Source organism: Phyllostomus discolor, chromosome 13, assembly GCF_004126475.2.
Source record: "Phyllostomus discolor isolate MPI-MPIP mPhyDis1 chromosome 13, mPhyDis1.pri.v3, whole genome shotgun sequence".
NCBI lineage: Eukaryota > Metazoa > Chordata > Mammalia > Chiroptera > Phyllostomidae > Phyllostomus > Phyllostomus discolor.
Genome location: NC_040915.2, coordinates 40,135,978 through 40,406,869, shown reverse-complemented (window position 1 = coordinate 40,406,869; position 270,892 = coordinate 40,135,978). Strand labels below are relative to the sequence as shown.

The following is a 270,892-nucleotide window of genomic DNA, read 5'->3' as shown; positions in this document are numbered from 1 at the left end:
GGGCTCCGCCTCTGGGGCCCGAGGACCCTCCCCGAGTGGGGTCTCCAGCCCAGGTCGCCTCGTCTGTGGTCAGGGGTGTCGGCTGGGCCCCGGGCTGTGCGCCGGTGACCCCGCCAGCCGTCAGCCTGCTGTGCGTGTCCTCTGACCCCGGGCAGAGGGGGCACGGGGGCTCGGTGACTGTCCCACAACCTGTGAAGTCTGCCCCATTGGCCCAAAGCCATTGTTGCTGTGGGCTTCTCTGTTTCCATGACGACCATCGGAGGTTGGCTACCTCCCAAGGTCTCCATGGCAACTATCAGAGGGGAATCGTGCTTGGGATGCTTGGCTGGCTTTTTCGTGAATGATCAGAATGTGTGACACAATGCAGACGCGCACACGGGGAGGGCGGGCAGGCGGGCAGGCGGGCGGGCGGCGGGGACGGCTCCGCCAGACGAGCAGTGAGCTCTTCAGGTGGCGGCCGCCCCTCCCGCGGGCTCCCAGGCCACTGGTGGGGGCCGCCCAGGTGGGGCCGTGATGTCACCGCGGCAGCGGGGCCCTTGGCAGAGGTGGGCCAGAGGGGCGGGGCTGGGCCGGGGGCTCTCGGGGGGTCTCGGGGCTCTACCCAAGGCAGGTGCTGCCCGGGGCCGGTGGCTCCTCCAGCGCCAGGGGCGGCCGACCCCGGAGAGCCCCTGCTCCGTGCATCCCTCCGGGGGGGCAGCAGGGAGCCCGTGTCCGGGGCCTGGCGTCCCCCTGGGGCTGGCGCTCTTGACTGGGGAGGGCAGGGGAGGGGGCACTCCGATGGGTGGGCCTGGCTGCTCTGCGGGCAGTTGCTGGGGTGGCGGGGCGAGGCTGGCCGTGCTCCTGGCATGGCCCCAGGCCCGGCCAGGATGCCCGCCCCGAGGGAGCCCCTCAGGGAGGGCAGGGGCCCCCCCGGGACCCTCAGGTGCTGCGACGGCACAAGAGGGTGAGCCGCGCCTGCCGGGAGCCTCGGCGGGGCAGCATGGCCGCCCGGTCGCAGCCCGGCTGACCCCGCTCGCCCGTGCGCTCTTCCAGCTACGACTTCTGAGCGGCTCCGTCCTGGTGACCGTGCCCGGGTTATGACGACGAATCCCAAACCGAACAAGGCATTCAAGGTGAGCGGGGCGGGAGGGGGTGGACCGGGTCCCGTCCCCCCTCCCCGGGCCACCCTCCGAGTGGGAGGAAGGCAGCCTGGTCACCCGCAGGAGGGTGGGGGCCGTGGGCTGGAGGGAGTGTCGCTGGGAGAGGTGGGGACAGAGACAGGGGCCCCGAGCCCGGGAAGGTGGCTTCTGGGTGGAGGGTGGTGGGCAGGCCCCTCGTCCGGGTGCGGGCAGGCAGCTGGGCCCTCGGCCTGGGTCCACGGTCCCTCTCCGCTGCTGAGGCTGGCTGTGCCCTGGGCCGTGGTCTGACGCGTGGCCCCGGCCGTGGCCCGGGGCCCGGTGCTGACGCGGCGCCCCGGCCGGCCCGCAGGTCAAGAAGGAGGCGGGCGAGAACGCCCCGGTGCTCAGCGACGATGAGCTGGTGTCCATGTCGGTGCGGGAGCTGAACCAGCACCTGCGGGGCCTGTCCAAGGAGGAGGTGGTGCGGCTCAAGCAGCGGCGCCGCACGCTCAAGAACCGGGGCTACGCCGCCAGCTGCCGCATCAAGCGGGTGACGCAGAAGGAGGAGCTGGAGCGGCAGCGGGTGGAGCTGCAGCGGGAGGTGGAGAAGCTGGCGGCGGAGAACGCCAGCATGCGGCTGGAGCTGGACGCCCTGCGCGCCAAGTATGAGGCCCTGCAGACCTTCGCGCGGACCGTGGCCCGCGGGCCCGTGGCGCCCTCCAAGGTGGCCACCACCAGCGTCATCACCATCGTCAAGTCCCCCTCCGTGCCCTTCTCGGCCGCCTCCTAGTGCCGGGGGCGGGCGCCCGGGGGCGGGGGCGGGCGCTGGGCACGTCCCTGGGCTCGTCAGAGGGTCCGTGGGGACAGGCCCCCCAGCCTCCGAGGGTCCACGTGCAGACTGCGGGGGGGAGCTCCCACGGGGCGGCTGTGGGTGCCGGGCGAAGAGCAGGGTCCCGTGAAGCTGTGCGCCACACGCCTCCCCACACGCACCCACGCACACACGCACGCAAACCGGTCCTCCTCGGGGCTCGCCCGCCCCCCCCCCCCCGGCTCTGCTCTCAGGGGCCTCCGTCCCCCGGGAGTCGGGATGTGTGGGGGGAAGGCCCCCAGGAGGCCGCCGGCCGTGTGGTCCTGTGTCTTCCATCCCTCGAGCATCTGTCCGCCTGCCCGTGGCCCGACTGAGCCCTGGGGCCCCAGGAGCAGCCGTCTGTCCCCGGTGTCCACACACGCCGCCACTCTGCTTCAGCCTTAGCCAGAGCCCTGTGCCAGTGCGGGGGCGGGGGGCGGTGGTGCCCACCGAACACTGGCCGCGCCGGGGCCTTGGAGGAGCGGCTCGTCCCAGGCCGTCCCTGGGGGGGGGGGCCCGTGGAGCCCATGTGGGGAGCTGCCTGCATGTCGCGAATTGTCAGCGTGTGTCGGGGTGAGGAGGGGGGTCCCTGGCTCCCAGCGGTCTGGCCTTGCCGCCCCTGCAGAGCCCTGGAGAGTGGAGCCAAAGGGCCAGGGTGGGAGCCCTGGGGTTGGAGGGGAAGGGGGCCGTTCCGGTCCCGAGTGGGCCCGGGGTGGCTCTGACAGTGGGGCTGGGCTGCACCTGGCTCCTGCCGCCAGGGGAGGGGAGGCTGGGTGGCAGGTGGATGTGGTGGGTGAGTGTGAGGTGGGTGCAGCTCGGGGGGTGGCGGGCACTGGGCCGAGGGTGCGGTGCAGACCCACCTCCTGGGGCCCCTGCTGGCCCGTTCCCGAGAGAGGACAGGGCCTCCGCGACCTTGGTGCTCGGTCGTGGCCTGCAGCCTTCACCCGCGCTCTCCGCCCCAGAGCCTCGGCGGCCTTGGTGACCTCCGCTGGGGTGACCTCCCCGGAAGGTGCTTGGGGAGCTGGGAGCCCGGGCCCCCCTCCCCCGCCCCCTCCCAGCACGACCCTGCAAAGTGCGAGGGCCCCGCCCCGGGCAGGGTGCCAGCCACGCCGTCGCATTGCAGATGGGCAGCAAGTAGCTGGCCGGCTGGCCTGTGGCGGTGCCCTGTCCTGGGGGCCGCCGCGTCCTCAGAGCAGAGGCCGGTGCGGGCGAAGCCGCCGGCACCATGGCTGTGGCAGGTAATCCACATTGGATATCAGTAAGGACCATGGGGCGTATTTAAGAGAGAGAAGTATATATAAATAAAGTTATACACAGTTTATCGTACAGATTTTTGTACCTTTTCCTGTTTGATACTGTAAACCCCCGGCCCCCCCCGGAACCTGTCTGTCTCCCTGCCTGCCCTCTGCTGGGTCTGCCAGGCTGGGCCCTGGGCCTGGGGGTCTGGCCAGCGTCCCACCCAGGGGCTGCCCCCGGTTCCCAGAGCGCCAGACCCCGGGGGATGCAGGGGGTCACAGAAGGAAGACTGGTGACGTGCCCCCCGTGTTTCCTGGCGCATCACCGAGGTCTCACCGTCAGTCTAACACGTGGGTTTTATTGAGGAAAAGGTGGGGACCTCTGTCCTGTGTCCTGCCTCCATCCACGCTTCGGGTCAGGGGGTCCCTCCCAGGGGACCGCCCCCCCCCCCGCCACTCAGCAGTCTCATTTCAATATTTATTTTTGTGCTGCTTCTACCCCGACATAAGTTATTGAGAGACCCCGAGCCGTGGCCCTCGTGCTCGAGGCCCGTGCCCGCCCGCCCGCCCGCCCCCGCGGCCACCGCCTAATTTATTGCCGTGCGTCTCCGCTTTTGTAATAAAGAGTTCTCTGCAGTAAAGCGTTTCCTGGTTTCCGGTGCGTCCGCCGAGGAGTCAGTGCCCTGGCTGCCGCCTGCTGCCCGTCGGTGGGCCCTCGCCGGGAGAGTGGGGCCCGAGGGGGGTGCCACTGGGTGTGGGTCTCCGGGCTGCAAGGCCCCCCAGGCGGCAGGGGCAGCTGGGCTCACTCCAGGCTCACGGGGTCCCCTCCCCTTGCAAGGGTGTGTGGGGCGGCCCCCTCGCTCACGGCCAGCGTCTCGCCTCTGTCCTGTGTCCCCCAGTAGCCCCCTGCTTGGGCAGCGCACCTCTGGGGGCGCCCGTCCGTCCACCTGTACACCACTGGCGGAACTGTGGGTGGCCGGCCGGCCAGCCGTGGGAATGGGCAGGGCCTGAGGGGCTTCCCGGGTAGAGAGGGCATGGTGCAGCAGGCGGGGGGGGGCCTTCCCCTGGGGGTGGGCCCTGGGGGAGGCTGCTGGCCATGAGCATCCTGTGCTCAGGCCTGGGGAGTGACCTGTTCATTGTGGACCCCTCGGGCCAGGCCCCGCCCAGCTCTCTGAGACTCCTGGCACCTCTGCCTCTCTCCCTGGTGATGCAGGAGTGGGCAGCTGGGGGACCGGGAAAGGGGGCAGGCGGTGGCCCCTGGGCCTCCCTGTCTACAGGCTCTTGGGCACCACGCCACTGTCCGGCCCCTTGCACCTTCCCCCGGCTCCCACCCCACCCTGCTGGACGCCTGGACACAGAACGGACCAAGACCCACAGCCGCTGTTGCCCTCGCCCCTGTGATAACCCTGACCCCCAGGCCCAGCCACAGTGCTCCAGGAGGCGCCTCCTCCCTGAAGGGCCCCCTCTGCTCCCCCTCTTGGCTTCGGAGGTCAGGCCCTCGTCCATCCAGCTCTGCTCCCCCGACTGACAGAGGGAGAGCCCGGGGGGCAGGCTCCAGGCCCCTCTGCACCCTTGGGTGGCACAGGGCGGGCCACTGCATCTGCCCTGCACGGAGCAGGACACTCCCCCAGCACCCTGACCCCAACCTGCTCCAGTATGTGGGTCCAGGTGCCGGCCCCGAGGGACGGAGGCGCAGGAATCGCTAGAAACCCGGGCTTCTGCGTAAGCAGCAGCCCCGCCTGCCCCTCTGGTGGCCCTGCACCCCCAGCCCACACGGGGTGCATCTCCCTGGGGTGGGGGGGCCACGATGGCATGCTGCCCACGGTGGCCACCTGGATGACGGCCAACTGCACCCGCAGGTCCCTGGACCCTCAGACAAGCTCACTCACCCTCCCACCGGCCTGGCAGGAGGGCTCTGGGGAAGACCTTGACCTTTGGCGAGAGGGTGGGCGGGCGGGGGCCCCGGTCCTTCCCCAGGGGCCAGACTGCCCAGCCGCTAGAGCTCCTCCCCGGGGATCAGCGTCCTCTTCTCCACGTCGCGGCCCTTCCGGCCGCCGCCAGCGCCCCCGGGCAGGGGGCCGGGCCGCGGGCCCTCCTGCGTGGCCTGCTGCGTGTAGTGCTGGTAGGCGGGCGAGAAGTTGTGCACAGCGTCCTGCACGATGTCCCGCGGGCTCACGGTCTCCCTGAGGCCGCTGGAGATGCTCTGCATGGCCGCTGCGGGGGCTGCGGGCGGCAGGTGCGCGGTCGGGGCCAGGGCCTCCCTGGGCCCGGCCCAGACCCCCGGCCCCCAGCCCCCGGCCCCAGCCCCAGGATGTGGCCTGCTCCCGCCCACCTTGGGCTCGGCCCGGCTGGCAGGGACCCCTAGATGCTGGTCCAGGTCCTCCATGGGGCTGTCCCGGCCAGACCCCCAACAGGGGGGCCAGCAACAACTGACCCTGTCCCCCACCCAGTTGGTGTCTGGTCCAGACCGTCTGCCCCCCACCCCGGGGCCCTGGTGCAGCCTGTCCCGGGCCTGGCCCCACCTGCCCACTGAGTAAACCCTGCCCGGGCCCAGGCAGGACAGGATGCAGATGTGAGCAGGGAACTGGGGAGGGCGGTGGCCACCCCACGCCAGGCCCAGGGGTGCCCTTCCAGGCACTGCAGCCCCCGCCCCCGCTGGCCGCAGGGCCGCACACCTGGCGAGCTGCCCTTCTCCGAGTACACCTGGCAGGGGAAGGCGCAGCGCAGGGCAATGGCGGCGAAGAGCATCTCGACGCAGATGATGAAGTTCTGGTAGCCAGCGGCCAGCGTGCCGGCCCCCACCCTGCTCCCGTCCACTGCCTGGACCTCAGGGATGGCCCCGCACCTCTCCAGGATGGCCAGCAGCACCCCTGGGGGAGGTGACAGCCACTCAGGCGGCCCCTGAGCAGGAGGCTGGGCTGGAGAGGGCCCCAGCCCGGGACCCCACTGCTGCCCACCTCGGGGGCTTGGCCGGGTCTGCAGGGGAGGTGGGGGACAAGGGCCAGTCCCCCAAGTCCCATGGCCCAGCCCCGGGAAGCCCTGCCCACCCGCGTGGTCCCAGCCTGTGCAGGGGGCGACCCAAGTTCAGGGCAGCTCCAAAGCGGAGTCTCGGCTCAGTGGGTGTCCGAGAATCCCCCACAAGCCCAGACCCGGGCCCCCTCACATCCCTCGCCCCAGTGCGGGAAGGCCCAGGCCCGGGACAGGCCCCTGCAGGGCCCACACCGGCCAGCCCTGCACGGGGCCTTGCGGCCTCCCGCCCAGGGGGCTGGCCCTCCCCCAGCCTCGTGTGTGTGGGGGGGGACACCGAGGCTGGGCCCGGAGGGCGGGGGGTAGAGCCGGGGCTGGAGCCAGGCTCCCTGGGCTGGGCGGCCCCACCCACCCTGCCAGAAGGAGAGGAAGACCACGGCCTTGACGGTGAGGAACTTGAGGACAGGCTCGAAGGGCCGCAGGAGCTCCCGAGTGGCCAAGTAGAAGAGGGTCAGGGCGTAGAGGGCCAGGCTGACGGAGGCGTTGTCCAGGAGGGTCACGTAGAGGTAGCCGCTGCGGATGCTGGGCCAGGGCAGGGGGCGGGGTCAGGCCGGCCCGCGCCCCGCGCCCTCCCACCCACGCCCACCCGCCTGCCAGCACCGGCCCAGGCCCGCCCCTCCCTTCAGGGGGCAGGTGGCACCGGAGCAGAGGGGCTGGGGGCACCGGCTGGGGGGCCTTGCAGGGAGCCCCCCACACAGCAGGCAGGCTGTGGCCCTGCCCCTGCCCCTCTGCCGCCGGCCCGGGTGCAGCCTGAAGGATGGGCCCTCCGTGTTGTGGACACGGGCAGGCGTACGTGTGCTGGAGTGTGAGCACGTGTGTGTGCGTGCTCCTCGGCCTGCGAGCCCTGGAGTCCGGTCCTTGTGCTCCCTCGGGTGGGCCCGGCCAAGGCTCACCCGCGACCTGACCTGCTCTGCCGCCGGCCCCAGGGGAGGAGAGGCCGGTCCTCCGGCGCTGAGCCCCCTCCAAGCTCCGCCCACCCCCCCGCCCCGCGCGCACCTCCCGGCCGGTACCCCTCCCCGCCAGCCTCACTTGAAGTCCCCATCGTGGTATTTGCCGACCGCCTGCAGGACGATGGTGACCAAGGCCATGCCCGGCTTCACGACGCAGAACTGCAGCGTGGCCTGGGAGTGGGGGCGGGATCGAGGGCGCGAGTGTGGCGGCCGCGCGCTGGGCGCTGGAGGGGGGCGGGGCGGGCGGGGGCGGGGCCACCCGCTCACCTGCTTGCAGAAGCGCAGGAACCCGATGGAGTAGGCCACGCCCCGCAGGCAGCAGGTGCCGTAGAGGCAGCTGGACCTGGGGGTGCGAGTGTCTGAGGCCCGGCCCTGGGGGACGGGGCCCAGCCGCCCGCTGCCCGGGGCGCGGAGGGGCCGGCGGGCCCCGCGGGGGGCGCTTACCGGACGGGCTTCCCCCGAATCTCAGCCATGATGGCGCTCTCGCCGCCCAGGTACTGGAAACAGAGGCTCAGGAAGCTGTAAATGACGAAGGCTGCGGGGGCCCGGCGGGCGGGGCGGGCGCCGTGAGCCTGGGCTGCCCCGGCTGCAGGAAGTCTCCCCGACACCCACCTAGGACCCGCTTCTCCGGGGACGGGCCGAGGCTGATGCCCACCGCGAGCCCCGCCCCCGCGGGGTGCGCAGCCCAGCTCTGGGACGCACTCCGCCCGGAGCGCCACAGCGCTCACTGGGACTCCGCCGCCGCTGCCTCCTCACCCGCCCTGCGTCCATTCCGAACCCCTGCAGGCCTGGCTGCAGCACCCCACCCCCACCCCCACACCGGTCCCAGCTGTCAGGCAGCCCGCACCCTGGGGCCCCACGGAGCCGGACTCCGGCCCGAGGGCGGCCGCCCCTCCCTGGGCCCGCACGGGCCACGCCGGGCCCTCACCTTCGTAGCAGTCCCGCACAGAGTCCAGGTAGATGTAGTGCTGGCGGGCCCCCAGGAGGAGGAGGCTGAGCCAGGAGTTGAGGGCGTAGACTGGCACCATGAAGAGCAGGCGGATGATGTACCTCTGCTCGTTGGGGACGGTGTAGGAGCGCAGGTGCAGGTAGATCTGGGCGAGGGTGGGGGGTGGCGTGGTGTCAGGGCCACAGCTCCCCCTGTGGGCAGGGGGAGACACTCACTCATGCTGGCTCATGGGCTCACTCACTCACTCATCCGGGGAAGATCTCCCTCGGGACAGTCATGGTCCCGGGGGGCACAGACATTCCGGGGGACACTCTGGCATCTCAACAGGGTGTGAGAGGCCGGTGCCCTTTGACCTGTGTGCAGAAGGGTGTCTGTCGTGGCCACGCACAGCAAGGCCCACACAGTGGCGGCCGGCTCATCACACTGTGGTGCAGCCACACGCAAGGGTGGACCACAGCCAGGAAAATGGGGGTGCGCCCTGAGAGAATGCACGTGGACGTGTGGGGACAGCAGGCCAGGCGGCCCCCCAACTGTGTGGGCCATGCAGAGGCAGAGTGGAGAGGTCAGCGCTGCCTTGCCCCGGGGCGAGGGGAGACACAGGCGATGACAGCTCATCTGTAAACTTTTCTAGGTTTTCTACAAGGAGGTAAAGAAGTGATTGGGTCTTTCAGAGGCAGAGGCACCGGGAAGCCAGGTGCAAAGGTGGCTGGCCACGTGGTCTCAGAGCACCCCTGGAAGGCTTCCTGGAGGAGGAGCTGTGAGCACAGAGGGAGAGAGGGTGGGAAGGGCGGGCCGAGCAGAGGCCGGTGTGCCCTGCTTCCTGGGGTGCAGCTCGGGCACAGGCAGGGGCGGGTCAGCACAGGAAGTGCCTCCTTATCAGCCGCTCGCCCCCTCGCTGACGCAGTGGGCAGGGCACAGCGAGACCAGCCACTGGGGGACCCGGACTCTGCTCCCGGTGCCGGCCCCACCTCACTGGACGGCCTGGGCACGCTGCCGTCCTCTCCAGCCTCAGCCGCCCATCTTTAAAGCAAGGGCTCCTGTCCCTGTCTGTCCTGCCAGGTTCTGGATGGGCCAAGGGCCTGGCAGCGGGGGCAGGCGGGGGTGGAGCGGGAGGGTGGGCCCGAGGGCTGCAGCCGTGGGGTCTGTCAGCTCTGTCTCAGCAGTGAGTGCTCAGGAAGTACACACACACGCACACACACACACACACACGCACACACACGCGGCTGGTCCCTGAATGACAAAAGGTCTGGGCTGGAGAGAGGGGGAATCCAAGGCCCAGACTCTGGCTGGGACTGAGACAGCCCGACTCTGGGTGCTGGACCACCCTCCTTGCTGCCCTTTGTCCTACAAGTTGCAGCCTGCGCCAGACCCAAAGCCATGCCGCCGCCACGCAGCAAGGGGTGGCTTCATGCAAATACAGATGAGCCTTCCACCTGTCCAGTCCCCCTGTCCAGAAGCAGCTGGGTAAGGCTCTGCGAATACTGCCTCCTCCAGGCAGTCCTCGATGGCCCCACGAGAAGGGACCCCCACCCCCTCCTGCCCCTCTCAGCTGCACCCGTGTCCACCTGGCCCACGCTGACACACTTGTCGTGTCTACTTTGTATCTGTTTATTGGAGGCCACAGAGCAGATGAGGTGACTTTCACTCAGAGGGCCACCGTGTCCCTGCTTGCCAGCCTCCCAACTGCCCCTGCCCCGGGACACGTGCCCATCCATTTCCTACACCGGTGCCAGCGGACCCATCCTGAAGGGCAGCCTTCAACCCCAGCACCCCCGTGCTGAAGGCCACCCCCCCACCCTGATGCCCAAGCCCCCACCACCCCAGCCCAGGCGGCCCTCTGCCCAACCTGCCACAAGCGCCTGCCTCTCAGGGGCTGCCGCGTCCTCCCTGTGCCCTTCCTTGCGGCTGAGGACTGGCGCTACCTCGCACCCCTGTGCTCAGCAGGCTCGCCCTGTGGCCGCCCCCAGACTCGCCCCGGCCGCTGGGCCCGGTGCCCTCCACTGGGGCTGTCCTGTGTCCCAGCTGTGACCGCTCTGGGCTGGCACGTCGCTTCCTTCCTGGGGGGTCTGAGTGGGAGCGCAGCACCCCCACCCCCTCCCCCACCGTGTACTGTCCTCTCCCTCAAGCCCCGACCAGGCTGCTGGCCGGGCCTCTTGAGGAAGAAGGGGCTCCCCCTGCGGGCTCTGGGAGCCCGAGAGAGACCCCTGACCCCTCTTCCCGTCTGTGAAATGGGACAGCAGTGCTGAGCCCGGGAGCAGGTGAGGGCGGACAAAGTGCTCCCGCGAAGGGGGCCCTCTGTCCTCTGCCCCAGGGCCTCGTCCTGAAGCCCAGCACCCCCCCCCCCCCCACTACACACATCCTGGACGGGCCTCCCCCCACACCCCGGGCACTGCTCCTCTGTCCAGCCGGGCCCCGGGCCCTGCCACCCCAGCAGGGCCCATCAGGGCCAGGCCAACGGTGGCCTTGTCTCACAGGGCTCGCAGGAGGTGCGGCAGCAGGGCTTACCTGGTGGCAGGTGAGCGCCAGGGCGGTCCACACAAAGATGCCCGAGATGCCGCGGGCCAGCGGGGTGGTGAGGAAGAGCTGGGAGGCGGCCTGGGAGCTGTTCCCCACATGGTCCCCCGGCAGCAGCCCCGCGGGCTCCGTGGGCATGGCCGCCGGGGGGGTGGGCTGCGGCCCAGTCGCTGGCGCCGGGGGGGGCTCCACCAGCTGCCGGGAGCTCCGGAGCATGAGTCATCCACAGAGGCTGGGAGGACTGGGTGCCTCCGCGAGGGAGAGAGCAAAGGTGTCCAGAGCCTGGACGCAGCCCGGGGCTAGGAGGAGAGGGAGGCAGCGGGGAGGGGCGGCTCCTCCCCGAGGTGCTGCCGGTGGAGCAGGTGTTGGTCGCTGGCCGTCCCAGGGCGGTGGTGGGGGCCTCGTCTGACCAACCTGCCTACTTTTCCTGGCACCCTCAGTCCTGGGCGCCCTCTGAGCCTGGGGACCCAGCTCCGAGACCCAAGCCTAGGGCGCCTCCTTCCCTGGGGCTCAGCTACCAGGTGCAGGTGTCAGCCGCCTGACGGTGGCCTGGGGCGGTCCCCACATCCGGTGCCCAGGCCTGTGGGGAGCCCACTTTCTAGGGGCCACAGACATCTGGGAAAGTAGGGGACCCCGTTGCCAGGCAGGAATTCTGGGAGCAGGTGGTTTGGGGAGGTGCCGCCCAGCTGCCCCTGGCTTCCTGGGACCGTCCAGGTGTCCCTCTTTGCCACTCGGTGGCCCCACAGGCCCGCTCCCAGCCGCGTGCCAGTGCGCTGGGGCGCCAGGCACCTCCCTCCTCCCACAATCGCCCGAGGCTCTGTCCGGCCTCACCCTGTCTTCCTGCCCTAGTCACGGCCCGGCACCTACCTCTTAGGCAGGACGCTCTGGCCCAGCCCTGGGAGGCCCGGCCGGTCATCCGTGTGGCCACGTGGCCCCCACGGATGGCCGTCCACGGGGGGTGGGTCAAGCCCGTTGTCTGGGGGCCCTGGGAGCCCCGGGGAGGGGCAGCGGCGGCTTCATTGTGGGGTGGCCCCCGGAGCTCCACCTGAGCTCCCGGCTGCGGGGAGGGCTGAGGAGGCAAGGGGAGGAGCCGTGGACACTCTATCCCTCCTGGCTGTTGCTCGGCGGCAGCTGGCTCGCTGGAACCTGCTGGCCGCCAGGTGCCCTCACCTGCCTGCGCCACCTGGCCAGGCAGCCGCCTTCCGAAGACAGGTGGGAGGGTCTGCAGCGGGGCAAGGTGGGCGGAGCTGGGCCAGAGGTTTCACAGGGCGGGCCCCAAACGGGGGTGGGGGTGTGCGTGTCAGGGGTGCGGGAGACACCATTTCCATCGGGGGATGACAGAGTGGTGGTCACACTGTGCCGTGGGTGTACTGAGTGCCTTAAAAATGCATACAATCTTTCATGAGAAGTACACCTCAATTTAAAAGTTCCCAAGAGGTGCATTGGAAACATTTCTGGTTTGGGGCGGGGCCCTGCTTGGGAGCCAAAGGGGCTTGTGTTCCATGGGGGTCGGGGAGAGGAGTCTGCTCAGTGCCGCTCTGGGACCCCAGGGCTGGTCCTTTGTTGTGCCACGGACCCTCCTCGTGACCTGGGCACCAAGGTCAGGGCCTGCTTTGCAGGGATTGCCCCGTGCTCTTTCAGAGGTGGGGCTGAGGAGCCCGGAGAGGCTCGTCCGCATCTCCAGGGCCCCCCGAGGGCAAGGGAAACTCTAGGAGGAGGCCACCAACCCCTGGGGTACACCCCCACTCCCTCAAGCACACTGCCCCCACCCCCCGAAGGGGCCCAGCCCAGGACAGGCCCTGCCACTCAGTTCCGGCCCCAAGGCCCCGCCCAGCCTGCATCTCCCACCCCCAGCGGCCCACAGGGGCCTCCCCGGAGGACTTTTATCCCGGCTGACTCCTGCCCTGCTGTCCCAGGTGACACCACCTCTGCCCCGTTGCTGCTGCATCGTGTGGGCTGCCTCCCTGCCCCCTCGGGAGCTTCTGGACCCCCGTGCTGCCGCCCTGGCCAAACCCAGGGTGTGGGGAGCCAGGGCCCTGGTTGTGGTGTGGTCCACCCTCTCCTGGCAAAGCGAGTCCTCCCTGCACACTAACGGTGCTTGCCCCGAGTGCCAGTTGCCCACACGCCAGTGCGCAGCTGGCGAGGGCGTTGGCACAGTGCTGGCTTGGTGTGCGCTGACCCGCGCTCACTGCCCATCGGCAGGATGGCTCAGGGGCCGGGGAAGCGGAGGCCTCGGCCCTCCCCAGAGGGATGCCGGGGACGGTGAGCACACAGTGGGAGGCCCTGCGGTGAGCTGCCCCGCGGAAGTCCCCAGGGCTGCCTGCGGGAGGGCTCTGAGGGTGCGGGCTCCAGGCAGGAACTTCCGGAGCTCCGTGCTCTTTCAACGGCAGATAGCACTGCGCGGAGAGCCAGGCCGGAGGCCTGGTGGTCTTCCCGTCCCGTAGTTCTGCCTGCAGCAAGCAGGGGCAAGGGGATTTTGACATCAGACTGAGCTGATGTACGGCCAGGGAGGGTCCCTGATCCCTGGGAAGCCCCTCTGCTCCAGGCCACCCCTGCTCTGACCGTGGGGCCAGCCCAGCGTCATTCGGGGCTGCTCCCACAGCTGTCCTCCCCTGGCATACTCCTGTTCAGCCACTGCCTCCAGGAAGGCCTCCAGAGAGCCCAGCTCTGAGGCTTTCCCACCCCAGAGCCGCCCGCACACTTGGGCGATGCCTTCGCCTCATGGAGCGGCTTTGGCTCCGGCCGGGCCCCTCCTGCCGGCACGTACCTCACGTGTAGTCTGTAAGCCTGAGGCCCCGCCTGGCGGCCTGGGCAGGTCCCCTGCTGCTGTGCTTTCTCATCTGCAGGGGAGTTCGAGGCCCTGCCCAGGGTACAGCATGCAGGCCTCTGCCGTGTCTGGGGACCCAGGACAACCTTCCTTGTGTGCCCCGAGCTCACGTGAAGGCGGCCATGTGACCCTCCCAGTGTCCGGCCACCGCCAGGTCAAGGCCAGTGAGCAAGCAGGACACAGTGGACAGGTGAGGTGACCCCCCTCCAGGGAGCGGGGGCCCAGCTGTGCCGAGGCCCCAGCAGTGAACGGAGGGAATGGAAGTCGAAGGCCCAGTCCCTGTGTGCAGGAGGCTGGCGCTTCTGCCAGCCCAGGGAGCTCTGGCCACAAGGCCTGGTCCCGGGCGGCCAGGGTCATGGCCCATACACACTCAGGAGAGGTGGCTGGGCCAGCTGGGCCTGACTTTCCTGCCTGGGGCTGGACGCCGACCAAACCTGTCACAGGACAGACCTACTGGCCCAGATCTGGGCAGCCAGACCTCTGACCAAGTGACTGGGCTTCTTGTCAGCTCTCAGCCGGGCCGTGGGGCAGTGGAGAGGCTGCCGGCTGCCCGAGACCTCCGTGCCCACCTGCACCCCAGTGACCTAACGCCTGTGCCTTGGCCTCGATGCTGGCACCGAACCTCCCTCCAGGCTGGCCTGCCACCTGGGGACACCGCTCTGACGGCAGGCGGCCCCTCTCCCATGAGACGCGCTCCCTCCCTCCTTCCCCACCCTCAGCTGAGAGCCGTGCCCTCTGGGCCAGCAGAGACGAGGTGAGGGGCCCAGTGATGGTGGCTGACCTGATACTCTGCCTGCCCAGGCCCTCCCCTCTGAGGTCCAGGGGGTGGCAGGACTTGTCACTGAGCATCTGTTCTGGCACACACATGGCCCCCAGCAGTGCCCTGCAAGACAGGGGCAGACTGGGTGGCAGTCCCAGTCTGGGGACCCCAAGCCACTTTTCCCCACCCCTGGGCCTGAGGGGGCAGGGGAACATCACTCAGGTGGTGGCTCAGGCAGGGAAGCATCGCTTCTTGGTGGCTGACTTCTGCTCGCCTGGGCCTGGGCCCTGCCTCCAGAGCTGGGGGCAAACATGTGGGCTGGCACCCCAACCCACCACCCACTGTGTCTGTGACCTTGGGCCTTTGTCAACCTCACTTTCCACAGGTGATTGGAGCCCTCATGAGCAGCAGGCCAGCCCCGTCAGGGCAGGGGCTCAGTGGGCACCCCACCCCCGGCTCCTCTTACAGCAACCACAGGATGGGAACGGGGGCCTGCTGGCTCTCTGGCCCCTCGTCCTGCCAGCCGGGAATGGCCTGGGTGGGCTTCTCTTGGTTTCTACGCTGAGGGGCTGGCCAGCCCAGCCGCCCTGTCAGCCCAGGGAGACCCACGCTGGGGATTCTGGGGCGTCCCTCCATCCTCCTGGATCGCCCTCCCCAGGTAGAACGTGTGTGTGCCCAGGGCCCGTCTGTACCTGCTGGTCGCCCCAGAGCGAGCTGCCGCCAGCCCTGGGTGTGTGCCCGGGGGAGCCAGCGCACCGACCTGGGCCTGGCCTGACCAGGCGGACCTTAGGCCCTTTGGGTGCCGAGGACATCCCTGGTCTGTTGGGGGCATGAACTCGGTGTGGGGGACAGAGGGGCTGTGGCTCTCAGAGTTTCACGGTGTGGGTGTTTCTCTCCAGGAGCCCACCACCCCGCTGGGGTGCTTGGGGCCGCAGCCTGGATACCACCCCCTCTGGTGTGTGCACACACGGGGCCTTGCATTGGCCCACGAGGTTTCCTTCCACCTGAGGTACACGAACTTGAACGTAGGCCGTGGGACCGAAAGCTCTCAGTGCTGTGAAGGGTGGTGGAGTGGCCTGGGTTGCACACTCATCTTTAATACAAAACCAGTTTCCTTCAGTGGCTCAGACCACACACGGAGGGCTCAGCCTCTCACTTCCCCATATAACCGGACCCCGGTGAGAACCGTCCAAGGCTCTCCCAACACGCCCTCCACGGACGGTGCTGGAGGCCGACCCAGGTCTGTCGGGGACGCGCACAGCTCCTCTGGCTTCCGGGGCTGTGGCCGGGGCAGCCGCTCCTTCCGGCTGCCGCAGACGCGTCTTCGAGTGGAGAGCGTGTCTGCGTCTCCGCCGGGCTCCGCCCCGCCGCAGCGTCACCACACCTGGCACGTCTGGATCACCTCCCGCACGGCCGCCAGCCCCTCCAGGCTCCGGTCCTTCAGGGCCACAGCGAGGAGGACCGCTTTGTTCCCTGCTTCCCGGGACACGGATGTCCCCAGGTGCTTTGCCAAGACGTGGATGAGCGGCTGGGGAGGGAAGGGGAGAATGTCAATTTACATCTGTCCCCCGGCCCCCGGCCCCCGCCCCGCATGCCTTCACTCAGTGCCCCCAGGGAACCCAGGCTGGCCTCCCACCCCACCTCCGAATCACCGCTGGGTTCGAGGTGAGCCTTGTTGGAGGCACACCGCCAAAGAGGTGTCATTCAGTTTATCTGCTTAAGGTTCCCTGATTCCCGCCCTCCCAGCTCTGTCTGATCTGGGAGGGCTCCGGAAAGACAAGTCTGCGGACAGGAACTCTGTCAAGTCCCACCGCAGATCTTTCCAGAACAAACTCCCATAGCCACTCATTACCTCCATGTATCACAATACGGTCCAACTGCCCAGAGGCTCTCAGTGCATAATCAACACCTCTGCTCCTCCGCTGGATCAAGGGCTGACCCACGGGGAAGAGCAGCCACCGCAGGCAGGCCCTGGACCGTGCCACCGCCTGGGGGCTGCCTACCGGACACCCCACATGCGCATGGACCAGTGACAGCCACAGAAGCGGCTTTTCCTCCCCCACGGAGACTCCTACGGACCACATTACCTCGTCCTGCCCGAGAAGGACTTTTGTCGTGAGCACGGGCTTGCTGACGTCACTGGCCACGTTGCTGGGCTCCAGGGAGACCAGGGTGCCCATCTTCCCGAACTGGGTCACCACCACCAGGATGTGGCTGCTGAAGGCCGTGCAGACCACCTGGGTGGGGACCCCACGCACCACTTCCGTCCTCTGTTTCGAGGTCACCAAGGGTTTGCCTTCCATGGCTGGGGCTCTCCGGTGGCACCTTTAGTGCATATAGCACAGGAAGGAGCGGAGGAAGGCAGGAAGGGAAGAGGAGCGAGTCAGCCGACGTCAGAGGCGCCTTGGCGCTCCAAAACGAGCATCACTCGGCCTTAAAACAGAAACAGATGCGGCCCATTCACAGCAAGCGTCTCTGCCCACGCGGGCTTCCCCTGGGACTTTCCGGAGCCGCGGGCAGGACGCGCGCGGGCGCGAAAGGGCGACGCCGACTGCGCCTCGGGGTCCCGAGGCGGGGCGGCCTCCTTCCCGGCCGCCCCCGCCCCAGGGCACGCCCCGCGGGCTTGGCAGCCGGCGCCAGAGCCGGGGCGCAGCCCCGCCGGCCTGCCCCCCAGAGCTTTGCTTTCTGCGTTTGCGGGAAGGACCGCCAGGCCGGGCGGAGACCCCGGAGGCGCAGGGCAGCGGACTTCCCACTACCCTCCCGCCTTCATCCCGCGCACGCTCACCTCGCTCCAGGCGCCCGGAAGTGACGCACACGGGCGGCGTGGACCCGCCCCCGCGCGGCGCGGCCCCACCGGAAGTGCAGGCCCCGGGCTTCCGCTGCCCCCGTCGGGCCTTCCGCCCTGCGAGTGGCTGCGTGCCTGCTCCCCGGGAGGGTCGGCGGGGCGCCGGTGTACGCGGCGCCTGCCGGTTGTTTGGAGAAAGGGCTGCAGCCCCGGCCGCGGCGCCGGCACCAGGCCCTGCGCGCGGGGCGCCCCCGCTTCTCTGGTCCGACCCCGGAGGAGTCCGGCCGCGGCCTTGGGTTCCGGGGTGTCAGGGGAAGACCACGAGGGAACGCCCGAGCCTGCGCAGGCTTGTCCCCAGTGTGCACTTTAGCCCGGCCGACGGCTGGCCGGGGCCGCGGTCTCAGACGCTCCGGGAGGGCAGTTCGCATCGCCTGCTAGGCGTTTAGGACTCAGGAGGGGACCTGAGGAGGGTTCCGTGGAGGTGGGGACGCAAGGCGAGCATCGCATGCCGGGAGAGTTGAGAGTGCGTGCTGCTGTTTCGAGCGTGCGTTCCCCTCGGCGCCCGAGAACGGAGGACAGGGCTGCAAACCTAAGGCAGCCCTAGGCCTTTACTAGAGTCCTAGGTCTGGGCGGACTGCCCACCGGGACCTGCCCAGCTGGGAATTCACGGTCAGCCGCCCTGGGCACTCCTTTTTCGTGCACGAGGGTTGTTCCCCAAGGCGCCCCGATACAGCCCTGGGCTCAATTCCAAGCACAGCCCGGGCCAGTGGGTCTTACAGCCCAGGAGCAGGTGGGGTCAGTGGGTTGGACATTACTGAGAGAAAACATGGGGTAAGGGAGCATTCTGGCCAAACCAGCCTAGCGGGATTCTTGCTGATGGCAGGCGCAGGGCATCCGGCCGCCCAGGGGTTGGTGGTCAGATGCGGAGGAAGGAGGGTTCTCGCTGAAGCTGGGAAACGCGGAAACAGCACAGAAGTCCAAAAGCGGGGCCCCCTGGAACTCCAGTCAGGGGCTCCTGCTTGGAGCGAGGTGTAGCAGAGGGCCTTGGCCGGGGCCCTTTGCCCCTGCGCCAGTGCTGGGTCTGTGCCCTCCTCCCTTCCCGTGCACATCTGGGGACCCTTTCACACCCGAGGCAGTAAGAGCTAATATGTATTTGGCGCCTAGTGTGTGCCTGGCATTGTTGTAATCTTAACAAGTCCTCGAAGTAGAAACATTTTAGGAGACAGGATGCTCAGGTTCCAAGAACTTGCCCAAGGTCACTTTTTAAAAAGATTTTAATTCATTTTTAGAGAGAGGGGAAGGCAGGGAGAAAGAGAGGGAGAGGAACATCAATGTGTGGTTGCCTCTCCTGCACCCCCAACCAGGGACCTGGCCTGCAACCCAGGCATGTGTCCTGACTGGGAATCGAACCAGCGACCTTTCGGTTCACAGGCTGGTGCTCAATCTCCTGAGCCACACCAGCCAGGGCATGTTGGTTCTAAATTTAAACACATGTCCGCCTGTACACACAACCCAACACAACTTGCCAGTGTGGTGCCTTGCCACGTGAGACCTTCGGGAGTTCGGTACTTAGACCCATCTGTTCCGAGTTCTCTCTGCAGAGGCAAATAGACACGAGGAATCTGGTGCCCCCGCACCAGCTCTGAAGTAGCCGGTCACTGTCACAAAGCAGGTGTTGGAGAACAAAGTGGACGATGTTTTGGTTGCACCGTTAAGCAAACACGTGCTTGTCATGTGGCTGTTTTGGTCTAGTTCTGTTACAGAACAGACCAGGGGTGGGGGTGAACGATATATTATTATGGAACAGACCCACCCTTGTGCTCTGGGGGTCCCCCACCCCGTACGACCTTCGCCTTGCCTGCCGCTGCCAGGGAAGGGGGTCTGTCAATGCCAGAGATGGGTGAAAAGGAAAGGGATTATTTATTTAAAGTTATACAAACTCAAGAGTAATGACAATGTCTTTATTGAGACCCCAAAGTCTTTTAGAACACCCACAAACACACGGTCCTTCCTTCTCCCTCTGCCCAGTCCAGGGTAACGCATCTCAGAAAAAGAAATAGAAGTCCGTGGTCCCAAAAAGACTCCGCGTGGCTGCCGCGTCTGGGTTTAAATCCTCGAGACAGTCTTCCTCTGCCTCACCATTTCCGACTCCTCCCACAATTGGCCACACCTGCTGGCATTCCTGTATCTTTCCAGCTTTACTGGGCCGCCATAGTAAGTCCGGGCAGGTGTGGCCCTGTGGCCTGGAGCCAATCATCTCTGAGTTCTCACACAGGTGCTGTAACCAGGAGCAGTTGCCTTGCAGTCACCTCATGGGTGGAAGTCACTCCCATCTCCCTGGGTCAAAGCATGGACACAGCTGTTTAACATCTCCATGAAACCAGTTTAAAGTTAGATGTGTTAGGTAACTGTTCTAGGAGTTATCTGCAAAGCTGTTGCTATTCAAAACAGCTCTCAATGGCCCTGCTCCATGCGCCCCTTCCCCCAGCTCAGGCTTGTGGGGGTGAAGACATCGTGTGTGTGTGTGTTTCCTGGACACCGAATTCTGGACCTCATTACAAATCCCTATTTGCCCCCCCCACTTGGCTGCATCCTGTTACAGTTCAGGGGTGTCAAACTCATTTTCACCGGGGGCCACATCAGCCTCGCAGCTGCCTTCAAAGGGCTGGATGTAATTGTAGGACTGATAAATGTAACTACTTAACTAGGGGCAAGGAGCTCAGTGCTGCCACCGGGCAGAAACAAGGTGCTGGGTTGGATACAACAAGGTGGAGGGCCGGACTCGGCCTGTGGGCCTGGTGTTTGCACTTGTGGCCTGGATCCTCGATGAAGGCTGACTGTGAGGGAGGCGGGAGGCGGGAAGCTCGTCCCTGGCTGAGTGGGGGCCCCCGAGTGGTGTGTGGGCGGAGCGTGCGCACCTGGGGGAGGGCAAGCCGCTCAGCACCTGCTGCTGGCTGGTCCCCGGGCAAGGCTGTCACCAGACTGGACGGAGAGATCCCTGAAGTGAATTCACTTAAAGTGGGAACCAAATCCTCATAGTGTTATCGGTGCAGCAAGAGAATTGGAGAATTTATCTTGAACAAAATGTTTAAGTTTTCGGTTGAGGAATTTTAGGTTGCGAGTGCAACTATAGGCCAATCTGGCACGGAACAGGGTGAGTTCAGTGTCGTTTGGGCAGGGCCACAGCTTCCCCAACAAACCAGGTGGCGGCTCACACACCCCCTCACACCGCGTGGGGTGTCCCGGCCGCGCTGTGAGGAGCATCGGTCTGCTGGGGCGTCCTGCCCGCCGGCCGGCTCCCGACCCCCTGGCAGACACTCGGGTCACTTCGTGTCGAAGGGCCGTCCCGTCCAGCATCGCCAGGCCCTCCCACACCGGCCAGTGGCCTGAGGCTCTGTCGGAACGTCCCGCAGTGTGACAGCTATGGGTTTCCCGGATCGCGTGCCTTCCATAGGGCTGACCCCTTGACCTTGCAGGCAATTGGCCCTGGACTCCACAGCTTGGCAGGCCCTCCAGGCCTCATGGCCAGGTGTGCACTCTCGAGGTTCTGGGGCTGCACCAGGGGGCCGTCCAGGGGGACCCCGTGGAACAACGGTCCGCTGGTCAGCGCAACTCCGTCCTGACGGTGTCTGTGGTCCCGCGTAGCGCCCTGACAGAGGAGGCCGGGTAAGGGAACCTGGACAGCGAGGGCCCGGGAGGACGGACTTCGAAGGAGTCAGGCTCCCAGCTCCAGAGCCAACCTGTCTGGCCAAGACTCTGTGCTTGTGGCCAGCTCGCCCGTAGGCCTCCGTGGGGCCCGCCTGGCAGGACCGGGCGGGAGGGCACCGGGACCTGAGCGACGCAGCCTGAGGTTCAGGACCGACCCCCCCACCTCCCTGGCCCTTCAGTAAGTGGGACCTGGGTGCCCCGTGTCCCCCCGGCCCTGCAGGGGGCTCTCTCCGGGGTCTGCCCGCGCCACCGTCACTCGGACACAACACCCCCGTCGTTTCCGTGAGACGTGGACGTGGGTGCAGCCGCTGGGTCACGTGAACGACGGTCCCACGAGGGCTCCTGGCTGCCTGGAGGAGCAGCCGGCACCCCAGACACAGGCCCTCCGGGTGCTGGTGCGGTGTCGCGGTCCCGGGCAGCAGGGCGAGGGAGGGAGGGTGCGCCCGCTGGAGTTGTTTCGAGTGTGGGTGGCAGACGCCCCCGTGAAGCTGTAGGCGGGAAGAAGGACAGACGGGCTCCCGAGGCAAGGAGGAGGGGCAGGCACACAACCGACCCCGGCCGTCTCTGCCGGGGTCACCCCAGCGCCACCCTCCGACGGGCTGCCCCGGTCCGAGCCGCTGCCCCTTGGTTCCTTCCTTTGCCAGTTTTCCCAGCAGAAAAAGTCCCTGGACGGAGTCTCCACAGTCCAGCCTGGGTCCACTCCTGTCCTTGAACCAGTGACTGTGGCCAGGGGACGGGCACGTGCCCAGCCCCAAACAGCCTGTGTCTGAGAAAACACAGGTGTGTGCAGAAGCGACTTCCCGTGCGCTGGGGAGCGGAAGGCACTTCCAGGTGACAGTGTTGAGGAGGCCGTCATCCGGGGAGACCCCGGGACGTTAGGACTCGCCTGTGCCCACCACGCCTGCCTGGGGACCGCACTGCCCCGCTGCCCGGGGGTGCTGTCTGCCCGCGCCGGGCCGTTCCCGCGTGCGGCCTCCGTGCCGGGCACACAGCCCCCCACCACCTGGGGAGAGAGCGGCCCTGACGAGGTGTCCCAGGAGTCCGTGGGGAGGGTGGGGCGGCGTGGGGCTCTAGGTTTGATGTTTCAGGTTTTGTGCTGTCTGTTATGGGTAGCATCCTTTCTCTTTATGGCCAGAAAGAAAGAAAAGGGGGAGAGAAAGAAACGCGGGGCCTTGTAGGCAGGGACTCTCGCCCCGTGGAGACGCACCCACAGCCCCCAGGGAGACCCAGGCGGGGATCGGTCCCGGGGAGGGCTGCTTAAGAAGCTACAAGGGCCCCTTCCCCGGGGGAGACCTGGGCCAGAGCGCCTGGGTTACCAGCAACCGCCTCTAGGGGGCGGCAGAGGCCACAGCATGCTCTGGAAGGGTGGCTCAGGGGCCGGGATGAGCTCCTCCGGGAGCGCGCCGGGAGGAGGAATCAAGGTGTCAGACCCCGCTGGGGAAGCGGGCTCCTGCGTCCCTCAGACCCTTCCCACCTCGTCCCTGTCCCCTCCGGCGTCTTCCCGGGGGCCAGCAGCCAGCCCTTCCTCGCCCTGTCTCCCTGTTACCTGGACGCCTTTCTCCCTCATCTAAACAAGTCACCTCGTGGCAGAGCTCGGTCCTGCGCAGGTGTGACACCTGCGATTTAAGTCACCGACACCCGCTGAGCCCGTCCCGAAGGCCAGACCCCGTGCCCGGGGAGCAGGAGGGGGCAGGCCAGCCGCACACTGTGGGCGGGCCGGCTGGCGCGCTGGGGCGGTGGGACCGAGAAACGCCGGCTGCCCTGGACCGAGGCGGAGCGGGCGTGTGCTGCCCGCTGGGTCCCCACGGGCGGTATCGCTGGGCCTCGGAGACTCTGGGGACGAGACCCGGTGCCCAGGGGCCCACCTCACGGTGCGTGGCTCTGCACACTCCTGAGGATAACGCGCCCTCCCGGGTTCTCTGCAGGGGAGGGCGCCGGGTGTCCTGGCAATGTCCCCACCGCTCCTTGCCTGGATGTAGCCCCAAGTGTCGCTCAGACCCGACGTGGGGCAGGGACCCAGCCTCGCCCAGGGCTGGGCCTGGAGGGGCTTGGAGGGCCCTGGCGTTTTCTGAAGAAACAGCAGACGCTTGGACAGGCCTTTTTTTTTAAATTTACTTTTTAAAAGATTTTATTTACTTATTTTTAGAGAGGGAAGGGAGGGAGAGAGAGAGAGAGAAACATCAATGTGTGGTTGCTGGGGGCCGTGGCCTGCAACCCAGGCATGTGCCCTGACTGGGAATCGAACCTGTGACGCTTTGGTTTTGCAGCCCGCACTCAGTCCATTGAGCCACACCAGCCGGGGCCTTTTTATTTTACTTTTTTTAACTTAAAAACTTGAGGCATGATTTACATGCAATAAAATGCACGTGGTGTGCAATTCTGTGAGTTTTAAAAAAAATTTATGTATTGATTTTAGAGAGAGGGAGGGAGAGAGAGGGAGAGGTCGGTGTGCTGTTCCGCTCAGCCACATTCCCACTGGTTGGTTCCTGTCTGTGTTCTGACTGGGGATCGAACCCCCAGCCAGAACAACGCTCCAGCCCACAGAGCTGCAGGCCAGGGCAGGCCAGAGAGTTCAGACAGAGGCGTGTGGTCACATAACCACGGATGCACCCAGGTGCAGAGCAGAGCGACCACCGCGCCCCCCAATCTTCTCTTGTCACCGCTGAAGTCAGCCCTTCCCCACCCTGCCCTGGTTGGCCCTGATCTGTTCTCGCCCCACAGTTGTACCGTTTCCGGAGTGTCATCCGAATGGAACCCCACCATCTGTCCCACACGGGCTCCCGAGGAGGGGGAGCTGTGCACACGCGTTCATGTGTGTGCCCACGTGTGTGAATGTGTACATGTGTGTGCTTGCACGGGAATGTGTGCTGTGTGCACACCGGCAGGTAGCGGGCAGCCCAGGGGTCTGGGGCTCCCGCTGCCCTCCAGCGCCCGCCCCGCCCCTGCACCGGCGGCTCCCTGCAGCCCCGCCTCCTCGCCCCGGAGCCCCGCCCACAGCCGCCAGGCCCTCCCAGGGGCCCCGCCCGACGCTGCCTCAGTTCTTCCTGGCGTGTCTTTGGTTTTCTGTGGGCCACAGTATTTTTCAAAACCTTTTAATTGTGATAAAATAAATATAAAATGTGCCATTCTAACTGCTTCTGAGTGTCCAGTGCAGGGACGTCCAGCGCGTTCACACTGTTGGTGCCTGTCACCACTGTCCATCTCCAGGACTCTCCGCATTCCCCGTGGGCCTCTGTCCCCAGGAGACACTTGTTCCCGTCCCCGCCCCCCCCCCCCAGGCCCCGGCCCCGCCCTCTACCTCTCCCCGACCGTGACCCCGCTACAAGAGGGGTCATGAAGGCTGTGTCCTACTGTGTCTGGCTTATGTCCCTCAGCCCGCCCACGTCACAGCAGGTGGCAGTGTTTCCTTCCTTTTCAAGGCTGAGTGACCGTGCGCTGTCCGGACGGACCTGGATACGTCTCCGTCCACCCGTAGGCGGACCCCAGGGCAGCTTCCACCGCTTGGCTGCTGCGAGCGGTGCTGCTGTGGACCTGGGTGTGCGGGTGTCTGTCGGCGACCCCGCTCCTAGTTCTCTGGGGCACACCCGGGCAGCCGATCTCCGAGAGCGACCCCTGGTGGTTGCGGCCGCTGGCTCCGGTGGACTGAGCCCTCGGCTGTCCCCTGCCTGCAGGGCCACCAGGACCCCTGCAGCCCCCTGTCAGCGGCGGGTGCAGAGGCCACAGTTCACTCCCTTAAGGGCAGCCCCTGGGGCTTGATATTCCAAGGGCAGCGGAGGTGCAGCGGCAGCTGGGGGCAGGCGGGCCTGTCCCCCAGGGCACCGGCGGGCATGGTGGGGAGGCTCTAGGAGGCCGGCAGGCCTGGCTCTGTCTCCTCCTGCGCCGCAGGAGTGCTTGGCTGGTGCCCTGTGGTGCCCACCGAGGGGCCTCCCCGTGCCTGAGGTCCAGGGCGCTCCGGCTCCTGCTCCGGCAGGACGGACCAGCAGGCCATGCAGGACAGGCCCCTCACGGTCAGCTGGCTCTCCGTGCAGCGGGCTGTGAGGCGAGGCCTCGGGCGCAGGGTCACTCAGAGGGCACAGCCCCTGCCCCCCGGCATCTGCCTGGAAATCTGGCCTGGCTCTGGCACCGTCCCCGAGCGTCTGGTGCAGGCCGCCTGCGTCTCCTCTCCTGCATGCAAACGGCTGTCTCCCTGCCCCCCGCCCTGAAGCCTGTGCCCGGGGGCCAGAGTGGCCGAAGGCGCGGGCACGGACTCGGGCGTTTGTTCTGCCGAAGCTCGTCACACCCGAAGAGCCTCTGCCACGGGCCGCGTCTGCGCCGGGCCTTGTAACCTCGTTGGGCTGCGGGGTAATCTGCTCAGCTGCGCAGCACAGCTCAAGGTTAACTCAATTGGACTCGGGTTGCGCATCTGTGCCCGGGTTTGCCAAGTGTCCTTGGCGGTGCACGAGGTCTTCATTAGGGCGGCGAGATGGCTTCATTACGGTGACGGCCACTCCTGCTGGACCCTCCCCTTCTGTCCTCCTCCCAGCGCCGGGCCCTCCTGGCCCAGAGGGACGGCGGCCCGAAGTCCAGGCCCGGAACTGAGCTGCCCAGACGATCGCGAGGCTGGCCGAGTGGTGCCCCCCCCCCCCCCCCCGGGTAACCTGGGCCCGTCTGCTGAGCGGCTGCATTCCACTGGCCTGCCACCTGGGGTCCGCCCCCTCCGGGCCGCTGCTGGGGCTGACGGCTCCGCTCCAGACAGGGGCACGCTTCCCTGGAGGGACGTCCCGGGGCTGCCTGCCAGGGGCGGGGCAGAGCCTCAGAGCTTCTTGAGGTGGAACTTGCGGAGGTCACTCCCGTCTGGGGCCGGCCTCGGCCTCGGCCTCAGGGTGGGAAGTGGACCCCGCCTCGCCATGGGGAGGAGCCCCTGTGGCCGTCCGGGGAGGCAATTTGCCACCAGGGTCCCAGTCACCCGGCAGGCAGGCTCACCACTCACCGGGCAGGAGGCCCCACAGGCTGGGGACGCAGGAGGGTGGGCCTGAGACAACAGGCTCAGAGGGTGGAGCAACGTAGACTTGGGGGACCCACGGGGGTGCTAGGAGCCCTCGGCAGGGATCGGAGCACAGATTGCACGAGGGGCAAGGCGGGGACAGACGGCAGGCAGGCCCCAGCAGCGCCCACTGCCGGCTCCATGCTTTCCAGCCTCCACACAGCAGCCTCCTGTGCGACGCCACGACCTCCTGTGTGATGCCACGACCTGCTGGCACGTGGCTCACCGTCCTCCCGAGGGGACCCCTGCTGAACCGCCGCCCTGCCCGGCCGCCTCTTCCTCTGGGCATCGGCCAAACCCGGTCCCCCCAGGGCACAGGTGGCAAACAGGAGGCCCGAGGGTGGAATCCGGCCCTCCACCTCGCTGAGCTCTCCTTAACTGTGAAGGAGCAGTGACATTCTCAGTCCTAAAGTTACACACGCACTTTGAAGGCGCCCGTGAGGCTGGGGTGGCCCCGGGGAAAATGAGTTGGACGCCCCCACCCTCAGGCCTCCTCCCTCTCACCCCCCTCACCTCCTCGTTTGCAGGCCAAGTGGCTCCCGGTGCTCTCAGGCACCCTCTCGTTTTCTGGAGACGTGCCGAGCCTCTCAACCACCCTGGCCTCTCTGCCTCCTTATTTCTGGAGGGGGCCGCCTGAGGGGACATGTGTCCGAGTTGGGGGGGTCCTGGTTCCCCGCGGGGCCTGCAGGAGTGTCGCCCAGAAAGGGGACTCGGCTGTGTTCTCGGCTGGAAGGAAGGCAGAGCCGCCGCCTGTCCCTGTGCTCCCCTGTCCCTGCGTTCTGGGGACGGGGACGAGAGACCAGGCAGACTCCGTGTCTCCTCCGGGAGGGAGAGGGCCCCCCGCACGTGTGGCTCCTTCCTGCGGCCACAGGGGCTGCCCGCTGCCTGTGGTCTCTGTGCGCCCCCCCCGCTCCCCCCGGGGTGGCTTCCCGGGGAAGGGCCTGGGAAGAGCCGCGCAGCCTGCTCTGGAAACACGCCCGTTTGAAATGTCACTCGCTGACCTCGAGGGGCAGAGCCGCCCGGCTCCCACTGTTTTCCGGGGCAGGAGGCCTGGGTGCCCTGGCTGCTGACCTTGGATGAGGCCTCCCTGCAGCCTTCCTCACTGACCACTCAGCCCGCAGGACGTCCACCCTTGGACCCCGCGGTCCCCAACTCCCAGCGGAGCCACCGCCCTCGGCTCCGGTGTGGACGCGGCCTCCGCTGAAAGGCTGACCTGACAGTGAGGCGTCTCCAGCCCCGTCACGTCCTCGGGCTGTTCCCGTGGGACCCTCCGGGTCAGAAGCACAGCTTTGGAAAGCAGGGTGGCTGGGCCCTGGGCGCACCTCAGGGTGCCGGGCACCTCCTGGCTGGGGGCCGGGCACACAGGGCAAGCAAACTCTGCATGTGTGCGCTGGGTGTGCAAGTGTGTCTGCACGGGTGTGTGCAGGGTGTGTGTGGAATGTGCGTGACCCCCAAAACCTGAGGGTCAAAGCCGCCCACCCCCGTGTTCCCAGGCCCAGGACCGGGCCCACTGAGCAATAAACCCAGGTCGGCCGGGAGACACGAGCTGCCCCTCGGGGTTCGGGCCAATGAGAAACTGCTGCTCAGAGACGGGAGCGACTCGGCCCAGGCTGCTCCACCTCTGGGGGCCGCGCCCGGGTTCAGCGCCCGGCCTTCCTCGCCCCAGGCCCCAGACGAGTACGTCACCGTGGCTCCGGTTCCCAGCTCCCCAAACAGCCTTTGCAAAGGTCTGCTTTCTGACAACGGCCTTTCCAGCGTCCGTCCAGAGCCTCCTGTCCGGGCCGCTGCCCCCTCCCCCAGCTCACCCTCACATTCCCGCAAACACGCCCACAGGAGCCGTGGGTCACGTCAGTGTGGCGGTGCCGTCCCCAGAGCCCTCTCTGGGGGTCTGAATCAGCACGGCCCACCCTGGTCTCGCTCGGAGACCCTCTGCCGTGGACTCCCGCCCACCGGGAGTGCATGCCGGGCTCACCACCGCCCCAGACGCTGGCCCAGCCCGGGGGGGGGGGGGGGGGGCGTTCCCGGCCCAGCAGCCCCACGCCTGCACTCCGTGACTCAGGCTCAGTCACCAGGGGTTTTCCAACCTGGTGCAAGCAGGTCAGGGGTCCATAAATGTCCTTCTGAGGATGCCATGTGCCGGGCCCCGTGGCTTCTGTGGAAATACCCTGTGTTGTGGGTGTTTGGTCAGGGGCCCAGCACCGAGTGCCCGCCGGGCCTGGAGGCCAGGGCAGTGCTGGTCTCTGACTCTCAGGTTTGGAGACCACACGTGATGGTGATGATGGTGGTGATGGTGATGGTGGTGATGGTGATGATGGTGATGGTGGTGATGGTGGTGATGGTGATGATGGTGATGGTGGTGATGGTGGTGATGGTGATGATGGCGATGGGGGTGGGGGGATGGGGATGGGGTGGTGGTCAGGGCACAGAGAGGGAGTGTCCCACTGGGTCAGCTCAGTGGATGGAGCCCACGGCAAGGGGCCAACTGGGGACAGCCAGGGTCTGCGGGAGGAGCAGTCTCTCAACCCCTTTGGGCCCCGTGTGGCACCTTAGGGGCCAGGCCCGAGGTGGCCCGAGTCTCGCTGGGGGTGTGGGTCCCTAGAACTCAGAGGGACAAGGTGCAGCAAAGGGCAGTTCTGGTCCTGGGGATGGGGAAGGGCCTGGGTGGGGGAGGGGAGGAGCCAGGCACCTCGTCCCCTTCTTGGCTCGGGTCTAAGGGGCTCTAGCAGCACCCATCAGATGTGGGGACACAGGGGAGTGTGGAGGGGCAGGGCCTGGTCCTGGGCATCATGGGAGACTGAGGCCCAAGTCCCTGCCCCTCCCAGCACGGCACAGGGCAAAGGTGGCAGGTAGGGCCCCGCTGTCCGTACCCTGTGTGGGCGCTCTGTGCACTCAGAAGCCCCTGGAGCCCCACCGAGAGGACACCATCCCCGGGAGGCTGGCCAGCCGGCAGCCGTGCTCCCAGGGACGAGGGGAGGCCACAGCCAGGGAGGACGCTGTGACCCGGACAATGACCTTGAGAGAGGACAGTGTGGAGCCACCCTGGTGCGCGTGGCAGCTGGACACCGGCCCTCCCCCGGCGCCCCGTGGTTCCCGATACGCCTGTGAGTTTGGCAAGTGTTGCCCGGCTCCCAATTTGTGGGGGAAGCGACCTTTCGCATCTCAGATCAGGTGGAGTTAATTTGCACTCCAGGTTCAAGAGAGCTCCTGAGGAGGCACGAGTGTGACTTCTTGGCAGCCGGCGCTGCAGGACGTGACAGGCCAGAGGGGAGGAGGAGCCGGGACCCACGTTAAAGGGGCAGAAGCGCACGCTCTCTGCCCAGAGCCCCCGGCAGCGGCTGGCAGCGGGGAAGAGCCCGAGGGGGCTGGGAGCCCAGCTGCTCACCGTCCCTGGCCCACCGCCGTCCTGTGCCTGTTCGAATGCCACCAACGACAGGGGGCTCGCCCCCCGAGGAGCAGCCGAGTCCCGTGCTGGCCAGGTTTGGCTGTGAGAAGGCCTCGCTGTGCGAGGGCGAATCTGCTTTTGCTGAGCCTGCCCGGCCCTCTGGAGACACCCAAGCGCACGCCCTCCTGCTCCTCACGCCAGCCCTTAACCACGTGTCCTCACTCGGGGGTCCAGGTCCTGCCGTCCTGTCCCTGGGGGTGTCGCAGTTCGCCAGGGTCCCTGAGTGAGGGATTAGACGCAAAGTTCCCTTTTCCAACTGACCGGCCAAGCTTCCTTCGCCCTCCTACCTCTGGACACCCCAGCTCTAGCAGGACAGGGCGTGTCCACAGCGCCCCCTGCTGCCTGCCGCCTGTGCCAGTCCCGTGCCCCAGCGCTGGGGTCCTGGTGGGAGAGGCTGCCCCCAGGAGGGGTGAGCCCGGCCAGGCGAGGGGTTGGCTATGTTGGGGCTGTTGGTTCTAGGAGGAGCCCGCCGGCCCACGGTGGCCTACCTGTGGGGCTGGCCCTGGGGCCCCGCCCCATGCCCACCCTGGGCCCCTCACAGCCCGACCCCTGGGCTCCAGGGCAAACTCGTCCCCTTTCCACTCCAGACTCAGAGGCCGGACAGCGTCTGTCACGGGCTGAAAGCGGCCCCTGAGAACCCCAGCCCCCGGGGCCTCGGGTGGGACGAAACGTGGAGACGGCATTAGCACAGAGCTGGCTACGTCCATGTGAGGCTGTGGGCATGGTCCCTGCCACCCCACTGGGGCCAGGGCGAGGGGACAATTACACGGAGACACACACGGGGACGGCCAGGCGAGAAGAGGGCTGTCTACCCGTCCAGGACGGAGGTCTCGGGAGACACCGGCCCCGCCCACACCTGGGCCTTCTGGCCTCCGGAGCTGAGGGGCGGGAGCTGTCTGCTGGTGCAGCCTGCCGGCTGTGGCATTTGCTGTTGTCCCCAAGCTGACGGACGGAGCATCTGTTTGTGGAGGTGATCACAAAGGCCTGTCCAGGCTAGAGGGAAGGTTCTGGAAGAGTGGAATCCAGGTGAGGGAGGGGTGGGAGCTGGGAGCTGGGAGCTGGGCAGCGGATGTGAGCGGACAGACACGCCTGGACACGGGCGGGGGGAGGGGGCGTGAGGTCCAGGTGGGGGCTGGGAGCCCACTGTGGAGCCTTCACGACCTTGACTGAGGGCAGGGCGCCTGTTTTGCACCCGGGGGGGGGGGGGCAGAGGCGGGATTCTGAGCCTGCTGAGGGCGGAGCCTGTGGCCTGGGGGCCAAGAGTGCTGCTGCCCCTCCGGGACGGCCCCCAAGAGACAGGAAGCCGCTGCCTTTCCACTCTGCCCTCTCCCACCAGCGCTCCGACCCCCAAACCTTTCTAGCTGCCCCCCCAAATTACCACCTCCGGACTCGTGCTGTTCTGGGCAGAGGCCCCGAGTCTGTGCGTTTTATCTCTCCGGTGACTTGTCCAGCAGGTTAGGAAGCCGTCTCCGACGGCGGCCGCAGATGGCCTTTCTGGGCAGTGTCTCGAGGGAAGGTGACTCGGAGGCGAAGACGGCCACTCTTGAGTGGGTCTCCCAGAGCGGGTCTGAGGCTCGTGGGGGCTGCCATGGCTCCTCCGGGTCCCCAGCAGGCACCCTTCCCCCACCTGGCAGGGGTCTTGGGCCCCAGCCCGAGTCCGAGCTCCAGCCACTGCCTGCACGGCGACCAGGGAGACTTGGCTTCTCCGTGCCCAGGCCCGTCTGCAGAGCGTGGGTGAGCGTGTTAGTTATTCCCCGTGAAATATTTTACAAAGTGCTTGCCACACGCAAAATGCTCAATAAATGTTGGAGATTAAAGAGGCGTAGACTCCTTTTAAGCCCTCGGAGGCCTGCCTCCCAGGAGGAGCCCTGGGGGCCTGCGCAGGCCGGGCCTCCCCAACCTGCACAGGACTGGCTGCTGGCCTCCAGCCCGGCTCCCCGCGGCCCCGCAGGGCTGGTCCCGGCGCCTCCGGGGCTGCCTGCGGGACGCGCTTCTCCCCCGGAGGACCGGCGGGCAGGTCCACGGGCGAACATTTGCAGGTACCATTAAGCTGACAGAGTGGCTGATAATTCAGATGATATTAAAACTCCCCGACTTTGTCTGAGTAAATTAGAAAAACAAAATGAGATTTATCAAGGGTAAAGCCGGAGCACGCGAAAGGGAGAGACGCGGGGAGAGAAGGAGGCAGCGCGGCGGAGCGGGGTGGGGGAAGCAGCGGGCCCTGACGCGGCCGCCTGCAGGGGCGCCCAGGGAGGGGCTCAGGGCACCGGCTTCCGCAGGGTCCCGGCCGGGCTCTGCGGGCAGGAGGCACGACGCGCTTGGCCCCCCCAGAGGTGGCGGCGGTGCCCCCGGGCTGGGGCCCCAGACGCCCAGCAGCAAGTCCGCCCAGCGGTCCCCCCAGCGCGTGCCCGGCAGCTCCCTCACGTGCATCAAGCGCCTACTGCGCGCACCGGGCTGCCGCGCTCACAGCACGGAGCGCGCTTCTGCACACTGGGTGCCTCCGCCGCGTGACCCCAGTGAGTGCGGCCGCGAGTCTGCGGCTCAGGGGTGGGCGGGCCTGGGCGAGGGGCTGGAGCACAGCAATTCTGTCCTGTTCTGCGTGAGACGACCGTGGGGCTCCGAGCGGGCAGGCGCCAGACGCCGGGCGGTGCGGGGGAGACAGGTCCCTGGGGTCCGAGTGGCCGAGGCCGGCCAGCCAAGCAAACCCTGGTGACGTGGCGGGCAGAGACTCCGCGGCCCCCGAGGGTGTGGCCAGAGCCTGGGACAGACGGAGCGGTGGCTGTGGTGGAGGGGAGTGGGGCGGTGGGGGGGTCCACATCCGCTGGGGCCCGGCTCTGGGGGGCACGCACCGCGCAGGCGCGGCTGGAGGAGCCGTAATGACGCCCCGTGGCGCTGGCCCGTGCCTTCTGCTGCGCCACCGCCGTGCAGATTAGAGCCCAGCCTGCCTGCCGTCAGTCCCCGGTCGGCGGGCGTCCAATTAGGGCGCCTCAGACCCACGGGAGCGGCTCTGCGGAGTGTCCGCACCGGAGAGGCTGGGCTGGGGCGGTCGCCCCAGGGTGGTTGGTCACCAGCTGGAGGGGCTTTGCCAGGGGAGGGGGCGGTGGGCCTGGACCCCTGGCCCAGCCAGCCGTGCCAGGGCCCCATTCCGGAAGGGTCAGTCTCTGCACCAGTGTCCTTTCTCCTGGGGGCACGGCCAGTCTGGCCCGAGGTCGGCCAGGGACAGTTCCGACTGTCCCATCTCCCTCGGAGCGGGCCCTAGGGTCCCCCGGCCACCTCTGCATTTGAGTGGGAGACACAGAGGCCCCTGAAGGCTGAGGGAGGGTCCGGAGCTGGACCTCATCCGGACCCTGAAGCCAATTAGCCGTCACAGGCCACGGAACCCTGGTGAGCAAGAGGGCACCGCCTCCCGCCACCACCGAGCCGGGACCCCCGGTGGGCAGGCCAGGGGGGCACAGAGCGCAGACAGCCGGGGTGGCCTGGCATGCGATCATCAGTGGGGATTGGGGTGAGGGGGGACTGCTGTCCCCCAAGGCTGCTGAGCCCCTGGGTGTGAGGTGTCTCCCCCCGACGCCAGGGGCTTGGACGGGGCCTGGGGGTGGGGGGGCGGGGCCACCGACTCACCGCCTTCCCCTGGAGGTCCCGAACGGTGGCCCGGATGTGGGCAGTGCTGGAAAAGCACAGTATTTTTTTAAAAAATTAAAATCAGCTGCCAAGATTCAAGACGCAGAGATTTTACATGAAAATCTCCTTTCTAGCTTTTTCAGGAAGCAGAGGCAGCCGGGCCGGGGACTCCGGGGCCCTGCTCAGGCTCAGTGGACCAGACCGCGGCCCCAGCTCTGGGGGAGTGGAAGCCCCGCCCCCGCCGCACACACAGAGTCCGGCCCCTTCTCCCCGCCCCCGCGGGGTCCTCTGAGGCCCCAGACTGCGCCCCAGGGCGTCAGCGCCTCCCACCCTCCCCACTGGCCACAGCCCCGTGGGGTCGTCTTCTCTCCTTTTGGTCCCTGGAGCTGCTGGGTGTGAGGCGCTGTCACCGCGGTGACTCACAGTGCCGGGCCTCGCTCGTGTCGCTGTGGCCAGCGGTGGGTCCCCTCCGCAGGAGCGAGTGCCTGCTCAGGTCCTTGACTCATTCAGAGAGTGGGTGTTTGGTGTTCGGCTCCTGCCTGGTCCGAGACCCCCAGGGCACCAGGCTCTGCGGCGCTCTCCCCCGTTCTGCGGCGCCTCTTCGCTTTCTGGGTGTGTCCTCCCACAGAAGAACAGCTTTCGAGTTTGACCAAGTTCAATGTATCCACTTTCTCCTTTGTCGCTGCGGTTTGATGTCGTGTCGGAGAAACCAGGGCTGAATCCAACGTGGTGAAGATTAGCCTCTGCTTTCCTCCGAGCTTTATAGTTCTAGCTGTTACTTTTAGGGTTTTCATTTACCTTGGGTTGATTTTGTGCACATGGCATGAGGCGGGGGTCCGGCTTCAGGCTTCCGCACGTGCTCGTCCAGCCGTCCCGGCCCCGTGGATGGAGAGGCTGCTCACCCCCGCTGAGTGGCCCTGGTCTGTGGAGGACACAGGGTGGCTTTTCCTGTCTCTGTCCCGTGAGAACTGTCCGCTGACCCCTGCAGCCAGGGTCCCCCGGGAGGGGCGGGGCGGGGCGGGGGTCTCAAGAAGCTGCACACTCACCTTAGCCCAGGGCGGGCCGGAGGCACCGGAGCCCGACACCCCGAGCCTCCCAGCCGACATCTCCCCAGACCTGGAGGCTGGCTCTGCCCGGCAGTCAGAGACGCGCCCGCACCTCCCCGCTCACCGGTGTCCGCCAAGGGCGGCCTGCGGTGGGCGTCTGGGCTCTGGCCGGGCCCTGTGCAGTGTCCTGCAGGGCGGGGCTCCCGTCCCGGGGGTGGGGGGTGGCTTCCAAGGTGGAGGGACGGCGGCAGGGTGTGGGGGGTGGAGCCCTCTGCCCCCTTCTCCGCCAGCTCTACCCCCTGCCCTCCGGGCCTGCCCTGCTGTCCCTCCCCTGCAGCCCCGGGCCCGGCTGTGACTCCGCACTGCGTGGCGTTAGTAATGGAGGTTTTCATCTTTTCCGAGTTTCTCCTGGTTCTGGCCTCCGACGCGTGGGTGGGGGGGAAGCAGATACCCCTGATGACACTGGAGTCCACCGGCTGCCTGGGAGAATGTTTAAGGTCTCGCTGCGGGGGAAACAGCCCCCGGGGCGGACAGGTTTCCTTTACGAGGGCAAGGCTTCTGGGAGGAGGGGTGTTGGAGCGAGAACGTGGCCTTGGTGGGCGGGGGCCAGAGAAGGGGGGATCCGTGGGAGGGCCTCGCTCCCAGAGGGGCCAGTCACTGGACTGGGGGCGCCGAGACCGGGTGGCCGCCCCCAGCCTGGCCCCTGCCCCGGCGACGCCGCCTGGAGGCGGGGGATGGGAACAGGTAGGTGGGGGATGGGGGCCCTCAGTGTGGAGACCCGTGCTCTCCCTCCCTCGGGGTGGGGGGGGCACGTCCCCAGGGGCGGCTCCTGCAAAGAACTTTCTCATTATTGCTACTATTGTTTTCAGACCACAAAGCCCACGGCTGGTGTGGTGGCCGGCTCCTGCTGCGTGACAAGTCCCCCCAATTCAGCGGACAAGATGCGGGCCCTGTGCAGGACGGCAGCCCCCTCCCCGGGGTAGCGGCGCGTCCTTGGGCGCGGCTGCGGCTCCCGGCTGCGGGGTAGGTGCTCAGGAAAGAAAGGCAGCCACCCGGATTTCCACGTGTGCCGTGTACGTGCACAGACGTGTCACCGGAGGAGGCGTGGCAGGTAAGCAAAGGTGCTCAGTGTCACCCGTCCCTGGGAAGATTCCGGTGAAGACCACCCAGCGGCACCACCTCCACCCACCCCCTGGGGAGGGTGGCTAACGAACGTGAAGATGGACCGCAGCGATGCTGACCAGGACGCCCAGCTGCTGGGTGTCCTGCACTGACACTGACCGCCACCGGCGTGGGCAGGGGTGCGGCCCCGCGCGGAGAGGTCGGCAGGCTGGCAGAGTGGAGCACACCCCTGCTGTAAGAGCCCGCCCGAGGCTCAGGCGGCCCCCAGCTCCTCGCCCGCACCGCCGCCCCCGCCCCTGGCCCGGGGTCTGGGAAGGGCAGAGCGTGTCCCAGCCTGGGCCCGAGGCCACAGCAGGGTCTCCGTGACTGTCCGGGGTGCTCAGGGGCCAAGGTGGGGGGTGGGTCTGCAGGTGGCTGTATGCTGTGGAGGGGCTGGGAGTGGCTCCCGGTCCTGGGCGCCTGGGCAGAGCAGGGGGGGGCGGGATCTGAGAGCGGCCAAGAGCCGGAGAGAGTGGGGGTGGGCAGGCCCTGCAGCAGCGACCTGGGCTCAGCACCGCCCCCCGCCCCTCCTCTGCCCGCCTTTCCTTCCCTGCAAAGAGGGGACCCCACCAACTCAGCTGGGGGGGGGGGGAGACCACAACCCCCACGGGCGAGCCCAAAGCAGTACCGGGGGTGGGGACCCCAGGCCTTCCCCAGGGCCCCCCCCCCACCCCCCCGAGCCCCCGCCACCGTGTCAGGCCGCTCAGTCCTGCCAGAGCCTGAAAGCTAATAGTCCAGGCCCGGCGATTAACTAGATTCACGAAGTTGATGAAGAAAATCAGGATATAAATAAATATTCCTGGAGATATTCCACCCCCTGCAGGCATGAACTTTGAATAATTGGAGAGAATTATGCTGAGGACTAATCACAACTTTTTTTTTCCCCTTTTGCTAATTACCTCTGGGTTCCATCAGTGTCAGAGCCTAATCAACTCCAGACGTCTTAATCGGCCCTCGGGAAACGCGAGGGACGGTGCCTCCGCGTCCTGTGTGGAGGGCAGGGGGCGGGGGGCGGGGGGCGGGGGCGGGGTGGGGCGGGCGTCCTGGGTCCCCAACCGCCCGGGGCCGGGCGGCGGGGAAGGCAGGAGGGGCTGCTGCTGGGGGCTGCGGCCGCCCCTGATCCCGATGAACAAGGCCCTTCCCGGGCCGGGCCCACCGGCCGGCCTCCGGCCTCTCCAGCCTCCTGGCCTGGCCTCCCCTTCACCTGGTCCCGTGGACACTCCAGGGGGCTGAGTCCCCGAGGCAGGTCGGGGGCCTTGGTGGGGCCTGAGGGCAGTTCCTGAGTTCTGGGTCCCAGTTGGGGTTCTTGGGATCTCGTGGGTGGAGGGGTGGGGGGTGGGGGTGGGGGTGGGGGGGTTTGTTCCCCTCCTGAAAGCTTCCTGTGGAGGAACACAGCTCAGGGGTCCTCCGGCTCCCTCACCAAACCCCTGCCCCCAGGGACACACCGGGCGGCCATGTGACCTCGGGCCGGGCCTCTGGCTCTCTGGCCGGTTGCCCTCCTCTCCTCCAGCGTGGGTTCCAGGCCCAGGGCCTTCCTGGCGCAGATGCTGCAAGTCAGCTGGGCAGCCGCCTCCGGCCAGGACACCGGCCGCGCCAGCTCCCGGGCACCACCCGAGAGTCCTCACCACCCTCGCCGGAACAGCCGTCACGCTCCGTGATGGATGGTCGGTGCCAGGCGTGCTGTTTGCTGTTTTGGTTGCAGAAAATGCTTCTCTCCTCGGGGCAGCAACACCCCTGCACCCCCACCCCCCCGCCCCCCGTGCCGTGGACCCAGGCTTCCTCGGGCTAGTTTCACGATTTCCGTTACCCATGCCCGCCCCCCTCCCGTCTCCTCTCTTCCCCCTTCGAGCGTTTTGGGCTCTTTCTGGGCTTGACAGGAGCACACATTTTCCAGGTGATATTTTCTAATAAAAACCATCATTTATGATCATTTGCTTCCTCACTCACTGTCAGCCTCTGCATCTGACTTCTCGTCACCGGGGTTCCTGCCCGATTCTTGCCCGCAGGGACTGTGGCCTGTGTGCGTGCCGGGCGCCCCTGCCCTCAGCCCCTCCGTTCCCCACCTCCGGCCCCTTGCGGGCCGGGCTCTGCCACCCTCTGCCGCCCTCCCCTCTCCGGACCTGCTCTGTTTATCCCTGCTGGCGAGGAGGGGCCGCCAGCCCCGGCCTCACACAGGGACCGAGCGAGCGCCCCCAGGGGTCAGGGCCGTCCGCAGATGCTTCTGGCACCAGGGGCCTGTCTCACCTGCCCATGGCACCCAGTCCGACCCAAGCCACCGCCTCCCAGCAACACGCTTCCTCTCCGAGACGCCTGTCTCCCGTCTTTAAACTTGGGTCATTCATTCATGCACTCATTTATTCACTCAACAAACACGGATGGAGGGCCCGCTTGGCTGGGAACTGCTGCACCCGTGTCCTGAGGCAGGCACCACCTCCCTGTCACCTCCCAGCATGTCAGAGCTCCCACCCACCGCACTCAGTAGAATGCAGCCCTGAGCGGCCCCAGGATTTTGCTGTGTGACCTTGGGCAAGTTACTCACCCTCTCTGAGCCTTCCTAGTTTATCTTCTCTGGGCTCCCTGCACCCGAGGCCGGGCCTCATCACTTCCCCATCAGCCCCCAGGGACCCCGTTTGCAGCAGCTGCCGCCTGCCCCCGGCTCCTCTGCGGCTGTTCGCCAGGTCCCAGGTGAGTCCGGGCCAGGTGAAGCCCTGAGCAGCCTCGAGGCCCAGCACCCCAGGATGCACTTCCCCTGCCTGCCATGCCCGGGCAGCCCAGCCAGCCCCGGCAGGGAGAGGCCGCAGGGCCCCCTCCCCTGGCTGGGTGCTCTCTGGCCACCTCTTCCGGGCAGGTTTTAGAGGGGGGACCCTGCTGGCTGGGCTCCAAAGCCAGAGGCACCATCATCCCAGGTTCTGGCCCGAGGCTGGCGGAGGAGCCCAGCTTCTCCCGCATCAGTGCTAGGGGAGGGTCTATGAATATTCATACGTCTCATGAATATTCACGAGTGAGCCTGAGCCTCCTCTCCACCCCCTTGCCCTTGGGCGCCCCCAGAGCCCTCTTCTCCATCGACCCTGACCTGCAGGCGGCTGTACCTCCATCTGCAGGGACCACTGGCTGCCCCCAGGGGTCCCCTGGTCCAGGGAAGCCCTCACCTGGGTGGGGATGACCCCGGGCCTGGGCCTCAGCTCCCATCTCGACTCTGAACCCACAATGGGGGCCTCAGTTGCCCTTCCACCCCCCGAGGGCTCCTTTGTGCTGGGGACAACGCTGGAGGCTTGGGTTCCCCGAGGCTGTGCCGGGCCAGCAGTCGGGTGACCTGGGGCGGTCACCAGATGGGCCCGGGGTCCAGTGTCCCTGCTGCCTCGGCCAGGGAACGCTCAGCTGGCTGTACCCTGGTCAGAGATGGTGGGTGGGGGGAGGGGCGGGGGCTGCAGGCACAACAGAGGGGGCAGAGGGGCTGGGAGACCCTGGGCCCGCGGGGTCGGAGCGAGTGGGGCTTTCACTGTCTGGGGTCCACCTGCGGGGAGGAGCCCAGCCGCAGGGCTCGCGCTGCCCGACCTTGGACAAGCCCTCGGCTCTGGGCCTCGGTGCCCTCTTCTGTGCGGGCCCTCCCCAGGTGTGCCCCAGGCCCAGTCGCCCTCGCCCTGCGTGGGACAGCCCTGCTCCGAGGCCGTGTGGCCTTCGTCCAGAGGGGACGCAGCCTGGGGAGCCGTGACGCTGCCGCAGAGGCCGGCGCCGCGAGGCTCCGGAGGCCAGGCCCTGCTTGTCCCTGGTGCCCTGCCCAGGCCTGCGAACTGCCAAGAGCCGGCCGCCTGCTGGCTCCAGACCGCTGCGGGCTGCTCCGCTCCCCCGCGCCTCTGCGCACGCGGAGCCCCGGCCACCCCGCACCCCCCGGGGCTTACCCGGCCCACCCCTTCCTGGGTGCCCAGCCCCGTCACCTGCGGAGGGACCCTCCTCGGGGGCTCAGGGTGGCCCGTGGCCTGCTGTCCAGTGGAGCGCCCACTTCCTGCCAGGGGCTTTGCCTGGTGCTCGGGCTCCAGGAAGCCCCGGTGGGAGACCCCGTCCTTGCTCGGGAGTGGAGTGGATCGGAGACCCCTGGTCCCGGAGCCTTGAGCAGGCACGCTGGCGCCGTCCCGAGCCCTGCCCCACCCTCACCGTGGCGTGTGCCCAAGGTCACGCAGGGAACCAGTGGAGACGGCCCGCCTCACCACCGGGTCTGCGCGTCGGGCCCCTTCCCGGTGGGGGCCCACAGGTGCCGCTGGCCCTGGGGGTCGAGCTGTGGCTGAGCCCCGCCCTCTCCATGTGGTCGGCCCGCCTGTGTTCGACCCCGTCTTCCCAGGGGGCCCCGCAGCCGCCGCCAACATCTGTGGGGACACGGCCGAGGAATGCCTAATGAGGGCTCCGATGGCCCCTCGGCGGCGCGGCGGGACAGATGGGCCATCATGGCCCGTCCTCATTAATTACCGGCTCCCAGGCCCCGGCTCGTCAGATGTTTGGGGAGGAAGAACCGGCCCTTGTTGAGCCCAACGTGCGTTCCCCGCCCCCCCCACACCCGGCTCCCTGTGAAGCCACAGCCGTTCCTGGATCCGTGGGGTCCCGGGGGCGCCAGCCAGGCGAGGAGAAGCCAGCGTGCAGCTGCCACCTGCTGAGGCGCCCGGGAGAGGCTCTCGTGCAGGATGGTCAGAAAGGGCCCCTCGTGCCGGCTCTCCACACGAGCGCCGGCAGGGAGGCGCCGGGACCCAGCCGGGGGCTGAGGCCACCTGGGAGCCCACCCTGGACCCTCTGTTCCCAGGCACGGCCCGCCTCTGGGAGTGAGTGAGTGCTCCCCGCCCCCACACTCAGGCCCTTGCCCAGGGAAGGCCCTGGGGCCCAGAGAAGTCGTCACAAGCCTGTGGCCGGGATGTGTCTGCCCCAGGCACAGCACTGCTGATCACGCGGGGGCTCCCTCAGGCTTTGGGGCCCCACAGTCCCGAGCCCAGCCCCGCCTCCGACGTGCCAGGACGCCAGACGCATCCCTTCCTGTCCCTGGGCCTCTCGTCCCTGTCCGCAAAGTAGGGGTGCAGCGGCACCTCCCCGTCCGCGCCTGGGTGGTGATGTGCGCCAAGTCCCCTGCTGCCTGTGGCCTCAGCGAGGGGTGACTGTGTCCTGCCAGACCCCCAGAAAGAAGGGATAGGAGGTGCATCGGGGAATGGGGCCCCTGGGTCAGACAGGTCCTGGGCGGGCACTGGCCCAGGAATCCGGGGAACGGGGAGCTGAGGGCCAAGGTCGGGCTGCGTGGCCCCCAGAGCTGGTCTCCCTCAGCCAGGACCCCGAGGTCCTTTCCATCGGGGCTCAGGACCAGGTGGGGGGCTCCCTGTCAGGGGCCTTTCCCTGCCCCCGGGCAGGCGCGGTCTGGGAGCAGCTGATGCAGAAGCAGAAGCTGGGACAGTCCCGCTGGCGTGGGCGCTGCGTGGGGTGGGGGCGGCAGCATGGAAACGTGGGCATTCAGCACACGAGTGAGTGAGGGCGGGGGTGGGTTTCGACCCCCGTGGCACGGAAGAGTTCACTCAGGTCGAGTGCTTACACACAGTGAGGACTGCGCGCAGTGGGGTTGTGGGGGCGGCCAGGTGAGTTGCAGTGGCTCAGCAGGGCTGTGGGCCCAGCGGGGTTCGCACTGGGTTCAAGAGCACGGGGCCGGAGGAAGCGGTCTTGGAAAAGGAGAATGAACTTATGTGTGCGAACTGTGGACATGAACTAAAGGGGGGGAATGTGGGCGGGAGGGGTGTGCAGGGCAAAGGGGAGTGAAGGGGGGAAATGGGACAACTGTAATCAAATATATTTAAAAAAATAAAGAGGCATTACCCACTAAATTAAAAGAAAAGCGGAACCAAGTCAGAGGACCCGCATGTCGGCCGTTGGAACGTCCACAGCGTCCAGACACAGGCCCTGGTGGGAGGAGACGTGTCTGTCCACGGGGTGGACCTCGGGGCGGAAGCACACTCTTACCTGTCCCGTCGCTGCGTTTCCGACGAGGAGCCAGACCATTCCACAGGGAAGGAACAGTCTCTTCAGCCAACAGAGCTGAGACCACCAGACGTCCCCACACAGTGGACTGAAGCCGGGGCCCTGCCTTACACCACACGCAGAATGAACTCCACGCCCTGGCTGGCGTGGCTCCGTGGATTGAGCGCCGGCTGTGAACCTGAGGGTTGCAGGTTCGATTCCCAGTCAGGGAATCCCTGGGTTGCAGGCCAGGTCCCCAGTGGGGGATGCATGAGAGGCAACCACACACTGATGTTTCCCTCCCTCTCTTTCTCCCTCCCTCCCCCTCTCTAAAAATAAACACATAACACCTTTAAAAGGAATGCACCCCATGGATCAAAAACTACTAGAGCCACAGCTGTAAAACCGGGAGGAAACCCGGAAGCAAGTCCCCCTCAGGCGGGGCTTCTCAGCTGGGGTCCCCCCAAAGTGCCCGCGACAGAAGGAAGAACCGGACTTCATCGCGACAGAGACTCGTGCGCCCTGAACGGTTCCAGCGAGAACGTGGAAAAGCAGCCCACAGGCAGGGAGAACACACGTGCAAATTACGTGTGTAACTAGGGGCTTGCGTCTGGGCGGCACGGAGAACTCGTACCTCGGCAATAAGACGATAAATAGCCCGATTTAAAAATGGGCAAAGGGCCTGAATAGACGCTTCCCGTGGGAGACGTGCAAATGGGCGGGACACTCGTGGATGGAAGGGTTCCTCCCTCGGGGACATGCAGATGACGCCACGGGAAGACAGGCCTTCCCCCCACGGGGCAGGCTGTCGCCCACGGGTGGGATGGTGACCCGTGTGGCGAGGAGGCGGAGGGACTCCCAGACGCTGGGGGCGGGAGGGCCAAAGCCACACCCCCCTGGGCACCCAGTTCGGTGGTTCTTCAAACTGTTCATGGCAGAGTGAGCACACGACCCACAGACGTGCACTCACCCCTCCCAACGACATGAAAACACAGGTTTGTGCCAAGACTCGTCCGTGAGTGCTCGTGGCGGCTGGTTCACAACATCCCCAAGTAGCCTGAAGGCGCGCGGGCTGGCGCGTGGGCGGGAAACTGGGCCCCGCCCCTGCGGCGGCGATCGCCGGGGCATAAACGCCAGGGATGTGCGGACAGCACGGACGCATCTCCAAACACGCGCTCAGGGGAGGAAGCCCGTGGAAAAGACGGCAGGTGCGCTGTGGACACGCGGGTGAGCGCGCTCTGTGGAGACAGGAAGAGGCTGCCTACGGCTGCATGCGTGGTGGGGGTGCGGTGCGGAGTGACGGCTAATGGGGAGGGGGTTTCCTTCTGGGGTGAAAAACGATGTAAGATGAGATTGTGGAGGTGATGGTGTTACAGAACAGGCCCAAGGGGGCATATGATATACTACTACCAAAAAGACCCCCTTTTTCTCCGGTGGTTCCCCACCCCCGTATGAGGTCCGCTTTGCCCACTGCCAGAGGAAAGACGTCTCTCAGTGCCAGAGATTGGTGGGAAGGAGAATAATTATTTATTTGAAAGTTATACAGACTTGGAGTAATGACGTAATGTCTTCGTTAAAATACTAGGGCCCTTCAGAACACCCACAGACGCACACAGTCCTTCCTTCCCCCCTCTGCCCAGTCCAGGGCGCCGTATCTCAGGAAAAGAAGCAGAAGTCCGTGACTCCGGCTCCCAGCACCATCAGCTGTATCGTCACCACAATCTCCAGCTAATCCAAAGCCATGTGGCACCTTCTCATGGCCCGCCAGCAAGAGCCCTTGCACCCCTTTTCTTCCAGGCAAAGTCTCTCCTGCTGCCTAAACCTCGTGGCAAAAGGGAGCACCCCAAGCCGTGTGATTCTCCCCTCGCCGGCTGCCACGTCTGGGTTTAAGTCCCCGCGCCAGTCTTCCTCTGCAGCCCCATCTCCGACTCCTCCCACAATCAGTAACACCTGCCCGCATTCCTGTACTCTTCCAGCTTTCCTGGGCCGCCATAGTAAGTCCAGGCAGGTGTGGCCCCATGGCAAGGAGCCGATCATCTCCAAGCTCTCACACAGGTACTGTAACCAGGGGGAGCTGCCCCCCAGTTACACCCTGGGTGGAAGTCACTCCCATCCCCCTGGCTCAGAGCATGGCCACAGCCGTTTCACATGTCCATGAGACCAGTTAAAGGTTACGGGTGTGTTAAATGACCGTTCCAGAGGTTAGCTGCAAGGCTGCTGCTGTGCAAAACAGCTCCCAATGGCCCTGCCCCACGCGTCCCTTCCCCCAGCTGAGACTGGTGGGGGCGAGGACACCTTGAGTTCTGGACCCCGTTACAAATCCCTACTTGGGGCCCCCCTCTTGGCTGCACCCTGCTACAATTCTGTGAATGTGCTGAAACCCATCGAATTGTACGCCGTTAATGGGTGGATTGTGAGGCGTTTGTTACACTGTAAGAAAGCTGTTTAAAAAGCAGCCCTGGGGTCTCCTCCCCACCTGCCCTCAGGGGTCTCCTCTGTGGAGTCTCGGGGACCCGTGGAGTTCAGTCCTGTCCCCTGTGAGCGCAGCGGGGAGGACCAGATGAGATGGCAGATGGGAAGCAATTTTTCATTTGAGTTTTGTGTCTTGTCTTCAAGTCTACTGCACAAGGACAGGCCTGCCTGTCCTGCGGAGGTCACACGACAGACGTGGGTGCATGCGGGTGCACTTCTGGGGGGAAGGAGACATCCACTGTCCCCGCCGGGGCGGTGGCCACACGGGCACGTGCCCCCAAACTCACGGAGCTGTGCCCGCAACAGTGAATGCCCCTGTTTGCCAGGCAACGACACATTTACAAACACTTCAGAGGAAGTCCCCCCTCCCCTTTCTGGGGTCCTGCCCCTCCCATTTCTGAGGGGAGGCACCGCGTCCCCAGCTCCGCCTACAGGCGCACCCTGGCGGGGGAAATCCTGCGTCGCGCTCTTTTGCGCACCGCGTAAGGGAACGTGCTACACACATCGTCCCGCGGATGAAGATTCTCAGAGACCAGCTCAAACCAGCCCCCGCTCACACGCCTGCTCGCGTTCGGGTCTGGACGTGCGCAATGCGGCCAGGCGTCCACCAGCGGCGGGCACCAGGGTGTTGCGGCCGCTGTTGTTACCAAGAGTGCTTCAGCCAGCGAGCATGTGCGCGGCGACCCCGTTCCCACGTGGGCGCAGTGTCTGCAGGGCAGATTCCTGGAAGTCAGCACTGGGCCAAGGGACACGTGTGCTTGGAATGAGAACACCGTCTTCGCGCTTCCGGGAGCAGCTGCCTCCCAGCCCCCCTGCAGCTGGCAGCGCGACCCGGTCTGTGCCCATCTGACAGTTTTATTTTTATTTTTCCCATCAGATAGCTTAAATGTGCACTTTTCCACTTGCCCAAGTGTCCTTTTACACGCCTTTCTCCATTCATTACCTCTGCCCATGTGTTTTTCTTCTTGGGTATGTGTCCTATTGATTTGCAAATACTGTTTATATATGGGGGCTCTTTGCTCGGGGTGGAAGTTGGATGTATTGTTTCTTTCCAACTTGTGTTTTCACCTGTGGCCCTCCGCACTTTCCAGCACAGGTGAGTGGCAGACCTCGCTGGGTCACTTACTCCCACGCAGGCCACCCCTAGAGCAGAGGGGGCCGGCTGCAGAGTGCAGGAACCCTGGAGTCCCCATTGATTCGGAAAGCATGCTGGTTGCCTCTCTGACGGGTCAGGTGGCACTGAGGCCGGTCTGCCGGGCTGCTCAGAGGAACGCACGGCCCCAGCATGTTGAGCATTTGGCTAGGGACTCTGAGGGTGCCCAGGGGCGTGGGCCCACTGGGGAAGGTGGTGGTCCCACGGCCCCAGGCCTCAAGGACCCTCACTGCCCTCCCTCGCCCCTCCCAGAGGGCCTTGGGCGGGTCCTGAGGTGGGGGTTGCCAGCCCAGCTCCTGTGCAGCTGGAGGCCTGGTCTCTTGGGAAGCGGGAGACACTGCTCACACTCACTTCTGGGGGTTGCAAGGGCGGACGGACGGACGGACGGGCTGACTGACCCCCGCAGCAAGCACAGGCTGGGCTGGGAGGTGAATAGGGCAGTTCCGTGGGGGAGGTGGGGAGGGTACTGTGGGTTAGGTGTGGACTGGGGTGTACCGATCCGGGGCATATGGGGCAGGATGCCAGGGCAGCTGGCTGTACCAGCCACAGGAAACGGCTGCTCAGCGGCCTGGGTGACTGCGGCTGCCCAGGAGGCAGCTCTGGGCCACTGGCCCAGGCGACAGAGACCCCGGGCCAGCCCCCGCCCCCCTACCCCGTCTCCTGCGCAGGGACTGAAGGACAGGACAGCCCGCAGGCAGTGCTCCGTCCTTCGCTGTCGTCCTCCTGTCCGAGGGTCCCGGAAAGATGGCGGTATCTCCTGTGCACCCTCCACCCGCTTTGGGGCCTTCGCTGTCTCACGGGCGCACGGGGTCGTGTCCTGAGCGCGGGGGTAGTTTGTGGGCTGTGGAGAGGCCGCTGGACCGGACTGAACTGCAGCCCTGCGCGCTGCCCTCGCCCGGGACAGCCTTTGGCCCCACTGACCCCAGCCCCACGCACCACTGTCCCAGGGCTCCCCCCACCGCCAGCACCCAGGGTACCCTCCACCCGCCAGCGGCCCCTCCCCTGTGCCGCGCGGCGGGCCCGCAGCCTCTGCCCTGTGGGAGGAGACGGCGGGGTCCGGACTCGGCGCAAGGGGCGTGTCCCAAGGGTCCCGCGCGGCTCCCGCTGGGGTCCCGGCCCGCAGCTCCGAACCCCGCGGCTCCGGAGGCAGAGCGCAGGCTGTGCCGGGCGGGGGCGCTCTTGAGCCTGGTTTGAAATTTTCGCCCGACGCGTCCGCCGCAGGCTGGGCAGGGCCGGGGTCCAGAGCGACACCCCCGGCCCGGCGCGTGGCCGCTCCGCGCGGGCCGCAGGCCGGAAGCGGACTGCTGATTTCGAACCTAGTTTAGAGGTCGATGGAGCAATATCGGACGCTCAGGGGTTCAGGAGGCGAATGAAGGGGAACGGGGGGCGGTGGGAGGGAAATCCGCTGAACCGAACCTCCCGGGAGTCGGAGGGAGCCTGGGCGACCGCAGCCCCTCCCCTCCTCCAGCCCAGCGCCGGGCGGGCATTGGGAGGGCAGCGCGAGGGCAAGTCCCCGCAGCCCGACCACCCTCTCGCCCGCACCCCCGCGTGCGCGCGCCCCCGCGGGCTGGGGATTTGCACTCTCGGACGCGCGCGCTCACACAGGGTCCGGCTTGGGGTCAAGTTTCACGCGATTCCCAGGCCTGTGTGTACACGGCGGGGTCCACGGGGCGCGTGCACGCGCTCCCCCAGGCGCCCGCCTCCCGTCGCCACCACGGGTCCAGACTCCCAGACCTTCGGGGGTTTCTGCTCCCGGTGGTGGCTGGGCCGGGGGCAGGGGGCGCTCGAGGCCGCCTCTGGGCTCCTCACGCCGCCACCACCGCGCTCCAACTTCCCTTCCCGGGTCACCCCTGCGGGCCCCCCCGCCCCACCCGGGTCCACCGACGTGCGGGAGCGACACGGCCGCCCGCTCCTCCGGCCGCCCCCGCCCCTCCTCCACCCGCCCTGCTGCGCTTCTCCACGGCATCTTCCAGCGCGCTCAGGAGAATGTGCTACAACCTCGGCGCTGCCGCCGCCGCGCTCGCGCTCGAGCCGGAGCCGGAGCCGCCCGGCCCCTCGGCGCCGCCGCCCCGCCTGCCCGGTCGGCCCCGGGCTCGGAGCGCGCGGTCCCCGCCGCCGCCCCGCGCTCGCCCCGCGCTTGACGCAGTGAGCGCTGCAGACGGGCTCCCGCCGCTCCGCTCCGGCCCCGGCGCAGGCCGAGCCCAGCCCGGCGGGCTCCGGGAGGGGCGGGCAGGGCGCGAGGGGGAGGAGATCTGTCTGGAGCCCGCGAGCCCGGAGGAGGAAGAGGAGGAGGAAGGAGGGGAAGCCGCGGCGCTCTGGGGTCCTGAGCACGCACGCTTCGCCCGCCGCGGCCGTGCCTCCAGCCCGGGGCCCGCACCTCGGCCCAGGTAGGAAGGGGGTTCAGGGGGAGGGTCTGAGCGGGCGGGGGTCTCTGGTGCCGCAGCAGCGCAGCCAGCCTGTCCCCGCCCAGGGAGGAGGCGGGGAGGGATGCTTCCTCTCGGGCAGCCGCGGGGGCGGGCGCGGGTACCCCGCGGTTCTCGGAGCCCGGCCGCCCCAGCCCCCGCGCCCTTCCCCGAGCGGCAGCGCCGGGGCCGCGTCTCTGCTGCCCGTGGGGCTTTGTCTGCGGCTCGTGGGGTCCGCGACCCGGACTCCGCCCCTACCCCCGGGTTCCCAGGCCGGTGCCCCCGAAGTTAGCGGTCGCTGAGCCCCAGCCGGACAAACTTCCCTCCCCTGCGCCGCGGCTCACAGGGCGGGGACTCCTCGCCCCTCGGGCTTGGAGGCGCCGCGGGGACCCCGAAACTTTCCTGAGCGCAGAGAGAGCGAAAGGCGGGCTGGGCAGGGGGCGGGGGCGCACGGTGGGCGTCGCGGCGCCCCACGCAGGTCCGGAAGCCCTCCGTCTGGACCCTGTCTCGTAGTTGAGAGCCCGCAAGGAGTGGACCGTGGGGACCCGGCCTTCGCACCTCGCGCGTGGAGGGGGCCGAGTGCCTCCCGGCGCCGCCGGACTCCTCGGAGGGGTGGTGACAGGACACCCCGGGCCCAGTCCGGTCTCTCGGCCGCCGCGGAGCTCGCGGGGTCGACCCGCTCTCGGGAATCAACGGGCACCCGCGACCCGAGCCTCAGCCGGGCAGGAAGCCCTGCCGCCGGGCTGGGCTGCAGGCTGGGGTGCGACCCCCGGCCGCGAGCTGGCTCCTCCCCTGCCACCAAGGTCCCCACCCTGCCGCCCTTCCCTCCATGCCCCCTGCCCTCCTCCCGCCGCCTCCTCTCCAGTCTCAGGGTGTCGCCCCCCCCCCAACTTTTTCCCTTCTCGAACTACGTGGTGTGGCCTGTGGTCGCCCATCAGTCGGGCGCTGGGCCGGGCCGGGTCGGCAAGCATCCCGCACCGTCCTGGCGAGCCCTCCCTCAGGACGGGGCGGGGTCCCTGGGGCCCCTCGGCGCGGCTGCTCTCCTCCCCCTCCAACGCACCACCCTCCTCCGTCACCACCTCTTCTGGGCAGCGGGGGGCAGTGGGGTGCTGCCGGGGCAGCCTGGCGGTGTGGAGAGCAGAGGGGACCTGTGAAGCTCCTCCGAGGGTTTGGGGTGTAGCCTCGCTGCACAGCTGGGAGCAGGTAACGTCCTGCTGGCTCCCCTTCCAGCGTCGCCTTCCTGCACCCCGAAGCCCCGGGGGAGGGGGGTGGCTTCCTCCTGCACCCCACCCCAAACTTGAGTGGACTGGAGGAGTGGGGGCAGTGGGGGTTGTGGGGGACTTGTTCCCTCTTCCGGTCTGCTGAGCCCAGTGCCAAGCAGTGTGGGGCCTGGATCCCTGACTGGCACCCGGGACCCCTCTGTGGGCTCTGGGACCCCGGTGAGCCCCGCTGCAGCCGCACAGCCTCTGCGAGGGAGGTGAGGGCTCTGCCCGTCCTCTCCCCAGCCAGCGCTGGGTCTGGGGGGCGGCAGCCCCCCCCCCCGTTGAAGCACAGTGTGGGGTCCCCGACAGATGTCCTCACCGCTGGCGAAGCCCATGTCTCCGTGACAGGATCAATGACATGCACACAGGCCGCCAGTGTGTGCGGCCCCGGGGGAGGGGTGACCCAGCTGAGACTGGGGGGCAGGTCCAAGCCGGAGAGTGGGGCAGTGCCGAGGACCCCGTGGCCAGCCCTGCTCCGGCCAGTCCCTCGTGCCCCTCACCGTGAGCTGGCTCCCTGGGCCCTGAGTATGGGCACCTCCACCGCCCTTCCATTTGACCTCTGAGCTGCTCCGAAGACCCTTGACCTTGACCGCCCACAGACCCGTGAGGCAAGTGCTGGTCAAGGGCCTGGGGCCATCGTGTCCGTGCAGGCAGGGGCTGGGCACCTGTGCCTGGGGTGTCACGGAAGGTCATGATGTGACTCAGGGCAGGCACCTCACACTGCCCCCAAGGCTCTGGGACGCCCGTCCGGCACCCGGCCGGCACTTCCCGAGCCAGAGTGCTCGGCTAGTGGGTCTGGGGAGCCTCGGGCAGGGCAGCAGGGGTCAGGGCACCTCTGGCCAGTTTGCCGGGGGAAGGCTGCTGCGGCCCACGTTCCCTTCTGTGTGCCCACTGCACAGGGCCGGCGGGGCCAGGGGCTGGGCGGCCGCTGGTGGGACCTCTGGAGAGTGAGAGCAGGGGCCCGGTGGTGCGGGGAGGGCTAGCTTCTCTCCAGTGGGCGCTGCAGCTGTGGGGTGGGGCGGGGGGTGTGTTTCGGCCACAGGGAGGAGAGCTCGGTCCTCACCGGCTCCGTCCCCTGCGCCCAGGCCTGGTGTTTCTGAGGCTCGCAGTGCGGGTCTGGTGACAGATGAGGGCCTGCCCTTGGCCTGCACCTGCTGGGCCAGGGTCAGGGGAGGGGGCGGTGCCAGGAGATTCCCAACAGCCAACCGCCTGTCTCCCTGCGCCTCCCCCTGCCCTGGACTGCCGGTGCGCGTCCCCAGAACCTGCGAGCAACCCCGGGGCACACAGGCTTCCGTCCCAGCCCGGCCTGCCCCCCCGCCCCCCCCATGGCTCTGCACCGCCCTCAGAGAAGTCCCACCTGGCAGGCAGGGGCGCCGCTCGGGGCCCACTCCCCCTGCCTGGCCAACCCTCCGCGCCCAGCCCCTGTAGGGCCGCTCGGGCTGTGGCGGCTCATTCACAGCCTTCTTCGTCCCCCCACACTATAGGGTTTATCTTGATTTGCTGCCTTTGAATTGAGTCAACTCTTTTGTATGCTCGGTGAATTGCCCAGCTGCTGGCGGGAGCGGAGAGCGTGCCGGGGGTACTGAGGCCGGGAACCAGAGGCGGGCGGGGGACAGGAAGCGGGGAGGGGCGCGCGCGCCGCGGGGACCGAGCCGCCCACCCCCCGGGGCTGCCGAGGGCTCTGCCGGGGCGAGGAGTCCGGACGGGGGGACGCTCCGTCCCGGGGTGGGGGCTGCCCTTCGCGCGAGCCGCGGGGCCTCGCTGGGCTCAGTGTACTCGCCAGCGACGAGCAGAAGGGGTTCCTGCAGACGCGGGTTTCGAGGGTCAAACTAAGCGGGTGGAGTGGGGGAGAGCCCCCCAGAGGCCTCGCAGAGGTTGGGGCGAGTGAGGGAAGGCAGGGGGCCAGGGTTGGGGGGCGCCCGGCCCTGCCGGTGCCCCGCCCTAGGCGGCCCCTGCCCCTCGGTCCCCGCCTTCTCGCACGTGGGCCGGGCCGACCGGACCGAGAACCACTTGGCTTTGCTTTCTGTGAGGGGGTCGCGGGTGGTGGCTCAGCCAGGCCACAGCTGTTGCGCGATCCCCCACCCGGAGCACCGCCCCCGCCGCGCCCCTGCGGGGAGGGTGGGAGGGCAGGGTGGGACGGCGAGGAAATCTCCCAGCCCTGCCCCCTGCGCTCCAGAGCCGCGGAGGGAGGGAGCGCGGCGGCGAGGAGGCCCGGCGTGCGGAGGGGGCTCGGCAGGGAGGGGACGAAGGGGAGGGCGAGCCTCGGAGCCGGACTCGAGCAGGAGGAGCGAGGGGGAGGGAGCGGAGCGCGGAGGGAGGGCGCGCGAGAACTGGGCCCCCCCTGCCCGCGAGGCGAGGGGCGGGGCCGCGCGCGGATCGATGGGCGAAGCTGGGGAGGAATTTCAATCCCCGGAGCGAAGTTAGAGCTTGAAGGACGGCGGCGGCGGCGGGCGCAGCACCAGGACGGCGGCGGCGGTCAGGTAAGCGTGGAGCCCGCGGCGCCGGAGTCCAGAGCCAGCAGGGCCGGGACGCCGGACTCCTGCCACTCGCGGGCCGGCGCGGCCGACCCCCACCTCGCGCCCCCGTTCTCTCCCTGCGTCCCCGGCCCTGGTGCGCCCCGGGCCCCGCGCGCCCTCCCAGCGCAGCGGGCAAAGTTGCAGGAACTTGGAGACGTGGAGCGGGCGCTCGGTTCAGCCCGGCAGAACCGGGGTCTCGGTCGGGGTCCCGGGACCTCCCCAGTCGCTGATGCACCGCGCACTGCCGCGCTCTCGCCGGGACCTGCTTCTTCCTTCGCCCCCACCCCCGCCGTCCGCACCCGGCCCGCCGCCCCAGAACTGCTGCTCCCTGCGCTGCACCCCCACGGCCCCTGCCCTTCTTCGCCGTGGTCCCTGACCCGCGCCCGTGCCCGCGTCACCACCCTGACTGACGGCCCCCCCCCGACCCCCCCAGTGTTGCTGCGCCGCCTCACCCGGCACCGGGGACGGCCCAGCCACATGCGGGGGAGGGGCTGCGTGCCGCGGCGGGGAGGTCAGACCCCTGGCGTGGGAGGGGCCTTTGCTCCACCCCTCACCCGCCTGGGACCCGAGTCGGCCTCTTTCCTTGGGGTCTGGGCGGCGGAGGCTCCTCGCCCCCACCCGCCTGGAAAGACGGGGGTCTCTCCCCCCGGGAAAAGTCGCAGGTCACCTGCTCGCTGCTTAGGGTGGGGTCCCTGCAGGTGTCCCCTTCCACGCAGACCCACAGCCTGGTCAGAGTCACTCTGACAGGGTCAGTGTGTGACCTTGGGGCAGGTGGCCGGCCGGAGCCTCAGCCTCTGCATCTGAGAAGTGGGGGCAGCAGGGCACCTCGTGCCCTGTGGGAGGGGCTCCCGGGGAAGGCTCGCGCTCAGAGGGCCCCGGCACCCTCTCAGGCAGGTGTGGGGGCTCCAGCCTGGTTTCCCACCGCAGCACAGCCTCGGGGGTGCACGCGCAGGGCCTAAGACCCCAGAGGCCCCGGGGACGGGCTCCTTTGAAGGGTGTGGGGCTAGGGGAGCGGGAAGGGCAGGAGCCCCAGCCTCTGCCCAGCCCCGGCGCCCGGGGCTCAGAAGCCACAGACACTCTCCTCACTCCGGCCAGCAGGCCCCCAGCCTCTCTGCCCCCAGCCCTGGTGACTCTCACCCGACAGCGACAGCGGAGCAGCGTGGGGGACAGACGCACCACCCCATTGCAGGCGCACCCCACTTCATGAGAAGAGGAGACACCCCTGAGACAGGGGGACGAACTCCAGGCCCCCCCACCCCCCGCACACAGGGGGTGCCCCCTGCACTCCAGGGGTAGAGAGTGGAGCCCAGTTGGGCTCCCTGCACTTGGGTCCTCATTTCTGTGGGCAGGACCCCTGGGTCGGAGAGGTCAGGAGCCCTCAGCTGGACCCTGTGCAGCCCCGGCCTGCAGGGGGACCCCTGCCTTTGTGCTGCTCACGGTGATACCCCAGCTGACCCACCGACTGTGGGCGGGCAGCCCTGACTCCGGGAGAGGCCGGCACAGGCACCGCCCCCCAGCCCCCTCCCGGTGGCCCTGGAGGGCAGGAGGCCCGCAGCGGCATGCTGGGGGCAGACCTGGGGAGGAGGGAGGCCGGGGCCCCTTGCCCTGTGCTCCCTCGGGGCTCCCTCTGGAAAGCCCAGCCGTTCTTCCCAGCGCTTCGGGCAGCAGGGGCCCCGGCTCACTGCCCACGACCCAGAGAGACAGGCGGCCGGCCAGGTGCTGAGGGCCACGGCCGGGGCCCCAAGACCCTCCTGGGCTCCTGGAGGTTTGTTGTTTGGCCCCTAAGTGCGTCCTGTCGGTGCCACCGGCTCCAGGGGAGAGAGGCTCTCGGGGCCACCTACGGCCGGGACTGGGGTCAATGGGGCGAAGAGAGGGGGCGTCTGCCTCGGCCCCATGTCTGAGCGTGGCTGGCACACGCACACACATGCACACACACACACACACGTGCACATGTCAGCTCTTCACGTCAGCGGGCTTCTCGGTGGTCAGGAGCCCGCCGTCCTCGGACCGCTGGCTCAGAGCCCCCGCTGCCCCTCAGGGGGACCCCGAGTTCCAGAAGGTGCTGGAGCCGCGGGAGGGGTCTGTGAGCAGAGGTGGGGGACCGGGCTCGTGTGTCTCGGCCGGAACAAGCAGGCAGACATGGGGGGGTGGGCAGTGCATGTTGGGGGGGCACAGGAGGGAAACGCCAGTGAGTGACGGGCAGGAGGTGCATCCCCGGCACGAGGATGGGGCCCAGGTGGTTTCTGGGTGTGGACCTGGAGCGGTGGTGGCACCGCCGTGGGCGTGTTGGGTGCATTTGTCACCCCACTTCTCCCCCCCCCCCCCCCCGCGCCCCCCCCCCCCGCCTTTTTCCCTTCCTGTTTCGTGCGGATTCCGATTTCTTCTTCCAGCGGAAGCTCGGGTGCTCGCTGGCCTCCTTTGGGTCTGTACTGCGGTGGGGACGGGAGCCCCGATGGGGAGGGGACTTGGGTGCCACCCCTCCCTGCACCCACTGTACAGAGGAGGAGACGGGTGGGCAGCCTGTGGTCCGAGGCTGAGCCCCATGGGGGCACGAGCACCATGGCGGAGCCTCAGCTGCTGGGGTCTCCTGCTCCTTGTCACCCACCCCCCACACACCTCATGCCAGAGGGCGGCCCTGGGGGTGAGCCAGGAGTGGGGGGGCTGCCGTGGACACAGCTCCTGTCTTTGGGCCCGCCTGCCTGTCACCTGCTTGCCCACTGAGGGCTGGCTCGGCCCAGCGCTCTGGGGAGGGGAGGGGGGAAGGGGTGGAGAGGCCGCTCTGCTCTGGGACTCACAGACACACACACACACACACACACACACACACACAGTGGCCACGGGGTCAGGGACAGAGACCTCTGCCCCCTGGAGTTGGAGAGGTCCTGCCTGGCTCACCCAGCACACATGCCGAGGGCCTGCCGTTCGCTCGGCGGGAGCCTGGGGGCTGGACCGTGACGAGGCGGTGGAGCTGTGTGCAGGGAGCAGACGGGTCATGGACGCTGCAAACTGGAGACGAGTGCACACCCCGGCCCCACGGAGGCCCCGGCCCCAGGGAGGCCCCTGCCCCACCGAGGCGCTCAGGGCAGACAGGGCGCGGCCCCCCAGGGCCCTGTGGCTTCTGGCCTGGCTCCCTCCCTCGGCAGCTCCAGCTGGACGCCCCCAGCCACCAGACGGGGCCCCTCTTCTGTCAGCCTCAGCACCCCCAAGCAAGGCTGGTCACAGGGAGACGCCCGGCTGGACACCCGTGGGGTGAAGAGGGTGGGGGGCAGTTTGGAGGGCTGTTCAGCCGCCCCTCGGGGCAGTGGAAACCAGTGCATTTCCTTACGAGATGCCCCGAGCCAACCCCTCCTTGAATCACATGGGGAAACTGAGGCCCGGCCGGCAGCGGAGCCTGCAGGGTGCCGCCATTCAGGCCGGCTCCCACACGGTCCCCAGCCGTCCCTTCCCAGCCCTGGAGAGAGCAGAGGGGCTCCCCGGTGCCCCCACCCAACGGAAGGGCTGCAGAGGCCCTGCCCACAGCTCTCTGGAGGGGGTCGGGGGGCCACAGTGCTCCCAGAGCCCACGCTGTCCGCCCCCTGTAGCCCCCTGAAGCCCAGCCAGTGGCCACTTCCCTGGAAGGACGAGGGGACCGTGGCCGTTGGGAAGCCCCGGGCACCGCCCAGCCGCCGGCTTCTCTGGGCTGCGAGCAGAGGCCGGGTCTGCCCCCGCGCCCGAGGAGGAGAGCCTGCCCCCCCACCCCGGGAAGCCCACGGGGCTGTCCCCCGGGCGGGGCCCCGGGGGGTGACTGACAGCGGCACCCCCGTGTTTGCCGACAGATCCCCGGGTTGTTTCCGGCAGATCAGACTCGGCCCCTGAGTCATCCGCTGCCGGTGACAGGCACCGGCGCGGGCGGCCCTGCACGCGGCGCGGGGCCCGGCGTGTCTGCACGGGGGACTCTCCAGGCCCCTGCGCACGCAGTAGGTGGTGCCATGTCCCTCCGGGGCCAGCACCCGTCTCCGAGGCGTGGACACCCCGCTCCCCCACCCATCACCCACCTTCCCCAAGGACCGGGACCCTCAGCATGTGCTTCCTGCCCTGCCCTGGGGCCTTGGCCACCCCCACGGGGGGGTCTCCCCTGGGGGTCTCTGATAGCCCGACAGAAGCTTCTGGAAGGGCCCAGCTACGGGGCCCCTCCCCTCACAGCCTGGCCCCCCTTCGCCAGGGAAGGCGGCCGGTGGTGAGGCTGCAGAGTTGAGGCGAGTTCCGATGCCCCCAGGGTCCCCAGGGCTCCTGCTTTTGCCCCAGGGGTCCCTCGGCCCCGGCCTCTTCGGTGGCCCCGGCGTGGCCCTGTGCCCCTCTGCGCCGGGCTGTGCAGAGGGGCAGGGAAGAGGGTGCTGGGGAAGCAGCAGACACCAAGGCCCTGTGGCAGCAGCCAGCCTGGCCTGTTGGAGGAGCGGCCGGGCCAGTGTGGCGGCCAGTGGGGGCAGGAGGTTGGCGGGGGCAGGAGGTCGGCGGGGGCAGGAGGTCGGCGGGGGCAGGAGGTCGGCGGGGGCAGGGGGTCGGCGGGCCCGGGTGTGAGGCTGCCCGGCGTGGAGAGGGCTGCACGTGTGTTGTCTGTCCTGTGGGGCGAGGCTGGAGCCCCGCTGTCCGAGCTCCCCGTGCCGGCCGGGGCTGAGGGGCTTTCGGGGCACCAGTGGGCACGAGCCGGCGCCGAGGGGAGGTGGGGAGCCGGGGCTGGGCCGAGGACGCTGCGGCGGGGAGAGAGGCAGAGGAGCCTGCCACGTCTGTGTTGACACTGCTGGGAGTGTGTGCGGCGCTCCCGGAGAGAAACACGGTCCGTGAAGCGAAACCCCTTTCCCATCTCGGTCCGTCACGGAGCGAGGGGCATGCGTGTGTGTGGAGGGCGGGGTTGTCGGGGGGATGCACTCTCCCCTGACAGCCAGGAACACTTCCACGGTGTCTTTCTGGTGGAGATGAACCCCCCCAACAAACGGGACCGGTGCGAGCCACGGTGGGTTGGGCACCAGCCTCCGGGGTGCCCGAGGGGTGGGGGGACGCCCGTGCTGAGCGGTGAGTCCCGCTGCTCAGACTGTAATCGGTGCGTGAGCACGGGCTGCCGCAGACACATGTGTGCATGTGTGGCACACCCGTGTGCGTGTGCACGCCCTCCTGGCACGCTGCCCCTGGGGCCCGGACAGCTGGCCACGGGTGCGGGTCCCACAGGTTCCTCTGCCCTGCGAGGGGCGCCCCAACATGAGACCTCTCGGCTCCCAGCAAAGCGGACCTGTCGCTGGCTGTCTCCCCTCCCGCACCCTCGGCGGCACGGACCCGGCTACAAGAGGGAGGGCGCGGGTGGAGGAGCCCCAGGGGCTCCTGGGGTCCCGCCCGCAGGGCCAGGGCCGTGGGCCGCGCAGCGGCCGGGAAGGAGGCGGGCGGGCGGGCCCCAGGCCTCTGAGACGTTGCTTTCTGACAGGCGTCGGGCTTATTTTCGTCTCCTCGTCACGGTGTCCCTGCAGAGCAAGAACATGCCAGATCTGAAGGACGAGATCCACCGGAGACGGCTGTTTAGAAAAACAGCTCACCAGAAGCCCCGAGTTGCCACCTGGCCCTCCGCGCGCACGCCAGGGCTGAGACGGGCCCCGTCCCAGACTCGAGCACCCCCCCGCCAGGACACACAGGCACCCCCCCCAGGACACACAGGGCAGCCTCTGGTGTGCACACGTGTGCCGCACACACCACAGGGCCCCACTCTCATCTTTCAGGTGCACCGCACACATGGCACTCGCTTGGGCACACCTGTGCGCAGCGGCACCAGGTGACAGGCCCCCTGCACCCCCCAACCCCCTAGTGCATCTCCCCACGTGGCCTGTGCCCCAGTGAGCCCACAGGCCCAGGTGCAGCCCCAGGCACGCTGACCTGACACTGTTTCTTTCTGGCAGGCTGGGGAGCAGGGCTCCTGGGGGCTTTCGTGCAGGCGGGACACCCCTCCCAGAGCCCCACCCCCCGGCCCTTCTGGCGGGCAGGCTGTGTGTGTGGGGGGGGTCCTAGGGAAGGGGGGGCAGGGGGACAGGGCAGCCCGTCAGGGGAGGAGGGGGATCTGCCCCCTCTCCTGCCCCACCTGCCACCCCCGGCCTCCTAGGGCCTCCTGGGACCCAGAGCCTCAGAGCACGCGTGTCCGATTGGGGAAGCAGGTGTGGGCGTGTTGCCCATTTCGCAGCCCGGAAAACGAGGGTCCTGTGAAGCTGTGTGGCTGGCAGGCCCGAGGGAACCGCTGGGGTGGGAGGGGCCCCTGTTTGCTGCGGACGCGGGGCGTCCAGGCTGCAAAGGCGCGGGGGGTGCTGTGACCCCTGGGATGTGGGCTGCAGGCTGCCCTGATCGCCCCCCAATGCCCCACACTACTCAGGTGCTTCCTCGGGCAGAGACGAGGGGTCTGCAGCCCCTTGGTCTGCCGGCCACTTTGTGGGGGCCCAGGCAGGCAGGGGCTACCAGCTGGGCGCCTCCAGGAGTCTGGGGTTTGGCCCTGGGGGTGGGCTTGTGACTGGGAAGCAGCCCCCGCAGTGGGAACAGGAGGCTGGGGGCGTTGGCCTGGAGACCAAGTGCGCGCTCGGGGCACGCTGGCCCTCCTGCGGCTTCTTTCCCAGCACTGTGCAGGGGTGTCACACACTGTGACATCATACGTGTGTGCACCATGCAAGTGCATTTACGCACTGACGTCATGCGTGTGCATGCCCAGAGCGAGGTACTATTCCGCGGTTTTTCCACATTTCTGGGTTTGTGCAGCCGTGGCTACAAACCCAGGGGGTTCCCTTGCTCCGGCCCCTCCCGGGCGGCCAGCCCTCACCCCCGCACAGGCCCCAACGGGCGCTCTGTCCAGAGGCGCGCGCGCGGCTCAGGTCTCCCGGGTCACGCTGCGCCAGGTCTTCCCCATCTGGCTTCTTCCACCTGGCGCACTTTGGAGGCGCATCCACCTTGTGCCGTGCGCCTCCCGCACGTGGATTGTGAGTGCGGCACGGCGCCCGCTTCCCCCCGTATCCGGTTTTATCCGCCCGAGGACCAGTGGCGGCGCATGGTTTCCGGGCTGTGGTGCTGGCGCGTTGCTGTGAGCGCCGTGTGCCCGGCCTGGTGGGGGCTGCGTCTTCCTCTCCCCACGCCCAGGCCTTGGAGGGTGGTCAGTTGTCGTTTAAATGTTAACTGCGGCCCAGGACTCCGGAGTGGCCGCACCGGTTCCCCCGCCCACAGCCGCGCAGGCGGTGCCAGTCCCTCCGCGTCGTGCCCGCTGGGCGGCGCCGTTTGTTTTAGGAAGCCACGTGGGCGCGCACCGTGGGCTCTCCCGGGGCTTTAATGAGCATTTTTCTGCCGACCAGCGAAGTTGAACGTTTCTTTCACGTGTTCCTCTGGGTTTCATATTTCTTCTTTGATCAAATGTCTATTTGAATCCTTTGCCCATTTGAATGGTTTAAAAAATCTTATTACTGAGTTTTAATCGTATTCAAAATTATTGAGAATCCTTTGCATATTCTGGACCCAAGGCTTTGGTCGGAAATATGATTGGCAGCTGTCTCGTCCCAGCGGGTGGCTCGTCTTTCGTGTTTGCGAAGGTGTTTCCGGAGCGCTGGAGTTCCTGTTTATAGTCAAGTCCAGTGTCCAGCCGTGTTTCTGGTGTGAGAAGTCTTTGCCTCATCCAAGGTGATGGGGATGTTCCTTGGTGTTGTCACGCAGGATTTTTACCGTGTTAGCTTGCATTGAGGTCTGTCCATTGTAAAGATTTTATGTGTGTATTCTTTTTTTTTAGCAGTTTTTTTAAAAGATTTTATTTATTTATTTTTAGGGAGAGAAGGGAGGGAGATAGAGAGAGAGAGAAACATCAATGTGCAATTGCTGGGGGTTATGGCCTGCAACCCAGGCATGTACCCTGGCTGGGAATCGAACCTGCGACACTTTGGTTTGCAGCCCGTGCTCAATCCACTGAGCTACGCCAGCCAGGGCCAAGATTTTATGCGTTTATTCTTAGACAGAGGAGCGGGAGGGGAGAAAGAGAGGGAGAGAAACACCAATGTGTGGTTGCCTCTTGCGCGCCCCCTGCTGGGGACCTGGCCCGGAAGCCAGGCATGTGCCCTGACTGGCAATCGAACCTGTGACCCTTTGGTCCACAGGCAGACCGTCGCTCAATCCCCTGAGCCACACCGGCCAGGGCTGCTGTCCATTTTAAGCAAACATGCGTGTGGCTCCATGTGCTGTGACCTAATGGCCCCAGCACCGTGCTTTGGAGAGACCCCCTGTTCCACATGAAGCTTTCTCGGGAGTCTCGGGAGAACAAACGTGGAGGGCTTGCTCCGGCTGGGCTCTGCTGCTCGGATGCCCGTGCCTGTGCTCGGGCCGACGCCGTGCCGCCTCGAACACGGCGGCTGGTGGCGGGTTTTCGGCGTCTCCCGTGGGAGGCCTCCAGGCCTATTTTTTCTTCTTGAATGGTTCTGCCTATTCGCAACCCTTCACCTTCCCACGGGGACTTTAGGGTCAAGTTTGCCAGTTTCCAAAGTAAGAATTATCTTACTCATTAAGTTTTTAACTACAGTTCACGCCCTATGTTGTACCAGGCCCAGGCGCATAGCACAGTGGATGGGCGTTCACGTGATTCGTGGAGGGACCCCTCCATGGGTCCAGGGCCCCCCCACACACACAGTCATCGCAGCGGCACTGACTCTGCGCCCCCAGACCTGCCGCTGCGGCCAGTGGGGCAGCGCTTCCTGCACAGGCCCCTCGGGACCTCACGGCCTCCCGCCCACGAACAGGGGACGTCTCTCCGTGTACTTGGGTCTCTCTCTCTCTCTGTGGCGACATTTTCGTGTTTTGGGTGTGCAGGCCTTGCTAAGTAACTGTCTTTGGTGGATTTATTCTAAGGATTTTTGAAGCTACTGTGGATGGAATTACTTTTTGCGTCCTATTCTGAGATTGTTGCTGGCACACCAGAATGGAATTGGGTTTTGTGTCTTGGCCTTTGACCCCCCTGACCTCGCTGAGTTGGGTGACCAGTGCGTCCGGGAGGCTCCCGTGGACGCCTGGCGCCCTCTCCGCACAGGGTCGCCTGGTTGGCACACGGGAGCTGCACATGGCCCTTGTCAAACGGGACGACTTTTACTGTTATCGTTCCTCGTGGCACTGGCTGGAGCCTCCGGAGGTGCCAGTGCCGAGGGCGGAGGAGCCCTGCTCTGGTCCCCCACGGCTGTGTCTGATCCTGGCTGCAGCTTTCCTACGGAAGCCACGGGAGGGTCTCTGTCGGGGTGACAAGCCGCCCGAGCTGCCGGTTTGCTGCCCCCGCCTCCTCCCCGTGGGTGGGTCTGCAGCGGGGGAGGGGGCGGCTTTGCCTTCCTGCCAGACCTCCTTGCGTCTCCTCTCTGCACGGCCCGGCGAGTTCTGGGGCCCTCTCCGCTCTCCCCCTGTGCGCACCTGCTCCCCGTCCGCCGGGCGAAGGCGGGGAGCCTGTCAGGCGCCCTGGCGACCGCCACACTCCCTCTCTCTGTCACGTTTCCAGCCGGTCCACAGGGGTCACAGCCCCTGCCAGGACCGCAGCCTCAGGCTGGCGGGGCTGCCGGCTTTCCCCATTCACCTGCCGGCCGCGGCCGCTGCTGCTGAGCGCGGGTCTTGTGCCTTCTGCTCTGAGTCACGGCAGCCTCTGGCCGCGGGCTTGCGTGTCTGAGGCTGCCCGGCCCCGCAGGGCAGCGCAGCAGCTGGGGGGGGGGGGGGGGGGGGCACTGGGAGCGGCTCCAGCCAGAGCACCACAGAGTCCCCTTTCTCCTCAAAGGTCAGAGGCTCTTCCCTAGCGGAGGCCTCGGTCCGTTCCTAGGGTGTCGAGATGGTTATTTTGGATCCTCTCGGGGAGCTCAGAGTTGCTTGGGAGAGAGGGCTCGGTGGCCTTCTCACGCCAGGCTGCCAGAAGCCCCCGCCCGTGGTTCTATCTTCTAAAAACAAAACTTTAAAGCACTTCACGTAGGCAGCTCTGTGAATTATCACAGAGTGAGGTTCCTGGAAGAACCACCTACGTCAAGAAATAAAACGTTCCTCGCCTCTCAGAAGCCCCTCAGGCCCCCTTCCCGTCCTGCCCCTCCGGTTTTCCCCCGGGATGCTTCAGAGATTCCCTTTTCCTGTTTCTCTCGGCTGCCAGGGTGGAGCCTCGCGGCCGGTTCTCCTGGGGCCGGCTGCTGCTCGCGTCCGTGGGGGCCCTGAGTGCCGGCGGCGCAGGTGCAGTCTAGGCTGAACGCCCCGCAGTAACCCCTTTGTCTCCCCCACCGCGGGCGGGCCCCGCGCCGTCTCCGGTCTCGGCCGTCGGGGGTCGGACTGCCGTGCTGTCCCTGTGCTGGTCCCCGGGGCAGGGCGAGGGCCCGGGTTCCTGCTGCGAGGTCTGTCTCTGCCTCCCGCCTCCGCAGGGGCTCTTGACCTGTCTCAGCGCTTCCGCTCTCGGACACGTGGGCTGGCCCCTCCCCTCTGACGCGCGACCCCTCCCTCTCCCTCCCTCGGCTCGTAATCAGTTCAGTCTGCGTCCTCCGCGTTGTCCTGGGTTTCGTTTGCTTCTCGGTAAATCTTTTCTTGCCTCCAGTTCTCGACGACGTCTTCCGTGCCACCTTCTCGAAGCTTTCTGGTCGCACCGTCGGCACTTAGACTTTCCCTGCGCCTGGAACTCACTTTCCTCCCGTGTGAGGTAGGGTCGAGGGTCAGTTCTTCACATCTATGCATAAGTCCAGTTGATCTGACACCTTGTATTAAAAACACCACTCTCAGCCCTCCTGGCGGGTGTGGCTCAGTGGACTGAGCACCGGCCTGGAAACCAAAGGGTCACTGGTTCGATTCCCAGTCCGGGCACGTGCCTGGGTTTCCCACCAGGCCCCCAGCAGGGGGCGCAGGAGAGGCAACTGCACATTGATGTTTCTCTCCCTCTCTTTCTCCTTCCCTTCCCCTCTCTCTAATAATAAATAAAATCTTTTAAAAAATTACCCCAGCGCCACCTCTGGCCCCGGAAACCCCAGATTGGCTCCCCATCCCCGCAGCCGGTGACAGAGTGGCTGCTCCGGCAGCTGCTCCGGTGCCTGGCGCCCTGAGAGGGGCACGGGGCGGGGCTTGAGGACCCGGCCCTCGGCCCGCCCCGCGCTGGCACTGCGCATGCTCTATAGAGTCTCTGTGTCCGTACACGGGCGCGCAGGGGGAAGGGTGGCGGGTGCACGCACGGGTGGACGGACGGAAGTGGCTGGAAGTCGGCCGGTGAGCGATGATGATGGACAAACGGGGGATGGATGGAAACGCCTACAGAGATCGGAAGAGAGGAAGCCGGTTTCGACGGGGCCTCGGAAGAAATGGGAGCGTGGAGAACCCCAGTTCGAGTGACCGGTGTCCTCCAGTGGCAGAGGGACGCGAGGGCCCGGCGCAGCGGCGTGTCCCAGCTCCCCGAGCCAGGCCGCAGCCAGACTGAGGGGCCCCGGGCCTGCCCGAGCCCGGACTCAGGTCTCCTTCCCCCTGCAGCGCGGAGGGGCGGCGTCCAAACCAGATGGGGTCACGCCCCTCGGCGGCACCCAGGCGGCCAGTTCCACGAGGCTGGTGGCCGGCTCAGCGGGTCCGGAGGCTGGGGTCGGGGGTCTCCACCCGCAGCCGCCAGGAGCCGCTCTGTAGCCTGGGGCCGGCCACCTGCTCCCAGCAGCAAGCACGTGTTGAGCGCCAGCTGTATGCCCGTTGCCTGTGCTAGACCCTGAGGACCCGAGTCGGGTAAGACCCCCTGGCTTCTCACGTTGGGGGTGCACAGCCCCTTCCCCGGCTTTGCCTCTGGAAAGGGGGGTCAGGGTCGGCACGCGTGAGGCTGAGAGCCCTGGCCTGCTCCCGCGGCGCAGGCCTCACCCGCGGCTCTGCGTCCAGCCTGGCCGCGGCGGTAGGTGTTCCGTGCGGGCGACGTGAAAACCCGTGCGGACCCGGGCCTCCCCGAGCGGCTGCCTCGGCCCCGCCCCCAGGATGTTACCCGGCTGCGTGGAAGGCTGGGCCAGGGAGCCTGGGAAATGTTTAACTTTGAAAAATGGACCTTCACAGCTCATTAGGCCTCGGCGGCGTGGCCTGGCGCCTCGGGCGGCGGCGGGGACGAGGGGGCGGCGACCGCAGGAAACAGCTGAGGCACTTAAAGGCCGATTCCGCATTCCTGACCAGCGCCGTCTGCTGCGGGGCCCGCGGCCCGCCCGGGCTGCGCACGGGCTCTTGGTGGTGCTGGCGCCGCGGGCTGCTGTGGCCCCCCCACGGCACGCGGCAGCCTTCCCCCGCCGAGCCCGCCTGGTGCCGGCCACCCCCAGGCTCCGTGTCTTGGACAAGCCACTCGTGACTCGGGACCTCGGTCTCTCCCCAGCACTGTGACGCCTGTGCACAGCAGGAGGCGGGGGAGCCCTTTTGTGGGGGGCAAGCGAGGGGCACTCTCCCTTGAGCTTGCAAGAGCCTTTCTCGTGGGGCAGAGGGGCTGCCAGCACCCAGCTCCTGCAAACCCCAGGGCTGGCCACTGGGGCCCGGAAGGCTCTGTCCTGACTGCTGGCCAGGCCTGGGCCCTAGAGGATCCAAGTAGCACCATCAGTGGCTGTGGGGACCGCTGAGGCCCCTCCCTCTGGCCTCGTGTCCACTCACTGTCCGCTCTGGGGGAACCCTGTGGAGTTCGGGAGGCGAGGACAGGGGCGTGGGGCTGGAGCTGGGCGGGGAGGAGGGAGCGGCAGGGTGAGTGTCGGAGCAGAGCCAGGGAAGAGGCAGCCAAGAAAAATGAGAGCTAATCAGCGGAGGCGGCCATAATGCTGTAAACGTGGAAAATTCATGACATTAGCTTCTCCTCGCCGTCTGTGTGAGAGGCCCGCAGCAGACCCACGGGGCCGGGGACCTGCACACTGGGGCGCGGCTGCCTGCGCCGGGGGAGGGTGGAGGGGCCGGCTCCGCGGGCAAGGGCGTTTCTGGGGTCCTTGAGGCCCTCCTGGTGCCCCCGGCCCACCTCCCACCAGTTCCAGGACTTTCCAGGGGCTCAGTGAGTGGGCAAGTTGCCGCCTTTCTCTGAGCCTGCCTGTCCTTTAATTGGAAATCGCCGACGGCTCCCCAGGTTCTTTCCTCGAGGACTGTGGATCCCGTCGGAGGAGAGGGGAGAGGCGGCACCCGGGTCCTCCCTGCCCGCACGCGCCACGGGGACGGTGTCGGCCTGGGTGAGGGAGGCCCGGCTGGCGTGTGGGCACACGGCCTGCCTGGGGGGTCGGCCGCCGCGTGTGGACACGGGTGCCGGGCGCGGGAGCTGCCACACACCTGCGTGTAGACCCTGTGCGGACACCGAGGCGCTGCCCGTGGTCTTGTGCGAACACAGGTGTGCCAGCGCTTGGCCGCCGGCTCGTCGCCATGGCAACCCCGAGGGCAGAGCAGGTGTCTGGGAGCCTGAGAGGGGCTGACAGGTGGGTCCCACGTGACGGGCTCCCCGGAGGCGGCCGGGGCAGCGCGAGTGTGAGCGTCCTTCCTCTCCGCAAGCCCCTGTGAGCGGGAGGGACGCCCCCGGGGGCTGCGACTCATGCTGGGTAAGCAGTGAGCCCCCCACCGACCCCGCACGCCCGGACACTTGTCAGGAGAGGCCGTGGCCGCCACCCGTCTTTCTAGGAAGGGAAACTGAGGCTGGAGGCTGCAGCTGTGGTCCCCCAGCACCTGCCAGCCCTGGGCAGACGCAGGCCCTGCCCACCTCCTTCTCCATCTAAGGGGGGGATGGGCCGCGCGGCCCCAGCTCCCAGACGAGGGTGCCCTTGCCTCAGTCCTGCTCTGCCTCTCTGGGGGGTGGTGCCCCTGCCCCCCGTCGTCTGATCCTCCCAGACCTTCGCTGGGAGACCCGGCGGGCCCTGCCAGCTCCTTCCCTCTGCGAGCCCGCCCGCCCTGTGAAGTCATTGCTCAGCTGGCAGGGTTCCCATGGCAACCGGGCGCCCTCACAAAGGGCCCCGGGAGGCTGGCGGGAGGTGGGCGAGGCTCCTCAGTCGCCCACAGGCAGGGACTGGACGCTGCGCGGAGACAGGAAGCCACCTCCAGGGAGGCGGCCCCGGGCACCTGGACACCCGCCCGCCCAGTGCGGGGCCTCGCAGGAGGAGGGCATGATGAGACACAAGGCTGGGACCCGGAGACGCTGCTGGTGGGCCGGCCTGGCTGCTGGGCCACACGCCTCGCCCAGCGCCCACCTGGGCCTCACGAGACCACCGGGCAGCCGCCCCTGGGTCCCGTGGAAACTAGTCTAAGAAAGATCCATTCCGGGACAAAGCCCGCCCTTTCTGTCACAGGGAGGAGGGGACTCTGGGGGACCCTTGTCTCCCTGACCCAAGTCGCCTGCCCCGCCCACCCCTGTGCGGCAGCGCCAGCCTGGGGCTCCCCCCCACCCCCCCCGAGAGCACCGGGTCCCCTGGATCACAAAGCACCCCTTAGCATGGCGCTTCCCGTGGCCCGGCCCTAGAATGCATGTTCAGCACGGACACAGGGTCTCCTTTGCAGTTTCCGACACGGGGGGGGGTGGGGGGGGGTGTGTCCCCACCGCAGAGAGCCAGGAACGGGCGAGGGCAGTGAGGGGCCGGGACGGCGCCGCCGCACCCCGGGGAGTTTGGTCTTGACTGGCCTCCCCTCCTGCTGAGGAGGGGTTCCCAAAGGATGCTCACGACACGTGGAGATGGAGCCCACAGGGGAGCCCCCGGTCCCGAGGGGCCACCGTCTCTCCTGGGGACGCCGCCAGTTCCACCGCAGCCTCACCTGCACTGGGTGTTCGGTATCTCTGGGGTTTCTGTTTTGCCTGTTTTCAGGTCAGGGTCTGTCCGACGAGCCCGGATGGCGTCTCACCGTGATCTTTATGTTTGTGTCGCCCCCACGACGCCAGAGGCTGCGCGTGCCCCGCGGGTGCCTCGGCAGCCCGCCCTTGTCGCCCCCCCCAGCCGGTCCTCGCGCCCGCCTGTGTCCGCGTCGCCGGTGGGTCCCCGATCGGCCGAACGAGCTCTTTCCCTGCGGAGGGTCATCGCCGCCCCCGCTTCTCCGTCACGGCCGCCCCCGTGGGTCGCACCTCTTCCCACTGGGGTTGTCCTCTCGGCCCCTTTTCCCTGTTTTCACGCGGCCTCACCCGCCTCGGGGTCCCTGTGCCGCCTCGTCCTCTGCAGCCGGAAACCCTGCCCCCCTCCAGAGGACGGACAGGTGTCGGGTTCTGTTCTCGCCCAGCTCTTCGTGCACGGCTCGGTGTCCCAGAGGTGACGGTAGACTGGGTCTGGAGTCCGGGGCGGGGGGGGGGGGGGGGGGGCTGCGGGGTGTGAGGCGAGGAGTTCGCTGCTGCTCCGTTCACCGGGGGAAGGGGTCTCAGGCAGGGCCCCCCCCCCCCCCGGTTCAGGCCCAGGGGGACAAGATCAGAGGGTAGGGGAGGGCCCTGCGGCAGCCGGCGCCGGGCTGTGGTTGCCATCAGGACGGCGCAGTCAGGGCACCTGCCGCCCTTACATCGAAGACGAGAGCTGTTAGCCCAGCCTCGCCACGTCCTGGTGGTCTTGGCGCCTCTTCACGTGTCTGGGCCTCAGCGTCCTCATCTGTGAAATGGGCTGCTCATGACGCTCGTCCCAAGTGCTGTCACAGGGGTCTGTGCCTTTGGGCGCCCGTCCCGCAGACAGCAAGGGGTCCGGTGGGCTCAGCGCAGACCGTGGCTCCTCCGTGACCTTGGGCAAGGGACACCCCTTCCCCCTTCTCGGAGCCTCCATTTCTCCACCTGGGACGGGGGGGGGGTTAATACCACTCCTGCCCCCTCGTGGGGCTGCGAGGAGCTATCCATGGAGTTCGGGGAGTCCCCGACCACGGCACCTCGAGGTGGTGGCCCTGCTGCTGTGGCCTTTGTTCAGGAGCAGAGCCACAGGGCCACCGGCCACCTCCCGGGGGGCGGGGCGTTCCTGGTGGCTGTGACAGGGAGGGAGTGGGGGGCAGGGCAGGGACAGGAGGGTCGGGAGAGCGATGGGGTGGGGAGGCGGGGGCCCCACAGAGGCAGCCTGGACGGTCCCTCCAGGGGCCTCAGGCAGGACTGCAGATGATGAGGAGGGGCCCCCGTGGGCAGCTCCGGGGGGGCAGTCTTCCTGCCCCCTGGCCGGTGTGGGGGTCCTGAGGCAGCCGCATGGGGGGGAGGGGGGAGGAGGGACAGAGCCTGGAGGAGAAGGGGCATGGCCTGAGGGAGGGTGGCGGCAGCCCCCCCTCACACTTCGCAGGCCCAGGTGTGGGTGTGGGTGTGGGCGGGGCCCTCCCGGCCGGGCTGGGTGGGGCGGGCGGGCTGCTGGGAGTCGGGGCAGCTGTGGATGCAGGGCTGCTGGCGTCAGCAGGAGCGGCTCCCCCCACCCTGGGAAACAATCATCCACAAAATATGCAAATGGCATAATTACTGTTATTTGTTTTGCGGATACGAGTGTTTGAAATGCAAATGTCAAGTTGGGGAGCTCTCCTTTTCCACCCCTGTTCGCACCAGGACTGTCCTGGAAGGCGGGGAGGGAGGATGGGGGGTGCCCCTCCCTCCTGTGCATCCCCCCTCCTGTGCCTGCACCCCTGGGCACCAGGGGAGCCGGTCTGGCCTTTGCTGCCCACAGCTGCCTCCTGAGCCGGGAGCACCCCGTGTGGTGGGGGCCGGTGGGGGGCACACAGGGCCTGCAAAGGGGCCCCTCAACCTGTTCCACTTGCCCTGCGTCTGGCCCCTCGAGGCCTCAGTTTACCCATCTGTGTCGTGGGATTCTCATGCCTCTTGAGCCTGGCTGGTGCCCTGACCATTCTCCCGAGGGGCCCGGGCCCCAGTCCCTGCCCGTGGAATCCTGCACAGGTGTGGCTCCACCTGTAGAAGGGAGGCTGAGAGTCCCTGCCAAGTGTTTAGGGATGCAGGCAAATCCCCACGCATCACTGTGTGCGCCCGTTGGGGGGGGGGGCACACCATCTCTGAGCCCTCCCGTCCGAGTGGTCCCTGAGGTTTCCAGGGCTCCCAAGCCTGTGGTGTGGGCTGGCCTGGGCTGTGCCTCAGTCAGAGGTGGCCACTGTCAGTGCCTTCTGATGGGGAATCCGAGGCGCGGAGGTCCAGGGCTTGTCAGGGCCGCCCGGTGGGCAGTGATCGGGTGGCAGCTCTGCCCGGTGCCTGGCCCCGCCCCTCCCCCAGGGCGGGGCTCGTGGGTGCCAGGTCACCAGCTCCCTTGGACTCCTGCCGGAGCACAGCCCCCAGGCCCTGCCGTCCATCCCTCCCATGCTGCCTGGAGCCAGCGGCCCCCACCAGGGCGGTGCCTGCATGGGCTCTGGGTTGGGCTGGCTGGGGACAGACGGGGGCTGGGCGCAGGGCTGGCCTGGGCCCGCAGTCCCCTTGGGCTTGGACCACACAGGTCCTGCGTCCCAGGCGAGGTTGACGGGAGTGATGAGCTGGGGCAGGTGTCCAGCCCACGGCGGGGGGGGGGGGGGGGGGGGGAGGACACAGCCTCCACTGGCCACCCCGACGGACCACAGAGCCCCCCACCCATGGGGTGGCCTGGCCTCTGATCCCACACGTGGAGGGCCCTGGGGCTCCCCCCTTCGTTCTGCCTTTGGGAGCAGTCCCAGAGCAGCTGGGTTGTCAGGGTGACGGGCCCAGGAGAGGGGCGCGGCTGCGGCTGGGCAGCGTCGCAGGCCCAGTGGTGGGAGGGGACATGGACCTGGCCCCAGGGCCGAGGTCTCAGCCTGGAAGTCGCGGCCGGGTCCCCAGAGCTTCCGAGCACCCCACATCCTTTCCATTTTTATTCCGTCGTTACCTTTTCCAAGGCAGGTTCGGCCTCATTTGCATATTCAAATACAGACCATTATTATTTCAATTAGCTGTTAAGTAATTAGCTCTAATTGATGAGCATTCCCCCCACTTCCCCATATTTTTTGGTTATTTACATCCGCTTCTAACCAGCAATTTTAGGTAATTACACGCCACTCACTCATCTATTTGCACACACACACACACACACACACACTCACACTTCCTGACAAGACAGGTTCCTTCTTGCCTCTGCGTTCCCACTCCCAGCGGGGCCCGGGGGCGGTTCTGTGGGGGACGAGGGGGTGCAGGCAGACGCGGCAGGATGCTCGGCTCCTGCCCGGCCCCCCCTGAGGGTCGCCGCTGCCTTCCAGCCGCTCAAGGTGACCCGGAGCCCCCTCAAACCTCGCCCCCAGAATCCCCCGTGTCCTAAAGATACCGCCGCCGCCGCCTGCGGGCGCCCGGTCCCCTCCCCGCCCCCGCCTGGCGGTGCCGCCGTGCGACGGTGAGTTACGTGCCTCCAGTCACGCTCACAGACATCCCGGCGCCAGCTGTGTCCCAGCACGCTCCCCACCGCATCCCGGCGCTGTGCCCTGGGAGAGAGCGCCCCCCTCAGCCTCAGTTTCCCTGCCTGCGAAGTGAGGGTTGGGTGGCTGAAAATTGGCAGTGCAATTGGGTGGCGCACGAGAAGTCCTCAGTGTGGACGTGACACCCGGCCTCGGGGCGTGCGCACAGGAGGGAGGGGCAGTGGCACTTCCCAGGGTGGGGGGTGTCCCTGTCGTGGCTCCCTTCGGAGTCGGCAGCCGGCCAGGGCGGGGCTGGGAGGCACCCTGGGGTGGAGGAGGTGCCCAGTCCGGGAGGGGGCCACTCTGGCAGGCTGGCCCAGGGTCCTGGCCTCAGCTGTTTCGTCCGCCTCTGTCTCAGGGGACGTGGGCGCACGGTGCCTCCCGGGTTCCCGCTGACCTGCAGGCCCTGCGCCAGCCCCGGGCCCTGCGCCAGCCTCGGGCCACAGCCCTCCGCCCCCTCCGCACCTCCTCGTGTGTGGGCAGGTGCCAGCATCTCCGTCTGGCTCGTCGAGGTCTAACTGCCACGTGGTCAGTGCCCACCGGCCCGCAGCCCCCAGCTCAGGCCGGCGGGACCTTCCAGAAGCGGAGGTGGCTGCAGGGGGCCCCGCCCGTCCCTTCTCACTCCCTCCACCCTGTCCCCCTGCAGCGGACCCGCCTGGTGTGCCCCGCGCCGCGTCTGGACCCACGCTCCTCCTCGGTGTCCGGACGCGGGAGGATGCCTGTGAGCCCCGAGGGGAGGACGCCACTAGCCCCTCCCGCTCAGACACACCGGGCCGTCGGCGGGCCCTGACCCAAAGGTAAGGGGCCGTCTTGCTCCTCGGGCTCTCGGCAAGGGGGGCGGGTGCGCGGGGGTCCCGGGACAGGCCTCCAGGGCGTGGGGTCGGACCCGGACGTCCTGCAGAACAGACGCCCGTGGGGGCCGGCCGCCCGTCCGCCGGAGAGAACCGGTGAGGGGCGGCGGGCCGCCGCAGGACCTCACGAGCGGGGCTGGGGGCTGTCCGGTCCCCCCTGGTGAGTGGGGGTGCTGTGTGCGTCACCAGAGGGCCCGCCCCCACCGCCTGGTGGGACCGAGTCGGGCTGTGGGCCCGAGCGGGGAGCCACCGCGCGGACCACAGGGCACCCGTAGGTGTCGACCCCGTCACGCATCAGAGGGGGCGGTGCGTGGGAGGGGCCGTCTGGGACGCTGCGCGAACGCCGCAGCGAGTGGGCGGGGCCGAGGCCGCCGTCGCCGCGGCGCGCCAGGGACTCGGCTGTGCTGGGTCTGCTGCAGCCTCGGCTCCAGCTGGAGGGTGGCCGCTCTGGCTATTTCCTGTGGACACGTTCAGGTCACAGCCACGCCCCCTGCGCCACCTGTCCCCGGGTGGCTCTGGGATGCAGGCTCGGCTCGGGCGGGTGCGTTTTCCAGCCGCTTCTGTGTGTGATAGAGCTGGGTTGCAACGCCTCAGTCGACCAGCAGGAGGCGCTGCTGGTGAGTGACTCGGTGCACTGAAGGGCGTGGCCTTCAGGATTGGGGTGTCTGCGGTAGACTGCCTGCCTGCTGGGCCACCGGGGCGTTCCGGCAGGGAGTTAGGGCCGCAGGCTGGTGCGCTCGGCCGGAGGGAGCAGGACAGGCAGGCGAGCAGGCCTCTGGGACAGCCCTGCGCTTTCCCGCTCTGGGTGCTGGCCCACAACACCCTCCGTCTCCCGAGCCCCCTGGTTTTCGGGGAGACCCCGATGAGGGACGCACCCCACTCTGCTGGGCCGTCACTGACCCCCTCTGACCCCCTGCTTTCTGTGTGCGGGATGGAGACGACCTCTCCTGGAAGGTGGGGTGGTGGATTTCCTGGCATACAGTAGGTGCTCACTAAACGGTGGCAGGTGTGCCCCCCCCACCCCCGCACCCCCAGCAGGACCTGGGTGCCCGGCAGACCCCTGCCCTGGCTCGTCACGTCAGAGACATGCCAGCCCTTTCCTCCCTCCCCGAGGTTCAGCCCTGCTGGTCCTCGTGAATTCAGGCTCGCCTGTCCGTGTGGGGAGCCCCTCAGCCCCCCTGCATAACCCAGCTCTCACACCCCAGGGCGGTGTGTCTGCCTGCCCCCCCCCCCCCTCATCCCAGGCTCCATGCGCCGCCCTGCCAGCGCCCTGAGCCCGGGGCGGGGAGGCAGGGACAGACCTGAATGGATGCTTGCGGGCTGAATGGAGGCTTCTCAGCCCAGCCTACCTGGGAAGGCAGGTGGCAGAACAGATGGCCGCGGCTCCCGCGGGTCGGGCGGAGGCGTGCGCGCCACACCGGGTCCGCTTCCGAACCGGGGGCTCGGCGCGTGACTCCAGGATCCCTTCCAGACGGAGCATGTGTCTCGGGGAGCTGAACTTTCTGGGTTCTCCTCCTGCCTCCCTCCGCTCCGTTTCCTGGTCCCCGGCCCTCACCCCTACAAGCGGCTTTTACGGAAGCGATGGCTAGGAGTCCAGAGGGACCGCCTCCGTGTCCTGCTGACCCCGGAGACCTGCGGGACACGGCCCGGCCCAGGGCCAGCACTGTGTTCAGCACCGTGGACAGAGCCACTGCATGTGCGGGCCAGGAGGCCCGCGGAAGCTGTTGGGGGGAGGACTGGGGTGCTCTGGGCGCTGGTGGAGCCCTCTCTCCTCCTCTCATCCTCTGAGCAGGGGCGGGGCCTCCGCCAGCACAGCTGGTGGGACATACTGGTGACTGGCCCAAGGCCCACCGGCTCAACCCCCCTACTGCTGCTCCCCCAGCCGGCCAGCGTGCCCGGCCCCCTCCCCCACCCCTCCAGGGAGCACAGTTGCCTCTCGGCCTGACGGTGACAGGCAGCGGTGGCTGGAGTCAGAGCTGCTGTCCAGAGACCCGCTGGCGGCGACGGAGCAAACAGCCCGAGCTAATTAGGAAAAGGTCAGCCCGGCTCCGGAGGCCGGTGTTTGAAGCTGGCCGCGCTCGCTGGAGGCTGGAGGGAGCCTGGGGCTTTGAGTTAGTGGCTCGGTTACCAGGACGGCTTCCAGCTCCCGCCCACAGCTCATGCCTGGCCGCTCGGCCCACGACTCCCTCCGAGTCCCCGGCTTCATCTTCTGGAGGTCCCAGTGCCAGGGGCCCAGCCACCTCCCCCCCCCCACCCCCCTGCCCCCTCCCGGCAGGGCAGAGGGAGGCTCAGCCCTGGGCTTCCGGGGAGGGGGAGAGGGCAGAGGGAGGAGGCTCAGCCCCCAGCAGAGGGCAGAGGGCCGCTGAAGCCAGGGGCTGGGCAGCAGCCGCCCACGCGCCCCCCGCATTCCCTCTGCGTCCTTTCTGTTTTTTTCAGAGTCAATTCACTTCTTAAAAACTTAAATACATTTACTTAAAAGGGAAGTTTTATAGCACGCTGCAAATGGAAAACAAGCCTGCTCTGCCATAAATAGCATTCATAATCGTAAAAATGAATTCGGTAGAGACAAAACCATGTTATTAAATTCCAGTTGGAGGCTGCGGCCCGGGGGAGGCCAGGGCCCAGGGCCTGCCGTTGGGAGCTCGGAGACACGGAGCGGCGTGTGGCCAGGGCATCCGGGGCCTCCCGGCCGACGGACGGCCATCGCCGCGCTGTGAGCAGCAGCACTGAACAGGACGGAACTCGGAGTCACTTTCTAATAAAATTAGCCGGCACTGCTCTGTGCTGTGTCGGCCAGGGGCGGCCTGCGGCTGCACGGCAGGGGCCTGAGCTTCCGCGCCCCGGCCTCAGTGTGCCTGTCTGTGCAGGGGGCGCCTCGCCTCTCCTGGTCTACGGTCCTCGGCCCGTGGCCCCCAGGGTCACGTGCTGGTCTGTTCCAGCCTTTCCTCAGCGGCTGTGGGACCTCAGCCTTTTGTCCCCAGCCCTGGGGTCCCGGAGCTGGGGCTGGACCTCGGGGCCTGAGAAAACCCAGCAGAGAGACCAGAGGGGGTGGGCCCTGTGGACGGCCACTGGCCCCCACCCCACCCCTGCCTGGTCGGGGAATCCGGCCGGGGCTCGGGGCTCAGCGGTCTGCTTCTAGACAAGTGATTTGGAGGGTTTCCTGGTCCAAGACCCAGCGCTTTGGTCCACCCGCCACCAGTGCCAGGGCCCTCTCTGACATCTTGCCATTCCTTGCATGCCTCTGGCAACGGGGAACTCAGCCTCACACAGCTGCCCATTCCTTTTCAAAACATTAAAAAATTTATTATAGAATATTTAAGGTGTCTCAAATATTTAAGAAAGCCCTAATAAATATTTCACTGATGATAAAATATTAAGTGCAGCCAAAAGTGTGAAGAATGCCACTGTGAACACCTGGAAGCCGTCCCTTCCTGTGAAAACTGCACGCCCCCCCCACCATGACTGGCAGGCCCTGGACAGGACGGAAGGCCCTGCCCCCCGATGGCCTGCCCCCCAAGTCCCTGCAGCGGTGAAACTCCTGTGACAGGCACAGACCGCCTTCCCTGCACGAGCGCGTGGCTCAGCGTCGGTTGGTGCGTGCACACTGGGCATCCACACCTGCCCGTCTCCGGAAGTTCTCCATCTTGCCCTCCCCCTGCCCCACGAGCCGTTTGCTGGACTTTGCAACGATGGCTCTCGGGCCACCGCCCTTTGACTCTGTCTCTGGGACCCGTGGGTGGGGCCGGCTTTGTGGTGGCAGGCGGGGTGATGTCCGGGGTGGGCCGGTGAGCGGGTGCTGCTCAGGGTGCCCCGTGTGGTGCCCGCCCCGTGGCCTCCCCTCCGTGGACCTCACGGCCCAGCCGTGCCCGCCCTGGGACGCCCCTCCCGGGCCCTCCAGCGAGGCTGGGCTGGGGACCCTGGCTGCAGCCGGCGGGAGGGCCCTCCGGGTGGGGGGGACGTGACGAGGACACACGCAGTGCCCGCCCACGGGGCTCCTCAGGTGCTGGGCCCCCCAGGCCCTTTCCCTCACCAGACACCCCCGTTCCCTCCGCCTCTCCTGGGACAACCTGGTCTCGAGACTCAGTCACCCCAGGCGTGAGCCAGGGGCTGTCGGTGGTTCTCGTCGGGAGTCATGTGGCTGGTCCCCCGGGGTCGTTCTGAGGACAGGAGGCAAGAACACAGAGCGGGCGGGCCACCTGCCGGGGGTGCAGGGTGCAAGGCTGGGTTCGGGCCGTGCAGCCCCAGGGGACCGTGCCCCTGCCCCGAGGTCGTGGGGCCGGCTGAACGAAGGGGTGGCTCTGGGCACAAGGCTGCGGCCACAGGTTCCGGGGCCGAGGGGAGGGTGTGGATCCCAGGGCCGCCGGCCAGGCTTCCGTCTCCTGAGTGCTCGGAGCTTGCAGCTGGGTCTTCCCCTGGGGAAGTGCTGGGGGCTGGGTGCTTGCAGACGAGGCCTTTTATTCTGGCGGGGGCATCTCCTTCAGCTCAGACTTTCCAGACGTTCTGAGGCACGAGCTGGATCCTCCGTGGGCCCTTTCCTGGGCAGAGGGCCGGGGGTGGGGCTGGGGGAGGTCCTGGCTGCGGCCCCAGGCCGGCTGCCGGCCGCTGCCGGGGCTCCTGGTCACGTCCTCACTCTGCTCCCGGCTGCAGTCCCTTCCCGAGCCCAGCTGGCCGGAGGCTCCGCCCCGTGCACCCGGGGCTGAGGGCACGCAGGGTCCTCTGCTCTGACCACCCTTGTGCGGGGCCTGGGGCCTGGCTGAGTCCCCTGTCACCACCCCCTGCCCATTGGCAGGATGACCCTCCACCCCTTCGCTCCTTTTGGGGCCACGGGGGCCAGGCTGGACTCAGATCCCAGGGGCCCCCACTTCCTGCCACCCCGAGCCCACTCTGGGGGACAGGCTCACCCTGGAGCACCGAGCGGGCAGGGCAGGGGAGAGCGGGGCGGGGAGGGGGGCCGCGCGGCCACCACCCGGCGCCCCATTTCCTCTCTCAGCGTCTTGGTGAGTAACAGGCGGGCAGCCTCTCCCAGATCAATCCCGTTCTGGCCTTTCAGCTGTAATTAATGTCGGCTGTGTTATTGGATTGATTTTTTATGGGCTCCGAGGAGGATTCACCGAGCTGGCCCGGGCGCGCAGACAGGCGGCTGCGGGAGGCACCGGTGCTCCCCCGCCGGGGTCCGGCCCACGCGGCCAGGAAGGACGTCAGCCGGCTCCCGGGCTCCCCGGGCCGGTCACCCCCCCTGGACTGTGCTCCGACCCATCCTTCTGCCCCCAAACCCTTCCGACAGCCAGAGCCCACCGCTGCTGCCACCGAGCCCAGGCCCCGTGTGGGGCCTCGGGGAGCTCACAGGGAGGGCCGCTCCTCCATTCCCCGGGAGGGGGCCACACAGGCCAGGGGGGGCGGGGTCCCCGCTGGAAGCTGAGACCCCCGTGGCTCCAGCGGGCGGGGCACAGCCTCCTGCAGCCGCCGTGCACGCTCAGACACCACCCCGCGCGCCCCACGGTGCCCGGGGGGGGGTGCCCAGGGGAGGCAAACGCAGCCTCAGAAGTGGCCAAAGCGCCACAGAGACGCCACCGGGGAGCAGCGGTCCCGAGCCACACGTAGCCCAGAGCCGGGCTCCCGTGCCCACTGGCCTCCCCAGAGCCCGGCCTCCCTGCCCACAGCACACACACAGCTGCCCGGGAGGCTGCCGGCCAGGGGGGCAGCCGGCCTCCAGTGTGGGGGTGCCGGGCTCAGCAGCGGGGCCCTGCCCTGCTCTCACGCGCCCCTCAGCAGCGGGCGGCTCTGGGGCGGGTCACGAGCCGCCCCAAACCTCCGGCACTTCCGTGCTGTGCAGCTCACGGCTTCGCAGGGTGGGGGTGTCGGGCCAGCGGGCAGTGGGGCCAGCGGGGCTCAGCTGGGTGGCCCACCTCCGCTCCCCGCACCCTCCTGTCCCCCACGGGCCGGGGCTTCCCGGCAGGGGCGGCAGGGCTGCTTTGGTCAGGAGGTGGACGGCGAGACCGGCCGGGGCTGTGCTAGGACGTGCACGTGGGCTCCCCGGGGCCGCCCGGGGCCACGGGTGCGGAGGCAGCGCACGTCTCGGGGTGGGGGTTGCAGCCCCGTCGCAGACGTGCAGGAGGGGAGGCCGGGGCATCTCCGGGGCGGCACGCCCGTGCAGCGCTGCTGGGGTCTCTCGCTGCCCCGTGGTTGTGGTTGTCTCGGTGAGGGGCGGCACCGGAGCGGCTGTCCCTCCACTCGCCCCGCCTCCCCTGGGCCCCTAACGGGATGTCCGTCTGTCCGCACGGGGGTGGCGTGGAGCAGAGGTCAGAGGCCCCACGATAGTGGTCCTCAGGGGTGGTCTTATCCCTGAGGTCCTGCAACCCCCCCTGCCGGTCTTCCCACTGCCCTGCCCCTCCCGGAGGCCGGAGTTTGCCGAGTGAGGTGCCCCCACCCCCCAGCTGCTGAGGGGCCTGGTCGCGTGCGGTGCAGGTGACCGCCGCTCACGCACAAGGGGGCACGGCCCCGCCGAGCACAGTGCCCCAGGGCAGGTGAGAGCACCGGACCCCCAGCTGCAGAGCCGGCCCCACCCCCCACGACGGGCCGGGAATTCGGGGTCCAGGATGGTGAACGGGGCGAAGGCAGTCCAGTTCCACGGCGATCAGAGAGGGGATCTGGCACGACCCTGCAGGATCGGTGGAAAGAAAACTCTGTTACAGCCTGACACGCAGTGTCGGCGGGTCGGCCGTGAGGCCCGGTAATGAGTGACGACGTCCCGGCCGGCCCGGACTTGAGAGTGAGCGCTGAAAGCAGACCTGGGGGGCTTCCCGCCGAGATGGAGGCGCAGGGAGACACACTGTGCCTCCTCATATGGCCAAGAGAAGGACAACAACAAATTTTTTTTTAAGATTATTTATTTTTAGAGAGGGAAGGGAGGGAGAAAGAGAGAGAGAAACATCAATGTGCGGTTGCTGGGGGTCATGGCCTACAACCCAGGCATGTGCCCTGACTGGGGATTGAACCTGCGACACTTTGGTTCGCAGCCTGAGCTCAATCCACTGAGCTATGCCAGCCAGGGCAGGACAACAACAAATTTAAAGACAAAAAACAATGGGAACTGACAGAAAATCGAACTGTATGGAAGTCCAACAGAAGAAACATCCATCCAGACAGTAGGAGGGTGGAGATGGGCAACCGGGCAGAGAGGACTCGCGGTGAGGTGGCAGCTGTTGGACCGGGGGGGTCCCACATTTGCGTGTGGATAAACCGGGAGGAGCACCTGGGGAGCGAGACAGACCCATAACCCAGGGCTCCAGCTGGGGGAAATAAAGCCTCAGACCTCTGACTGAAAACACCTGTGGGGGTTGAGATGGTGGCCAGAGAAAAACTCTCAGCCTCAAAGGAGAGTTTGTTGCAGAGACCCACAGGGTCCTAGAATGTACACAGACCCACCCACCCGGGAACCAGCACCAGGAGGGCCCATTTGCTTGTGAGAAGTGGGGGAGGTGGCTGCAATCCGGCAGAGAGCGGAGCAAGCACTATTACTCCCTCTGGGACCCCTCCCCCACAAACAACATTACAACACAGTGGCGGGGGTTGCCTGCCCTGGTGAACATCTCAGACTCCACCCCTTACTATGTAACAGGCATGCAGAGACAACAAAGAATGGCCCAAATGAAAGAACAGATCAAAGCTCCAGAAAAATACAGCTAAGTGATGAAGAGATAGCCAACCTATCAGATGCAGAGTTCAAAACACTGGTAATCAGGATGCTCACAGAATTGGTTGAATATTGCTGCAAAATAGAGGAAAAAGTGAAAGCTATGAAATGTGAAATAAAAGAAAATGCACAGGGAACCAGCAGTGAAGGGAAGGAAACCAGGTCTCAAACCAATGGTTTGGAACAGAAGGAAGAAAGAAACATCCAACCAGAACAGAATGAAGAAACGAGAATTCAAGAAAATGAGGAGAAGCTTAGGAACCTCTGGGACAACTTGAAACGTTCTAATATCTGAATCACAGGGGTGCCAGAAGGAGAGGAAGAGCAAGAAATTGAAAACTTCCTTGAAAAAATAATGAACTTCCCCAATCTGGCAAAGGAAATAGACTTCCAGGAAGTCCAGGAAGCTCAGAGAGTCCCAAAGAAGTTGGACCCAAGGAAGCACACACCAAGGCACATTGTAATTATGTTAGCCATGATTAAAGATGAGAGAATCTTAAAAGCAGCAAGAGAAAAGGAAAGAGTTACCTGCAAAGGCATGCCCATAAGACTCTCAGATGATTTCTCAAAAGAAACCTTGCAGGCAAGAAGGGGCTGGAAGGAAGTATTCCAAGTCATGAAAGGCAAGGACCTACATCCAAGATTGCTCTATCCAGCAGAGCTTTCATTGAGAATGGAAGGGCAGGTAAAGTGCTTCCCAGATAAGGTCAAGTTCAAGGAGTTCACCATCGCCAAGCCCTTATTATATGAAATGTTAAAGGGACTTATCTAAGAAAAAGAAGATAAAAGCTATGAACAGTAAAATGACAACAAACTCACAACTATTAACAACCAAACCCCCTAAAAAACAAAAATGTACTAAGCAAACAACTAGAACAGGAGCAGAACCACAGAAACGGAGATCACGTGGAGGGTTATGCACAGGGGAGGGGGAGGGGGAGAGAGGGGGGAAAGGTACAGGGAATAAGAAGCACAGATGGTAGGCAGAAAACAGACGGGGCGGGGGGAGGTTAGGATGGTATGGGGAATGGAGAAGCCAAAGAACTCCTATGTATGACCCATGGACATGAACTGAAGGGGGGAATGTGGGTGGGAGGGGGTGTGCAGGGCGGAGGGGAGTGAAGGGGAGGAAACGGGACAACTGTAATAGCACAATCAATAAAATACATGCTTTTAAAAATTAAAACAGTGGACCTGGGAAGGGACTGTGATCGCAGAAGAGGCTGTCTGAATTTGATCGCCAGTGCCATTTGAAATGATGGGGTTTTAGTGACTCCTATTTAGAAACTTTTATATAAAAACCCCCAGCGGTGCCCTTTGTCAGCGGGCGGGAGCTGCGGACGCAGCCGTGAGACACGAAACGGAATTGAACGGCAGGTTTACAGAGGAGAATCGTAATTATCTGCCGCGACGCGAGGCCTCGGAGACCCGGGAGGACCCGCGGAGGAGGCAGTTGAACCCGAGGCTGGGAAGCCGCTGGGCCGCATCTCGGACGCGCACGCAGGTCAGCGGTCTTCCTCTGCACCGGCCGAGCGCCGCCGGGAACCTCGTGGAGTAAACGCGCCCCGCGCACAGCCGGAGCGCGGAAACCCCCGCGGGAGCGCGGAAACCCCCGCGGGAGCGCCAGGGCTGAGTCTACCAGAAAACGCGGGACCCGGGGAGGACGCGCCGAAGTCTGGATGAGAGCGCGCGGCCGCGTGGGAACCGCAGGCACCGGGAGGCCCTTCCGAGGCCAGCGTGGGGGTGGACCCGGTCCGTGGGAGGCGCCCAAGGAGGGGCCTGCAGGGGCGGAGAGGATGGCGGTGGGTGTGATAATCCCCGGGAGCGGGGAGAGGGTCGGCGCACAGCCCCCTGGGGGCGCGTGCACCAGGAGGCTGCGCGTGAAAGGTGTCCGCTGACCAGGAGCCGGGAGGCCAGCGTGGAGACCGCCGGGGAACCACGACCCACGGCGCCGCCGCCTCAGGGGTGTGCGGGGGCGTTTTCCGGTCCGGCCACGCTTCCGCCGTGGGCGTGTGCTTCCGGCGCAGACTCAGATGGGAAGGGGCCGGGGAATGGGGTTCCCACCTCCATGTCAGGGTCACGGTGGGGCAGTGTCGCCGCTTTTGGACTCAAGAGGGGAGCCCCGGCCCCGGTCTGGACAGAGGACACCGGGAAAGGGGGCGGGGCGGCTCGCCTCCAGGTGGGAGTAAGGGCTCTGGAGAAGGTGCAGGCCACGTGGGTCGGTCGGCGCCGGGGCCAGCGGAGGGGCCGCCCGGACCGTCGTCCGGGCCTGGTGGGCCGTCTGGGGACGTGGACGCTCGCGTGGGCCCCGGGGAGCCCGGCGGGGCTGCGGCGGGAGGAGGGGACAGGCTCGGGCTGGAGCGTCACAACTCCGCGGAAGGGTCGAGGTCGTTCGCTGTTCGCGCTCGGGGTCAGAAATCAGTTTGGATCCTGGTTCACACCTGGAAATACTTTACCGGCGGACCGAGCGTTAGGTGCGGGAAACCAAACCCTGCAGTGGGTGGAGGTGGGTGCGGTCTGGGGTCTCGGTGGAGGCCGTGGGGGACGCCTTGATTGGACGGCACGGGTTGACCAGCGTCGGTGGCCTGGGCCAGGCCGGCGGGACGCCACAGTGGGACCGGCGCTGCCTGGGCTGCAGCGGTGGGTGTGCGAGGCCGGCAGGGCAGACCCGGGGGTGGGGGGGCCCTATGCCTCTGCGGTACCCGTGCCCAGGGCTGGGGCCTCCTGAGGGGGTCCCGGGGTCTGTGGTGCGGCCAGCTGCGGCGTCACCAGCCACGGTGCTGGGATCTTCGACGCCCCCCTCGTCTGCGGGCCAGGAGAGCCCGGGGCAGCTGGAGGGGCCACCTGCCAGCGTCCGCCACGATCGCGGGGGCTGTGATGGAACTTTCCGGAGTGCGCAGGGGAGAGCCCCGTGTCTGGCCGGATGTGTGGACAGAGTGGCTCAGGGGACCATGGTGGGCTGTGCTCCGCCGGGTCTCAGGGCCCCCGTGGCCGAAGTGGCCTCGTTCCCCCACCGTGGGGCGGGCAGGGCGCAGTGTGTCGGAACTCCGCCTGGAGTTTTGCTTCCCCCCTCAACGTGGCGTTGGGAGAGCGGACGGCTACGACCTCGGCCCACAGCCTCGCCTACGACGAACCGCGGCCAGGAAACGCGCTGTCACTCAGGTACCGCGACCTCGGGGACGGGGGGCGGGGCCTGCGGTGCAGAGGCCTGGCGGCGGCGGCCACTGCGTCCGTGTGCGCGGTAAGGGCGCCGCATCCCGGGGCCCCCACAGGGGGTTCCCGCATCTGGGGACAGAGGACTCCCTGGAGCAGGGGCACCTGGAGGTCGGGGTTCTGCCGGGACCTGCCGAGCACGCGGGTCCCTGCCGGGAGCCTCCAACTGGCCATCCCTGAGGACGCGTGGAGAGATTCAGGTCAGACTAAAGGTAGAACTTCCCGCTGCCCGGTGTGAGGGTTCGCTGGGCAGCGGTGCCCGCGGTCCCAGGGCCGCCGAGACCCTGCCTGGCTTCGCTGGCGCGCGTCCCGACGGCAGGGACGCACCAATGTTCCTGGGGCGGGGGAGGGGGAGACGGGGGCGCCTGCCCTCGTCCCTGGAGGCCGGCCCGCCGCCTGTCTGCTGCGCGGCAGTGCTGCGCGAGAGCGGGAGACCGTTGCCTCGCGGTTTCTCCCTCTGATGCTGCCAAGCATCATGTTTTTTAATTTAAGAAGATGCCCAGCGGAAGGCTAACAGACCGTTAAGTGTTTGGGCTCCTAATTAACTCTGCAGCCTGGAGCTGCTGGCGGGCGGGGGGTGTGGGTGTCCTCTGGGGCAGGTTGGGGGCGGAGGGGGGCAGCGTGAGGCGCCGGCTCCAGGCCCCGCCGCAGCCCCAGGGACACCTGTGCTCTCAGCGGGCTGCGAGGGGGATGGCGGCGCCGTGCTCGTGGCCTCAGCTGGGCAGAGTCCAGCCCCTGCCCAGGGGCAGCCCCCTCCCCCCCAGGCCCCTGTCTGATGGGGTCGCCCTGATGCCCGAGTCCCCGGAAGTGGGGACAGGGCTTGGTGGACCCTGTAGGGCCAGAGTGGTCACCCCCGTCTGCTCATCACAGCCTCTGGGTGGCGGGGGAGGCCACCTGCGGTCACTGCCAGGGCCAGTCACTCAGTGCCCTTCCAGGGCTCGGTGCTTCGCCCTCTCACACCCCCGGCACCCTTGGGGGGGGGGGGCATGTGGTGCTGGCGATGGCTCCCCCCTCCCCAGGGAGGACAAGGCCAGGTGCCAGGAGCCCGCCCAGCCAGGCCGGCTGCCCCGGGGCCCGTGCCAGCCTGCTGGGTGGACAGGGAGCCTGGGAGGGGGCAGGCAGGTGGGGGTGAGAGTGGGGCCACCCTCACTGGCCCCCAGGCTTGCTGAAGTGAAAGCCACCAGGGGAGTCCCACCGGCCTGCTCGGCCACCTACACTGCCCTGAACTGTGCGTCCCCTGCCCTGTCCGCTGGAGGACAGGCGTGCCTGGGCTGGGCCGCATGTCGGAGCCTCCGATACTGGGGTCCCTGGGAGGGAGCTCCCACAGGGTCTGCGCTTGCTCTGCAGGGCTGCGGGGGGGGGGGGGGGGCGGGGGGGTCACACAGCTGGGGGTGGAGCCAGAGCAGGTCCTGGCCTGGGCGTCTGGGCCCGAGGCAGCTCCGGTGGGCGGCTCTCCCGGCCCGGGTCTGCGTCCTGTGCGCAGGGGTGCTGTGCAGAGCCAGGCGGGTGTGAGGGGGTCAACATGACCTGACAGTGAAGTGTGGCAACACTGAAAAGGCATCGCTCTAGAACTTTCTGCCCGCTCCCGCCCCCCTGGCCAGAGGCGCCCTCTGCAGGTGGAGGCGCCCCACCCCGCCGGGCCTCCCCCGTGTCTGGGCTGGTGATGGAGGCGGCGCACGGTGCCGTCAGACAGATGTGCTCCTGTCTCAGCACGCAGCGATGATTATGCAGATCTGGCCGTGAGCAGCTGAAGAGCCCGGAGCCACCGTATTTCTTTCTTCCATTAGCGGTGACACAGGTCCCGTGTCAAGGCTGTTTCCCGGGGCCTTGCCTGCCTCAGGCCCCAGGGGCTCCCGTTCCAACCCCTCACCAGCAGCTGGAGGGCCCCCCGGACGACCCGCTGTGTGCCCCTGGGCAAGGCCGTCTCCTGTCTGGGCCTCAGTTTCCCCTCTGTTGAGGGGGGGGTGTGATGACAGAGCTGGGGTCCCCCCCAGGCGGAGGTGGTGGGGGCTGGAGAAGGGGCACAGGCGACTCTTCCCCGGGGGGGCGGACTGCTTGGCCACACTGGCGGGGGGGGGGGCAGCCCCCAGGGTCATGTCCACACCCACCTGAGGACAGGGGGCGGGGTGAGGACACCCGGTCCGTCCGGCAGGCCACCTGGCTCCCTCCGGGCCCAGGCTCTGGGGCGGGTGCTGGGCACCAGGGTGAGAGCAAACCGCGGGGGCCCAGAGGGAGGGGATGCCCCAGTTCCAGGGCCCGGGCCACACCCCTGCCCCACCACCTCCATCACCGGAGCCGGCCAGTGGTGTGGGGGCCTGGCTGGGGGCAGGGGGCGGTGCAGAGAGAGGAGGAACTGTCCCCAGAACCACTTGCCCCTCCCAAGGCTTGGCAGCAGAGCACAGACTCCCAGACTGCCACACGGGGGTGGGACTGTGGTGGCGACAGGGGCCTGGCCGGACCTCGGGGGTGCTGCCCGCCCGCCCGCCCACCCACAGGAGCCCCGAGGGGCTCGTGTCCACCCTGGCCCACATGGGCTCGCTCGGGCGCCAGCGTCTGTGTGCAGACTGCAAGCCCCGGGGGACACGGACCTGCGTGTGCACGTGTGTGGCAGCCCGTGTGTGGGCGCAGCCCTGCCCAGCAGCGGCTCTGCGGCCGCCTTGGTGCCCAGGGCCCGGGAGTGGCGGTGGGGGGGACGGGGGAGCCCTCACAGCCACTGCTGCCTGCGATGAGGGCTCTTGGGCCCTGTAATCCTCCTTAGCCTGACTTTGGGTTATTTTGAGCGAGAGATTAGAGGTGATTATGATCGGTGTCGCTGAGGCGCCACACTTCCTGGGCGGCGGGGCCTCTCCCGCACCCCACCCGAGGCCGGGGCGGGAGTCCGCCTCCAATCCACCGCCTGCCCACGCCCACCGGCTCTGCCCTCCGCGCCCGGGGATAGGAATCCCAGGTTGCCAGGGGGCTGGGCAGTTGCCAGCTGGGGAGGGAGGAGGGCACCGTCGGCTCCACAGAGCGCCCACCTGAGGGATCCCTCCCTCGTCTTTAAATCAGAGCCTGGCTCTCCCCGGGGGGCCAGATCACACCGTTCCCCCTGAAGTTTCCAGGGGGGAAATCCATGTCACATCAGACTCTGCTCCTGACGCCCCCGCCTCCCGCAGACCGGCAGCGGGAGGCGGCATCAGTGAAACGCACTCCCGGGCCGCCGGCCAGCCCGCGGAAGGCCACGCGGCCGCTGTAAATCCCCAGATTAACGAGCTGCGTGCACACCCTGGTCTGCCCGACCCACGGGAGGAGCACGCAGTGGGCCCGGGTGAGTCCCACAGCTGGGGTCCCCGCAGGCTCAGACGCCGCGTCTCCCTGATGATCACCCCGGCTGCTGCCTGGGGACCGGAGCCGCACAGTGGGGCCGCACTGCAGGAGGTCTCGTGCAGGGCCTCGCCGTCCCTGGCCTGACCTGTTTCCCCCCGGAGGGGAGTCTGGGGCTCGGAGGGTCTCTGGCAGCTCCGAGTGGGCACCCCACCGCAGGCAGAGCCGGGAGAGCCCCGGCCACGCCCCCAGAGGACAGAGACCTCTGTCTTCAGGGCGCAGCCTGTCACTCCTCAGCTGTGCAACTTCAGGGTTTACCAGGTGCAGCCGAGCTGGGTGCAGGGCCACAGGTGACCCCTGGGCCTGGGGACGCCAGCCGCCTCCTGACTGGCCCTCTCCTCTGTCTCCCCGCAGGGCCGACGGAGCTGGAGGCGCGGGGTGCGGCTGTCCAGGCACCCGGGCGGATGGAGACGGAGGCCGTGGTGGCGCAGGCGCACAGTGGCCGGACGACGACGAGCGGCGGCCGGCCGTGACTGGGGCGCTCGCTCCCAGCCCTGGCGGTGCAACCATGCGGCCTGGGACAGGACGCCGCTGAGACTGCGGGCCCCCTCCCTGCCTTCCCCCCGGGGGCTGCCGCCCAGCCCCCCACCCGGTCCCCCTGGGCAGACGCAGCGGGGTCTCCCGCCAGGGCGGTCCCCATGGCCCCCTGCCGCTGGAGCGCGCTGTGGCTGTGCGTGGCGGCGGCCACCCTGCTGCACGCGGGCGGCCTGGCCCGCGGCGACTGCTGGCTGATCGAGGGCGACAAGGGCTTCGTCTGGCTGGCCATCTGCAGCCAGAACCAGCCGCCGTACGAGGCCATCCCCCAGCACATCAACAGCACCATCGTGGACCTGCGGCTGAACGAGAACCGCATCCACAGCGTGCAGTACGCCGCGCTCAGCCGCTTCGGCAACCTGACGTACCTCAACCTCACCAAGAACGAGATCGCTTACATCGAGGACGGCGCCTTCGCGGGCCAGTTCAACCTGCAGGTGCTGCAGCTGGGCTACAACCGGCTGCGCAACCTCACGGAGGGCGCGCTGCGCGGGCTGGGCAAGCTGGAGTACCTGTACCTGCAGGCCAACCTCATCGAGGTGGTCACGCCCGGCGCCTTCTGGGAGTGCCCCAACATCGTCAACATCGACCTGTCCATGAACCGCATCCAGCGCCTGCACAGCGCCACCTTCGCCGGCCTGGCGCGGCTGTCCGCCTGCGAGCTCTACAGCAACCCCTTCTACTGCTCCTGCGAGCTGCTGGGCTTCCTGCGCTGGCTCGCCGCGTTCACCAACGCCACGCAGGCCTACGACCGCATGCAGTGCGAGGCGCCGCCGCCCTACGCCGGCTACTTCCTGCTGGGCCGCGGCCGGCACGGCCAGCGCAGCATCCTGGGCACGCTGCAGGCCGTGTGCACGCACGGCGACTACGTGGCCGAGCCCCGCCCCCCGCCCGAGCGCCCGCCCTCCCTGCCGCCGCCCGAGCCCAGCGAGGCGCCCTGCGCGGATGAAGACTGTTTCTCCGGCGACGGCACCACCCCGCTGGCAGCCCTGCCCACGCAGGCCACGCAGGCCGAGGTGCGCCCCCTCCTCAAGGTCAAGCAGCTGACGCAGAACGCGGCCACCCTCACGGTCCGGCTGCCCAGCCCGTTCACCCGCATGTACACGCTGGAGCGCTTCGACGCCGGCCGGCCGGCCACCGTCTCGCGGCTGACCAAGCCGCAGGAGGACATCCGCCTGACCGGCCTGCACGCGCTCACCAACTACACCTACTGCGTGGTGTCCGCCAGCTCGGGGCTGCTGCACAACCACACCTGCCTCACGCTCTGCCTGCCCAAGCCGCCCAGCCCGCCGGGGCCCGCGCCCAGCCCCTCCACCGCCACCCACTACATCATGACCGTGCTGGGCTGCCTCTTCGGCATGGTGCTGGTGCTGGGCGCCGTCTACTACTGCCTGCGCAAGCGGCGGCGCCAGCAGGAGAAGCACAAGACGGCGGCGGCCGCGGCGGCCGGCAGCCTGAAGAAGACCATCATCGAGCTCAAGTACGGGCCGGAGATGGAGGCGCCCGGCCTGGCCCCGCTGCCCCAGGGCCCGCTGCTGGGCCCCGAGGCCGTGACCCGCCTCCCGTTCCTGCCGGCGGCCGGCGGCGAGGCGCCGCCGTACAAGCTAGCGGAGAGCGAGACGCCCAAGGGCGGCAAGGGCGCCTACCTGGAGGTGCGCACCGGGGAGCCGGCCGAGCGCCCGGGCCCCGACAGCCAGAGCTCCGTGGCCGAGATCTCCACCATCGCCAAGGAGGTGGACAAAGTGAACCAGATCATCAACAACTGCATCGACGCCCTCAAGGCCGAGGCCGCCTCCTTCCCGGGCGGTAAGCCCGGGGCCGCGGCCGCCGCCGAGCCCCCGCTGGTGCTGCTGTCCGAGCCGCCGGCCGGCAAGCAGGGCTTCCTGGCGCCCGTGTACAAGGACGCCTTCGCCCGCGGCCTGCAGCGCCACCACAGCGCGGAGGCGGCCCCCGGGCCCCCGCGTCCCAGCACCTCGTCCAGCAGCTCCTCCCGCAGCCCCAGGGCCTTCTGCGCGGAGGCCCCCGGCGCACACAAGGCCGCCGCGGCCGAGGCCAAGTACATCGAGAAGAGCTCGCCCGCCGCCGACGCCATCCTCACGGTGACGCCCGCGGCCGCGGTGCTGCGGGCCGAGGCCGAGAAGGGCCGCCAGTACGGCGAGCACCGGCACTCGTACCCCGGCCCCCACCCCGCCGAGCCGCCCTCGCCGCCCGCGCCCCCGCCCCATGAGGGCCCGGGCGGCCGCAAGGCGTCCATCCTGGAGCCGCTGACCCGGCCGCGGCCCCGCGACCTGGCCTACGCGCCGCTGTCCCCGCAGTACCGCCACCTGAGCTACACCTCCAGCCCCGAGTACACCTGCAGGGCCTCCCTGGGCATCTGGGAGCGCCTGCGCCTGAGCCGCCGGCGGCACAAGGACGGCGAGGAGTTCGTGGCGGCCGGCCACGCGCTGCGCAAGAAGGTCCAGTTCGCCAAGGACGAGGACCTGCACGACATCCTGGACTACTGGAAGGGCGTGTCGGCCCAGCACAAGTCCTGAGCCCGCGGCCGTGCCCGCGGGCCGCCCACCGGACCAAAAAGGACACGAGGCCCCCCCGCGGGCCTTCGTGACCCAGAGACTCTCGCGCACCGCACACACGCTCTCGCGAACTCTGTCTCACACTCACACACACACACACGGACTCTGTCTCTCGCAGATTCTCACACACACGTTCTCACGAACTCTGTCACACACGGACTCATGAAGTCTGTTACACACATACACACACGCACACGGACTCTGAACTCTCACAGACACAGACACACACGGACTCTGAACTCGCTTACACACACGTTCTCACAAACTGTCTCTCTCACACATACACAGACTCACGAACTCTGTCTCTCACAGACAGACTCACACACACACACCCTCACACACACACTCTCAGACACCACACACGGGCTCTTGAACTCACACACAGACTCACAAACTCTGTCTCACATAGACTCATGGACTCAGACTCACAGACACACACACACACGGACTCAGACACATACACAGAGACACACACAGACACACAGACACACACACGTGTCGGCAGGTGAGGCGCGGGCCCCACGGAGAGAGCGGGGGATGGGGTGGAGGTGCCACCGACGGCGACAGCAGCAGGTGGACCGGCTGGGGGACACCGCCCTGGCGTGAGCGGCCTGTCCGCACACGTGGGCACACGCCGCGCGCACACTGCGAGCGCGCGCACACGCACACACACACACGCACACACACACATACACACACACACAAGGGACTTCGGAAAACTGTGTCTTAGGGATGGGGGTGGGGGAGGGGAACTTTCTTTTTCAGTATTTTCCTGTTTTGACTCTTCTCTGCCTTCTTTTCCTCTCTCTCTCTCTCTCTCTCTCGCTCCTTCCTTTTTAAAAAAGATGTAATAAAACTGAAGTTCTCTCGAAAAGACGACGCAGGGCGCTCGGGGAGCGAGGCCCCGGCCCCCGCGTGGTCTCCGCCGTGGTCTCTGCCGCCGCCTCCCGTGGACTGTGCAGTCGTCCCTCCGCCGCCACCGGCGGGGGCCACCGAGGAGCAGCGTGACGCGGGCGGCCGGGCGGCCTCTGGACGTGCTGGGGCCTCGGGGTGGGGGTGCCTGCGGACGCGGGGCGGCTGGCGCGGGCGGTGGGTGCCGAGTGCCGTCGGCCCGGTGTACAGAAGAAATCTCTCTATATTTGCAACGTTTGCTGTAAAACGAGAAAGAAAAAAAGACTATGTCTACTAAAAAAAGTTCTGCAAAGGAAAAACCCATGGGCTGTGTGCGCGGAGTTTTCACTGTGGGGTCCGGGGGTGGTTCGGGGTCTCCCTGGGGTGGGGCTGGGGTTGCGGGGCCACCACGGAGACCCTGTCCGGAGAGAACAGGAGTGACCCCGGGGTGCCCAGAGCCCGTGGGGGAAGCGGGAGGGCCCAGGGTCGCCCCATGGCCAGGTGTGTGCAGGCTGCAGCTGAGGGCGTGCATGGGAGTGTGGTGCTGGGGATGTGGGCGTGGATGGTGCGGGCTGTGAGTGAGCGGGTGGGCGTGAGAGGCTGGGGGGGGGCCCGCCCCCAGGAAAGTGCCCTGACGGCCCCCACCCCGAGGTCCTCTGGGTGCTGGGGCCCTGAGCCAGGCCCCCCTGCGGCCCCCCCCCCCCCCAGCCAGCGGGCGTGCGGGTGTCCAGTGAGCCGGTGGGTGGAGGGGCCCGGAGCCTCCAGAGACGACGGCCCCCACACCAGCCCAGACCAAGTCCCCTCGGTGGCTCCTGCACTTGGAGCTGCCAAAGCCACAGGGTCCCCTTGTCCCGCCCGGGAGCTGGAGCCAGGCCGTGAGGTGGGCAGGTCCCGGGGGCCACCGTCTGCTGGGCCAGCCCACCTCCCACGTCCGCGTCCCGCCGACAGCCCGGGCCGCCCTCCGGAGCTGCCTGCCCACCAACTGCCCCCCATGCCGGGGGCCCCCCCACCCAGGCAAACCCCTCCCCGTTTAAGTTTCCCGTGAAGACCAGTGACGCCTGCGTGGGCGGGGCTGGGGCTCCGAGGCCACAGGAGCCGGAGACCCCGGAACAGGGGCGCAGGACAGGGGCGGTGGCAGCAGGGTCTGGGATGCGGGGTCACTGCCGCCGGCCCGGCGGGGGCGGGGGCGGGGTGGAAGCGGCCCAGACCAGCAGTCCGCGTTGCATACCCCCGGCGACGGGGCGCTCAGCACACCCCTCAGCAGCGGTTCCCAGTGTCCGCACCCTCCCAAGGCCGAGAGGAGACCTGGTTCCCCAGGGCCTGGCCACGACTCCCTGGGGCTGGGGGCCATGTGGCACTGAGCAGGGGCTGTCCCCACTCTGGGTGGCCGGCCCAGGTGACCACTTTAAGGACCTGTGTGCAGGGGGCCTTTATGTGGGCGCACGACCTGGGGACTCTCACCAGCCCCCCTTGACGGGGCCCCTGGACACCACACGCCCTGCCCAGCCCTGCTTGACCGGACAGGCCCCTGGTGCCCCCAGCTCCACGCTTCCTCCACCTCCACCTGCATCTCTACCTCGGGGTGCCGGAGGGCAGTGCAGGGTGGGGCGGGGTGGGGCTGGGAGGCAAGTCTGTGAGCAGGACTGAGGGGCAGGGGGAGGAGGCAGGGCCCTGGCTGCTGGGTGGGGGCCCAGAGAGGGCTGGCCTCACCCACCCAAAGTCACTCGGTCCACGGCCGAGGTCCCGGCCAGGCCACCCCGCCCGCTGCCCCCCTGCTGCTGAGGTGACGGGGCTGGCTAGTTAGAGGGGCACAGGTGGGCAGGCAGGCCAGGTGTGTGAGGGACATGGCACCACCGGGAGCACAGCCACCAGGCAGGGTGTGAAGGGACAGGCCGGGGCTCGGAGAGGGACCCGGACGAAGGGGAGCAGGTGGGGTCCCGAGCGGCCAAGAATGCCTTTCCAGAAGCCCAGCCCTCCCTGGACACTAACTGCCCAACGCCAGGCCAGTCCTGGGGGCACAAACACATATGAGGGGTATCCCCCAAAACCAGAATTCTCTTCCGGAGGGTGGGGCCCTTGTCGTACAGGCTTCCCCGCTAGGCGAGTGTTCTAGGGACACGTGTGGATCAGTGTGCCAGCTGGTGTTGTGGTGAGAGGCTGCACCTGCTTCAGTGGGGTTTTTTTTCTTTTGAAGACTCAGTGTTTGCCCGTGCGTGACGGGTGAGCGTGCTTGCCCACACTCGCTGAGTGTTCAGCCGTTTTTCACCAAAACGACACGCCCCCCACGCCCCGCACCCCATCTCGCCCCGAGCGACTGGGTTTGTTTCCCGGGGTGCACGGAGTCCTCCGAGGGAGACTCTGTGCCGTGCGGAAGAGATGAGACGGAGCGGCAGAAGTGCCGACGGCGAGGAGATCAAGGAGCTCACACGCCGCTCTGAGCCGCGGAGAGAGCACCTCCGAGGCGCGCCGCGTGCGGCTCGGAGCGCTTTGAAGGCGGCTGAAGCCTGAACGTGTGAGAACAAGCACACGGCGTTTCATGAATAAATTCCAGGGTTTCTGGGGCCCTCTCGGCGCCGCGTCCTTGCCCGGGGGAAGTCACCGTGGCGCTGACGGCAGAGGACACTCGCAGGGGCAGACCGCACCCTCGCCGGACGCCCGCCACCCCTCCCCCGGAGTTCTGGGCCCTGGGCGCTGAGGCGGGTGCCCCGCTGCGGGGTGGGGGTGCGGGGGGCGCAGGGGGCGCAGGGGGCCCAGGGCCGGGCGGGAACGGCCCGGGAGCAGAGGTGTGAGTCTGCGAAGGGAGGCTGTGGTGGGGAAGGAGGGGTGGGGGCTGCGAAGGTGGGGGCTGGCACCCTCGTGGGCTGGGCCTGGAGCTCCGAGTGCGGGACGGACGGTGCTGACCGAGAGGGCGCGGCCCTGCGGCTGCGCTCGGTCCACAGCGTGGACGCACGCCAGGCTCCGCCACTGACAACTACCTGGCCGGCCCAAGTCACTGACCTCTGCCCCGCCTGCAGCACAGCGGCCACTGGGGGGCGCGTGGCCCCCGGGGCCACGGTGGTTGGACATCGGTGCTCACTGGCCCCATAACGGCCCACCCCACACTGGTCACTGCCACCCGCAGGCCTCGGGTGGCCAGCAACAGGCCCCGTGGCCACATCTGCCGACAGTCCACTCCCGGAGTGGCCCCCTCGAGGGGGACGGGCACCCCACCCACAGGGGCAAAGGGCGCGGACACGGGAGGGTGGTGGTCAGTGCCGTCTGACCCCAGGGGCCGTGTGCGGGCCGGGCCCACGGGGACCACAGAGCATGGACCACGGACGACACCCCGACGGGGGTCCCTGAGGTCTCACCCTCCGCCCACGCGCCCACCCATCCTGCTTCTGGCCACCCCTCTGCCCACACATGGGTCCATCCGTCCGTCCCATGCACAGTCTCGAACCTGCCCCCTCCCTGAAGGGCCTGTCAGTCGTCGTCCGACAGGGAGGGGGGGCCTCCCCCAGAGGGACCGTTTCCGGGGAGAAGGTGTGGGGGGCCCCCAGGGACCAGGGCCACCGGAGGGGCCGCGGGGAGGACAGCCGGCCCGGGCGACAGCACCCCTCTCCCTGTCTCCCTCCGTCTCCGGGGGGCACCCCCCCACGCTGAATGGCCAGAAACCCACGGGGCACAGGCCCGTTCTCATGGGACCCTGGGGGGACCGAGGGTGCGGGGGTGGGGGGCGGGGGACAAGGGAGAGGTGGGTGTGCAGGGGGGGGCGCTGGGGGGCTCGGAGGAGGGGCTGTCCCCTCCCTTTCGGAGTCGGGGGACCTCGGGGAGGCCAGCCCTCGAGACCGGGAAGGACAGACCGGAGCGGACACGGCACAGACGGGAGGCCGGGGGTCTCCCACGAGGGGGCGCAGGGACAAGACCCCCGGCCCCAGCCCAGGGTCACGCGGCCGGCCGCGCAGCGGAAAGAAATCAGAGCCGTGCCGTGGGCGGTGGGGGGCACGGATGGCATTTCATGAAATAATAACTTGTATTGATTTTCCCATCTCAGAAGCAACCCTTTCATGAAACTCGCTTCAGAAAACAGCTCGGCATGAGGGAGAAACGAGGAGCCGCTCGCCGGGAGCCCAGCTCGCACTCGGGGGTCTGCCCCCCCCCGGGGGGGCGGGGGGAGCGGCTGGGTTCTCCGGCGCGGGGGGAACCACAGAGAGCAGAGGAAAGGAGGGAACAGGGGATCATGTTAACCCCCAAAATGAGCAAGACGAAACCTCACAAAAAGAGCTTAAAGAGACGGAGAGAAGAGTGATTCCACCAAGGACGAGTTCAAAATAACAGCACGCAGCCGTGCACCCAGCTCAGGAGGGGACCGGGTGAGCCACGCGAGAACTGCGTGAGCCGGCGGAGAGCACGAGAGGCGACGACCACCCGGGAGACGCGGAGCGAGCAGCAGGCTGAGGCGGGGACACAGGGGCGCCGCGGCGGAGCGGGCAGAGCAGAGGAACATGACGGGGCGGCAGGGCCCCCCCGAACCCTGAGGAGCAGCGGAGCCGTGGGGGGGCCAAGGCAGCGGCCGGCTGGCGGGCCGCCTCCGCCTCCCGGAGTCTCAGCCCCAGGGGGCGGGCGAAGGGGCCGGGAGGGAGGCGAAATCTTTATTTGAAGACATAAAAGGCTGGAAACTCCCGAATCTGGGGAAGAAACCCGACCTCCAGGAATTCCGGAGAGTTCCAGATAAGAGGAGCCCAGAGAGACTCACCCCGAGACTCGGCGATTGGAATGTCAGAAGTTGCAGACAGGGAGAGGATGTCAGAACAGTTTGTCACGTGCGGGGGACCCTCCTAAGACCAGGAGCAGCCTTTTCTGGGGGGGAGCTCTGCAGGCGGGGGGGGGGGGGGGGGGGGTGTGGCAAGACACGCTCCAAGCATCAGAAGACAAAGACGCCCCAATCGACACCCCTCCTCCTGGTGACACTCATTCGGTGTTGATGGGGAGGGAGGGTTCCCCCCCCCCAAGTAAAAGCTGAAGTGCTCCCCACCGCCAGGCCGGCCTCACCACAGATACTGACGGCCCTTCTTCGGCCGAGGGAAAGGCCGGTCGTCAGCAGGGACACACGGAGGGGTACGTCTCACCGGTGAAGGCAACTGTGTCCACACTCCAGTCACTGAGCGGGCGGGCTCGAGGGCCTCGAGGGCACGGAACCGGACCTGGTCCCAGGCAGAGACGGGAACTCAGGCGGGTGCAGAGCGGACGGCGGGCGCCTGGGGCCGCCAGCGGGTCCACGAGGAAAAGGACCCGGCAGACGGGCAGCATCAACATGGACGTTCACACAGGAGCCCCCCCCCACCGTCAGGAAACAGGGCAAACCTCAAACCAGCCCCCCCCCCCCCACGCCTCAGGGGGCCGGGATGAGAAAGGACAAGCGACATCCGAAGGGAACGGAGGGAATGACGAACCTCAGAGCAGAAGTAAGGGAAACGGAGGCTGAAACGGCCACGGAAAAGTCCATGGAACTAGGAGCCGGCTTTTTGAAAAGATGAACAGCATCCACCAACCTCTAGCGAGCTCACCGAGGAGACAAGACAGGGAGCTCAAATGAAACCAGAAGTGAAAGCAACGCCACAGCCGACACCCCGGAAATACAGCCGTATGCCGGCGGCCGAGCCCAGAGAAGGGGTGCCCTTCTGGACACGACCCCGTACCCAGGCTGAGCCCCGAAGAAGCAGGAAGCCGGGACGGCTGGACTGCTCGTGGGGAGCCCGGGACCGGGGCCAGAGCCCCCGACACACACACACACACACACACACACACACACACGAGTCCGGGCCCAGATGCCCGCCCTGGTGCGCTCCACCCGACACCCAGGGACGGGTCCACGCGGCTCTTCTCAGACTCTCCCCAGCACAGAAGGGGCGGGGGCTCTCCTACCGCTGTTTCACCAGGCCGGTGTTACCCAGACACCGAGGGCAGACGAGGGAGCCACGAGACAAGGAAACTCCAGGCCCACATCCCTGGTGAACATGGACGCAGAAACCTTCAACAAAATTCCAGCAGACTGAATTCAAGGAGGCATTGAAAGGAATATACAGTCCCGGCTGGTGTGGCTCAGTGGATTGGGTGCCAGACTACGAACCAAAGGGTCGCAGGTTCGGTTCCCAGTCAGGGCACACGCCTGGGTCGCTGGCCAGGTGCCCTGTAGGGGGCGCATGAGAGGTAGCCGCACACTGATGTTTCTCTCCCTCTCTCTCTCCCTCTCTTCGCCTCTCTCTAAAAATAAATAAACCTTTGGCTGGGAACTAGAAAAATAGTAAAAATAAAGGGACCACACAGCACAGTGAAGTGGGATTCACCCCAGGCATGCAAGGACGGCTCAACACCCACACGCCAGTGTGACTGCACACCCACACGCAGGGGACAGACACCACGTGACCATCCCAACGGATGCCGAAAAGGCGTCCTGCGAAACCCAGCGTCCCCGTGGGAGCACTCGGTGAGACGGCACGGGGGGAATGTCTCTCAGCGTCCTACGACCACACGCCACACAGCCCGCGGCGGCCGCCACACTCAACGCTGAGGCGCCGGAGACCCTCCCCCCGAGATCAGGAGCAGGACAGCGACGCCCACGCTCACCGCTGCCACTCAGCCAGCGCCACGGGCCCCGGGTCCTGACCACGGGGACCACCGTGACCACAGTGACCACGGTGACCACCGCGACCAGAGAGAGATAAAAGGCGTCCGGGTCGCACAGGAAGAAGGAAAACTGTCTCGATTTGCAGACGACGTGATGTCATACCATGGAAAACCCTAAAACCTCCCTCGAGGAACCGCCGGAGCAGATGAATTTGGCCGAGTCGAAGGGTCCCAGATCCATCCACAAAAGTGCCGTCACATTTCTCAGCACATGACGGACACTCGGGAGCAGGAACTGGGAAACTCCCGCTTACGACTGACTGCACTGGGAAGGACAAAACCTCGGGACAAATCTAACCGCGGCGGTGAGAGGCCGGCCGGCCCCCCGAAAACCAGGGGGGTGCCGGTGAGCCGCCCCCAGGCCTGGTCACGGGGCTCAGGCTCCGCGGCGCCGCCTCCACGCCCCACGCGCCGGGGGCCAGAGCACAGCAGGAGGGGCCGTCTTTCCGTTCCTGTCCCGTCCCACACAGGCAACACCCGGAGGTCGGAGGCCAGCGGGCCTGGCTCTGGAGGAGGAGCCTCAGGACCCGTTTCCCACAAGGCCGTTCAGCACCTGACAACCACCCCCCCACCCCACGTCCACTGGCCCAAAACGCCGCCCCCAGGCCGCTCCCCCCACTGCCCTGCCCGTCTCTCCCTCGCGGGTGTGTGGTCCCCCCACCCCCCCAGACTGGGCTGCCGCGGTAACCGGGGACGCGCCCAGTGTCTGGAGGGACAGCCCCCCCGCCCCCCCGTGTCTCCTGTTGTGTCTTCCATGTTCTTGGCTGCTCCCACACACACCCCCGCGGACGGGCACGGGGACCAGCGAGCCGCGTTCCAGAAGCCGTGCTGGGCTTTTGTGCGGAGCTGCCTTCCATTCGCAGGCGAACTTGGAGGAAAATGACATCTTTTCAACAGTCGGTCCTCCGACGCGGACACCGTGTAACTCTCCCCTTCTGTCCGCGGTCTCTCTCCGCAGGACCCCCCGCACGCGCCCCTCGGTCGGCGTCTGACGCCCTCGCCACCGCCACCAAGCCCGGGTCCCTCTCCGGCCCAAGACTGGCTCCGGAGAGGGCCTTCGAACCCTAAGTCGACGAGAGAACGCCCACCGACTACCCGCTCCCGGGCACCGCAGTTCGGGAGGCCAGGCCACAGCACGCATGTTGACTTTTCACTGTTTCCAGGTATGTCCGGTCTTCCCGAGTGCTACGCAGAGCTCACAGGTACATGCCTGCCTGAACGCACAGTGACCAGGCCTCGGCCGTCTCCTGCATGGACCCTACCGCTGGCGGCCCGCCGGTTTCCCCCGTCCTCACCAGGCGCCCCCGAGGCCGAGCCTGTGACTCCCCAGCTTTCTGCTCTGCTTGCCCCCACACCAGGGCGCAGGTGGGGCAGGTGGCGCAGGTGGGGCCGGGGGGCGTCACCCAGGTGCACACGGAGCCTCTGCAGCTGACCGGACGCCCTTTCGTGCCCCCCCACCTGCAACATGGCTGACCTGCTGGTACTGAACCCCACCCCCATCCCACCCCACACAGACGCCTGGTTCTGGGGCCCCTGCCTGCAGTGCCCGGGGCACCTGCTCTGGAACCCCACACTCTCGGCCACCCCGGCCCTGCCCGCTGCTCCCTGTGGGGCCTGGCCTCGTGCTCCCGAGTCCGGGGGGTCCCCCCGCCGCCGTCTCCTCCCCCTCTTCTCGGACGCTTTCTCGTCCCCACCGGGAAACCACTCTTGATGTGCGGCCTCGCCGCTTCCATCGCCCCGCGGGTTCCGCGGGATCCAGACCAGAACTTGAAAAATAAGAGCCAATTAACCCCGAAGCAGGAAGAGAGAGACAAGAAGAGCAGAAACGAGTGAAGCTGGAGAAAAACAACAGGAAAAAAAATCAATGAAACCAAAACCTGGTTCCTTGAAAAGGTCAGTAACGTTAATAAATCTCCGGCCGGGCTTAAAGAGGCGGCGGCGACTGGCGAACCGGCAGCATCCCGTGTGAGCTCCGGCCGCCCCCAGGACACGGCGTGAGGACACGTGCTCAGGGTTCTGTGGCCGAGGGGACCAGGCCCCGCAGGCGAGGGCCCACCAAGGCTCCCTCGAGGAGGAAGGGGGGAACGGCTGGCTGCTCCTCCGTCTGTTGGGGAAACGAGGTCCAGGCTGCAAAACGCTACCGAGACAGAGCTCCAGGCCCTGAGGCCTCCCTGGCAAGTTCCACCTCGGATTCCAGGAGGACGTGGCCCTGTGGCTGCGCAGCCCCCCGGAGCAGGACGGTGGGGGGGCCACACCGTGAGGCATCGAGACCCCGGCGCTGGCGCCGACAGAGCTGGGACCAGGAAATTTCAGAAAGCGCCTCATCACCAGAGACCCCCAAGCCCTTTCTCAAAACCCAGCTCATTGGCCCCGGCTGGGGCGGCTCAGTGGCCTGAGCGTCGGCCTATGACCTCAAAGGGTCCCCGGTTCCATTCCCAGTTGGGGCACCCGCCTGGGCTGCGGGCCAGGTCCCCGGCGGTTGGGGGCACACGAGAGGCAACCACACACTGATGCTTCTCTCCCTCTCTCCCTCCCTTCCCCTCTGTCTTAAACAACAACAACAACAACAAACCCCTAAAAAACAAAACCCAAACCCCAGTGTGCCAAGCCTGAGAGGGGAGGGCGCTGTGACCGGGCGGGTGTGGCCGAGGGGCCCGGCCCCAGCAAGGAGAGGCCGGTCCGGCGTAGAGACCTCACACAGCGCGGAGCTGAGCGGCCGGGCGATGGCCTCCGTGGGTGCGGAGAAGCAGGGGCATCGGCCGTTCGCCTGCAGCAGCGCCTGCGGTCAGGCCGTGGGGTGGGGGGGCGGGGGGGGGGGGAGGAGGGACTCAGACGCCCCGGGTCCAGGGTGGATGCTGGCCCCCGCCTGAAAACAAGGCCAGACCCCTGGGGCCGGCTCCCGGGACGTGAAGGAGAGGGAGCGTGAGCACAGGGGACCCCGGAGGGACGCCAGGGCTGGCCACGAACCGAGCGAGCGCCACAGACACCTCCCTGCAGGCGCGGCCAGGGTCACGGGGTGGGTCACCGGGTGGGAGCCGAGAGACGCCCGCCCACACACCCTGCTCACCCCAGGGCGGGGGCGGGGGGGTCAGAGGGCAGGCGGCTCCCGTCCCCGGTCTGGGTGACAGTGTCATCAGGGACGAAGTGACACAAGACGCAACCTGAGGCGGGTCCCAGAACCAGGAAGCTTCTAGAAGGAAATACAGGGTAACCGTGGGCTCCCCAGATCCTAAACACAGGCAGAAGGAACCGTCACCAAGGGAGGAATTGGGCCTCACTACAACCGGAGACTTTGCTCGTCTGGAGACGTGATTACAAACGAGTCAGTCCGCCAGCCCGCAGCCGGGCGGGACTCACCCGAAGACGGGAGGGGCCACAGACGCGCGAGCAGGACCCGGTGAGGCCGCCCACCCTGCAGGCGGGAGAAAGGCGAGTTGGGGGGGTGGGGTTCCTTCCTGCAGACGGCGCCGACTCACCGGAGGGAAGAGCAGCGTCAAGCGCGGAGGAGCCGGGGGCCCCCAGACGCAGGCCCAGCAGCTTCCCACGGGGGACCGGGGCGCGCAGCCCCAGGACACGCCGCACGCAGCGCACCGCTCTGCTCCGCCCCTAACCGCCCTCACCTGGGCCTCGCCTGCGGGCGGGAGGGACTCCAGCGGCCACACCTGCGTGCCGAGCCCCCACCTCCGAGGGGCACGGGCTGTGTCACAGGGTTGTGGCCGGGGTCCTGGATGCCCAGGGAACCCCGGTTGCACCTGCAGAGGCCCCCCCCCCCCGGGGACGTGGCCGGGCTGGTCTGCCCCCATGGAAACGGGGGCCCCTGCTGTGCAGTGCCGGGGACTGGGGGGGCGGGGCACACGGGCCTGTTGGGGAACCGGGCACCGGAGGCCACCTCCATGTCCGTGCCCCGACCCGCCCCCCAGGGGACTCTGTAGCGCTGACAAGGGTGACGAGCTGAACTGTCTGGGAAACACGGTGACCGTGAGGGGGCGCCCACGGCCGCGAGTGGGCGCCGTGGGTCGACTGGGTCTCCCTGAAGCTGGAAACCAGGCGGGCCGCCCCGTGTGGAGGCAGCCGGGACCGTGCGGGGGACGGGGGGGCTCCCTCTGGGGTGACGGCAGCGTCCCCTCTGCTGCCGGGGCCGGGGGCACACGCGTGCCGGTTTGTCACTGAAGACACGGGCACTCTGTTCATACATGTCGCTCTAGAGGCCGTGAGCTCCGGCGGGGGAGCAGGCGGTGGTCCCGGGGTCGAGGCGCCCACAGACCGCCCTGGGAGGGGGCCAGACGGCGGCGGACATACGCAGTCCGACGTGGTTCGCGCCCAGGTCGACCCCCGGGGAAACCTCGGGTGTGCACGGCCGCCCGCGTCCGGTGTGGTGGCTGCGGGGTGCCGGCGTCTGACGTGCCCGTGTGGGGGCCGCGCCCTGTGTCCACGTGGGTCCACATCCCCCAGGGCGGACAGCGCAGGATGCAGGAGCCGCGGAAGAGGCCGCTTGCCCCGCCCCCAGACGGCCGGGAAGGCGTCACCTGTCCGTCTCCCTGCCGGGGGAGCGAGGCGCGAGGTGCCGAGAAAGCCCTTCCCTGAGCAGCGAGGTCCCCTGGGTCCCCGCCCGGCGCTGTCCCCCTTGCAGTTGCTGATTGAGATTCCTCCCACGCCATCGACGGGGGCGGCCACGCGGCCGCAGGAAGCACACAGGCCCGAGGGGCCTGCTTATCCTCCGCCGTGATTTATGGCGGCGGGGCGGGAAGCGCTCGGGGAGCGGCCGGCTGAGCAAAGCCGCCTCGGCAATTAGCCGTTCGGGCGGAAAAAGCGAAATTGGATTTCTGTCTCCACCATAAATAAAACCTCCTGGACGAGGAGGCATCCGCTTCAGAGTCCACGTGCTGGGGTTTACAGCGGGCCCGGCGTCCAGGCCCACGCAGCACCTGCCGTGGCCTGTGTCCACGTGACCACGTGGTCGCTGGGCGAGGGACGCAGCGCGAGAACGACGTCACCGGGAGACGACTCCACCTGTGAGCCCACCCCCTGGGAGGAGACACCTGCAGAGGAATGGGGGGGACCCAGACGCGCCACCCGCAGGAAAATGGACACGAGGGACAGGCAGCTCGCGGGTGGGATGAGGTGACAGACAGCAGGAATGGCCACAAGGAGCCGCCAGGGAGGCCCGGAGTTGCTGGCCTAGGGGACCGTGGGACAGCCCGGGTTGGGGGCCGTGTGGCTGCCTGTTGGCGCATGCACCCCGGCCCGGGTGCTCCGCGCACGAATAGGCTTTGCCCCGCGAGCAGGGCGCGGGCAGACGCCCACCCAGCCGCTCTGTGCCGGGTTCGGTCCCAGGGGAATGCTGGCTGGAGCCCCGCGAGCCACGGCGCGTCCCCCGCACTTCGCTGTCGGTAGCAAAATCTAGAAACAGCCCGAGTGCGCGCACCCGACCCGACGGTGCGTGGGCGAGGCGCGTTCGGCTGGCCCGCACGACAGAAGCTCGCACCCTGCGAGGAAGAGTGACGGCCACGCAGAGCGCACGGGACCCTCAGACACGTCGCGCTGGGGGAACCGCGTGGACGGGAGGAGACGGTCCGACGCCGCAGACCGCACCGTGCGCAGGTCGTGCGTGCGGGCCACCGACGTCGAGGCGAGCGAGCACGCAGCTTGGGACGCGCCCATGCCGGCGTGGGGACGGGGAGGCGGGTCCGCGGGGCGCGCTGCGACTGTGACCGTTGACGTTACCGCTGCGTGTCACGCACGCACCGCCGCGCCCGGGCGTCGCGGAACGGCCTGGCGCTCCGGGCCCCTCCATGGAGAGGCTCGCAGAGACGTGGGGACGCTGATCCCCTTGGCGACGTCAGCTGGCCCCGCCCCCTGCAGTTTGCTCCTCCCTCAGTGCCGCCCCCGTGTCCTTGGAGACCGAGGGCGGGCGTCCCCGCGGGCTCCGTGGGCCTGGGGGCTCTTCCTCTCCCCGGAACCCACGAAGTAGGCGGGGACCCAGGCCCAGGTCCCCCATCCCGACTCCGCCCTCTGCTCGTACGGCCTCGTTCTTGCTTCCGGGGGCGAGGGGGCTGCTTTCCAGCCCGAGGCTCGAGCACCCGTCAGGTCGGGGTCTGCCTGGCGCGGGGCGGTCACACCCGGGCCGCCTCTCGCCCAGCGGGCGGTCTCCTCCCGCGGGGAGCACGGGGCGCCCCACCCCGTGCCCCTGCCACCCGTCACCCTGTGCATCCGGACAGCGCCCCCACCTGGAGCTCCTGCCACCGGCCCCACGTCCCCCGCGTCTGCTCCGGGCCCACGGCCTCCCCCTGCCATCTCCCGCGCCGTCGTGTTTTCCTTGGATGTCGCTGTCGCCGCCCCCCCAGATCCTGGCTCACAAAACTGGAAACCAGCCTCCGGGGCGCCGTGCCGGTGGGCAGTGGGAGGGGCTTGCGCGTGGGGCCGGGTCCCCGCAGCCCTGGGGGGGGGAGGCCACGCCCACCAGCGCAGCAGACGCGCCCCCGGGCGTCGGAGCTCGCAGCCGGGCAGCACCGCGAGGGCGCCCCAGGCTGTCCCGGGCGAGCCTCCCGGGCAGGCCGCCGTTGGTCGCGGGCTCCGCGATCTCGGGCGGGCTCTGGCGCGCAGCGGAAGCTCGCCGTTGTTTGTGCGCCGTCTCGTGATCCATTCGCTAATTTCCCAGATCCATTAAGCATATTTTCCTAAATATTTAAACACTTGCACAGTTAATGAATCCCAACTAAAAAAATTAGCCAATAACGTTTTCCAGATATTTAGATATTGATTATAAACTTGAGTCAAATGCTTCTAAATGTTTAATTAAAATCACAAGCTGAGCACATCAGATTTGCTTAAATGGTGTCAAACGCCATTAGGAGCAGAAAGCCGGCAGCCGTGGGCCGAGCCCCCCCGCAGGGCATGTGCAGAGCAGAGCCCCCCCCCACCGGACCGTGCTTGGGGTGGGCCTTGAGGAGGAGGGGAAGGTAGGCCAGGTCACAGGATGAGGGTCTGACCCCCAAGAGAGGACAACAGCACAGCAGAGCCCCCTCGGCCGTGGGGACGCGCCAGCCAGGAAGCGCCCAGCAGAAATCACACCCGGCGGCCCCTGGCTGGGGCAGTCCGGCCTCCGGAGCCACAGACCAGTGTCCGCCTGGGCCGCCCGGTCCGAGGAGTTTCACTGGGACAGCCGGCAGCTCGATTATCGCGGGACAGATGGAAGTGGGGGCCCTGGGGACTCCGGGGGCCGCAAGGACGCGGTGGTGGGGACACCGTCGTGGCTCGGGTCAGGAGGTGGGGCCCTGTGTCTGCAGGGAGCAGCGGCCAGGAGGACAGGGCCCCAGCTGCTCACGCTGAGGCACCACCGGTCTGCTCCGGGGTCGGCAGGGCTTCTCCGAGACCTGGGCCCCTCACCCCGTCCGAGGGACCGGCCCCCAGCGGATGAATCTTCCAGAAACAGCAGACCGGACCGGAGCCCGGGCCGGACTCACATGCCTCAGATGCCCGTGGCAGGGACAGGCGCCTGCGGGGCTCGCGGGTGGAGTCCTGGGGTCAGTCACAGAAGCCGACACTGACCCCCGCTGCTCCCCGCTGCTCCCCACTCTCACCTCCCAGCTGCCTTCCGCCCGCCCGCCGACCTCCCCGACCTCCCTGAGGCCCTCGGCCTCTCGGTCGGGCCGTTTGGGGCCGTCGCTCACCCAATGGCTGAGCCTGGGGCCAGAACGGGCACCTCTGGGGCGGGCAGCTGGTCTTGTTGGCACCTCCGCTGCGTCCTGTCGGCTGACCCCCGACCCCTGACCCCCAGCCACGTGCCGGCTGTGGAGACACCGGGGCCGCGTCCCCGCCAGCCCCGAGAGGGTGCTGTGCACACACGCCAACGTGCCAGCCCGGAACACTGCGCCCCAGGCGCCCCGCCCACGGCGGGGGCGGCCTTCCCAGCTGCAGCTCCCACCCCATCCACCGCCGGGAGGGCTCTGTGAGCGGGTGGGGGGTCACTTGGCTGCAGGCCGGTGGCCTCCACGCGTCCTGGCCCTCCAGTTCTGGGCTCCCCCAGGGCAGAGGCGACGGCGCCAGGAAGTCATCGAGGTGAAGGGACGAACGGCCCAACACGGGGCGGAGGGGCCAGGCGCCCAGTGGGCACTCCCGTTGCCGGGCCACACCGGTGGGCACAGATGACCCAAACAGGTGCCAGGGGTGGGATCTTCTGGGGAAACGGCAATACTCTGAAACGGGGGGGCAGGTGCCGGCCCCACCGGACAGGCCTGGGAGGGAGCAGCGGGCCCAGTGGAGACTCGAGGGTGTGGGGCCCCCCACGGGCATGCACACACACACACACACACACACACACGTGCACACACACGTGCACACAGGGAGGGGTCCTGAGGAGGAGGGCCGAGCACACCGTCTGCAGGTGACGGGCTGGTGAGAGAGTTTCGTTTCCTTCGGAGACTTTTCCCTGCCCTCCCCACATAGCGGACAGGGCCTGGACACGGATGTTATGTAAGAGAAACGAACTCCCCACGTTGGTTTCCAGGCGAAAACGCCGGCGCCACCTCCTGTCGGGTGCTGCAGGAGTCACGGCGAGGGCCTGGGGCCCGGGGCCTTCGGGGTCACGGGGCCGCCGGGGAGGGGCGGGAGCTGGGCGTCCCCGCCCCCGGCTCTGGGCTGTGCTTGTGCCCCACCCCCAGGCTCAGCCTGGCTCCGAAGGGGTTAAGATGCACCACCGATGCAAATCAGATGTAATTAATCCTTTTCATCAGCTGCAAATATACCTTCTGAACCCTATTAAAAACATGAATATGCAAATGCAGACCTTTTTAAATTCTCATTTTCAAGGACTTGGCATTGGGGTTTGATTAGTGAATTCCGTTAACAGCCTGTAAACCTGGCGCAAAATTTAATTTCCATTTTAGGTTTGGAGAAAAAGAGGCGAAACAAGGGGCGGGCGTCGGTAATTGAGCTAATTACCTGGTTACACTGAAGAGGCGGCCCGAGGAGCCCGCACAGGGCCAGGCTGCTCACCAGGGCCCCCGCGGTCCGCCCGTTTCCCGGATGTGCACACTGAGGCCCCAGCGGGTGGACAGCGTGGCCGTGGTCCGGGCAGCGCCGGCCCTGCAGGAGCCCCGGCGCCCAGCAGGCTGCTCCCCCCAACCCGAAGAACCTCTGTCCCCGGGACGTCGCTCCCGATTCCTGGCCCTGCGGCCGTGGGAGCTCGGCTGCCAGCACCCCGAACACGACCCCGGGCTTGGGAGGCTCCGCGCCAAAGAGGGCTTACCGATTCCACGTGGGAACCGAGTTTCAGGCAGACCGGGTCAAGGAAAACATGAAAATTGATTTCACCTGTTTCTTCTTAGCGTGCCTGCTCAGGAATCTCAGGGGTCCACTGTGGTCCCCGTGCATCTGGGGGACGGCCACGTGCACCCGTAGCCCCGAGAGCTGTCCCGCCCACGTGCCAGGACCCCCCTGCCCCCGGCCAGCTGGAGGGTAAGCGCTGGGCCCCCTGGACACGCCTTCCCCCAGCGGCTGGCCTCCGCTGCCCCGTGGGGCCCAGAAGGGCTGCAGCCCGACCCCCTGGCCCCCGCACAGGTCTGGGGCTCCGTTGGAGCGCAGGGAGAGCTCTGCGGGCCTGGAGTCCCAGGCCCCTGCCCACCTCCAGAACACCTCTGGGACCAGAGCGGCCCTGCCCTCGGGGCAGCCGTCCCCCAAGTCAGAGCGAGGCCCCCTGGTGTCGCCTGGCCGCCTGTGAGGAGGCCCTGGCGTCAAGCAGGAGGTCCTCGGTCCTGAGGGCACTGAATGGGGAACAGGCCGGGGTCGTGGGGTCGACGGCCTCCCCGAGGTGTCTGGGTTCCGGGAGATCCCCCCGCACTGCGAGGGCCCAGCCAGCTCTTGCTCCCGGTGCCCGGAGCCGCAGGGGGAGGGGCGTGGGTCCAGGTGGCGGGTGGGGCGGGGCGGGGCCGGGCGGCGGGTCCCAGAGCAAGCGTGCGGGCTCTGTGGGCAGACTCGGGAGTGCGCACGCTCCGTGACCTCCGCCCCGACCGGTGGCTCCAGGGCCGTCTCCACCTCTCCCCTCCTCTCCTGTGTGAGGACCGTCCCCTGGGGCCAGGCCCAGCCCAGCGGGGCAGCCGGGCAGCTCGGGGGACCCCACACACACACACACACACACACACACGCAGCGAGCAGGCGGTGGCCAAGAAGGAACTTTATTTCGCAGGAGCCAGAGGCTCCACCGGCGCCCACCAACCTGCCCACCAGGCTCCACGAGGCTGGGCCCCAGCGGCGGGTGGCGGGTGCCGCGTGTGGGGCGGCAGGAGGGGCCGGTGCAGCCGTGCAGGTGTGGCCGGGCCCGGGCCTCCTGCCGCCTGGGCGGGGGTGGCCGGTCGGCACCGAGGCTAGGCCAGGGTCTGGCGGCTGAAGAGGTCGAGGGTGAGGGCGCTGAGGAAGGCGGGGATGCTGTCCTGCCGCAGCAGGTGCAGCTCGATGAGCTCCGGCACCGTCCGCGAGAACTCCGTCTCCAGCAGCTGCATCGTGGCGCCCGAGGGCCCCGTGGCCTGCGGGGGGGGGGGGGGGGGGGAGACAGGGTTAGCTCGCTGGGGACCCGGCACGTCTCCCACGGGCCCCTCTGCCGGCGGGCCGGGGTGCCCCCTCACAGCCGGGCACACAGCACTTCAGACCGAAGCAGGGGAGCCACGCTGACCTCCCCCCGGAAACCCTCCCACCCTCCCATCTCTGCCTCCTGCTCTCAGTCTGGGTCCCCCAAACGGCCGGGGGGCTGGTGCTCCTCAGCGGGGCGGGGTGGGGCGGGCGCTGTGGTGCGCACAGGGTGACGGGCGCTCCACTGTCCACTCAGCCCACCCACACGGAGGCAGACCTGGGGTCCGGGACCGGCGCTCCCACCCTGTCTGAGGGTCCTGTCCCCACGCGGCCGGGCCGCCCCGTCACCAGCCGTGCCGCTGTGAGAGGCTGGCCATCCGTCTCTGCTCGGCAGGCTGCCACAGGCAGAGCACCACCCGGCCCCGGTCCCTCGTACATCACTCTAATTAGGGCTGCTCGCTTAGAGCCAGGGTGCAGCTGTTTAAGAGCAAATTGCCCGGTAAGGCGTGTTGGCCGAGGCTGGGCACGCAGGGGCTCCCCGCGTCTTCGCTTCCCCTGCCCCGGTGTCTGCAAGTGACATGCCGCGGGGGGCCTGCAGGCGCCTGGGGGGCCGAGACGCGCAGGCCCAGTGGGGACGCCCCACCCGTCGCTGGCTGGCACCACCCAGACCCCGCCCGGCCCCGCCCTGGGCCCCCGCTCCCGACACCCCAGGGTGCGCCCCAGGAGCGGCTGCGAGTGAGGAGGGCCACGCACAGAGACGCTGGGGGCACTGTGGGCGGGGAACGCCCCGGTGGCAAGGCAGAGGCCTCGGGCCCCCCTCAGTGACGTGCGTGGGTGGCCCCGCCCAGGGCTCCCACGATGCTGGCTCCTGGGGGCGTGGACAGGCAGTCCTCCCCTCGCGGGCGTGGGGGACCCGATGGGAAGGATGGCCCTGGGTGATGCCCCTTCCTCAGGGGCAGCTCAGGGGCAGCAAGGCCCCAGGAGGGCAGAGATAAGACCCCTCCCTCGGGTGCTCCCTCGTTGTGGGGCCGCTGGGGTTTGCAGGTTCAAGGTGCCCGCCGCCGAGGGCAGGGCCGGGTCGCTGAGTTTCCTCTCCCCTGGCCGGCCTCGGTGACCGCCCGCCACCCGCACGGCGTCTGCCAGAGCCTCGCAGCCCCGAGATCGGGGGTGGGGGCAGGCGCTGCACTGTCCTCTTTCCTGCTGGTGCAGACCCCTGGGCCTCCCCGTCAGCCAGGGCGAGGGACCCCTGGCTGTGGGGGGACGCCCCACACCCCTCTGTCAGCCTTCCTCCCAGCACACCCCCAGCCCCCGGGGTTGGTGGGCAGCCGGAGGCGCCACGCATGCCCCTCGCTCCTCGAGGGCCCGGGCGGCGGAGCCTCCTTTGGGCGGCCCTCCCCCTCGGCGCGGCTCAGCGTCCCTCCCCGCCCGCGACGCCTCGTCACCCCAGAGGCCGGGCCGGGGGGCTCCCCCAAAGCCCCTCCCGACACCAGGCCCCACAGGGCACCTGGTGCACCGTGCGTCCCTCGGGGCAGCGGGTGCAGGCGAGGCCACGCTCCCTGGTCCCCGGTGCCCGGCACGGGTGGGCCCGGGGGGGGCGGATGCTGCCGCGCGGCAAACAGGCACAGAGACCCACGGCAAGTGGGTCAGGCCGGCTTGGCCGCCGGCCGAGAGCGGCAACAGAGGCGTGTCCAGCGCGGGAAATAGCTCCCCAATTACTCCTGCTAATTGTGCCGGGAACAACGACCAAATGCGGCGTGCTCTGATTACGCCCCGGCGTGGTCGGAATCCGCCGCCCCGGCTGGGGGTGACCTTCCCCCGAGCGGCTGGCGGGGGGCCAGGCCGGGCGCCCCGACAGTCGCAGGCCAGTCTCGGCCCGCGTGCTCATCATCGCCCCATTCATGCAGCGCCGCGAGCTCCCCGTGCTCCAGATCCACTCGCAGCTGCTGCGCGGGCTCCCGGGGCGGGCTGTGCGCGCGGGGCGGCCGCTTCCGGGGAGCCTTGCCAGTCCCAGGTGGGCGCCGGCGCCGACGGCTCGCCCGGTGGCCCAGGCCTGGCGGTGGAGAGGCCCGTGCCGGGAAGTAGAGGCTGCCGGGAGCCCTGGGCAGAGGAAGGTCGGGGGGTGGACGAGGAGTGGACGAGGGACACGCCCATGGGCCCCGCCGGCCTGGCCGGAGGCTGCCCCTCCAGCCCTCCACGGGCAGAGGGCCCTGCCCGCAGAGCCAGGGCGGCCCCGAGGACCCGGGCCCCCGAGGCCCCCCCCCCAGGCCAGGCCCGCCGCCCGAAGCAGTTTTCTGAGGGTGCTGCTCCCAGGGCAACAGAACCGCCCAGAGAGCCCGTGGCTGCAGCCAGAGCCCTGTGACCCGCCCCCCCCCCACCCAGAGAGCCCGTGGCTGCAGCCAGAGCCCTGTGACCCGCGCCCCCCCCCCCCCCATCCCGCGTCTCCTCATCCCGCGCGACGGCCGGCTCGCCCTGTCGCCGCCCTGAGCCGGCCTCCTCACCGCAGTCGGGACAGTGTCTGTGTTCCCGCCCCGGAGCGCCCGGCAGGCTGCTGGCCACGGGGGAGGGGCGGGGGCAGGCCTGCCTGCTCGCCCGGAACCGCCAGAGACACGAGACACGGCCCACGGGGCTCCAGGGAGCACAGGGCCCTGGGGTGCCCCTCGGGCCCCTCGAGAGACTCGGGGGCAGAGCGGGCGGACCCTCTGGGCTGGGAGACCAAGGCGGCCAGAGGGCCCAGGCCAGAGTGCCCGGAGGGGAGCTAGGCGTAGTGAGGGGACCGAGCCGAGGGGCCCGTGTCCTCCGCTGCGCACTAGCCGGCACTCTGGTGGGGAGACCCCCGGGAGCAGGAGGGACACCCACGGGGCTGCAGCCCACGCTGCCACAGCACTCGACGCCTCGCGGTGGGGAGCAGGGCCGGTCCCCACCAGCCACGCCGGGTCAGGAGCAGGAGGGTCTCCCTCGGTGACGGCCGTGTCACCTCGCCTCAGCGGCGCTCTGGCCCTGCCCCAAGCGCCCAGCGAAGGTCTGGAAGCATCCCACCGTCCCTAGCAAGCACCGCACCTCCGAACACGGCTCAGGAACAGCCACAGGAGAGGAAAGCATCCTGCCCCCACCCAGGTGGCGCTCACCACACGTGGAGTCCGTCAGAGGGGACGGGCCCGCAGCAAAGCAGGACCACAGCGAGGAGAAGAGCCGGGCAGCTGAGGCCGACAGGACCCGCTGGCAGTGGCAGAATCCACGACACTAAGTCGGTCCTTGTAGCTTCACCCCGCGTCAGAAAAGCCGGGGCCAGCGTCGGGAAGGGCGGCGGGGCGCCCCAGGCGGGCAAGGAGCGACAGGGGCAGAGGAGCGCTCCAGAGGGCCGGGGGCGCCGCAGGGGCCCCCAGGGTGTCGGCGTGTCCGCCCCACGGACACGAGCCCGGCCCCCGGCCCCGGCCCGCTGCCCTGACGGGGCCGCATGTCTATCGGGTTCCGGGGGGAAGCAGCGGACGAGGGTTCAGCCGGTGTGGCCTCACCCTGCCCTGGGCCCATGGGTGCCCTGCTGGGGGCTCCGCCCCTGCCGGGAACCGCAGGTGCTCCTGGACGGGGTCGCGAGCCAGGCCCAGCGTCACCCCTGCCCCGGAGTCCCCGCCACCGCGGCCTCGGCCCGCCTGCCCCCTCCCCCCCCCGGCGTCAGATGGCACCGTCTGCAAGCTGCCTTGCTCTCCATCTCTGGCTGAAAATCCGATCGTGAAAGGGAATTTTCTTTCTTCTTTTTTAATTAGTGCCTGGTAATATCACCAAGCTGCGCATTTATGGCTTTGTAGATCTTGTGCTTCTGACAGTAATTACTCGCAGAGGCTTTTCCGGCTGCATTCAACTCGGCAGCCGTGCTGGCGGTCAGGTGGCGGCGGATCTCGCGGCTCGCACACCGCACACGGCCCGTCCCCCGGGGACGGCCACCACCCGCCCCACGGACCCCAGTGGTCCAAGCCTCCGGCCCCGAGGCTGAGGGGCCCCACCCAGGCCCCGGCCCTCAACCGCAGGCTCCAGCAGGCAGCGGGGAGGGAGCTGGAGGTGGGTGCTTTGCCCACGGCTCTGGAGACTGCCCTCCCGCCGCTATTCCTGGAGCCGCCCAGGACAGACTGCCCACCCCCCAAGGCTGCATTCCCGGCCCCCGCCTCCCTCCCCGAGCTCCCCGAGGAGTGGGGCTGGAGTCAGGGCACTGGGGGCAGGCCAGGCCCCGCCGGCTGGCTGGCAGTTCTGCTGAGGGGAACCCCCCCCCCCACGGTCTGTGCCACTGGAACCGGCAGGATGGGGCTCTGCGGCCCCCCCTCACTCTCCCCGGACCAGCAGAGCCGGCGGCACGGCGGTAAGTGCCCGGGCCGGCCCCCTGCGACACAACCAGTCGGGCACAGTTCGTGGCTCTTTGCTGCGGCTCTGTTCTGGGAGCTCGGAAGACACCACGCGGCCACAGTGCGTGGCCCCCGCTGGGCTCCCCTCCCAAAGGAAGGGGTTGGCCCCGGAGCCGGGGCAGGACCCAGGCCCCAGGCTGGTTCCCCGAGTGGCAGGCTTGGCCAGGGCTGTCCCTCCGGGAGGAGGCGAGGAGACCCCGCCTCAGACACAGCGGGGGGCTGGGGGGGACGGGGCTGTGATGAAGCCGGGGTGACGGGCACCCCCCTCGGTTTCTGGGTCTCTGCCCCCCGCCGTCCTGCCGCCTCAGGTGCCCGGGAGGTTTGGGTCTCTGTGTGGGCACGGGGCCCACGCACCCACAGCAGGGAGGCGCCCTGGCTGTGGAAACTGGCTGGACTATTCGGGAAAACGGGCACCACTCCACCACGGTCGCCAAGGCAATGAAGAGAGCTGGCCATTTTGGGGTGTCGGCTGCAGTGGTGGCTGGGCCCAGGCCACGCCCCGCACTGCCCCTCTGTGACCTGCAGGTGTCGGCTCGCACCTGGGCTCCGGAGGGAGCCCGGGGCCACGGCTGCGCACGTGGGGCCTTTCTGCAATGCCGGGGGCCGGCACCCCCACTGCACGCTCACCCCCAAGGCACGGGGCGGGGTCAGAGGGACCAGAGAGGCGGGTCCCAGACCCTCTTCTTCCAGGGCTGCCCCGGGGTGGCCTGCGGTGACCCTGCACAGGACGGGTGCACGCCCACATGGCCCGACCCTCTCCTCTGTGAACGGGGGCCGGACAACTGCCTCACAGGCGGCTGACGACAGCACGCACGGCCCGGCCAGGGAGCTGTGGGCGGGGGGCTCAGGGCCAGGGTCCCTGTCTCCCCCACCCAGGGTCCGTGTGGCAGAGCAAGGGGGGCGGGGTGAGGCCACGTGGATGCCCAGGGCTTGTCTCGCTGCCCCCGGGCTCGGGGGTTGGGCGGCCCCATGCCGGCCTCCCAGCCGGCCTGCAGCTCCTCCGGCGCAGGGGCGGGCCCTGCGCTCCGAAGTGCGACAGGACCGCACAGGCCGTGCGCGGATGCTGACGCGGCAGCGTGAGGCCGCGACCTGGGCCGAGGAGACAGCCCTGCCGACGCCTCCAGCTGCACCGAGGGCAGGGGCCAACGAGCCCCAGGGCGTCGGCCCGGACCCCACGGGGCCCCGACCTCCGACTCCCAGGGGGCCTGAGCTGGGAGAGGAGCCTGCAGGCCCCCGCCCCAACCCGTTTCAGGGCGCGTGGGTCACGTCCCGGGTCTTCCCCGTCCTGCCGGCAGCTCTGCGTTTTCACGGACCGTGCGCGTCGGAACCCAGAGCAGTTCTGCAGCCGACGCGCTCCTCGGCCCCCGGAACGGGGTGCGAATCGTCCCCGCAGACCCCACGCCCGGCAGACGCCCCCGCCCCCCGGGACTCAGTCTCAGAAGTGGCCCGCCAAAGGGCTCAGGGTCCCCCCCGCCTGGGAGAGGGACACCGCTCTCCCCCTTGGGGCTGGGGAGGCCACGGGCCTTCCCGGACGTTGTCCTGCCCACCTGGGTCCTCCGGTCACCTCACTCGGCCCTCCCGGCCGCAGGGCCTTGGCTCACAGTGAGCCACGCCGAGTGGTCTGCAGGGCGGCGGCCCAGGCATCTGCCTGCAGAGCGCGTCCGGGAGGGGAAGGGCTAGGAAACTCCAGCGAACTAGCGACACGCCAGTGAGGAGCTCTCGGGGCCGTCGCATTAGCAGTGGCTGCACCTCTCCCACGGGCACCCGCACCCGCCCCGCCCCGCCCCGTGGGGGCCGCCCTGCAGCCCCCGGCGCTGAGCTCTGCTGAAGGGCGGGGGCGCCCGCCACGGGTCCCTGAGTGAGGTTCCGGATCCACCGGCCAGGAGGGGCCGGGACCTCGTGGGTCGGTGCGGTCCACCGCCCCCGCCCCCCCGGCTGCCCTCGCAGTCCCCCCGCCCCCGCCAGGCCGTGCCACACGCAGCGGAGGCTCCCGCACGGCTGCTGCTCGGAGGGGAAGGCGGCCGGGGCAGCTCTCGGCGGCTCCTGCCCCGGACCTTTCCTGACAGCACGAGGGTGGCCCCCACGAGCGGCCCAAACACCCTCGGGTCTGGACGCACAGGGTGGTCCTGGCGGGGAGGGGCCTTGGGGAGAGGCCGCAGCCCGGGCCCTGCGGAGGCGGCAGGCGGGCGGACGGCCTTCCCTGGGCCCCCGATTCCGACAGGGTGAACGGCAGCGGCAGCGTTCTGGAGAACGCACGGTTCCGTGGGATCGCTCTGTTAACAGGTTGGTTTCACACTTGGAATTGGACCTAATTCAACTTGATCTTCCTCAGCACGTCAGGGGTCAGGCTGCGCGCAGGGAGCTCGCTCCCGGAGCCCGTGGTCAACGCGGGGACCCTGGAGCACGCTCCGCTCCCTGGGCACCGCAGCCGCTGCTCTGCCAACACACAGCCGGAGCGGGGGCCGCGGGGCGCCGCCCCCACGTGCTCGGCTGGGCCCGCGCCCCCCACAGGCCTGGGAGGAGGCCGAGAGAAGCGCAGGGAGCCCGGCACTCCGCTGGCCGGGAGAAGCGCACGAGCCCAGGGGCAGGGGCGTCCCCACCGGCCGCCGTCCCCACCCGCCAGCGGTCGGAGGCCCGCCCGCCCACCTTGAAGACGAGGCAGTCGTCCTTGCGCTCGGCGTACATGGACGTGAGCCGGTACTGGCTCTCCCTGGTGATGTCGACCTGGTAGCCCGTCAGCGTGTAGCAGACCTTGCGGAACTCCTGCACCTTGGTCTGGAAGACCTCCTTGAGCCGCTGGTTCTTCAGCTCGGCACTCTCCACCTGCTTCCTCAGCTCTGCGGAGAGGGGAGGTGGGGTGAGCTCGCGGGCCTGGGGGCGCTCGGGGCCGAGGTCGGGGCCGCAGGATGATGGGGGGGCCGCCCGCCCCACGTCAGCACCCTCGCCGTGGGGGCTCAGCAGAGGCCGTGCCCGCCACACCCGGATGCTCGTGGTCACGGCAGTGACGGGGTCTGCCGAGAGCAGTGGCTGCAGAAAAGGGCGGAGCCAACCGCCAGCCACTGCCCGGCTCCGAGCTCCGGACGCACACCTGGTTCGTTTCCTTCCACAGGCCCGGCTCCCAGCAGGCCCTGGGGAGGGGCCTGTGTCAGGATGGGAGGGGCGGTGGGGGCCAGTCTGCCCCCCGGCGCGGTCTCAGAGGGGCGTGAAGGAGTCACTGCCGGGGCCAGCACCCAGAAGCAGTGAGGGGAGGGGCCTGGGACAGAGGTCACTGGGGGACGTGGGGCCGTGCTCTCTGAGGGTTCTCTTGCCGGCCACCTGGACACCGCAGGCTCCCGCGGGCTCCCCTGGCAGGGCCCGGGCCACCTGCTGCCGCTGCCGGGGTTTACGGCCACACAGGGAGACACCAACCGCGCAGAGCCGCAGGAGGACACGCGGCGATTAGTGTGGATCCTCACCCGAGGCGCCTCCCAGCAATTAAACCTCGATTTATCGCCCACTGATCGGCGAGGCCGGCTCACTCAAACACAGACGCGGTCGTCTCCGGAGCAAGGCGCTTCCTGGGGCTCAGTCCGGAGCTGGACGGGGCCCCTGCAGGCCTGGGGCTGCCCCGGGCGGGGCAGGAGGGAGCCCTGGGGGCTGAGTCCCGGGACCCCCACCCCCGCCAAGGCAGGGGCTGTGGTTCCTCGGGCTGAGCCGCGGTGCAGTGCAGCGGGGCCGCGAGGAGCCCCAGGCAACCGCGGGGCAGCCAAGAGGACCGCTCCAGATCCGGGGCCACAGGGCTGTGCAGGACTGGGCCCTGCCCGCCGACGGCAGGTGCTCAGTCAGTCACAGGGCCTTGAGGCGGCGCAGACGCCCTGACGGACAAGCAGGGGCGCAAGACGGACGCCCCAGCCCAGGTGGAACCGCCACAGGGAGCAATGCCCCCTCCCCCAGCCTCACGGCCTCTCTCTCGCTCTGGGACACACCAGGTCCTGAACACGCGCCTGGGTGCACACCGCCTGCCGGCCGGCCGCTCTGGGGGCAGCCGGGGCCGGCCCTGCGCTGGCTCTGAGCGAGGAGCCCCGTACCGGGTGCTGCTCCTGCCGCGCCCCCCGGCCACGTGCCCAGCCCTCCTCTGTCCCCGGGGTCACCGGCTGCGACCGCCCTGGCGGGCCCCGTGACTAATGGAGCAGGTGGACTGCGTCGTCAGCAGGAGAGACCCCCGCACGGGAAACGCCCACCGCCCGTGCGTCCACGGCCACGTTCCAGCCCTGTCAGAGGCTGCACGGCCTGGGTGGGTCTCAGGTGTCCAGCAGGAGAATTAGATTTCAGTCATAACTGCGGCCTGCCCTTGGGGAAGGAACAGCCCAGCGGCCCCCAGACATCTTGGCGCTGCCTGCTCACGGCTCTCGCCTCCTACAGGTGGATAGGCTCAGGGCGGGAGAAGGGCCTCCCCCTGGGGGAGACGAGCCGGGCCCCGGGGTGCACACCAGGTCCCCGTGGCCCTGGAGCCTCGAGGTGAGCCTCACGCCGCCCTCTGGCGGGAGAGGACACGGGTTCAGAGGAGCAGGTGCTCCAGGTGAGGTGGCCTTGGGGTTGGAGGGGCCCGACCCGTCCGCCTGGCCCAGGTGAGGCCGGCGGCCTCGGCAAAGGGGGCTGGGAGGGCGCGGTGCTTGGCCCCGCAGCTCGCTCACGTGCGCCTGGGTGAACGGTCCCCGTGACGCCGTGGACCAGACTCATCGGGCGGCCTCCTGCCCTGCAGACACCAGGGCTGACGCAGCCTCTTCCCGGGGCCCCGGGGGCCGAGGGCCAGAGACGCCGGGGTCACAGCAGCCCACTCTGCACCCACCCACGTGGCTGACGGGGCCTCGGAGAGCCCCACCCCGCACGCCTGGCCCTGGCCGCAGGCGGGGGCTCTGGGGAGCGAGTGCCAGACGGTCAGCCTGGCGGGCCTGCCCTGGGAGCCACGCCCCCCCACCCTCCCTTTGCTGGCCCTGGGCTCCCGCCCTCCAGCCACTCTGACCAGAAGGAACGGTGCATGAGCCCCCATCTGGTCTGGGCCAAGGCCTTCCCTCCTCCCCTGCCACCCCGCCACGTCCTGAGCGCCCCTCCCCCTCCACAGCCGCCCCGTTAGGTTCCCTGCTGGTCCTGGTGAAGGGCACCGGGACTGAAAGCGCAGTGGCGTGGAGGGCAGGCAGGGGCCGTGCGGGCGGGCATGGTGTGGAGGTCAAGAGCCAGCGTGGCCAGGCTCCTGAACCACACCGGCCTGTCCTCCATGCAGCCGCGACCCCGTGGTTCCCCCTGGGCTCGAGAGGCTGTGGCAAGAGCTCGGTGGGCAGGAGATCAAGTTCACGGCCACGGCCGGGGCACGGCGCTGTCCTGGCAGGCCAGGGGAGCAAGTGAGCGTCGGGCAGGGGGGCGCAGGGCCAGGACGGGCCTGGCCGCGCCAGCGGGGTCCCTGCAGGCCGCAGCACGAGGCCTCGCTGGCGGCAGAGCCCGGCCGTGCCGGTTTCACTGAGAACGCGTGATTCCGCCTCCTTCCCATCAGTCTGCAGGTGCGAGGGCAGGGGACGGGGGCAGGGGGCAGGGGGCAGGGGCGGTGACGGCGGGAAAGGTCTCAGTCCAATGCACCCACGTGGCCCTGGCCCTCCGGAGGAAGCACTGTGCTCTGGGCGCCATTCCTCCCTCAGCGCCGTGGGGCCCACACACAGACGAGACAGCAGCGAGCTGCTGGTGAAGACGTGCAAGTGGCCGTGAGGAGGGTGGCCATGGGGTCGGCTTGTCCACACCCCTCCTCTCGTTGGGCCCAAGCCGTGCCCATCCCTGAGCCAGGCCAGTGGCCTTGGACTGCGGCCAGCGGGGCTGCGGGTAAAGGACACAGGGTCTGGCCCTGCACAGACGGGGTGCAGGGGGCCAGCGGAAGGTCTGGGAGCCCCAACCCCACACACTGGGCCCCCCCACGCAGAGGCTGCAGGATGTGGAAAAGGGTGGTCTCGGGTTCCACAAGAAAACTGCCAGGGGGAAGGCGGCGTCCCTGGGGTGCGTGGGGGCAGCCAGACGGCGCTCAGCGCTCTGCGGACGGGGAGAGAAGGCTACGAACACCTGGACGATTCCCAAGAGCCGCACCCAACCGGACCCGAGGTTCTCAGCAGCGCCCCCCGAGCCGGAGACAGGGACGGACCGAGGGCAGGGCCTTGGAGTGCGGCGCTCGGTGGAGCGGACCGGGTCAAGAGTGGACAAGGGCATTCTCCGACAGGCAGGGACGCACAGATGGCTTCCCGGCTGTCCTCGGCTCCTGGAGGACGTGCCCTGCCGCACAGGCCCAGCACAGACGGAGGGTCCGGGAGAGGGGCCGGAGGGGACAGGGCACCTGCTCCGAGGGAGGGGGGGGTCTGGGGACGGACCGCAGGGGACAGGGAGGACGGGGGCGACTCCAGAGGGGCTGGGGCCGTGAGCAGGGGACCCGGACGTGAGAGAGCAGGGAGCACGGGGAGGCCGGGGTGACAGGACAGAGCCATCGCCGGGGGGCCGGGGGTGGGAGGGGGCACTGGGAGCAGGGGCGGTGCGCCTCGGGGTGCACATGTGTGTGCGTGTGCGTGCCCACGGGCAGGAGCAGGCCGCGCCTGTCCCTCTGAGGGCGGCGGTGCAGCCCGTGCTGTCCACGCCGACGTGTGAGGGGTGCCTCGCCCCCGCCCTCCGAGACTGCGGGGCGCAGCCGGGCCGCTGGCCAGGGACCAAGCCTCTGCAGCCCTGCCCGGGCCGGCACGCGGCCCCTCGGCGCTCTGCTCAGGGGCGGGACTCGGGACAGAGTCACCTCTCTTCCCGAAAAGGCAGCAAGGAAGCTGGGCCAGCCCGAGGCGTTCCGGGCTGCAAGGAAGCAGTAGGAAGGGCTGGTGCTTCACCTCAGGGGCAGCCGGCCGCGCCTGCGTGCTCTGGAGCCCGGGGCAGGGCGCTCCGAGGGTGCAGCGGGACGGCGGGCACCAGGCTGCCCCGCAGAGGGGGCGCACCGCCCACTTCCCCGAAAGTCTGGACAAGTGGCTCCCAGCTCTGCTCAGGGCCAGAAGGCAGCCTGTGCGCCCCTGACCCAGGCCCTCTGCCCACCCTCTTGTCTCTGCAGCCTGCAAGGGCCCCGCAGGGCGACGATACCCGCCCGCCGGGCGCAGGTGCACGAAGCTCCTCCCCCACGGCCGCTGCCTCCTCAGCGCCTGTGAGGCGGTCGGCCGAGTGCCGGAGACGGGGACCACGCTGGCCCATGGCTAAGACTCAGCCAGCCTGGGTCATGACGGCGTGACTCCGCCAGGACACCGGTCACTCGAGACAGCCCCCTCTCGGCAGTGGGACCAGTCTCCAAAGCAAAGCCAGCAGGGCACTGGGCCGCCCTCGGGCCACGGACCCCGTGGCTTCCTGAGGCCCGGAGGCCAACCTGAGACCAGACCTGGGGCTGGGCACGGGGGTGAGTGACAGAGCAAGGGTGGCCCCGGTGACAGCACGGGGCTGAGGCTGAGCTCTGGAGGATGGCACTGTCATCTGCTCTGCATGGCCCGGAAGGAGTGACAGGCAGGGTGGGGCCAAGGTGCCCGTGACAGGCAGAGGGGGCTCGGGTCCAGAAGATCTGGAGGAAAGACACCCGAGGGGGCCGCCCTGGCCATGAGCCTGGAGCGCAGGACCTCACGGCAGCTGTCCGGGGGTGGTGCTGGGTCTGGAGGGCAGGGGGAGGCCAGACGTGACCCCCACGCCGGAAGGACGCCAGGGGCACGAAGTCAGCGGGTCGAGTGGTCCCTGAAGCCCGGTGAAGGCCAGGGGGGACTCGCCTCTGCCCAGGCACGGACCCGGGGGCAGCCACGTGTCGGCCGCGGAGACCTTCCTGTTTCCGTCCCTGGCAGGCCGGGCCCCGGACGGAGCATCAGGCGGCAGGGAGCCCGCCTGGGCCGCGGTCCCTGCGGTCGGCACGCTGCCGGGCCTCCAGGCCCGGGCTCTACTCGGGCCCAAAGCTGGGCTGGCCTCCACACTTCCAGGGCTGAATTATTCATGCTTTGTGGCTCCTAAACTATTTCAGTTTTACATGTTTAAATATTTAATAATTAGGCATGAAGTATTCATGCTATTTTATTAGCAGCTGTGGGAGGTGGCACCGCAGGCCTGTGGCCGGTCTGTGTCCGGGTCCCGGCGGGCCCAAGGCCCCAGGTGTCCTGCTGGGCACCCCCGAGGCCACGCTCCGTCCCAAACGCAAGCTCAGGGAGGAGCCCGGGTGGCCGGCGGCAGAGGGGCACAAGGCCCATCCACCGAGACCCGCGCCAGCCGGGCAGCCCCCAGCCGCCCCACGCAGCACGCAGGGCACGGCAGTCGTGCCCCAGCTGCCGGTCCCAGCGGCAGGTAGACGCCGCCGTCCCCTCGCCAGAGCCTCTGCCGCCCGCGGGGACGCCGCCTCCCGAACAGCCCGAAGCCACAGGCCCTGAGCCGCAGTCTCCGCCACGAGCCCGCCCCCCCGCGGGGCTGGAAATTGCACGTTTCGCGCTGAAGCGAAGACGCCCGCCCTGGGGCGACACGCAGATGAGCAGCGAGCGTGCCCACGGCCAGGCCGCCTGGCAGACGCCGCCCCCCCCGAGGGGCGTCTGTGTGATTCACGGCTCCCTCTGCAAGCAGCCTGTCACCTGGCACCAGAACAGTCTGAAAAGACACCGGCAATTACAGCCCACCAGATTACGGGGTGGGCGAGTCCCGGGGTGACAGGCGGGCGCTGACGTGACATCGCACTCTCAGGAGGGCCCCCCCCCCCCCCCACGGAGAGCAGAGAGCAGCCGGAGCCCCAGAGGACAGCTGCCCCTGAGCCCAGCCGGCTGCCAGGCTCCTGTCCCGTGGCCCTTTCGGGAGGGAGGGGCCGGCCGGGCCTTGGTGGAAGGCCACCGCCTGCCCCTCGTCTGGGCCTCTGGCAAACGTGGGGACAGGCCCAGCCAGGGAGCAGAGGGGCCGGACACCGCAGCCAGGCCTGCGGGTGGGGCAGCCCCCCGGGCCCCCCGAGCGTGGTGCCCTCACGGAACTCAGTGCCTCTCACTGGTCTTCACTCCTCCTCTGTGGGCTGTTCACCGGCTGCTGCTCCCACGAGGGCGGGGGCCGGCCCACACTGCCCACAGCTGGCCCACGGGGAGGGTCTGGAAACACTCATCCAATGACGTGTAACCCACCTCCCGCCCACCCTGTGAGGCGGCGCTGCCGTCACGTCCACCGCAAAGACAGGGACTCCGGGGACCAGAGAGTGACAGCCGGGGGACTGGGGCACACCGCCAGGAGAGGCACCTCCGGGAACAGGCTGCTGGACCCGTGGGGGCGCAGGGGCGGGGGGGGGGGCGCTGCGGCTCTGGGCGGTGCCTGCGCGGGGACCACCGTTCCTTTCCGACACGGCTTCCGGGAGCCCGGGGCCCCTGAAGGCGCACCCTCCTCCCCGTGGGAGAGGGAGGCCTTTCCAGAGCCCGAGTTGTTCCGTTGACAGAGCCGTGTCTGAGTCAGCCCGCCTGCCCCTCCGCAAGACGGGAGTCTCAGCTGCTCTCCCCTCCTCTGAGACGGCCGTCCACTGAAGCTGCGGACATGCGCACCGGCGGTGGCCGGCACGGCGACTCCTGCAGACGCAGCAGGCGGAGGGGGAGGGCCTGGGAGGGGGCAGGCTGAGGAGAAAGAGGGGCGCTCGGGGTCTGGGGCCCAGCCCTGAGGCCTTGGAGGGTGAGGAGCCCGCAGCCAGGAGGGCCCGGGCCCGGGAGCCCGCCCCCTGCCCCCACCCGGAGGGTGGGTGGGGAGCAGGGAACACCCTGAAGGGGCCCGGCACACCCACAGGAGCTGGGGCGGGAGCGGACCTGGAGGACGCCCCTGGGGGGCGAGCAGGCACTGTCTGTCGGGGGCACCCTGCAGCAAGGCCCCCCCCAGCCCTCCCCGGCCGGGGCAGTCGCCCTGCAGTCCCGGGCTCCATCACGGAGACACGTGCTGGCTCCAGCACGTAAGACCCCCCGATCGTGACCCACAGCGGCCCAGGGAGGCCCTGCCTGACCACACCGGACCCCGCGTGCACAGCCCACCCCTGCCCACGTCACGGCAGAGTGCAGTGCACCCAGGCTGGCCCAGCTCCCAGAGGCCCTCCCGAGGCCCAGGACCTGGCACGGCTTCCTCTGACGGCGAGAACCTGCGGGCACGAGAGGCTGGGCAGGCTGGGGTGGCCCGGGCGGGCCGACGTCATCACGAGGGCGGGCAGCAGACGTGGAGGGGCCGCACTCGGCTCACGGCACGGGGCCACGGGCCAAGGAGCAGGGCCTCTGCACGCCCGACACGGCCCCGGGAGCCTCTGCAGGGAGGGGTGCTGGCACGGCAGCTGCAGGGAGCTGGCATCAGCCCCCGGGGTCCAGACACGCCCACCCACTGCTGGAGGCAGCGCGTGCAGAGCAGGCCCGGGGCCGGGACAGCCCCGGCTCGGAGGACAGGACACCGAAGTCCCAGTCCCACTGGACGCTGCCTTGCCCCGAGGGGACACAGACGTGAGCACAGTTAGGCCAGACGGCGGTGCTCCAGAAGCCAGTCGGCGCCACGGGGGGTGGGGACAGCCGCCAGCGGGGGAGGGGACGCAGCGACTGGGCAGTGAGGCTGCAGGACTCGTGCCCTCAGGGGCGAAGAGTCTGCCCCCAAACCCGCCCTGCGAACAGACTTTCGGGCGCCAGCAGGCGACGCCACAGGGCAGCCCCTGAGCCCCGGCTGGAGGCCGTGAGCCCCTCCTTCCCGCGCCCCCGAGGACGGGAGGACACACAGCCCGGGGCCCACAGGCGGAGCGCCAGGCCGGCACAGACGGGCCCATCGCCCCCACAGCAAACTCCTGCTTGCTACAGAGCCAACGGCTGCTCAGAAACCAGGCACGGGGCCGCCACGGACCGCGCACCGGAGCCGGCTGCACGGCGAACAGGCACATGGAGACCTGCTCGGTGTCGCCAGCGCCGGGGAAGGGCAGCCGCGGGGCGACGCCGCGGCACGGCCAGGGCAGGCGCGGGTGCAGGGGGGGCGGCCGCTCAGGAAGAGGGCTGGGCAGGCGGTAAAGGCCGGGCCGGGAGTCGCCCCACAACCCGGCACGTCCGCTCCAGCCCGGAGGAGGGAGACCCCATGTCCGCACGGACCTGGGTGTGAAGGCTCCTGCCGGCTCCACTCGGCGGCCAGGAGCGGCCCGCCAGCCCTGCCGCGTGTGCAAGGGACGCCCCCCGTGACCCGGACACGTGGGGACCGGCGCACGCCACCACACGGGCGAGCCTCAGAGCCGACGCAGAGGCCTGTGCCCCCACCCCACCCCCCCGGACGTGTCCAGAGGAGACACCAGCAGGGGCTGCGTGCGGGCAGGGGCCGGGAATGCCCGAGCACACAGTGCGGGGGCGGCTGCTCGGCACCACGTGCTGCTGACACCACTGTGCGCCCGTGGGGGCCCGGAGTCTGCTGGGTTTTTTAAAAAGACTATCAGCAGTTCGAGGTTCACGGCAACTTCCTGAAAAGATTTTGTTTATCTTTGGAGACAGGGGAAGGGAGGAGGAAAGGGAGAGAAGTGCCGATGTCTGGTCGCCTCCCGCACCGCGTCTGGGGACTCTGGCCCGCAACCCGGGCCTGTGCCCCGACTGGGGGTGGAGCCGGCGCTCCGTCCACTGAGCCGCACCGGCCGGCTCGGTCACAGCAAGTCTGAGGAGGCGCAGACGGTGTCCCCACCCCTAGCCCCCGCAGAGGGGGGTCCGGCAGGACAACGGGCGCCCACCGCCCGTGCCGGGTCCTCGTGGCCTGTGCGTCCCGGGGGAAGACCCTCCGTGCTGTGCTCCCTGCCCACCCGCCCCCCGAGCCCCCGGTCCCCTGCCCCACTCACGCCGCCCCGTCTCGCCTGCCCCAGAGCGTCCCGTGTGGGGGCCTCGCGGCGCGCAGCCCCGTCAGGGCGGCTTCCGCCCTTGCTGCTGTGTGGCTGCGGTCCCTCCATGTCTGCCCACGGCTGGCAGCGTCCCCCGTCCGCTGGACCGCAGCGTGCGTGTCTGTCACCTGCTGGAGGACGTCTCGGTGGCTCCCCGGCCTCGGCGACCGTGAAGGGGGCCGCTGCAGACACCCAGGGCAGGTGTCCGCAGGGCACACGCCGCCACCCAGCCGGACCCTGCGGTGCGAGCGTGTTCGGCTCTGTAGGAAACCGCCCAGCGGCCCTCCTGGGGGGCTGCGCCGTCTGCGCCCCGCCGGCAGCGGGCGGGGCTCCCGCGGCTCCAGTCTGGACCGCGCCGACTGCAGTGCCTGAGAGACACCGAGTGGAGGGGTCGGGCGGAGACGCCGCGGACGGGCGGGCGCCAGCAGGGCTCCCTCTGCCGGCCGCCTGGGCGTTGAGGCAGCACGACGTCCCCAGCGCTGCCACCCCTCGGCCGGCTCCCCGCAGACAGCCCTGGCAAGGCCACGGGCTCTCTGCCGCCCTGTCCCCAAGACAGCAGAGAGAAGCCGGGGAGGGAGGTGGAGGGCGGGCTGGTGCCCACACTGGCGGAGGCCCCACCCTGCAGACGGAGCTGGCGGCCCAGGGCAAGCCGGGAGGCCGGGGGTAGGCTGGCCCCTCGCTCTGTCCCGGCGCCCTCGGCCCAGGGCCCGGGGCCACAGAGAGCTGAGCTGCTCCCAGCACCCACTGTCGGCACCCACGGGTCCGGCGGGGCAGGGAAGGCTGGCCTCTGAGGTCCAGCGAGGGGGGTGGGCAGCATCTGTGGGCCAGGCACTTACTGGCAGCTGGCAGGCTCTGGAGCCCATCCTCCAGGACACGTCCAGCTCCCAGGGAATCTGGCCAAAGGCCGCAAGAGCCCAGGCTTTGGCAGCTGGGCGGGGTCACAGGTCACAGCCCAGGAGACAGATGCGGAGCCCCAGGGGAGAGCCGCTCTGCTGACAGCACACAGCCTGGCGGCACAAGCAAGCTAACAGCCTCCCAGCAGCCAGCGCTGTGTCACCACGCTCGGCCGGCACCAGTGGCCGGCGCACCCAGGTGCTCAGGCCATCCGCCTGGGGCCTAGCCACCCCCACGGGGTCCCCGCAGGGGCACGGCTGCCGGAACGCTCCTCCCGGGAGCCCCGAGCAGGCCGCACTCTGGCCACTCCCCAGCAGAGAGGCCGCAGGCGCCCCCCGGCCCCAGGGTCCCGCGGGCACAGCGACTCTGGGAAAACAGGGAGCCCGGGCCCCCCCTGCACTCTTCCCTGAGCGTTCTGAGGGTGCCCTGAGGGCAGGCTGGGCCCGGCGGCCGTGAGGCCTCCGCTGGCCCGACGCCAGCGGCCCCTCCCCGGGAGACACCGCGCGCTGTCGCAGAGGCCGCCGCGGGACTCGGAGCGGGCAGCGCGTGGGGCGGCGGCGGGGCCCCGCACCAGGGCCCGTGAAGCGGGCCCGTTTCCACGGGGCGCCAGGTCTGCTCACGGTCGGTGGGCACAGACAAGCTGGTCAACGGTGCCCCCTTGTTCTGGGGCCTGAGCAGACGTCGCCTGGCCAGTGGCCTCTCCGCCGCTCTGCAGACCTGGCCACCAGGCCCGCTGCCCAGCCCCTGCCGTGGCCTGGCCCCCCCCCCCCCGTGCTGGGGGGACAGATGAACTGACAGACAGACGCCCGCGCCCCCCCAGCGGCCACCGAGGGTCCTACCTGCCACCTCCTTGGACGAGGGCAGACAGGAAGCCTGTAGGTCGGCCGGCACGGGGCCGCCCCTCTCCAGGGCGCTCACCAGCTGGCGCAGCCGCTCACACTCCTCCTGCAGCCGGGCCTGGTCCTGGCGCAGGCACTGCCGTGCCCCGCGGGCCGGGTTGGCGCTCATGTGCAGCACCTTGGTCTTGCTCTGGTCGTAGTCACCCTGCGGGAGCACGGGCGGGGGCCCAGCGTCAGGACGGGGGGGCGGCGGCCAGGAGCAGGGCGGCGCTGCTTGCCCCAGCGAGGCCTGTGAGCCGGGACCGTCTCGGGACAGGCCCGGCGCTGGCCCGGCCCCCGGCGCCCAGCCTCCTCCGGCTTTGGGTACAGCCCCCTCCCCCCATGGCCACGGTGCCGTCCCGCCTGCAGGAGTGAACGGGAGGAGGTGGCGAGGAGCGGGCCCGCCCCTCACGCCTCTGCCATGCTGCACGCCCTGGGCACACGGCACGTCCTGGGCACACACGGGTCCCTCCTCTCAGTCCCTCCGGCTGAGGGCGCCGATGGCCCGGGAGGGCGTCTCCCACCCACGCTGCTGCGAGGGGCGGGCGACCGGGGCCCGCCAGCCTGCAGGGCCACCGCGGCAGGCCTCTGGCCGCCCCGGCCTGCAGTCTCTGAGGGCAGGGCCCGGGGACCGAAAGTGCCTGTCACAGGGAACCAGGACGCTGCCGCCCGCGCAGACCCGGTGGCGACGTGTGAGGGGGGGGGGGGCGCGGGACAGGTCCGCTGAAGCTTCTCGGCAGGGATGCGCCCGCCTGCCAGGCGACGCGGAAGCCAGGGCCTCGCCAGCGCCCTGGTCACGGAAGAATCGGCCTCCGGTCAGCCCCTCTGCCCCATGCGGCCCTGCGGCCCTGAGCCCGACCCCACTGTGAGGATGAGGACGAGAAGGCCACGGAGGCAGGAGCCTGACCTGGATGGGGGTGCGGGGGTGGGGGGCTGCCCCCTGGAGCCACTGGTCGGACCCGGGCTGGGGCTCGGGGCAGCCAGGCTGCCCCCCAACACTGCTCGCGGGAGCAAGGGGCGTCCTCTCGTCCGCCGGCCCCGGGCCCCGGCCAGTGGACTCGGTGAACCAGGCCGTGAGGACACCGCCGCACGCCCTGTGAGCACGGCCTGTGGGGAGCCCATTCCGGACTGCGCACCCGCTTGCTGCTCTCCGGCTTCCGTCCAAGCGGAAGGGCGGGCCACAGGCAGAGTCCGCCGGAGTCACGCTCCAACCTGCCCTGCTCCTGCCTGAGGACTGGCCTCCGGCGCAGGCGCCCCACCTCCAGGGCCAGCCCAGGACGTGACCGGAGGCCCCCACGGGAGAAAGCCGCTCCCTCTTCCTGCTCTGCTCCTGCGTGTGGAGGGCAGAGGTGGCCCTGCCGACGGCCACCGGAGCTGAGGCCGAGCCTCCACACCCCCGAGCAGCCACAGCGGGGGGCTCCTGACCACATCTCCGCACCCCGCAGCCCACGGGAACTGGGGGGAGAGGGTCATCTCACGCTCACTGCCTCCAGATGCCTCCTGGTGAGGCCCCCACTGTCTCTCAGCCAGCGTGGCGTGTGGGAGGCCGAGGCCCTGGCACGTCCAGCCTGCCGCTTGTGACGTGCCTGGGGCCGCACAGGGACACATGGGTGGGCCTCCCCGGGGTAAAAGGCCCCGCCCCAGGGGCTCAGCCCAGCAGGCCCGCTTGCTGAGGTCTGGGCGAGTACACCCAGGAGAGACGGGGGGGGGGGGCAGACGGCACACGGTGCCAGTTGCTGAAGGACGGACGGACGACAGCCACTGACGTCCGACGTGGGTGAGCCGGGAGCCTTGCCTGCGGGCTGGGTGAGGAGGCCGGGAGCTGGGGCCTCCCAGCACTGCCGCCCGTGCGCTGAGGTCGCAGGGCTGGGCCCCGTGGAGGAGCGCCGTCGTCAGGGCGGCCCCAGCGGGTGAGCGGTGAGCAGGAGGGAGGAGGAGGAGGAGGCTCTGCTGACCCGCCCCGCCGCCGCCGCGAGGGCGGCTTCCGGGGGAGTAACAGACGGCCGGCCTGCTGGAAACGCACTGCCTCGTCTGACCCGCGGCCCAGGAGACGCTGAGAGGGGCGGGACCGAGAGGGGGCAGCCCCGACCCCCGTGGAGCGCGGTGCAGGACCCACCGAACACGCACGTCTCCCTGCCGAGGGGACGAGCGCAGGGGAGCACCGGGTGGGCCCGCGACTCGGAGGGGGCGGCGGTGGGGGTGCCGTCCCAAGTCCAGAGGGGGCGCAGGGCTGCCTGAGACCCCAGCACACGGGGGCCGGTGGGGAGGGCTCCCCGGAGGGCCTGTGCGGAGGCTCTCTGCCTCCCCACCCCCACCCCCACGGCGTGGACTGCTCTCTCTGCTCAGGTTCTGCGCAGGCCTGGGTCCCTCTGCGTCCGGGAACACCGGGCGAGCGCCCTGAGTCTGGGGGCACACGGCGGGCGGCGGGCGGCACCCGCTTCGCCCCGGTCACGTGCACGTCCTGCCTCAACTTGCGGGTGCCCCAAAGCCTCCTGTGCTCCCCGGGCCTCGGCTTCCCACCGGCACAGGACGGGGGCCGCAGACCTCGGTCTTTAAGGAGCTTTCGGGCCCTGTGCTCAGAACACGTGGACGGGGACCATCCCCACGAGACCCCGGCCCGGCCCGTGGCTGGACCTGCTGCAGGGCGACCACGGCCGTCCCACGGCCGGGCGCAGGAGACGCAGCCCCTGGCTGTGCCCCAGGGACGGGCGCCTGCCTCCCAGGGCTGCTGTGCATGCTAACAGGCCCTGCTGGGGAGGCAGAGACGGGCAGAGAATTAAAAAGCACAGTTAAATAACCGCCCATCCCCATGCATATTTATGAGCCAGCCAGCCTCCAGCCTGAATCAATACCTCTCCGGGCTGAGGGAAGCACAGCCAGGGAGCGGGTTGGGGGGCGGGAGGGTGCGTGTACGGGGGGGGGGGGGGGGGGGGTGGCAGGGTGCATGCACGGGGGGTGCTCTCCAGTCTGGGGCAGGCCCCGCTGGACCTCCAAGACAGGGCTGTGCCGCCCCCCCAGCCCCTGCCACATCTGCCCCCTGTGGAGACCTGCACAGGCCCAGGGCACCTGCCCTGGGTTGGGCGGGTCCTTCGGGTGCTGGCCTTGCACCTTGCATGCCTCTCGGCCTGGAGTGAGCGTGCCTGGCTACGGCACTGGGCGCTTAGTGGGCTCGCAGGAACACTCCCTGCTCCAGAGCCAGGAACGCACGCCGGTCCAAGGGAAGCACCGGGAGGGTCTCCTGGCCCTGCTGCGGCGCCCTTTCCGAGCGCAGGGGCGCGGGCGCTGGGGACGCAACAGGGTCTTCTTCCGCCTCCTTCCCAGCCACCTGGTGCGCCCTCGGCTCCTGGCAGCCCCAGCGACGGCTGCAGGCACCGGCGGACAGAAGACTGAGATGCCCAGGGGCAGGTCAGCGGGTGTGTGGGAGGGGACGGCAGAGACGCCGGGTGATCCCTGCTCAGACCCGCAGGGTCCCCGCCAGGCAGACGCAGGGGACCCTGCAGACGTGCCCACCTGTCCTGCAGTCTGAGCTGGCCCAGCTCGGCGGCCACGAGCCGTGCGGTGTGACGGGGCTGCTCCCTGGACCTCTGAGCCCAGGCGACGACCCCTGCGTGGAGGGGGAGTGGGGTGGGGGGCAGGGAAGAGGGTGCAGAGCCTGTCCTGTAGCCCACCCACCTGTCCGCCGCTGCCACCTCCCATGCCGGGCAAGGCCGCCTCGCTGGCCCGCCCGCTCTCACTCAGGACCGCCGGCCTCGGGCTCTGACGCAGACGGGAGAGCCAGCGCAGCTGCACGGGGGAAGGTGACCCTAACTGTCAGCAGGGATGGACGGCGGCCCCTGTGGCCAAGGACGGCTCTGCTGCCGGGCCCCGCGCCCCTGCTGTCGCCCTCTCCCAGGCCCTGGGCCCGTCCAGCCCCCCTGCTGCTGCCGGGGAGCTGCCCCCGGGCCTCACAAGGCGGGTCAGACGGGCGGCGGCTTCGGGAAAAGGCAGGTGGGGGAGAGCGGAGGTGGGGAGTGGGGGGTGGCCACTGGTGACTGCGATGACCCCTGGCCCCGCCCCGTCAGGGCCGACGCGGGCGTCCACCGGACACCAGCCCCGCCCCCCAGGCACTCAGGCCGCGTGCGCCGCAGGGGGAGTGACAGGCACACGCCTGCACCTGCTCGTCCTGAGCAGCGGGGCCACTGTCACTGCTCCCCTGTCCCCCCAACCCGTCACTCCACAACAACGTCACTGGGCCTGCCGGCCGCGTGAGCCCGGCCCTCCCAGGCTGTGCAGGGGAGCAGGAGCCCCTGCTACCGGCCAGCCGCCGCTGCCGGCCCCTCCCCACTGCAGGGCGCCAGCACGGCCGGCGGCCGGGGCCCACCCTGCCCGGGCCAGCGAGAGCTGCCGGGGCCGGCGGGCGCGTGACTGTTCTAGAACCTGCCATGGAGAGCCCTGGGGGCTCTGGAAGGCAGAGCTCCCCGTCCTCTCCAAGCCGGCGGGAGGCTGGGAGCACGGGGTCCCTCCCGAGCCCTCCCCGGCACCTTCCCCCGTCCCCCTCGTGCCCCCGGTGGGCCGGCCCGTCTGCAGGGGAGTCTGTTTCTGTCCCCACCCACAGCACAGGCGCACAGAGGTCAGGCCCGGCTGCCCCGCCCTCCGCCGGGCCCCACGGGAGCGCGGCACCCACCCCACGCAGCCCTGCGGCGGGGGGCCGCCTCGTGGGAGGGACAGGGCTGGTCGGCGTCATCCTGGGGCCCCCGAGATGAGGAGGAGAGGGGGCCTTTGCCCCTGAAACGACTGCCACGTGGTGTCTGTCGCCTCCGTTTCTAGGCCTGTCAAGCGCCGTGGCCCAGCTCTTCCCTACGTGCTCCACAAGGACCGCGTGCAGGTGAGGAGGGACGCCCAGGCTGACACCTGGGGGCGGCCCCGAGGGCCGGCACAGCCCCCACGGCACGCAGAGCAGCTGCCAGGGCGGAGATGGTGCCGCTCACGGCGCCCCGTGCCTTTCGGACCCTGAGCACGGCCAGCGGCGGGGAGCACGGGCCACGCCCCGGGAGTCAGAGGGCACGACCCCGAGGGAGACGACCCCGAGGGAGTCGCTCAGCGGGCCCCTGGGGGGGGGGACACGCCCAGCAGCCTCCTCTGCCAGCGAGGGCGGGGCCCGCGGGCTGGGGCGAGGGGACCCCGGGGAGGCCTGTGGGCCCCAGCTCCGGGCCCGGGAGACGAGAAGGGGCTTAACATTCAGGGCACGCCGCCCTTCTCCGAGGAAATCAAAGGAATCAGCGCCCGTGGAAATCTGCACAAACGCACCCCCGCGCGCCTGCCTCTCCGGGCCCGGCGTTAATAAACATGAGCAGCCCGCCGTCGCCGCGGGGGCGGGGGGTGGGGTGCGGGGCTCCCTCCCTCTGCCAGCGCCCTGCTTCTCCCAGGGAATGCAGGCCGGCAGGCCCGGGCACAGTGGGACCCAGGCCGCAGGCCGCAGCGGTGGGACGAGCCCACGCGGCCACCACAGGGCAGGCCGCACACCGGGAGCCGCCTGTGACCGGCAGGCGGTGAGGCCAGAGGGCAGACCCGCCGCCGCCGGAACAGGTGCGACGCGGCACCGAGACCCACGGGCACCGAGCAGCGGGAAGACACGTGCGGTGCAGGTGCGTGGTGACCCCGCAGTCCCCGGACGAACAAACAGGAGCTGCCGGGAAGAGGCCGTGAGGGAGGGAGGGAGGAGCCTGGGGCGCACGAGACCCGCCGAGCCCAAGACAGCGGAGGCCTCAGTGAGAGCCACCCGGCACGGGAGGCCTGGGCGGACACGCAGCCGAGGACGGGGAGGACACGGGGGCTCGCGCAGGGGCAGGGGTGCGTGCACGGGGGGGGGGGGGGGGGGGGGGGGGGGGGGGGGCGGTGGTGGCGGAGCCTGCGAGGAGGAGACCGGTGTCCGTGGGCGGTCTGGGCCAGTGCCGGGACAAGCCTGTTCAGAGGCAGACGCGGCCAGGCCCTGCCCCTTGCACGGCAAGGCCGCAGGCCACGGGCTAGTCGACGGCCGCGGTGGGGGTGCGGGCTGCCGCACAGCCGGGTGGAGCCCCGGAGGCTGCTCCACGCCCCTGACCGAGGACGCGAGAAGTGCACCCAAAGCCCAGAAGCCCGCCCCCCCGCAGAGGCGCAGGCCCGCTGGGGAACCAAACACCCCTCCTCCGGTAAAACCACGTCCGAGCCCACAGACAGACGAGGGGTCTCGGAAGTGCACTCGCACCTCACAGAGCAGTGAGCCCGGCCGCCCCCCACAGAGAGCCCAAGAGGTCAGCAAGAGGACCGACTGTCCGCCCGCTTGGAGGGCGGACCCAGGATGTGAGCGCGCACACGTGTGCACACACCCCCCCCCCCAGAACACCCCTGGTCTCACCTGCAACAGGGGCTGAGCTGACAAGCACCCTGGGCCGCCCTGTGCGCCCACGGGACCAGCGGCACCTGGCGAGGCGGTGGGGGCGCGGCCCCGTCCTGCTCCACGGGCGGCCCCGCGACGCTGGGGGCGCCGGCAGTGTCTCTCCAGAGCCTGCAGGTGCCCCACGAGCCCACTGTCCCTGGGTGTCCCCCAGCGCAGACTCACACCCGGGGACATACGTGCTAGGGACGCCCTCCACGGCCCCGTGTGGTCACGGGAGGACACACAGGCCCCTGTGGGTGGCAGCTGGCTGCACAGGCAAGGGCCCACCATCGGCTGAGCAGCCCTCACCTCAGGGAACACAGTCTCCCCCAGAACAATCTCGGGGTGCACCCCACACCCCAGCGGTGCCTGGCACCACGGCCCGCAGTCTCTGTCCCCCAAAACACCACCCAGAGGACGTTCTGGAGGTGCCGGCAGCAGCCCACTCAGCAGCCACCTGCCTCGTCGGGGACGGGACAGGCACGAGGGCGCGGTCGGCAGCTGCGGGCCTCACGCGGAGCGGGCGGAGCCCCGAGGGCCTCCGCAAAGCAGAGGCGAGGCGAGCTGTGGGCTCAGGGCTGCCGGCAGGTGAGGACAGGTGGGTCGGGGAGGAAACTGGTGTCCAGGGTGGACAAGCTTGTCTCTGGGGTGGCAGGCTGGGCGACCGGGACCAGTGGGGGCCGGAGGGCGCCCCAGCGTTGAGGGGAGAGGGCAGAGAGGTGTGCCGAGTGGAAGCACTGCCCCCCGCGCCTCCCGCGCCCCGGGGAGGGAAGGAGGCAGAGCCCTGGAGCCTGTGGTCGCCCGGCGCCGCCCGCCTGGTGACGCGGGGACGGGGCAGTCTCCACGGGCACCGTGGACGCTCTGCTCACAGGGAACCCGGCAATTCTCCACCCACTCCGTTCCCAGAAAAGCTACACTGGCTCAGAGTGTCACTGGGCTGCAGTCCGGTCCCCTCCCCGAGCGCACTGCAGGCCGGCCGGGGCCTCGGGGCCTCCGAGGGGTGGTGGCGGGCGGGGCGCCCACTCCCGGCTGCCCACCTGCTTGCTCGAGCAGCGGGCCTGGGTGGCGCTGAGGACAGCGGGCGTGGGCACCGGCCCCAGCGATGAATTCTGCTTAATCACACGCGTGCCGGAGCATTTCAGGGGAGGTGCAGATGTTTGCAATTTGCTCCAAAACGCACCCAACACTTAGAAGGATGGGGGGACGGGAGCGGAAGCTGAGGACGTCACACAGCAGCCCTGACGAGGTGGTCGGGGTGGGACCGGGCGGCTCAGGTGAGCTCTGCCGGCTGCTGGGGTTCCCGACCCCTCCCATGACGCTGCGGAGCAGCGGTGGGCTCCACCACCGGCGCCCGGGGCCTGGCACGGCCCCCACTCGCAAGGCAGGCCATGTGCACCTCACCTGTGGGTGGTGCCGTCCAGCGGGACCGGCTGCCCGACGGACAGGTGCCCGCCAGGCCCAGAGCCGGGTGCGTGGGCCCAAGGGAGTGGGCGCCTCAGGGGCTCCAGGGGCTGGTGACGGTGATAGTCCCAGACGGGGGCCCAGGAGCCACAGCGGTGGGAAGCGGCCGGACGTCCCCGTCAGCCGGGCACGAGGAGGGCGGGGGTGTCGCTTCGACAGCAGCACGCCCCAGGCCCGAGAGGCACCACAGCCAGGAGCCGGCCCCTGTGCTCCCCTCGCACGGCTGCGGGGCATGGTTTCCGTTCCGAGTCCGGGGAGCAACGGAGACCGGGCCCCGGCTGGCCGGGGGCAGACCCGCTGCCACGAGGGGGCCCCCACCAGGAAGGGCCGGCGAGCGGCAGTCGGTCTGGACACAGGGCCCCAGCGGACGGTGCAGGCGCTGCGTGAGCACAGCCAGCTCTGGGCGCTGCGGGAGCGGCCTCCTCCCCACCCAGCTGGGAACCAATTACGAGAAGCTCTAACCAGCGAGCGCCCTCTCCGAGCATATGCTCCCAATTATGTCAAACTGCAGCTGATTTCAATCACTCTTCCTTGAAGCAGCCCAACTTGAAGGCTCCTCCGGGGGGGGGGGGGGGGGGGGGGGGGCGGCAGGGGCGGGTGCCCACTGAGCCGGCTCGAGCACCGCGGCTGACACGTGCCCGCCTGGCGAGCGGAACGCCGTGGCCCTCCACCAGCCAGCTCTCCACGCTGGCTCACCGGCCACGGCCACGGCAGAGCCGCGCTCAGAGGCCAGCACCGAAGGAGCTGGGGGCTCACCCCACCCCAGGGAGCTGCAGCCGGGCCCCCAGAGGGCGTCGTGAGCAGTCCTGCTGCTCCGAGGCCCGGGGACAGAGGGGAAGGGGAGGTCCCCGTCCGCACGACGGAGCAGCAGCAGCAGACGGACGTCACCGTCTACTGCACAGCCCCTGTGTGCCAGCCGTGGTGGGCAGACGCGGCCCGTCTCCCCCGCAGCCCCGTGTGGGTGCCACCGACCCCGGTTCTACGAAGGGTGAGCTGGGGGCTCAGAGGGCAAAGCCCCGACGAGACCACCCAGCCGGGGGCGGCGCCAGGTCCCAGCTGACATCTGCGGCCTCGGTGCCAGACGCCCCAGGGAACCCCACTTCCACCAGCCCCTCGCCTGTGCACCCATTTCACCACCACCTGCCCCGGCTCCCCGGGCAGGACGTGAGTTCTCCCCGTCCTGTCTGCCACGACCAGACGGACTGGTGGTCCCCCTGGGCCTCAGCCTCCGCCCTGTCCACCTCACCCTGGGGCGGAGGCAGGAAGAACGGCAGTTCCAGCTGCACTGGCTGACGCAGGGTCGCAGGAGGCCTGGGAGGCCGCCAGCCGCAGTGCCAGGCTGCTCTCCACCGCAGAGCCGGGAAAACATCGCCGGGCCCGTCTGACACGGCACCGCTGACGGGCAGCCGGTGGGCGGGAGGCCGGCCGGCCGGGGATTCACCTGCCAACAGCCCCGTCTCCCAGCTGAGGCCTTCGCCCCAATTAAACGGTGCGAGATGACAGGTCCCAGCACGGAACGCAGCCTGGCTGCGGCTCACTGCGCCTTGCTTTATCAAAGTTGTCACTTCCACCATCTCCAGGAATTGGTAATAAAAACGAGATGTGATTTACCCCTAATGGGTGTCAAGATAAAATCAATGGCCTGTCCAAAATCTGGGGGAGCGCAAACCGGCAGGCTTCCTGCCACGGAGCAATTTAGACAGGAGGGCGGACACAGAGCACCCAGTAAGACTAAACCGTGACAGCAGCAGGCCACGGCCACGGCCACGGGCCCACGGCGGGGCCGTGCGCAGTCGGGCTGCGGCTCCGGGGTCGGGGGCAGCGCGTCCTCCCCACGGGACTCGGGACACGCGCCAGGGAGGCCGGCGAGGGGCGTGCGTGTGGGCGTGGTGGGTCCCGGGCCGCGGGAGCCACCGCCCTGCGCGTGCGGGGGGGGGGCGGGGGGGGGGGGACCGGGAGGGCGCTGGTGCACCCGCAGCACTCACCAGCAGGGTCAGCCGCTCGAGCTGCATCTCCAGCTGCTTCTTGCTCTCCTCCAGGCGGCTCCGCTCCCCTTCCAGCTCCTCCACCTTCAGCCTGCGGGCGGGCGGGGCGGGGTGGGGCGGGGCGTGAGGAGCCGGCTGCAGCCGAGGCGCGGCCCTGTCCGCTGGGGGAGGAGGGGCAAGGCCACGCGACAAGGCCTTGGGCCCCGTCCGCACGCACACACACACGCACGGGGAACCAGGAGGCCGATGGGGAACGTTTCTAAACGCTGAGAAACCGCCGGGCGGAGGACTGCGGGCCGCAGCCAGGGGCGCTGTTCCGACGGAGCGGCCCTGACGGGGAGGAGGCGGGAGCCACGTGGGGCGTGCGGCCGCACCCTGCCAGGGGCTCTGGGCACCGAGTCTGCAGCGGGGCGAGGAGAAGGGCGAGAGCTCCCGAGGCCTCCAGGGTGCGGGGCGCCCTTCCCTCGAGGGCCCGGCGGCCAAGCACAGGCGTCCCTGTGCGTGCGGGGGTGGGGGGGGCCCCGGGCCCGGGCCTGCCAGGGCCAGGCTGGGCGGGAAGCCGGACGGCGGGCCCTGTGAAAACGCAGCGTGCCCCCCCGGGGGCTCGTCAGCCAGCGGTCCTCGAGGGCTGAACCCACCCCAGCGTGCGCGTGCAGCCGCAGCCGCACGAACGAGACGGTGCGGCCCATCCTGGCTGTCGGAGAACAGACCCCCCCCCCAACTCCCGCTTGTGCGTTTAACACGGGGACTCCCCCTCGACCCCCTCCTCCGGCAAACCGTTACCTGGCCGGGGGCAGGGGAGGACGACACGACAGCAAGTACGTGCGCTGTGTGTGTGAACACGCGCGTGGGTGAGCGTGAGCATACGTGTGTGCAACCATGTATGAGCGTGTGTGACTGTACGTGAGAGCATGTGTGTGAGCGAGCAGCACGGCTCCCGCGGGGCAGGCCCGGCCACGGCGCGTGCGTCGCTTCCACTCCGCCTGACAGCTGCCCGGCGCCCCCCCGGCCCGAAGACACGCTCCGCTGACAGGTCTGTCCTCGCGGGGCCCGGAGGACGCCGTGCGCTCCGGCCCCCGCCGCTCCCACGAGCGGCTCGCTGTCACTCAGGGCGGCGCTCCCCGCGGCCGGAGAGGCGCTCCTTCCTCGCTGCCTTCCGGCTCCCCGTCTGCGGCTTCCGGAGATTAATTAGCGGGTGTCACCGCGCGAGCCTCTTCGCCTTTCTGCTCCGCGGGGCTCACTCGGCTCCCGCAAGCTGTGGGCTGAGACCTGCCACGAAGCTTGGGAAATTTCCAGCCCCTGCGTCTTCAGGCAGTGCCCCAGTGCCGGCTCCCCCGCTCGCGGGGCCGCTCCGACCACCGTCCTGTGTGCAAGGGCCCACGGCCCCGAGGCTCTGCTCGGGCTGGTCCCTGGCCGCCACCCTCCGACCGGCTGCTCTCCACCGGCCTGTGCGGTTCTCCCCTCCAACCTTCGGCGTGCCGCGCCGTCCCGGCCCACGGTGCGTGCCCGGGCCTCTCAAGAAGCCCCCCTCGTGACGAGCGGTTCTGTGACGCCCACACTCGTGCCCCGCACAGGCGCCACGGCCGCCCGCGGCCCCTCCTCCCTCAGCGACAACTGGCCGGCTCGGGCACGTGCAGAGACTTCCACTGCGCCCCGGACCCTCGGGGCCTCACGCGGGGAGGTCTGCACCCCACAGACCTTCTGGCAGGAGGCCCCCTGTGTCCGGGGGACTCGTACCCGGGGCCCTGCAGACAAAGGGGTGCCCGCTGGGCTCCCCACGGCCCCACTGACACCAGGGGCGGGAAGCCAGGGCGCCTCGCTGCTCCGTGGGGGCGCGGGGCAGCAGGGGCTTCTGCTGAGCCTGCAGCCCGGGCAGCCAGCCCCACTCTGCTTCGGCCCTTCGTGCCCTCGAGCTGGGGCGCCAGGAAACTGGCGCCTGTGCGGAGGGCTGGGGTGGGAGCCGGGCCTTCCCTGGAGCTGCATGGGCTCACCGTGGCCTGTCGCCCCGCCCCCAGGTCCGAGGGCGGCACCAAGGAGGCGTGGGGTGCCCGCCCCCAGGCCTTCCTCCGGCTCAGGGTCCCGCGAAGGCCGCCCTCTCCCCACCTTCCAGGGCCCCTGCACTGCTGGGCCGGGTCAGGGCACGGAGTCCTGGGCGGGGATGGAGCTCACCCCTCAGGATCAGAAGGACCGAAGGAACGGAAGTCGAAGGTGTTTCTGAAAGCCAGCCCTCCACACACCAGGTGTTTCCCTTCGTGGACGGACCCAGCAGGCCCCTGGGCTGAGGGGTCAGGGTAAGGGGCGAAGGCCCCCCGGGGAGGAGGAGGGCCGGCAGCACCGGCAGGGACCAGCCCCGAGGAGGGCCGGTGGCCGGGGCCCGGGGTGGCCCAGCCCAGGCCCGCCGAGCACAGGGCCCGCCCGGGGCTGTTCCGAGGGAGGGGCTCCTGGGGGCGCCGGCGAAAGGTGGGCGGATGTTCGGGACAGCCCCACGGGCGAGGGGTCCGAGCTCCCCGGGGAGAGAACGCAGCGCCGACACGGAGGACTCTCTGCCCGGGGGGAAGCGCACCTCGGGGGCCGCCCCGCCGTCCCGTCGGAGAGACAGACAGCGACGGCCGTGTCCCCGTGTCTGTGGTGACGGCAGGCGGCGCCTCACGCGAGGAGCAGCCTTCCGAGGACGGCAGCCGGTCTCAGGACACACGCGGCAGCAGGAGTCAAGTGAGGCTGACGAGTCCAAGAAAACGTTACAGCACGTGGGAAGAGCGGACGGAAAACAGGATAAAAATGTTTTTAAAACGGGATAGCTCAGGAAGTTCAGCATCCAAACGGCGGCTCCAGGAAGAGCAGAGAAGGTGGAAGAGGAGGGACCACTGACGAGTGACGGCAGAGAAGCCTCGAGACCCGAAGGGGAGCCGCCGCACGGGGCGGCCCGACCCCGGCACAGCCCCACACGGACCGGCCGCGGCGGGGCTCGGGGCCGCGCTGGGGCCCTTCAGGCTGCAGAGAGGAGACCAGGCGCCGGCCAGGGGCTCCGGCTGCCGGGCCCTCCCAGGCCCGAGGGCTTCCCAGCTCCACCGTGCAGGCAGGGCAAGGAGCTCGGAGACGGGCCACTGAAGCGGCGGGGCCTGGGCCCTCCTCGGGGACGAGTGGCTGCCCCCTGGGGCTGGGGCCCAGGCCCCCATCATCCGGATGTCAGGGCCCCGCTCTGGGTGGGCCCCCTAAAGCTGCTGGTGGGGTAAGCGTGCGGCCGAGGGGACTCCCCGTCCCACCTGGGACACCGGTGTGGACCGGGAACGCATGGCCAGCGCCCTCTGGGCAGCGCCCTCAGGCCCACAGTGATCGCCCCTCACCCTGCGGACACAAGGGCCCCGGGCCTTCCCAGACAGGCCTGAGGCGGGCAGTGCCGTTGAGCGGCAGCTGGGCCCGGCCAGGAGGAGCAGGGCGCCTGGGGATGGGGCGCCGGGAGGGTGCCCGGGGCACCTGGCAGTTCTGTGGACGGGATAGACACTGAGGCCCGCGAGGGGCCAGGGGCACGGGGGTGAGTCCCGGCCGGGAAGGGGGCCGTTTGTGTGCCCCGGCCTTGGCCTGTGGCCCTGTCGCTGCGCTGAGGCCCCGGAGCCCGTCCTCGGCCGGTGTCCCCAGCGGGCAGTGGGCTCGCGCAGTCAGGCCCTGCTCCAGCCCCCGAGGGCAGCCCGAGAGGGGCCCCTCAAGCGGCCTCTCCCAGCAAAGCACGCGCACGGACGCTGATCTGATTGCCCCTGTCAGCCGCCGGCCCTCCTGGCCCTCCCTCCACCACAGTGTTCCCCTGCCCCTGGGGGGACGAGTGGCTTCGATCTCGGTGTGCAGACGGTGCCGATGAAACCTTCATCTCAGCAGTTACAAGCTAAGCATAAGCGACTAGGTCCAAGGCGTGCCAGCCTGCACAAGTCGGACACACGCCTGGCCACGAGCATGGCCACGCAGAGCAGCCTGCGCCTGAGAGTGGGGGACGCTGGGCGGGGCCGAGGCCAGGCTCCCTGACTGCAGCTTGGGGGGAGGCTGGGAGCCACGCCCGCCACGCAGGCCCGGGGAGGACGCAGGCCCAGGGAGGACGCAGTCCAGCAGCATCAGCCCCACCTGCCCCGCACCCGCGGCTCCCAGGACTTAACAGCTGCTGCCCCGGGACCTAGGGACCCGCGTCCATGGGCCTCTCAGGGCGCTCGAGACCCCTCAGGTCTGGTCCCAGCGGTGGCCGCCCTGTGCCCAGCACTCCATGACCCCCTGGGAAGAGCCTGTCTGCACCCCGGCCTGGACCGTGCCCCTGCTGCCCTCCAGGCCCTCATACAGGACGTGCTGGGGTGCCCCAACCTCCAGCGCCCTCCAGCCCACCCGGACAGTGAGAGCTGTCTGCACCCCGGCCTGGGGCTGCCCCCTGCAGCCCCGGCACAGGAGGGCAGCCCCTCCTCTCTGCATGGCCGGCCCCTCGCCAAGCCCCTCTCTGGTCCACTCCGGCCTTGGGCAGCCGGCTGCCTCTCATCTCCACCCGCGGCCCTGCCCTTCCTGCTCTGCCGTGGGGACGCTGTCCCCGGCTCGCGGCACTGGGCCCCACCTGCGGTCTGCTGCCCTTTCCTGCCCCGCAGGCCCTCACGCCTCCCCGCCCTTGCACCTCGGGGCGGAGCCTGCAGATGCCCTGCCGCACATCCCGAGGCCTGTGTGTGTGGGCAGGGTCCCTCCCAGCCCCCTCTCCACCGCCAGGTCTGTGGCACAGAGCAAACGGGCCGTGGCTGCGTCATCCCCTCCCCACGCTCGGCCCTGGGGACTCACACCCCACATGGTCTCTCAACGAGACAACGGCTGAGCCAATGAGGAGCAGGCAAGCAGGGGCAGAAGAAGTGGGGGGACCCCAGAGACAGCGGTACCTCCGGCCCAGGTGGTGGGGGCCGCACCTACTGGGTCTCACTGTGCACCAGGACACACGGCACACGGTGGGGGGGGTCTCCGGTGACGAGAGCACAGCCTCAGGAGAGGGTGGCGCGGCCGCAGCCACTCAGCCACGGGCCAGCCAGCCCCCCGCCTCGACTCCACGCCATCTCTCCTGGGACCGGGGTCTCCATCTGCCTAACGGGCCCCAGGTGGGACCCCCGAGCTGCAGGAGCGGCTGCTGTGGTGGGTGCCCATGCTGGCCTGGGGCCCGTGCTCCAGCGGGAGCAGGCTGACAGCCCTGGGCGCCCGGAGCCACCCGCTGAGCTCACTCGGCCGCACTCAGAGATTCTGGGGGGACAGTGCCCACCTACCCGTGGGCCCCTTTCCGGGGACAGCTCGGGACCCTGGGAGAGCCAGCAGCAGGCCTTCAGCACCTGCCTCTGTCCCCCAGAAACTGTCTTTAAGGATGAGCCGTGGGGCAGGACAGCAGACGACACCCCCCCCCCACAAGGCTGTGGGCTGGAGAGAGGCGGGGGGGGGGGGGGGGGGCGGAGGACAGCGCTCCCCTGCCAGGCAGCGCACGGGGGCATGCGTCTGCTCCGGCTGCAGCTCTGAGAGCGACTGAGCCCCCCCCCCCCCCCCCCCCCCCCGCAGTCGGCCTCAGACGGGGCAGAGGCCCCCGCCGCCCCCGGGGACGGCACGCACGGCAGAGGGGCCGCAGCAGTCGGCCTCGGGACAGCAGCCCCCGCCCTCTCCTGCGCCCTGGGGACCCCGAGAGGCCCGCTGTCCCTGCCGGCCTGAGAAAGGGCGCCGAGAAGAGCCCCGAGCCGTGGGGCCACGCTGCTGTGCAGAGTGCGGGTGGGTGGGCCGGGGGCGGGGCGGGGCGTACCTGAGCTCGCTGGCCTCCTCCCGGGACAGCAGCACGCTCTGCTCCGCGGGGCCCGCCTGGGACCGCAGCACCTTCAGCTCCATCTCCAGCTGCAGGAGGGGACAGCGCGGGGACAGCGCAGGGTCAGCTCGCAGCGCTGCCCGGCCCGCCCCCCGGGCCCCTGGAGCCCTCCCTGGCCAGCCCTGGAGTCCGGAGGCCCCCCGCCCGTGCAGGGAGGTGCCGAGGCTGCCTGGCCTCCCGGTGGGGGGGCCGGGCAAACACAGCTGCCTGCTCTGGGCGAGCGCTGGCCCCAGGACACAGACCCGGCCTCTTGGGGCGCCCGGGGGCATCTCGGCACCTGAGGACGGGCAGGGGACGGGGGGCGGGAAGAACACTCTAAATGCCCCCCCCCAGCTCCCCCCGGCGCTGCCGGTCGCGGCGCTTCAGCTGCTGCAGCGACTCCCCCCGCAGGACGGCAGGCTACACGCAGACTGTGTGCCGGGGCGGGGCTCGGAGCCTCCTGACCCCCCCCACCCCCATGGTGCCGGTGCCCACCCGGGCCCTGGGCGCAGGGGTGGGACCAGGCAGGGGGTCTGGGCCAGGACCTTCCCAGGACGGAGCCTCTGAGCGGCGGGGACAGGACAGCGCCCACCCAGGGCAGCGCCCGGCCGTCCTGCGCTTCCTCCCCGACACGCGGCCCCGGAGCCGCCCGCGGGACGCCGCAGCCCGTGCACGTGTGTGCCTGCGGACGCACACGCGGCACGGGCGGGGTCCTCGCAGGGGCTGGCGTCACGCCCACGTCCGAAAGCGTCCCCTTCCCAGGCGCCAGGGCGCTGCCGCAGTGTGCACGGCGTCTGCGTGCTGAGAGCCAGCCGGAATTTTCCGTGCAAGTGACTCAGCCCGACTCAGCTCTGTCCCGCTGCTTCCCCCTGGGGGGGGCCGGGAGCGGTCACTCTGTGACTACTTTGTGATGACCCTCTGGTTGAAACCTCTCTCTCTGCTGGGGCGGCGCTAGGTCTTAGTTTCCTGGGAAATCGTCATAATTCGTAATTCTCCTTGCAGAACTCCCGTGGAATCCACCGTTCTCTTCAGGCTCACTGTTTTTGCCTGCCTGTGTTTGCTCCGCTGGCGAGGGAGGGGCCCAGGGCGGGCGAGAGGCCCACGGAGCCCCGCGCGCCGGGCGCCCCGGCGGTCACGCTCACTGCGCGCCTCAGGTGGCGGTGCTGTCGGTTAGCTCTTCACCGGGGCTGTGAGCAGCTCACGGTTACCGGCTTCTTTCACGGCACAGGCGTGTGTATCTATTTATTGCTCCTACCGTTTCCCGCCCTCTCGTTAACTCCTCTTTCCGTCTTTACGAGTTCCTGCCCGAGCTTTAACTGGTTCATTTTCCTCCTCTCCTGAGCTCTCGAGCTGGTGGTTCAGCCTATGCACGGGCACGCTCTCCCGTTCGATAAGGTAAATATTTGAGCCCGGGTTCTCCTTCCGAGCCCCGGTCCGGCCGGCCCCCGCGGCTCCCAGGGCAGACGGGTCCGTGGCGGCAGGTGCCTGGGACCACGGGCACGTCCGAGCCACGCTCCTCCTCCGACCCAGCCGTGGTTTCAGCGCGAGACGCCCGTTCCCTTTTCGTTCCTGTTTCTCTTCCTTTTAAATTTCCAAGTGTCAGGAGGAGCGGCTTTTGTCTTTCTCTCTTAACTTCACATTCCATCACAGCATGGTCCGAGAAAGCTGTCTATGCCAGTTCTGCTAAAGAAGGTTTTCTTTACTGCCTAACGTGCGATTGATTTGTTTTCGAGGACGTTTTCTGTGTTTTTTCGAAGCGTCCTTCAGTCCCGGGGTGAACTTCCACTTTACGTGTACATGCACATACATGAAACACACCGGACTGCCCCTGCTCTGTCGTGGGCTGAGAAGCACAGCGGGTTCTCCGGTCACTGGAGTCCCTCGAGACCCTGTGGAGTCCCTCATCTCTGCTCTGTGGCCCCCGTCGGCATCTCGGTGGGCAGGTCCGTGGCGGCACCCTCGTTACGGCAGACGGCCCCGTCTGGTCTGCTGCGACGCACCCGGGCCGGGGAGCAAGCTCCCTGCGCGGCGGCCCCACTGCCCGCCCCATTGCCCGCCCAAGGCTCCCGGGCTCCTCCCTGTGGCCGACCGGGAAGCCCCCCCACCCCTGATGGGAGAGGTCGGCCCCCTCGGGCCCCGGCACACGGCTGCGTCTACTTCTGCCCCGCTGTCCTGTTCCGTGCTCTGCTCCGTGACTTCCATGATCGTTTCATCCTGGGGTCTTCTCGTCCTGTTGGCGTTCTTGTGTTCTACTGGTTTTTATGCCTTCAGTTTACATAATGTTCACGCTTCTGTTTCTGACAGTTCCTATTGTCTCCTTTACCTGTACCTGACTAACCCAATAGGTTATTGCTGGATCATGGGGGCTGGGGGGCCCCTCAGCCCGGCGGCTTGGAGCTGGGGCCCCGAGGAGGCGGAGCCGCGCTTGCCCACGGCCACGCCCACCAGGCTCGCACTTCGCTGAGGAAACTGGGTGGGCCGCTTTAAAGAAAGTCAGGGGACGAGCTGGACGGCGTCCTCTGAGGGGCCCTGCCGAGCGACTCAGGGCACGGAGCCCCGTTCCAGGGCCCGCGGCGGCGAGGCAGCGAGCCTCCCAGCAGAGGGCCGCAGCGCGGCAGGCCGAGCACGAGGCGTGGCCCGGGACGGGCGGGCGCCCCAGCTGCAAGGCCCCGCACTGCGCTGCCGCCGCGCCGCTCCTGGAGCCCGTGAGGGAGCGGCCACGGGAAAGGGGACTCGAGGAGGACGTCGGCTCGATCACGCCCAGCTGTGGGGGTGCAGTTCTTCTTAAACCAGGACGCACACCTTCTGCTCTCGCTCCCTGAAGCGTGCAGAGTACCGGAGCTTCCTGTCTGCACTAAGAGCCCCGGCGCCCCCGCCGCCGCGGGCCGCGTCCCACCAGGGCGAGGTGCGGCCCCAGCACGGCTGCGGGCCAGGGCGTCCTCACTTGTCACAGTAAAACTGCATTAAAGGAAAAGCATGAGTCGTACGTGTGCTTTTAATTAGCACGGGCTTGCTAATTAATAACAGAAAGTCCAACTGTCTTGGTCCTGTCATCTGCAATTAGTTAAGGATGCTCAGATCTCTCTTTCCTCTCCTTGCCTGAGCAGCGCGCTCGGTCTGCGCTGGAAAGCAGCAGGCCGGGGCTGCGGGCTGCGGGGCAGGAAGGACGGGCCGCGCCCGGGGGCCCGGGCAGAGGCACGGGGTCAGCGGTCGGCGACCCCTGAGCCCTGCTTTCTCGGGGCCAGGCGCCCGAGCACACATATGGTGCAAGGCCGTCCCCAGGACAGGCGGGCGGGCCACCTGGGAGCCAGGCCAGGGCTGACCCCTGGCCTCCCGCTGAGCTCTGGGCCACGGATGCCCCCCCCTTCTCTCCCTCCAGCCCAGGGGGGACAGCGGGGCAGACCCCGCCCCTAACCAAGTGCAATGCACCCAGTGGGGCGCTGCCCCTGGGGTGCTGAGCACAGACTGTCACTCCGGACCGCGCCCCTGCTCTGCCGCTCCCACAGCCCATTACAGCAGGGGCGCGGCGTCTCCCGGGGTGGCCCTGCCCTCCGGGGCCCTGACTCCCAGCTGCCCCTCCCAGGCCCATGTCCGGACGTGGGAGCAGCCTGATGGGTCTCTGCCTCCTGGCGCCCGTGCTCACCCGCAGGACACGGTGCCAGGTGCACTGCTGGCCTGGACTCCGGAGACCCAGGCCCCGGCCCCCGGCGTCCACAGCATCTCTGACACCCCACCTCCCCTCGCCCTCAGCCTCTGGTCTGACTGACCACTCCTGAGCCTCGCGCCCCTGCAGCCGCCCCCACCCGACTGCAGGCTCTGGGCTCAGCCAGTGCGGACAGCTCCAGGGCACCCCCACGTGTGAGCCGATGTCAGGCCCACCCAGCCCTGCCCTCCAGTGCAGCACAACAGTGCAGGTGGCAGCAAGGACCCCCCACAGGCCGTGGGGACCGCCCATGACAGACAAGGCAAATTCAGGAACACGTCACGGCCACTTGGAGGGGGACCTGCTGAAGGTCAGGCACACAACGCTAAGGAAGCGATGACACTAAATCAGGGCCTCTGACCTGTGACACAGCCCCAGAGCCTGTCCCAGTGCCAATGGCAGCCTCGCCCGCTCGCCCAACCAGACGGCGGGCGCTCCTGGTGGCCTCCCTGTCCTCGGGAACAGGCCGAGGGATGGGCAGCATGGAGGGGCTCGCAGCCTGCACGGGGCAAACGCGCCCCCAGGCCAAGTCCCCATGTGGGGGTGAGGCGCCGGCCCGCACCGGGAGGGCCAACATAGTCCGGGAGATGGCTGACCGAGAGCCCACCTGCCAGCGCTTCGGGGAAGGGGCGGCCCCGAGGCAGGCCTGCGTGGGCCAGACGCATTGTCTCGGTGGGCACACGCTGTGGGCAGGGCCTGCCCGGGGCCGGGGCGGCCCACTGACGGCACGGGCGCTGGGACAGGCGGAGGCCTTGGGCAGGAAGCGGGTCGTGGCCCACCGCACAGCAGGGCACCACGTCTGCCTCTGGGGCTGGGGCTCAGCCCCCAGACCCCGCGCCCTGCAGGGGCCGCGGCTGCCGGGGGTGCAGCACCTGAGGCCCCGGACCCTGCCGCCCTGTGCCCCGGGGCCCCGCCGGGCCCGTCTCAGGGACTCACCGTGTCCGCCCTCTGCTTCTGGCTCCCCAGCTCCTCCAGCGCCTGCGCCAGCTGAGCCTGCAGGACAGACAGACAGACAGCGGGGTCAGGGGCTTCCCCTGCTGCGGCCACCCCCGCCCGGTGGGGGCGGGGCAGCAGGAGCTGGCACTGGGGAGGGGAGGGAACCGAGGGACAGCTGGGGACGCCAGGCTGGCAGGATCCGTCCTCACACCCGCCGCCAGGCAGCCCCTGCGGGGGGCCGGGGGCAGACACAGAGACGAGGGGTCAGTTCCCGCGAGGGCCGGGAAGGCCACGGCCGCCTCTGGCTCTGGGGGAGGGGGACACCCAGCAGAGCCCAAGGCCTGACCCCGCCCACCAACAGGACCCGCCCCCACGAGAGGCGCCAGGCACAGGGAGGGAGGATGGCACCCTTCTCCCAGCAGAGGCTCCAGGAGAGTGCTGGAGCGCAGGCCAGGGGGTCCTCTGGGAGCGAGAGGAAGAACCAAGACTGAGGAGAAGGCCCCCGGGCCTTGTCCTGCCCTGTCCCGGCCTCCCTTGGTGCAGCCCCTCCCACCCTGGCTGGAGAGCAGGACTGCAGGCCCTGTTCGCTGCCCCCTGGTGGAGGCCAGGAGGCTTACAGCTCTCAACAGGAGCGGCCAGGGCCTCTGGGCTGAGCAGGGAGGGTCCAGGCCCGACCCCCTGGAGCACTGAGTGGAGCCACTACCTCCAAAGGGGGAGGGGCTGCCTAGTTCCAAAACCTGAGGCAGCTGGCCCCTCTTCACCAGTGTGCTGACCCTCCAAACAAGCCAGGAGACGAGCCAGCTGGCCTGGGCCAGGAATGTCCGGCTGCTACCTGCAAATGCTTTGGGTCCTCCCCTCCTGCTGCAGCTCAGGCTGGGGTGGGGCTCTTGTGGATGCTGAAGGGCCCCCTGGGCAGCACAGCAGGTGTTCAGAGGGCATGTGGGTCATGGCCAGAGGGCCTGATGGCCACAGACCCGCTGCCCCATCCACAGACCCCGGAGCGCTGTGCCCCTTGTCCCTCGGCCATGAATGGCCTCACTGGGACACCGGGGCCTCTGTTCCTGAAGCTGTGATGGGCACAGAGCCAGCGGCCCGAGCACTGAGGCTGGATTCCGGGGTAGCCCAGCCTCAAAGACGGAGGGTGCTGGGGAGTAGGAGTTGCAGGCGGGGTCCCCATCACCACAGAGGCCGGGGGGGCCGGGCAGAGGGAGGAGACCAGCGAAGGGCTGCTGGCCTCCAGAGGCCCCATCGGGAGGAGGTGGGAGTGACTGGAGCCCTAGTGTGGACAGTGTGTGAGCTCCCATGGCCACGACCATGGCAGAAAGGGACACATGGCCGGTGGGCGGCCAGCGGGAGGCCGCAGGGCCAGGGGCGTCCTCCACCTCCCCAAATTCTCCCGCCACTCCAGGAGACAGAAGGGGAGGCTAGGTGACCGACCGCCTGCTGCCACTGCTGATGTGGGAGTCGGGGACCTACTCTGCTGACCCCGGACAGGCCAGGCGAACTGGGACCAGCGGTTCCGTGCCAGCGACTGGAGGAGCACGGACAGATGGGGGGGCGGGGCCTGTCCACCGGCTGCCCCTGAGTTTGTGAGCTGCGTCAGACCCTCCAAGGGGGCATTGGGCCCCAGCTGGCAGCCCCAGGGCCGTGGCCAGGGGAAGGCAGGTGACCACGCTGGGCAGTGAGCCGAGGACACCGCTGGCCCCCCGTCACCAAATCACCGGAACACGTGGCCCTGGCGGCGCCAGGACCGCCAGCCCGGCTGTGGGCGGTGTGGCAGGTGGGCCGGAGAAGCTGCCGTGCAGAAGCGCCAGGACGACTGGGGGTCCCCCCCTCGCTGACGCTCCGGGGAGGCCCCGCACACTCACCTCCATCTCCGAGCTGTGGGCGTGCACCTTCTGCACCAGGTCCTCGGCCTCGCGCATGCGCCGGGTCAGCTGGGGTGAGTGCTCGGCCGGCGCCAGCTCGCTGTCGTAGGACCCCAGGATGGCGCGCATCCCGTCCCGCTCCTGTGGGCACAGGGGACGGGGGTCAGGCCGGGGGCGGGGGGCGTGACGCTGCAGGGACAGGGTGCAGGAAGACGCCACAGGGGCCCGCACACAGCTCCCCCTCCGCTCCGGAGGGGCCGCCTCGGCTCGGCCAGCCCGTCCCTGCCCGGGCACGGCACGCTCTGGGCTGGCACGACTGACCCCCCGAGCCTCCACAAGCAGCCCAGGAAATCACGGTGGGGCCAGGCTAGGACGGGGCTGGAGGACCTTGCCTCCTGTGACCCCTGACCTTGACCCAGGGCCCTCAGAGCCAGGGTCCCAGGAAGGAGAGAGCCGCTCGAGCAGGGGGGCAGCAGGCGTCCAGATGGACCGAGAAACCAAAGCTCCGCCCACCTGCCGAGCCCCGCTGCCCCGGGGAGCTCACGCACACACACGCCTCCCTCGGCCGCGGCCGGGGCCGCCCCAGTCCCTGCCCGGGGCAGCACAGCCTGGGAGGGTGGCTCATCCGCTCGTCTCCAAGGACGGCTGTGCGGTCCACGCCACCACAGCGGTGCGGCGGGGCGCTGCCCTCGGATGAGGCCCACCACGGTCGGTCGACTGCGGGGCCATCTCATCCACAGATGGGTGCACCCCCCTGCCACAGCTGGGTTTGGGGGGACAACTGCCAGGAGAGACTGGCCCAGCCCCTGTGGCAGGGGGCCAGGTGGGATACAGGGAGAGCCAGCCCCAGCACTGGCTCGCAGGTACGCTCTCAGACCCCGGGGCAAGCCCCCGCACCGCCCCACCCCCAGGTGCGGGGCCAAGTTCCCCTTCAACTTGGTGGTCTCTCAGTTGGCAGCCCCCCACCCCCAGGGACCCATCGACTGCTCCGCTACTCCAAGTGCAGGCGCTGCCCCCCGGCGCCCAGCCCCTCCTCCCCAGACCCCGGGTCCTCCCCAGGAGCCTGGTGCCCCCCGGCCTGCCGCCACAGCCACTGAGCGTCCTCCCTCGCGGGCCTGTGACTCAGCGTCACCTGGCATGGACTTCATAATTAGTCGATGACAAAAAACTCAATAAGCGGGAAATTAAAGTTACAAATCCAAGTGGAACCGGTCACATATCCATGGAAAATTTGTTTCCACGGGAAGGTTTATTGAGTGTCATAGTTTTATTGAAACCCTCTATCATCCCACTGACTTTTATGGTTTCGAGCTGGTTACCGAGTTACCACGCGAGGGCCGGGGAGGGGCTTTCTCTCATAAACAAGCCGCACCCGGCGCCTTTATTGACCATAAATCCCCACACGCCCCCTGGCCCCCTCCCGCCGCATCTGCAGGCTGGCTGTGGCCGGGGGAGAGGACGGTGGAAAACGGAGGGTTTGCCGTCGGCACCTTTCAGAGAAACTGCTTTGTCACCGAGCAGCGCCGGTCTGATCGCATGACGACTTTTTAATGACCGGTTCCACTCGTGGGAAAGTTTGCTTCCCTCCCCTGGAGCAAGTGTGGCAACTGCTCGCTGAGCGGCCGGGTGCCCAGGCTGCCGCGGAAGCGCAGATGCACCCCGGGGAGCCCCGTCGGGATGCACGCCCCTGGGTGCCGCTCCAGGGGCCGGGGCAGGCCCGCTGGGGAGCCGCTGTGTCTGCTCCTCCTCACGCGTACCTCCCAGCAACTGAATGGGTGGGGAAGTGACCAGGGGTGGTGCAGGACAGGAGGGCACCCTCACCCACCCCCGCCCACCGGGCTGCTCACCCAGAGGGGCGGAGGTGGTGGCTGAGACCCCACTCTGCCGGGGGCAAGGCGGGCGGCTGGGCGGCAGCGGGTCTGCACCCGACCTGTGGACCGTGCCCCGCTGGCCGGGGGGCCGAGGGTTCAGCCTTGCAGCACCCCTGGGCTGGCCAACAAGGGCGCCCGGACGCACAGCTCAAGGCCGGGCTGCGGCCACGGGCTTCCTGCCTGCTCCTGGCCTGCCTCAAGCCCCGCAGGCCAGCACCGAGGGTGGGGCCAGGTGTCCTGGAAGCTCTGCCCACCGGGCGCCCAAACCTGAGGACGGCAGAGGTGAAGCAGGTTTTGGCAAACCGACGCCTTCCCCTTCTAGGAAACCAGGGGGTCAAGAGCTCCGGGGTGCTGCGAAGGGGCAGGAGGAACCCGTGTGAAGCCGGGTAAGGATTAAGTTCAGGCCCAGGCCCCCGTTTTCTGGAAAAGAAGCTGAGGTGCAGAGGTGCGAAGCTGCCTGTCTGAAGCCCCTCAGGGAGGGGCACCACTGACCGGCGGGCGGCCACATCCTGCAGCCAGGCCCGGCCCCGGCAGCCTGAGCAGGGAAGGGCATCCTGGAAAAGGCACCATTGGAGCACCGCCCACGGCACCAGCAGCAGCAGCCCCCGCGAGAGGGCCGCCCAGAAGACCGCGGGTACGCAGCATCGCGCAGAGAAGACGCAGCGGCCTGCAGGAGCGGACACCGGGCCGCGCCCCCAGCGAGAGGAGCTGGGGCTGCACGGGCGTCATCGTCTGACCGACACCTGCCCAGGCAGGAGAGAGCGCGCCGGGTCCCCGCGGGCGTGCACGGGCCGAGCTCCGCACACGGCCTGAAAACGCCGGGCTGCCGCAGAGGAGAGCCCCGCCCCGTGGCACTCGGGTCAGGAAGGTGGCCGTGGTGGGAACAGGAGAGCCCCCCGAGGGGGCTTGAGATGGACACAGCGGAGCTCACGGACGCTGAGAGCTTCTGGAAAGAGAGACAGAGGCGACCTCCACCCAGACCCCCGACCGAAGGCGAGCACCCAGGACGCACAGCGCACGCACGCACACCCGAGCGCGAGGCGGGAGGAAGCAGCGTGGGCGGCGGCTCTCTCCGACAGGGGTCTCACCAGGGCCCACCTCCAAAGGCAGCGGCACGGGCTGCGATGAGGGTCAGGGGCAGTGGGCGGCGGCACTGGGGCGAGAGCCACCCTTGCTCACCGCCAGCAGGCGTGGGAACAGCCCCCCGGCCCCCCCCAGGCCAGCCGTCTGACCCCGACTGTGGAAGTGGGCACATTGCACGCGCCCCCCGCCCACGTGCCTCAGAGACGAGGGGAGGGGGGCTCACGGCAGCGTCACTCAGTCACCGAGAAGTGGGCAGCAGCAGAGCCCGGGGCCACACCCACCACCACGGGGAGCACAGCCACTCGGGCCCAGGAGCAGGAGGCCCCCGAGCTGCTGGGCAGGGAGCCGAGAGGGGCAGCCGGGGGCTGTGCTCCCCGTGAGGTGCGAGGGGCCGGAAGGGGCAGGGGAGAGTGCCAACATCCTGCAGGCCGGCGGCAGCCCCGGGGGGGGGGCCATGGTCTCCTGCCTGGGGACCCCGGGCCGTCTTCCCGAGAAGCTGTGGACCCCAGACGTTGCCCCAAACCCTCCCGGGGACACACTGGGACTGGGAGGGGCACAGGGGCCCGAGGGCTCCCTGGAAGCGGCAGCTGTGACCCCATCCTGTCCTGCACCACCCCCAGGAGGGAGGGGTCTCACGGGGACAGGCAAAGGGGAAGCAGCTCGCGGGGCCCACCCCGCCCTCCAAGCACGAGAGGGCCCAGCAATGCGGCTCCGCGCCAGGCGGAGGGAGAGCCTCTCCTGGCACAAGTGCCCGGGCCCTCGGAGCCCGGAGACTCCCCGCCGCTGGGCGGGGGGCCAGTGCGGGACTCAGAGGACAACTCCAGCGACACGGTGCCGCCGACTTGCGTGCAGAACTTGAACACCGTTCCCAAGTGCACTCCTGGCTCGGCTTCCTCCGAGGAGATGAGGCTAATTCAGAGCACGCACAGCACCTGCTCCTGCCCCCGTGACCTCATGAACATGCCTGAACACGTGTGTCCAGAGTGGTCACTGAGGGGCCAGGGTGTGGAGGACGGGCAGCCTCGCCCCCTGCGAGTGCTCTGAGCGTGCAGGCAGGGGAGCGAGGCGGGGCCTTCCCGAGGGGCTGGTGCGTGGCGATGAAGCCCGTGGCGGGCTGCCACGTGGCCCAGCCCCCCAGACCCAGACTGCACCCCTGCCCATCTCCCAAGACCACCCTCTCGTCCACTGCTCCGTGTTTCTCACCCCTCCGTGCCCAACCGCCTCACGACGGAGCGCCTGCGACCACCCAGCAGGCCGCTGTTGGCTGAGCACGTCCCTGCTGGCTGCCAGCGGCAGAGCAGCCCTGCGAGGGGACACGGCCTCCCGACCCCCCCCCCCCTAGGGGTCTCGTCTGGGACTGCCGGGCGTCCCCCTGCAGGGCGGCCGCAGTCAGGCGCCCTCCCAGCGCAACAATGTCCGGTCGGGCCCCCACTGCCCCGGGCCCACGGGGGCGCCAGGTGTGGGGAGCAGGCCGTCTGGGCCTCCGGCGGGCCCAGCCGTGAGTCACTGGAGGCCCCGGGCCGCCTGGCTTCCTTCCGGTGCCACCTCCCGCCACCCTCCCGCCCACGCACAGCCAGAGCGCTGGGGACGGGTGCTGTACCTCTCACCAGCAAGCCGTGTTCTTACAACTCCCTGCTCCCGACAAAAAGCTCGGCAACACCTAGTGCGGGGGAGTGGAATCAATTGAGATTCCCCGGAGCAGTCTCCCTGCGCTCTCACGCTGCTGGTTACACACTCCATTTCGTTTATGTCGCTTGTGTGACGCGCCCCCGGCCCCGAGCTCCCCACCAGCTGCGTGGGTGCTGCCTCGGAGAGCTGGGTCCCGGCCCGATGCTCGCGCAGGGGGCCGGGCTGCCAGCACAGGGGGAGACGCGACACCCCCCGGAGGTCCCCGCAGTGTGTCACCACAATGGTGGGGCCGCAGGGCACGGGCAGCTGCGGGAGCGGCCCGGCTCCGTGTCCAGCGCGGCGCAGTGGATCACCCGGACGCAGAGGAAGAGGAGCCGGGTGCGACCCCTCGCCGCAGGGCAGCAACGCCCCCGAGCTGTTCTTGCTCTCAGAGGAGCGGGGGGCCTCCGTGCATTCGGGGGGGGGGTGTCTTCGCCGGCGAGCGAGTGGTGTGCCGCGTTCGCCCCCGTCTGCGCTCGGCCTGCCCACCCGGCCAGCACCGTCCCGGCACGGGTTCCAGCCCTCGCCCACTGCAATCCACCCCTCGTCCCGCCCCTCCTGGGGGTCGTGCTCGCGGCCAAGGGCTGAGACCCTGAAGGCCCGCCCACGTCCTGAAGGTTTTCTCTGACCTTGAAACTGTTTCCTACTCAGGTTCCGCATGCAGGTGCGTGATTCAGTTTGAGCTAATTTTTGTGCAACGCGCGAGGCTTTGACTGAGGTCCCCTTTTTGCCTCTGCACGTCTAACTGTCCCAGCAGCATTTATCGGAAAGCTCACCCTTCTTCCACTGAATTGCTTTTGCATTTTTCTCAAATACTGGTTGACCCAAAACAAGCAGGAAGGAAACTACAACAAATTAAATACAAAGTAGGAAAACAACAGAAAAAAATCAGCTGGGCCAAAAGGTGGTCCTTTGAAAAGACCAGTAAAACCGGTGAACTGTTGACCAGACTGGCCCCCAAGAAAGGGGGAGGCCTGAGACGCATGGAGTTGGGAGAGAAGGGGAGCCGGTGCCCCCAGCGTCGCCTGAGCGGGGGCGGCAGGGGGACTGCTGCAGTGCGTGCGGAGTGAAGCGACCTGGAGGAGGGACATGTCCTTGGAGGGCGCCTGGCACCGAAACCGACCCGGGAAGAACACCAAACCCACACAGGCCCGTCGGCGGCAGAGGGGTGAACTAGCCACCAGCACCTCCCTGCTGCCTCCGGGACGTGGCCGGCAGCGCCCAGGGACCCCAGGGCTGCAGGCTCCGGCCCCTCAGACGGGGGGGGGGAGGGGGGTGCCGCTGCTCTCTGTCCAGGGCCGCCCCTCCGCCCCTCGGCTCCCTCCACCCTGCCACCTCGGTCCCAGGCACTGTCCTGAGTGTCCTGTCCGGCTAGGACCGCTGCCCGGTCTCTGGCCAGGGCATCTTCTGGCCGCCGCCGCCCTCAGTGTGGAGCCCAGCACCCGCAGGGAGGCTCCCAGCTCCCCAGCCCCCGCCCTCCGAGTGCCCCACGTCTGCTCTGCGTGCGCTGCCCAGGCTCTCCCTCTGTTCTCTGCACTCTGCACAGACAACCAGGCCGGGACCGGGGGTCCACGCCTCTGCCCTCCGGGACGCGGAGGTCCCGGCCGCACGTCACAACCGCTGCTTCGGCGGGAACACGCACCACCCGGCTCCAGGTGCTGTGCGAGGTGCCGGCCTGAGCAGCTCCGTCCTGGGCTCGAGGGCGCCCAACTGGGTGCTGGCTCCGGGGGGCACTGGGTGCACGCGTGTGAACGACGGCCGACGAGGACGGCCTCGACAGCGTCTGCCTCAGGGACAGGCCCTCTGTCTGAGGAAGGGGAGACGCCGTCAGAAATGGCCACCCCCAGGCCACAGAGGTGCCGCCGACCACGCGGTGGCCCACGGTGGAGGCGCGCCGAAGCAGCAGCTCCCTGAGGGGCCTCCCCTCCCCCGCCGACCTGACGCCACACAGGGCAGGAGAGCAGTCTCACCCAGGAGAGCCGGGTGGGTACTGAGAACACGCACACACACACACTCACACAGACACCTCGAAACCGAGGCCGGGGGCTCTGCACAGGAAGGCGCCCCACGAAGGACGACGTCCCTCCGCGTCTCCACTCAACCCTGCACGAGCCCCAGGGCACGGACGAGGTCCTGGGGGCCTGCGGCCCCTCGGCGGCCGAGCCCCCTGCACCGCGGAGGACAGGCTCCGGGGAGGACGGCTCCCTGCGCCCTCTGTGCTTGCAGAGCTGCGCGTGCAAAGGCACCGCATGATGCATCCAATTATGCAGCACGAGATGCAGCCTCAGTAGGGAAAACGCGAGTCAGCCGTGGAGACAGCTCGGAAAACGCTGTGCTTTGCGACAACTGCGCCCCGACCTGGAGAAGCGTCGGCCCCCACCCCTCACCGTGTGTCCGCAGGGACACAGTACAAACACACGAACACACGGCGCCGTGCTGCCCCCCCCCAGGTCCTGCGGACAGCCACGTGCTGGAGCTGACCCCCGCACGCTCCGGGCACAGGGCCTGCATCGCATGCCCACGGCTGGCAGACAGAGGAGGGGGCGGGGACTCTTGAACTGATGCCAACCCTGAAAACCCACACCCCAGCCTGCCCGGGGGTGCTCCCTGTGGTCGGGGAGTCCTGCCGTGGGGGCCGGCATGGGGGCGCAGGCAGGCATCAGAGGGTGGAGCTGGACACGGGCGGAGCCTCCCCTCCCTGTCCTGGGCACACTGCCCAGCCCCCACCCACACGCCCTCCACAAAGAGGGTCGTCGCACACACTGATGCAGGGAGCTTCCGACAGAACCTTCGAGTGAGGTCATCGGACAAACACCGATGACTGCAGGCTGCCCGGGGGACGTCGGCAGCCCCTGCTGCCCGCTGGACAGCGCCCGGCTCCGGGCCCCGGCCACGTGTGCGACACGCACTCACTAGAAAACGGCCCGAGGCGAGGACGACGCACCCCAACCGCACTGCGTGGGGAGGCCGGGCACAGTGTGAGCGCGGGAGCGGCCAGCTCCGCGGTGCCCCTTGTTTCGGAAACGCAGACCGCTGAGGCGGTGCTGCTGAGCCCGGGGAGGCTGAGCGACAGCAGAGCCGGGCCCTGCTGACAGCCACCGCAGCAGACGAGCACGGACACCACGGGCACGCACGCACGCACCCACACGTGCCAGCTCCCGGGACAGCCCCGGCACGGGGGCGCCACGCCAGGACAGCCCGCGGGGGCAGAGGCGGGCCGGGGAGCGCTGCCCGGCACACCCGAAGCGCTGACCCGGCCCTCAGCAGGCCGGCCAGGCCAGGCTGCCGCGGGCCAAGGGCGGGAGCGCCAGGAGCGGCCTGGAGACAGTTCAGACCGCAGCAGGACGCTGCGGCTATTTTTAGCTGGAACACTCGGGAGGCTGCCTGGCGGGGAGCTGTGTCTTTGAGTGTGACCATCAATTTTCACCTGCAGCAACTTCCTTCCCTTTCAGGATGAAGGTTATTCAAAGATTTGGGTTTCTTCGAAATTGAGTTGAGGAGCGAACGGGCCGCCACAACGACGAGAGGGGACTTTCAATCGCGGACAAGGACACGCGCCAGCTGGGGCCGCCTGGGCCTGCCGGCCACCCTCCCACTCCGCGGGGCGAGCCCGCCGGCAGGGGGAGGCCACCCACGCGCTGGTGCAGAGGCCGCCAGGCCGGGCGCCACCCCCATCCACCCCGTGCCTCCGCCACCCCCGGTGCCCGGCCCTGCGTTCAGAGACGGCAGCCTCTTCCAGGGAAGGCCTCGGCCCCTCCGCCCCGGACGCCCCTCACCCCGGACGCCCTTGAGGGAGGGGCAAGCAGCTCCCTGAACAAGACCCCGCCTCAGCGCAGCACGCCAGAAACTCAAATCCAACGTGGGGAGAAGCCCACGAACCGCACGTCAGAACCGCAAATGAAGACGAGGCTGCACCGCCGGCCTGTGGGCGCGCTCCCCGGCGTGGTGAGCTGCCGCGGCCCAGACGCCCTGGGGCCGGGCTCCGGTGGATGGACTGGCGTCCTCTGGGGCGTGGTGCCACCCCGAGGGCAGCGGCGTCTGGGAGGCAGAGCCCGGGAAGGGCACAGGGGGCCCCGCCTGACCTCACGGGCCCGCTGCCGGCAGGCTGGGCCCTGCACCCGCAAGGGCCCGCCTGGCAGGGCCGAGCTCCGAGGGCAGGGCGCGGGGACCCAGGGTGCAGGGCAACACGGCGTGTGGGGAACCACGGCGCCTCTCCTCCCGCCTCCACAGGCTCTTAATAAACGCCCTACGTTGGGAGCTGAAACAGAAGGCATTGTGCTTGACCTCACCGTGTTTGCTAAAACTGCTTTGCTCTTTGAAGCTTTTTGTCTGCTGTGGCCCCGGTCCGGCTGCCCCATGACCCTCCGTGGGACTCTGGCTTTCTAATGACGGCAAATGGCAATTTCCCGTAACAAACAGGCGGTGTGTTTTTTGTTTTTCTACTTAAGTAGGTGTAACGGAAACGTCAACCTGGACAGGTGAGCTGAAAGACACTCCACCACCGCCCGAAATGCAGTGTGGAAGCCGAGGGGGACCCCCCCTCTCTTGCAGGGCGAGCGACCCCCGCCCGGAGCAGACAACCGCTGACCAGAGGCCCTGGCCGGGGGGCAGCTCACCACCCGGCCCCAGGCTTCCTGAGGGGTCTGGCAAAACGGGGGGTGTCTTCCATGAGAAGAAAGCAGGGTCTGAATCTGAACCGTGGCCCCCCACGGGGCAGCACGAGCAGCCAGGGCTGGGGGTGGGGGGCAGCTGCAAGGCCAGCAGAGGGGGGCTGCCCCGGCCGGCCAGGGGGCAGCGCAGAGGTCCAGACCAGGCGTGGACAGGCGGAGGGCACAGGCGTCCGCGTCCAGAAGCCTTCGGATGGCGTCCCCCGTCCACAGAGCACCTGCCTCCCGGCCTGCGGGTGCCACACCCAGACGGCGCCAGGGCGGGCGTCAGACCCACGGGGCTCAGCAAGGGCACGCTGTGAGCCCTCCCGGAGCCTGCAGCCCCGAGCAGCCGTGACCGGCCCCTGGGAGGACGCCGCCTTGTCACAGCACTGGCGAGACGTGGAGACTCAGCTCTGGATCGGTGAGCCTGTGGGGAGCTGGTTTTGTCACCCTGTCTCCCCGGAAGTCAGGGGCCCATCGGGCACGTGAGGCGGGCCCTGGGCCCTGGCACACTGAGCGTCCCAGCTCCGCCCTGGAGCTCTGCGCTGCGTCTGGGAGCAGCTCCCTGGTGGGCCTCTGGCCCCATGGGATTGGGGGGGGGGGGCGGGGGCAAGCACATGGGGCGTGAGGCTGGGCACACAGCAGCAGGGCCCCGCACCATCTCCTGCCTCATCAGTCCTCTTGGTGCGCTCAGATGGCACCCCGGGAGCCCAGAGCAGCTCCGGGGGACCTGGCGGGCGGGGGGCTGCAGTCCCACTGAGGGCTGGCCTGAGCACACAGTCACGCTCAGACGTGGCGGGGACAGGCAGCGGAGACCAGCAGCAGGGAGCGCGACAGTCCCATTCAAGCTGGAAGGAGCGGGGGTCCGGTCAGCTCAGCGCCCCCTGGCAGGACCCCCAAGACCACGTGCCAGGTCAGCGGGCCAGGACGCCACACGGGGCGTCTGTCTGTGTGAGACGGTGGCGGTGGGGACCCCCCCCTACCGGGAGGGGAGCGCCAGCAGTGTTATGGCTCAGTAACCCCCCCCACCCTGTCCTCCTCAGCGGGGGGCTGCCCCCGTCCCGCAGGCAGACCGAGTGCTGGTGTGAGGCCGGGGCACCGGACACCTGCACGGCCCAGGTGCCCGCCCACCCGCCCGCCTGCCAGGCCCCGAACTGGAAGGTCTCCAGACACACGAAGCAAACGCCGGTGTGCAGAGAGAACTGCGTGTGGGCTGGACTCAGGCGGGGGGCGGGGCTCAGCAGCAGCAGCAGGGACCACCGGTAAGTGCACACCTGACCCCAGCCCGCCTTCCCAGCTGGGGGGCACTCCCCCAGCCCCACCCCAGTTCCACGCCACCCCGGGCCTGGACGTGCCAGGCTGGAAGCCGGCAGGGCGCCCACCCGCCACACCCCGGTGGGGGGCCGGGGAGCAGCAGGGACAGAGCGCCCCAAGACAAGGCGCAGCCCCTGGGCAGCCACGAAGGACGCTCGCTCGCTCGCTCGCCCGAGAAGGCGGCGCGGGCGACAGGTGAGCGTCTGAGGGCTTCCTTCTGCGCCTGCGAGGGCGCGCCCAGCGCTGAGGAGGGCGGCGTGCGAGAAGCGCCCCCGGGAGGGGGAGGGAGCCCACGGGCTCCGAGGACGGGGCGGGAGGGGGAGGACGTGGGGGCCCGGAGCAGCGGCGGCACCCATGCCTCGGTCTGCAGGGGACACGCGGGCACGGCCTGCCTCCCTCAAAGGGGAGGGGTCTCGTGCCGGCCAGCGGTCGCGCGCCAGCACCCGCACTGCGACCCGGCGACCCTGCGGGGTTGGGGGCTCTGGGTCCTGGGGGCCCGTCGCACGGCCCTGGGCTGCCGCCGCGAGTGAGGCCGCGGCCAACACGCAGTCGCCCAGGAAGAGCAGGGGTGGCCCTGCCCGACACGCCTGCCTCCCAGAGGTTCTGTGAGTCGCTCAGCCCCACTCAGCGGTGACAGAAGCGGAAAACTGAGAATTCCAGATGCCAGCAGCCACCAAGGTCCCCGTGAGGGAGGCCTGGCGGCGACAGGAGAGGCGGCGAGGCGCACGGCACCCACACGGGGGCTCCGCGCCCAGCACCTCTCCTCACCTGCTCAGGCCCGGGGCCCCTCCCGAAGCGGAAGCAGCTGCCGGGGCGCTCTCACAAAAGGGGGAGACGGCGCTGCCCACGGCGAGCCCACCCGCCTGCGTGCGGCAGGCTCGGACGCCCCGGCTGGAGACACGGCCCCGCGGGCCGCACGTCCAGGAGCAGCGCGTCTCGGGGGTGTGCCCGCAGGCCGCCCGCTGAGCCCGGCGTCAGGGGCTGCGCCCACGGCCGCACGGAGGGGAGGCCCCCGGCGGCACTCGAGCAGCTGGAGCCCGACTCCCCCCAGGAGCAGCGGCCGCGTGCCGGCGAACACGACAGTGTGCGCCCAGGCGGACACCCCGCGTCTGCCCAGCGAGCCGCGCCGGACACCACCCTGGCCTCCGCGGCGCCGGGGGGCACAGCCGGGCCTCCCCCTTCCCACCTCCTGAGACCGCAGCGTCCGAGGCCGCGTCTGAACGAGCCGTCTCCCACAGAAACCCAGGCTCACACGCCAGCGAACTCCACCACCGGAGCCAGACGCAGAGCCAGGCATCCACGCTCTCCGGATGCCGAGCCGCCGGGAGCCACCCGCAGCCGAGGCTGGTGCTGGGGTGCGTCCGCCCCGCCCATCTGGGCACCGGCGGCGCTCGCGCTCCGGCCCTGGTGCTGAAGGGAGACTGGGACGCACGCTGGGGCGCAGAGCTGTCCAGAGGCAGCCCGGCCCCGGCAGGGACAGCGCCCCCTCCAGGCCATCATTGGGAAGGAGCACAGAACGCCCAGGCTCCAGGGGGCCGCCACCAGCAAGGCGAGGGCGCACGCTGGCCCAAACACGTCTGTGTGCGTCCGAGGCGAGGACGAACCACGTGGAGAACCGTGCATGGGGTTCGGGGGAGATGCTGGCAGACTAGGTGCCAGAGAGGAAACGCCAGGGGCGGGCGCCGCCCACCGCCCACCTGGCCGCCGCCGCCGTACCTTGGTCAGCAGCAGGACGCGCTTCTGCAGCCGGCGGGCCAGGGCCTCGTGCGTCTCGCGCTTCTTCCTCTCCTCCAGCAGCTGGGCGCTGACCTGGCACAGCTCCTCCTGCAGCTGCTGCCGCACCTTGTCCAGCTCGCGGGCGCTGCACAGACAAGGCACGAGGGCGGGGTGAGCCCCAGGCAGCACCGCCCCCCCCCGCCCCCCGCCAGGTCCCAGAATAGAGCCGCACGTGCAGCCCTCGCTGTGCTGCCGCGCTCTGCACAGCTGCTCGGCGCCTGTCTCTGGGTCTCGAGCGGACCCCGGGCGATCCCGGAGCTGCCGTGGGGGAGGGGCGCGGCCCCACACACAGTGGGGAAGATGTCGGCGTGAACGGGCTCAATCACCGGAGCAGGTGCTCCCCCCAGTCAGTGGCCAGGTGTGCAGCGGCTGCACCGTGGGGGAGTCAACGCCCAGGCCCAGGCCCGCCCGCCCCGCCCCCCGGGGTGCGGAACCCCAGCCAGAGCTCTGTACGGAGGCCCAGGCCCCACAGGCTCGGCTGGGCCAGGCTGGCTGAGGCCGCGCCCGCGGACCTGGGCCCCCGGCCCCCCCGCCTGTGCTGCGTGGCCAGGCCAGCCCTTCAGACCCCAGGGTCAGGGCGCATGTGTGACCCGCTCACAGAGCCCGCTGCACCCGCCCCCCCCACGTGGGTCTTTGCCTCTCCCCAAACGGCCGCCCGTCCTCCCCAGCCCCGCTCTGACGCCCTCCTCGGAGGCCGCCCAGCCCAGCAGGGAGCGGCGAGGGCTGGGGACGAGGGCCAGGGAGAGCAGGGCTGGGAGAAGCCGGCCCCGCAGGGTGCCTGGGGCAGGGGCGCGTGGGCCTGGGTGGAGAGTGCAGTGCTCATGCTGCTGCTTTGAGCAGAGAAAACCTCTTTCCAAAGGGAATCTTTACAATCTCAACAGCAATCAGACAGAAGTGCTGTCACCGGGAGCATGTCACGAGGTGACACTTGCGTTGTCTGCTGAGGTGAGGACGACACCGGCTGTGGAGGCACAGACGCGGAGGGACCCTGCAGCCGGTCACAGTCCAGCAGAACAACAGGGGAGCAAGCCCTTCGGGGCCCTGGGGGCGGGTCCCCTTGGCCGAGCTGCTGTGCCCGGTGAGGAAGGGGTCCCGGAGGACACGGCAGCCTGGGGACCCTGGACGCGGGCGGGGACGGCCGTGGGCGGGCGAGGCCCTGCAGCGTCCTGCATCCCCAAGTCTGCCACGAGGCCCGAGAATCCCACCACCACTCAGTCATCTAGAGGGGACCGGACTGAAAGGCCCGACCTCAGTGCCGCAGGCGACAGACACAGGCTACGGGACGGTCCACGGCGGGGCCCCCCGCTCGTTCCCGGGCCCCGGGACACGGCCAGGGTCACGGCCCACAGGCCCAGCCTGGCCAGTCCCTCCTTCCGGCAGGGTGGGGAAGAGGGGACCCTGAAGCAGCCAGGAGGTGCCTTTCAGGGAGGGGCGACGTCTCCTGGGCTGTGGGGACCCAGAGGCTGGAATCCTCAAATTCAGGACTTTTCCCTGCGCCCTGGGGGAGGCACCGCTGCCACCTGGCCTGGGCTCCCCGCGCCCCTCGCCCAGCCTGCGGCCTCCCCACCCCCCTGCAGAGCCCTGGAGGTCGCGCGGGCGCCCGCGAGGAAGCCGAGCATGGGGAGCAGGGTGGCTTCAGGGGACCGGCAGCAGGGGACCAAGCACATGCATAACCCCCTGGGAGGAGGGGTGGGGGAGCGGGGCAGGGGCCCAGCAGAGGGGGCAGCACAGTGGGCGAGGGGGGGCCCTTGGAGCCCCACCTCCGCGGAGGTGGCGGAGGGCAGACAGAGGAGGACCAAGGGTGCGGGCGAGGGGTGGGGGGAACCGACAAGAGGTGAACCCCAGAGGCCCTTCTGCGGGCACCCTGGGCCAAGAAGGGGCGGGCAAACCGGTGGCAGCTGGCAGGGGGCAGAGGTCGGGGGGGTTCCTTCTGTCTGCACACCCTGTGGGAGACCGAGGGCACACGGAGTTTCCAGAGACCAGTCCAAAGCGCCCAGACTCGCTGTGCAAGGCCCTGCCCACGGACACCCCCACCTCGCAGGCCGGGAGGGAGCAGCGCAGCCCCACGCCCTCTGGGGCGCAGGCCACACGGCCCGCCACCCGCACCCCCACCCCGACTCCTCCGTCGGGCCGCTCTCCCCACGCAGCCCAGCCTTTCCTTGGAAGCAGAGGGAGGAGACTCATAAAAAATCAAACCCCAGGTTCCTTGCTCACGGTGACCTCCGCGGCCCCTGGCGTTTCTGTGAGCCTCTGGGGGTTCAAAACCGAGGTCTCAGTTTGCGGCAGAAAGAGCGGCACGCCCATCGGCCGCGCCTTGCTGAGCAGGCGCCCGCGTGGGGAGCTGGGCCCGGGCTCCCTGCCCCGACGGGCCGCTGCAGCCCAGCCCTGTGGGCTCATTCACAAAACTCCCAGCCCATGAGCAGCCACCTTCCAGGGACAGTGCGAGGCCACGACACCCCCTCGGCAGCTGGAGACGCCTGAACGGCCCTCTCCAGCACACCACGCACGGCCCGCCTGCCCTTGGCCCACCCTCTCCGGACTCCAGCCGCCACCTGGCAGGCCTGAGGTCCAGGTGGGCGCCCGCGCCAGCGGCTGTCACCGTCACCCCTGGTGCTGATGGCCCAGAGGCCTGGCCCCTGCCCCTGGGGAGGACCAGACCGGGCAGGCTGCCGCCGTCCGGGCCAGGAAGGACAGGGGCTCTCGGGGGCCCTGGCTGTGCCGCACTAAGTCTCGCCCGGCACACCGACGCGGAAGCGGCCGACAGCCGCGGCCAGACCCAGCCACGCAGCGGGAGTGGCTCTGAGCCGCGCACACGGAGGCCCCCGGCAGCCAGACTCTGCGCCAGGCGGGGCCCCTGGGTGGCCTGGGCTGCCCGGGACACGCCGTGCACCTGGCCTTGCTGAAGGTCCACAGGACCCCAGAGAAAGCGCACGGCCGCCACCCCGTCCCCGACCCCTGAGGAGTGAAGCAGCCTCACGGGGTCAGGCGGCCGGGGGTGGTGAGCGGGTGCAGGTTCAGCCCCAAAGCCTCATCGGCCCGAGGGGGCCCCCTCCCCACGAGGCCGGCCTTGACCAGCCCGGCTGAGACAGACCTTGGGGGCAGCACGGGGACCTGGGGTCCCGGCATCTCGCCCCAGGGTCGCTGCGGCGTGTGGGGGAAGGACGGGGGAGACCAGAGGCAGGATGGCAGAAGGCTCAGGCGGCCGCAGGGAGGGGGCAGCAGGCGCCAACCATGGCAGGTGGGGGCGTGCGAGACGGGCGTCACTCTGAGGCCCCGGAAGCGTGGCGGGCACGGGCACCGTGCGTCAGGGAGGACGGCACGAGCAGGGAGGTGACGCAGGGCAGAGCCCGCCCCCGGGACCAGGCGGGGAGCTGCGGCCGGGAGTGCGCACCCCAGGGCTCACGGAGGAGCAGTGGGGGCTCGCACGGGGAGACACCTGCACTGGCCCCGGGTCAGGCCAGCCGGGCAGCGGCGACACAGGCCCGCCCGGGGCCTGGGCCCAGGTGTGCCCGTGAGGGTCGGTGGGCTGGGAGGCTCGGTGCACGGCCTGGCTCCACCCCCGAGGGATGGCGCCACCGAGGCCCGACCGTGGGAAAGGGCCCTGCGGGGACACTCACACCCACAGAGCAGCGTCAGCGGTCAGCGGCCTCTGGAAGGGGTGGTGCCGGCCGAGGCCACAGGAGAGGGACCACGTGGTGAGGGGTGGTCGGCCACGCTCCGAGGTGGACCGACCCCATTCCCAGACAGACATGCAAGTGTCCGGGAAGAGACGCACGGAAACAAAGGCCCGGCTGCCTTCCCGACCTTCCTGGAGGGGAGAGGGGGCCTGGCCCCCAGCCGGACAGCCTCACCTCGCCAGGCACGCCCCTGGCCCCACACCTGGCGAGGGGAGGGGCTCGTGACCTTGAGGTCCAGCAGGTGAAGAGCCACTGTGCGCCGTCTCCCTCGGGCACACCGCCCACGTGCGCCTGGCTCAGACAGCCGGCAGAGAGGCCGGGCGCGGCAGGCAGGGCTGCTGCCAGCTGATACCCGAGCCGGCCGTCTGCGGAGAGCAGATTAGAGACAGGAAGTGCGGCTGGGGGAGCGCGGGAGCCCGGGCGAAGCAGCCTCCTGCTCCATTGGGCGGGGGCTGTGTGGGGCCCTGGGCAGCCGCCCCCGCTCACCTCCCTGCAGTGAGACGGGCACCGCTGCCCGGGGAGGGGCACTCGGATTCACCTCCCACCCTCGAGCAGCTGCACCTCGCCTCCCCGTGCCAGGCCCTGGGTGGCCCTGGGCTCGGAGCAGGGAGGAGCCGGAGCCGGGACAAACCCAGGCCAGGGCTGGTGGCCCGGAAGAGGACCTGTCCCCAGGATCCTGGGGAGCAAGTGCCCATCACTGCCGGATGAGACACCCTCCACAGCATCTGCATCCACTGCCCAGCAGCTCCCTGCACCACTGTCGCCCCTGGGGACAAGTGTGGTCTACCCAGCACTGCCCCCTCAGCCAAGCCCCGTCCCACCACCATCCCCCCGGGAGAAGGGGACACCCAGGCCGGGGAGGGAGGCGGTGACACCGCAGAGCCCCAGCTCGGGCGGGTCTCAGCCCAGCCCTCCACCAGGCAGGGCCACCGCCTCACACACACGGCTGAGGGACGGGAGTGGGTGGGCCACCGGCCCCTCCAGGCCCTCCTCCTCCTCAGGCCCTCTAGCGGGCCGGTGGTGCCCAGCGCACTGCGGCCGGACACGCTCGCCCCCAGGCCAGGCCGGTGCTGACGGGGCACAGCCACAGAGCGGCCGGGCACGCCCTGCACTCACATCCACGCAGGGGTCTCCCTGTCCGCACACGTGCTCAGAGGGGCAGCCTCGCCCTGCTCACAGGCGTGGAGACTCCAGCGAGCACCCAGACACGGGGGCCGTGCAGCCGGAGCTCCCTGGACGCGGCCCCACGCACGGGACAGCAGAGCCTGCGACTGAATGAATGCTCACTGGGCAATGGCCCGTTGTTACAGCGAATCGCACGGCCGGGAGTGCAGAGGGGACCGCGCCCCAACGGGACATGGGGCGTGAGCCGCCAGGGGCTGAGCCTGGCCGTGCCCCCTGCCAGAGCTCGCAACGTGGGGCTCCTCTCCTGCCGACACCCGCAGCCTCACTGACGGTCGGTCAGCACCCCCCCCCCCGCCCCCATCACCGCGAAGAACCAGTGTCTCGTGCGTTCCTTCCCTGCCGGTGCTCGGTCCCCGGCACCCGCCGTGGCAGGGTTCCGATCTCCTCCCCGGCCACTTCTGCAGAGGCCGCTCCTGCTCCAGCCCACGACAGCGGGCGGCTCGGTGGCCGGCCAGTCTTCCTCCCTCCCGCGTGGGGTGCTGGCCAAGCAGGGGCCCTCCGGCGCCGCTCACACAGCCGCCCCCATGGTCCCTGTGCCGTGCGTCCCCTCTCGCTCGCCCTGAAGCATCGGCTGTCCCCTGCGTCTCTGCTGGGTTTACCGAGGACCGCGCAGTTCAGCCTCCACGCAGCCACGAGCTTCCCAGCCTCCTCCGACTGACACCGCTTTCCAACCTCGTCTCACTGGCAGGGCAGCCACGCGAGACTCTGAACCGTTCACAGGGGGTGTGCCCTGTGGCCTTGCCAGTGTCCCACCCCAAGGCAGGCGCCCAGGGTGCCAGACCAGACGGGCGCTCTGATCGTCCGAGGGGGGACGGGCGTGTCCCCGCCTGAACACGCTCCTGGAGTGGGCTGAGGAGGCCGCCTCGAGAGCGGCCCACCGGGACTCGGGGAGAGGACGCACAGGAAGTGCCCGCTGCGGCCCTCCGTCCCCTCGGGCGGCCCTGAGCCCACGCCTGGGGGCACGGCGGGAAGACGACGACACTTGAGAGGCACTCACAGGGCAGCGGGGACACGTCCGGCCTCATGGCGTGCTGGCCGCTCAGCGGGGACCCCGCCTGGGCTGACGCCAGGGCTGCGTGCTGGGCAGAGAAGTCGGGCTCAGAGGGGTCCCCTCCCCTCCGGGCAGGTGGGAGCCAAGGACCCGGGCACCAGCGCGGGGATGCAGCCGGGGCCGAGGCCGGTCCCCCTAGAGCCAGCTCAGGGGCGACTCTGTGCCACCTGTGGGCGCCCCGCAGACCCTGGGCCCTTCTCCACGAGCCACCCCCCCCAGGGCCCGCCTGCCCCCACGCCCCCACCTGCCCCCACGCCGCCCTGCAGGAGCAGCCTGCTCAGCAGTCCCAGAGGTGCGCAGCTAGAGCCGCAGGGGGAGGCGGGCCGGCGACAAAGGAAAGTGCTTCTCTGCACACCAACCCCTCTCGGAAGCGGCTCCGGAGCGGCCATCTGCCTGCGAGATTAGCATCCCGGAGCTGCACACCCACAGGCAGGGGCCGCTCCGCGAGCCCCGCTCCGCCCGCCACGGCGGCAGAGAAAGCCCATTTACATGGTAATGCCGCAAACTGCTTAGGAAGCGCTTTCCAGAAAGAACACGCCAACTTCTTCTCCACTTCCGGCCGGCCACACGGTGACTAAGGGCTGGGCCTGGGCGGCCGGGCCCCCTCCCACCCACACTCCCTCCAAACACACCCCGCCCCCGGCCCCCAGACAGCCTCCCCCGGCCCTGCGAGGCGAGGGCAGCTGGACCCGCAGAGCCCAGTCGCTGAGGGGAGAGCACAGTGAGCCAGGCAGGGTGCAGCCACGAGAGGCCACTCCAGGCACCCCCAGAGGACACGGCGGGCCGGCAGCCCCTCCCCAGGTCTCGCCCCCGCCGGCCTCCCCCACACCCCCTCGGGGGGTCCTCCCGGACCCAGCCACTGCCCCGACCTCGGCTCCCCCCACCCCAGCTCACCTGGCACACGTCACTCACGCCCGTCGGAAGGGGTGTGGCCCTGCCGGGGCCCAGGGCAGCACCCGGCACCCAGGAGGGGGTGTCAACAACAAACTGACCAGAGAGCTAGGAAGCCCCAGCCTGCGGGGGTCGAGGCCGGCCCTGGCCATGTGGACAGATCTGCGGACAAGGGACGCTCGGCCCGAGGAGGGACAGAGGCACGGGCCCGGAACACCCAGCAGAAGCCGTGGCCACAGCCAGGGGGCAGTGACGCCCCAGGACGGGCACTGAGACGCCAGGACCGCATGCTGACGAAGCTCCACGGAGCGCCCTGCCCCTGCCACGCCCAGTGCCCTGCCCGCGCACACACCCGGCCACAGGGGAGGCCCTGGAGAGCAGGACCGCCACACAGCTGCGTGAGCAGGCACCGGCCCTCTGCTGGCTCCTGCACGACACAGGCGCCCTGGCAGAGAGGGCCCGGGGAGGGGCCGACAGCCCACCGTCGGCCTGCGGGTGCACTGCGGCGCCCGAAAACCCCACATCCTGGGAACCGCACGGACGGAGACCCAGGGCCACGGGAGCGCACAGCCGAGGAAGTCAGTCACGGGGAAGATGCTTAGGACGTGAAGGGGGGGGGCCTGGCCGGCGGGCACCGGGAACCCCGCACAGAGGGGCAGTCACTGCAGTGGGCGGGTGCGCCACAGCCAGGCCCTGAGGCAGGGTGGGGGCGTCCCGGCCGGCTGCACGGGCCCGGGGGCCCGGGGGTCAGCCCGGGGGCTCGCTGGGCGGAGCCCGGGGGGGCTGGCCCGAGGCCCGGGACTGCGGCAGTGGGTCAAAGGTGTCGTGCACTCAACACGAAATCACCCAAGAGGAAAACGTGGGAGAGCGTTTCACTGGCTCGGGAAAGACAGGGTCCTTTCCGCATCCACACGGAAACAAGACAGAAGCAACAGAAAAGAGGACTGACACACTCACCTACATGAAAATAAGGAAGTAACGTGCGGGACGGAGGGAAACCATCCAATGGGAAGGCATGGTTTCAGACAAAGGGCTGGTTCCCCGAAGCTGCTGCATGCCCCCGTGAACTAACGTGCAAGGCAGACACGTGGGCCCGGCGGGCCTCCACAGGCACCCTGAGAGACGGCCCAGCCCAGAGCGGGGGTCTGACCGGCTGTCAGGCAATGGACGGTGCTGGGCGCGGCTGGCCAGCTGGAGGAGACACAGGAGGCCACCAGGCACAGTGGTGGCCAGTGCGCACCGGGGCTGCCCCTGCGCTGGCCGGGAACCCTGGTCCTCCCCGTGCCACACGCGCTCTGGGAGGAGCAGCAGCTCTGAGCGAGCACACGCTCACGGGCGGCCCCGGCCCCGGCAGGCCCGGCCTGCACAGTCCAGCCAGCTCTGCTCAGGATGGGCACCACCACACGCCGGCCCGGCGCGCATGGGCCGCCAGAGTGCGCAGAGCGTGCAGAGCCCTGGCACCAGCACCGGGGCTCCGAGCACCGCGCCCACGGAGCCTCCCCAGTCGGGCCCCTCGGGCCCCGCGGCCGTCAGACCCACCCACTGCTGCTGCGGGGTCAGAGGTGTGCTCCTCCTCCTTTCCAGGCCACGGCCAAGTTCTGGACCCAGCGAGAGCCCGGCAGGGGCTGCCGCTGGTGGGGAGGGGCATGGCTGGGCGGGCAGGCGGGGTCACGAGCATCTGACGACACGCGTGTGCACGTAGGGGCAGTGCCCGACCTCACGTGAAGGTCTCAGCCCTTTGCTAGCCATGGCCGCCGCCTCGGCAAGGCCCTGTTTGGGAGCAGACACCACTGACACCCTCCTCCCATCTAGAGGACTCCCGCAACAAGACCCAGGGCCGGGCGGCGGCGCCCAGCTGGCGGGACGTGAGCGCGAGGGCCGGCCCGAGGCCTGCTCGGTCAGCACCGCCTTCCTGCCGGGGACACAGGGCCCTGCCCAGGAGGGACGGGCGCAGCCGCGGCCGCCTCCTTCCCGCTCTGCCGCCAAGATTCTGACAGCCTCGCCGGGATGGGCCCTGGCCCACGGGGCTGTCCAGCCCCCAAATGGGGGAGTCAGACCCAGAGCGGGACGCAGGGAAGGGCACCCCAGGGGAGGACCAGAGCGGCAGGTGGACGTGGCCTGGCCTCACTGGGGCCTCTGCCACAAAGCCGGCCACGTCCCGAGAACGTGGTGGCTGAAGACCAGGGCTGTCGGTCCCTCTAATCAAGAGACTCCGGACAAACCGCCCAGTCACCGGTGAGGAACAGGTCAAAGACAAACAGGAGAGCCAGAGGCAGGCCACCCCGCCACAGGCTCTGCCTGCACCTCCACTCAGGGCCCTGGGCGGGCCCCCCCCCCCCCACCACTCCGCTCTTCTCCTCGGAAAGCAAAGGGGCAGAGGAAGGGGGGAGGGCGCAGCCGCGACCCCGAGGCCACAGGCCGAGGTGCAGGACGGAGCGTTGACGAAAACAACACCAGACTCCCGGCCAAGACGGGGGCACAGGCAGACACACTCACCTCCTCACACAGCCACCCCAAAATGACAACTAAAACACAGAGCCACCGTCACCCAGAACCTCCAGAAACGGAGCTGAGCGGAAGTCTGACGACTACGAACTGAAGAACCCACACCCGTCCAGCCCAGGAGCAGGGGCGCAGACACAGAACAGGGTGGTCCCCCACCTCCCTGCGGCGGGTAAAAACTCGGGGTGGGGGGCGGGGGAAGGAGGAGTCCCAGCCCTGCACCAGGCCCCACCCCCCCGGGCTCCAGTGCCAGGAGGACAGATCCCCACAACTCCTGGCTGCAGAAACCAGTGGGGACTGAGTTGGTGGAAGAAACTCCTGGAGCCCCAAGCAGCTCCTCTTAAAGAACCTACACACACTTACGCAGACTCACTCCCTCCAAGCTCCAGCACCAGGACAGCCGCTTGGAAGGCACCAGTGGCACACTGGGAGAAACCGGGGTGTCTGGCATCAAGGCGGGAGCTGGGGCAACCTTCTGTCTATTCTCCCAGACAGAAAGGCAGGCAGAGCCACAGAGCCGGCAGGCCGTACTCAAGACTCCACCGACCTGGCTGACCCTGCCCGGCCCCTCCCCGGCCGGCACTGGAGATCCCCTGAGACTGCCTCACCCAACTACGGGCCCACCCAAGCTGTTAACTGGGACTTTCCCAGATGAATGGCTGGTCCTGGCTCACGCTGCACAACTTCCTAAATCCTCCCAAAAAGCAACAGCTAAGGGGCCCGAGGCCCGGCACCAGCAGCAGCCAGCCTAGGTTCACAGCTTGGCTTTGCCTGGGAACCTCCAAGCCCAGCATAAGTAGCAGCCATCAGACAGCTCTGTAGCTCAGGCGGGGTGGTCCTGGGCAAAACACTGGTGGGGGCTGACCTTGGCCTGCACCACAAGGGAAACCCCAGGGCCAGTGCACCCAGTAGGCAGCCACAGACCACACTGGGGCACCACCACCCTGCCCCTGCACAGATGACCCTCCATGGATGGCAGAGATTGGTGGCCAATGGTCACAGCCAGTCCTGGCAGCTGACTGGCCTGGGTAAATGCCTCCCATTGACCTGCCAACGGCAATCAAGGCTCAACTACAAGAGGAGGGTGTACTCAGCCCACACAAAGGGTGCACCTGGAGCACCCAGCCTGGGTGATGGGGGAGGATGTGCCACTGAACCCTACAGGACACCTACTGCATTAGGCCTCACTACCAAGACACGGAGTCACAGCAGCTCTACCTAATATATACAGAAACAAACACAAGGAGGCTGCCAGAACGAGGAGACAAAGAAACACGGTCAAATGAGAGAACAGATCAAATCTCCAGAAAGAGAGCTAAATGAAATGGAGATAAGTGATCTGTCAGGTGCAGAGTTCAAAACACTGGTTATAGCCCTGGCTGGCGTAGCTCAGTGGATGGAGCTAGGGCTGGGAACCAAAGTGTCCCAGGTTCGATTCCCAGCCAGGGTACATGCCTGGGTTGCAGGCCATAACCCCCAGCAACCGCACATTGAAGTTTCTCTATCTCTCTCTCTGTATCTCCCTCCCTTCCCTTTCTAAAAATAAATAAATAAAATCTTAAAAAAAAAAAACACTGGTTATAAGGATGCTCAAGGAACTTAGTGAGGACCTCAGCAGCATAAAAAAGACCCAGTCAGAACAAAAAATATACTAATTGAAATAAAGAACAATTTACAGGGAGAACAACAGTAGAGTGGATGAAGCCGAGATTAGGATCAATTATTTGTAACCTAAGGATGCAAAACCAAAACAACAACAACAAAAACCAATCGGAACAAGAAGAAGAAAAAAAGAATCCCAAAAAATGAGGATAGTGTAGGCAGTCTCTGGGACAAGTTCAAGCAATCCAATGTGGGCATCATACGGGTGCCAGAGGGAGAAGAGAAAGAGCAAGAAATTGGAACTCTATTTGAAAAACAATGAAAGAAAACTTCCCTAATTTGGTGACGGAAATAGACATGCAAGGCCAGGAAGCACAGAGAGCCCCAGACAAGTTGTACCCAAAGAGGCTCACTCCGAGACACATCACAATTTAAATGCCAAAGGTTAAAGAGAAGGAAAAAATCTTAAAAGCAGCAAGAGAAAAGCAGGCAGTTACCTACAACGGGGTTTTCTTAAGACTATCAGCTAATTTCTCAAAAGAAACTTAGCAGGCAAGAAGGGGCTGGAAAGAAGTATTTGAAGTGATGAAAAGCAGCCAAAATTACTCCATCCAGCAAAGCTATCATTTAGAATCAAAACACATAAAAAAAATTTTTTCCCAGACAAGAAGAAAATAAAGAAGTTCATCGCCATCAAGCCACTATTATATGAAATGTTAGAGACTTATGTAAGAAAAGAGGATCAAAACTATTAACAATAAAATGGCAACGAATACATATCTATCAACGACTGAATCTAAAAAACAAACTAAGCCAACAGGAAGGACACAGACAGAACCGTGGACTGGGGAGAGTTGTGATGGGCGCCAGGTGGGAGGGGTGTGTGGGAGAGCGGGTGACGGGTGGGGGGACTGAGAAGTACAAGCGGGGAGTAACCGAACAGCCGTGGGGGCGTGGGGATGTAACGTACAGCGTGGGAAACGGAGCAGCCGAAGGATTTACACATGTGACCCGTGGACCTGAACCACGGTGTGCGGATCGCCTCAGGGAGGGGGGGGGGGCTGGGGGGAGGGGCAAAAGGCAGAAAACTGGGACCACTGTGACAGCGTAGACAAAATATAGTTACGGTTTTAAAAATAAAAGTAAAGTAAAACGAGGAGAACAGCGTCCGTCTGAGAAGAGGAGGGAGGGCCCTGACCAGAAGCCTGGGGGTGGAGGAGCCGGGCCCCGCCTCCAGGCACTGGGGGGGGGAGCCCACGGGTTCCCAGGAAGGGCCGTCCGTGCCCACCTGGGCCCCCCAGAGCCCCGGCCGCAGACCGAGACGCACGCACGCACGGCCAGCCCGAGTGCTGCCCCCAGCCGCCTCCACCTGCCTCACCGGCGTCCCCGCACCTCGGTGCCCTCTGCTGACGTCTCCTGTGCTGCGGAGAGAGGTGACGTCCCCCTCCGGTCTCGGCCGTCTCCCAGCTGCCAACGTCCCAGCACCGTCCACTCACAGTGCAAAATCTCGTTTCAGGTTCGCGGGAGAGACAGCTGCCCGTCTCCACTGCACCAGCCAGCGCTGCCCGGGGGCAGGCTGGCCCGCGGACGGCAGAGGACACACGAGACGCCAGTGTCTGGCGGCGCCCCGGACCTGGCGCAGAGGGCCCCCCCGTGCCTGAACACCCCGGCCTGCTGCCTGCCAGTCCAGGGGCACGAGCTACAGGCTCTGCAGTGGCCCGGCCCCTGGGGGTCCACGCTGGCCACGTCCGCACCCCAACAAAACCGGCAGCTGACTGCAAGGAACGCCCCAGAGCCCCGGGAGCACCCAGCGCACTGACGTCTCTGCCCAGGGGCTGCGGGCCCCACACGGAGGGCCGGAGGGCCACCCCCACGCTCCACCTGCAGCCACACGGAGCCCACGCCCCCCGGGGGTCTCCATGCTCAGTGACCGCCCGCTGGCCGGCTGGGAGGGAGGGTAAGGCGCACCCGGGCGCACGCGCTGTCCACAGCAGACAGAGAGGCGCCCCCACTGCCCTCCGCTCACGGCGCAGGGGACAGGGAGCAGAGCCGGCAGAGCCCTGCCGACGGGGGTCTGGGCTCTGGCCTTCTCCTGAGGGCCTGAGAGGAGAGGACCGGCCAGCTCCGGGGCGCGAACCAGAGATGCCGAGGGCTGCGCCAGACAGCACCCGTGAGCAGAGCCCGCTGCCTGGAGGTGGGATGAGCGTCACCTGCCTTTTCCCAGCTGCCTGCCTGCCTTCCGGCTCGGCAGAGGACTTGGGGGCGAGGGGGGCGGGGCAGCTCCGCCCAGACCACACAGCTGAGGCCCCCGCCCAGGCGTGGGTGCTGGCCGCGGTGCTGGCCGCTGGCCGCCTGGCAAGGAGAGTCCCCAGAAACCGCCGTCCTGAGTGCACACGGGAAGCAGCGGGAGGCCGAGGCCTGGGCACCGAGGGGGAGCTGCCGCGCGGCCTGTGCAAGGACACACAGACTCTGCCCCGGCTCTGCGGGGCTCCGCCCTTCCAGTCTTCCGGGCTTCGCAGACCCCGGTCCGTGACCCCGCGCCCGCCAGGGCGGGCGACAATGGGCAGAGAGGGGGTTGTCAGAAATGCCCACGTCTCAGCTGCCACGCACACCTGGAGCCAGGCAGCCCGGGGACGGTGTGTGGGCCCCGGTCAGTGGTCACCGAGGTCCTCAGGCTACAGCCCCCAGGAAACACCCAGGGGCCTGCACCGCAGGACCCCGGGGCCGCTCTGAGTGCCCTACCTGGTGCAGAGGGGGCAAGCTGACCCCATCCAGGTGCTCAGAAGTGCCTATTTCCAAAGTGCTGACCACAGGAATCCCCAGACGGATCATTTTAAGACGCGAGCTAGTGCCGGAGAGTTCCATTATGTACAACGTAACTGCGTCCCCATTAACCACTCGGGGCCCCACGAAAGCAGTTCCGGGGACCGACGGCGTCCGCCGCAGCCCACTCGCCAGGCCCCACCGCCGCGTCCCGGCGTAATTGGAGTTTCGGGCCGCATTGTGTCGGAAGCGGGCAAGGTGCAATCACAGGAAGAGCGCCCCCCCCCCCGCCGGGGCCTGCCATTCAGCGAGCAGAATGCGCACAGATGTTCGGGGGTGGGGGGGGACGGGCGGGCGGCTTCCAAACGGCACTTTCTTAGTTCGAAACTTTATTTAAAATGAAAAGTTATTTAAGCGGAATTCACACAGTGTTTCCCCCTTTGTTTCACTTGCTGCGGGGCATTCACTCTCAAAGGCTGCTTCTGCTTACTCTGATTTTCCATTCTCAGGCGCACATCTGTGTTTGGGTCTGGAAGCCTTTTGTCTGCGCCCGGAGCCCGGGGCCCAGGACGGCCTGAACAAAGCCCCTCTGTGGGCCAGCGAGGCCTGCCCTCCGGAGGGACCCAGCGGTCGGCAGGTGGGGCTTTAGCCTGGCCACCCCGGGGGCCCCTGGACCCAGCGCCCCGCCCTCACCCGCCCTCGGCTGAACGGCCCGCCGAGCCTCCCACGGAGGGCGAGCCGACCTCCGGGCTCCTCGCCGCCTGTGCCGCGTCGACCGTGCTCCTGAAGGCGCTACCCGAGCTCCGGCCCGAGCCGCAGCAGGCTGCCGGGCACCGGGGGGATGGGCGGCGGTCCCACACCTCAGCCCGGCCGCCCGCCAGGCCCTGCCTGCACACCGCACTGGGCGCGGAAAAGGGCGCTGTGACCATGCACCGTGAGCGACGCTCGAGGCTCCGCGGTGGGGAGGGGCGTCCAGGAGCCGTGGGCGTCAGAACGCACGAGGACAAGGGGCCCGGGCTGCCCAGCGGCCTCAGCGGCGCCACCCCGGCCCCTGCACAGGACGGGCCCAGCCCGCTCCACAGCTGGCCTCCGGTGCCCGGAGCTGGCGGGCCGCCGGTGTGGCCTAGGCAGTCTGAGGGCTTCTCTGTTCCCGTAGCGCCCACGGAGCGTGCTCCGGCAACACACACTTTCACGCTCCCTCGTCGAATGCTGCCATCAGAAGCGCTAGCCCGGACCGTCTGCTAGATGCGCGGTTTAGGAACCGAGGCTCACATCTGACAGGGCGCCCGCCCGGGGGCTCCCTGTGCTGAGCGGGAGCAGCACCTTCTGCCCCACGGCCCCAGTCGGGGCCGTGACAAAGGGGACGAGCAGGTCATGGAAGCCCAGGGGTGGCGGGACAGTGAGGGTCACAAGGCCACCCCACCCGCGTCCAAGGGGCGGTCTGCCCCGGCTGCCAAGCAACAGGGACTTCTGCGTGGTGAACCACAACCGTCCTCCCTGGGCTCCCGCTCTCCGGCCCGCACACGGCGTCCACGCCCACCGCCCCCTGGACGCAGCGCCTCACACGGTCCTGAAAGCTGCGTCAGCGCCAGACGGAGCCTCTCCCAGGGGCCGCCCCGTGCCGGGGGCCGCGTCTGCCAGAGCGCTGTTTCCCCAACACCGCCACACCGCGGCTGTGCTGACACAGGTGCCAGGAGGCTCTCGGCTCCGCGTTCCGGAGAGAGGTGCCAGAGGGAGCACGTGCCGCAGCAAGGGAGGGTGGGTGCGGCCTCGAACCACGGCCCCTGGAAGTGCAGGGCTCTGACCCGCAGGGAGCAGGCGGGGGTCTCCGCCGGGCCGGAGTGTGGACAAGCACGGCCAGGTGCGTGTGGGCCGGCCCTCCCTCGTCCACCTGACACAGCGGCAGGGGCCCGGCAGGGACACGCCACGGAGCGCAGCCCCTCAGACACGCTCGCAGACACGCGTGGTGCAACACGCACTACGAGACAGGCGCGCGCTCCCCGCCGGGGCCTCGTGAGGGGGTGGGCGGGACGAGAGCTGACCTCAGGGCCACCCCCGACCGCAGGTTCCCGGAGGGCAGGGACCAGGGCACGACGCCTGCAGGGCCAGAGCCCAACAGGACGGCTGTGCAGGCGCCGCCGGCCGGGCGCTTCCATGGCGACTCTGCCCCCACGACTGGCCAGCAGCCGCTCTCCCCCCGAGGAGTGCAGGCGCCGGGGCAGCGAGAGGACACGCCAGGGAGAGGTGAGGCGTGGGCGCGCAGCGAGGCAGAGGCCCTCCCAGGAGGGCGAGGGCCGCCCGGGGCAGTGAGAACAGCGCCCCGCCCCTGAGCTCCAGGCCGTCCTGGCTCCTTGCCAAGGAAGCAACGGAGTCACCGCAGCCCCGGCTACGAGAGACAGGACAGCGCTCGGAGCCGACCTGCAGAGTGCGGCACCCTGGGGCCACGGGGCGTCCCTGCTCCATCTCCAGTGCGTGTCCCGGAGTGGGACTGGCCGTCCGCGGGCCCTCCCGTCCTGGGACACTGTCCGCCCACCACACCCCGGCCACAGGGGTAAGCGCAAGACAAGGGCACGGTCATGACCCCCACCCCCACCTTCGGAACCAGCGTGGGCACCGAGGCTCCGGGCCCCGGCAGACACCCGGCCGGGGCGGTGCAGAGGTGGGGGCCACTGGCTCCACTCCTGCCCGTTGGCGGCTGAGGCTGGTGCAGACCCCGCCACCCCCAGCGGATGCACCCCGCATTTGCTCGCCACGGTGGCGGCCGGGCTTCCAAACCCGGGCTCCCCTCCCCCGCAGGCTCTCTGCTCCCTGCGCCCCTCGCGGCCACACGCGCTTCCTGGGCCAAGTCAGAGCTGGGCCCGCGGGCCGGCCCCCCTCCCAGGACGCACCCTGGGAGAGGCTCCACTCGCAGGGTGGCAGCCCGCGCTGAGTGACAGCGGCATCGGCGCTCGGTGTTGGGGAGCTGGTCTGGAGGCAATTAAGCCTCTTTCAGAGAGGGTTTGGCAGGAGGCGCTGAATCGATCCATTCCCTCCAGCCGTGCGTCCCTGCAGGTGAGGAATCAATCAGGCCAGTGCTCCCAATCTGCTCCTGCTGAGCCGAGAAGCAAAGCTGTTTACCATTCGGGCCCAGAAATAAATACATGAAGCCACCAATTAGTCGGCCCCCTTTGTTTCTCTGGCAAAAGCTTTTAGTCCCCCCGAGAAAGCCAGGCCCCTGCCCGGCTCTCCATTAAGGCCCAGGTGGGTGCCGCGGGCCGAGCTCGTGCTCGGACCGGGGCGGGGGTGGGGGCAGCCGGGCCCGGGGACCGGAGACCACAGAGGCCGCTGGCGGCCACAGGCCCCTTCTCCCGGCCGGATGCTGCGGGAGCCCCCCGCCCCTCAGGGCAGCACCCGCAGGCTCTCGTGTGGCCGCCAGCCGTGCACACGCCAGTCCCCACCAGGGCAGTCCCTCAGAAGGACACAGGACGGGTCACCTCACCCCAAAAGCCACCAGAAACCAGGTGAAACTCCTCCACCGGAGCCAGTGAGGACGTGACAGGGACACGGGCGAGGGCCCGGGGAGAAGGGCCTGGGGGCTCGGCTGCCTGCCGGCACCGGGGGCGGCAGCCTGACCCTCCTGGGACGAGGGACAAAATCAGCGGCAGCGTCTCGTGGGCCTTGCCTGGTGTTCACGGGAGGGGGACAGCAGGGGAGGAGCGGTCAGCACCTTGGGGCACGGACGAGCGAGAACGCAGGCCGGCCAGCAGGGCCAGGCGGGCAGCGGAGCGGCCACCACTGGGGGGCCCAGGAGAACCGTGACATGACGTGGCCGGGGAAAAGGCGAGCCAGGCATCCCGGGAGCCCCGAGCCTTCCCACAGCCCTAAGAAGGGCCAGGACCACCCACCTCTCCAGGTGGGGCAGCCAACAGAGAGGTCAAGTGCAACACCAAGGTCTCGCAGCTGGCAGACCCCAAAGCCAGCTACAGACCCTGGTCGCAGGCCCCAGAGGTGGGACCGGAGAGGAGGAGCACAACCACCTTCTTAGAGGTGGGGCCAGAGAGGAGCACGGCCACCTGGCTGCAGGCCAGGGCAGGGCCGGCAGGGCGGGGAGCCCCGGCGGGAACCCAGGCAGGGGTGTGGGGAGAGAGGGAGCGTCGCACCTCGGGATGGGGCGGGGCTGGAGGCCACGTGCAGCCAGGATGGACAGGGACAGGCTGGGGTGGGCACAGACCCAGCACCACGCTCTGAACGTGGGCAGGAGGAGGGGAGCCCCGGCCACGCCCGGGCCGCCCTGCCAGGGCCCTCGCTGCCCCCTCTGGCCCCCGGGGTCCACCCGGGTGCTCCAGGACACCGGGTGCTGAGGCCCCTCCAAGTCTGTGACTCAGACCCCGTGTCTCCAGGGCAGAGTTTCGGCACGGACTTGAAAGCGTCCCCTGGAGACAGACGAGGTCCCGCTGTCCGGGCGGGCCCACCAAGGGACCAGCCTGGGAGCGGCTGTGACGGGCCAGGGGGTGGCACGGGTTCCATCAGGCGTCCCGCGCAGGAGAAGACGGCCACCCACACCGCCAGGAGCCCGACGCTGGGTGCGTGAGCCCCACGGATGCAGCCGGGTTGCGGGAGCTCCTGCCCCGGCTCCCGCCCCATGGCCTGCCAGGCGTTCACCAGCAGCTCTTGAAGCAGACCGAGGAGATGACGTCGGGAGAGAGCCCTGACATCTGTCCAGCCTCCAAGCCTCGGGAAACGGACTACCTGAGAAGTCAGCTCAAAGCATCGACTTGAAAGCCAGCCAGCACTCAGGTTCGAAGAAGCGGCCAATTAGCACCCGGCCTGCTGTCCCTGCGGCTGCTGACACTGTGGTTCTGTCTCTGAGACAAGCCAGTGGCTGCCAGCCAGTTCCCATGTGACCTCCCTCAGGAAGGGGCTCCTGCCAGGGCAGGGGCAGTGACGGGGGGCCATGGGTGAGTCCCCCCTGCCAGCTCCAAGCCCTGCCCGGGGCGCCGAGACAGGCCTGGGCAGGAGGGAGGCAGCAGGAGGCAGGCTGGGCGTCCCGAGAGCCGAGCAGGGCGGCAGGGAGCAGCACCACGCACACCCGTCAGAGGGCCGACAGCCGCGGTACGGGGCACACAGCTCCCGGTGGGGAGGGGGCGCTGCGCAGGGGGCACACCCCGGGCAGGGCAGGGCAGGGCAGGGCAGGAAGCAGAGGTGTTCAGGGCCCCGCACCACTGCGAGGGGCCGGGCGGGGGACTCGCCACAGGGCCCCCAGAGGGAGGCGGCTGCAGCAGCATGGCCCGCGAGAGGAGCCCGTGGAGGAGAACGGGCCACCTCCGTCCACCAGGGCACGGCCACCAGCGCCCGCCCCACAGGGCTGGGCCGGGGCGGCCCACGGGGAGAGCAGTCTGGAGGGTGCTGGGCCCCCGAGAACCCGCCGCCCCGGGGAGGCGCCGGCACCGACCTGCACACACGGACTCGGGGGTCGGACGCCTGCCCAGAGCCTGTCCGCGGGGGGCGGGGGGCGGGGGGGGCTCCCGGCGCTGCTCCTGCGCCTCCCATGCCTGGCCGGGGGACCGGGACCCGCGACAGAGGGAGGACACTGCCGGGAGCCCAGGGCGTCTGACAGAAGAGCAGGCGCCACCTCCCGTGGACCCGCCCCATCCCAGCAGCCGCCCAGCGCAGCCCGAGGCCCCCCGTGAGGCCCGGCAGTGGGCTCAGTGGATATACTGCCCTCCCGCGACTCCCGTCGCCAGAGCAGGTGTCTGGGTACGTCAGACAGGACCGCACGCCCCGCCAGACGGCTGGCTGCCAGCATCACGGCACCGGCAGAGGCCGGCACACAGGGCTCAGCGGGCACGGGGGCTCGAGGTCTGCACCAGGGCCCCAGGCCCTGCCTACGCCCGGTTCACCCTTCCAGTGCCTAGGGACGCGGCGCCCAGCTGGCCGGCAGAGCCCTGGATCTCTGGAGAGAGCTGGACACAGACCAGGAGCCTGCCCCGGGGCGCTGCGGCACACTCCTGGGGCCACCCGCACGTGCGGAGACGAACCACCCAAGGTGCCGTGTGATTAGGACGAGGGCGGACTAGAGAGAGAATTACAGAAAGAAGGACAGTGGCCACATCATAAAACTGCCACGAAAGGTCCCCTGGGAGGCAGCGGCTGGCAACGCTGTCAGAGCCGGCTGCGCAGGGGCCCCCAGGCCTCGGTGGGGCTGTGCGGGGGGGGGCGGGGGCGCCCACACTGCAGCCACGCGGATCTGGGCTGCGTCCTCAGGTCCGGCCTCACGCAGGGGTGGCCGCCCCCAACACGGCCCGTCACGAGCCGCGGAAAGGACAGAGCCGAGAAATCCTCCCGCTGACCCTGGGCCCCGGGAGAGAGACTCGGCTCTGCCCGAGCACAGGACATCCGGGGGAGGAGCACGGGAACCCCATGACCTTGGGCCCCCAGGCCTGACCTTGGGAGCAAGTCACCCCTCCCCAGGATGCCGCGGTGTGGGGTCCCCAACCTGACCTGTGCGAGGGGTCTTGCCTCTCCCGCTGCGCCGGCAGCTGGGAAAGGGCTCGGCCTTCTGCTGCGCCCCCCGCGGGGGCCAGTTCCGCAGCAGTCATCCCGGGCCAGGGCTCCCGGCCGCCCGGCCGCCCGGCCGCCCAGCCGCCCGGCCATCCTGGCCCCGGCGCTTGAAAACGGGAGGACAAGTGCGCTAAGCAGAAGCCCCCTTGTTTCCCCGGCTTTTGTCAGAAGCTACATTAAAGTGGCTTAAGCACAATAAAATCTATTACGTTTATGGCAAGGAAATATGGAAAGACAATAAAATTAGCAGAGCATGAGAACGAGAGAACACTGAGCATCCTGCAGGAGCAGGAAGGAGCCGCCGAGACTGGCTGCTAAGTCGGAAGGAGCTTGAGCCAATTTGAAATTCCCAGGAACATCTGTGCCTCCCACTGAGCCCCGTCCCTGGGACTGGCCCCGGCCCACAGTGAGCAGAGGCCAGCCGGCCAGCCCAGGCGTGCCCCCCTGCCCCTCGCCCTCCTCTGGGCTTCCTGTTCTGCTGGACGCCGACCCGCCTCCCCACCTGCCTCCCACGACACCGGGGCGGGCACTCCCGAAAGAGTCTGCACCCTCATGGCCCGCCGGCCACCTCACCGGGAGCAAGGGCCCCTGCCAAGGGTGGGAGGAGGTGCGCCCTTGCATGGTGACACGTGGTTCTCTGTCTCCCCATGTCCCGTCCGGTCTGCGGCGGGATCTCGAGCCCTCGGAGGTGGGACCCGCCCCGTGGCCCGAGGTCGGCTCCCACGGGCCCTGTCCGCACCCGAGCCGACGGAGGCCTCTCGGCTGCGTCCTCAGGGAGAGGCGCTCTGCCACCTCGTGACCGCCCAGGTCCCTCGCCGCTGCCGGGACGTGGGGCTGAAGCCACGGGGGAGGGAGACCCGCTCGGTGTCAGTCACCTGGGCACCAGGCAGGACAGTGCCGAGACCGGCACACGGCGCGCAGGCTGCACCCACACTCGGGTGCCAGGAGTCCGTGTGTGCCCCTTCCCGCTCGTTCACGCGCGCCCCCCCACCCCCACCCCCCTGCAGCGCTGGCCTCCCGGCTGAGCAGGACGGGCCCCACCCGGGGCCCCCGCAGTCCACGTGAAGCTGCCAGGGCGCTTGGGTGTCGCCAGCAGGAGGGCCCGGCTCTTCCCACGCGCAGCCACGGTGGTGTCAGACTGGAGACGCCCCCCAACACGTGGACACGAGCAGAAGTGGGCCACACCGGAGTGTCCCCTGCTGCACAAGGGGCGGCGTGAGGGAGCCCTTCGGCCAGCCTCCGAATCTTCTGGCTGCTCGGTGCATCCGAACCCTCGCCTGTGAGGAAGGCGCCCAGGGAGGCCCGGCCGGGGAACGCTGCTCCACCCACGCAGCGAGGGCGTGTGGTCCGGGCTCCCCGGTCCAGTGAGCTGAGGCTGAGGGCAGGCTGGGCACGGCTCAGGACCACACCCACACCGACCCCCGAGCCGCTGTCGGGCCAGAGCGGGGCTCCCTCCCGGCCCCGAGCTGCTGCACACGTAGGGCCGCAGCGAGGTGGGCAGCCTAGTGACCAGCCCCCCTCTGGTGCAGAGGGTGAAGAGGAGGGAGGGAAGAGAGTCCAGCCAGCTCCTGGGGACGGCAGGACTCACCCACAAGAGGCCGCCCAGCAGACCTGGGTAAAAGCCTAGCCACCTCCAAAACCCGAGTCTTGACTGCCTCACGTCCATTGCCGAGAGGGGGTGGGGACACAGTCCCCGGGACATGGGAGATAGCAGGGTCCCGGCCAGGAGACGCCCAGAGGAGTGACAGGCCCCTGGGCCGGGTGCAGGCGGCCCCACACGCAGGGCCCACCCGCCGACGGGCCAAGGGCACGGCTACGTGAACCTGGAACACGCTGGCTTCCGGAGCGGTTTTCCTACAGCAGCCGCCACAGAGCTGGCTGCTTAGAAACTGATTTCACTTTGAGGATGAATTTTTTCCAGTGCTTGAATACAAGGGGAAGTTTCACATTTTATCCACTTCCACGTGCCCTAACAATAAAACTTATTTAAAAGACTATGAATATGCAAACGCCACTTTAAGTGTGGAGACGTGAACCACGCAGGAAACAGTCTGGGCTTGTCTCTCGGCGGCTTGTCTCGCTGGGGAGGGACCCGGGGTCTGGTGGTGCCGGCAGGTGGGCAGCCGGGTGCTGTGGCCAGTCGAGTGGAGCTGGCCCGGCCTCGGCCGCAGCCTGCCCTTGCCCTCCGGAGGCAGGCCCCGCCTGCCGCCACCTCCAGAGCCACAGGGACGAAATCTAGTGTCCCTGCCAGGGCCACCTCAGGCAATGCGGTGACGGGGCGCGGAGGGAGGGCTTAGTCCCACCTCACCCGGGCAGGGTCGGGAGAGCTGGGGGTGGGGGGCATCCCCAGGCCCCAGGTGACACCGCGGGTCAGCGGACTCCACAGCATCGAGCGCAGGGACGGGCTGGGCCACAGTCCCACGCAGAGGTTCGGAACCTCCTGGTCTGCACATTCAGTGAAAGGACCAGAGGTCAGCTGGAGGCCTCAGCTGGCAGCGGGCAGGGCCCGTGCTGGGCCACACGGGCCACCCCGGGGGAGCAGCGCCCGGGAGCGCATGCACCAGAGTGAGGGCCTGGGAAGTGCGCGGCCGACAACCCTGACCCAGTGAGGCCAGGCTTCTCCGAGAGCCCCGCGGCTCTGCCCTCGGGAGCCCGAGGCTGCTCCCGCTGTGGTCCGGACCAGCGGCGTCACCTCGGAGCCTGCGGGAGACACAGCCCCTCGGCCCCTGCGCCGGGCGCACTGGGCCGCAGCCCACACCTGAGCACCAGCAGGAGGCCCTCTGCGTCCAGGCCGTGGACCAGGGCCACGCTAGTGGCCGTCCCAGGACACCACGTGGCAGAGAGGGGCCGACTGAGTGCCCGCCCCAACGCGGGAGCCACGCTCTGACGTGTCCTTTGGGGAGTTAACCCCCCGAGTGCCAGCGGCCGGAAGGTCCACCCATCACGTCCCGACGCCGTCACGTCCCGACGCCGGCTCCGCACGAGCCTGGGAGAGGCGCGGGGGCCCTCTGCCGCTGCCGTCCCGGCGCGCCCCAGACGGGGGCCGGCCCCCAGGCCCAGCCGCCCATCGAACACCACCCCGCCGGCAGCCACACAGGCACGCCAGGCGGGACCCTGAGCCAGACGGCCCGCGGGGCCCCAGGAGGGCCTGGGCTATCTCCGAGGGGCGGCAGGGGCTTCGTCGCAGGGGCGGAGCCAGACGGCCTGGAAAACGACAGCAACTCCAAGGGGCCCAGGGCCACGCGCGGTGGACGTCCCGCCCAGCCTGAGAGGCGCCGTGTGGGGCCTGCGGAAGGGTCTCTGGGGGCGCCAGGGGCCGCGGCCTTCGGTGAGGGGAGAGGGCGGGAGGGGAGGCGGGGACAGAAGGGCCATCCCGGGGACGTCTCCGGCGAGCTCCTCCAGGGCCCGTCCTCGAGCCAGCCCTCCTCGGCCTCACGCACTGTCCCCCACACGTGTGCGCGCGGTAACCCGCCCCACCCGGGGAGGCCCCGGGGGAGGCGCTGAGGGCTGCCCAGGAGACGTGGCTCCAGGCGCTCCGGCGCCACCTCGCGGCCAAACGCGGCACTGCAGGCAGGGCGGCGCCCCGCAGGCCCGCCAGACGGCCTCGGTCCCTCCCTCCAGCCACAGCAGCCGGGGGCCGCGGGGCTCTCTTCTCCGGCCCAGTGGCCACGCAAGGAGGAGGGAGACGGGCACCAGAGTGGAGGGGAGCCCCGGCCCGGCCCGGCAGAGTCAGAGAGGGGCGCCCAGGCCCCAGGCGCGCACCGTCCCCTCCGGTTTCCGGGGAGCTCCCCTGTTCGGGCCGCCGAGCCGGACAGGCCCTCCCCCTGCGCGCCGCCCGCCGGCCGACTCCGCAGCCACGGAGCACTCGTCTCTCCGGCTGAACACACACCCCCACGCTTTCTCTCGCTCCCACCCGAGCGAGAACACGTGTGTGTGTGTGTGTGTGTATGTGTGTGTGCGCATGCACACGCCCCAACCCCCCGCCCCCGGCCAGGGCCTGCCCGGCGCACAGCAGCACCGCGCCCGGGGTCGGGTCGCTGCGCCCGGGGTCGAGGAAGAAGCGCACGCTGCTGAGGGCAGGGGCCTCACAGGCACTGCCCCCCGGCCCGGGAGGGTGCCGCAGGGAGGGGCCTGCCCACCGCCGGCCCGGACAGCGGCCTTCCCGGGCGCCACGTGCTGGGAAACGAGACGCCACGCCACTCGGGTTGAACGCAAAACAGCCAAGCGCGCCGTCCGGCGGATGCTGCCCACTCAGCTCCGGGCTGCGGACCTGCCGCAGTGCGGGTCTCAGCCGAGGACGGGACAGAGCGGCAGCAGCCGGGGCGGGGCACCCCACCAGCTGGCAGGCCACCAGAGGCGCCAACTCACCCACCCCCCTGGGGCCACGCCTGGGCAGATGGGACAGCGCCCGGGGGAGGAAGGGCGGGGCTGACGGGCGAGTGTGCCGGAAGCAGAAAGGACGGAAGCACCGGTCCACCCTCCCGTTACTGCTGACCGGAGCCCGACCCCATCCTGACCGGCTGGCGTGAGGAGTCTCGGCTGAAGGAGACAGAGGCGGAACACCGCCGAGAGACGTGGCCTGACACGCGTTTCAGGGGGACCTGTCCCGTGACTGTCGGGGTGGGCGGGCAGTGCCGAGAAGAGGCTGGCCACGGGGACGAAGGCAGAGCTGGGTGAATGGTCAGGAGTGACCACAGGTCAGGGGGACGACGCCAAGGAGCGAGTGTGAGGACGGGGCCAACCGGCGGCACCGAGGCGGGCACGGTGCTGCAAACACACGAGTGCCGCGTGTCGGGAGGACAGCGCCCACCCAGGCCCCGGAAGAGGTCGCGTGCCCCCGGCCTCCGGACCAGTGGCTCTGGAAGGAAGCCCACTCCGCACGCTGCAGCCACGGCTGCCGCAGCACGGGCCGCGTCCTGGAGGCCCCGTGAGGCTCAGTGGACCTCCCAGATGCCGGAGCCGGACCCACCGTCCCACGCCACGGGGACCCTCGGAGCCCCCGCCGCCACAAGGACAAGGCGCTCCTGACCCGGTCCCGGAAGCCCGCCCCCAGAAACGCAGCGGTGCCTGGCACAGTGCGCCCCCTGCGCAGGGTCTCACGGCCCTGGGGCAGACGCAGGGCTCACCGGGCCAAGGCCGGAGGGACAGCGAGCACGCCCCACAGCAGTCCCGGAGCCGGGCCCCTCCCCAGCCAGACGCCGGGCCTACCTGCTGGCGATGGAGCTGTTCCTGTCCTTGAGGGCCAGCTCCCGCTGCTGCAGCTCCACGACGAACCGGGACAGGTCCTCTGGGGTCCTGCGGGCCAAGAGCACACCCTGAGCACGTGCGCCCGCCCAGGGCTCCCCCAGCCCCAGCTCAAAGCACGGCCTGCGCGCCCCTCGTCCCACTGGGGAAACGCCTTTTGTAAGCCTGGCTTCACTTCGCAGCGGAAACGCAGTCCCTGTGCAGCGGCCGTGAAGTGCCGTGTGAAGGGCAGAAGGGCGAGCGCCCTGCCCCGGCGCGGAGGAGCAGCCCCGGGCACCTCGGCTTCCGTTCCCCCTCGCCCTCGAGACCCTCGGCCCCAGCACCAGCCCCAGCACCAGCCCCAGGAAAACGAGAGGCGCCCTCCGGAGCAGCGCTCTGCGACTTCAGAGCTGCCTGGGGCCAACGGTCTCCCTCGCGCCCACTGCTGGGGGAAGGAGGGGACAGGCCAGGGCGCCCTGGGACTCAGGACTCTGTCCTGTCAGGAGGGAGTCGTGGCGACACTGCCGGCACCTGCTGGGAGCCCCAGGTGCAAACGTGGAACTGTGAAGGACTACTCTTTAATGTTTTACTTATTTTTAGAGAGGGGAAGGGAAGAAGAGAGAGGGAAACATCAATGTGCGGTTGCCTCTTGTGCGCCCCCTACTGGGGACCTTGCCCACCACGCAGGCACATGCCCTGACTGGGAACTGAACCGGCGACCCTTTGGTCCGCAAGCTGGTGCTCAGTCCACGGGGCCACACCAGCCGGGGCAGAAAGGGTCACTAAACAAGCACAGCCGTCACCTCCCGTGAAATCAACCCCCAGAGGCCAAAGCACCTCTGACCGGCGGGAAGAGGGTTTATCTTCCAGAGCCCCCCCGACCTGCCGGGGTCAGAGCTACTCAGGGCGTTGGCCAAGGCGCTCCGGGGGTCAGCGGCCCTCCTGCAGCGGGCAGGACGGGGGAGTGCTCCTCCAGCCCCAGAACAGCACAGGCCCGCCCACAGGAGGACCGCCCCTCTGGGACACTCTGCCCGGCGTGAGGTGCTCAGGGCCGCGGGGACCCCCCAGCCACGGGACCCTCCAGCCGAGGATGGCAGGGCAGCGGCAGTTCCAGCCGCCGCTCAGGCTGTGGCGTCTGCCGCTCCTCGGTCTGGCTGCGGCTGCGGACCCTTCACCTCTAGCCGACGGGCCTGAAAGGGGATCCTGACTCCACCTCAGTGCACACAGCACCGCGAGGGCGGGGTGTGGGGGGGTCAGCCCAGGAGACCACTCCCAGGGAAGCAGCTCCAGCCCCAGCAGCAGCTACTTCGAGGCCACTGTCGGCAGAGGCAGGGGCTCCGGCTGACGCCCAGAGCGCCTGTGCAGACGGGTCTGACAGAGGAGCCCCGGCACCAGTTTCTAAAACGAAGGCAACAGCGACAACCAGAACCCAGCAGCAACTCCGCACTCCACAGAGGGGCGCAGAGGGCCGCCTCGCGGTGCCTCGGAGTGTCGGCTCCTCCCAGGCGCCCCACCAGGACACCCCCACACGTGGGCCCCCCCCAGCCCTGCGCTGGCCCCTGCATGCTGGGGCCCCCGCGCCAGTCCAGACCCAGCTCCACCCTGGGCTGCTTGCAGCCTCGAGGCCCGGCCCCAGCCCCAGGCTGCGTGTGCCCGAGACTGCGGACTCTGGAGCCAGGAGCCCTTCGCCTGCCGTGCCGCCTCCCCCTGCCCCAGGCAGGGCCTGGCACTCCGCGTCCCAGGCCAGGCTCCTGCCCACCCTCCTCCCGGAACCCTGCTCCGTCCACTTCTCCGTCTCGGAGACACAGACGCAGCCGCTCCCCTGCTAGCTCGGGGCCAAGCAAAGGCGGACACACCGGGGCTCCCTGCACAACCACTTCGGTCCACCGGCAGCCCCATCAGAGCCGCCCTCAAACCAGACCCCTGCCGCCTGTCCCCTTGAGCAGCACCAGGACACCAGGTGCCAGGCTGCCCTCCTGCCCCGGACCAGAGTGAGGGCCGAGTGACAGTCCCCTCGTGCAGCACCTGCCCCTCAGGAGCCTGCTCCCCACATGGCCGCCACAGCGGTCACCCACAGTGCAAGTCGAGGCTCATGCCTCCCTGGGCAACACTCGTCCAAGCACCCCATCCCGAGGCCAAGGGGGAGCCGTGCAGCCTCGCCAACGCTGACCATGGACTCAGGCCAGCTCCGGCCTCCAGCTGCCTCTCCTGGAGGCCTCGCCCAGGCAGCCCCGGGGCCGGCTCCCTGTCCACTCCGCCAGGCCTCTGCCCCAGAGCCGCCGAGGGCCCCTGGGCGGACCCTGGCCCCACCCCGCAGGCCTCCCTCCCTGGCCCACGGCCTGGCGCTCTGCCCTGCACCGCTCCCCTCCGCAGGAGGTGCCGCACCTCAGGTGCTGTGGGCGCTGCCCCTTCCCTCGCACTCTGGCGTCCGCGGTCTTTCCGCCGCAGCCAGAACGCACGCTCCGTGACGGCAAGGAGCGGCGGACTCCGCCCGCTTCCCCCCGGCCCTGCGCCTGGACGACGCCCGGCCCGCCACGGGGCTTCCAGTGGCCGTCAGCTGCCCGGCCAAACCGCACCGGAGCTGGGCGTCGCCCCGCGGGGCCGCCCGCGCAGCCGTGCCGGTGAAGCAGGGGTGGGTGCTCCTGCGCGCGGCGGCGTCTGTTTGAGACGAAGGGGCCGCGGCCTTCGTAGGTGAGCGCGCTGCGGCGCCACCGCCTCCACGAAGACGGGGAAGGAAGCGAGCAGACGGCACGGTCTGCACGGGCGCGGAAGTGTCCGGAAGGAGAAGCGAGACAAAATCGGGCCCTGCAGGGCTGGAAGCGCCCAGCAGCACGCCTCCTGAGAGGGCTTCGGTGCTCGCGCCGAGGCCGTGAGGTGGGGTGAGGCGGGCGAGGTGGAGGGGCGGGGGCCGGAGCCCCGGAGGGCGAGGGGCCCGGTCTCTGAGCAGACTGGCCGGGCCCCGGGCCTGCAGCTCCTGGAAGCCCTCCGCGGCCAGGCTGGGGCTGCAGCAGCAGGCACGCCCACGGTCCACTGGGAAGACGAGTCCGCGGCCAGTGGCTGGAGCAGTCCGCACTCCTCCTTGGGAGAGGAGGCCCCGTGGTCCGGCCGTGCCGGCCTCGGTCAGGGCTGCTGGTGCGCAAGGTCAGCGCAGCCACAGCTCCGTCTCACACACGGGACCCGCACGCGGACAGCCGTGATCGGCAGCGCCGGCCTGACCACGCCTGTCCAGGGGCCCCAGAGCAGCTGCAGCCCTGCCCGGGACAGGCATCCAGCTCTGCCTAACGAAGGCCGGCTCTCAGCCGGCCGTCCACCAGCCAGCAACCCGGCTTAACCGTTTCGGGAAACGGATTACACGGGTCCCCAGACACACGTAAACAGGGTGAAGAGACTCCACATCTACTCGTGCTGCCTTCGAATTCTCTCTGCCAGCTCAGGCAGGATTACGGGGACTTCAAAGCAGCCTGGGCTCCAATTAGGCTGTGTGACCACCTCCGGGATGCTGGAATACTCTTCTGATTAACGAGAGGCGCTCTTTGAACCGTGTGAGCTAAAAAAAGCTCTCAGAACCTTCCCAGCAAACGCCGCCATTCTCTCGCCCTGCCCCCTCACTCTCTGGAAGAGCCCATCCTCTCGGTGCTTCCAACGCCCCAAAGGGCGGCTGGCCGGCCCAAGCACAACGTGGGCCGGGCGCGCCAACCCCAAGTCGTGAGCGGAGGGCCCGGGGGCCCGGCGGTCGGCCTCCAGGAAGTGGGGGCACCCAGGGGCCCACGTGGGCTTGTGAACCGAGGGCGGTCGAGGCTCACCCCCGACTGCACACGGAGACACCCGAGGTGCTCCCGACGGCCCTGCTCTTGGCCACGACTCTCGTGCTCCAGGGTCGGCACAGCCCCCCGCTGACAGACTGAGCGCTGCTCCCGGCCCCCCGACCGGCCCGGCCCACCCGCCAGGAGCCCTCCAGCAGAGGCAGCGGGCTGCAGCACCCACAGCGGTGGGCTCGGAGCCCCTCTCGCAGGGGCCGCAGGGACGGCGGCCTGCTCGGGCACAGACACTCCAGGGAGGCAGCCCTCGCCACAACACGCTCCTGGCCCCGCACAGGACCCCAGGGAGACGCAGCGGACCCGGGGGAGAGCAGGGCAGGGGCCCCTTCAGCGAGAGGAGTGACTCGGGGAGCAGACGCCCTCATCCCCACCCAGGACGCTGCTCCCTGGAGGGACGGGAGCCCTGTGGGAGAAGCCAAGGGAGGGGAGCTTCCTGGCAGAGCGGGGGGAGGAGGAGTCCTGGGCACAGACACACCGGGAGCTCTGGGGCCATCGAGAGGGAGCGCGATTCCAGAGCGGAGGGAGGGCGCGAGCAGGGGCCGTGGCACACAGAGACTTCGGGCTCACTCTGCGCGGGGGTCGAGCCACAGAAGGACTCACACGGGGCAGACGCGGTCGTGTGGCTGGCCCGCTCTCCCCCCGCGCCTCCACAGGAGAGCTGTGCTCGGGGCTCGCCCTCTGTGCTGCTCTCCGCGGGGGGCCAGACGCAACCCACGCCCAGCGGCCGGGGCGGCCGGCACGGCCAGCGCTTCCAGGGACCCGCGCCGAGACCCACGGCACCGAGCGGGAGGCCACAGGCCCACACGCACAGAACCGGGTTTCAGCCCACAGAGCGACGCTGAAAACCGAGGGAAAGGAGTCTCTCGGGAGCGGCTGCCTCTCGGTGGCACCGTGGGAAACCGTCCCCTCACCTCGTCACCCGTTAGCGTCACGCGCTCCGTGACAAGCGTCCTCGTGCGACAGAGCACGGGACGAGGCTCCACGCCACCGGCCCCGCCTGCCGAGGGGAGCGGGCCCTCCCAGAGGGAGCGGTCCTGGTGCCCGAGGACGGGCGCGCCTGGCAGGCAGAGGGCACGGAGGCCAGGGGGACAGGCCCTGCGCTCCCGGCAGGCCAGGCTGCCGCCCCACGACCACGGCACAGGTGACAGGGTCCCCACGCACCAGGCCACAAGGACACAGAGCAACCGGCCGCTGGAACCAGGGCCGAAGTGGGGCCCAACGGCAAGCGGGGCGACCCACGGAAGCTCACAGCATGATGCGCACTAGGTGTTCAGGCTGCCCGCCCCCCTCCCCGCTTCCCCACAGCCCTGGGGCAGGGGCGCCCGCCGGCCCAGCCCCACCCCCGCACTGCTCTGGCCCTGCAGAGGGCCCCGGGGGGCACCTGCCCCCAGCACAGACCCGCCCGACCGCGGACCCCGAGAAGGCAGCCACAGTGCTGTGCGGAGCTCTGTGGGGGCACCCCGTGGCAGGACAGAGGGGCCTGGGCCCCCGGGAGAGCGGGGCCAGGCAGCGCGATGCACCCTCTCCGGAGGGAGGCACCCTTTCCGGAGCACGGCGCTTCCCCAAGAATGCGGAGGCGGTCCTCGAAAGCCCCTCCTTACTTCCGTGGGACGAGGGAGAGTGCGTCCACCTGCGCCTTCGGAAACACCCGTGTGGTCCAGAGCCAGGGTGCAGGCAGCTCAGTAGCTGCGAACCCACGGCTGGGCCCAAGAGGGGAGGCCCCAGAGGCCGAAGCCCCCGCTCCCTCTCCGCCCTCCCTCTCAGGGCCCAGAGCTCAGACTACAGGGAGCGGCTTGGGCGAGGCAGGCACCCCATCGGCTGCCCGAACTGGCGGAGCAGCAGAGGGCAGACAGAGCACGCTGAGCAGACCCCCGGGGCGCGGGCCCTGCAGGGAGCGGGGTCTGCAGCACCCCCCTCCCAGGGGGGGTGGGGAGAAGGGCGTGCCCCGAGGAAACCACAGGAAAGGATGCCATTAATAAATTCATTTCCACCTTCTTTTCAATGGTGCTGAAAAGCATATGCAAATCCAACCATAATTAGGTTTAAAAATTCCATTTCATGGAACAATCAGACTTCAAAAAACTCAATTTTAGTTTTAATCAGATTTTAACAAGGATATGAAGTCCATTTCGTTTAGAAAAGGGGAAAACTGTGAATTTAACACAAAATGTATTCAAGCTTAGCCCTGGGAGATAATTAAATAAAATTAATTTGGCAAGCGCTGTCAGCAAAGGAAAGCACTCCAGCCCGCGGCTGCGCCCGCCAGGAACACGAGGCCCTGCGCCCATGGGGAGGAAGTGGCTCCTGCTCGCGCAGCAAGGACGGGAGCCCGAGGCACGGCCCGCAGTCAGGAAGCCGGGGCAGCCTGAGAGAGGAGCCGCTGGGACGGACGAGGCTCACACATCCCCACCCCCCCAACCAGGGGAGACCCGCGGGTGCCACGACCCCGCTCCCGACCCCGCTCCGGTGCAGGCAGCTGGAGCCTGGTCCCAGCCAGCCCCTCGTGGTGCAGCCATCACAGGGGACGGGAGGAGGTGCCCCAGCCACGCTCTGGTAGCCCGCCCCCTCACGGAAAGACCGTCCTCCCTCCCAGAGGGGCTCCCCCACCCTCCCACTCTGGCTCCCAGGCCTGGAACACGGCAGGGCGGCGTCTCCAGCTGGGGTCGGCCCCGCTGTCCGTGCTCAGCAAGCACCTGCTGCGCACAGCGGACGGGGCCACGGCACCTGCTGCTGGGACTCTCGGCTGCAGGCAGGCAGGAAGGAAGGCGAAGGAGAAACGAGCCCGTCTCAACCCGGGACCGAGTCGGGAGGGCACTGTCCTCCTGAACACCCCCCCCGCCCCGCAGGAGCTGGGCCCCCCTCCGATGCCTCCAGCCCGCAGTGACACCCCCGCACAACGGCGAGCCCGGCAGGACGGGCGCTGCCCCCGAGCCTCGGACACCCGGCCGAGCACTGGTCACCTGCAGGAACGACCTCGAACAAGGTCCCATCCTGTGGCCAGACTCTCCCAGACCGGAGAGGAGGAGAGAACGTGATGAACGTGACCCCGTGTGTGCGGGACGCCCCACAGTGGTCTCCAGGTGCGGCGACGAGAGCGGGCAGGGCTCCACGCCGGCAGGCCAGCCCTGGGCCCCACATGGGGTCGGCAGGCCACCTGCCTTGGACACCGCATCCCCCCAGCACCCGCCCCCACTGGCTCGTGTCTGGTCTGTGGTAGCCTCCCCGCAACGAGGACCCACAGTCCCGGCTCCACCCTGGTCGTCTCCACTCCAGTACGCACGTCCCACTGCCAGGCCGGCAGGGTGGGCGCTGGCCGCCCAGTGCGGGGCTACGGAGGCAGAGCCGAGCACCAGCAGCAGAGCTCTCCCGGGCCGCGGGCGGAGCCCTGAGCGCTGGCTCCTGGACCCTCCGCGGAGGAAAGCCGCCAGCCTCCGCCCCGCGCCCGCCCCGCACCTGCCCCGTGGCAGGTGCCCTCTGCTCGGTCCCAGGGAGAACCGCCGACCCCCGTGGGCAGAACGGGAGGAGGTGTCGGGCGGGCCGGAGAGCCCGCTTCTCCGTTTCCTCGCGGCGGCTCCAGCAGGCTGGGTGGTCTTCAGCTCCACCCGAAGCACCCCTGCGAGGCCGCGCCGCAGCAGCTGCCGCGGCAGCCTGCGTCTTCTAGGAGAGTCGGAGCCGCGGGCTCCTGTGCGGCCACTTCGACACCGACGACGGGAGAGGGCGTGCGACGTGTTCGGCACGTCACGCTTTACTTCACGGAAGGTAAAAGTGCGACCGAGATGCGGGGAAAAAGCTGTGTGCGGTGGACGGAGAAGGCGCTGCGGCTGACCCCGCGGGTCAGAGTGGTTCGCGAAGGCTCCGGGGGTCGCTGACGGTTCGGCCCGATCACCCTCTGCCGTGGGGCTGTCTCCTGCACAGGAAGACGTTCAGCAGCCCCCTGACCTCTGCCCCCTGGGAGCCAATAGCGGGAGAGAGCCAACACACTCAAAATGCACCCAAATCAGTAAAGCTGCTGGTGAAAATGAAAAACGTCCTTTTGTTTTACAGAAGGAAACCACGCAGACCTTTCCGCCAACCCAGGAATCGTCAGTTACCACAACTCTCCGCACCCTAAGATGCAAGGTTAGAGAGCTTGGTAGCGACCCCTGCTGGGCCGTCGTGACACTGCAGCAAAGCTCCAGCAAACAACAAAAACGCCCAAATCACAAGAAATACCAGTAATACCAGAAACAGCACCCCTCCTCGGTGCGGCCCCCGGAAGCTCCCGGAGCACCAGGCGCCCCCCTCCTGGCCCCGGCGGCCCCTCACACTGCTGCGCGGTCCCCCGAGAGTGTGTGCCTCCCACTCTCAGGGCGGGGGGGGGGGGGGGTGAGGACCACATGCCAGGGGGCTGTGCCCAGCGCTCCACCCCCACTCCGGGTGCCCTGGCTGGGGCAGGACCCCGGCCCAGCACGCACTCCGCTCGTGGGTCCCCAGGACGAGTGGGACGGGACAGACACGGGGACCCGCGGAGGGACGCGCCAGGCTGCCCGTCCCCGCGGGCCACGAGAGTGTGGGGAAGGCGGGGGCCTCGTCACAACAGCCCAAAGAGGCTGCGCTCGGAGCCACCACGAACCGGACACCAGTGCCCAAAACAGAGCGGTCAGACGCCCGCCCTCGCCCACGGGCCTGTGTGAGATGCCCCGGCCGCTGGGTGCAGGACTCTGAGACGAGGGCTGCCCTCGACTCACAAGCCTCCAGGCTGAGGAGACCAGCACAGACACAGACGCCACGTCCCCAGCGGAAGCAGGCAGGAGCCCGGCCACAGGAGAAGGCGCCGCGGCTAAAGGGTGGCCGTGAGCAACACTGGGGAACAGCGGCCTCCCGTCCGGGGCCCGGGCCCACCCCAAGGCTCTGGGGCTGCTAGCAGGGGCCTCAGCACCGCACCGCACAGGCCCAGGCCCCAGAGGGCGCCCGTCCCCCTCCCCCAACCCCTACGCCTCCAAACAAAACCATCCAAGACCAATCAAAACAGACCTAGACGCCTGACCGCTCACACCCACCTCCCGAGCGCGGCCGGCCCTCCGCCCGGGCGGCTGGAGATTGCCCACACGGTAACCAGGGTGACGAAAGGGTCCCGGCGGGTCGATGCGGCCCTTCCTTGGCAGGAAACGATGCCCCCCGCCCGGTCCTCCCAATGGGCCGCCCGCGTCGGGAAGCTCGTCCCCGCGGCGTGCCAGCTGGCTCCCCCACAGACGTCCTGGGGAACGTGCAGGTCAGCCCTCGTGGGTCCCCGGCCTTCGCTTCAGGTGACCGGTCAGCAGTCTGGGGGCCGCGGAGCTGGCCGGCCTCAGGGCTGGCAGAGCCTCCTGCCTTGCAGCCTCCCCCGTCAGCACCCTCCGCAGCCCCCAGAGCCGCCCGGCCTGCACGCACAGCAACGGGGTGGCCACGCCCTCCCGGCCCGACTGCACAGAGCGTCCGGGCAGGGAGCGAAGCCAGAGGGTCGCCCTGCCACGAGCCAGTGAGCTCCTCTGGAGACGAGACGGGCTAGGCTGCGGGGGCACACACGCAGCCCCCGCCGGCGGGCCGAGGGCCCGCCCACACACGCGGCTAGGGAGGCTTCTGGAAAGCCAAAGCCCCAGAGCCCCGCCCCCCTCGCCCCTGGGTGCCTCCCCTGCCAGCAGGCTGCCCAGGCAGGCGGCCGCTCACGCCCCAGGCTGGAAACGGAAGGAGCACATCCCTGGGGGCGACTCAGCACCGTCCATGGGTTTCGAAGACCAGCGTCTTCTGAGCGAAAATCCCACTTCCAGGAATTCACGCGGCCGACACGGCGCTGCTTCCTGGAAAGGGACCAGAACAGCCGGGGGCTGAGGAGCCGCCGCACCGCCCTGCTCCGCTCCAGGAAGGCCTGGCCCCGTGCGCCCACAGTGCCCTGGGGCTCTCCGGGCGGGGGCCGGGCCGAGACCGTGGGGGGGCGAGAGGAAGCCAGGAGCTCTTTGCGATGTAACAAACCCCAAACCAGGAGCAAGGTGACCTCAGTCCTGTGGTCCCCCCCCCCCCCCGCCTACTTCTTCACGCCCTCTCCAGGGGCTGGGCCTCTGCAGGTGTCCCAGCAGATCTCTGTTCCGGTCGGGGAGGCCACGGCGCCCCACGCCCCCAGGAGAGGCCGCGGTGCCGTCCACAGAGGAGCGACTCCGCCAGCTCACAGAGCTGGGACCTTAGGGGGCGCACAGGTGCTGTTCCCGCCTGCGAAGAACAGAGCGGGGGGACAGTCCGCAGCAGCCAGCAGGCCGCCCACAGGCAGCGGCAGCAGCAGCGGCAGACCACAGGCACCCACCCTGTGCAGGCAAGCCCGGCTCCAAGGGGGAAGGCCTGAGGGGGCCGGTGCGGGCCAGGAGGCGCCACGGACCCAAACCCAGAAGCCCAGGCGGACCAAGGGTGGCTCCAGGACTCGAGGCTCCGAGGGCCCGGGAGCCAGGATCACCAGGGGGGTGTGCCACCTAGTGGTGACAGCTCTCGGGAACCCAGGGGGCACTGGGCACAGACCACAGCCCGGGGTCCTCACATGCCCTGAGCGAGTGGTCTGTCCCAAAGTCACCGCCGTGCTTTGACTCGGGGCCGGACAGTGCACGCCCACCAGACCAGGCCCAAATGCCTGGCAGCCCCTCGAACCCCTGCTTCCAGGGCATCTCCTGGGCCCTGACCTGCTGCCACCAGCTAAAGCCGGCTGCTCGCGCTCCGGGGCCATGAGTCCCTGAACTAGCACATGAAGCTGTGTGTCTACACACACCCACACACAAACACGGGACTGCATGAGAAGAAAGTCCGTGACTTTGCTCAGACACTCAGAGAGACCCGTGACCACTGGTGAGAAACCAGTTTTCTAGAAGAGCCCTTCCGTTCACAGATGTGGAAGCAGAGGCATCAGGAGATCACACCCACCCTGGCTGGTGGGGCTCAACGGACGGAGCACCGGCCTGCAAACCAAAGCATCGCTGGTTCCACTCCCCGTCTGGCCACCTGCCAGGTCCCCCGTAGGGGGCGCTCGAGAGGCAACCACTCGTTGATTTTTCTCTCCCTCTCTTTGTCCTGCCTTTCCCCTCTCCAAAACAAGCAAACAAAATCTTTACCAAAGAAAGACCGCACCATGCAGAGCTCAGAGGTCTGCCCACCTGCACAGGGTCCAGACTGTCATTCCTGCTCCACTGACCCCCGAGGGCGGGGGGTGTCCAGCCCAGCCCCGCTCCTGGCAGAGCCCACCTCCAAGCACCCAGACAACAGCACCCTCGGAACACGCCCCTCCTGGCACAGAGCCCCCGCCCCCGCGGTGCCCCTCCGGCAGGACCCCACGCTGCAGAAGCGCCCCCAGCGTTTCCCTGTGTCCTGTGTCCCTCTGCCCATCTCCCACCCCCCACCAAGGTCACTGAACAGGAGCTCCACCAAGTCACCCTCCCTGCTCAGAAATCTCTAGAAACTGCCCACAAAGCAGCAAAAAAGATAGCCACCCCTCCTCATAGCATTCACGGCCACCCCGAGACTCCAGCCGGCAGCAGGCCAGGCCGACCCAGGAGTCCACATCTGTGCGGCCCTCTCCCGGGGATTCTGGTGGTGCTGCACTCGCAGCCCAAGTCTGAGACCCAGCACCGGTCATGCACCCCCACACACCCCCACACACCCCCACACGCACCCACACACACCCACACGCACCCACACGCACCCACACGCACCCACACACCCACACACGCACCCACACACACCCACACGCACCCACACGCACTTAGGTGGAGCGTGGGGTGCCAGAGCTGGGGCCTGCCACAACGCCCGGTGGGAACAGCAAAGGCACGGCAGAGGAGCCGCGGTCCCCAAGGAGCCCCAGAGGCGGCCCCGACGCAACCGACCGCAGAGCACGGGAGAGAAAACCTGCCCTTCACGGGGGCCACGGGGACGCCCCGCCCCCACCCCAGCCCCCTCCCGCAGGCAGCGCTAAGTGCGAGTCCGTGCGTGGCCCCTCGGGCGCCGTGGCCCCTTGGGGGCCGTGCCCCGGGCACCGCCTTCCCTCCCAACGACAGGACGACCGCCTCAGAGGCGTCCGAGAGCTGCCGCGCCTCCTGCCCTGGCCTTGGGGCCCGGGGGGGGGGGGGGGGGCAGCCTGGCCAGAGGCGGGGCCTGTGCAGGGCCCCGTGCGTGTGGCCCGCTGGGCACTCAGCCGCCGCGGCGGGCGGCCCGATCAGGCGCACGCAGGCCTCTGATCTCCCGCCCGAGAGAGAAGTCACGGCGGCGCCTCTCAGACGCGTCCCCCAGGGAGCGGGGAAGAGGCTCTGCGGCGAGCTAACGAGCCCGGAGACGGGGGGGGAGCACAGACCGCCCAGGCCCCGCTGGGCCGCCCCGCGTGAGTCCGGGCCCCGCGGCCCGCAGGCCGAGTCCCCGTGACTCCGAGAGGCAACAGGAGGAAGACGGAGCGGCACTTCCAAGTGAGGGACGGCGGAGCCGGTGACGCCCATGGGCATGGCCGCCGGCCCCGACCCGCAGCCCCGCGGTGCAACCACAGGACGGCTCTCCACAGCAGCAGCTTCCAGGGCTGCCCGGTCCCAGGAAGCCGGCTACCACACGAAGGCCTGGAAGCCACGCGAGCAGATGAAACGACAGACGGCTCTTTGAACCCCACAGGCCGCGTGCCCCGGGCTGCAAGCACTGATCCAGAGTGACCCACCTTCCACCACACGCCTCCCAGGCCGGGGCAACCGGCAGCGACCAGGCTGCAGAGGCAGGCGGTTGGCAGGGGTTCCGTGGAGCGACGCTGGGGACGGAGGGGCCGTGCCCCACAGAGGGCAGGCAGGGTGAAGACGCCCACCCTGCCCGTCAGAGCACACGGGGCCGGCTCGGCCGTGCGGCTCTGCACCCGGGAGGGCCGCCGCCCGGCCCTGCAGCCTGCTCCCCTCACCGGCACCAGGTCAACACGGGCAAGCGGAGGAGGCTGCCGCATCGGCCCGCCCGGGACAACGATCTTCTGCAACTGTGTTTTCATCCACTGCCCCCCCCCACGTGCCCAACGGGGACGACTCCCCCCAGGAACGACCGCATCCCCAGCACGTAGGCAAAGCAAGTCCTCTGCTCTGGACAGCCCAACGAGGCAGGCCAGGCGGACACCGGCCACCGCTCAGCAGTGGGCAGGCAGGCTGGCTTTCCAGCCCAGGTCACGCACTGCGAACTCGGCGTCCCGTGCGACGGGCCTGCCGATTCACCCACAGCACTCGGGTGGGGCCCGGGGGCCCGGGGAGTAGCAGGGTGGCACAGGAGGGGCAGACTCCATGCCGTGGCCCACTGGTGGCCAGGCTTGGTCAGCTGAGCCATCTTGGGCAGGAAGAGCCGGGCCGGGCCAAAAGTCCCCGCTCCTCCTTTGGCCAGCCCAGCGCACTCTGGGGTCCAGCCCTGTCCCTGCCTCCACCGCTGAGCGAGGGTGCCCTGAAGACTCCAGCAGGGAAGGCACCGGCCTCCTCAGCCGCCGGGGCCCCTGCCGCGGGGCTGGGAGCTGGTGCACAGAGAGTGGGGGACGCCAAGGCCCCGGCACCTCCGCCTACCTGATGTTCAAGCCCGTGGTCTGGTCCAGGCGCTCCCAGCTTCGCAGCTTCGCCAGCAGCCTCTGAAAAGACAGGGCAGATGCAGCGCAGAGCGCGAGCCGTCACCCCTGCGCACGGGCCCCGAGGCCCTCCCGCCACCCTGCCTCGCCCCTCGCCCCGCTCTCGCCCACCCCCCGTGCGCCCACAGACCCCCACACCGGACCCCATCACACGAAGCTGACAGTGACGCTGACGGCCAAGCCCCCCCACCCCTGGGGGGGACCCCGCCCTCATGTCTGAGCCGAGATGCAGAGACGCTCCAAGTCCGCTCCAAGGCGGGCAGCCTGCTTCCCAGCTGAGGACCGCACGCCAACACCCTGTTCGTCCCCATCCCCTCCCTCTGCAGGTTCCCAGCAGGCCGCAAGGCCCGCGGGTGGGCGAGCACACAGCCTCCCGGGTGGCCCACACCCCCCTGGACCCTCAGGGGGCCGCTGCCTCCCCCCAGTCTCCCAGCTGCTCTCAGGACACCCAGCAGACAGACTGAGCCCTGGAACCCAATGCCTCCCACCTGCCAGGCAGCCCAGGCCCCGCGGCCCCACAGCAGGAGGGAGGCAGCCCTGGGGACGGGGTGAGGGGAGCGCCTCCCCCTGGCCAGTGCTGCCTGCAGGTGGGGGGAACTCTCCGGGGCTCCCTGCCCCTCTAGAACGCAACCGCGGGGAAGGCAGGCTCCGGGCTCTGCCCACCTGCCCCTCACCCAGAGAGGGGCGCAGGGTCGGAACGCACTCACCCCGCTGCTCAAGTGCCCCCTGCGCCCCCGTCAGTGGCAGGCGCGGCCTGGCTAGTCCTCTCTGCACTGCAGCCAACGCTGCCACCCCTCACCACATGCACGGGTGAACAGAGAGATTAAGTAAGCTGCCTAGGGTCGCACAGCCAGCGAGCACCCGCAACAGGATCTAAAGCTAGGCAGTGATTCCAGAGCCTGAATAGTAACCAGTTTCAAAATAAACTACCTCCGGCGAGAAACTGCTCAGTCCTAGGGCTGTCCCTTCGAGCTACAATCCTGGCCTCGGAGGAGGCTGGCCACGGGCCTCAGCAGCTCAGTGGTGGGAGCGCTCGGCACCCTTCAAAGGAGGCAGCCGTTCTTGCCAGACCCCGGCACAGCTGGGGAGAAGTGCCGCAGCGGCCCGGGGCAGAGGGACAGAGAGGCCCCAGCCAGGGGTCTGAGTTTTGGCCCAAATTCACGGGCACCGGGCAGGACAGAGACTCTCCTCTCTGGGCCGCAGCCCCGCCCGCCCGGAGGAGAATGGGGGAACTCTGGGCACTGACGTCCCACGGCCCTCCCTACGAGGTCCCACAGAGTGCCTGCCGCCCGTGACCCCGCCAGCAGACAGACAGACAGACATGGGGAGAAGACTCCGAGCCGCAGCCCTTCGGGTCTGTGAGTGGGAACAATGTTTCGCTTCTCACCGCCAACGATGTCTCTTTACGGCACCGTCTGCAACAGTTGCCCTCTCTGCCTTAGAGCCCCACGCTGCAGGGGTCTGACCGCCCGGGGCTGAAACCACGGAGGAGGAGGAGGCGGCAGGGCTGCTCTCCTGGAGGCTCTAGGGAAACCATCCACTTCCTCACCTCCTCCAGCTTCCAGAGCCGCCCACATCCAGCGGTTCACGGCCCCGCCTCCCCGTTCAGTAGTGCCAGCCCCAGCCGGGCCGGCCTGCTCACGCACGCCGCCCCCCGCCCCCCGCCCCCCACGGTACTTGTGCCCCTACTGGAGCTCCTGGGTTGCCCAGGGGTCGACCTAGCCCAGGCCAGCGGAGGGGCACCATCGGCTCCCCTGTGCCACCCAAGGAAACGCAGGCACAGGCCTGGGACGGGGACACGGCCGTCCCGGGGACCGAGACTCTGCCCACGGCTCCAGCAGGCAGCCGCCACGTCTCAGGGGACCGGCCGGATGCTGACGGAAACGTGCGGAGCCCCCTGGATGACGGGACCCCCGCGCTCACCTCCTGCTCCAGCTCCAGGTCAACCAGGCTCTCCTGCATCTTCTCCTGGCGGCTCAGCCTCCGCTGCAGCCCCTCCACCTCCTCCCGGAGCAGCCCGTTGGCCTCCCGCACCTCCCTGCGAGGGACAGGGGCCGAGTCACGCAGGCCGCCCCGCGGGCCGCGCCCTCACCGCAGGCAGCCCCGCGGGCCGCGCCCTCACCGCAGGCAGCCCCGCCGGCCGCGCCCTCACCGCAGGCAGGCGTTCTCCTCCCGCAGCTGCTTCAGCTCCCGCTCCACCTTGGGCAGCCGCACCAGCTCCGACTTCATGTTCTTCACAATCGCGGCGTCCTGCTCCTGCAGCAGCAGCTTCTGCTCCAGATCCTGGCGGGGGCCGGGGCGGACAGCAGGGAGTCACAGACACCAGACCGCCCCAGGTCCTCAGCGACCTCCGCGGCACCGGCCAGGCCTCTGTGCCGGGCCTCAGCGTCCACTTCCAGGGTGGCGCCCTCGGCACGGCACGGCACACGCTCGTGTTACTTGGCGGTGCTGTGCTGCCTGCAGGGGCAGGGACCTAGCACACGTCTGGCCCGAGGATGCTCAGCCCAGGCTCCCGAACACACAGGCCAGTAAGACTTCCCGTTCCCTGGGCAAGACCTGCTTCCGCTGCTCTGCACACACACGCAGCGACTGAGTCTTCTCCCCGACACCCCCGAGTCCCCTGAGGACACCTCGGAGACAGCTGGCACCCCTTAGTGACAAGTCACAACACGGGACAGAAGCACGACACCAGGATCAAACGAGTCGGTCATTCGACAGACCCTGACAGGGCCCACGGCGGGCACAGGGTGACACAGAAGGCAGGGGAGGTCTCTGCGAGCAAGGACCGGGAGTCCAGGGCAGAGACAGGCGCTGGGCAGTGCAGGCCAGCAAACCCTGAGAAGGGGGCGAGGGCTGCAGCCGGGGGGGGGGGCGGGGGCGAGAGGCAGGGAAGGGTGCCAGGGCCACGTGGAGCGGTGAGGGTGAGGAGACAGGCCGGGGAGAGGCATGGGCTAGCAGAGCAGCCAGAGACAGCCCGCGAGAGGCCCGAGGCGAGGAGGGCCGGGGGTCTGAGGGCCGAGGGGGCAAGTGCAGGGGAGGGAGGCGGATCACCAGGCAGGGCGCGGAGTGTGTCACTCTCCAGGCGGCATGCAGCCCCGCCAGGGAGCTGCCGTCACTGTCCCCCCCCCACAGGGCAGCAGCACAGCCTGGACCGCAGGGCCAGGCCGCCCTGCACCGTGACCCCGTGCACACCAGCTGCACGGCCTCTCGGGGCCGGCTGCACCGCCTCCCGGCTCACAGCGGGTGAGCGGTCACACGGTCACACTCCTCTGTGAGTGTGTGCCGTCAGCCCTCGCCCGCCAGAGACGCGAGCTTCACGGGAGGACGCACGCCCCCGCTCACAGCGGCATCCAGGCCGCTCGCACACACCCAGCACGTGAGGGCGTGGCCAGTGCAACCAGCCCAGCAGGCGCGGGCAGCAGGGCCGACGTCCCCAGAGGCCCCTGAGCACACCCCACAGGGCAGGGGGCTGGGGCCGCCCCGGTGACGCCCGCCGCACGTGGGCCAGGGCGAAGCGCAGCCCCTCACCTTGATCCTCTGCTCCTGCTCCGTCCTGGCCTCCTGGCTGGCCTGGAGCTCCTGGATCTTCTCGTTGGCTTCCTGCCATTTCCTGATAGAGAGGAAAGCGGATCCCAGGCAGAACGTGGTGTGCGCAAGGCCAAGAATCCCCCAACCCCAGAGCTCTGCGGTGTAGACACACGCACTCACATGCACATCCCCTCACACGCATGCACACCCACACATGTGCACGCATGCTGCCGTGCACTCCCTCCAGGGACAGTCTCAGGACCCTGGACTCCAGCCTCGGCCAGCAGCTGCAGGGCCTGTCTCCTCCTCAGGGCAGGGCGAGTGGGCGAGCCCAGACCACCTGCCAGGCCTCTCCGGCCACGGCACCCAGCACCCGGTCCCACGGCCGCTCGAGCTGCAGCTGTGGCTGCTGGCACCAGTATGGCCACGGCGAGGACCTGCTCCGACTGTCCCCCGACTCTGCCCAGTGGCGGGGTCTCTCCCCAGACGGCAATGACAAAGACAGAGGCCAACCTCGGAGGAAGGGCACTTGGCCTCCCGCCCTCACCTCCGAGGGCCCTTCTGCGCTCCGTGCCTCTGCCCAGGTGCTGCTGCCGCCCCCCGCACCCATCCCCACCCCGCCCCCGGCCGCAGGAGACATCCATGCCGGCCTTCAGCACCCACTCAGCCACCACACCTCCTCGCAGCCCCTCCACGCACGCCCCCTCGGCTGTTCTCGGGACACGTGAGACGCCGCGGGTCCGCCCCGGAAGGGCTCCCGCAGAGCCTCGGGGCCGCCCGCTGCGCACACGCCCTGCTCCACACACGCCCCGCTGCACACACGCCCCGAGTGCACTCACCTGCGCTGCAAGTCCAGCTGCTCCTGCAGCTCCTGCTTCTCGGACTCCAGGCCCTTCACCTGCACCTCCTGGTTCATCACGCTCCACTGCAGCTCCGAGATCCTGCCCTTCAGCTCGTTGATGGTCTGGGAGCAGAGCAGACAGTCAGCCGCCCCGAGACCAGTCGCTGAGGCCGCTGCGCCCAGACCCACGTGAGCCTCCCGCACGGAAACGCCCTCCCGAGAGCCCGCCCCTCCCGCCCCACTCCTGAGGGCAGGAACGGGCCGTCGGCCTCTTCAGAGGACTCGCCGGGCCACGGCCCGGCCCCGCAGCACGGCCCCAGCCCAGCTCGCGTCTCTCGGGAGCCGACGGGAGAGGCGGGGTCCTGCTGACCATGGCTCAGGAGCCAGAACTGCTGCCGACCAGGGGGTCCGGGGCCTCAGGCCTGTGACAGCCCCGCACCAGGCCCTGCGAGCGCTGTCCCCCGGCACCCGGCTCTGGCCGCTCGGCCTGGCCTCCTCCCCTGCCCTGACACCACGACACCACTCCCGCCGAGCGCCATAGGCGCCACCTGGAAGCCACAGCCAGGAGACCCCCATGAAGCCAGGCGCGGGGGACGGAGGCCGCCCTCAGGGCAACGCCACGTAGTCACACAGATGAACAGGAGCTGCCAGAACACCAGGCAGAAGCGCCCCCGTGCAGGAGGTGGTCTGAAGGGACCACCCCAGCCCAGGGAGGCATCCTGGAGCACAGCCGGGCCCAGGGCAGCCAGGCGGCCGAGCACCCTGTGCCCGCCAGCAGCCTCCGGCGGCAGCACTGCCCTTGTGGCCGTCCTGCCCTGCCGACAGGAAGGGCCAGCCCTCTCAGCAGCAGCGCCCCATGAATTACTGCGTGGGGAGGCTGCCACGCCAGCCCCAGGCGCCAGACGTCGGCATGCGGGGCCCTAGGAGCAAGGGCGGGAAGGCGGGCCGTGGACAGTGTGGCCAGGTGAGCGGCACCTGGCGGCCCCCGGGGCACCCTCCCCAGACACGGAGGCCACCTCACGCGTCCCGCAGTCTGACCGGGCCCTGAGTCTCAGGGACACCGCCACCCACAGCCGCCCAGGAGGCTGGCAGGGCCGGCACAGGCCCGAGTCCCTGGAGCGCAGACCTGCCTCATGGTGACGGAGCCCGCCGGCCTGGGAACCCGACGGGATGGAGGTGCCACAGCCACGCTGACCGCGCTCAGCACGGCGTCGGGAGGCCGCCCTGACCCCATCGACACACACGGTGCCTGGCGCTGCGCGGGCCTCCGGGTCAGGCAGGCCGTCCCCAGGAGGGGCCCGGGGCGTGGCGAGCGCAGCGGGGGCGCGGAGCTGTGGCTTCAGGCTGAGCGGCCAGGGAGGCCCCTCCGAGGGGTGGAGAGAGAAGCCACGCTCATGGTCCTGCGACCCAGCTGGCCGAGACGGCCCCACGCTGGGCCCCGTCCGGCATCCTCTTTGGGCCCTCTGAGGTGAGGGGCTCCCCCTCTGCCCTTCTCTGAAGGGGGCCCCACACCTGCCGCCAGGACGCCAGCCCAGGACGGGGCACGGGCAAGCACACCGGGCGCAGAGGGCGGCCGGTCCTGAGGCCGATCCCGGCCCCTCCGGCCGACGTCCACACCAGGGGACAGACGTGGCGTCGCCCGCCCCGGCCCCCAGCGCCATCAGGCACAGACAGGCCGGGCCTGCCCTGACACCGTCCCACAGACAGAGCGCCGAGGACCCGCAGCCCCTCCCCCGCAGCACGGCACAGGGGCAGGCAGGGGCAGCGGGGCCAGTGTCCTCCCCAGCATCAGCGCGGGGGCGGCTTCTCAGAGGCCCACGACCCTCGGCTGCCAGGGCTGGTGGGGACACCATCGTGCACCTGCACTCTGGTCCCAAAGGCGCTCTCACACGCCGCCAGACCCCCACCCACAGCCCCAGAAACGCAACTCCACGGGCCACCACCCACACCTTCTGAGGACAAAGGCAGGTGTTCCCAGAAACCTCTGCCGTCCGTGACAGCAGAGGCCACAGCGGACTGGACCACCCAGCAGTGGCCGGCCGCACAACGCAGAGGCTGGTAGCAAAGGCCACCACCAACACAGCTGTAACCGGGGCCTTAGGTCCCCACTCTGAGGGGTTGCCCCAAATACAATAATTCAAGGAAAGTGGCCCTGGCTGGTGTGGCTCAGTGGACTGAGCCAGCCTACAGACCAAAGGGTCACTGGTTGGATTCCCAGTCAGGGCACGCGCCTGGGTTGCACACCAGGTCCCCAGTAGGGGGCGCACGAGAGGCAACCACGCACTGATGTTTCTCTTCTCTTCCTCCCTCCCTTGCCCTCTCTCTCGAAACAAGTAAGTAAGAAGTCCCGAGCTAATGCAAGAAGACGAAAAAGCTGCACGCGTCAAGCTCCCTGCGACACCCACGTCTGTGTAACAGGGTGTGTGCGTAAGAAGCGGAAGTGTTTCGAGATGAAAATGGTGTCATCGACCACTCAAGCGCGCAGTTATGGAGACGGGAAACAAGCACGCAACCGGCTCGCTGAAAACCACAGGAGGGAAGCCTCGAGTCGGCACTGCGCTGACGCCGCGGGAACAGGGGAGGGCGGCGGCGGCCCTCACCGTGCCGGCCTCGGCCAGGCTGTCCTCCTTCTCCCGCAGCTTCTGGCTGGCGGCCTCCAGGCTCTGCTGGCACAGCCTGCTGCGCTCCAGCTGCTCCTGCGCCTTCTCCTCCGCCTCCGCCTCCCGCTCCTGCAGCTGCCGGATCCGCGTCAGGAGCTCCTGGTTCCGGTCCACCTCCCGCTGCAGAGAGGGAGGGCCTGGTGAGCACCCTGGGCCGGAGCAGGGAGACCCGCCCGCCCACCCTCTCCCCTCCGGCCAGGCCCCAGGCCCAGAGAAGGCCGCCAGGAGCCAGGACGAAGCGGGCGGCACAGGGCTCTCGCCCAGGGACCCTCCAGGGGCACTCGGATGCATCCCCTGGTGGCACTGGCCAGTGTGACCATCTGCAGGGAGGAGAGGAAGCGTGAGAGCCCCAGACTCGGGCCCGACCTTGAAGAGGAAAGAGGGGCCTCCGAGCTCTGGCAGCACCAGCAGCTTGTGCTGGACTGCACGCAGGCTGCCGTCACGGCCCGCCAGTTCGTCCCGCCGGGTGAGGACAGGTGGCCTGCAGACAGGACAGCAGGCCCAGGGCCCCCTCCTGCCACGAGGGCACCTCGCCTCCCGCAAACCGGCAGAGCCAGCCTGTGCTGGCGAGGAGGGCCCAGAACCAGGACTCCTCACCCTGGAGCTCCCAGGCTCGCAGAGGCTGACTCGGCCACCGTGGTGGCTACTTTCAGCCTGAGAAGCAGAGGGACCAGGAAGTGGGAGCCAGCGAGCGGAGGGCCCAGGCCGAGAACCCCAGGTCTGGGGACCAGGCAATGCCGACCTCTGAGCTCCCACCAGAAAGCTGAGCCGCACGAGCACCAGGCACCCCCACGGCTGCCTCGCCTCACGGAGCACGAGAGCCCGCCGACACCAGGACCACCACGCCCCACAACGTCAAGCCCCGCCCCGCCCCACAGAGAACACCCTCGGAGCAGCCCCCAGGCCGCAGTCTGGGCCACACAACGCGCCACAGCCGGGCCGCTCCCTCGCGCAGCGGCGGCCCTCGGCGACCCCAGCTCTCTCTGCGGGCCCAGGTGAGCACGCGAGGGTGCCCGTGAGGCAGTACCAGGCCGACCTCCCCCCTCGGGGCAGCACGGGGCCAGGGCTCCCTCGCGCAGCGGCAGCCCTCGGCGACCCCAGCTCTCTCTGCGGGCCCAGGTGAGCACGCGAGGGTGCCCGTGAGGCAGTACCAGGCCGACCTCCCCCCTCGGGGCAGCATCGGGCCGGGGCTCCGCCTGCCTCTCAGAGCGGTTCCTCGCCGGTCTGCTCCCCGAACACCCTGCAGAGAGCTGCGAGTCAGAGCCCAGGGAGCAGCGGGTGAAACCCTGGCGCCCCTGGGGGGCATGGGGCTGTGCCCCCCCTGCCCTGCCGTGGGGAAGCCAGGGCAGCACAAAGCAGCCCCGAGGCCGAGGCTCTGTGCTCAGGGGCCCTACAGCCACTCGAGCGAGAGCCAGCCTGGACCCAGGACCCCTATGCGACCAGGGACTCTCTAAGCCCACCACCCCATGCCTCCTGGTAATCCTGCCAGAGCAGCATCCAGCTCTACGGGAAGGCGGGCGCTGCCTCCTGGAGGAGGGGGCACGCAGCTGCCGCTGGGCCCCGGAAGGCGGGCCCCGGAGCCGGGGCAGAACGCCCGCTCCCGGCTGGCGCGGCTCCGGTTCCCGTGGCCCTCAGGAGTGGCCGGCGGACCCACCTCGTAGCTCCGGGCACTGGTGCTGGCCGCTCGCTCCAGCTCCACGCGGGCCCGCTTATGGCTCAGCTGCAGCTGCATCTTCTCCCGCTCCACCTGGATGATGTGGGACTTTGACCGGATCTGCTCCGCCCGCTCCTCCAGCTGACGGGGAGGGACAGAGGGACAGACGGAAGCCTCAGCAGCCGTGTTCCCCAGGCAAGCGGCTTGTGCAACACTCACCCCTGGACGCCGGCTCCCGACCAGGCCCGCACTCGGCCCCAGGAAAGAAGAAGATGGCTGGACAAGGGGTGTGGGGGCGACAAAGAAGAGGAGGGTGGGTTTCCAGACAACAGAGGGCAGGCCTGTCTGGAAAAGAGAGGGCCTCCCGCTGCAGCGTCACCAGCCACCAGACTCGGCGGCGGGACACTCAGTCGCAGGGGCTGCTGGTCCCGGGGCCGGAGGCCAGGTGCAGGCCGGGCCCTCGGAGCATCTCCCGGCTCGGCTCAGCACCAGTGGGGCCTCGGGGCCCTCTCCCACCTCCCGCAGCTGCAGGACGGAGGCCCCGCCTCCTCGCTGGCTGTCAGCCTCGGGCCGCAGTGGCTCCAGAAGGCCGCCCACCCACCCCGCCACCCGGGCCTCTCCTGCTCCAGGGCCAACCGGGCAGCACCTCCCCCGTGCGAGCGGATCCCTCTCCTGCTCTGACCTCCAACCCTTCGCTCCCATCTCTCAACCCACATTTGGAAGGCTCACCCAGGCCCTCTCCCTGTCTTACCATTGACTGCTCTGAGGCCTTCACCACGTGTGCAAACACCCTGTCGCCACAGCACCTCATCAGCGTTTGGTTAAGTGGGAGAGAGGGTGGCCCTCCAGGGTCCAGCTTAGAGTCTGACTCCCCCTCACCCGACAGCAGGTAAATAAAGGTGAGTTCAAGGCTTTAAGGGCCTCAGAAGACACAACAACCAGTTTCAAAGAATCACTGACCGTACGGGCCTCTTCTACAGGTGGGCCAGCGGCTGGCCACTGCAGGAAGGGCCTGCAGTCCAGCATGCGGCACCCCCCGGGCACCGAGCGGGTGAGCTCGGTCCCGGGAGGCACCCAGGGACACTGAATCGGGCTCTGTCCTGGAAGTGCGGCCCCAGGGGACCCGTATGCACATCAAGGTTCGGGAAGCACCAGCTAGAGCAAGCGGCTCCCGCTCCAGTCAGGGACATGTGACACTGTCAGAGACACAGCGGACGGTCACAAGAGGAGACGGTAGTGTGTTCACTTGGGCGTCTAGTGGGTGCAGACCAGGGACACTGCCAAGCACCCTTCACTGCACAGGGAAGTTCTGCAAACCAAAGAATCCATCCCGAATGTCAGCAGGGCCAGGGTGAGGAACCTGGCCAGAGAAAAGGTATTTTCACCACCCACCCACCCCCACACGAGGTGGGGCCCAGTCCACGCTGCCTTCAACCCTCGGATGTTTCTCCCAGTTCCCCTCCCACCCGCTGACACAGGGAGGGCCCTCCCTCCAACACCTGCCCCCCCCCAGTCTCACTCCGCAGGGGGCCCAGCTTCTCCAAAGCATGCAGCACCACAGCTCCAGGGAGTGCCACCACACAGGGACCGGGAGTCCCGGAGACACGGGGTCCACGGCCACATCCCCCTGGAACACTGGCTGCATTTGAAGGGAAGGAGCTGAAACATCACTTTTCTATTTACACAGACACGTGCTGCGGCAGAGCAAACCATAAACACTTTTAGGGTCCTGGGACACAGGACCCTTCACGAAAGGAGGGAGGGAAGGACTGCCGGGGAAGCGATGCTGGGCTCCGCCTCCAGGCTGCCCAGGCCCGCGGCTGCAGGCGATGTGGCAGGGAAGAGAGCCACTGGCTGCATCCTGCGACAGGTCGGGGCCCGCAACAGGGGCTACAGCGGCGCGACTAGAACCCGCATCCTCTGGCTCTGCCACCCGTCACTGACCCTGCGGCACTAGCTGGGTGACGGGGACCGCCAGGGTTCTGGAGGCCACAGTCCTGACACGTAGGCCCAAAGGTCCCAGCATCTGCATCAGTGAAACTCGAACTTCTCTCGTCCAGCGGGCAAAGATGACAGAAACCGAGTACAACCTATTACCACTGGTATCTCACACAAACGTGTTTAACACCAAAAACGGAAATAAAAGTCCCTATTTCAAAGTAAAGACCAGTCCTCGCCGGAAAAAGGCGGCGAGCCGCTCGGTGGGATGGCAGACCCACAGCCGCTCAGTGACTCGGGAAAGGACGCGCACGGCTCCCGGGGCTCCCAGGGCACAGGAAGCCGCATCCCGCATGGGACGTCACCGCCGGCTGGCCACACCAGCACCTGCGGCTCGCAGAGGAGGGGAGCGCGGCAGGATGGGCGGGGTGGCCCGAGGCAGCAGTCAGGGCAGAGTGGGAGGGGCCTGGGCAGGCCTGCAGGTGCCACCTCCTGTCCCCATGCAGACCCAGTGACCCGCGGCCCACTGGGACTGACCCCACGACTCCGCAGAAGCCGAAGTCCTCCAAAGGCCTGACCCCTCCACAGCCGCGTCCACCCCGGGCCCTGCCAGGGACTTGGAACAAAGTGAAGTCACACCACCCCCGCGATGAAACGGTGAGAGTCAGTCCACAGCAGACTGAGACCGAGACCTGCCCACGGCGGCCGTGACATACCCAAACCCCGCTCACCGCCCCGGCTTTCCCACCAGGCTGACCAAGACCCCGCATTTACACACGGCCTTCCCACATGCTACCCCTTCAAGGGAGCCAGCAGCTGGCTGGACAGTAGGCGGCCACGCTCCCAGGCAGTCTGGGTTTTCCTCCAGTAGACGAGCAGGCCAGCTCTCCGATGCTGTCCCCAGTGTTGTGAGCTCACTGACGCGAGCCCACGTGGGGCGCCAGGCACTTGGTGGGGCGCCAGGCCCTCGGTGCGGAGCTGATAAATCAGGCCTGCGAGCTGGGACAGTTCGGGGCCAGGCCTGGCTCCCAGCCACCTTCCCCAAACTGCGAAGACCCCCCAGAGGCCTGGAAGACAGCCAGCTGGCCTCCGGGCTGAGAAAACACTCCGTCTGCCGTCAGCCACAGGGGCCCCGACTTGGAGCCAAGCGACCTGTAGGGAACCCAGTTGTACCGCAGGCTGACGGCTCTAAACAAGAAGTGAGCTCCCAGGGCATCTCATCAGCACCAGCACGAAACGCCTGGGTCACAGCGGGGACCCGCTGTGTGTGTGGACAGCGACCCAGCCGTCTGCGGGCAGGGGTCTCTCCCTGGGCGGCCCCTCTCCCAACCCGGGCACTCAGCCGCACCCCGGGGGAGGGCCCCCTCGCCCAGAGGCCCCCTTCCGCCAGCACACTCACCTGCATGCTCTGCTGGTACTGCAGCTGCAGGGAGCCCGGGGCAGAGGCGGGCACGCCCGGCCCGCCCTCCGCGCGCTGAGAGATGAAGCTGTTCAGGGACCTCAGGGAGGACAGGACGGTGGTGTTCTCCCCCAGGTCGTCCATGGCCACGTCCCTCTGGAGGAAGACAGGGGAGGGTCACGGTGGCCCCTGCCACACGGGGCAGCTCCACCAGCTGCCCAAGGGACCCCGCTGCCCTAGCACTCCCTCAGCGCCCTGCAGACTCTCCAGGGCCCCTAACCACGCCCTTCAGCATCAACCGGGAGCCCGGACCGCCGACTCACCAGAGGAGAAACAGAGGCGTAAAACGCGGGCACGCCACCGAGCCACTGTCAGAGGGGGGCCTGACCCCCACCCGGACGGACAGACCGCCCCCGGGAGAAGGGGCTCGGCAGGCGGGTGGGCGGCAGTCTCCCACAGCCTCCCGCACCCGAAGCCCAGCTGCCGGGACACTGCCCACGAGGATGACCACGGCCACAGCAACGCTAACTTGTAAACAACGACGTTAATAAGTTACTCCTGTTTTTTCCAACCGAGTAAGTGCCAAAAAGGAATGCTTTGTGACGTTTGCTGGCACTGAGACTCCTCGAGCCTCAGTTTCCCCAGGGGTGCCCTGCAGGGCAGCTGTGCAGGCCACAGTGTCCGGGGACAGCTGGTGCGACTGCCACCACCCAGCCCGCCGGCCGTGCCGCATGTGCTCCAACACAAGGCACCTCAGGAGGGGACAGAGCCCTGGCTGCTGTGGCTCAGCGGGCCGGTGTCACCCTGTGAACCAAAGCGGCTCTAGGTGGACTCCCAGCCGGGGGATTGGGCGTGTGCCGGGGTTGCGGGCCGGGTCCCCAGTTGGGGGCGTGCGGCAGGCACACAGCTGGTCCGTGTTTCTCTCCCCTCTTTTCTCCCTCCCTCGCCCTCTCTCTAAAAATAAACCAAACCTCTTTTTTTAAAGTGGCAGCGCTGAGCCTGGAGCCCCGGGTCTGCCTGGCTCCACAGGTTGGCTCTGCTCCCCAGCCCACGCAGGAAAGCTGACGGGCAGCAGCCAGGAACCTGCCCAACACCCCCAAACCTGCGCTGCTTCTGGCCTCACACCCAGCACCACCGGCCCTGCTGGACAGAGCGTCCGGGCAGTTAGCAGCCAAAGGCTGACTTCCCGCAGGTGGTGACTGTTGTCCCCTTAGGAGAATCTGGCTCCCACAGATCTCCCCCGCGTGTCAGACTGAAAGCACCTCCCCTGCACCACCGCCCCCCCAAAAGGAAAAGAAAGCAGGAAGCGCGGACCCTTCCTCTGATTCCAACCTCCCGTTCCTCAAGCTCCTTGGCCGTGCGCTCGCAGAGCCCCGCCGGCCACCGGCTGTCACCCCCTCCCCCGCCCGCGCACCCCCACCGCCCTTCGCTCTCAGCGGACATCGGACGAAAAGGGGCGCTGCACCGGGCCCCACCTGCCACCCCAGGACGGGAACCGCAGCCAGCCCGCCCTCTCTCGAGATGCCGTCCCGTCCCGGTGAGAGCGGGCGCCGCGGACACACGAGGCCGCGCCCACGGGCCGGTGCCTGGACCGAGCCGTCCCACCCGGCGCGCGACGGCGGCGGCGGGACTCCGCGCTCTCCGTCTGCGAGACTCGACTCCGGCGGCGGCCCGGCCCCTCCGAGCCCGCGCCGCCGTCGCGGGGCCCCGGCGCCTGCTCCTCGGCAGCGGGACGCCCAGGGAGACCCACAGAACCCGCCGGGCGCTCGGCACCTCGCCGCTGGGCCAGCCCCCGCGGGCTTTCGCTGCGCTCGGGTCCCGGCGGCCGGCGGCCCGCGCGTCCCCGCGCACCTGGCCGCGGCGCGGAGCCGCAGCGACCCCTACGCCTCCCCGGCGGAAGCGCAGGTGACGGGCGCGGGCGCCGCTTCCCACCCCACGGCCCCGGGGGCGCCTCGCGAGCGCCCCGCTCCGTGGCACGCCAGCCGCGAGGACGCCGGCCGGGTCCGGAGGCGCCTTCTCCCGGAGGAGACCCTGGCGGCCCGCGGGGGCGCGGCGAGCACCGGGGCTCGGCCTGGCCCGGGCGCGCAGGGACGGCAGGGAGCAGGGGACGCGGGGCGAGGGGCGGTGGAGGCGACGGGGACAGAGGAGAGGGGACGAGGGACGTGGGAGGCACGCGGGACACCGGAGAGGCAGTGGGGACAGCGCAGGGACACGGAGACACGCGAGGGGGCGCGGAGGGGCCGCCGGGTCCCAGCCCCGAGAGGACGGAGGGGGCGGTGCCCAGCCTGGCGGCGGCCGGGCCCAGCTCCCCACCCCCGGGCCGCCCGCCCGCGCGCCCTCCTCGCCCCCCAGCCCCCCGGCCCCGGCCCCCCGGCTCAGCCCGGCCGGGCCCTCCCGGCGCCCCCGGCCCCGGCCCTCAGCTCACCGGCCCAGTCAGCCCGCCGCCGCCGCAGTCGCAGCTCAGATCTCCCTCCTCTCCGCCCGCGTATCGCGAGACGAGCGGCTGAGCTCTCGCGAGACCGAGGCGGGGCTGGCCGCGCAGCGCCGGTCTCCGCCCCGCGGGTCCGGGAGGCTGCGCGCGGGCCCACGGACCCGCGAGCTCCCCAGTCCTCTTCCCCCCGGCACTCGCGCGGCCGGGCGCAGATCCCGCGGGCGGCCCCCGGGGCCGTCGGGGCCGCCGCCCTGTGTGGAACGGCACCGCCAAACCTCGGCACGCTCGGCTGCTGCCGAGGTCCTGCTGCCGCCGCACTTCCCTGCCCGCAGGGCGCCTGCGTGCAGCGGAGCGCGCCGCGCCTGCGCCCCCTGCGCCGGGTCACAGCCAGCACTGCGCCCCGCTCAAGGGCAGCAACCTCGCTCCGTCCAGGGACTCGAGTCCCCTCTCCTCCCGGCCGCCCGCCCGCCCGCCCCGCTGCGGCCGGGGGTCCGCACCGAATCCCCTTCTTCCAGAGGGCGAGACACACGTTCGTGTGGCCCCCTCAACGCACGCGACCCCGAGGGGGGGGCGGCCTGGCGTGGAGGCAGGGTGGCGCGTGGTCTGGACTCCCACGTGAAATGACATGAAAAATGAAACCCCGTCCTGCGGCGCCCTTCGGGCAGCGGGACTAAGCCGGAGGCCCGGAGGGAAACTCCTGGGTCCTCGGGATTCGATGATCATCGCTAGTCAGTAAACTTACGGGGGGAGACGGCTTTGGAAAACGCTGGACCCTTGTTACAAAAACAGACTTAGCGGCACGGCCATCCCTTCGGACCATACAGCCCACGTGCTTTTATGGGGCGGCACGGAGTCCCGGAGGATGAAAGGAGACGCACGAACACACCGCACCGCTGCTCGCGGAGGCAATCGCCTTTATGGTCCGGGGAGCCCGCGTGTTACAGCACCGTAGACTCCAGCAAAAACTACAGCACACCCACCCCGGGCACGAATTCATGCCGAACGCCCTCCCTAATTGCCCTGGGAATTCTCGCTGCTGGAAGAATGGATGTCTTCCCAGACCATTCACCGGACAGACGGAAATCATTCCCAGACTGAAAGTTCAGACTTTGCTCCGTCATACTGTATGGCCACAACCACCCCTGAAACCTGCGCTGCGCCCGGAGCGCGGGCGGGACCGTTGCTCGGTAACTCGCTACGTCTGTCTGCAGGGTGAGAGCTGAGCCTGAAGGCTTGAGCCACTCTCAGCTCTGCCTCCTGCACTTCCGTCCTTCCCATCTTTCCACCTTGTCTCTTTCTCACGGAACACCCTCTTCACAAGTCATGGGACGGGCTGTTTTGTTTTTTTTTCTTATCACGGCCACTGAACACGGTCTTATTCTTTTCTGCTTGAAGAACAAGGTCCCCCACTTGTCCCGTGTGCACTCGCAGGGAAAAGGACCGGCAGCGGCGGAGGAGCGTTCAGCCCTTCCCAGGCCCTTCTGGCCGGCGGTACTGCGTGGCCAAGATGTACACCTCCGCGGAGTCTTTCCTGCTGGCTTCAGGCTTCAGCGTCCTGGTGTTCTGGAACTCCCCTGTCAGTCTCTTCTGCAGCCGATGGCTTTGACTCCCAGCCCAGGTTTTACAAAGGAATGACCCCCCAGGGCGCAGGATCTGTGGAGCCATGTCCAGAAGGGACAGGCACAGTCCAATGAGCCTGTCGTGATCCAGGCCCCGGATCCCTGTGGCATTGGGTGCCATGTCGCTCAGAAGGACATCTGCTGTCCCACCAGGAAGCAGTTCTCGGATTCTCTGGAAGGTTTTTGGGTCCGTCACATCAGCAGGGCACAGAAAAGTTGCTCCTTCCAGCGGTGATATGTGAAGAAGATCTACCCCCAGCACAAAGCCAACAGGACTACTGGGATCTAAGGAAGAAACGGTGAATGAATGGTTTATCCACACCCTGGTTTCCCCCGGAAAAGTATGTGCAACAAAGTAACAAAATAAAGAATGGGGCCAAGGAAAAGAGCTAATGTGCAAACAGGCTGACCGGGCCTTTTCCCACTTTGTATCCATCCTGCAAGAACACCAGTGGTGGTCCTTCACTCTGCACCTGAGGCAGCAGAGTCCCAGAGAGGCGAAGTGCTCACGGCAGGGAGAAAGGCGGGCCAGGAGCCGCACCTAGGGCTTGTCTGCGGATCAGATTCCAGCTCATCTGTTCCCCCGAGGCTGCTGCGGGCCTCCTTATCTCCCACTGCTCTTTAAATAAACCACAATAGGAAGTGACACACTAAAGTGCCTCTGGATAAGTCAACAAATGCATTCTGCAGCTTCAGCCAAACTCGCATTAGACAGTGGCCAAGATTTGGGGGAAAGGACAGATACAGGATAAGGTCGGAAACTGATACCTTGACCCTATTAGAGAGCTGCCAGTTGTGAAGTAAAAAGATGTCATTGTTTCACTTTACCTAAAATGAGACCTTTAGCCTGCACACTGCGGTCCCCCGCCTCCCTCCCCTTGCTCTCAGGCTGCAAAAGCCCCGACTCTCACAAGCCCAGTGTCCCCTCTCTGCGTCACCTCCCTACTCTGAGTTCATTCTGCTGGCACATGTCAAGGCTGTTAAGTTCAGGGCAGTCACAGATTTGTTCAGTCTGTTTAGTAGTAAGGCTGCTCCACAGAGGGAAGAAGGGAAATGTGTTTTATTTCTACGTAAAGATTAGACATCCTTGGACTTGGCGGAGCACCTCACTTCACAAAGGCCAAAACTCTGCCCTCTCAACCCTAGAAAGTGGGGCACCACGCACCTCACTTCACGCATGGTACTCTGTTTCCGAAACGTCCCACGTTACGACCTCAGGGAGTGGCCACTACAAGCAAATGGCTTTGGGTGTCAGTGGGCGACTTCTGGGAGAAAAAGGAAGTTAAACGGGGCCATCCTCCTGCTTCTTGGGAGAGGGGAGCCACTGGACTTGGGTCTCCGGATAGGCTGGTGGTGCCAGTGGATTTCCGGACCCAGATCCACTCACTGGTCAGCAAGAACTGGAACTAAAAACACTGCTTCTCTCGGGGCCCCTGCGGCGCCCCAGCCCCACAGCGGGGCTGCCTTCCCGCTGGTCACTGCACTCCCCTGACCGTCTGTGTCCTCACAGGGAGAACGAACACAAGTGCCCACTCGTAAGTGTCCAGAAGAGGCCTCTGTGAGCTGCCACAAGTGTCCCACTGAGGCACGCCAGTGCACACAGGACCCCCAGATGCTATGGCAGGAAGTGCAGGGGGCGAGGACCATCACGCAGCATGGCGGCCGGATGCCCCAGATGAGGCAACAGTACCACCAGCACCTGTTCAAAAGGGTGACATTGTTTTCTAAGTTGTGTGGGTGTTGGTTTACCTGTTTTTTTTTAATCAGGAATACCTTTTTTATACATTTTTCAAAAAAAGTCCCGGCTGGTGTGGCTCAGTGGATTGAGCACCAGCCTGCATTCGAACCACAGGATCGTCAGTTTGATTCCCAGTCAGGGCACATGCCTGGGTTGCAGGCCGGGTCCCCAGGGGCACGAGTGAGAGACAATTGATGGATGTTTCTCTCCCTCACTTTCTCCCTTCTTTCCCTTCTCTCTAAAAGTAAGTAAATAAAATTTTTATTTAAAAACCCTGAAAACACAAAAGATAAAAGCAGGGTCCCTCTGGCTGAGCCAGAGCTGAGAATCTGGAGCCCCAGCTGTAACAGTGGAGCAGCCCCAGAGGGACCTGGAGGAGAGGGAGGGCTTTGGGGACCAGGACCTAGCAACCCCCAAGGGTGCAGTCATGGACGTGAAGCGGAAAAAAGCGCTCAGCCGCTCTGTGTCCTCGGGTTCACGGCCTCTACAGACTCACGCTGACCCGAAGATCTACAGGAGACCCCACCTGTGCCTGCAGCGTTGACCCTCTGCACAGCCACCTGGCTCCATGCCCCAGGCGCCGCCCCGCAGTCTAACACCCGAAGGCCAGGCCGCAGGATCCGGTGCTTCGCATCCATCTCCAGAAGCTTGAAGGCGCTTCGACACCGGTAACTCTCCACCTTCGCAGCCTTCACGAACGGGTCCTTCAACTGCCGCATCAGCCACTGGTGCTCCGCGCCGGTCCGAGCCTTGTAGTGACCCCCAGCAGTGTGGAAGCCGTGACGCCCAAGGGACGCGCACACCCGCTTCCAGGACCTGACGAGGGAAAGGGGGCAGGCAGTCCGGCATCACACACCCAGAAGTCCCGAGCTTGGTGGGGCCCTCGGTGCAACCCGCGCGTTTTTGGAGACGGGGCACGGGGCCCAGGAGAGGAGGCCACCTGACCAAGCCACAGCCAGAAAGCAGGCGTAGGGACTGAGCTGCGACGCCCAGAGTTCACACTGAAGGGGTCCTGGGCGCCCCGGGAGGGGTGGACTCTGGGGTTAGGCAAACCCATCCCCTGACTGGGGCAGCTGACCCCTCCACCCCCACCCGCATCCCGGATTCGGCCGCATCAGCCTCCCCTCTCTCAGGAGCTCTGCGCCACAGCCTCCAGGCCTGCCGGCTTCGCCTGCGCCTCCGGGGCCACCTCACCTGCCCCCTCCTCTTCCTAAAACCCTGTCCGGCTCTCTGCCCGCCCCTCGCTCCCCGCAGCCCCGCCGACCGCTCGCCGGCCTCCTCCGGGCACCGCGCCGGGCGGACCGAGTCCCGGCTACGGCGGAGGCGGGCTCTGCGTCCCTCCGGACGAGGACACCGGGGCTGGGGCGCCGGCCACTGCCGCCCCCTGCGTGCATGCAGCAGGCGCCCCGTAAGCGCCGCCGAGCGCACGGCGGCGCGCCCCGGCACTGCTCACCCCGCCATGGGCGCGACCGGCTCGCGCCGCCGGAAGTGCCGGCCCCGCTTCCGGCCCTGGGCCACGCCCCCAGACGCGGCGCGCGGAAGGGAGAGAGCGCGGGAAGCGCGGGCCAGGTGCGCCGGGAAGGGGGGGCCCGGGGCGCGGGGGGCGGGGAGAGGGAGCGGGTGAGAAGGGGTGAGGGGGCAGGGCGGCCGGGGGCGGGCTCGGAGAGCCGCCGGATGAACCGACGCTTATCCTGGGGCCGGGCGAGCGCGGGGACTGGACCGCCCCTGCTCCTGCAGACGCGCTGCGGCCGCGCGGGGCAGGACCAGCCGCTGCCGGGAGCCAGCGGGGAGGGCAAGGTGGGCCACCGCCTGACCCGCCTTCTCCCCCAGATCAGGAGCCCAGGGGCGGGCCAGGCCCGCGTGCGGAGCTGGGACATTACCAGCAGCTCCCCCTCCCTGCCTTCCGGAGCACGCTCCCGTTCCCCCCGGCCCGGGCCCCGGCCCGCCGCGGACGCGGGCTTCCATCCACACCCGTCCGCGCCCAAGTCCCGCTGACCCGGCCCCCTTGCCTTCCTCCTAGAACCCCAGGGCTCCATGGGCGCCCCCAGGCTCTACACCCTGGTGCTGGTGGTGCAGCCTGAGCGAGTTCTCCTGGGCATGAAGAAACGGGGCTTCGGCGCCGGCCGGTGGAACGGCTTCGGGGGCAAAGTCGAAGAGGGAGAGACCATCGAGGACGGGGCCAAGAGGTGAGGGAGGGGCGAGCCTGACCACGAGGCCAGCTTCCGCAGGGGGGGCGGTTCCAGCTGTAGGGCCGGGCCCCTGGTTTCACCCTACACTTGAGTCCTGTGACCTGGAGCACGCGCCTAACCCTTGCGCCTCAGTTTCTTCGCCTTCAAAGCAGGAATAACAACAGTACCCGCAGGGCCTGTGCCCACGTGCCTTTCCACCTGCTCGGCCAGTGCCCACGCGCCCCCTTTCCTGGTGGGTACTCCCCTAAGGGGAGCATCTGAGTCTGTCACAGTGCATAGTGTCAGCTTGCCAGGGTAGCTGTGCTCCCTGAAGTGACCCACGGACTCGTGCGTCCTGCTTTTCGAATCCGAGGCATGTGCCCTGGCCGGGAACCGAACCGGCAACTCTTTGGTTTGCAGCCTGGCACCCAGTCCACTGAGCCACACCAGCCAGGGCATCGCCGAGGTTTTGCCCGAGTGAAGAACAAAGCTTAGCACCTGCTGTGTTGGCGGGCCGCTCAGCTATTGTTTTCTTTGTGACGTGTCTGCTCATGTCTTTTGCCTGTTTGTTTTTTTTAATGAAGATTTTTAGACAGAGGGAAAGAGAGGGAGAGAAACATCAGTGTGTGGTTGCCTCTCACGCACCCCCAACTGCAGACCTGGCCCACAACCCAGGCCTGTGCCCCAACCGGCAATTGAACCCGCGACCCTTGGGTTCGCAGGCCGGCGCTCAGTCCCCTGAGCTGCACCAGCCATGACTCCACCATTTACTTTCCATCGGGGCCTCTCACTCTGTGCTGTTCACTCTTTATACTTTGAATCTGTTTGTTCAGCGGGTGTCCCTGGTGGAGAGCGCGCCTGGGGCCTGTTTCCCAACCCTCTCTGCCAGGCTCTGAACGGGCACTCTCGGACCCCTGGCGTCCAGGGCGATGGCCCCTTCCGATGTTGTCCACCAAATTCATTCCTGCTCTCCGGGCACCACCCTCCTTTCTGTCCCGCCCCTTGTCCCTCCCCTTGTCCTCCACGTCCGGTGCCTCTGCAATTAGTGGTTTGTTGAGCATTCCACACGACGCATCTTCCTGCTCAGCACCTCACTGTCCTGCTCTTTCACCCGCGTGACCGGTCGCCCTGGAGTCTGTGACACATTGACATCTAACCCGAGTCCCGGCGCCGAGACTGCTTCACCCCATAACCCCCCGCCCGCCCCTGGGCCGCGGCCGTCACGGACGAGCCACAGCAGCACAAAAACACACCTGGGATGCACGCATGAGCAGGTGCGGTGCTGCTGGCGTTACAGACTCATCCGTGAGAGCAGTGAGGATGACAAAAATAAACTGTGTTGCCTCAAAGTGTTCCTTCCTCAGCGCTCTTCCTGTCTTCGTGCAGATCGAAGCTCCTGGCCCCTCGCTTTCCTTCTCGCTAGGGAACCGCCAGCCTCACTCCTCTCCTCAGTCCTGACCTCACCCCGGGGCACAGAACCCTGCAGGCTGGCAGCTTTGTGACAAAGGTCTCCCGCACCCGCTCAGAGGGTCACGATTCTTTGCGCTTCGGGGCCTCCTCCAGCAGGTGGGGCTGTGGAGGAGGCTTGTTCTCGGACGGAGCGTCCACCAGGGCTGCCCCTGGAAAACGCTGTTCCCGGGAGTGTCCAGGGCCCTACACTGCCCCCCTCACTGAAACCACGCAGTCGTGGGGACCGTGGGCCACCACGCCGGCTCCAGGGCCACCGGTCATCACTGAGGAGCTCTCTCCAAGACCCCGCTCCTCTCCCGAGAGCTCCGGGGCACCAGCCTGCAGTGTGGGAGGCAGAGGCAGAGCTAAGGGTCAGGACACCTCGAACGAAGGACCAACCGTTATGCCCCTGCCCTGTGGGGGGGGGGGGCAGGTGTGGATTCTGGGACAGGTGCAGGGCAGCAAACACGGCCCCAGGGGTGACTTCTGCTGAGTCTATGGCCGAGGTCACAAGCACTGTGTCACTTCATCTGCTGAGCTGCCCTTTGGGGTCCCGAAGCAACCGTCGTCCAAGAGTCTCGCTCGCCCGTGGGCTCAGGGCAGTGTGTAGGAGTCCCTTCCAGACTGCACCCACCATCTGAGGGAGGGGTGCCTCAGCTGCAAGGAGGATGTGTCCTCCCGGTGGCAGGAGCCCCTCAGAGAGTCCATTCGGGCTGTAGGAGGGTGGGCATGCCCGTCTTTCTGGCCCGCACCCTTGCCGGCCCCCAGAGTGGTGAGGACGCACAGCGCCCCATTCAGACAACTCCAGGGCCGAGGGGCGGTGCCGGAGGAGGCGTGGCTGCTCGGTTCCCAGTTCTGCACCTGCCCCCAGGGACCAGTGCCACGGACAGGACCAGGCGCAGTGCAAAGGGGCAGCAGCGCTGTCCCGCCTGCGGTGCCCAGCGACGGCCCCGCCAGCACCAAGAGCTTACTGGCACTTCACACACTGCCAGTGCTGGGGAGAGTCACCGACACCAGTCAAAACGGCATCAGCCAGCAGGCGAGGGGTTCCAAGCACAGGCCTGCCTGCCTGCTGCTGCCAGAGGGGCAGGCGGGGCCCGATGAGCTCTCGTTCTTTTACCTGGGGAGCCACGTGCGCCCCAGGTGAGAGCATGTTCATGTCTCAGGTGAAGTCTGACCTCCACTCACCATCCCGGTGAGTCAAGTCTGGCTGAAAGGGCCACAGGTGCAAGCTGTCCCGGGCCTCCAGGAAGGTCACGGCAGATCCGCTGAAACCAGACCCTTTCACCCCAACCTGCGTGTTTTTGATGAACCAAGCGTCTTCCCTGCCTTCCTGCAGCAGGCACACAAGTAACGGCATTACACTCCTCGGCCCCTGGAGATGAAGCTAAAAAACCCTTTACGCACAACCGTAAATGGACAGGCATAATTACAAGACTTTTATAAAAGCAAGTAAACAGGGCAGCAAGGAAGTGAGAGTCCCTGAGCAGAGCGGAGCTCCAGGGTGGCAGTGGCCTTGGTCCCCAGAGTCCTGCACAGACCTTCCAGAAAGCGCCTGCGGTGCCTGGACAAGGAGCCGCCGGAGCCTGGAGTCCAAGGCAGCTGCATGCAGAGCGAGCTGAAACTTTGTGTCGGTCTGCAACGAGGCTCACAGCGCGGCTCTGCTCTGCGGTGTGCCAGGGAGCAGGGTGAGCCTTGTCTGCAGCTTCCAGCAGGGCTGTCGGAGGAGGAACACCCCGGGAAAGTGCTGGAATGGCAACAAGGCTCCTTGTCGCGGGGGGGGGGGGGGGGGGGGGGGTGCTGGCCAGATTGTCTGGGACGAACGTGTAACTGGAGACATTTTTAAGTCAGCGCCCACACTGGCGTGGTTGGGGCACCCCGGCTGTGCTGGTGTGAGACTGACCCTTACACCCCTGCAAACGCGGCGGCCCTGAGTCCAGAACAGGCCAGAAGGGGGGCCGACCGAGGCAGGGCGTCCCATCAACCACAGAGACGTTGCCACAGGGCAAGGGGTTTCCTGGTCGGAAGAGAGGTTAGAACAGCAGCGGCCTGCAGGGCGGCGCTGTGCTCTCGGCGCAGGGTGAGGAAGGACGACCCCTCCTGTGGGAAGGCTCCGGTTCCGGGCCCAGGTTCTGGCAGCCTGCAGGGGTTCCCGGCTCTACCAGCCTCCTTCCAGGAGCGACCGAGCAGTGGAGCCCAGCCAAGCCCGGGCTGCTGCAGGGTCCTAGGCTGTGCTGGCCAGTGAGTCCTGTGCCCCAAACCAACATGGTCATGACCCAGACCACAACCCCTCCCAGACCTCGGAACCGGCCAGCCCAAAGAGGTCCGGAGAACTGCAAAGCCACGCAGGATGGGGCCCCCTCCTGGGGTCCAGCCCTCGCCTGGTGCCGCAGCTCCCCGGCCGTGTTCACAGGTCCAAATACTCGCTCTGCGTCCTCCGGCTCCACGCCGGGCTCTGCGTGGGCGGCCCGCGCTCCAGCTGTGGCCCTCACCCCACCCGACTCTCCGCAGGGAGCTGCAGGAGGAGTGCGGCGTGACCGCGGACACGCTGCACAAAGCAGGCCGCATCGTGTTCGAGTTCGAGGGCCAGCCGGAGCGCATGGACGTGCACATCTTCCGCGCAGACAGCGTCCAGGGGACCCCCGCGGAGAGCGACGGTGAGTCCGCCGGCCCCACCTCCCTCTCTGCCTGGCAGCCGGGAGGGTTCCCGTCCCAGCCCATCGCGCGCACTGGCGCCCCCTGGAGGCCGGTCCGAGTCTCCGCCGACCGTCGCGCACGCGCGCTCTTCCCACCCGCTCCAGAGATGCGGCCTCAGTGGTTCCCGCTGGACCGGATCCCCTTCGCCGACATGTGGCCCGACGACAGCTACTGGTTCCCCCTCCTGCTTCAGAAGAGGAGGTTCCACGGGTACTTCAAGTTCCAGGGGCAGGACACCATCCTGGACTACCAGCTGCGCGAGGTGGCCGACGCCTAGAGGCGGGACTGGGCCCTGCCACGGCCGGGCTCCCCGTCTGGAACCCGATGGGAGGGGAAGGGAAATGCAATAAACGTCTCTTGCTTTTCCAACGTTCCTCACCAGCCCCCTTCTCCCGCCCCCACTGCCAGCCCAGGCCCGTGCTCAGGAAGCTGCCGGGTGTGCTGGGCTGCGGCCACACCACTGGGCACAGGGTGAGGGACACCGGCCAGGGGCCGGGGACAGCTCCTGTGACTGCCCCGTAGTGGCTGCGGGTGGAGGGGGCTGGCGCTGACGAGGACAGTGCCACGGGCTCCTGTTGGGGTCACACAGGTGGGCAGCACCTGTCCTCCGCACCCTCGTGACCGTGCATGCCACACTAGGGGAAACCGAGGCACAGCCAGGGCCCAGGGCTATGGCTCCGGTCAGCTCCACCCTGGAGGCCGGTCACCACCCCTCAGCCCAAGAGGGACGGGGGCCGCTCTCCTGGCCTCCAACCAGGAGAGGGGGCACCTCCCACTTCCACAAAGAACGCACGACTCTTCCCAACTTTTATAAATACGTTTAATGGTGGTTGTGTTAGTCGATGAAGGTCTCGGAATGCGGGCCACTTGTAAACAGTTCCGTTAGCTGGGTGTGGGAGCTGTGGACCCGTGTGGCCGGGGGGTCAAGTGCGTCCCGTGTGAGGCTGACTCGGGCACAGGAGAGGCAGGCAGCGGTCAGCCGAGTCCCACACGCCCTCCCCCGACCCGGCCCCCGAGCGGGGTTGGACCACGGTGACGACTGTCTTTGGTAGCTGCTGAGGGCCCGGGCCAAGGCGGCAGTGTCGCTGGGGCTCTGGCCTGCTGGGAGCAGGAAGGCTGGCGCTGGGGGGGTCCCGTCCCTGCTGGGGGCGAGGCTGTGGCAGCACACTGGCTCCCTGGGGCCGCAGGGGGTGGGCTGGCCTGCAGCCCGGCGCCGCGTGACCTGCACGAACAGGGCCTCCGTCTGCCCCGGCTCATGCTCCCTGCCGCCCCTTGTCCCGTCACCCGAGACACGCCCCAGACAGTGAGCAGCAGCAGCCGAGGGGCAGGGCGGAGGTGGGCTGGTCACAGAACAGCTCAGGCACACACGGCACCAAGAGGGACCCGGTCCTTGCGGCCAAGGCCCCGTCTCTAAAGACCGCAACCGATCAAAAGGCAGCAGCGGCCCCCCCGGCCAGGCCCTGGGGGACAAGGCCCTGCTCCCCGGCCCAGGAAGGCACGTGTCGGCCGCAGCAGGGCCTTGGGCTGGTGCAGCAAGCAGCCGTCTCCCCGCACCCCCGCGGCGCCTCCCCATAGACGGAGCCCAGCATGGGGTGTGCCCCAGGGCCCTTGCCCCGGAAGGTGACCTGCGACAGCCTGTCTGCAGGTGCGTCACCCGAGAGCCCACCTGGGCTCGGGGTCCTGGATGCCATGCCACAGGATGGCACACACAGGGGGACGGCCCAGGGCCGCCAGGCAGCCCTGGAAGGCGGGCCCCCCAAGATCCCACAGGGCGTCAGAACGTCCCCCAGCACCTGTCCCAGGAGGGCCCCGCTGCTCCATGCTCTCTCTCGGGCAGGACGCACCCACTCCCACCCCCAGAGCTGCCGGAGCGCCTGCCCCCTCACCCTGGGAGCAGGTGGCCGGGGCAGCAAGTGCAGGAGAGTCTGGGGGGAGGGTCCCGTTCGCCTGAGGAGGTCAGTTGGAAGGTTCAGAGCAGCAGGCCACTCGCTGGCCCTTGGCCCCAACCGGAACAAGACCCACCACCCATCCCCCTCCGCCCTTCCAGCCTCAGGCCCCACGAAAGAGGGTCCCAGCACAGCCCCCAGGCCCCACTGGCAGGAGAGCCGTCCTTGGCCACCCTGCCCTCTGGGTGTCAAGGGAAAACCACTCCAAGGAATCCTAGCACCCAACTCACAGGCCACAGTGCCAGTCCGGGGACAACTGCCACAGACCCCATGTGGCCTCAGCTCCCACGGACGCTCAGAGACCTGGGGGGGTCGAGTCTCTGGCCCCGCTCCCACGGTAACAGGGGGAGCCACCCGAACCCCAGCCCCCCCAGCTCTGATGTCAGCTCTTCTGCTCCAGGGGCGGCAGCTGGCGGGACCCGGGGAGCAGCCGCCGTCCCGAGGGAACTGAACAGGGACACACCGTTGGGAAAGAGGTTTCAGTGGGGGGCCGGGTCCCCTGGGCGCTAGTGAGGAGACAGGCCGTCCCTCGGGGACCTCGGTGGGGTCAGGGTGCTGCTGGGCCCGACGAAGAGGCAGTGCAGCTTGGGCTTCAGGTCGTTCCACACCTTGCTCATCTGTGGGGGGAGGGGCGGGGTCAGCTGGGCAGGTGCGCACAGCCCTTCACTCCACGCCCCGAGCCAGCCCGCCCAGTGGCCCAGTGGCTGGGGCGGGAGGGGACCTGCCACCGCCGGCCTCGGGTCACCTTCCCCCCCCCAACTGCCCTTCCCACTCCCTGCGTCCGGGCCCGTTCCACCGCAAGCAAGGCCCAGAGTAAGAGCGGGCCCAAACCAGAGGGGACAGATGGCTGGTCCCTGTGTCCCCTGCACACGAGACAAAGAGGCACGAGTCTGCCGAGCACAGAGGTTTGAGCAGCACCGTGTCGTCTCCAGCACGCTCTCCGGCAGCTCTGCCAGCGCCGCCGGGCGCAGCAGGGCAGACACCAGGGCAGACACCAGGGCAACCTCCGCCGGGCACCCGCAGGGGAACCAAGTGCAGGAAAGGGGGCCCGCCACCACGCCTGCCCCGCTCTGCAGCGAGCAAGGGACACGGGGCCCAGGGGCAGGGCAGGGAGGCTCTGCAGTGGGCGGGGCTCCAAGGTCAGCCCTGGCGGCCGAGCGGCCCAAGTGACCACAGGACAGCAGAGTGTGGCCCTGGGGACGTGTAGGTCCAGCAGGATCCAGTCTGCGTCACAAAAACGCGGACCAGTCCTCACCTACAATGGAGGACCGGGATCCCAACCACCTGAGCCGGGTGCGACCTGGGCTCACCTGCTGTGCTGCCGGGTCCTCCCACCCCTGAGCCACCTGGTGACCCACGGAGAGCTCACCCCCAGGCCTGGCCCCAGAGACAGCGGCCGGCGCTGCGGCAGCGTCTGCACCCCGGGACCTGCCTGCCAAACGGCCTCTCTGGCTTCCAGACCAGGGTCTCGGCTGTCCACTGAGTCGGCCACAGCCGCCTCCAGCTGGACGGACAAGCTCTGCCTGCTGACAGCTCCCCACCTGCACCCGGCTCCCCTGCTGTCACCGCTGCCACCGCCCCTGTGAGCTGCGGCTCCCAGTTCGCTCCAAGCACTGTGCAGAGAGCGCTCCCAGCGGAGCGGGCCAGGCCCCTTCCTCTCCGGCCTGCCACTCCGTGGGGTCTCCGTGGTCCCTGGAGATGGGCTGGCGCGCCCAGCCGTGCACCCAGCCCAGCCGCAGACCAACGGCCGCTCACAGCTCAGTCCCCGCAGTCCCCCAGGCCGGGGGCGTCCCCAGGCCACTGGGCTTCACGCCCTTCTTCAGACGGAAAACCGGCCCCAGACGTGACGGTCCAGCCACAGCCCCGGAGCCCAAAACAGGCGACGGGCACAGGGCTGGGCTCAGTCAGGTTTCCGAAATCCCGAGCCTGAGATGCTCCCCCAGGCCCAGGAGCTGGGGGAGAGGGCTGCCGGCAGAGCACCCCCCGAGGGAGTGCTCACACCCTCACGGCCGCCCAGCGGCCCAGGAGGAGCCCAGGACAGAGCCCAGCAGGAGCCTCGGCGGTTCTCCCCACGGCTCAGGGGCAGGGAGGCGCCCCAGCTCCCCCTGCTCCTCCCCCTCATCCCCACCCACCCTCATCTCGGGTCCAGGAACTCCCTCGCTGTCCCTGACTCCTGACCCCTGAGCTCCTCCAGAAGACAGGGGCTGTTCCTGCAGTCTCGCTCTGCCCCTCCCCCACTGCCCAGCCCCCTGGAGAGTCCCAGGGATGACCCCGTGAGGAGCACCAGGCTGCGCCCAAGGCGGTAGTTCGGACGAAGTTTAAGGTCGCGTGCTCCCCCCAACCCCGCTAACTTCCCTAAGAAAGCCTTCGGGGGTGGGGAGGGGAGGTCGCCGGGGAGCCCACCTCCTTGTGCCCTTGGATCTGCGAGTTGACGAAGGCCCCGAGGATGTGGGAGGTGAGGGGCAGGTAGGCGTGGACCAGCTGCATCTCCTGGTGCAGGCAGTACAGGGAGAAGTGGTTCCGCAGCTCCATGGTCTGGATGGCGTTCTCCTGCTGCAGCACAGACGGGCCCTTGCTGCCGGCCCGGCCACCGCACCGCGGCCGCCCCCCCGGAGCCCCGCCCTCGGAGCCCCGCCCCCGGAGCCCCGCCCCCCGGCCCAGCCAGGCCCCCGTGGTGCGGAGGGAACCGCCAGCGATGCCTGCAGGGCGGCTCTTCGGGTCCCACCGCACTGGGGTGGGCCGCCCCCCACGCCCCCGCCCCCGCCCCCGCCCCCACGCCCGCCGCACCTCCACGATGCGCGACTCCAGCTGCTCCACGGACTCGGGCTCGTGGCCGTGCGCGGCGGCGCTCATCTGCCTCTTCATCAGGCTGTACTTGCGCAGCGCCCGCTGGTGCCGGTGCAGCACGCCCTTCTCGTGCCGCTCGCACAGGTCCTGCGGGGGAGAGCGGCGCTGCAGCCCCTGCCGGCGAGAGAGCCTGCGGCCCAGCCTGGCGCCGGCGCCGTCCACGGCCGGGGCGGCGGCCTTTCCCAGAACGGCTCCTCCTCTTAAAAACGGTCCGCACGCGCCCGCTCACGGCTCGCTCAGGAAGTGCCCACGGAACAGGGTGCCTCGGCCTGGGAGCCCGCGGGGGAGCCGCCACCCGCACCCCCCGTGGGACAGGCCGCCCTGCAGAGACGGGCCCACTGGGCTGGGCCGCTGGCTCGCCGCCCCTCCAGTGGGGGAAGGTGCCCCGGCACCCCCGGGCCCTGAAACACCCCCGTCGGGAGTCTTGTGGGCAACCACGGCCACACAGTCACACTGGGCTGGAGATTCCGTGGCCGCCTGATGGCAGCAGCCCACCGAGTGGCGGCGCCCTTTCTGGAACATTCCCGCAGCCCTGGGCCAGCGCTCACGCGAGAGGCACGGAGGGTTCCCGGCCCCACAGGCAGAAAGCCGCCTGGAGAGGCGCACGCACGTCCCCGGGCCCGCCCCGCGGGTGTGTGCAGACCTGTGCCACCCCCACGAGGCACACGCACATACTCAGAGACACATATGTTTACACACACACTCACACTCCCCTCTGCCCTCAGACCAGGAGGCCCGAGGCCCAGGGGCACCTGCTGGGGCCACAGCCCAGAGCGCCCCACGGCACTCGCTGAGGGACAGTGACCCTGGAGACTGCACCGCCCACCTGCTGTCCGCGCCGGGCTCCCCGACTCCTCTTCCGCTCCCCAGCCCCGGCGGGACAGCCCCCTCAGGGCCACTCGGGGCGCTCGCCCTGCCCAGGGCGCGGCCCAGACTCACCTTGTAGGACTGCAGCAGGTCCAGGAAGAGGTTCAGCTTCTCCACCACGTCGCTCTCCTCCTGTCGGCCCTGGGAGGCAGGGACGCGTCACCCGGGGCCGCGCACAAGCGGGCCGGGAGGCGGGTCAGAGTCACCCGGTCCCCAGGCGGGGCAGGCTCTGCCGGAGAGCCCTCCCACACGACAGCCGGACACTGGCAGAGAAGTCGCCAAACCCCAAGGCTGCGTGAGAGCAGGGGCCTCGTTTCCCCAGGCCACGTGTGCTCGTCCTGCCCTGTCCGGAGGCGGCCGTCTGCCGCACGCACCGGGAGGACCTGCCGGCACCACAGGGCCCCGAGCTCAGGGGTTCTGGCCCCTCGACTCCACGTGCCCACAGCCGAGGGCCTGGTGGGCGAGGTCACAGAAAAACCCCCAGCAGCCACCGGCGCCATGTCCTAACTGGGCGAGGGCACGGGGGGAGCAGCCTCCCCTGGTCTGCAGCGGGGCCCCTCCTGATCATGCCTCCTGCCAGCAAGCCCCGGCTCCAGGCCGGTGACACGCAAGACCCTAAACCGCCAACACGTGTGCCTCCTCCGAGAGCACACGCATCCCACGACCACCGTGTCTCACTCGTCCAGCGGGGGGAGAGGTGCCCGGGCCCCCCAGCAGAGTGGGGGGGGCAGACCCAGGAGGGCCCACAGCCACGGGCTGAGGGGGGCTGGGGCAGAGGGGGCTGTCAGGGCTGCAGGCCAAGGTCCCTGCGACCAGAACAGCCTCCCTTCTCTGTGTCACAGGCTGGGCTCCGTGCTCAACAGGCTGGACCGGGAGTGTCTCCAGTGACCCGGCCCGGCCGCCTGCTGTCGGCAGACGGGGGGTGGGCACAGAGACCAGGCAGGCTGAGCGGGGCCCCCACGGGACAGTGCCGCCCCCGGGTCGCCTGAGCTCACCCGAGGGCGCAGACACGGCCAGACCTGGAGGTGGCCCACGTCCGGCACCACTTCCAAGAGGCCAACACAGCCCCACATGCGGTTCCTAGAGGGAGCGGGCAGGCACCGGGGCCACAGAGAAAGCGCGCCCAGGACCTCCCACACCAGCAACGAGCTCCGGTCGCCCAGCCGGCACCAGAGGCACCTGGGGCACCCGAGCGCCCCCAGAAGCCCAACCAGCCCCCAGCAGGAGAGCCCCAGATGCGCCGCTGCAGCCCCCCCTCCCCCCACTGCCAGGCAGCCGCAGCGGTCACGGCTTCACACGCATGTCGCTGCGGCTGCGGCTGCACCCGCCAGCAGCCGAAACGCCCTTCCCCGAGGACCAGGGAGCCGACCTCACCGAAACACCACGTGCCAGTTCCACGGCAGAGACGCTGCCCAATAAGCCCCCACCTCGCGTGACCGGGTCTGCAGACGCCCCCCCCCCCCCCCCGCCCCTGTGATGACGGGGTCTCCGCAGGTGGCTGCACAGCCCCCGCCCACTCACCTGCTGCGCGGCCTTGTCCGCGAGCACGGCGAACTCCACGGACAGGCCCTTCAGCGCCTGCTTCAGGGACCCCCACGTGCTGCTGTGCAGGGCGGCCCAGGAGGGCAGCGGGGTGGTGTCCGACCCGAGTGCACTGAGGGGGACGGGACAGCGGACGAGACACTCAGGGCCTCAGGGCTGACGGCCGGCCCCTCACCCTGGGATGCCTGCCTCCCTGGCCCGAACACCACGTCACCCCAGGGCCACCTGCGCCCCCCCGACCCCGACCCTCGCTCCTCAGAGAGCGGCTGCGAGGAGCCGGGAGCCTGCTGGGCAGGAGGGACCTCGGCCCCAGGCCTGCTGGGCCCGCTGCCCCCACCGGACCCCGCTGCCCTGTGCAGGGTGGGCCGGGAAGCCAGCCCCGGAGGAGCGCGACCAGGGGTGGAGCCCAGGTGGGGCCCCGCCCCTCCTCCAGAGCATCCACAGCCCATGGGTCCCGTGTTCGGTCAAACCAATCTGTCTCAGTCTGATCCTGACAACGGGCAAAGCGGCCCATGAGAAGGTGGCGCACAGCCGTGCAGGAATCCACTTCTCTCCGCCTGACTCCCCGCCTGTGCTCTTCCAGACCCGCCCTCCTGCATGCCCCGCCCTCCCCTCCCCTCCCCTCCTGCAGCGGGAGGGCTGGGAACCGGGCACCCTCTGCTGCGAGCCCACCCCGGGGACCAGGGCTCCCGGCCGGGCCACCTGCCTCAGCTCCTTCCCGAAGGTGAGGAGGTCGGCGGCATTGTCGATGGCCCGGGACGCCATGCGCTCGGCCCGGTCGCGCAGCTTGTGGAAGCTGTTGTACACGTTGCGGATCAGCTCCCGGCTGAGCGCGAACTGTGTCTGCACGTCCGCCGGGAGGAAGTCCTGTCGGCAGGAGAGAGCACCGCGGGCCTGGGTGGGCAGCGCCTCTCGGGCTGCAGGGGCTGCACGGGCCACGGGGGTCGGGGGACGAGGCCGCCCCTCCGGCCGAACCGGTAGGTGGAGCTGCCCGGACCCCCCAGTGCGGTCACTCGGGGACGCGGAGGCCAGCCCCCCACCCCTGGGGACTCGGGGACGGAGAGGCGTCGTCCCGCACACAGAAGAGCAGCTGGACGACCCGCGAGGCTGCGACTCTGGCGTCCACCAACGCTGACCGATCTGCCAGCCCTGCCCCCGCGCCCCACGAGCGACCTGCAGCCCGAGGTGAGGGGCGTCGGCGTGGGGAGGCCTCTGCAGCCCCCACCGCGTCCCCACGGGCAACTTCCTGCCGGCTGTGACGTCAGTGCCACTAACTACACCCCCCCCAGAGAACGGAAAGCTCCGGAAAGCTCCAGAATGGAGCGGAGGGTGTGCGTCTGTGTGTGTGTGTGAAGCAGTTCGAGGAGGAACAGGGAGCAGCAGGACCGCGGCCGCCGTCCTCTCGAGGACAAGACGCGGCTCACTGAACCCGCACCGCAGTGACGGCCAGGCCCCGGCACCCGGGAGGCTGGCACGCGGACCCCCGGCCCCTGCGAGAGCCTGGGGGGTCTCTGACCTGCCCCTCGCCTCCACAAGGTGGGGCAGGACGCCGGCCGCCGCCCGAGGGCCCCGTGGGGAAGCGCGGACGCCCCGGCCGCACCGTACCTTGGCCCGAGGAGCGAGCTTGCAGGTCAGGAACTCGTCGCCCGTGCACTGGGCCGCCTCCTTCAGCCTGCTCTGCACGTCCTGGGGGGCGGGGGGGGGGGGGGGGCGGGGAGAGACACCGCCGCGCAGTCAGGGCAGGGCCGTGACTCAACCCCGCACAGCTGGCAGTGCCCGCAGGTCGCCGGGGGCCACAGTGGGGCAGCGCACCCTCCCCGGGGTCAGAGGCTGCTTCCGCCTCGAGGCAGCGAGAGGCGGCGGCGGCCAGGCCCGCAGTCCCTGCCTCTGCCCTCTGGCCTCTGCCCCGGGCCTTCCTGTGGTGGGGATTGGCCCCCGCATGAGAAGAGGGTCAGGTGCACGACCCCCCAACAGAGTGTCCTTGCTGGGGCCACCTCCAGCCCACCCCCACACGAGAGGGTCTCCATGGAAGAGCTGCCTGTCCTGGGGACCCGGCCTCGGCCTCAGCTCCCCGCCTGCAACCTCGACGGGACAGCGGTCTGGGGAAGGGGCCACCGCCCCCCGAGCACGCGGCAGGGATCATGCCCAGCACAAGGGGCTGCCGCGGCCCCGCCGGGAGACTCGGCTGTTGGTGCCGGGGCCCTTGGTCGAACTCGGCCTCTCTCTTCTTCCAGGAAACACTCGTTCCCACCGGAGTGTCCAGCACGTCCACAGACCTGCCCAGCCACTGAGCCCCCCACACAGCCGCGCTGAGGACCCCTCCACGGGGACACGCCGACCCCTGCGGCCTCTGACTGACCAAACGAGGGGCCTCCGCCAGCGCGGCCCACCCGCTCTAACCTGACCCCTCGGGGCCGCTGGATGACGAGGGGCGGGCGCAGGGCAGACAGCAGCAGAGACCCCGCCGGGGACGGGGCCGGGGCCGCCCCGAGTGACCCCGCGGTACTCACGGGGCCGCTGAAGGACAGGAACAGCTTGAGGACCACGTCCTCCGAGAAGGGCGGGTGCCGGGCCACCAGGTTGACGAAGCGCTTCAGCGCCCTCCTCCGGCCCTCGATGAACTCCCGGTCCGCTGCAGACAGGGGGGGGGTCACCTATGGGGGCGGGCAGGCGGGCGGGGCGCACTGCACCCCGGGCCCCCGGCCGTCCACACCGAGGACACCAGAGCACCCCCTCCGCGCCCACTCCAACGAGCACGCGGGGCCCGGACGGCCGAGCAGCGCCCCAGAGCCGGGCCACCCCTGGACCCCCCACACACTGAAGTCCCGTCCCGTGACCCTGCGGGGAGGAGCGGCTGGGCCACACCGCCTGCCTGAACCCCGTTTTCCCGCTCCTGTCACCTCTACCTCACCCCACAGTGGGACCGACGGACACGTTTCACTTGGACTGAACTTTTTCACTTCGAGGGGAAAAAGTGGATGCATACAGAAAAGGCTTTTAAGTCTGACCACAAATAGAAAGGGTGTTTTTAAAAAGAGTTTATTAATTTACTCTAAGAGAGAGCGGGAAGAAAAAAGAAAGAGAAGGAGAGAAGCATCGCACGCCCCCTACTGGAGACCTGGCCCGCAACCCAGGCATGTGCCCTGACTGGGAATCGAACTGGCAACCCTTTGGTTACAGGCCAGCACTCGGTCCACTGAGCCACACCAGCCAGGGCAGAGGTAGCATTTAAAACCCTACTTTGAAGCTGCTGAACGAGGCCCCTGGAGACCGGCAGGAACCCTCGTGCGGGAGGCCAGGCAGCACCGACGCTGACCCGCACGACCGTGGGTGAGCCTGCCGTCTCCGGGCCCGCACGCTGACCCTTACTCAGCCTGCCCGGGCCACAGCCAGGGAGGAGCCCGGGGCGCACGCCTCTCGCTCGACAAGAGGGGCCTTCCTGCCGGCCAGGCGCCCAGCGAGGGTCCGGGGAGGCCAAGGGTGCCAGGCAGCGTCACGTCGTCCAGCTGTGGCCCAGGGTCCCCAAGGAGCTGGCACCCCCCGACCCCCGAGAAGACGGCCGGGATCTCAGCACCTGGGGGGTTGTCCCGCTCCCCGCCACCCCGCCCCCGAAGCCGGCCCCGCCGTACCTCCCAGCATCCTCTTGGGCGGCAGGGCGGGCACCATGCGGTAGGGGAACTTCTGCAGCAGCAGCTCGTGGAAGACCACGAAGTCGTTGTACCGTCTGTACACGCAGGACTTGAAGCGCTGCAAGGCAACGGGCCCGCGCTCAGACGCAACGCCGGCGCGCCCTGCGCGCCCACGGGGCTCGGGGAGCAGCGGGCCCCCCTGAAAGGAGAGCCGCCCGCTCCGTGCAGATGCGGGGCGCCGTGCAGCTCTGGCCCCATCTCCAGCGCGTCCCCCTGGGCCTGCCGGGAGAGAGGCCCCGCGGGGGTCTCTGGCCCCGGAGGGGGGCAGGAGGACACTGCGTTCTGCACTCCCTCCCGGCCGGGGGAGTCCTCGGGGACACCTTCAGTGACCCGGACACAGCAGCTCTGGCCGCCCTGAGAGGACCCCCCTTCGCTGACGTCAGACCGAGCGCTGAGCGTGGGGACCGCGGGGCCGCCTGGCTCCCCGCCGCCCACCCACCCACGCCTGCCTGGGCCTCCCCCGTGGGCCGAGCACTCGGGCCCCGCCCCCCGCCGCCGCGCGCGGTTACCTGGCTGGACACCTCATACTCCACGTGCTTCAGGAAGAGGCCCTTCTTCTCGGGGATGAGCTCCACCTGCACGGAGTCCCTGGCCAGCAGCTCCTGCAGCGTGTGGGCCAGCAGCAGGGGGTTCCCCTGCGGCACCTGCATGCGCCCGGGCTCCGGGTCCCTCCCCTCGCTGGCCTGGGGCATCGGCAAGTCTGCAGGAGAGAGGGGGACGCCCGTGGGACCGGCCGCTGGGAGGGCGGGGTGGGGCGGGGGCAGCACCTGGTCCCTGCACTGCCAGCGAGTCCAGCACAGGGACTCGGGCCCAGCCCCAGAGGAAGCCCCCGGCCGCCCAGGACACGCCCACCCGCTCACGGGCAGAGCCCCAGCTGGGGACCAGGCCCTGCTCCGAGGGTCCCAGGGTCCGTCTGCTCACCAGCCGGCCCCAGGCCCACACCCCGGGACCAGCCCGACCTCGTTGCCCACGGGTGGAAGGAAGGGGACTGGCAGGCCGGCCAACGCGGCACGGGCACGAGAGTCCCTTCCCCCGGAGTCGAGACGAGGGCTGCAGGCGGAAGACGACCCTGGTCACCAGGACTGTGTGTCCTGGTTTCTGCCCACTTGCCACCTGCCGTGTGAGAGCGGCTGTTCCCACGGCGACACTCCCACACGCGTGTGCAGGGCGGGACCCCATCCTGCATCCCAGAACGCCGGCTTCCTCACAGACAAGAGGTCGGCACGAGCAGCGGGCAGCTCGGAGCCTGAGCGGCGCACAAACAGGAAAACTGAGCTAACGGTCAGTCCGGTGACCGGCACAGAGCGCGCTCACGAGCCCCAGCGTCCTTCCGGCGGAGAGCTGGGTGGCAGCGCCCCACGGGGGAGCCTCACGGCAGGAAGTGCAGCGGGAGCCTTTCCTGCCCTGACTCGCCCCCCATGGGGCCGCACCGCCCGCCACGACTGACCTCTCCCAGCCACTGTCCAGGAGCCACCTCAGAGCGGGTGACAGGGTCGCCTTCGTTGGCGACACGAGTCAGCGTTTCAGGACCGAACGTGGAGCCGCCCTTACCTGACCTTGAAGCTCAGCAAAGAAAGCAGACCGAGGCGTCCCCGTGCACTTGGGGGCCCCCAGGGGCACCAGAAACCCCCCACACTGGGGGCAGGGCTCTGCGGCCCAGAGCGCCAAGGGCGGCGTCCACCCCGGCAGAGGGACCCGCGGGTGGCGGGAACGGTGCCCTCCCGTCTGCACTGACCCCTCCTCCTTGTCCATGCCTGTCCCGGGGCCTCACTGTCAAGGACATACGTGCAGCGGTGGAGGGGCACAGGACTCGCCACACCGTGTGTGTCGAAGTGTGTGCACGTGTGTGCGTGTGTGTGCATGTGTGTGTGCACACGGGTATGAATACATGAGGACGGGGGGGGGGGTGCTAGCATCCCTAATATCTTAACGGCCAAACGCGTCTAGAGCTGGTTCCGAGTGTCTCCTGGCTGCAGGAGGACACGTGTGGTTTTCAAAAGAAAAAAAAAAAAGTTAAGGAAAAGGGACCCTTCCCCGCAGGCTCCGCTGCCACATGAGGGGTGCACCTGCAGGAGCTGCCAGGCCCCCTGAGGAGGCCCCCGGCTTCTGCGGAGGACCCGCCAGGTTCAAGGACGGGGCTCTGACGCTCCTGGCCCACAGACACCCCCGTGGCCAGTTCCCACGGGGACACAACAGGTGGAGGGAGGCCGGCCGGGCGCCACCCGGGAGGCTGGGGACGGGGGATGGGGCCTGACTCCGGGCAGCGCCGGCTGACATGCAGCCTCCGTCATTTCCCAGCCGTGTGGCCGGACCACCTCTGAGCGTCCAGCCTGCAGAACGAGGGTCCCGGGCACCGGCCCCCGGGCTGGCTCCCAGGCCCCCCGACGGGCGTGCCCTCCCCACCCCCGCCCCGCCGGCACAGGCTGCCCCTCCAGGTCGGCGGTACACGTCACACGATGTTTGCATGCCTGTGCTGCGTGTGTTTCAACACTTTAAGGATACAGGTGACTGGCCCCACCCTCGGCGTCCCCAGTGGGCCCTAAGAACCTGAATCTCTACCCAGCTTCCGGATGAGGCGGGTGCAGGGCCACAGTCTGAGAACCCCGGTCGCGGGGCGGGAGGCATTTGATGCCCCAAACCCCACAAAAACTGGGTGCTGCTAACCGCCACTGCCGCCGTGCTGTGGATATTCATTCAGCAGACGGGGTGGGGGGTGAATGGCGACCTGCCAGCCAACCCCCCCCCCAAGTCCCACGGACCGGGGTCCGGGGTCCGCAGCTGACCTCAGGCTCCCCCCAGGCTCCTGCCTGTGACGGGAAGTGTCCCTGCGTGACGCCTGTCCTCACGGGGACGCCCTGTTCTCAGGAAGTGGGAGCAGAGGCCTCCCCGTCCTTATCGCGGCCCTGGCCTCAGAGGCGAGGATGCCGGGGCCCCGGGGCCGGGGAACACAGGGGCCACCCCGAGCGCCTGTCTCTGTCTGCAGGCGGGGCCCCCCACACAGGACCTGCTGCCACCAGCAGCCCTTCCACGACCCCTCGCGCCAGGGCTCCGTGAACGAGAACTGTCCAGGGCTCAGGTTCACGGGCTTCACGGTGTGTTTCTTTCACCAGCTCACTTCCTGGGACATTCTGACCCCTCGAGAAAGGGACATCGAGAAAGGGACGTCACCCCGACCCGCCACCTGCACACACCCACCTCCACCTTGCTCGCCACACGTGTGGGGCGATGACGGTGGGGGGGGGAGGTTTCCAATGTCCCGTGTGTCTCTGCGTGACCGCACTTCTCCCCCAGTTTTCCCAGTGAAAGCACCCTCCCCCGCCCCGAGTCCCTGGCCACTCCAACAGCTGCCGTGGATGCTGTTTTGCTTCCAGCAGTAAACACGGTTCCATCCGTCCTGATGGCACATAGTCCAAACGAGCAGGAGAGGACGGACAGGATCAGAAACACCAGGTACCCAGCGGAGAGCTCCCCCAGCCCGCGCTGGCCACAGTGCTTCCGAAAACCGCGTCAAACAAAGGAGCAGACCCGCCTCCCCACTCCTCACTCCGAAGTGGCCAGCGCCCGGAGCTGGCGGGCAGCAGCGCCGGGCGGGGCTCGGCCCCTTCTCCATGCCCATGCCAGTGTCCTGAAGCGCACGCAAGCACCGTCCCCCATCACGTATGAAAACGCCGACGTTGTTCTTTTTCCCACTGACTTTCCAACTTCTTCATGTTGAAGCAGAGCGTACGGAGAAGCGCAGGTACCGAAAGTTCCACCAAGTGAGTCCGCACGCCAGTGTGCCAGCCCCCGGGAGAAATGCCATTATCACACACCCCCCACGCCCCCCCCAGGCCCCTTTCGAGTCCCTCCCGCCCCAAGGGGGGCGCTGCCTTCTGACGCGGCAGGGGGTTTGGGGGGTTCTTGGCCTGTGGTGCTGCTACGTGAGTGGCATCGGACCACGAGGTCCTGTTTCTGACTTCTCCCCGCACCATGCCGGGTGCGGCCACCGTGGGACACTGGCGGCCGCAGGGGTGCGGAGTCTCCTGTCACACACAGGCTGCCCCGGACACGGGTGCGCGTTGCGGCTGGGCCCGCGCCGAAGAGGGAGAATGCCGGCTCCCAGGATGCCCCACCATGCCGCTCAGGAACAGGATCTGCCGCTCTGCGAAGCCACCAGGCCGACCCACACCCCCAGGAGCCAGGGCTCCGGCCGGGCGGGCGTGCTGGCCGGCGCCTCCCCCCATACACGGCCGCGGCCGTCCCCGAGCCGTCCTGGTGTGCTCCCCGCTCACGTCACAGCCAGGGTTCCCCATTCCCGAGAAGTTCCCTGTTCCCCAGAACCGACGGCTGCACAACGCCGCAGGCACGGAACTGAAAGTCACGCAACCTCCTCCTCCTCCGAGGAACTGTCCCCGTGATTAAAAATAGCCCGAGCCACATCCTCGCTCTCGACCTACTTGGCTGCACTTTTTTTTTTTTTTCAATCCTTGGAACCAATTCCTAGAGAATTCCACGTTTTCCCCGTAACAGACACTCCCCACACGGCTCTGAGGTCTGCAGGCAGACGGCCCTGCACGCTGGCAGGTGTGGGCCGGGCAACTCTCTCCTTAGAAACCCCCCGCCCCCCGACATCGCTGTGGCCCCCGCGGTTGTCCGTGGGGTGTGTCCTCGTGACACCAGGAAAGGGAAAACGGAAATTCCAGCTTCCTAACGGGATCCAGAGCACGAGTTTTCCTCAAGTCCGCAGTGGCCCCCACGGCCCACCCCCCTCCGTGCCCCACACGCCCCGTCACCTCTCCCCAGCCACACCGGCTCCCTCCTGGCCGTCCTTGAACTCAGCACGCACCTGCCGGCCCGGGAGCCTCCTCGCCAAGCCCCTTCCGTGGGACCCTCTCTCCCCGACACCCCGACCGACTCCTTCCTCCCCCTGGAACCTGGGGGCCAGTACCCGCCGCCGTGACCCCCGCCGACGGGCGCTCGGCGCACCCCGCACCTCCCTCCGCAGTGTCTGCCGCGCACCGTCCGTGCCCCCTGCGAGAGCGTGAGCGCCCACCGCAGGCCCCTTCGCCCCGTGCACGGCCAGCGCCCCGGCGACCGGGAGCAGAGCCCGGCACGTGGCTGGTGCTCAGCGGTGTCCGTGAACCGCCCACCAGGGGCCCGTTCGCACACGCAAGGCCACCCGGTGTCATCGAGGCCCGGTGGGCGTCTGGGGGGGCGGGGGACAGCAGAGCACACGCAGAGGACGGCAGTGTCTTCCCGCCATCCCCAGGCTGTTCTGGCAACGGCAGCCGAGACTGTCTGTCCCCAGGGGGCCATGAGGCCGGAACCCTGACCACGGGAATCGGGATAAGCAACCGACACGGCCGCACACTCTTCCGTCTCCCCACGCGGCGTCGGCGCTCCGGTTCCAGCACCGAGAGGCCCGGCACCCGTTTCCCGGTTGGAGCCCGCGCCCCTTCCCGGCTCCCACGGCAGGCTCCACGCACACGGGCACCCGGAAATGGTGCCGGCGTCAAACGCCGCTGAAGCCACAGCCGCGACAGACAGGACTTCCCGGCGTCTGGAACCTTCCGGGACGCCTCACGTAACAGCTCTCCAACCCCGAAACACTCTCGGCGGGCCCTGCGAGCCCGTTTCACAGGTGCGGAGACGGGGGGCCTGGCGATGACACCCAGTCCCGCGCCCCCTCCCTGGCTGGTGCGGCCTCATTCGACGCCCCCAGGGGGACAGGACAGGAGCCGAGGCAGGCCCACCCCAGGCTGGGCCAGGGGCCCCCAACAAACCCCTGACTCCTCTGACGCCGAACAAGCAGCCACCGCCCTGCACTCGCTGTCTCGCCTCGAAAATGGGGACAAGACCAGCCACGTCACCGTTCCGTGGCAAGAACTTAAGAAATAAAAGAAAAAAGATAAGAGATGAGAAAGTCTCCAGCCCAGAGCCTGGCACCCGGGCCCTTGCAAAGCACCCGCCCGCCAGAGGCTCACCTGGCAGATCGGAGCGCAGGGGCTGCTGGGGGGACAGAGCTCCCTCCACGTGCACGGCGTCCGGGGGCGTGGCGGTGACGTCGTGGTCCCTCGGGAACTGACCAACTGCCACAGTCCCACCGTCACCCCGGGGGGGGGGGCAGCTCAGTCATCCCGGGACCTCAGACACATGTGTGCCTGCTCACACACACACACACACATGACATTTTCAAGCTGTGAATGGCTGGCCACTCCTTCCGAGGGAGACGCAAGGGGCCAGACCACAGCGGGGGCGGGGGGGGGGGCAGGGGGAATCCCCGGCCTGTCTCCTTGAGACGTCAGAACACCGAGGTCAGGGCCGCAACTGTCACCTGTCAGGTGCTTTCCTGTGACTCAAATCGGAGCACAGGGAGGTGACCACGGGGCCACCGGGTCGCCGCTTCCCCAGGGACAGACGCCCCAGCCCGGCTCCGAAGGGGCCGTCCGGCCGGGCCTTTCCCCAGACAAACCTGCCGGGTCTCTCCGTCCAGGTGTCCGCGAGGCCCGGGGACTCTCCACAGAGCCCGGGGGGAAGCTCTGTGTTAGCTCCTTCGGGGAACCTCGGGATAACGCACAACGTGGGAGGCAAAAACTTCCTCATCTCCAGATTCCATCTGTCTCTGGCCTTGCTCTGTTTAAACCCTCGCCCTGGCCGGGTCCGCAGTCCCCGGCAGCCGGAGGGGGCGGGCGGCCCTCCCCGCCGCTGCGTCTCACGGACCTGGGGGGGGGGGCCTCCAGGCGAGCAGGCCGGCCTCTGCTCCGCCATGCGCCCGCCCGTGTCTCCCGACCGGCCACCTGCCCTGCCCTGCACAGCGTCCTCCGAGGAGGGAGCCCGGCCCGGGCGTCACATCCCCAGAGACGGGACCTGTGAGCGGGGCACCGGGCTCTGGCCTCACCCGGAAACAGACTCGGAGCGACCCCCGGGCCCCGGCCGGCCCGAGCGTTTGCTGCAGCAGAGCCCGCCCCCCTCCCCCCTCACCCCCCGTGGCGACGGCTCTCCTGGCCCCCCAGTGGGGGCAGAAAGGCCTGGCCATCAGCACAGCCACAGCACCACGGTCCTCCGCAGGGCTCCCCTCCACGGAAACCTCTCCCGCTGGCGGGGACGCTCGGGGCGCAGTCCGTCTGGGGCAAAGCGAGTCCGTGCCCCGCAACACAGTTCTCCCTCAGATTTTGGCGGAGACTCCCGGTACCCCCACTGCACCGCGACCTAAGCAGCATGAGAGCCGGAACACGCGGGACCTCCCTCGGCGCCCAAGGGCGGCAACGCAGCGCTGCTCTGCCCTTGTGTGGGCCACCGGCAGGGAGTGGCCGGCTCTGGGAAGGCCGACCCACCCCAGCCCGGCCTGGGCTTCCTCCGGAGCCGGGGGGCGAGGCCGCGCTGCGAGGTAGCTGTGCCGAGTCAGGAGCCGCCTGGCTTTCCTCCCCAGCTGGTGGTCCCTCAGGGGGACTCTCCGAACGCAGGTGGGGTTCCCAGGTGCCGTCCCACCAGCACCACCGGCACCACCGTCTGGGTCCTCCCTCCTGCTGGTGCCAGGGGCCCCTGACATGGCTGGACACACCAGCGCCACCCACGCTCGGACAGAGGTGGCAGACACGGCAGAGGTGGGCGCTGCACTGTGGGGGGGGGCAGTGGACAGAGGGCCCCACACTTCGGCGGCACTGTTTCAGAATGGGGCCCCTCGCGCCCACCACTGTGGGTGGGCCAGGCTGCGGGACTGGCACGTCCCCCTAATGCGTCAGGATGCCGGGCTGGCCGGGCCGTCTCCTACTGTGAGACAGGTGAGGTGATGATGTGTCAACCCCAGTATTTCCACACAGAAGGTCGCCCCTCAACTCCGGTGCTTCTGGAGGAAAACCACGCAAAGGCCGAGGACGGGCCGGTCCCCCCTGCGCACCACCCCGCCCCCCCCCGGGGCCGCTCCCCGCCACCCCGGCCAGCGCCGTGCGCCAACATCTCCTCTGCACGACCCTCTCCTCTGGATGGAAAAACCAACACGGCACAGAATTCCCCGCCCGGAACCCACCCCCTTCCGGCTGACCACAGATTCTGCCCGAACGCCTTCTGCTTGACAGCGCTTCGGCGCTGGTTCCTCTTTCTTCGGAACAACACACTTCGCCTCGCAGGGCGTGTGTGTGTGTGTGTGTGTGTGTGTGTGACAGAGACACAGGGTGTGCAGACTGACGACACCAACGTACATAACACCCCCGTCACCACCGACCGACCGTGTGCTGCCACCCTCACCACCATGAGCCTCGGCCAGCACACAGCCCCACCGCAGCACCGGAGCCCTTTCTGCGCAGCAGGGGCCGCGCCGGGAGCCGGGACGCAGAGCCCCAGGAGCTGCGGGCGTGGGGGAGGGCGGGGCACGGGGCTTTTCGCCTGAATGCGAACAGAACTGGGAGGTGCGAGGCCATCACAGTCCGATGCACTCGCCTTCAGTGACAGCTCGGTGGTTTCTGACGCGCGTGCACGGGCAGGGGGGTGGGCAGGGGGGCGCTGGGGAGCAGAGGGCACGCCGGTCCCCGGGCGGGCCGACGGGGCGGGCCACTGTGCAGACCACGGCGGCGGCGAGCAGAGGTCAGGCCTCGCCCCACAGACCACCAGGAAGCATCGGAGGTTTTGCGGGTTTTAAGACACAGACGGCCCGGCCCGGAGCGCCTTGACCGACGGAATGACCGGAATGCCACGGGAGGAGCCGCTCTAAGAGAAGCGAGGCCGGTCCTCCCAAGCCGTAAAAGCCCAGCGACGGTGGCCAGGGTCGCAGGGAGCAGGGCGAGGGGCCGCAGCGTGGCCCGTGTGCCCCTGTCCGTGGGTGTCGCTGCCCAAACACAGCAGACCAGGCCACCCAGCAAGTGTCGCCCACGGTCTGTGCCACCCACGTCCCGAGTCCCAGCCACCGCGTTCACAACCTCGGGGAGGCTCCGGACTGACCACTCATCCCGCACGGTCCGGGAACAGAGAGTTCTGGCCAGGCGGCTATTTTCAGAGTTATAATTCCAACAGAGAACCCACCAAGCTTTCCTCGTGTCCAAAAGACAGAAAGAACTGCTGTCAGTGAGGAAAAGACAATCCCCTCCGAAAATGGGCAAAAGATACCAGCAGTCGGTCCAGAGCGGCCATCCAACGGGAAATTGTTACAAGAAACTAAACCCCAGTGTGAATTACGAGTCAAGGAAATGCCAACCAAAACAAAAACAAAACACTTCCTTAAGTTTTCTGAGTCTGAAAAAACTTTAGAAAACGGTATTGCAAAAAAAAATATGAAAATAAGAAAATAAGCCCCTGGCTGGCGTAGCTCAGTGGATGGAGCACGGGCTGCGAACCAAAGTGTCGCAGGTTCGATTCCCAGTCAGGGCACATGCCTGGGTTGCAGGCCATGGCCCCCAGCAACTGCACATCGATGTTTTTCTTTCTCTCTCTTTCTCCCTCCCTTCCCTCTCTAAAAGTAAATAAATAAAATCTTTAAAAAAAAATAAAAGAAATAAAAGAAAAGAATGTTGTTTTTTAAAAGAAAAGAAAATGAAAAATGGTATCTCGTGTTCACGAACCTACGGGAAAGGATGCTTTTCCTACATGGCCAGTCCGAGTACAAACTGCTCACCGCCACCCCAGAGGGTAACCTGTCGGCATCCGTTAAGGCAAAGAGTGTCCGAGCCCTGTGGTCCGGCAAGCCCATCCCCGGGGTCCCCATGTTGTGGTTGGCACTATAACAGACCCCCAAGATGTCCGCCGCCTCCTCCCTGGGACCTGCCAGTCTGCGGGGCTACGCGGCAGGGAGGAATGAGGGTTGTGGGCTACGCCGGTGGGCCCGGGGCAGCCCCAGGAGCCCTTCCGTGTGGAACAGGGAACGAGGCAGGGAGGACCGGAGACGACGGCCTGAGAAAGACGCGGCCCGGGGCTGCCGGGGGAAGGGGGCACCGGCCGCCAGGGACTCCCGACGCCGGGAAACAGGGCCTCGCCAGGAGCCCAGGAGGAACATGGCGCTGGCCTCCCCTGGACGGGCCGTGGCCCAGGAAAGCCTGCTTCCCACTGCGGACCAGCAGCGGGAGCTCTGCGGGAATAACCTATGTTGTTCAAGCCACCTCGTGGGCGGTGACTCGTTCCAGCCGCCCCAGGGGAAGGCGGGCAGCGTGCACGAGGAGGTGGGTGCCTCCTGAGTGCGCCCACGGGTACACCGTGAGGACAGAACTGGAAGGCTCCGTCCCACACTGGGAGCGGCGGCCTGCGCCGGGAAAGCACGAGGGGTGGCCGCAGCCGGGGCGAGACTTCCACTTCACCTGCCATGTCCTTTCTTTCAAAGACGCTGTGCGTGTCCGCGCATCGCACAGTGAAAAGCCGAATTCTTAGGAAGGGAGCTGCCGGCCGCAACTCAGGCTTCAAAAGACGAAACGTGACAGTGCTGGAGTCCGCCGTGAACGCGGTCATTTTTCCCGCCAACCCCGAGGGGGCTGCAGAGACCGAGGCCTTCCGGTCCCCACAATCCACCCTACTGATGGGTGCCACCTGTGAGGACCCAACACCCCAAATCGACCTGCGCTCCGGTGAGAGACACACACACATCCTCTGACAAAACTCACCCTTTGGTCCGCAGTCCGGCACTCACTCAACCCACTGAGCCACACCAGCGAGGGCCGAAAACTCCCTCTCCAAGGCTGAGGTTTTCGGACTCCACCCCCGCCCCCCGCCCCCCGACCCCGATATGCCCGCCTCGGCAGGCCCATTCGCGGGGCCCTCTTTGGGCACACCCGCTGCCGCTGGCGTTAGTTTCCCCAGTGCAGAAAGGGGTGCCCACGGCCTCACCTGCCCACCTCACAGGGCGGAAGGAGGCGGAATGAAGGGACTGGCCACGCCCACCGGCCCCCGGACCCCACCTGGAGACTCTCGCGGGTGCAGGAAAGCACTCCCAGACGAGAAGCGCTACAACGTCCACCCCGTGAACACACCTAACAACATCGCTGTGGCCCCGAGGAAGGCCAACGCCCGGGAAGTCCCGGGAAGTCGCAGGGGATTAGGACGCCGAGAGAGGGCGGCCCAACCTGACACCCTGACAAGGGCAGCGGGTGCCTGGGTCCTCCAGGAAGCACCCAGTGCAGCCCCTCCGCCTGCAAGGAGAGACCCCCCCCCCCAGCCACCACCACGCCCAGGACCTGAAATGCCGGGGGGCGGCAAAGAGCACTCCCACCCAGTCACGCCCCTCCCCAACTCCAAGTGTGCCCCAGCCAAGAGGTCCAGTCTGGGGCCCTGGTACAGGTGGGGCCGACTGGGCCCCGCTGGGCTGCAACCTGTGACCTCGGGAACACGCTGTTCTGCCCGATGGCGAGAGCGATCACATGCTTCCCCGTACTCCGGTCCAAGGGAAAAGAAAAATAACTGAAGACCAAAGCGGGCTGGGGGAGGGGGAAGCGCCGTCCGGACTTCGGCGGGCCCGGGGTCTTCTTATCAATTACTCCAGTCCCAGTCCGGGACAGTGCACGCCCCCAGCACATGCGCCCTGGCAGCTTCCAGGCCACTCCTCCTTAATGAATAAACCAAGAGCCCCCAGAACTCACTCCAAGCGTGGCCTCCTCGGGGCGAACCTTCCCAGAGCCCCCAAGTCTGTGCCCCCTGCCAGGAGGAAGCAGTAAGTCACACCAACATCCACCTCCAAGCATTCTGCAGTTACGGGACTACAGGGGGTTACATGTAAACGGGGCACCCTCGAAAAGCCAAGCCTCCTGCACGCCTCTACGGACAAATGTGACGATTTACACAAAACACCCAAGTCCTGAGCGGCCAAATTACTTGTCCGAGGCCCCGGAGTCCAGGCGCTGTGCCCACGCGGCTGCGCAGGAAGCGTGGGGCGAGCGGGCGGGCCCGCTACCCGGAGGGGTCGGGACAGACCCGGGCAGACGCGGGCAGGAGCGCGCGGCGAAGTGCAAACCCGGACGGGTGCTCGACTCCCGGGACCGCAGGCGGCACACCGGGACTACGCGCGCCCCTAGCAGTGGGAGAGGAGACCCGGCAGGGCGCGGGGCGCCCGGGGCAGAAAGTGAGCGGAGGGCCGCGGGGCCACCGCGCGGGCCCAGGGGCGCCGTCCACCCGCCCGCCCGCCTTACCTGCTGCCGGTGCGTCCGCCTCCTCGTCGGCTTCCGCCTCTGCTGCCGCCGTGACTGCCGCCGCGGGCAGCGGGTCCATCGCACCGCCAGTCATGTGAGCGCGCTGCACGTGACTTCCTCCGCACCCGCCCTCCTGGCCTCAGCCCAGCCTCGCCACGCCCACTCCCCGCCTCGCCACGCCCACCCCGCGCCACGTCCCGCCCGTGCCGTCTGGCCCCGCCCACTATCTCTCTCCAATGCGTTACGGCCCCGCCCACGCCGCCTGGCCGCGCCCACGCCCGGGCTGTTCCACCCCGCCCGGGCCACGCGTCCCAGGGCAGGACGGCGCGCGCTCCTGCCGTCGTGCATGCGCCGCTCCTCCCCGCGGCTTCGCCGCCGGCGCCCGCTCCCCACGTGCCCTCGCTCAGTCACCTTTCACCCATCACTCGCTCACCCCCCCCGCTCACCCCCCCCCCGCTCACCCCCTCGCCTGCGATGCGTCACATCCTCGTTCGTCTACGCGCGCACCGGCCCCGCTCTCCTCGCCCCTCCACCCTCCACCCCCGCCCCGCGTCCGTCGGCTCACTCGCTCTCGCTCCTCGGTCCCGGCGCTCACCTTCCACTCCCTCACCCACTCAAGTCCGCTGGCCGCCGCTGGAGGTCAGGCCGGCGCGTGCTGGGTGCTCGGGGAAGAAGGTGCATCAGGTACCTTCCGGATACTGGGGGCGCACGGAGGAACGGAACCCCAATGGAGGAAGCGCCCTGTCTGTGCCCGAGCAGGGCTGCGGGGGCTTTGCAGACGAGGATCCCGGCCCTGCGGGGTGAGGGAGCCTGGGGGGGGGGGGGCCGGGGGGAGGTCCGAGCGGGTCCTCAAGGCAGAGGAAGAAGGAGGGGCGCAGAGGCTCTGCGGCTTGGAAGAGCTGCAAACGCCCGCGGTCTCCCTGAGCTGAAGCGGGAGGGGCAGCAGTGTCAGAAGAGGGAGCTGGAGCGGTTGGTGGCGCTCCATCAGGGAGGGCCTCGTCTCCAAAGGCAGCGCCTGGACCTGCCATCCGGGATGCCTGCGGTCCCCGAGGAGTTACGGCACCCAGGAGCCCAAGCCCGTCACCAGGTCCTAGAAAGGGTCCCCAAGTACCTAGATGCCCTGCCTCACAGGCCACCACACTTAGGGTCTCTGGCCCCAGCACTCCAGGACATCCATGTGAGCTGGCACACTCACCGAGCCCCCCCACACACACACACCCCGTAACCCAGGAAGCTCTGTCCCCCTTCTCCAGATGGGCAAATATCGGACTTCCCACGTCACAGTGGGACACTGCAGGGTCCTGCCACACGCACACCCATCTCATGTCGCTTCCTCCCGCCCCCCTTCCTTTCAGCTGCTGCTCCACAATGACATGCTCAGCACCCCACCCCGACTCCCAGAGACGCCCCTCTCCTCCCCAGCCACGCACACACGCACAGCTAACTTCTTGGTATTATTCGCTACATGTCTCCACCCCCAGGAGATTATAAGGTCTCTATGAAATGTTCAAAAGCACACTGCACCTTGGACACTGTAAAGCATTGCACCAGCATGAAATTAGGCGTTATCCAAGAACGGCAGGCAGCCTGTGGCCACACAGCCTGGATTTCCGTGGTTCTGGGTCTTGATGGAGAGCGTTCAGCCTGGAGCTCACCCAGGGTTCTGATGTAATCGGTCTGGGGCGTGGCCTGGATTTGGGATTTTTTAAAAAATCCCCCCCCCCCAAGATGATTCCAATGTGCAGGCCAGGAGGAAGACCATGCTTGCTCTCTGTTGGAAAGTTCGCTTTATTCCCTCAAACATTTCTTGAGTAATTTCTAGGCGTTGAGGTATGAGTGGCGGAGGGGGAGGAGGGCTGGGGGGGGGCCGGGGCGAGGGGGGGAAGGTCCCACCTCGGAGTTCCTGGCCGGACTGAAAGCAATGGAGGAACAGAGCGCCACGGGAGTCTCACCCCACGAGGAGCAGAGCGGGCACGAGAGGGGGGAGCGTGGGTGTTCTGGGAGGAAAAGAGAAGGAGCGGCTGGTTCTGCGACTGGTTCCCAAGGAAGGACTCCGATGCCCCTAAGGGCTGGAAAGTTTGTGGGGCGCGTGCACGGGGCTCGTCCGGCCGCCTCCGCAGCTTCGGAGCCCCGCTCGCTCGGAGGGCAAATCCTGACGCTGTCCCTGCGCCGCTCGGGGACCGTGAACAGGAAACGGAATTTCGCGTTTCCGAGACCTTCCGATTAGCGGCAGGATCCAGCCCCGGGAAGACCGTCCCTCTGGCTCGGGTCTCAGGCGTCACGCAGACCTTCTTCCATTCGGGAACGCGAGAACCGCCGCGGCGCCAGCGGCAGGACTGGAGCGCCCACCGCCGGAGCCGTTGCAGCGTGCCCGCGGGCCGGGGCTCCCACAGTCAGCCGGCAGAAACGCGAGGGTTTCCGAGTCCTGCCGAGGACCTTTCAGGACAGTCGCCAGGATGCCTTGAGTAGTACACCCGAGAACTGTCGGCAGTGGGTCACGCATCGGCCGGAACAGGCCGTGTCACCACGAGGCCGGAAACGGCGGAGACCTCGCACGCATCGCGGGCACCGGAAACCCAGGAAAACACCGCGGCTGCCTGCTCGCCTCTCGCGTTTCCTCCCGGGGGACCAAGGGAAAGCCCAGGAGCGGCCGGTGCCAGCGTCTCCACAGGTCACCGGGGTCAGAGGCTCCACGCACTCAGGGGGCGGAGCTGGTCGGCGCAAGGGCTGATCAGTGTAAGGGCTGGGCTGCAGACCCAGACCGCCGGGGCCGGAGACGGCGGTGTCACAGCCCCGGCGGTGTCCCGGTGCTATGAGGCTAGCCGCTGCTTCTCCTCGCTCCACATCAGAGAAATATGGCCGGCCCACTTGGGTTTCTCTAATTAATTTATTTATTAGAGGGGAGGGAGGGAGATCGGAAGAGAAACGTCCATGTGAAAGAGAAACATCGACTGGTTGCCTCTCACACGCCCCCAGCTGGAGACCCGGCCAGCAACCCTGGCATGTGCCCTGACTGGGAATCGAACCGGCAACCTTTTGGCTCGCAGGCCGACGCTCAATCCACTGAGCACTGAGCCACACGGGCCAGGGCTGCCCTCCTGGTTTAGGGTACTTGGTATGGACGTGCCTGCAGCTCCGTAAAGCATGTTGGGAAAGGGGAAGAAACTCTAAAAGCAGAGTTGGAGAGGCAGCCAGTTAATGTTTCTCTCTCACATCAATGTTTCTCTTCCTCTCTTCTTCCTTCCCCTCTCTAAAAAATAAATAAGTAAATATTATTTTTAAAAAGAGCAAGACAGGATACCAGAAATAGGGTGAATTTTAAGCTACAAGGTGAACAAAAGCTGAGCCGAAAAACGCACAGTGCTTTCAGAAATATAACAAAGATCCACCCTAGCTAGTGTGGCTCAGTGGTTGAGAGCTGACCTATGAATCCAAGAGTCCCTGGTTCCATTCCCAGTCAGGGCACACGCCTGGGTTGAGGGCCAGTCTCCAGTAGGGGGCGCATGAAAAGCAACCACGCATTGACATTTCTATCCCTCATTCCTTCCCTTTCCCTCTCTCTGAAAATAAACAAACAAAATCTTAAAAAAAGAAAAATGCACAGGGAACCAACAGTAAAGGGAAGGAAACTGGGACTCAAATCAACACTTTGGACCAGAAGGAAGAAAGAAGCATTCAAACAGAACAGAATTAAGAAACAAGAATTAAAAAAAAAGAAGAAGAAAGGCTAAGGAACCAACAGGACAACTTCAAACGTCCCAACATCCTAATCATGGGGTACCAGGAGAAGAGGACAAGCAAGAAATTGAAAACTTATTTGAAAACATAATGAAGGAGAACTTCCCCATTCTGGCAAAGGAAATAGACTTTCAGGAAGTCCAGGAAGCTCAGAGAGTCCCAAGGAAGTTGGACCCAAGGAGGAACACACCAGGGCATATCATAATTACAGTACCCGAGATTAAAGAGAAGGAGAGAATCTTAAAAGCAGCAAGAGAAAAGAAAACAGTTACCTATAAAGGAGTTCCCATAAGGCTATCAGTGACTTCTCAAAAGAGACCTTGCAGGCAAGAAGGGACTGGAAAGAAGTATTCCAAGTCATGAAAGGCGAGGACCTACATCCAAGATTGCTCTATCCAGCAAAGCTTTCATTTAGAATGGAAGGGCAGATAAAGTGCTTCCCAGATAAGGTCAAGTTCAAGGAGTTCATCATCACTAAGCTCTTATTATATGAAATGTTAAAGGGATTTATCTAAGAAAAATAAGATGGTCAAAAATATGAACCATAAAATGACAAGAAACTCGCAACTATCAATAAATGAACCTAAAACAAAAACAAAAACTAAGCAAACAACTAGAACGGGAACAGAATCACAGAAATGGAGATCACATGGAGGGTTAGCAACAGGGGAGTGGGAAGGGGAGAATGGGGGAAAAGGTACAGAGAATAAGAAGCATCAGTGGTAGGCAGAAAATAGACAGATGAAAGTTAAGAATATTATAGGAGCCCTGGCTGGTATGGCTCAGTGGATTGAGTACAGGCTGCGAACCAAAGGGTCACTGGTTCAATTCCCAGTCAGGGCACATGTTTGGGTTGCAGGCCAGGTCCCCAGTTGGTGCATGGGAGGCAGCCACGCATTGATGTTTCTCTCCGTCTCTTCCTCCTTTCCTTCTCCTCTCTCTCTGTCTCTAAATAAATAAAATTAATCTTTAAAAAAATAGCCCTGGCTGGTGTAGCTCAGTGGATTGAGCGCGGGCTGCAAACCAAAGTGTCTCAGGTTCGATTCCCAGTCAGGGCACGTGCCTGGGTTATAGGCCATGGCCCCCAGCAACTGCACATTGATGTTTCTCTCTCTCTTTCTCCCTCCCTTCCCTCTCTAAAAATAAATAAAATAAAATCTTAAAAAAAAAGATGAGGTTAATTATAAAAAAATAGTATAGGAAATGGAGAAGGCAAAGTCACATGTACAGCCCAGACATGAACTAAGGGCGGGGAGTGATGGTGGGAGGGGGTGTGCAGAGCAGAGGGGAATAAAGTAAGGGAAATGGGATAACTGTAATAGCATGATCAATAAAATATTATTATAAAACATTTCTTTTAAAAAAGAAAGATCCGTGATGGAGGTTTTTAAGAGCAAGGACGGGGCTGCAGGCTGTGGCAAGGGCCTCCCTGCCCCACCCCTGGGGTAGACCTGCACCCCGGTCCCTGGGAAAGCAGGATTCAGGCGGGCAGTGAAACCACCTCCTCCGGCCAGCAGCTGGCGCCCAAGGTCCGAGTTGTGCCGTGCAGAAGTGGACCGGGAGGCCTAGGGTGCGGGCCGGGCTGTGGGGGGCTCCCCACCCCCAGACTCAGCATGGTGACCTCCAGGGGCCTGGGTGCTTCCCGTGTGTGCAGCCCAGGGCCCGGAGGGGGCACAGCAGGGGACCCCTCCAGGTGCGGCTGGCGAGGCTGGGGTGAGGCACGCAGGCCTGGGCAGCAGGGGGACCGCCACCTGGTCCGACTGAAGCGTGTGGCTGGCGCTGGCCCTGGCCCCCCCGTCTCCCCCCCTTCCCCCCCGTTACCATCAGGTCCCAGCCTCAGAGAGAGAGAGGGTAGGACGGGCCACAACTGCCTGCGGGGTCCAGCCTCGCACCACGGGAGGCCCTGCTTGCTTCTGGCGGGGCCACCTGGGCCAGGGTCCCCCAGCCTTGCAGGCCTCTTGCTGGACGAGGACCACCCGCCCACCTATGCTGGGGGCCTGCGACCTGGGGTGCCCCCCTCTGTGCACCGCAGCTCGGCAGGGCCCTCCCTGCTGCAGCTCAGACCCTCGTGGGGGAAGCTGGTCACGTCGGCCCAGTGGGAAGGAGGTTCCGACTCAGCGGAGAGGGGCCCCGCCCAGGCACCCCGCAGTCCCTCTCAGACCCGGCAGCCCGGAAGCCAGCTGGTGGGGGGTGAGTGCCAGCGGTCCCGCCCCCACCCACTGGGCACAGAGGTCTCACGTTTTATTTTTGAAAGGCTACAACTGACCAGCAGTTGGGGAGGGGCCCGGCTGGGGGACGGGGAGCCCCTCGGCCCAGCCAGGACCCTGTCCAAACGGCCACCACCCAGTGTGTGTGGGTTGGGGGCCGTGATGCCCCGAGGTGGCCCCCTCTGGTGCCATGACTCATCTGCCGGGGGAGGCCCTGCTTCCCCCTCAGAGGACGGAGAGCTCCCCTTCCTGTCCACTCCTCAGCTTCTCGATTAGAGGAGGGCAGGGCCAGTGGCCTGGGCCCCTCTGTGACCCCGCCCAGGCCCAGGGCACCAGCAACTCAGCTGCCTTTGCCTTTGTCCCCCCTGCTCAGATGGGGAGGCCGAGGCTCCGGCCGGGGCAGGACCTCGCCCTGCCTCTGCTCTGAGGTCCCGACCCAGTGCCCCCCCACACACACACACACAGGGACAGTTGGCACAGCCCCAGCACTGACGAGGGCTGCACCCACCACACCTGCCCCCCACTCCACGGCCAGGGAGATGCCAACCGCCAGCGGCGGCCGCGGGGCCCGGTCCTGCCCTCAACAGGCGCCTCTGACTCACCCAGGCAGGAAGGGGGCCCAGGGCCTCTGCCCGCACCCGGGCTGCTGTGTCACTTCCCCTCGCCGTCCCCTGAGATGTGGCCGTGGCTGCGCCCCGCCCCCACCCCTGGCAGGGCACACGGTGGTATCCAGAGACACAGGGGCCTCTGTGCGGCAGCGAGGGCACCCTTCCCTCCCGCTGTCCCAGTCGCCCCACGGCCTTCTGGAAACCACGCTCTGTGGACTCAGACCTGTCCCCCGCAAGGTGGGGGTGGGCCCGGGCCAGCCACCAGCCAGGGCTGGGAGCGAGAGCCTGGGGCCAGTGGGGGCCGGGGTGGGAGCTGGAGATGGCTCTCCACGGCGCTGATGTTGGGGGGGGAGGGGGCTTGGGGTAGGGTGGAGGCAGGAGGAGGGAGCTGGGAGCCCAGGCCGCAGGGGGCCTGGGGGCAGTGGAGGCCCTCGCTGGGCAGAGCCCCCAGGGCGGCAGGGGGAGGAAGAGGAAGTGAGGGCTGCCCTGTCCCTGCAGGGGGGGTGGGCAGGGAATTCCCCAGCTGCGAGGTGCAGAGCGCCCTCAGAGCTGCTCTCTGAAGGAAAGGGGCAGCCTGAGTCCCTGCCCAGCTCCTGGGACCTGGGGGGGGGGGGGGGCAGGGGCGGAGCTCTTTCAGAGCGGTCGGGCCAGGGGGGCGGCCAAGGTCCGGGGCCCACGTGACCACCCCAAGTTTGAGCTCTTCACCACCCCAGCTGCCAGACCTCGGACACCACCCACTCCCAGCGTCAGCTTCCCCATCTGCAAAATGGGACGAGTAGTGTGGCCTCTGTGGGCACGCGGACGGGTGTGAGCCAGGTCAGGGGTCCCGGCCAGGCCCCAGCCAGCCCCTCCTCCACACACCTCCCCACCACGCGCAGACCCCAGACAGGTCAGGACCCCCAGAGAACATGGCCCCGAAGAGCACCTTTATTCACAGCAAAGGACGTCACCGTGGCAACCACACTAGGATTCCCTGAGAACTTTTCCCTCATTGTCCGCTTTCCTAGCTATGTCTTCGCAGAAGGATCGACAGGAGACAGAACACACGCCCGGGCCAGGTGCGCCCAGCGGGCGGCCGGAGGCAGGTCGCCGGGGAGAGTGGGTGCCGGGACACACACACACACACACACACACACACACACGGGGCGTGGACGTCTGGGCTGCAGCCGCAGAGGCGATCCCAAGTGTGACTTCTGCTTCTTCCGATCCACAGAAAAGAGACAACACCCTCCCCCGCGCCCCGAAAACAGAGACAAAAACACCCGCCTTTTTACTCACCCTCTTTTGAAAAACAAGCACAGTAAAAAAATACTGTCACAGTATGTACAGGCACGCCCACTGTGGGCGACTTTCTCTCTCCTCTGGAGAGGAGAGAACGTGCTCGGCTCTGGCTCCCCTCGCGGGGAGACAAAGAAGAGAGCGGGTTGGGAAGACCCCCACCCAGAGGGCTGGGGAAGCCACCGGACCCCGGGCCGCACAGCCATCGGTGGGGCGGGGGGCTTCGTGGGGCTACTGGACTGGACGGGGGCCGCCGTCACCCTGAGCCACGGTGCCCAGGCCAGAGCTCAGCGGGAACTTGAGGAGACTGGGCCGCCGCCCCCCAAACCCAGCCTCTTGCAGGACTCAGCTGCCCTGGGGGCTCAGAGGCGAGTGCCAGCCCAGCACAGGGGGGGCAGGGCAGCCCAGTGACCCCACAAGAGTAACGGAACGCTGCCCTCAGAGCAGCAGCCTCTCACGTGAGCCCTCCCAAGGCCCAGCTCCGGGGCCCACTGACTGCGGAGGGCGGGGGCAGAGCGGGGCGGCCAGTGGTCTGCGATGCAGACAGGGTACCCAGCACACGGGCAGATGGAGGCACGGACCCGGGGGCCACAACAACGGGGGTCCCCGGGCCCTTTGGATACCAGGGGTGCCCAGGGACGGGGTCTCAGCGGAGGCTGCTAGAAGGTGGCGGCGCGGGGACACCAGGGCGTGTCCGGGTACAGGTGGCAGTGGATGGAACGGAACCTGTGGGGACAGAGTGCGGGGCTGGTCCGTGCAGGGGGAGGGGCCGCCTCCGCCCCGAGCAGGGGTCCGGGGGACACGCTTTGCCGTCAGAACGCAGAGCAACACCCAGCTCCACCTCCGCCAGGCCCCCAGGGCACCGCCCCTCGGTGCTGCGCCCCTGCCTCGCGTGGGCCTCGGCACCCTCACCTGGACGGGTCGGCCTCCACCGAGAAGGGCCCCTTCATGTGGACGGCGTTCCGCTTGTTCTCAAACATGCCGTAGCTCAGGGTCACCTGTGTGTGTGGGGGGGGGGGGCACGGTGATGCCGGGCCAGACCCCAGCGCCCCGCTCTGCCTGGGACTGGGCCCGTGGCCCTGAACGGGGGGGGGGGGGCGGGGGGCGGGGCCAGCCCTGCCCACACCCCTCGGATGGAGAAGGAAGGCCAGCGAGGCACGTGGCACCGTGCCCCACCTGCTCCACGCACCCAGGGCGAGAGTGCCCACCGCCGCAGGGGAAGACCCAGGAGGCACAGGGCAGGCGTGTGGCACTGCAGGCGGGGCCTTGGGGCGTCCGGGTGGCCCCCCTGAGCCCCACTGTCCACCCGCTCTCCCGCTGGGCCGTGCGGGCGGGCGCACCTGCTCGTGGAGCTCCGAGGCCGGCACCTGCTGCAGGTTCTCCAGGTGGGAGTGGAACAGGCCGCTGCGGACAAGGGGCACGCCCAGCAGCGCCTCCACAATGTAGCCCACCGTGCAGTCGTCCGGCAGCCGGATCCGCTCGGCCGTGCTGGTGAAGCGGCCCCCGCTGCGGGAGCGAAGGGCTGCAACGTGAGCACAGGTGGGAGCCCGCTGCCCACTGGGCGCCGGCAGGACCCCGCCGGCCCGGCCCCACCCACATCGTCCGGGTCCCTGAGGGGCTCCCCCCGGCCGGCAGCTCTCCCCTCCCTCCCTGAGCCCCCCGGTTGAGGGCTCCCCACTCGCGCCAGCCCGGTGACTTTCTGGGAGTCGGGAGTTGCAGGTGCAGCAAGGCGCCCCGCCCCGTGGCCCTCGGTCCTGGGTGCTAACACCCCGGTGCCTGCTGGCAGGAGGGGGACATGTTGGGGACAGCAGCTCAGGCTGCACGTGAGGTCAGGGCCACCCGCCCCCAAGCTGTGAGCAAAGCCAGACCCCACGTGGGGGGACCCCACGGCCTAGGGCCCCCCGGCCCGTCCAGCAGCCTCCCCTGTGCTCCCGGGCACTCACCTGGCCCACGGGCTCATCCTCAGGGCCAGCGCGCGGCTGATGCAGAAGCCGGCTCCGCCCGTGGCGAACCAGAAGTGGACGGGACGCTGCAACGTGGGGCGACGGGGTGAGACCCCCACCCCCACCCCCGCCCCAGGCTGGAGAGATCTCGGGCACCCGCGGGCAGACGGCTCACCATCTTGTTCTCGCTGACCCTCTCCGTGGCCTGGATGGGCCTGTCCAGGCTGGGCTTGCCGATGTACACGTCCTGCGTGTGGGGGTAGCTGGCCAGCAGGCGCAGCAGGGCCCGCACGTTCACGTAGTTGTCGTCGTCCACGTGGCAGAACCACCTGGGGGCGAGCCGGCCGGCCGTCAGGGCCCCCGAGGGGAGCGGGGTCCGAAGTGCAGGGCGAGGGGCGGGAGCTGCTAGGGAGGGAGGGCCCCCCCACCCCCGGCAGAGGCCCCCACTCACTTCCTCCCCGACTCGATGAAGTGGTCGTACTCCACCGCCATCTTGCAGGACAGGGCCTGGCGGCTGTGGGCGGCCGAGCAGTTCGTGTTGACCACGTTGCCTGTGGACGGGGGGGGGGGGGGGGGGGGGTGGGAGGGGGTCTAGCTCAGTGAGCCGGTTCAGAGAAGGCGGCCCAGCCTGGGCTCCCACGGCAGCCCCAGCCCGGGGGAGCAGGGCAGGGGCCGGCAGGCGGGCGCCTGGGGTCCCTCCGGAACAGCGTGCCCTGCACTGGGCTCCCCGCTCAGCCCCCTCCCCGTGTGAGACACAGGCCTGGCGCCGGGCCCCCCCCAGCCCAGCCCAGCCCCGGCCCGCCGCCGCCGGCCCCGCCCCTGCCCATTCAGGCGGCTTTTTCCCAGCACCGGCCACCTGTTGCTCAAAGGGGCCACAGCGGCTCAAAGGGCCCGGGAGCTGAAAGGGCCTCATTTGCATGAGAATTGGGGGGGGCAAGTGGTGGGGCGGGGCACTGAGCAAACCAGTTGAGTAAACTGCCCGTGGCCTCCGCGACCTCTCCGGAGGAGGGGAGAGGGTGGGGGGACAACTTCCTCCGGGGAGCCCCCGCGCCTCCCCAGTCCGGGGCTCACCCGTGCGCCTGGCCAGGGCCTCGTCTTCCCCGTCGGTGAAAACAAACGTCTGGAAGGAGAAACGTGGCCGTGAGCAGGCGGCCGAGCCCCCTCCCCGCCCGCCGCTGCGGGGCCACTGCCGTCCCCGGGTGCGGGGCTGAGCCTGGGGGGGGGAGGCGGCCGTTCAGCAGCTGCAGCGCAGTCACACCCGCGCCCCACCCCACCCCCTCGGGGCCTCGGTCCCCCCCCCCCCCCCCCCCGAGCGCACAGAGGGGACGCAGGGCTGGGGCTCTTGCAGACCCCACCCCTCCAGCCGACAGCTGGGCCCAAGGTCACCCAGCGGCTGTGCTGGCACGAGCCAGGTGGGGTGCCCCGCCCGCCCGCCAGGTAACTGGTTCCAGGCCCGCCCAGTGCACCTGGCCAGGCACACACCCTTATTGACACAGCCACCGACCTGGGGGGGGGGGGCAGAGGGTGGTGGGGACGGGCGGAGGAGGTCGGCTTTGGGAAGCCAAGTCTCAATCAGTCTAGGACAAAGGCCTCCACTGGGCGGCTGCCAAGTCCTGGCGGACAAAGGGCCTGGAGGGAGGATGAATCACCAGGCATTGTCCGCCGGCTTTGTCCCGGCCGCGGGCGAGGGGCGCCGGGCAGGCCTTAACTCGGCCGCGTTAAGCGAGACTGGCCATACCGCCCATTACCATACAGCTGGCCTGGTTAACCGGGCCGGGCAGTCCTCGGGGCTGGGCCATCGAGCTGGGACCCCCACGCCCCTGGCTGTGTGACCGGTGGGCAGGTCACCTCCTGAGCCAAAGCAGCCGCCGCTGGTCTCTGGAGACGCCAAGATGGTCCGGGAGGAGGCAGGAAGCCGCACGTGCCCAGCCCACGGAGCAGCAGCGCCCCCGGCACCCCGTGCCGCCTAGCACCCGCTCCCGCGGTGGCTGGGGCAAGGAACCGGGGCTGGGAGGCAGGCCTGGCTTCAGCCCCATCCAGGCTCCACCTGTGCCCAAACAAGGCCGCCCCTGCCAGGATCGCACCTTGGAGGAGGTGGGGGCCACAGGGCGGGGCCAGGAGCTGCCGGCGCCCGCCTGGGCCGGTCGGCACACGGGAGGAATGTTCCTTCCTCTGCCCAGCCCGCCCAGCGCGTGCCGCCGGGCGCACCCAGGCCTGGCTGCCTGCAAAGCCCAGGGCCGGGGGGCTGCTCTGAGCACCAGCTGCAGGAGAGCCCCCACCTCCACAACTGACAGGACCGGGTCTCCTTCTGTGTACAAATGGGTCTCAGGGAGGGCCTGGCGTGTGCTGGCCTGGCCCACTGTGCACACCCAGGCACCTGGGGCCCACCGGGGGGTGCCCACCTCACCTGGGCGGCCCCAGCTCCTGGCCCAGTCTGACCCCAGACCTGAGCGCACACTCAGGTGTGGCCACAAGCTGGGGATCACAGCTTAGCGCTGGGGGCGGGGTTGGGGGGCTGGCAGGCTCCACACACACAGCCCTCCTCGCAGAGCCGCCAGACGCCCCAGGGCAGCCCGCACACACGCACAGACTCGCACCCAGCCCCCCGCCCGCTCCTCAGCATCTCAGCCCAGGAATGCCGTGGGAGGCTGAGGCCGCCGTGCAGACGCCGGATTCAAAGGAAAATGCTTTCTTAATGAGATCAAGCGAGGCCTGCTCTCCCTCGCATGGTGGCGCCCTAAAACCCAGGCCCAAGGCTACGGAGATTGAAGTCACCTTTGTTCGGGAGAGCCAGGCCGAGGGGGGGTGAGGCGTGCTTGGCAGGGTGGGGCTGTGGGAGGGGCACCGGGCCTCCTGTCTCCCGACGGCGGGGCAGCCAGCAGAGGGGACGGGCCTCGGGCCTCACCCGCCGCTGAGTGGATTCCCGCTCGGTACAGTGGGTGTGACCAGAGCTCACGGGTGCCGCCGGGCACTGTTACTACCCGAGTGTGCCAGTGAGGAAACTGAGGCCAGAGAGGGGCAGCCTCCAGCCCATGGTCCTGCCCCGGGACAGAGGGCGTGCTAATCCTGCCCGCCTTGCCTTCCAGGGACCCAGACACCCCTGGCCCCTCCCCACTTCCCTGGCCAGGGGCAGAAGGAGGAAGAGCAGGGCGGCAGGGCTGGCGAGGGTGGGTGGGGGAGGGGGACACCCACAGGAAGCGGCATTGTTCCCAGGGCTGCAAGTCAGAGAAACACAGGATGCCAAGCTCTCCCTTGACCATTGTGGCCGCTGCCACCACAGCCTGGCCCGCCACTGGGCAGGGTGAGGGAGGACCATGTGGGCCAAAGGCCCGGCCCCCACTCCTGGACTTCCAGGCCCAGCACACTGCGACCCCTGCTGTGCAGACCCCCCCAAGTCGCCACAGTGGCTGGCGGTTGCTCGAACACCCCCTTACTGTGCTCCTGATCCCCAACGGGCCCTTTCTTGGCATTTTCTACTCTCAGTCTAGCTCAAGGGGCACCTCCTCCAGGAAGTCCCCCCGCCCCCTCCCATGGGTCGGATGCCCACTACGGCGCACACAGCCTCTCTGGGTTTCCCCACCGCAGCCCTGGCTTCCTGGGTTCTCCTCCCTCAGACAGGTCTGAGTCACCCTGCGCAGGGCCGGGAGGCGGACCCTCCGCTGTGGGGGCTGCTGCTCCCTGGGACCCAGGAGCTGGTGCTGGGGTCAGCGGTCGGGGTGCACACCAGCGTGGCTCTACTCCGGGTGGGAGTGCAGCCTCGCCCGGGCGCTGCGTGCTCCTGGGGCCACCTCCCTTCCTCCACCTGCAGACACGAAGCTGGCCCAGGGCCAGAGACCAGGAGGAGGAGGACCCGAGAGGCCCCCAGTCCCACTCAGGATTGCCCAGCGGGGTTGGGCCTGGCACCTTCGACCCCCGGCCCCCGGCCCTCCTGCTGGAGGAAGCCCCCAAAGTCCAAACCAGCAGTGCTCAGGGCCGGAGGCAGCCCAGCGGCGGCTGGATGCTGCAGAAGGTCACACAGCGGGGATGCGGCCTGGGGGGAGGGGCCGGGCTCAGGGATGCAGCCCCGCCAGGACCGTCAGTCAGGGACCGGCCGGGTGGGGGGGTGGGGGAGCCCCTCATCGCCAGGCAACCTGAGTGGCCAGCGCCGGCGGCGGTTCCCATGGAGCACAGAGCTGCGCACAAGAGGCCGGAGGCCTTTCTCGGCTGGAGAAAGGGGCTTTGTTACCTTGCCCAAGAGGCCGGCGTGAGAGCCGCCCGGCGCTGGGAATCCTAACGGCCCGGCCGCCAGACAAAACCCGCGCCCCCTCCCGCCAGCCCGCTGAGCCCCTGGGAAAAGCACACCGTTCCCAGGGGGCTGCCGAGGGGTTCCCAGGGCCCCCTCCCCACGCCGGAACCAAAGAGGACCCTGCCCCCTGGGCCTCGCCGTGACCTCGCCAGGGCCCGGCCCCCGGACCGGACTCCGCAGAGCCAGCAGGCCTCCCGCCCGCCCGGAGAGCTTAGGCGGGGAGGAAGGGGTGTGGCGGCTCCTCCGGGCCCCCACCCCACTCAAGGGCCCCTCACCCTCACCCCAAATGCCCTTCAGGCCCTTCAGCCTCCCAGCCACCCCTCCCCTGGCAGGGCCCACACTCCGTCCGGGCCCCGCCAACCGCCCTCTGCAGCCTGGAGGGAGAGTGCAGAGCGGGGCGTGTCTGCTAGGCTGGTGCAGGAGGCCCGCGCTCAGGAGGTGCATGAGCACAGGTCCGGCTCCAGACTCCTTCACCGCCAGGCGGGTGGCTGCACACACCCCAAGCCCAGGACTCTCTCCCTTTGGGGACATACCTACTCCCCAGGGCACGCCCACCCCCACCCCAGCTCCAAGCACCTCCAGGAATGATTGTTCCCCGCCCCACGCAAAGACTCGGGCTGCGGAGGGGGCCTACCTTGCACCCAGGGATCCTAACACCCCCCATTCCACCTCTAAGGAAAGTCTTCCTCCCCAGGGAGGACGGCGCCGGGCAGAACCTGCCTTGGGGAGGTCTGGGACCTCGACGCCCCACTGACGTGCTCCCAAGTTTGAGAAGCGTCAGGGAGCACCAACCCCACACACTGGAGGCAGGTGTAAGGTCGGTGGGTGCCATCCAGGGCTCTGGAGGCTTGCGGGGACAGGTCCCTTCCTACACGTCCACAGCCGTCTGGAGAGTGGCCATGCCAGGAAAACTGGTCTGGAAGGGTACGGACGGGCGTCGCTCCAGGTACGCACTCCCGGTGGCTGCACGGAGATGCAGCCTGGCGCCGGGAGACACCGCCACTGGCTGGATGGAACTGGGCCCCGACCCCGCCCTTCCAGGCCACGGGGGCTCACCATCTCCTTGTGGCGCGAGATCCAGGTCTCCAGCAGCAGGTCGAGGCGCGCGCGGTGGAACTTTTTGGTGGTCTTCACCGCGATGAAGACGTCGTGGGGCGCGAGCGGCTCCGCTTGGGGCCGCAGGCGGCCGTCGGCGGGACGGGAGGCGCCCCCGGGCGGTCGGCCGGCGTCTCGGCGCGCGCGGGTAAGCAGGCTGAAGTACTCAGACAGACTGTGCACCTCGCGTGTGAGCGCGCCGGGCGCCGGCGCCGCCTCCAGCCCTGGCACCGGGGCCACCCCCCCGGAGCCCGCCAGGCTGCGCAGCGCGCGCCGGCCGCGCTCGGCGGGCACCGGGGGCGGCGGCGGGTCGGCCGTGAGCACCAGCAGACAGGCGAGCAGCGCGCCCGCCAGAGCCAGCAGCAGGCGTCGGCCGCAGCGCTTGAGCATCGTGGGGTGAGCGCTGCCCCACACACCCGCGCCGAGAGCCGCGGGTCCTGCAGCCAGTCCAGCGGCGCACCGCCTGCGCCCTGCCCTCTTAAACCTCTCGGCCCTGGCTCCGCCCCGAGGGCTGGGCCCTCCGTGAGGCTCCGCCCCCGCCACGCGCTCACTGCCTCTCGGGGCGGGGCCTCGAGCAGTGTGCCCCCTAGACCCCGCAGCGCCCACGTGGGGCCGCCGTAGGGGTCTGGGAACCCAGCGGAGGTCGCCGCAGGCCCCGCCCTTTGTGCTCCGAACACACCCACCGCTCCGGAGTTGTCCCCGGCGGGCAGCCGAGGGGAGTGGGGCTTGGAGCCCGTCGGTCCCGGTGGTCTTAAAGGGGGAACCCAGGCTGGCCCGCGCCGGCGGAGGGGCGAGCCCTGGGCGCCGTGACCGGGATTCTGGGGCAGGGGCAGCGGGCTCCAGGGTCCTGTACGGGACGTCCTGGTGAAGCCGGAAAATCGGCGTTCCCGCTGCCCCTCACTCCCCAGCCCAGAGACAGAGGCAAGGATTGAATCTCGGTGGGCGCCTTGTTCAGATGCGAGCGGCTTCCTACCCTGAAACCCGCCTTAACCTTTCATCCCAAATCGACCTTTTCACAAAGTCAAGAAAGGGTAAGGAAGGGTTTGGGGAAAAAAAAAAAAAAAAGGATAGTCGGGTAAGAGTTGCAGCTCGGCTGTGATTTCCCTAGCATTTCCTTATCCGCCGATCAACTCCGTGTCTGCATCAGGCACGGTCCACAAAACTTGGATTGCTGGCGCCCTCCCGGAGTCACGTGGGCGGCGTATTCCAGTTCCTGGAACGGCAGCTCCCCACGTGCACTCGCCACCCAGCCTATCAGCCGTCGCCGAGACTCAACTCCTAAACCCGAGCGCCCCGCTCGCTTCCTCGCTTTGCACTTCCCTTCCCCAAGCCTGGCTCTCTCCCCGTGAGCCAGTGCCAGCCAAAGAACCGGGCCGCACCCGCCCGGGCGGCTTTTAATATCCTGGAGGACTCAGCCACCTGAGCCACAGGTAGGGAGGGACTCAAGGATGTAGCGAGAAAGCACCCGTACCAAGTTCCACCCCCAGTCCCCAGCTAATTTCCTCGGGGCCCTGGCCCAGCGTTGCGGTGCTGGTCCCCCAAAATCCTCCAGGCGCCCCGTGGCGACGAAACTAAGGTCGTCCCTCCCGCACAGGATGAAAGGCGGCCTTCCATTCCATTTGGTCCCTCCGCGCTCCGGCCAGATGTGGCCCAGCTGTGCCCCCGCCCCCCTCCCCGGCACACGGCGGCAGCCGCCACCCCCGGCCCTTCCCACGGGCCGGCCCCGCCCACCCGCACGAGCAGGGGCAGCAGGAATGTGCGCCCGCAGTCCGGGTGGAGGGTGAGGGGTGAGGGCCCGGAAGTGGCCAAGGGCCCACCAGCGTGGGACAGGGATCCGAACACCCCCCCCCCCCCCCCCCCCCCCCGGCTGCAGCATCATCCGGAAGCCCAGCTGGGGGCGGCTCTCCGCTTGGCTGCACCTTCTTCCCCTCCCACCTCGCCCCCGTGACCGCCGGGTTACACTGCGTCCCCGTCCGCGCTCACTCTGCCCATTGGCCCCTTGTCTCCCCAGCGCGGACCCCGCGTTCCTCCCTCCGCCTGCCGCGGCATTTGCAGTTGTTTGCATCCCTCCGCCTGAAGGCCACCGGCGAGAGAACTGGCCTGCAGCGTAGTAGGCGCTTTGCAAAATGTGCTATTTATTTGTTTACCTACTTCCTTAGCGAAGACTTCTGTGGAGAAAATGGTCCTAGCAGACCCCTGCGCAGGGGGCCGCGGCCCATTTGCTCTGAGGCCCCAGCCCCTCTGTGCTGGGTGGGCTGAGGGATGGAGGTTCCCAGGCCTCTTCCTGCCACCAACCCCCCAGGTAATTAGCAGGCGCCACCTCAGGCAGGCAGATGCCTGAGCAGATGGTGCTGGCTGTGCCCAAGTGACAAGGCTCCCGCGGTGTCACCTCCTGCCATAAACCCCTCCCCCATCAGCCAGAGCCCAGCCTGGGAGCCTCCTCCCAGCAGCTGGAGAGGTGGGGGTGGGCAGGAGAGACGGCGGACCCAATGGGGGGACGGCTCGCCCCCAAACATCCTGCCGAGCTGCGGGCCAGCCGGGATCTCGGGCGGAAGGTCTGGGTGCCACCGCGTGCCGCACCCACCAGCAGCGCCCTTCCATCCCAAGTCTGGGCTGCTTGGAGACAGAGCCCCCCCACGGCCTCCTCTCCCCCGGACCCTTCTCCTCACCCCCAGTCTACTGGCCCACTCCTCTCCCACCCAGAACCACTCAGCTCCAGTTGTGCACCCCACACACACGAATCAATCAAAACCCTCCGGGGCACCCCCAGCCTCAGTCCCAGTCCCGGCCTAGTGTCCCTGCGCCTGGTCGCTACTCCAGCCCCGTTTCTTGCTGTTCCCTGCAGTCCTGCCTCCTTCCCCTCCAGCCCAGCCACCGGGGAGCCCCCAGACCGTTGCGTGTGAGCTGTGCCCCATTCCTGGGGGGAGGGCAGCAGCAGCCCTAGTGAGGGGTACCCACGAGGCCTGAGCGTCCTGCGAGCCCCAGACGGCCAGCGGCATGCAGCCAGGCCGCCTCGCCGCCCACTCGACAAGGTCCCCACCTGGGGCTGCGTCCCCTGCACCCCGGAACACCCCTGCTTTCTGTGACCCGCACGCCCAGCCTGTGCCCCGCAGCCCCGGACGCCCCGGGCAGCAGGGGAGATGTGCCCATTGCACAGAGGGCCAGGTGGCGGCGGGCGCAACTGCAGAGCAGGGACTGGCCCGGCCTGGCAGAGACAGGCCACCAGCCTGCCACTGGCTGGGGGGTAGCGGGGCACCGGGTGCGGCTGCCTGTCTAGGAACAGCAGGACAAAGCCTGACGGCATTCTTGTGGGGGCCGTGGGCTTCGGCGAGTGACTCAATGTCTTTGCCGTCAGGAGAATGGAATTTCGTGGTGACTCCTTACCGTCCGAAAACCGTACGGGGTAGCCGGCCTAGCCACCTCGCCACCCCCGGGCTCAGGTCCCGCCTGAGGCTCCCCCCGCCCTGCCCTCACCCTAGGCCCAAAGGCCCCCTCCAGGAGCTGGGAGGGGCCCTCGGGACAGGAAATGGAGAGCTGGGAGGGCTGGTCGGGTTGCCAGGAAGCCCTCTGGGGCCTTAGGGTCCTCAGGAAGGGGGCTGGGTGGGGGCGCAGTCCAGGGCCTGGGGGCCGCTGGAGCCAGTCCGCTCGCCGTCCAATCCCAGGTGGACCTCTCAGCTCTGAGACCTCGGACCCCCCGGGACAGCCCTCCTCTGAGCCTCAGGCTCCCCGCCCAGAGCACGAGAAGGACACACCATCTGTTTCCTAAGGTGCTCCGGGCGGCAGGCCCCACCAGCCAGGGCCTGCCCCCGGGCCAGGGACACGGTCTGTGTGCCTCCCGGGCAGCCGGCCTCCTCTCAGCCCGGCCCCGCCACCAGCCTCCGAGTGGGGCTCTGAGCTCTGCCCACTGAGGTGGGGTGCAGAGGCGGCGGGGGGGGGGGGACCCACATGACCAGCCAGGCCCGCCCGTGGGACCCTGCTCCGCCTCCCCGTCGGGCTCAGAGGCGTTGCTGTGACCCTGCCCGAGCTCAGACCCCCTTTCCTGGCCGGGGCTCTGGAAGCCCCTTCTCCACGGCTCCCCAGGCCTGCCCTCCCCTGGGCCGTCTCTCCCGGGAGGAGCCGGGAACGAGACACAATGGGTGACCCATTAACGCGCAGGGAGTCATCGGAGCCCCTCCCGCTCCGCACTCTGGGAGCAGCCTGCTCCCCTCTGCAGCTCACCGGGGGAGGGGAGGCACTGTCCCCAGCGGCGCCGCACAGAGGTGGTGGGGCTCACCGTGCCTCATCCAGACCCCCCACCGGGTCTGACCGACCCACCCGAGAACCCCTGCCTTCCAGGCTGCTGTGAGAACTGCCCACCCGGGGGGGGGGTCCCTAGATGCCGCTGGGGGCCCAGCCCGGGGGCAGGCGACGGGAGGGGCTGGCTCAGAAGCTCTGCGGCGGGGGGGGGGGGGGCAGCAGGCAGCGGCAGCTGGTGCCCACTCCTGCAGCTGGGTGGGCACCGCCCTGCGCGAGGACTCGCCAGCCAGAGCTGTGCAGAGGGCCTCCAGCCCGGCCCGCAGGCCCGCCCGCTCTGGGTGGTCCTGGGCCGGCTCCCTTCTCTCCCTGGGTCTCAGGACTGGGCCGGGCGGCTCTGCGGCGGGGCCGCCCACCAGGACTGGCTGGAGGCAGGCGCTGTCTGCAGGCATGACGCACCAAGGGGCCCCGGTGGCTGGGCCCTCCCTGTCCTGAACCCTGGAGCCCGGTGCGGTCAGAGCGGCCAGGCTGACTCAGCCTCGGTGACGGAGCCAGGCTATGGGGGACACCCATCAGGGCCAGCCGAGAACTACCTCTTTCCAGGGGTCCTCCCCGTCCTGGCACCGACCACAGGAACGGGCACGGCCTGTTGGTTCCCTGCCTGCCCGTCCCCCCGCCACCGGCCTGGAGCACTGGGAGGGCAGGGCCTGGCACCAAGCAGGTGCCCAGTAAACGCTAGTTGAACAGATGAGTAACAGGTTGGATGGATGGATGGGGTGGATGGATGGGCAGATGGATGGATGGATGGATGGATGGACAGACAGGTGGATGGATACATGGTGGGTGGATGGATGGATGAATGGATGGATGGATGGGGTGGATGGATGGACAGACAGATGGATAAATGGATGGATGGACAGACAGGTGGATGGATACATGGTGGGTGGATGGATGGCTGAATGGATGGGGTGGATGGATGGATGATGGATGGATGGATGGATGGACAGACGGCTGGACGGATGTGGATACAGGGTCACACAGAGGCTCAAGGCAGTGCTCCCTGCCTCTCTGCCCCAAGGCGTCCAGCCCAGGGGGCGTGGGGCATGGGGCAGGAGGCCTGGCGGGGCTGCCCCCCAGCTCTGAGCTGGCGCCAGGGCGGGGCCTGAGGGCCGGGCTGCGGTGGGTGGCCCTCGGCCGTGTGCGCGCCTGCACTAAGAGCACTTCAAACGTGCCCCCGCGGAGGGTCTCCGGCGTGTCCCTCGGACTGGAGGTCTGGCAGCTGGGGCGTGGGGGTGGCAGAGGGGAAGGGCCGGGCACTCGCCCCCACAGTCTGGCAGCTGCCTCTCTTCCCCGTGGCCCCGCGAGGAGGCACGGACTGGGCTAATTCGATTTGCGTCCCCCGGGGCCAGAGCCCTGGCCACCAGAGCCCGTCGCTAACGTCTGGCCGAGGCCGGGCTCCCACCAGGGAGACACCAGAGCCTGCCGGCCTTTGTCCGGCCAAGAATGGCCAGCTTGTGCAGCGGCCAAGGGCGGGCAGGGCAGGCGGGGTGGGGCATAGCTGTGTCGGTGCCACCCCACCCCGGTCATGACCTGGTGCCCATGTCAATGGGACCAGCCCCCACCCCGACCCCGTGAGAGGAGGGGCTCCAGGCGGGAGCGGGGGTCAGTCTCAGTTCAAAGGGGGCCCTGCTCACTGAGTGATCTGGGCTCATCTTCCCCCACACCCCCTGCCCCCGACCAACCCGGCCTCAGGCTCCTCTGTAGCCCCGGGGAGGAGGAGAGGAGGGCAAGGCATCGAGAAACCAACCCCCAGGCCACCCGGGAGGTGAGGGGTGGAGCGGCACTCACAGCCTCGAAGAGATAAGCCACGGGGGACCCGTCCACCCACCTGCCCGCCTGTCCGTCCACCCGTGCACCCGCCAGGCCGACAGCAGCCCTGGGCTCTTTCTGCCCCCTCTCTGGCCCGTGACTCAGAACAGCCCGGCCCCACCGAGCTCGGGGTCTGCGGGGGAAGACGCGTCAGGCAGAGGGTGGCAGGAGCTGGAAGGTGGGGCGAGGCCCAGTGTGCCAGGGCCTGGGCGACGGAGCAACCTTCTGTGCGGGGCCAGGGGGCGGGGGCGGGGAGGCCAGCGGCTTCTGGGGAAGAGCTGGAAGGTCTGGGTGGGGGGAGGCCGGCGGGAGGGCCAGGTGTCTGGGGAGGTGGGGCGGTTTGGGGGGGATGTGGGGAGCAGGGGAGGGGTGGGAGATGAGACCGGAGGGGTGAGGCTTGGGGGGCAGTAGGAGCTGTGCACAGTTTGTCACCCGGAGGGACGGGGGTGGGGGCTGCACTGCCACTCCCAGTCCAGCCCAGACGGCGGGGGTCCACCCTGAGCCCCTGCCTGCCTGCCTGCCTGCCCCTCGGGCCTGTGGCCCGGAGGGAGGAAGCCGGGTGCCGGCCAGCCTTTGTTCTCCCTCCTGCCTCCCTCGCAGGTGCCCGGGCAGCAAGGCTGGTCTGGGGGGCATTTTCAGAGAGGGGCAGGGCTGGGCGGCTCAGGGGGGGTGGGCCAGGGAGCGAAGGGGTGGGGAGGCAGAGGGGACCCTGGGAGGCTGGGCTGAAGCCGGCGACCGGGAAGACCAGGCCTCGGAGCGCTGCCCGCTCCCTGCGGCCTGGTGTTCACCGCAGACATGTCCTCAGGGACCAGCCGGGGGTCTCGGCCCCAGAGCCACTAGGGGCCCCGGGGGTCTGGAAACACCTTTGATCAGCACGACTGGGAGGCCAGGCAGGAGGACTGGCTCATCGGATTGGTGGGAGTCAGGGATGCTGCTACACTTGCTGCCGTGGACAAAAATAAAAAAGAACAGGAACTTGCACCAGGTACCAGGCAGGCCCCCCGCAGAGACCCTGCAGGGCCGGAGGCCGAGCCGGAGCCCCCCGGGGCGGCTCCCGCACTGCGCCGGGGTCCAGGCGGCAGCGGCTCAGGCTGGCAGCGAGGCCCACAGCAGAGACCCCCCCCCCCGCAGGAGGTGACGGGGGGGGGGTGCAGAGGATGTAGCACTGGGGCTGCCAGGACAGTCCGCCCGCCCGCCCGTGGGGAGAGGAAGGATTGCACTGGGGGCTTCCGGGGGTGGCCTCGGCCGTGGCCTCGGTGGGTCCGTGGGGGCAGGGCAGGGCAGGGCAGGGCTGGCTGGGTAGCAGCCCAGGGCTGGGTGAGGTCAGGGGTCCAGGAGTGGGACCCGCTGCCTCTGGCCCGCGGCCCCAGGTGGCCGCAGCCTCGGGACGGTGTGGGAGGGGCGGCGCCCTCCTCCGAGGCTGTGTGCTCGGCCGAGGTTTAATCTCCAAAACAGGAAGGCCGTATTGACAGAAGCAGCAGCCGGAATTGTGATGTTCCTGCCAGGTTACGTTCCCCAGGTCCCCTCCCCCCCCTTGAAGCTGGGAGGCTCCCCGCTGACCCTGTCCTCGAGTTCAAGGGCTCCCACCCCTTCCCACAGCCCCTAGGCCAGTGCACGGGCCAGCGAGGCCTTCTAGAAAGGGGACCCGGCCGGCGCTGCCAACTGCAGGGAGGGCTGGGGCCGGAGGGCAGGAGGGGGGACAGGAAGGTGGAGGGGCTGGGGTGCTCCAGGGTCACGGGCTCGGCAGGGCGTGCCTCCCGGTCTGAGTTTGCAAACGAGGAAGCTGAGGCTCAGACGGGGAAGTGAGCTGGCCGGGGTCACACCGCAGGGTGGTGTGCCTCAGGCCCCCCACCGCTGCCCACCCCACCTTCGGCCCCGCCCCGTCTGCCAGGCCCCCCACCCTGGCTCAAGGCTCCGTGTGCTGCAGTGGCCACCGGTGTTCACTGGGCAACCCTGAGCCACCCTGAGACTCCCCCCCATCCCCCCCACCCCCCGGGTGCCAGAGGAAGCTGCAGGGCCCAGCTGAGCCTGCGGACACGCCCGGGCGATGGCCACTTCTGACAGTGGCTCCAGCCCCCAGGGACCTGGGGGCTCCTCACTCCTGCGGAGTGTTGCCGGGGCGGGACCTGGGCCCAGCGGCAGGGCGAGGAAGCCACCCTCAGCCCACCCAGGGGAAGCCCGCACCGCACCGCACCGCACCGCACCGCACCGCACCGCACCGCACCGTTGCCCTGGCTGCCGAGGTGGGTGGGCCGTGGGTGGTACTTCCAGGCCAGCTCCACGTGCTCACAGGCCAGCCCCAGGGCCTAGCAGCGGGCTTCTGGTCTGACACCCGCTCCAGCTGCCCCCCGCCCGACGGGGAGGCCAGGCGGGCCCCGGACCTTCAGCGTCCACCAAGCCCCCAGCTTCCTCTGCGCGCTCCCTGGGGGCCCGGGCCCAGCCCACCCAGGTTCCTCACACCTTTCCAGCACCCTCCCCACCCCCACTCAGCTGCCACCCCCGCAGGGGAGCGACCCAGGCTCACCCCTTCCTTGTCTCTCCGGGGACCCCTCCAGTCCCCGGGGCCCAGCCCCCAGGAGGTCCTCGAGAAAGGTGGCGCTGAACAGAGGCAGGGGTCTGCTGGGCGTGCGGAGAGCCAGCCGGAGCCTCAGGGCTGAGTCACAGGTGGGGAGAGGGTGCCCTGCCCGCAGTCACGCCGGAAACGGCGTGCTTCTCCCACCGCCGCTGGGAGCTGGCTCCTCCTGTGTGTCTCCCACACCCCGAGAAACCCAGCCCCCCTTCCCGCCCAGCAGGGGCCGCGACCCATGACTGGGGTCCGGACAGAGGTCAGAGTCCCTGGGCCAGAGGAGCCCCCGGCAGGCCTCACTCCCTCTGGCTGCCCGCAGCAACCAAGTGGGGGCTGCAGGTCCCCAGGCCAGGGAGCAGGTGGCTGGAGACAGAACCCCGAGAGCAGGGAGCAGGGTGGCCCGGCCCCCACACCGTCACCCACAGTGTGGCCGCTGGGTGCCTCTCCGGGTGGGGGAAGAGCGGGTCCCCAGTCTTAGCTCTGTCCCCAACTCGGTCTGGGGGCCTTAGGGAGGCGGTTTCTCTCTCATCTCAGCTGCCCCAAACATGGAGGCCCCCCAACACAGGGGTGCCCCCCCAGACAGACCTTCAGGCCTGGAGCATCCTCAGGGGCGGCTGCCCGCGCCCCCCCCCCCCCCACCGTCTCATCCCTGCTGGCCACCGCTGTCACTCTATCCCAGTGACCCAGTTTCCCTCCTTGTCTGTGTCGGTGGCGGGGGGGACGCCGGGCAGACAGTGTCCCCCTTTGAGGCCAGGGCGGTGGTGGATCCGGTGTCCTGGGCGGGGCCGTCTGCTGGCTCCCGGCAGGGCCCACAGAGCTTTCAGAGCCTCCATAGCCCGCGATCAGTTTCCGTCCCCCGGGAGCCCCCTGTCGCGCGGTCATTGTGACAGCGTGGGAACTGCGGCGTCCTGGGCCGGACGGGGATGCGCCTCCCAGCCCCTGCCCCTGCCCCTGCCCACGGGGCCCCAGCCGGGGGGGCTGGCCGGCACTCTCCAGGGTCGGAGGCGGCGGGCACGGGCGCACTCACAGCCACCACGGGCCCCGCGGAAGCACGCGGCCGCCGCTGGGGCCACCCAGGGGCACCGGGTCCTCAGACCCCTGCCTGCGGGCACCGTGCCCTGCCCCCCCCAGGGCCGCTGCTCCAGAAGGGAGCGCTCCTGTGCAGGCCGCCCAGCCGAGCAGCTTGCCCTGCAGGAGTCTGTCCCCCGCTGTCCTTCGTCGGCCTGGCCGGGGCACGGGCTCAGCCGCCCCGTCCCGCCTGGGACGTTTCCTCCCGCCCCTTCTGGCCCCACCAGGTCCTCTCCCGGCCACCCCCCACCCCCACCCCTGGCTCAGGCTGCAGGCTCCACACCGGGCAGCCCCTGCCGAGGTGACAGGGGCACCGGGGAGCACAGGCCGACCGTCCGGGCCTCACCGAAGGCCTGCAGGCCCTCCCTGAGGAACGCCGAGTGCGGTGGCTCGCGTCAGCTGCCGGCCTGCCCGCCGGGGTCCCACCGTCCTCCCTGCTTTTTGGTCCTGGGGACCTGCCGTGGGGGCCACCGTGCCCGGAGGGGCAGAGGGGCCCCGGCGCCCAGGCGACCGTGTGCGTGTGTGGACGTGTCCCGGCCCTCACATGTGCGGGCGAGCCCGTGTGCACGGGCGGGCGGGCGGGGCCGGCGGCTGCGGGTCGGCACGTGCGAGCCGGCCGGCGTGTGGCTCCGCCGGAGGACGGGAGTCCACGTGCACACAGGCCCGGGCTGGCCCAGCGGCCCGGGCTGGCGCCCCACCTCCCGCACAGCTGCAGGCTCGGAAGGGAGAGGCGGGTCCCGGCCCGGCTCCCTGGGGAGGCGGCCAGGCCAAGGTGGGGGGCCGAGGCCAGGTCAGGGCGCTGGGAGGGCGCCTGTTTCCTGTTGGCCCGGCGGCGGCACCTTTGGACGGAAAGTCGGCCCCCTCAGGAAGGCGCTGTCCTGGCCGGCTCCCCGAGTGCGTTCTACCCCCGAGTGCCCCGTCGCCACCGCCTCCGGGAGCCTGCACCCTCGGAGGGAGGGAGGGGGGGAGGAGGGGGGGAGCCTGCGGCCCTGTGGCCTGAGGGCCGTGTTTCGGGGGCAGGCCTGGGACGACGCCCTCTGTACCTGTCCGGGCTGACCCCCTGCCTCCCTGAGGGCCCAGGGCCCACAGGACGGACATACCCCGAGAGCCCTCACTGCCCTAAGGAGCAGGCTGGGACCCCAAGACAGGTGGGGCTTGCTCGAGGACCCACGGGTGGCCCTGGAAGGGCGCAGATGGACCTGGGAAGCCTGGCTGCCCACACCCGCCCCTGGGCTGCCGCCTCCGGGACGTGCTTCCGGCTGGAAGGCTGCTCTGGGCCCCACGGAGCTTGGTCCGGGGAGCAGAGGGGCTTTGGGCCGGGCAGGGTGGTCCCTCCATATGCAGTCGGGACCAAGGCCGTCGGTGGACGGGCGAGGAGCAGGCTGCCGGGAGTCTCCGGCCGGTCCTCAGCACCCACCAACTCTTCCCCTTCACGGGGACCTGGTCCAGCACCAGAACCCTCAGGCGCACAGGCGCCTGGCCCCTCGGGGAGCGTCTCTCTGGCGCCTGCAGGAGCCAGGGCTGCACTGGGAGACAGCGCAGTTTGTTGGGGGCGCGGGCCGGGCTGCGGGGCTGGGTCCTTCCCCGAGGCACTGGAGCCTGAGACGGGACAGGGGAGACTCCGGGGCAGCGCACCCTGTCCGTGGGAAGGTGGGCGTGGAGAGGGGTCGTGGCGGCCTCAGGAGGCGCCCGTGTCTGAGCACCGAGGACGCCAGGCAGCTGTCACTCCCGCATGAGGCTCACTCGCAGAAGGCCCCAGTCACGAGTGGGAGGCGGCGGAAGGGGCCGGGGGGGGGGGGGGCCCTCTCCCAGGCCCTTGCCCCGCCCTCACCCACGCAGCGTCTGGGACCGGAGCCCTTTCAGACCCGCCTCCCCTGTGGGACGGGCCCGGGGACCGGGGAGCCTGTGCCTCCCCTCGCTGCAGCCCAGAGCGGGAGCCCCCGGCGGCGTGAGTCAGGAGCGGCAGAGCGCCCGCCGGAGGGCGGAAGGGGCAGCGCCAGCCCGCCCACCGCACACTCGGCAGCCTG

At 68.6% G+C, this 270,892-nt stretch overlaps 9 protein-coding genes across 16 annotated transcripts in view; 3 read left to right on the top strand and 6 right to left on the bottom strand.

Moving 5' to 3' along the window:
* The window catches only part of MAFK (MAF bZIP transcription factor K), a 9,463-nt gene extending 6,819 nt beyond the window's left edge, over window positions 1-2,644 (top strand). Inside the window, exons 2-3 of the mRNA XM_028528395.2 lie at window positions 1,033-1,112; window positions 1,468-2,644. Of these exons, the coding sequence (XP_028384196.1) occupies window positions 1,077-1,112; window positions 1,468-1,887 (456 nt within the window). The 5' untranslated portion in view covers window positions 1,033-1,076 and the 3' untranslated portion in view covers window positions 1,888-2,644. The remainder of the gene's footprint in view (window positions 1-1,032; window positions 1,113-1,467) is intronic.
* Window positions 2,645-4,260: 1,616 nt separating this feature from the next.
* TMEM184A (transmembrane protein 184A) lies at window positions 4,261-11,815 on the bottom strand. The gene is made up of 9 exons (XM_036014037.1): window positions 11,487-11,815; window positions 10,611-10,918; window positions 8,085-8,250; window positions 7,601-7,691; window positions 7,424-7,499; window positions 7,236-7,327; window positions 6,559-6,728; window positions 5,855-6,049; window positions 4,261-5,402 (listed from the first exon to the last, which is right to left on the bottom strand). Exons 2-9 carry the CDS (start codon window positions 10,833-10,835, stop codon window positions 5,176-5,178), a joined length of 1,242 nt encoding a protein of 413 aa, XP_035869930.1. The 5' UTR covers window positions 10,836-10,918; window positions 11,487-11,815; the 3' UTR covers window positions 4,261-5,175.
* A 3,353-nt stretch (window positions 11,816-15,168) lies between these two features.
* On the bottom strand, window positions 15,169-16,887 carry PSMG3 (proteasome assembly chaperone 3). The gene is made up of 2 exons (XM_028528379.2): window positions 16,294-16,887; window positions 15,169-15,734 (listed from the first exon to the last, which is right to left on the bottom strand). Exons 1-2 carry the CDS (start codon window positions 16,507-16,509, stop codon window positions 15,582-15,584), a joined length of 369 nt encoding a protein of 122 aa, XP_028384180.1. The 5' UTR covers window positions 16,510-16,887; the 3' UTR covers window positions 15,169-15,581.
* Window positions 16,888-84,826: 67,939 nt separating this feature from the next.
* On the top strand, window positions 84,827-87,417 carry ELFN1 (extracellular leucine rich repeat and fibronectin type III domain containing 1). The gene has a single exon (XM_028528413.2). It carries the CDS (start codon window positions 84,850-84,852, stop codon window positions 87,277-87,279), a length of 2,430 nt encoding a protein of 809 aa, XP_028384214.1. The 5' UTR covers window positions 84,827-84,849; the 3' UTR covers window positions 87,280-87,417.
* Window positions 87,418-105,215: 17,798 nt separating this feature from the next.
* MAD1L1 (mitotic arrest deficient 1 like 1) lies at window positions 105,216-211,491 on the bottom strand. 4 transcript variants are annotated; one of them, XM_028527810.2, is made up of 18 exons: window positions 211,314-211,490; window positions 208,906-209,059; window positions 205,569-205,709; window positions 203,855-204,034; window positions 201,253-201,377; window positions 200,414-200,495; window positions 199,038-199,168; window positions 198,809-198,923; window positions 196,827-196,888; window positions 183,440-183,526; window positions 157,961-158,105; window positions 145,660-145,800; window positions 143,792-143,848; window positions 139,114-139,202; window positions 133,329-133,419; window positions 123,450-123,654; window positions 112,476-112,666; window positions 105,216-105,395 (listed from the first exon to the last, which is right to left on the bottom strand). In XM_028527810.2, the coding sequence occupies exons 2-18, from the start codon at window positions 209,047-209,049 to the stop codon at window positions 105,237-105,239; spliced, it is 2,145 nt and encodes a 714-aa protein (XP_028383611.1). In that variant the 5' UTR covers window positions 209,050-209,059; window positions 211,314-211,490; the 3' UTR covers window positions 105,216-105,236. The 4 variants fall into 4 exon arrangements, with proteins under 4 accessions (XP_028383611.1, XP_035870525.1, XP_035870526.1 ...); XM_036014632.1 differs by having other exon boundaries at window positions 208,906-209,061; window positions 211,331-211,490; XM_036014633.1 differs by lacking the exon at window positions 183,440-183,526 and having other exon boundaries at window positions 211,314-211,491.
* Window positions 211,492-212,725: 1,234 nt separating this feature from the next.
* MRM2 (mitochondrial rRNA methyltransferase 2) lies at window positions 212,726-216,213 on the bottom strand. 2 transcript variants are annotated; one of them, XM_036014635.1, is made up of 3 exons: window positions 216,147-216,213; window positions 215,220-215,509; window positions 212,726-213,240 (listed from the first exon to the last, which is right to left on the bottom strand). In XM_036014635.1, the coding sequence occupies exons 1-3, from the start codon at window positions 216,152-216,154 to the stop codon at window positions 212,798-212,800; spliced, it is 741 nt and encodes a 246-aa protein (XP_035870528.1). In that variant the 5' UTR covers window positions 216,155-216,213; the 3' UTR covers window positions 212,726-212,797. The 2 variants fall into 2 exon arrangements, with proteins under 2 accessions (XP_035870528.1, XP_028384716.2); XM_028528915.2 differs by lacking the exon at window positions 216,147-216,213 and adding an exon at window positions 215,996-216,114.
* A 9-nt stretch (window positions 216,214-216,222) lies between these two features.
* On the top strand, window positions 216,223-221,854 carry NUDT1 (nudix hydrolase 1). Of its 2 annotated transcripts, none has more exons than XM_028528262.2 (4): window positions 216,223-216,262; window positions 216,714-216,879; window positions 220,822-220,967; window positions 221,112-221,854. In XM_028528262.2, exons 2-4 carry the CDS (start codon window positions 216,728-216,730, stop codon window positions 221,282-221,284), a joined length of 471 nt encoding a protein of 156 aa, XP_028384063.1. In that variant the 5' UTR covers window positions 216,223-216,262; window positions 216,714-216,727; the 3' UTR covers window positions 221,285-221,854. The 2 variants fall into 2 exon arrangements, with proteins under 2 accessions (XP_028384063.1, XP_035870529.1); XM_036014636.1 differs by lacking the exon at window positions 216,223-216,262 and adding an exon at window positions 216,294-216,313.
* Window positions 221,855-223,421: 1,567 nt separating this feature from the next.
* On the bottom strand, window positions 223,422-244,108 carry SNX8 (sorting nexin 8). Of its 2 annotated transcripts, none has more exons than XM_028528065.2 (11): window positions 243,976-244,108; window positions 232,408-232,598; window positions 231,839-231,956; window positions 230,720-230,841; window positions 229,815-229,895; window positions 228,916-229,076; window positions 228,189-228,321; window positions 226,740-226,808; window positions 225,741-225,887; window positions 225,357-225,506; window positions 223,422-223,570 (listed from the first exon to the last, which is right to left on the bottom strand). In XM_028528065.2, exons 1-11 carry the CDS (start codon window positions 244,067-244,069, stop codon window positions 223,460-223,462), a joined length of 1,377 nt encoding a protein of 458 aa, XP_028383866.1. In that variant the 5' UTR covers window positions 244,070-244,108; the 3' UTR covers window positions 223,422-223,459. The 2 variants fall into 2 exon arrangements, with proteins under 2 accessions (XP_028383866.1, XP_028383867.1); XM_028528066.2 differs by having other exon boundaries at window positions 225,357-225,503.
* A 7,320-nt stretch (window positions 244,109-251,428) lies between these two features.
* On the bottom strand, window positions 251,429-259,612 carry LFNG (LFNG O-fucosylpeptide 3-beta-N-acetylglucosaminyltransferase). 2 transcript variants are annotated; one of them, XR_004900369.1, is made up of 8 exons: window positions 259,091-259,612; window positions 254,821-254,869; window positions 254,201-254,300; window positions 253,925-254,078; window positions 253,750-253,835; window positions 253,147-253,328; window positions 252,719-252,804; window positions 251,429-252,532 (listed from the first exon to the last, which is right to left on the bottom strand). XR_004900369.1 is itself a non-coding variant. In XM_028528080.2 (8 exons), the coding sequence occupies exons 1-8, from the start codon at window positions 259,517-259,519 to the stop codon at window positions 252,466-252,468; spliced, it is 1,137 nt and encodes a 378-aa protein (XP_028383881.1). In that variant the 5' UTR covers window positions 259,520-259,607; the 3' UTR covers window positions 251,429-252,465. The 2 variants fall into 2 exon arrangements, 1 of the variants encoding a protein (XP_028383881.1); XM_028528080.2 differs by having other exon boundaries at window positions 253,147-253,312; window positions 259,091-259,607.
* Between the last annotated feature and the right edge of the window lie 11,280 nt (window positions 259,613-270,892).

Bases quoted from the DNA above. Each gene is read 5' to 3' on its own strand.
- TMEM184A (XM_036014037.1), bottom strand. From the start codon at position 10,835: ATGCTCCGGAGCTCCCGGCAGCTGGTGGAGCCCCCCCCGGCGCCAGCG. The intron at 7,500-7,600 runs GTAAGCGCCCCC...TCGCACCCCCAG, and splicing joins ATTCGGGGGAAGCCCGTCCG to GTCCAGCTGCCTCTACGGCA. The intron at 5,403-5,854 runs GTGTGCGGCCCT...TGCCGCCCGCAG, and splicing joins GGAGAAGGGCAGCTCGCCAG to CCCCCGCAGCGGCCATGCAG.
- PSMG3 (XM_028528379.2), bottom strand. From the start codon at position 16,509: ATGGAAGGCAAACCCTTGGTGACCTCGAAACAGAGGACGGAAGTGGTG. The intron at 15,735-16,293 runs GTAATGTGGTCC...TTCCCTCCCCAG, and splicing joins TCCTTCTCGGGCAGGACGAG to CCGCTCATCCACGTCTTGGC.
- ELFN1 (XM_028528413.2), top strand. From the start codon at position 84,850: ATGGCCCCCTGCCGCTGGAGCGCGCTGTGGCTGTGCGTGGCGGCGGCC.
- MAD1L1 (XM_028527810.2), bottom strand. From the start codon at position 209,049: ATGGACGACCTGGGGGAGAACACCACCGTCCTGTCCTCCCTGAGGTCC. The intron at 196,889-198,808 runs GTGAGCGCGGGG...CTGTCTTTTCAG, and splicing joins ACCTGGAGCTGGAGCAGGAG to AGGCTGCTGGCGAAGCTGCG. The intron at 123,655-133,328 runs GTGAGTGCTGCG...GTGCTCCCGCAG, and splicing joins TCGAGCGGCTGACCCTGCTG to GGTGACTACGACCAGAGCAA.
- MRM2 (XM_028528915.2), bottom strand. From the start codon at position 216,087: ATGCACGCAGGGGGCGGCAGTGGCCGGCGCCCCAGCCCCGGTGTCCTC. The intron at 215,510-215,995 runs GTCCGCCCGGCG...TTCCCTCGTCAG, and splicing joins TCCGCCGTAGCCGGGACTCG to GTCCTGGAAGCGGGTGTGCG. The intron at 213,241-215,219 runs GTGGGGTCTCCT...TTTCTTCCTTAG, and splicing joins GGTCAACGCTGCAGGCACAG to ATCCCAGTAGTCCTGTTGGC.
- NUDT1 (XM_028528262.2), top strand. From the start codon at position 216,728: ATGGGCGCCCCCAGGCTCTACACCCTGGTGCTGGTGGTGCAGCCTGAG. The intron at 216,880-220,821 runs GTGAGGGAGGGG...GACTCTCCGCAG, and splicing joins ATCGAGGACGGGGCCAAGAG to GGAGCTGCAGGAGGAGTGCG. The intron at 220,968-221,111 runs GTGAGTCCGCCG...CACCCGCTCCAG, and splicing joins GACCCCCGCGGAGAGCGACG to AGATGCGGCCTCAGTGGTTC.
- SNX8 (XM_028528065.2), bottom strand. From the start codon at position 244,069: ATGACTGGCGGTGCGATGGACCCGCTGCCCGCGGCGGCAGTCACGGCG. The intron at 229,077-229,814 runs GTACGGTGCGGC...TCCTGCCGACAG, and splicing joins AGCTCGCTCCTCGGGCCAAG to GACTTCCTCCCGGCGGACGT. The intron at 225,888-226,739 runs GTGAGTCTGGGC...TCTCCCCCGCAG, and splicing joins ACCTGCTGCAGTCCTACAAG to GACCTGTGCGAGCGGCACGA.
- LFNG (XM_028528080.2), bottom strand. From the start codon at position 259,519: ATGCTCAAGCGCTGCGGCCGACGCCTGCTGCTGGCTCTGGCGGGCGCG. The intron at 254,079-254,200 runs GTGAGTGGGGGC...GCTCGCCCCCAG, and splicing joins TTCATCGAGTCGGGGAGGAA to GTGGTTCTGCCACGTGGACG. The intron at 252,805-253,146 runs GTGCGCCCGCCC...CCACACACACAG, and splicing joins CCTCGGAGCTCCACGAGCAG to GTGACCCTGAGCTACGGCAT.